Source organism: Megalops cyprinoides, chromosome 1, assembly GCF_013368585.1.
Source record: "Megalops cyprinoides isolate fMegCyp1 chromosome 1, fMegCyp1.pri, whole genome shotgun sequence".
In the NCBI taxonomy this organism is placed as follows: domain Eukaryota; kingdom Metazoa; phylum Chordata; class Actinopteri; order Elopiformes; family Megalopidae; genus Megalops; species Megalops cyprinoides.
Window position 1 is genome coordinate 47,378,226 of NC_050583.1, and position 240,338 is coordinate 47,618,563.

Here is a 240,338-nt window from a genome sequence, read left to right on the forward strand (position 1 = left end):
GCTGTGCCAGGCCAGCAAACTATGAACATTGCAGGTAATGCAGGTAGTTCAACGAGCTGGTTAGGCTCAACATGTAAATAACACATGATGCCCCCAGATCAGCTCGTGGGTTAAACTCAAGGACATGAACCTGACATGAACCATGACATGACATGTTCTGCACCTGTGCTGTTAGCCTGAACCATCCTATCATGTTACCTGAGCACACTCAGAGGTAGCAACAGCTCTGGCCTTGCTTATGCAAGAGTGGGAGGGGTAGAGGGGTAGAAGAGAAGAGAGAGGGAGAGATGGAGAGACAGAGGGGTAGAGAGAGATGGAGAGATGGAGGGGTAGAGAGAGATGGAGAGATGGAGGAGTAGAAAGAGAGTGAGAGATGGAGGGGTAGAGAGAGAGGGAGGGATGGAGGAGTAGACAGAGGTAAAGAGCAGACAGAGGGCCAGCTGGTCAGCTGGAACACAGCTCACACACAACCAAAGTACAGCCTGGGTGGCAGCATCAGAGGGCTGGAAGAATTTCAGATCCTGATAAGATCCCTGTGCCGAGGCCACAGGGTCGAGGTCGAGGGGACAGGTCACCCGTCTGGGCGGGTACACACGGCAGAGCTGCAGAGCCGTCACCGTAGCAACGCTCTTCAGTCCTTTTTTAACTGTCCTCATTATCTGTCCAGTAGGCCAAAGCAACTTTCGTTCCATCATTGGTGGCTCCTCTAACAAGGTACCAGTCCAGAGTGCTGGATTCACAGCAGTGTAGTGCGGACAGTGGCAAACAAAAGAACACTCAGGGCACAACAGCAGTGACACGTGGCATTGCGACTACTTCACTGGAATAGAGGAATTGCAATCGGTAAAATTTTCTGAATGATGAATCTGACTTCCAGTTCTCTGAGTAATCACGGAAGCTGTAGCTGGAGCCATCAAACAAACTGACCATAAAGATTAATTACTGAATTTGGATGCGTCTGTTGCAGACCAGCTTCTTCTCAAGCTAAGCTGTTTAACAAAGAGTGATTCTGCTAAATGGTTCTGTTCGGAGCTCCTATTAATAAAACAAAATGGAAATTGCGTTGTCACCCTTGATTTATGTGTCAGATGTGTGATATGGCATATCAATGGATCTCAGCGAACAGCACCGCGGGAATACAAGTGTAGTAGTGCTTTCGCCTTGAGCTCACACTCTGAAATGATCCAACACTGCCCTCTGCTGGTCATTACCATGCAGGCACACGGGGGCACAGTCTTCGTCAGGTCATATCAGTGTCCGTGCTGGGTTTCTTAACGGCTTTTATGTGGCTAATTTACACATTTGGAATTCAGTCATACTACAGTATAAAAGACAGATGGAATTAAGGTATAAAGTAAGTGTTTCCCTTTGGCTAGTTTCACAGATCATTTCCTGTAGGTGGTTAAATATAGCTCCAAAAAAAAAACAAAACATTATCATCATCAACCATCAAAACCATCACATCATCAGTTTCCTTTATAAAGTTCAAACAAACTTTGCAACATAATTTGATTAGCCCACTCAGGTAATCTTTTCATAATCGGTTTACTAACATGAATTCAAATTACACTAAAATAAGTTTACGTTAAATTTCTACTGTAACTGACCAGGTTTTCTGGTTGCAAAGGTAACATTAGGAAACTACCAACTCGTAATATGATCCAATACTGCATTACTGGACACGATTCGGTAGGCTATGATGTAGGACACAATGAGATGTTCTGTGAAAAGCTTAATTAGCGGCAAAGAAAAACTCAATGCATATAAGTCGCTCGATGTAACTACATTTTGCAGGATATTATATACCAGATATTACATAAAGATGGTTTTGAGAAAAGTGGGGGTGGACCAAATCTCAACTGACATCAAAAAGCTTTTCTGCAAATCCCTAACGGTTCTTAAATCCCTGCACTGTTTTAGCAACCAGGCTAAGACAACCCTGGTATTATGCAATTCATTTACATGGCACATTACCTCATCAGGGAGTGAGGTACAATACCTAAAATTGCACACCTTGTATATCATTTACAGACCTGGATTTTTAAGTGTCTTCCTTAAGGTTGTGACAGCATTTGGTACTCCTATTAACTTTCCCTTAACTTTAAGCTTTTAAGCTAAGAACCGTATAAGTTACAACACACGCTGCCCCCTAGTGGCTGTATAGCAAGCTGCATTCAAGCCCTGACAGCATCTTCACACCTCCCAGTTTCAGTGGCAGGAGCCAGATGTTGGAGTGCAAACGCTGGAGAGACCAGCAGCCCACTGCAGTGCTCTTTCTGTAATCCAGTGATGTACAACCCCGGTGATGGAGGCCTTCCATCCGATTTTAGATGAGAGAAATGAGAGGGATTGTACTACTTGTATTACTTGCTGTTTCTTTTACATGTAGTATCATAGTGCCTTATGGATACTATGGATCTGGTGACTGTCTGATGTATGGTAGTGTGTGTACTTGGCTTCCCTTAGTTCCTAGGCTGTTTAGTCAGATTACACAAGTTAACTTGTACAAGTTGAATGGTGTTGTGCTCACGCTCATTCAGCTTGAATGGATATTCTGAATGGATTGAATGGATATTCTGAATGGATTGAATGGATATTCTGAATGGATTGAATGGATATTCTGTTCTTTTGTGCTGGAATTCGCTCTGGATAAGAGCATCTGCTAAATGAGTGCATGTAATGAGACGGATGAAGATCGCTCATTTAAGGCTTTGGTTGGAAAAGAAGGCTGCTGGATTCTGACCCTCTGGTATCAGGAATCCAAGCCCCTGGGTCTAATCCACCTGTGTGTTTGATGTCAGTGTGCACACTCCCACTATAATGCCACTCAGCTGTGTGTTGCGTGCATTTCCTCCAAATCCCCCAACCTCAACACACACACAGACACGCACGCATCCATACATATACACGCACACACATACACACAAACACACAGACAAGCATTAAATTCATTTGTCCATCTATCCACACACACACACACATTTTACCCGCTGGTATGTGGGTGAGTGTTTGCATGCGCATGGCAACCCTCTTTTTACTCGTAGGGCGAAGTATTCATGAACCCTAAAAAGAATGGATCCCCCCCATATTGTTTTGCTGTGAATAGCAGTCGTTTGATTGTGTCAGTGATGACAGTGAATAACAGAACATATCCTCACCCATTAGGCAGGGTCATGAAGCCAACATCTTCTGTCACCAGATGCAGTAATTATTATCAGTCCAGACCATACAATCTGCCTGGATGATATGCTTTCTGAGTCTGGCGAATCAGACAGAAGATGGCACTATTTCTCACTAATTGACTCTCACAAACATACTGTATGTGTTCCTGTAGGGGGGCATTCTTAGGTCTTTCAAGATGTACATAAGGAGGTCACTGCCTGCTTGTTTTCCTCCAAACAAATTATAACAAAAAAGACATTTTCCCACAAACACATTAAAACAAGGAACATTTTTTTATTCAGTAATACCATATATAATGCAATTGCATATCTTTGGCGAAAATAAAGTTTATAAAGATTTTTTCTTATTAACACGGGTTAGCATACAAAAACTAAATGGTGTGTCTGCCTAACAGACATGGCAGACAATGTATGCAAACTGACACTGAGTTGGCAGCATTTTGTTACAAAAAATTATTTTACTTTGAAACTCCACCATCAATGTTCAGCGACAGCAAATAATATACTGATATCACTATATCTGGAGACATCCCTGGCAATCTGTGTGCGTCAATACTGTCTATGACATAGTTCCTCTGGACTCTTCTGATTGGATAAATATTTGGGGCTGTCATTCATGTGGGTACCATGCCCAATCAACACTTTCTGCCCCTCACTCATAAAACCCAGAGAGCTATTTTCCCATGCACAGAATTGCTACATCTTATTCTATCAGTGCAATGTGAACTCACACGATGCTACTGACAGTTTAGTGCTAGAGGCTTGTGTAGGAACACCACCTGCTAAGAACAGTGGGTTATTCCTGGAGAGAAGACAGTTGCAGGTTTCAGGACGCTGGTTCGGTCTCTTAAGAGGAGCTCTTTGTGTCTATCTTATGGGTTGGACCTGGGGAAGCTGACACACATCATATTGTGTCATACAGCCATGGGGAACCCTGGTGCTGGCAGCCCTCTCTGTGGAGATATCCCTCTGAACCCTGTCTGTGTTTGGGAATCCTTCATTATGACAAAGTCTGTCTAGCCAACAGGCTGCCCAGCCATCTAAAGGCCTCTGTTTCTGTCTGTCTCTGATGGCCAGCTGTGTTTGATCATTGCCCCTGCGTGCACACATGCCGACAGTGTTTCTGCAGCTGACACCCTACATGGAATCTTTCCCTTTGTGATGTCAACGTTTTTTGAGCTCAGACAGGGAATATCTGCTTTTGTGATGTCAACACTTCTTGTGCTCACACATGCACACAGAATCTTGCTTTTGTCATGTCAACACTTCTCATGCTCTCTCACACACACACGGAATCTTGCCTTTGTGACGTCAGCATTTCTCAAGCTCACACAGACACGTGGAATCATACCTTTGTGATGTCAGTGTTTCTCGCACCCATTCAAATGCAGATATCCATGCAGCTGCAGCTGCCCATGCAGACCAGCAAACAAAAGCTGCATTCTAGTTATAGAATGCATATTATAAACATAAATCACAAATAGTCAGATGAACTCCAGAACTGATTCACTGAGCAGGTCAGGGAGTTTGATGGTTAAAGTACAACTCACAACAATCCTGTTCCACATACTGTCACAGAGTAAATGTATTTTCCTGTAGACACCAGGAGCATGGGAAGCACAGTTATTCAGATAACAACACTGTTCAAATGTTCCTATGGTAATGAGAAACTGGCAATATACATTAAAGAATACATGTCCATTGATGGACGTCGAGTAGAGATTGTTCTCTATGGCAGTGAAATGAGCTTTGTTAACCTTGAAGCAGAGAATGCACACATCTCCCATGGGCTGCATTTGTGAATGGCTAACGGCTAAAATGTAACCACAGTTGGAATGGGATTTCAAGATCTATTTAGGGGCCAACAAGCCTGACCAAAAATCTGGAGTCACAGCATGGAAACTCATTCCTGCATTCACTACAGAGAGAGAGAGAGTGTGAGACAGAGACACGGAAAGACAGAAGCAGAGAGAGGAGACAAGAGATAAGAGAGAGGGGATGACACTTGACAAGGGGGGTCTTGGACATAGTGTCCATAGTGTCACCATCTCAATGACAATCCACTAGCTCATTTTGAAAACTGGTATAAATTTAAATGTGAGAAATGTAACCGCTTCCACCTGTGGGGATTACTGGATTTTGACAGGTGGATCACTGTCACTGCTGCGAGGTCTGAGTGTTGAATGGTCCCTGTAGGGCCACTCCATCCTGGTCTTGGAGGGCCGCAGTGTCTGCAGGGCTACTCTACCCTGGTCCTGGAGGGCTGCAGTGCCTACTGCAGCCTTCCTAATGGGATTATTAAATTTTAATTATTATGACTTTCGTCAGATCTGCAGCAGTCCCCAAAAGTTGGCCTAGTGCTGACTGGATCACACAGGAAGGGCCAAACCATTACGGACATGGAGAGGGGCTTACAGCAAGACAGCCAGCACCAGCGCAAAGGATTAAACCAATATGCACAGGGAGAGGGGAGGCTAGATTGCAACCACGTTGATAGATCCAGTATGGAGGAACATACCAATACACACGGGGTGTCCGGTTTGCATCCACACTCACAGCACGAATGAGCATTCATTTCAGTCTTAACGCAAACACACAAATGCAGAAATCCCCACAAAATCCATCTCCCCCCCTGCCCCCCCCCCCGCCCAACTCAGCACATCTCCCCCCCTCCGATTCTCAAGAGGTGAATCCAAGCCGTTGCCAAGGGCAACCGTTTCCCCTCCCCGACCGACCTGATGTCACTTCCTGCCCTTGTGACCCACGCTCTCCATTCTCGGCCCGCTGTGCGTGCCAGCATTTTTCTCTCTTCCACTTTCACCGCAAGTGTCTCTTTGCGTCTCACTTCCTCCCAGGAACAGGAAGTTCTCACCGTTTGACGACCGAGCAGGGAGAATCTGCTGACTCCCGCACTCCGGCGCCAGGGTTGCGAAATGCCGGTAGCCCCTTACGGAACGAACCCCAGCGCGTCCACTCGACCCCTCACAGCGCTGATGTCTAGGACTGACAGCATGTCGTCAGGCGGGTCAGGCTGCTGTGGAAACGCCTCCAGTTCGGCAGTTCCCGCAGAAACTCAGCTCCTGTCTCCTACACTGACCTCTTTAACCAGCCCTCTCAAATGCCAGGCCAGAAATGGTTTAGTCATGAACACACACACATAACTCACATACACACGCACACATGCACCTACACACTGATACACACTGGCTGGCACACAGACACACCCACACGCTGTCACAAACATGCACACACATGAACACACTACTCTGAAGACCCAAGGGTTGCCAGGTTGTACACAGCATCCCACCTTGCATAGGATTTGAGTAGAAACAAAGGGCAGCCATGATCACCCGTCTCAGTTTGCAGGATAGGACTGGAGAAACAGCAGAGTTTTCCCACCCTCCTTCACTCTGTAACCCTCTCTGTTTTCCCATGTTAAACCAAGCAGACACTAAGAAGGACTGAGTTTTCTTTTTCGGCTTTCACCCATTGATAGTTCTACATGGAAACTCCACTATAGGCCCATGATAATAATAACACTGAAAACAATGAAAGGAAGAGGAGGAAGAGGAGGAAGAAGGGTCAGGGGGAGTTTTCCAGACAGAAGGCTTGGGTCAGTCACGAGCTGCTTCAGAAAGGCAGCCAAGTTGGCCAGATTCAGTCCTCCCACCCAGCAACGTCGCTACAGAGACACCAATCGGGACAGGACTGCAAAGGAAACGGACAGAGATCTGGACCAATCAGGGCACGTGTGTGTGTGTGTGTGTGTTGGGGGGTGGGGGAGGGTTCAGACACGCCCCTAAGACCCAAAAGTCCTCAGAGCCACCCTCACCAGGCCAAAATATAAAACAGGATTACAAAAATAAAATAATTACAGGTTTCAGAATCGTTGATTATTGCATTTCTCTTGGTGTTGTATTTGTGGAGTCCACCACAAGCAGTGGCAGCTTCTCGTCATTCTTTTTTTAGCTTCCGTTTTTATTTGCAGTTTTTATTTCGTGTTAAAGAAGCTCCTCCGCAGGACTCTCATTCTCTCAATTCTCTCAGCTGGGAGAAGGAAGCATGCATTCATGTCCCTCAGATTTTTTTTTTTGCTTTTTTCTTTTAATAAAAAAATCTTTTAAATTGCACCAATTTGTAGATCCAATTGACGTCGTTGTTGAATGCAGTTTTCAAAATTATTATTTTATTCAACAACAAAAAAGTCTCAATATGGCTCTACTTTCTCCTTTGTGAGTGCTAATATTGCTATTCATATTGGGCAAAAGGAGATTTTCCCATGCAAGGGAAAAATTATATAAAAAATGTACCCAAAAGGATGATTCACCAAAAAAAGGGGAGAAGGAGTCAAGACACGGGACTGGGGTGAGGGGTCAGGAGGCCTTATTTCCTGCCACGTGTCTTGCCCCTGACGCCACGTTTGGATGCCTCCGGGGCAGTGCGGATCCCGGCAAGGTGCAGAAGAGACCCCGCCGCCTCCTTCAGCTCCTCGTCCAGCTCTGGCCATGCCCTCTTGCGTGGGGGTCCCGCTGTGGGACAGGGCCGTCGCCGCAGGTGACCCCGGGCGCCCCTCTTTGCTGCCCCCACCCCTGTCTCTTCCCCCGGGTCGCAGTCCTCGTCGCTGTGGAGACCAGCACTGCCAGCGCGGCAGGCTTGGGGCGGGGCCCGCCCCACGTCGTCCAATGAGGAGAGGGAGGAGGGGCTGGAGTGGGAGGAGCTGCACTGCTGAGGGGAGCTGCTGTAGGTGTGGTCCTGCTTCGGGTCCCTGCTCACGATGACCAGGTCCCTCTGAGACAGATCCATGGGGCTGTCCTCAGCATCTGAGAGAGGGAGAGAGAGGGGGAGAGAGGGAGTGAGGTATGGGGGGCAGGGAGGGGGAGAGAGGGAGGGAAGAGGGAGAGAGAGAAGGGACAGAAAGGGAGACAGAGGGAGAAGTTGAAGAGGAAGAGGGAAGTGAGGGGGAGAGAAATGGAGGGAGAGAGACAGAGAATGGGAGGGAGGAACGGGAGGGAGAATGGGAGAGGGAGAGAGAGAAAGAAACACACACTGACAGTTATAATGAGAACCATGACTCGTATTCTTTCGTGCTGGAATTTCCAATACATTTTTTCCTCTAGACAAGGCAAAGGATAATCCTGTCAAGCCTTACACTGCCCAAGGAGAGGAAACATCACTAACTTCAGCACTCAGTGGAAGTCTTTATCCCCTCAGATCATCTGACTATCCAGTGCTAGGGTCCCTCTCCTCTCTGTATCTCCTCAAAGTATTTTGTCTGTATTTTAAATGGCCGTTGACTGGCCGTTCTCACTCAGTACTTCAGCTGAGCTCATCATCAGCTCTGAGCCTGAGACGATGTGCTCTAGCAGCCAGAGATGGATTCAGAGCCATGGAATAGAGGAATGTGGAATCAACTGTCAAGGACCACAGGGGACTCTCCGACCACGCTAACAACATCAGCAGACTCTCATTTCAACGCGCTGAGAACTGGCCGGGAAATCAGAGCAACACACTCCAAAAAGTCAAACCCCTGATGACCAAAAACAGTTTCTTTCAGTGTTTTCCAAAGTCTATTTTTTTTCTTCATGAAAACAGCCAGCAAATGAGTGTTGTTTCCATGTGCAGAAATGTCCCTCCAAAAGACACTGCATACTTCTTTGCTGCCTCTTTTCCTAAAATACGTTTAAAAAAATGTAAAGACGCTTGTGACCTAATTCTCATCTGCTTGTTGGAGCGTGTGCCTCTGTTTGGCTCAGCGGTCTGTGTGATTCTGCTCCACAGGATCTGGGGTACGCTGTGACTCTCAGGACTCGTTTCATCTTTGTCTTGGAGCTCAGGTGATGAACACAGAGAGTCCTGGCCCATATTGACATTGTCAAAGTTGCCTTTTTGTAGATCTAAAAATATGAGACAAGTATTTCTTGCCCGGGCTTGCAAAAATACTCCCAGTGGAGTGAGACAGAGGAGGGAGGAGTGGGAGAGGTGGAGAGAGAGAGAGCAGGGATAGAGTGGGACAGAGGAATGAGAGGAAAGGGGAAAGAGGGAAAGATGAGGAGTTGGGAGGAGAGGAGTGTGGACAGCAAAAGACAGAGACAGCATGGAGAGAGGGACAGAGAGAGATTGTGAGAGAAAGCAGGGAGAAAGGGAGAGATGGAGAGAGAGAAAGGGAGAGAAGGAGACAGGGAGAAAGAAGAAGGAGAGGACCGGATGCTCTGTCTTACACGAGCCAGCCTTCTGCTCAGGAGTGGAGTTTAAGAGCATCATGGCAGTGGCAGCATCAATATCAGACTCTGAAAGAGAAAACAGGCATGATACATACAGCCACGGTGTGTATGCGTGTGTGTGTGTGCATATGTGTGTGCATGTGTGTGTGTCCTCCCTCCCTAATACGATTCAAACCCAGGGAAGCTCCATTATTACTACAAGTATGAGTGAGTTACTGTTGCTGCTATTATCATTACTGCTACCATCTTTACCTTATGCATCCAGTTAGTTCACCTCAGTTACCAGCCTATTCTGTTAAGTGTTACATTTTTGTTACCAAGTGTTAAAATGAGCAAAGAGAGGAGGGAGGGACAAGAGGAGAAAGAAAGAGAGAGAGAGAGAGAGAGAGAGAGAGAGCATGACAGGGATGGAGAGAAAGACAGTGAGAGACCAAGTAATAAAGGGAGGGAGAAAGAGAGCTGAATGACAAACCTCATCACTCTGCAGCACCAGGGACAATTTCGTCGTCAAGGTTACGAAAAATGACCAAGAGGAAGTGAAAGAAAAAGAGGGGGAGAGGGGCGCTGTGTGGATGTTGTATGGTGTGTTGTATGGACACCCCTTCTATGTCGAACAGCAGGCATGGCTGAATAATGGAAGCAGGAGGTGCAGTTTGATGCTCCTAGTGTTCTAACCCCTGACAGCATGCAAGCGAGGTACCCCCACGTGAGACACCTGTCCGGGACCCTGAAACAGCAACACACCGCTGAGGGTGACCAGAGAGCAGTGTGGTGTAGTGGTAAGGAGCAGCAGTGTGGTGTAGTGGTAAGGAGCAGCAGTGTGGTGTAGTGGTGAGGAGCAGGGCAGCAGTGTGGTGTAGTGGTAAGGAGCAGCAGTGTGGTGTAGTGGTGAGGAGCAGGGCAGCAATGTGGTGTAGTGGTAAGGAGCAGCAGTGAGGTGTAGTGGTGAGGAGCAGGGCAGCAGTGTGGTGTAGTGGTAAGGAGCAGGGCAGCAGTGTGGTGTAGCAGCAAGGAGCAGGGCAGCAGTGTGGTGTAGTGGTAAGGAGCAGCAGTGTGGTGTAGTGGTTAGGAGCAGCAGTGAGGTGTAGTGGTAAGGAGCAGCAGTGTGGTGTAGTGGTTAGGAGCAGCATGTGGTGTAGTGGCAGGTGTCTCTGGATCGGAGCATCTGGTAAGCACGTAATGGGACATAAAGAAGAGAAGGCAGAGTTAGAGAGGAGGGTAAAGAGGAGGGTGGAGACGGCTCACCTTTGTCTGAACAGCACTGGTCTCTCAGCAGAAGGTGATGGGGGGGTGAGGAGGCACTGAGCGAGAGAGAGAGAGAGAGAAATAGAGGGGTGTTTACACTCTGTACATTACACATGCTGGAAATGGAGTCAGAGACAAAGAGTTCACATGTTCACATCTGAAGCACCTTGGACAGGTGAGGATGCCATGACCAACGCCACAGCGAGTGTGTTACGAAATTAAACAACACCCCCCCATCTCACCCGGCCCCACCTCGACGTGACCCTTACATCCCTTGGTGGCAGGAGCGGAGCAGGGCTTACCTGGGCGGAGAGGAGTGTCCCGTGCAGAGGGCGTGGCCAGGGGGCAGGTGCTGCTTTTTCAGGGCCTGGAGCAGGTTGGGCCGGTACTTGGGGTCCACACACCACAGGGAGCCCTTCCCACTGGCCTGGGTTGGGGGGGTGAGAGATTTGGGTCATATGACCACAGCGCCCGTTAGAGTCCATCAAGCGGGCCCTTTCTGTCAGCTGTTGCAGGCTTGCTCCTTATAATCACTAACACTCAACCTTGCCACAACCCAATATAAACTCATATCAAAATAAATTAATAATTAAATAACATTTTAATTACTATTGAATAGTATTTTTAAAAAATCACAAAATCACATCAGACATCAGGGATTCTTAAGAAGGGAGTATGTATGGATTGTTATACCCTGAGGTAAAATGGATGACACAAATCCATATTTTTCCTCCTCCTGAGCCACAGACTGTACCCTGACATGTTTCCATGGCGTTCTTCCTAAATCTGTCACCTGGCACCCGCTTTGCAGAGCAGTCCTAAGGCCTGTGGGTCGGTCATGGCCCCCCTCACACAAAGCCTCCTCATTTCCTCTGCTCATTCATTAGGCCAACACACCTTCCTGACTCACTGGAGCCTTCCTGCTGGAGCCAAAAAGCATCTACAGGATCTCCTTTTCTGATGCAGTTTCACACAGCTCTGTGGCATGGAACTGTGTGTTGTCTGTTTGTATACATGTGCATGTGCATATATGTGTGTGCATGTGTCAATGTGTGCCGGTATTTGTGAGTGTGAGTGCACATATGTATGTATGCCTGTGAGTGTGTGTGTGTGTGTTTGTGTGTGCATGTGTGCAAGTGTAGGTATCTGTATGCACATCCATGTGCGCATGTGTACCCGCATGCATGCTTGTGTGTGTGTGTGTGTGTGTGTGTGTGTGTGTGTGCGTGTGCGTGTGCGTGTGCGTGTGCGTGTGTGTGTGTGTGCATGTATGCGCAGAAGAGCGAATGTGTGAGAGAGGGGTTGTTTCCAGCTCTTTGTCTGCAGCTCAGCCCGTTAGGGGGAATATAACCTTGACTCAGATTACCAGCCAGCTCATAAACAGGAAGGAGGAAACATCACCATGGAAACAGAAACCAGTCTGTGCCATTTGAAACCAGAGCTCACAGCAGCTACACAGCCACTCAGACTGAGCTACCGCACTGTGTCCGTCACCCTGCATCCTACCATCCACCCTACGCTCACCCTATTCCCTAAACCACACATTAATACTGCATCAAACACCCTAAACTGCACTCTTACCCTGCAAACTATATCCTAAACTACACAGTAATACTGCACCCTATACCCTAAACCCTTACACTGCACCCTTATACCACACGCTACCATCCACCCTATACTCACCCTATTCCTACCACACATTAATACTGCACCCTACAACCTAAAGTACACCCTTACCCTGCACCCTACACCCTTATACTGCACCCTACACTGTAAATTACACAATTACTCATCACCCGGTATCCAAAAACACACAATGAGCCTGTGCCCTATATCCTAAACTACACCCTTGCTCTGCACACTATACCCTCAACTACACCCTACTCTAAATTCAATTTAATTGAATGCAAATTTGCTTTATTGGCATAAACTACATTGTATAAATATTGCCAATGCACATATACTGTACATACGTACACATGCACACATGCACACATGTGGCTTTGTGTGTGAGTGTGTGCGCATGCACATGCGCATACATTATCCGTGTGACCTTGAGCTACTCACAGCTTACTCTGCCTACTCACTGGCAACTCACCCTACTCTCAATTCACACCCACTCTACTCAAAACCAAACATAACACACATCACTTACATAGGTTACAGTTTTATCCCTTTACACAGCTAGATATTTGCTGAGGCAATTCTAGGTTAGGTACCTTGCCCAAGGGTACAACAGCAGCGCCCCAGCGGGGAGTCAAACCGGCAACCTTTCGGTTTACAAGTCCTGCTCCTTACCATTATGCCACACTGCGGCCCATTTCTGACATATAGCGCACGATAACTGTCAAACAGTACAGAGGATGTCAGTGTGACAGCACAGTCACACTGAATGAACAGGCTGATCTGTGCTGATCTCCACTTTTCTGTGGACTGGAAGCCTCTGCCCCCTCCCTCTCTATGAGAACGGACTAAATTAGGCTATTAATTTCAGAGCACTCTGCCAGGTAAGAGCGTGTCAACGCACACCCACTGCTGTGTCTGCGCACCGGCTGCAGAGAAGATTCCGTGTGTCCTGAGTGGACACACGGAATCACAGGTGTATGTGAGAGATGTGTCTCTCTCAGGTGTGCATATATCAGAGATGTGTCTCTCAGGTGTGCATATATCAGAGATGTGTCTCTCAGGTGTGCATATATCAGAGATGTGTCTCTCTCAGGTGTATGTGTCTCTCAGGTGTGCATATATCAGAGATGTGTCTCTCAGGTGTGCATATATCAGAGATGCGTCTCTCTCAGGTGTATGTGTCTCTCAGATGTGCATATATCAGAGATGTGTCTCTCAGGTGTGCATATATCAGAGATGTGTCTCTCTCAGGTGTGCATATATCAGAGATGTGTCTCTCTCAGGTGTGCATATATCAGAGATGTGTCTCTCTCAGGTGTATGTGTCTCTCAGGTGTGCATATATCAGAGATGTGTCTCTCTCAGGTGTGCATATATCAGAGATGTGTCTCTCTCAGGTGTATGTGTCTCTCAGGTGTGCATATATCAGAGATGTGTCTCTCTCAGGTGTATGTGTCTCTCAGGTGTGCATATATCAGAGATGTGTCTCTCTCAGGTGTATGTGTCTCTCAGGTGTGCATATATCAGAGATGTGTCTCTCTCAGGTGTGCATATATCAGAGATGTGTCTCTCTCAGGTGTATGTGTCTCTCAGGTGTGCATATATCACTGAGGTCTGTGTCTCTCAGCTGTATCTCTCTCTCAGGTGAGTCTCTTGTGCAACCCCCTGTGCAGTTTCCTTCTCACCTTGCCCAGGCTCCTGTCCACCTTGCGGAAGCACTTGTTGAGGGACAGATTGTGGCGCACCGAGTTCTTCCAGCCAGCGGGGGCGCTGTTGAAGTAGGGGAATTGCTGGAGGATCCAGCCATAGATGTCCTTCACTGGGAGAGACTTCCCGGGCGACTGCTCAATGGCCATGTAGATGAGCAGTGAGAAGGAGAACGGGGGCTTAGATTTGAGGGAGCCCTTCTCCCGGCCCCGTACCCTCAGTGGGGCGGAGGAAGGGGGGGAGTCCGAGGGGGAGGGGGAGGGGGAGGGGGAGAGGGCACGGGGTGAGCCCCGGCCCTCCCCAGCGCAGAAGAGGGGATGCGGGTCGGCCCCGCCCAGCGTGAAGTTCTGCAGCAGGTTCTCGTGGAGCCAGTTGAGGTCGGTCAGCTCCTCGTCCTCGGTCCCACCCTCGGTCCCACCTTCAGCCACGCCCTCGGCCACGCCCTCAGCCATGCCCATGCCTGTCCCATTCAGGCTGGTCGCCCGGGGGCTGGTGGCACTCTCCGCCTCAGGTGGGGTCCCCGTCCCAAAAGTGCCCCTCAGCCCGGCCCGCTCCACCTTCACCCCTGGGGTTTGTGCTTTCTTATCAGGGGACATCCCCGTTACCGGACCCATCAAACCGAGGGGGACTGGGAAAGAGAGGTGGAGAGAAAAACAGTAAAAAAAAAAAAACAGTAAAACCTTTTTCTGAAACTGCTACCCATGCTCTTCTTTAATTTCTCACACTAACCTGTCACGTTCCTTTAGGTTCATGGACTATGCGTGCACTTAAATGATTGTGGGATACAGATATTAAACAGTCACTCTCTTACTCTCTCCCTAAACTTACTGCACACACACCAACATCTATCGGTACCACTACTGTATATGCCTACTACACACACCAACATCTAAGGCTACAATTACTGTGTATACCTACTCCACACACACACCGACGCTGATCAATACTGCAAACACAATTCCATATACTATCTTTCACTACTTGATGCACAGTCAGTGACAGTTATTTCAATCCCACCTCCATCAAATCTTCCCTGGAAACACACCTCTGTCCATGAATGTACAGTGCAACACCACACACACCTCTCTGACTGCCCCCCCTACTGCAGATGCACCTCTGTTGCAGACAGGTTTCCCTGAAATGAACTGACGAAGTCAGTGAGGTTTACGCAGTGGATTCTGCAAAACTGGGTCAAACTCGGGCCGGGACCTGCATGGGGTAGGGGGAGCTACACACAGAGGGGGGAGAGGGGCGGGAAACAGGGAGGAGGACTCCGCCCCAGCAGAGAGCGGACGATATGACAGAGAGCAGACGGCAGGGCAGCAGGGGAGAAAAGGGGAGTTTCTGATTGAACTTCCCATCCTACACAGGCCCAGTGAAGGGCCTCGGAGCTAGCCCAGCAGATCAGGAGATGAGAGGGGGTTTCTCTCAGTTCCTGAGAAGCGGCAATTTATGGGGGCGGGGGGGGATGAACTGGGCTCACCCTCAACAGCTGCCAGATTCACACGCATGGAAAGGCACTCAGCAGTAAATAAATAAATCATCCTTGGAGCAGAGATGAGTCACGACTCTCAGGATGTGAGCTGCAGACGGCCTGCTGTGTCAGGCTCCGATTCCTCTCCAGAAATGTTAAATCATGAAAATGAATCATGAATCATCAGATCAGGTCCAGGGTGTCAATCTCACTTAGAGGAAGAGTGGACAGGCGGATAGCTGCTGCCTTAGAGAACCATCATACACATCCTGACTGTGCCCCAACAGTGTGTGTTAGTGTGTGTGTGTGTGTGTGTGTCAGTGTGTCTGTCTATGTGTGTTTCTATACGTGTGTGTGTGGGGGGGGGCGGATATGGGTGAAACATCTCTGGAAATTCAATGCCTGCAAAAACACCACTGATGTCAGCCCCTTGCTCCCATGAAAGCTACACAGGCAAAAAAAAAAACTGTGGGAAAATGCAGAGGGGGTCAGGGGAGCACCGTGCTGAGATTACCCACTTCACAGGAGGGCGAGTGCAGGTCTCCCATTCACTCAAGCCCCCTGCTTTATCTTCGGATGGGCCTCATTATCCTCAATTAGCAACACAAAGCTAAACCGTTCTCGGCAGCATGCCCGTCTCCTCACAGACCCTGAGTACAGGAAGTCTTCAGCGCTGCACTCAGACACATAGGTTATTTGAATATCTATACCCATTACATAACACCAATTCCCACCTCAACACCTGAAGAGCTTCCAGACCTTCTCTGACTGTTATTATCAATGGTCACCCTAGTGGCCACCAAAACAGGCTCTGGGTGTGAGACAGGACACTTAGTTTTAGTTTTATTTTATTTTAACTGCTACTGCATTGATCACATCCCAACCCTCATTCCAAAGACAAAATACTCACTGTTCACTTATAAACCAGTGTAAAAATATGTAATTTGAGGCAGAAAGATTCACTCATAAAATCACACTAGGTTCCTTATTAAGTCCTTACTAATCATAACAGAATAGAGCAGAAAAGAATAGAATACAATATAGTGGAAGAAGACACCAAGGCTATAAGGACATTCAGTCTAAAGGTTTGTTATATACGGTGTGGCACAACCTGAATCTCTAGCTTGAGTGCTGCTTCAATCTCTGTCTGAAGGTCTACCTGAAGCGCTAGCTGAACCTCTACCTGAAAATCTACCTGTGGATCTACCTGGAGCACTAGAGGAAGCACAAGCTGGAGGTGCAATTTGAAGCTCTACCTGTATAGCTCCTAAGCAAAGGCATGCAGTTGTGAGTCTCAAACCACTGCAGTTGGGGGCACGTTTATACACATCAGGAGAGACTTGTCTTGACCTTGTGAGGTCTAGTGTCGTCCATTTCCCCGTCCCTGTTAACCATTCCAATTGGTTAGGTCCCTAAGTGGCTTCCTCAACTGCACAATCTTCCTGTCTCATTTTATACTGTCATACAGTAACTGAGAACACCAGAAACAAAACACGTACACACACACACACACACACGCACACAGACACACAGACACACACACACACACACACACTCCTTGTTATTTACTTCCTGTTCTTGCTGCTGTTACCTTGGTAACAACACAAGGCCCACAGTCATTTTGGTGGGAGAACTTCCTGTCAGAAAGTCTCTCTGTGTGGAATGTGGAGAGACAGAGAGGGAGAGGAAAAAGAGGAAGATCATTATCTCCTCAAAACTCCACTATTACTTTCATCGCAACAGTTCTTTCTGATTATTTTTCTGTATAGCCCCCACTTATGTTTTAATCTATCCTCCCTGAGCAAAGTATGTTCCATTATTCTGTAAACTTTCCTTAACCTGATACCTTGGGGCTTCCGCAAAATTGGGAAAGATAATAAAGCTTCTTTTGATTTTACTGAGAGAGAGAGAGATTATTGTATTACTGTGTAGCAGGGTCGACTGCAAATTGCCACGGTTTGGAAATAGTTACTGCTGAATTACATGCCAGTAAAGCATTTTCAATTTAACTGAAAATTTTGGGACACACATTTACAGAGAGGGAAAGGGAGGGAGGCACAGGGAGGGAGTGGGAGAGAGAGAGGAGGGAAAGGGAGGAGAGAGGGTGAAAGAAGGAGCACAGAAGTTGTGGGTCTTATTTGAGCAGAATACTCCATGATCGCACAGGAGCACACACAGTCCTCGCACTCCCTTACGCCACAGACAAGAGAGACACTTTTGGAGCTCCCTTCCCTGACCTCTCCCGCCGGTACGGGCTGGGCTCCGCAGCCCCCCGCAGCCCCCTGGCACAGGACCACCCCAATCAGTTCATCCGATTACCCTCCCTCCCCGAACATTGCAGCGTGTGAAACATGGAACCTGTTTTTTCCCCCAATTAGTGACAACTTTGTGACAATTTGTCACAAAATTTGTGACAACGCTGACTGTCAAAACACAGCATCGAAACAAAACTTAACCAAGTGATTGATTGAAACCTGCGGCAGCAGCTTCAGAGGTAGGTTTGAAGCGCAGCAGACCAAACCCCATCAGGATCAGCGGCCTCCCTCCTGCGATAATTAACAGGGACACATCTCCGAGACTCACTATCCCACGCCACCGGCTGCCTTCCGGCCGCTGTCAAATAGACTGACGGACGACCTAATGCCTCCTGACGGTGACGGATCGTGGCGGGAATCGATGTGACCGCTCAACAGGAAGGTGACCTGCCGCCGTTAAAAAAACTGCCAGTAACGACAGTCAGATTTAAAGCCTTTTGCCTTCCAATTTGTCTTGAAAAAAAATCATCTCCTTGAACACGCATTGCATTACTTTACATTATTGTCATTTAGCAGACATTCTTATCCAGAGCGACTTACGTAGGTAACAATTTTTACGTTGTTCATTTATACAGCTGGATATTTACTGAGGCAATACCTTGCCAAAGGGTACAACAGCTGTGCCAAAGCAGGGAATCGAACCAGCAACCTTTTGGTTATGACTTCAGCTCCTTTCCACTCTGCTACACTGTCACCCATATATATCATTATGTATATAATTATATATATTTATTTACATATAATTTTTACATTGCATTATTGTCATTTAGCAGATACTCTATCCAGAGTGACCTACATAGGTTACAATTCCAAGTCATCCATTTATACTGCTGGATATTTACTGAAGAAAAAATTACCTTGCCCAAGGGTGCCCCAGCAGAGAAACGAGCCAGCAACCTTTTGGTTATGTTCCGGTTATGCGGTCTGCTACACTGCCGCTCAGTGAAAGGTAATCTCTTGAAAAACGTTTCACAGGTAAAAAGAGCCAGTCAACACGTGAGATGTGAGCAGACCCAAACACTGCAGCCAACGTGAGATTTAAGCATGCCACAACACTGCCCCTGGTACAATGACTCTGTTGTGTTTACCCACGGTCACATTTCACAACACAAGCCTCTTAAACACTATTATAGGGGAGAATAACTACAGTGATAATCCAGAAGGAGAAGGAGGTTAATGTTTTCAAAGTGCTCAGCAGTTTCAAATCAGTGTTGAACCAACAACACCACCCAGGGAATTCCACTCACCACTACCAACTAACCAGACCCAGTGACTTAGAGTGCTACAGTCTAACAGCCTCGCACAGGTGAGGCTGCTACAGCCGGTTTCTGACAGGCAGGGAGGCCGGTAGGCGTGGCACTCTTCATCATTTGTAACACCCAGCAGTAATGCACATCTATCAGCATCAGCATCAGGGTATCAGCATCTGCAATACACTCTGAATTAGCATTCATTAGCATTAGCGTAGCATGGAATTAGCATTAGCACAACTGTTCTCTGAAACTTTTGAACTGTGCGAATTGAGGAAATGTTGCTGGTAACAGATAGCCCTCAAATGTACACCTCAGCCTCTCTCTTCTGTTTCTCACAAACAACAGTTGTGGGTGGTGGAGGTGTAGCAGAGCTGAAATGAATAGCTTGTGTGAGCCCTGTGTGAAGCCTGTCGGCTAAGAGGTAGCAGGTAGTTGAGCAGTTTCAGCGGCTATGTCACTCCCCGAGATCTGGCTAACAAGCGCTGTTGCTGACAGGCTAACGGCAATTTGCCTTTAGCTCAATTGGTAACAACGCTGGTTGGCAGGGGGGTTGGCAGCGACCAGTGAGAACCTCGGTTCGAAACTCGCTCGCTCGCTGACTCCCTTTAACACCAATACACAATGTAGTGTAGAGCCCACTGGCTACGGGGGGGGGGGGGGGGGGGGGGGGGGTGATACAACAAATAATTAATCAGGCTAACTCTCTAAGCTTCACTTAAAAGTTAAAAACAAGGACAAGGGATAAAAGACACAGATACAAGCTCAACAGAGTGGAATATATGTGTGTATAGCTCATAACTAGAGGTGTGCAGGGATGCAGGGAGAGAGACCAGACTGACATGCACCTGGGGAATCACCCGGGCACGTGCTGATGATGTCACAGAGACTGATGAAAACAGCCCAGCATGACAGGTGTTCCACACTCACACTTATACGCTCACACACTCACACAAGCGCACACGCACACACACACGCACCCATGCACACACGCACACACACACGCATGCACGCATGCACACACACACACGTACCCATGCACACCCACACGCTCACATACACTCACATACACGCACACAAAGACACAAGCACACACGCCCTTACAAGCACCGGCATGTTGCCATGACAACGGACCCCACAACGAAAGGGGCCAAAAAAAAAGGCAAAAAAAAAAAAAGCAAAACACCAAGTGAAAGAGGAAGTGTCTGGAACACCCACCGCAACTCAGGCCTCTATGCTTTTGTAACACTGCCACGGAGGGAAGAAACCCTCCATCAACGCCAGGCAACCACTGGCCACCTCTGTCACTGCCCACACACAAATACTCACTGTTAATAAACCCAATGCACCACGATGAGTGTTATTACAACACAGAGCATTATGATGATGGTGAGGACTGTATCCAGTACTTAATGATTAAACAAGACAAGGAGCAAAGGAGAGAAACAAAAGAGAGACAACAAGAGAGGGCAAGAGAAAGAGACAGAGAAGGAGAGAAAGCAGATGGGAGGAGCGAGGGACTGGGTGCACGGTCTCCTGAAGCACCTGGCAAATGTTGGAGGTCAAGGGCCATCAGGCAGGCAATCGCAGTGACCTCTCACCTGAACTTCCACCTGGCGACAGCCGTCCGTAGCACTGCAGAGAGAGCGCGTAGTGCTTAGCACCGTCCCCGTCTGAGACCATTGCAGCATACTCTGACTGGGCCTCACTGCATGATGGACAACCAAACACACGCACACACACGAAAGCATACATTTCAGCCGAGCTCCACGCATTGTACCTTCTCAAACACACTCACACACAAACACACACACAGAGGCATACATTTCAGCCGAGCTCCACACACTGTACCTTCTCAAACACACTCACACACAAACACACACACAGAGGCATACATTTCAGCCCAGCTCCACACACTGTACCTTCTCAAACACACACACACACACATATACACACACACGCTGCGCCTTCTCTTTCTCTATCTCTCTCTCTCTCACACACACACACACACACACACGGCCACTTAACAGAGATTGAACTGACTATTCCTCCTCACCAGACACGGCCTTTCGCTTTGTTGACGTGCTCATCTAATGTAATTAATCTGCTCTATTAAGCAGAATTTCCCACAGCTCCAGGCGTATCTGCCCCTGTTTCACACTTCCACCCCCAGCGCTGCCTTCAAAGACAGCACTCACAGCTGTGTTTGGATCCTGAGGGTAACACAGGGGCGTGAATCCTTACCCCACACTATTCCACTGCGGTCGCCATGACACCTAATGCCCTTTCCTCACAGGTCAACTGAGAGCATCCTGACAGCTGATTGGAGGAGAGGATACTATAAAGGAGACAGAGGACTACACCCACAGAGGAGCCTATACACCCCCCCCCCCCCCCCCCCCCGCCTCAGTTCTGATGGCAATACCTTGGTCTTTCTTTAGTCAAAGACGCATGAACACAAGAGAAATGAAATCACTCCAGAGAGAGTCTTCAACCACTACAACATCTCTTTAACCTGTCAAACTGCAGCTTCATCAAGTTTAAAATCGTCACCATGGCCAACATTTTACCAAAATGCACCAGTTCCTTAATGTCAGTAAATATTATATTATGTTACACTGTATTATTATATTATTACTACATTATTATACAGTATTATATTATACTGTCATTTATCAGATACTCTTATCCAGAGCGACTTACATAAGTTACAGTTTTTACATGCTGGATATTTACTGAGGTGATTCTGGGTTAGGTCCCACCTCCTGGACTACTCACAGAGCTGGAGAGAGGATGACCCGGCCTGTGAGAGAGAAATGGCATGGGCAGTTGGTGTCATTAAGCGTCTCCTCATCTCCAGGCCCAGAGCTAGGTTCAACCCCCCCCCCCCAAAAAAAGCTGACCAGGTTACCTAATGTGACCCCCTGAATTCAGGTGCCAATCACTGGATCTCACCTCAGTGGACAATATGGAAAGACCAAGCTTATGAATTTGATTTAAAAGATTTATGAATCCTTAATGGAGCATGAGATGAGGAACACTGATGCCAGCTGGCTGCTCTCCATCCGCTGAAACTTGCTTCAACGAGAAAACTAGGCTCAGTTTATTCTGAAGCCATCACATCATGGCAGAGACAACAGGCTTTAAGAATAAATGACTGCTATCTGACACGGCATCCCGATCCAAGGCCATGACACAAAGCCTCTACACTGCCTCTACTCCACACATCTCCAACCCTCCCTCCACCCACATCCATCGTTCCACCCACCCCCACCTCTCCTTCTATCCACCTTCACCTCTCTCTTCACCCACCTCCACCTCTCCCCCCACCTCTCCCTCCAGCCACCTCCACCTCTTGCTCTTTGGCACTTTGACCTCCTCAACATTTCACCCACAGAACATCTGTGTGGTGAGCCACCCACTCAGCAGGATCAAGTCCACCTTGTCATTTAGCCAAAGGCAGTTCGCTCTGAACAAGGACAGTGCAATCGAGGACACTCCTCCCCGCAAGTACTACTGCAGAGAGCAGAGACTTCCCACAATGCACTGAGGGCAGCTGCTCTGGGACCTGATTTCCAGGGCAGAAGCGAGCAGTCGATTCCATAGCTGGAATTACGACTGGATCACATGACTCCAGGAGTGGAATCGGAGACAACCGAGACTGAGGTGAAAGGAACAGGGTGTTCAGCTGATCGCAAAGAACCTCAGCAATGACTAACAAACCCGGCATGCCCCTCTCATGTGAAAGCAATCACTTGACAGAGAAATTGTGTCCTACTGAGTACAGCTAAACACAGCTAAACATGACTGAACACAGCGGAACACAGCTGCTTGGCCACAGTGAGCACTACATACACGTTTGTAATTTCATTTATGGCCACACTTCAACTATTTAACACACTAATGTAAAGTGTAAACGCAGTCGCATGCAAGCACATGCACACACACACACACACACACAGACACACACACACACACACACCTGCGCACACACACACACACACACACACACTTACTCACTCACATACACACACATAGGAAAGCAAGCATGGACACAAACATGTAGACACACACAAACGCAAACACACACACGCAGGCTATATATAGGAGCCGAATCTCTCCTGTACTACTTCACACTCTGTGCCAGCAGAACAGCAGAGACCGAGGCAGCAGATGGCTCCGGTGACAGCCCAGCCCTGTCCCCCCCGCACGCCAGCGAGAGAGACAGGTCCACCTTTTCCCTCTCTTCTCTTTTATTAATCACCTCTCATCTCCTTCATTTCTCGTTGCTGAGAGCGGGACGGACACCATTAATGACTTCCGGAAAATCATAATGAAAACGAAACAAAACAAAAAGTCCCAGACACCCCTAATCAGGTGACCCCCTGGAAGAAGAGGGAGCTGATAAACACAGAGCTGGTGATGACAGCTTAGAGTGCCGTTCCCACGACACACGCACCAACACCAATGACACCTTTTCCACCGTAATGAAGCTAAGTCGTTTTTCTGACACGTGTCCCATGCCGGGAGCCTCTGGTGAGGGTGAGACCAGTGTGCAGGGGTGGTAAAGAGGGGTTCAGGGACAGTCAAGTGGTGGTGGTGGTGGGGGCACAGTTTGGATCATGCGCAGGTAGAGGATACCATCCAACTCACATGTTTAAAGGGCACCCCCTTTGGGTGTGCCACAAAGTTGAAACCAGCAGGGTGGAAAAAATGGGCTTGAGAACACTCAAGTTGGGGGGGGGGGGGCAGTTTGGATCAGGTACGTGCTGTCTGTGGCATGGGGATGCTGCCACTTACAGAGCAGCCTCCCACCAAGAGGTCTGACCCGCCAGGCAACCCCATCACTGAAGAGAAGCAGAAGAAGTCAACAGAAGTGACACTGAAACATAACTCCATTTCACATCCAATTGATCCCTCCACCTTGATCAAAAACACCACCCACCTCACCAGCAGTAATCATTGAAATCAAGTCATTAAACGCTTCTGCTCGTAGTATACAAGCAGTCTACACACAATGAAATTTTGCACGTCCAGGTGAATTACCTAACTCGTTCCACTTCCACCAACCTGTCCTGAGGGGAATACATTACAACGTTAGAAAAAGGCGACCCTCATCCCAAAGATACCCCAAAGAGCCCCCAGCTGGGAGAAGTGGGTGATTGGGAGCTGGCTCTGGGACAGTTAAAATAACTGCCACTATTAGGCTGAGCTTTCTCTGTAATCAATCGGTTCTAGTGCAGTTAAGGCAAGTGAAAGACAGCTGTGGGATGTCTATTAATAAACTTAAAAACAGAGGCACGTCTGTCTGCTCACGTGGGCAAAGGGCATCTGACAAATGCCTCGCAGGCGTAGTTCTGAAATACAGAGCTGGGACTCGAGTACCTCGAGTAAGCTGGCGAGCACGGCTAAAACCAAAACACCACGCTCTCGTAGCGACACGTGGGGCGGGGTTCCACGCGAGCGCCTCATCTGGATTATTTCACGGGCGCGCATAGGGCGTCGGAGCGAAAGGGAACTCCCGTGCGCCCGCAAATAAGCGCATGTGACCGCCGGAGCGGAACGGAGGACAGAAGTTCGCAAGCCCTTTCGCTTGCTCAGCTATGCGCTGGCCCCCGACCACGTGTCAATGTCACTCACTCGACTCGAACTGCGAGAATCGCCGGAAATAATGCGCACACGTCGCCCCGTAAACCCACGCCGCGCCGTCGATTTTTATATGAGCGCAGATTAAATTAAAACGCAGCGTTGCGTTTAAAAAATAAATAAATCACCGACTGCGAAAGGACAAAAAGCGAATAAACAAAAAAGCAAGATCCCACCCCTCAGCACTCATATTACACAGCTGCCCTACATTCTCGCAAAGCGCCACAAAATAGCCGGACTTCCAGCCCTCAATAGTAACAATTCGCCGTTGTAGCTGATGTTCAGTCGTTACCGCTGACCAGCGCTTACTAAAATCCGAAAGAACCGCAATTAGAATCATATATAGCTTATCCTTTGCCATTCGACTTCACAAAATATCACGTCCAGAGTGAACACACAATAAATTCACATCTTACAGGGATTACACGCGCGCCCCACACTTTTTGGCCAATATATCTCAGAACTCTAACCAAAGCAAACATGAAATCGTGAAACCACTCGGTAGCTATTGTTGCAGAACTGCATACCGATGTACAGCGCAGCTAACGGTTATCCAGTCAGTAAAATCACGCTACGCGCACAACTGCAAAAAAGAAAGGTGTCACAAGAGCCGAGCCGAAATGCTAGTTCTAAGGAAGACTGTCACACAGATATATCACGCAGTTGTAAATGTTGGCCATCATAATCAAAATGTTTGACCTAATGGACCTCATATTTTGGTAATCAGCAAACAGCATCGCAAAACCATATGGGACTAAAAGTAAATTAATACACACAGACGGAACAAGAAGAAATTCCCAAACGCAACACGAATAGCCCGTTCTCGGTAGCTATAGCATGCACTATCACTCCAGAGTGCGCGACAATGCAAGTGCTCTAAACACATGCAGGGGAAATGAACGTTGTCTTGCCACGTCCTCTCTGAATACCACTCAGTTTTCTTTCTGAACACTTAAAGCGGCAGTTATCCCTAAATTACCCTTTGCCGGAAAACAACTGGGAAGCATACTCAATGCTGTACTTACATTCATGCATGCTGTGCCAGGTTAGCAGAACAGCTGAGAGTCTGTGTACACTGTGCTCATACAGATGTCTGTCTCCCTCGCTCTGTGTCAGAGATCAGCTGCTGCTTCCTCCATCCGAGCAGCGCAGAGATCACGCCGCACGGCAACGCTACCAAACCCCCCAGCGTCGCCAAGGCAACAAGGCCTCTTCAGCCAATCACACCCTCTCCCCCCCTGCCTCCCTCCCCTCGTACTCTTCGACATACCCCTGACAACTGCCGCAGAGCAGTGCGCTTTAAAGCTATGCAACTGCGCCCTCTGCGAACACCATTTTGGATCTAGAGGAACCTATCAGCGTAGCATCGAATCCGATAAAAGCAAAAGTAAGCCATTTGTAACATGTGCCCTGTCTTGCACTGTCTTTACGATTAAACTTTTAAGTTAAGATGCGGTTAAACTGGTCACGTATGACGTCAAATTCTCCTAGGAAATATAAGTGCTTAGTGTGTTCAAGACAGAGTTCAGGGTCAAGTTGCGCTCCGGGTTTCGCCTCCGGTTCCACGCGGAGGGAGGGAGTTCGGAGCCTGCACTTGCAGCGCCTTCCAAAAAATCGGCCAATCAAACAGCGCCCTGTGCGACACAATGTGCGTCACTTTCGCGGGGGAGTCCCGCAGGCAGTTCCGCTGCCACACAGCGTTTTCATCGACAAGCTGCGTCACATGACACAAAGCTGATTATCCCAATGCGCACAGTGTGCCCAATTCACTCGCATGACCAGTCCTTACCGCTGAACTCACTGGCGTAAACTGATGAGCACTTAATCGTGACACACAGGAATGGTAAGATTTGTAATTATTATTTTATTTTATTTCCACAAACACGGCAGAGTGACATTCTCTGACACAGTCCTTCTCGGTCTCTCCAAAGGCAGTTTCGTCCAATGAATAAAGTTAGGTTTGAGTTTACATTGAACGTTTTAGACGTTAAACACTTCAGTTCACAGTAAGGAAGCACTGAAAGGATTGATGTTTGACAGTTTGAGTTAGTCTCTCTGTACCCTTATCCCCCCTACCCTCACGCCCCTGTGATTTCGGTGAGGACTGCTACAGTTCCTCCTGTTCACCTGAGCCTGGGGCCGGTGCACCATGGGTCTGTTTACCAGTCCTTGCACTCACACCAAACTGTCAATCTCACACCCCTAGGATGCCACACCCTCTGTGAAGGACACAGCCCCTGGCAGTGAAACAACCTATTCTCATGCTTTCCTGGTAAGCTAGTAAGGACCATGTTGGCATGGCACTTCTGGGTACAGCAAAATGCAATGCCAATGCCATAGTTTCCCCATTTTACCATACAAGTTATACAAATAATTTTTAGCTCAATCAATATATTGAAATATGTAAATTGCTGCCATTTTGGTATACAGCAATAAATTTTGATTTTTATGTATGTATTTGCAATATATTTTTGGGGTGAACAATAGATTTCTCAACAGATTACAACATATTTCATTGTCGTACTGAGTCCCTATGTAGTGCCAGTTAACACTTTTATTACCTTGTATTTCCACAGGTGTCAGCTCCTCTTTGGTCTTTTCCGTTTTTACATTCGAGAGCAAGGCCTCGGATCTCTCTGGAAAAAGCTGTGCTGGTTTGCTGTCAGATTCCACAGTTTCAGGGGCAGAGGTACGATCATCGTCATGTGTTTTTTTGACAGTGACCTGTGAGAGAACTTCTCTCCTGCACAGAAAGAACAGTGGGCGGGGTGTGTGTCAGTAAATATCTACGTACAGTAGTACCCCCATTTCACAAGCAGAACATGGTGAAGGTACCATTTATTAGCATTTCACTGTTAAACTGATCAGCGACACGGCCAGAATACAAAGCTCAGCGTGGTGTTAAGCGTTGCCCATTTTGCAGTGTTTTACCTAAAATCTTACCCTTTTGGCATTTCCTCTTGCGATGGGACACTGAAAATCTGGGACTTGTGTGCATTGCTCTTTAAAAGATGGGGGTCGTTTTTCCTCTTTCCACCCACGAAATGGCAACTGCAAACTCTTGAACCGGGATTTGGATCCTTGTATTCACATCTAAAAAAATAAAGTTCATGCAAAGTTTTGAATACAATTTAAATGAACAATATTTCAAGTGGAATGTTGTGTGCATTGCAATGGTGTACTCTAAAGAAAAACGCACATTCGGCTTGGTGCACATAATAATTCTACAGCATGTCAAAAAAAAACAGTGAAAAAAGTCATAAGCAAATAAAAAAGTATGTAAGTAAAACAGACAATCCCAGCAGGACTAGTCAGACCCATATTATGTGTACAGCAATGTGTGGAAAATGAAAACAGAGAGAAGAAAGAAGCTATCTGAAAAGACCGAGTTGCAAATTTACAGAACAAGAGCACACAAACAGGCAAAAGCATTTAGGATAACTATGCTATTTGATGCTGTAACAATAACTTTTACATGGCTAATCAAAAGCATGTAGGATAGCACTCTATTTGATAGAATAACAGTACCTTTTAGGCAGCTAATCAAAAGCATGTAGGATACTCATCTATGTGATGGAATTACATCAATTTATACATGGTTAATCAGACAAAGTGTTGGCTTCGCAGGACAATAGGCCGCACATGGCAGACAACAGCATGATCTTTATAGTCTCCTGCTGATTACACAGGTGTCAGGACCACACACACAGGGCCATTAGAGCTACAAAACAAAGTGACCTGCACTGAAAAGAGCTGTCGCTGACTGCACAGCCTACACCAGAGGTGTCCAAACCTCTCCTGGAGGGCCACTTGTCCTGCATGTTTTAGATCTCCCCCTGCTCCAACACAGCTGATTCAAATGATCAATTTGTTACAAACTCCTGAAGCTACTGAATAACAAACTGATCATTTGAATCAGCTGTGTTGGAGCAGGGAGAGATCTAAAACATGCAGGACAAGTGGCCCTCCAGGAGAGGTTTGGACACCCCTGGCCTACACCATTCCTGTAGGATCAGTCAGTTGCCCTCAACAATCTGTACATGTCCCTGCTTCTAATATCAGTGGCCGGTTGGTTCGGTTCACTGTCAGATGCTGAGGGGGACGAAAAGAGTTAAACACTGAGTGAGCGCGCTGCTTTGAGCAAACCTGTAACTGCCTGCACAGACTGGCCCAAATCTGGAAAAGTGTCACATCTTTTGGGAAACTGAAAAAACATGCAGATGTCTCTTTCGGGTTGGTAGTTTCATTCGAGTGTGAAACTCTTGCCCATGGCCTTATGCATTTCAGTATTCACAATAGAACTGAAAACACTTGAAGTGCAGCTTTGCATAAGGAGCAAAGTTTTGTCCAGATCCCGCTTACTGCTAGCTGACGAGACCTCAGACTGTGCCAGCAGGGGTCAGAGGTAAAGCTCCTGTGCCCATTTCAAAATCCCCCAACACCCCCCCCCCCCCCCCAAAAAAAAAAATCTACCCACCGTGAAAAAAATATAAGTGACTAAAATTTGAGTATGAAGGCAAGAAGGATCGTAAAATTATTGGATGGACAGCATAATATGTTAAGGATAGTTAATGATGCACATACATTAATGCAGTGTACAGTGTGTTAATACAGATGTCTGTCTCTCTCGCTCTGTGCCAGAGGATCAGCCGCTGCTTCCTCCATCCGAGCAGCGCGGAGATCACGCCGCACAGCAACGCTACCAAACCCCCCCTGCCGTCGCCATGGCAACAAAGGCAATTCAGCCAATCACATCCCTGCCTTCCATTCTTAAACATACTTTGACAACTACCGCATCCCAGTTACGCTTAAAGGTACGTTACAGTTAGCTAACTGTCCCGCTCTGAAAACGCCAGCTCGCAAGCCCTGTCTACTTTTTGGAGCGGAGTCATCTTGTATTTAGAAACAAAGTCATCCGTTTCAGACACCACCACCCTGCTTTATTAACAGCAAACGCCGTCCAAACGTCATTCTCAACCATTAGCCTATGTAATGACGTCAAGTCGAGGGAAAATTTAAGCGCGCTCAAGCCGGCGTGTGTCCAGCGCTCAAGTGACAGAGCTTCACGGAGCTAATTAACAAAGAAGAGCTGTTATTCCTTCATGATGGGTTAGTCACCTTAAACAATGTCCGTCCGTCTACCTACTTCAAATATCAAATACTAATTCACCGCCCTGCCAGATGTTGAGCACAAAAAACTTTTGCAGACAGCATGATGTTGCACACAGCTGCACAGCGTGACTGGTGGCTGCAGTCGGGCACGAGACACTGACCTACTGTGTTATGTATTTCAATATCTGTAATGTAAATGTAACTGCAGAACGTATACAGTTTGTGTAGATCCCTTGTGTTTGTTGCTACGTCACGGGACGTCATTCTGGACCAGCAGGGGTTGGGATCACCCCTGCTCTACTCTTGAGGATGACGACGGTGCCCACATGTTTTAGAGGAATGCGTACGAGTCGTGTTTCAGCAAAGACTTGAGTCTTTCTTCCCTTATATGCGGTCAATGAAAAACATCACGCTCCGATCGTTTTGAACTTTTTCGTCCATGCTTTGTGTCTCCGCAAGAGACATACTTTGTTGACTGCATTTTGTTTAAGCGCACAAGCAACGCAAATGTAATTTGTAATCAAGATTATTGAGGCGTTTTAATTTAGGATGTAATTAGGGTATCCGTTTGTGGAATTCAAGCATCGCCATTCCCTTCCTCTGTTTTAACTTTTATTGTATGGTAAAATGCGAAAATCTTATAACCTGCCTAATTTGCGCTGTATGAAGAAAAGTCATTCCTGAGCGAACCTCTTTAGTAACTATTAAACAGCTTTTAGAAAACAGCTGTTTAATGTATTCTAATGTAATCTAATCTCCGAAAGTGTTTGCAGTAGTCTATGCTATGCTACATCAACGCCGTGAAATTATCAAAAGAGTGCAGACAGAACGAGGACTGAGGCAAGTCTACTGCTCTGCGCAAAGGACAACAACACCGTAAAGGGTATGTTATTAAAAATCTCTACCAAAACAGACAATCTTATACCTATTACAATGCGACTACACCTATTTAAATATTATGTGTTATGTCATGCATGCGACATTTCAAACAATGTGATGTAACCATCCATGCCTTTTCGTCATATCAATTAAATATGAATGAAGGACAAACTGTGAAATCGTATGAAATCGCCATGAATATCAGTCATCCTTGGCTGGCACTGGGAAGCGCGGGCTTTATTGAACATTACCTGTTTTTGAGGAGTGGTCGGTATTTCACTACACTGCCCCCAGCATCAACCGGATGTGGGTGTTCTGCAGTTGGTTTCCCATCGATGAAGTGCTAAAGAAACTAGATGTTAGACTCTTATGCTGGCTACCAAGCCACAACTGTTAAAGTTAACGGTAGTTAAAGTTAATCCTATGACATTTATAGTGAACACAAATGTATGCGGACGATAACATAGAGGATACACCTACGTCTACTTGCACCTTGATACTCTGTCGAGTTTTTATACACGATTGCTGATAAAATGCGAGGTCAAGTAAATAAGGCTATCGTTTATAGCGGTGTTTAATTTACCTTGGAGCAGACGTAGATGTCTTTCGTTATCTTGGCTGGGTTCAGCTGCCAGTGCGGTCTGCAACACAGCTTAATCCAAAGCATGCATTTCTCCAAGTTGGCTTTGGGTTTTGGGAACGGAATAAAAAACGCTCCCTCCAACCTCTCCGGGTACCTGGAGTCACTGTTACAGGTGCCCCAGGAGCACCGTTTAACCATAGTGTTTGATCTAGTCTACCTGCTTGCTAGATTGTTGCCCCCGTGAATTCTCGTATTGTTTGTCCGAAAAATGGCGGGGAATAGTCGTTGCTAAGAAAGGATTGGACAAGACCGATTCAGGGGGCGGGCTTAGTGTGTTACTTCATTCATGAGAACCGAGGAGAGAAGTAAACATTTCCTGAAAAAAGTACAATGATATAGCTGGGTTTATTGTTTTACAAGGTAAATAAAACAGAGAACTATCATCTGTGTTGCAGTGAATGGAATATGACTTTGTATTGTTATTGATTTTTGAATTTTGGCTTCAAAAATCCAGAAAAATCTGCTCAGCTGATAATTGTTCTTTGTTACATCAGTGTCATGTTAGAGTTATCCCTCAATCTACTCCTCTTGGAAGTTTTTTGTTTCTTTATTTGCTTATTCAGTTTTTATTTATCCAGGTAAACTCCACTTTGAAAACTCCTTTGCAGTGTGGTGTAGTGGTAAGGAGCAGCAGTGTGGTGTAGTGGTTAGGGGCAGGGCAGCAGTGTGGTGTAGCGGTAAGGAGCAGCAGTGTGGGGTAGTGGTAAGGAGCAGCAGTGTGGTGTAGTGGTTAGGGGCAGGGCAGCAGTGTGGTGTAGTGGTAAGGAGCAGCAGTGTGGTGTAGTGGTAAGGAGCAGGGCAGCATGTGGCATAATGGTGTGGAGTCCACCTCTCTTCTCTCTTTCCCCTCTCTTCAGGAAAGATCTTTTCTTTCTCCTCTCATCTCCCTTCTTCTCTCCCACTGTCCTGCCCCAGGTGTTTACAATGTGGCCTTTTTCCCAGGATGCACCCCACTGCCTGCTCAAGGTCAAAGCAGCGATAAGAGGCAGGGTGTTTGTCTCTGTGCAAGTCGCAGACAGCATCACATGGAAAAACAGGATTAAAAGCCCTTCAGGAAGCCAAACCAGGGAAAATATTCATACCTTAACAAAGGAAGATAGTTTTAAAGAAGAGAGAAGACACCAGCAGCTGTGGAGGTGTGTGGGACATGTTATCCATTTATATAGCTGGATATTTACTGAGGCGATTGTGGGTTAAGTACCTTGCCGAAGGGTACAGCAGCAGTGCCCCAGCAGGGAATTGAACTGGCAACCTTTCAGTTACAAGACCTGCTCCTTACCACTATACCACACCGCAGACAGAACTGCCATTTCACACCAGATAATTAATGAGACTGTCCTATCTCATTAAAAGATGTGGCTACTATTTTGCTGCCTAAAGCAGCAGGCTAATGACCGTGTAGAGAAGCAGAAACCAAAGACTGCAGTTATATGATAAAATCCAAACGTTATATCATCTGGTCAAATCTTTGTACACAATTTTTCTGCTAATGAAAAATCTCAAGTCCCTGATGCAAATACAGGACTTTTTCTAACGTTGTAATGTAGCCAAAGCCAAGAACGTACTACCCGACCCTTACTGTAGTACATTCTATGGGTATACAAGTGAGTAATAAAGACACAACTGGGACGTACTCCGCCGCCATCTTACCTGTCCTTCGACCCAGATGTTTACACATGACATACACCTACGTGCGTGAAAATTTAAAGTCAATTTGTAGTCAACTTGGTTAAGCTAACAAATCAACTGGCTTGTTACGTAATGTTAGCTTTTTGTTTTACCTCAGGTTGACAGTCAGCTGAGTAAAGCAGGCTGATTTTTAAAACATTAATGATGAAAAAGGGAATGAAAAACGTCTTACCCTGCTCCTGTGTAAAAGCATAAAAAGCTGCCTGTAAGTCGCTCTTCACGAAGATGTACGACGAAGATGTACGGCATTTTTGCAGTATAAGACATGTTGTGGTATCATCAAAGATCACTACTCTGAGGTAAATTCTCTGACGTGACTTTAAATTTTCCTGGGGAATTCTTCTTCTTAGGTTATTCGGGTTCCAGCTGACTTATGGGATAGCGTAGTGTGGTATGTTTGCATACTTCAAAATTTCATGTATTTCATGTATGTAGTAGGTCATCCAGGTACCGTTCGACTACTAAATACCTACTGAGTATTCAGACACCCTTACGGATTGTGACATACTGATTTTTGCGTACTATATAGTACGGCAGTATGATTATTCGGATGCAGCCACAGTGTCTCTATCGCTGTCTCGGTGCTGGGCTCCTCCCCCTGTCCAATCACAGTTTTTCTATCGCTGTCTCTGTGCTGGGCTCCTCCCCCTGTCCAACCACAGTTTTGCTATCGCTGTCTTAGTGCTGGGCTCCTCCTCCTGTCCAATTGCAGTATTTTTACCGCTGTCGCAGTGCTGGGCTTCTCCTCATGTTGAGTCACTAAGCTCTCTCTGTCTTAGCTGCTATGTGGGAGACGCATCTTGGAGCCAATAATAATCTTGCACACTCTGCCCTGTGAGAGAATCACTATCCAGGACGGCAGCAAAACAAAGCATCATGGTTGCACTGTCCTTGTGTGACACCACCCTCCTCCACAAACACAAGTGCACTTTTGTCTCCCGGGACAATGGGGTCGCTATGTATCCTGGCATGGAGGGCCCGGCGCAAGGCTGTGGCGTACACCAACAGAGCCTGCAGTTTCAAGAGTACCCCAAATACTGGGCCGGGTACGGGGGGCGTTTCTCAGAGCATACAGAGAGGGAGAAAGGGAAAGGGTTGACTGTGCCCTTAAAAGAAGCAGGAGAAGCAGGAAATGTGTAAATCTAACTTAGGCTAACTCCAAAAAATGAAAATGTAGGAACAGTGACAGAGATGGATCTGTGTGTGTGTGTGTGTTTGCATGCGTATGTGTGTGCTTGTATGGCAGTGAGGACGAGACGCAGGGTTCTGGAACAGTCCTGTATGTGTGGTGCTAATTTTAGACTGTGCGGAGCTCCCAGAGTGCTCTGCTCTCGGCTGCCGCTGAGGTGTGAGATCACCCCGCCGGGTCACAGTACGCCCAGCTGCTGTGCCTGCAGGGCTCATTGGCCTTCTGTCACCCACGTCCACCAGGCCTGGGGACTTGGGGGTTGGAAACAGGGGTGGGGGGGTCAGTCTTTCTGAGTGACGGCTTCTTCTTCCCTGCACCAGGAGACATCAGGATATCCTGTCACCAGAGTCACATGACACTCTCTCTGGGTGAATCTCTCCCTGGGTAACACACACACACACACATATACATACACTCACACACACACACACACAATGCACATACACTGAATGTCTATGTATGTGCACATGTCATACAAACACACACACAAAAGCAGACATGTGCACATACATAGACATTCAGTGTATGTGCATTGTGTGTGTGTGTGTGTGTGAGTGTATGTATATGTGTGTGTGTGTGTGTGTGTGTGTGTGTGTGTGTGTGTGTGTGTGTGTGTGTGTGTATGTATATGTGTGTGTGTGTGTGTGTGTGTGTGTGTGTGTGTGTGTGTGTGTGTGTGTGCAGTCTATCGTGTGGTGCTGTTGCCATGGCTGAAGCATCAGTCACAAGTCTCTGACTTTGCGATGCTGGTGGGACGTAGTGGTTCCCCATTCGTGCGAGGGAGGAAGAGAAAGGTTAGAGTGGGAGAGACGAATATTTCCAAAGCATTGTCTCTCAGCACAGGGAGTAGAGAGTTAAAGGGTCGGCACGACAACAGGTGTGAGTGGAAATGTTCCCCAACACAGAACAGAAAGAGTAACCCCCAATCTGAAAATCACATCTCAACAACATGGTTTTAAAATGGGTCGAAAATGGCTGTTTCATCAGGCCATGAAACAGCACAGCAGAGCACAAACCCTGCAAAAAATCACTGCCCTGACAGACAGAGTCCCCCAAAAACAGGCCCCCCATACCCCAAATCAGCACCGGTGCTGCACAAAGACCTGTGAGCTGACAGCTCAGAATGCTGCAACCACAGGCGTCATTCTGCCTCGAACTCTGTCCGGACAAGTACAGATTCCTCCCCCGAATTCCCAGCTGTGCTCCCGTGGGGTAGAGTTTTTCTGCCAGGGCCGTCACACTCCCGTTAGATTGATTGCACCTTTTTTTTAAGTCACATGACTACTGTAGGGAACAGCTGAAGAACACATCTGCCGCTTGCTGTCACCCTTCCACCAGGAGGCCACAGCGTTCCCGCCCCCAACCTGCAGACTGAGCGCTGTTAGCTCACAGCCCCGGACCTGTCCATAGTCAACCTTCAGTTCCATTACTCACATTAGTCAATGCAATAGCACACAGTTTCACAGTGATTTAAAACATTCACTTAAGACTGAGTATTTTTTATTGTTATTCACAGCTTAAGTCTCATTAAACTCCTGTAAAAAAATGGCGTCATAGTGAACCTTTTCAGTCCTGCAGATGACTGTTTTTCAGTTTGGGTTTGTGGTTAGGTGGGCAGCTGTAAGGTAGAAAGGCAATTTTAGCCAAATCCTTGACTCAGGGATAAGAGCATAAGGATGCTGTGATTTAATAGGGACAAAAAATCTAAAAAATGGAAAACAATTTCAAGATTATAGTAATTGCAACACATCGAAGGGTTCTGGACTGAACACAAAGGATTAACATTCATAAGTATTTTATACACACAAATAGCAAGAGGCAGTGAACATAGTTTAGATTTAACTTTTTCAATTAGTATTCATTGAACTAATTTTGTCATTGAGGCAGTCTGTTGGAATATATTCTGCGGACTCTAGTTAATGTATTTGACATGTTGCTGTCAATGATTCCATCATAAACAGACATATTTTTCCCTTTAACTCACTCAAACTCGTCGGACACGATGAGGACTGTCACTGTACTCTGACTCCCCCTAGTGGCTGTACGTTAATAGCAGTAATTTTTCCGTTTGCAGATAAAGGACGATGGATGATCCTTAGGAAGGAGGGATTTGAGCATTGAATTTCTAGCCTGTTCAGCTGCTGCACTGGCTTCGTTAAGAGGGCTCGTTACAGCTGGAAGGAGCACTGGGGGTTATAGAATGCCCCCCCCCCCCAATTTCCTTACACCCACCAAACACATGGCCTACCAAACACATCGCACAAATCCCCCCCCCCCATAAAAAAAGAAAGACACAATGACTGTACGGATTCACTGCGAAGCACAGAAATCATTTACACATTTACAATTATTCATTTGGCAGACGCTTTTATCCAAAGCGACTTACATAGGTTATAGTTCTTTACAATGTTATCCATTTACACAGCCGGATATTTACTGAGGCAACTGCGGGTTAAGTACCTTGCCCAAGGGTACAGCAGCAGTGTCCCAGCGGGGATCGAACCGGCAACCTTTCGGTTACGAGTCCTGCTCCTTAACCACTATGCTACACTGCCGCTGATGATCGAACGACTCATCAGAATAGAAGTACTGAGAAAAGTCAAAATATGTTTACAGTGATTTCCTAAGGCATCACCGCCAACAAAATTTATAGAATTACTTTCAAAATAAACAAATGAATAAAAAATGCATTTAATAAATACGTATTTTTAAAAAAATCCTCGTACAATCCACGGTTCTGGGATGGACACACGGTGAATTCAGAAATAGCCTACCACGCACCCACAGGAAAAAAAAAACAGTGAGAGTGTTCTATATTTAACTTTTCCCAACCATTTTCAAAGCAATTTTGCTTCTAATTTAGAAGCACCTGTCACTTCAAGAGGTTTACAGACAAATGCTTTAAAGAGGGGCTATCGCTCACTGCAAACAATAAGACCCTGCGGGTGGTAACAAAAGAACGCAGCGGGGTGTTCATGCCGTGTTAGTTCTGTAAAGCTCACGGGTCTCTGAGCACAGCCTACTGTTTTCGTTATTTACCATTTACAAAAAAATGCCCTGCGCCTAAAATTGATTGATGATTTGTTGCTTAAGTCTGTTAAAGAGGTGGTGTCGCCATCAGAAAGACACTGTAATTACCTTCTGTCGATGTCTTCCGTTGACCACCGCTAACAGCTATTGTCTGTGTTACTCGTTTAATTTGGCTTACATAGTTATTCTATTACAGAAACTTCTCTGGTCCGATGGTGCTCAGTTCTGTAGGACCCTGGATATTGACTTCTTCAACAGGCTTTCTGAAGTAAACCTGCAGGTTTGACGTGTGTCGTTAGATTATTTGGCAATTTTATAGCTGAAGTCATACAAAATCGAGACATACAGTTACAGCCGTAAATGAGTCCAGTTTGTGGAATTTCACACGCGATCCTGTCTTTCACAGCGTTCGCTTGCACAGTTAAGGACTGAAATGCCGACCGCCGGTGTGTTGGACAGTAACGCACGATTTGAAATTGTAATTTTGTGACGTAAGAAACGGAGTTCCGTGCACAGCTGTTGCAGTTTAAAGACGGTGCGCGCGGTGGTGCTGTGCCGGGATTCTCGCTTTGTCTTCGGTGTCACTGTACGGGGTTTTGGCTGGGAGTCGGGCAGACAAAGGATGGGGGGAACACAATACTCCTCATAGCAAATCTGCAGCATAATAGAGAGGAGGGTCAGCCGAGGTATAATCTGAGGTATTGCACAAAAATCACCTCAATGCTAACTGAGTACTTGAATAAAATGAGTAGGTACGGAGCCTTATGTCTTTTATTATTAGTATTATTATTATTATTATTATTACTATAAACATTTTGTAAAAGTAGTGGCTTGATATGCATCAAGCCCCTGCTAGCACTGTCATCTTGATTATACATTGATGTGTACCACTTTGTGGTTAGTGTTACTATTACTGTACTTACATTACTGGTGTATGTTTCACAGGTGTGTGTGTGCGTGTATATGTGTGAGTCCATTTTTGTTCAGCACAGACAAACATATGTAATTAAATGCAAGCTTCAACGGAATATGTGGTAACTTGTGCTCACTAGCTTTGGTACAGGACAAATCACCACTCACTCAACGCCCAGGTGTGTGGTTGCAACAGATGAGTGGTGACCAATGATACCAACTGGAACAGCCCTCTATCCATCTCCAAGGATAAATGGAATGTTACAGGTCAGAAAGCATCTTTAAACAACAATAAAAATGTTGCAATGAAACATTTACTCAGGACACACGACACTGACTCAGGACACAGGAAGACTACAGTTCCCAGGGTCACCTCAGATCGAGTAAACTGCCAGCTGCATCCAAGCAGACATTAGTCAGTAATCTTTATTTTCATGTTCCTTGCATCCCTTAAAATAAATTGAATTCGTTAACAGTCTGATGTGGGGGCTCAGAGGAAAGCATGCTACCCTCACAGGAGCTCCCTGTCAAGCATGCAAATGCACACATACATGTGCATATATACACAAACACACATGCGCACACACACATACACACCATAAACATGCACACACACTCACACGCACACATAGCATGCGCACACACACACAAATGCACACACATTCACACTGGGCCAGTCTTGTCTTTGAAGGTAGCTGCAACCCTCAGTCATATTTCATGTGCAACACAGAGCTGTCAGCCAGAAACACAGATGAGAAAAAAAATGATTTCAAAAGACACACACAGCACGTGCATATGCATACACACACACACACTGCATACTCACAGACAACATGCTAAATGCAGCATCTCCACTCTCTGCAGTGGAGCGGTGATGGACACATGTCAGGCTGCCATAGCGATACCATGGGACCTTCCACAGTGCTACGCTGAGAGACGCAGCTCCTCTTACTGTCTGGGTCAGCATGTTTACTTACAAGCTTCAGGAGTTTGTCTGAACTAGCATTCCTCATGAGAAGAGTACCACCATCTCAACTCTCACTTCAGTCTTTCGCCATGCAGCAATTTACTGTCACAGTGAACAGATAAAGGGGGCAGAGTGTTAGATTCAAGGTGAGTGGAAGCACTGCATGCATAAGTGTCATGCACCATCTGCTCTCGTACCCTCGTTTTGCTTGAGACCGGCTTTTGGGAGACACTTTGAGAGCGTCAGATATCTTTCAGGACCAGCAAGTAATTAGACCTGTAAAGAAAGATAAATCTGAGACAAAGCGCTGGTGAAGTGTGCTGGCATTGTTTGAGTTATGCTTGCTTGACAATGCGTTGAGTTCCCAGGGCCAGGGAATTGCTCCAAGCAGTTCAGAAAATGTAGCTGTGTGACAGCTTCATATTGCATCTATACATTGCAAAAACATCAGTGTTTGAGTGATTTTGGAGTCAGGGTTCATGCTATGTCATTTAGGGTAGGTAAATGTGCAATCCAAAAGCATCAATATATTGAAAACTGAATATATCAAGGGAAGAAAGTGGGCATTCATGGCAACATGCAGTACGCTCATGTGAACCCATACATGCACTGTTAAACAAAATGGTCTTCATTTTAAATGTTGACACTTTATTATTTGTCAGGAATACCTCAACTGATGTTTCCTTTCAAACCTTAACGAGCTATCGGGCATGTGCCTTGCTTTGACTCCTTACAACATACAGTGTTTACTGCTTGACTTCTTTTGTGCCAAGTGTCTTGCACAGGCGCTGTCATGTGGTTGAGCAAAATTAATTTGAACACCCTGCCCCTCATTGCAACCACCTCTTTGAAAGCCAGTTGTTTCAGTGACAGACCCGTATCAGGGTTCACAGGAGCCAGACTGTAGAGACATATTACTCGTCTTTCTCGCGTTCTATCATTTCCACTCTCCGGCATCCTGGTTAGAGCGTCACGACGCGTTTTTGAGACGACCGCTTCTATTCGCGGCCGCAGGGGAAAGCGATGCGTCGCGGTGCGCCATTGGTTAGCGAACCTCCCCGTGTGATTCCTCTTCGATTCCGTCCCCTATGAAGTAAATGGCTCCTCCTGCAAGAACTAGACGGAGCTGATCGGAGAGGAGTAACAGGGAGGGGGGGAGCAGTTTTAGAAAAACATAGATAACACCCCAAAAAACAGAACAGCTGTCTTGTCGACACGGGAAGGATGTTTTAGAATAGGGAAATAGGTGGAATTTTCATTTTGATTTGCACGTTTAGAGTCAGCAACCCTAAAATCAGAGGGGGAAGGGTTCGAATATTTTTTTCTTTTAAGTGATCGACTCCCCAAATGAACTCCGTCAGAGCAACCAGCAGGAGACCCAGGCGAGTATCGAGGCCGCGCCCGGCGCAGCCGGAAAGGAACAACGGTGAAAGAGGTACGGAAAGTGTTTATTTCGGTGCTCCCTAATGCAAGAAAGTGTATTAGAAGCGCTGCGCCAGACGAAAGCGTGGCCTCCGGCGCTTGCTCTCACGGCAGGGGTTTTGATCGCCCTTTTTGAGGGCCTTTGCAGGTTAGCGCAGACATGCGAGGAAACGCCGAGGCTTTTTGGTTAGCACCTGGCAGCCCCAGGCCGCGCTTTGTTCGGCTAAGCTTTGCACTGCAATCCCCGCTGATGTGGGCACTTGCTTGGAGATCAGTATATCGGCTAACCGTATCCTCCAAGAAATGAACACATTCTCCCAAGAAATGGACGATATATGGATATTAGCCCGTCTATCAGAGTGACACATAGAAAAGCTGCGTTTTTTTCCTGCTCAGTAGACTGCCATTTTTGGGGGGTGTAGCGTTAGCGTTAGCCAGCCAGCTAATGTTTTCTAATCAGCCAGCTAACGTTTGCTAATTTGACAACCCCCACTAAGCAATCATTTGTCGTAATGGTAGCTTGGCAAGCGATCGGGCCAGCACCAAATGTTATATCTCGCAATCGTTTGCAGCTTTGCTGTGAATGCAACTTTAATGTTTGATCGGCTAATGTTAGCTTGATAGCTTCCATGGATTTGCTAGCTGGCTTGCTGCGCAGTTGAGTTTTTTTGCGCTTGCTATTAGCTAGTTAGCTAGCCATCCTAGGGAAACCCTGTCTAGCTTGCTGTGGTCACCTAATAGAGACAGGAGTACGTGCTACAGTTCCCTAATGATCCGGACATGCAAAGTGGTCTTTGCATTATTGGTGCAAAATATTAGTGCAATGTATCACCAGTGCAGTAATATTATTAGTGCAATAGTTTTAATCTCAACGAGGAGTATTGCCAGGTTACATGGCCTTCGTATGGTTGCACCGGACCAGCGTCTGCGATGATAAGTCGGACACCTTTTGTCTTGCATTAACAGCAAGTATCGTTAGCCTTGCGAGATCACATCCTTTTCGTGCCATGCCGTAATTTTCAAACGTAAACATTGACGTTTTAAACGACGTGTGGTGGGATAGGCATTCGCAAGTCTCGCAAGCAACAACATATTGTAATATACACACATATACCTAACTTAGCTGTCAAAATAGCTATTATTGCTAAGCTGTAGCTGTCATCTGATTTGAACCCGTTTTCTTTCCTGAACAAAAAGACATCTAACTAATCATTTGCTGCCCGCTGTGCCTGTTCAGATTGTGTGAGTATCTCAAGATGCCCTACTAAGCAACTAACTGGTTAGCTAGCTAAATATTAGCTACAGGCTACTATTCGCAATAATGTTATAATGACCCTTTTTAAAGAAGACATTCACCAGAATGTGGGTCATGTTGAGAGTGTCTGAGTAACGCTGGGGAACGTTCAGTCGTAAAAGTCTTGTGTTTGGCTGACTAGTTAGATAATTTGCATGTAATAATCCATACCAGATAGGCATAAGAGAATAACATAGTCTAGCTAGGAGTATGATATGTTATACACAAACACACATGCACACACCTGGTGCTTGATAAAAACAATCGTGTAGCCATATTCTGTTCAGAAACGTGCGTTTCTTTAATGTGGCAGTAAACTGCCATAGTAATGATATCTCATTAATATCACTGAGAATCCTCCAGTGACATCCATTTTTTAGGAAAAAGGGTTCATTTACAATAATAAACGAACACTTGTCAGTCTTACAGCGTGTTGGATGAGTGAAAACATTTTTGAGGAAATAAGAGGTTAAAAAAAAAAGACAACACCTGGCTGACACCAGGGTTAGGATTCAGTTTTTCTCTGGCTTGGAGAGGTTGACGATGGCTACCTATTCATTTGTTTTGGGAGTTTTACAGTACTCCCCCTCCTGATCAGCGTTATCCACTCCAGGTTTTCTGCATGCTTTAAAGTCAGTTTGTAAGACCTATCTGGGGGTCTTTTCCACAATCTCTGAACAAGAGAATAAACAGTAGCAACAGTACAGGAATGTTCCAGAGGGTCTAGCACACCTGTGTTACCTGTAGTTTCCGAAGTACCTTGGGTCATTCAACAAAGGTAAACCCAGGGAATGCACCCCCCCCCCCAGACCAACAAATATTTTAAAAATCAGACATTTTGAGGGCATACTGTTGATGTGCACATGGTTTGAACCAAGTACACGCCACCAGAGTTCTTCAGTAGCTGCTGTTGTAAAGTTCGCGAAAGGTTAGTTAACAGAGTTCACCACCAGAGGGATGCATGTTCACGTCTTGTGTGGGACATTGCACTTGTGCTCATGATCGAGGCACTTGGCATAATTGACATGTACCTTTTGTTATTGTCAGCCTGACTGCTTAAATGCCATTATGAAAGCCAGCAGAGTCGCGCTTGGTAAGGGCATCCACTGAGTGAATAGAGGAGACCTCCCGTGTTCGTGTGTGTGTGCGTGTGTGCTTGTGCTTGTGCAAATGGGGAATCAGTCCCCATTTGTGTATGAGTGTGTTATTAGTACAGGTCAGAATTTGTGTATTTCCCTGTTTGTGGAGGCATGGGTGGCCTGCGAAACTGCCACTCATTTTGCTCCCAGGGGTGCAGACCGTAAAATTGGCACGAGGCAGAACGTTTCACTTCAAGTATTCAACTGTGTGGTCACTGAGCAGATGCCTAGAGTGGCATTCATATGATTAAGTAGCCAATCTTATGATCTTATAAGGTTATATCTTATAAGGTTTCTTAATATCTGTGAAGGGGAGTCTGAGAACCTCCATCTGGAACAGATAGAGGAGCTCATTGATATGAAAGTGATAGACATGAGTGCAGATCTTTTAGCAATGGGTTATTCAGTGGTGTGTGTAGTTTCACACTTAACACTGGGAATGTTTGGGGTGCGGTTGGATGTTTGAATATTCATTACGTATTTGAATATTAAATGATCAGTAACAGAAGACAGGGGATTAGGCGTGGCGCCAGAGATCCACCCGGCCCCTCTCGGCACCGCCCTCTTCAGGATCTGTGGTGCTGCTGGGTCCACGGCACTACTCTTCTTGTTGGCGCATGTTGTCATGGCGGCCCTTGTTGTTGGCACTGGACGGGTCTCCATCTCCCAGCTGTGGATACCTGCTCTCTTACAGGTGCACCTCACAGGCAGGGGTTATGTGTGTGCGCATGCTGAAGAGGCATGGGAATTCCCAGGTGATCCTGGGGACCAGTGGCAGCTGACCGTAGCCTCCGTATGGGCCCTGAAACATTGTGTTGGATCCCTTGGTGCTGGGCGATTAAAACGGTGCAAGAATTTCACTAAAAGGCATAAGAAACACGAGGGCTTTGTGTTTGCTGTGCTGATCACAGGTCACACTTTTGTGTGACCAAGTTTCACTGCATTCCCAGTATCCATTCTGATCTACTGCTGTGACATCAGGATCCCCAAGGAAAGATCAGTATAGACAGGGTAGTGGAAAAAAGTGACATGAGCTCAGAAGGTAAACATAAAAAGTATAAGCGTCTGAATTGAAAAAAGCTGATATGTATTGAACTGAAATGTGGCGCAAAGCTGATGGTGGCCCCTGAAGCTCTCAGAACAGATAAAATCTGGACGCAGAGAAAAGGACTACCTGTACCTGCTCTTAGGCGCACACAGGTGAGCACCTTTGAGCCCCTGTTTGGTGGTGAGTGAGCAAGGCCTCAGCAGTCCTGGAACAGGTGGAGCTGTACTGTATCATTGCTGACTCTGAACCAATCATAGTGTTTTGCTGTGGAGAGAAGACATTTGATTGTTTCAATACAGGTAATTGATTAATAGCGTATAGCAGCTCCACCCCTTATGGGCTTCATGAAGCCTCAGTACTCTATCTCTGCTTTCCGTGTCTTAGCCCACCTGTGTTTGATTAGCAGGGAGGGCATATAACCATAATGAGAGCACTTCATTTACCCAGGCGTTTGTTTGATGTGGAGCACTGCTGGCCTGAAGTAGAAAATGTTAGGTGTACAGGATGCATTTTACAGTAAGACCAACAGTGATTAATTATGAGTAAAGACACTAAATTGGCTCTTGAGTAGTTGGTAAATTGCAGCCATACCAATATACCCTTTGTCCCCTCACTTACAGATGTCGGTGTACGTGTGTGTTCTATGGAACAGAAACCTTGCAGCTGGGAAACATTTGCTTACTGTAGAGGCAGGGTGTACAAGATACCTGGCAAAGTGCATTATGGGTAGCATTCAAGGACATTGTTTTCCCAGTCTGACCAAAAAATGTCAAATAAATGGTTTCAAAACTGCAGCTGGCCATCATCTTTGAATTGTGGTCTTATTGATCAGTGGTCAGCAGTCAGGAAAGCCTTGCAACCAGATTTCGACCACAGTTCCAATGGTCTCTGTGGCCACAGATCAATGTTTGACGTGACTGCTGCGTAATAGCCGTAGGTTTTGCATTACTGAAACCCAAATTCTTTGAGATGCAGACATTGCAGGTGTATTGTGGGGAAGGTGCTCTTCTCATTTAAAATTGTAAAAGAAAAAAATACCCTGGTGTCAATGACTGAACTGGTATTAGTACTGTGGTCATGTTCACATCACTTTTAAAAACACAGTCATGTGTCAGAGGTGGCATGAGGGTGATGCATCATTATGAATTCATCAATGTCCAGTTTGTTTGATTGATGATTTGGGTGTGTCGTGTGCACCGCTGTCACAGAACGTGTCAAAAGTTGCGTTTTTTCGTTGTGGGTCTTTCCCCTCCGTCGTGAGGTGGATGGGCATGTGTTCGTATCACTCTGACCAAACAGGTGCGGGCTGGTGAAAGAACCACCCTTTCCCAGGTGTTTGTGCAAACCGTTTGTGGTCCGCTCAACCATGTGCTTTGCCCTGGCCTTCACGCAGACAGAGGGACTCTCAGGAGATGGGCCCAGACTCCCTGCGGTGCTCTTGTCCCCCAGTGAAGTTCAGGAATCTGGAGCTCAGTAATTGGGAGAGCTGGCATCACACAACCTGGGTTCAAGGCCCTCGAGCCGACCAAAAAGGTTGTGTTGAAACGCAGAGTATTGCCCAACCCCTTTGGCTTTTGTTTTAATTGGAAAATTTCCACTATGATTTTTTTTCCGTTTTCTCCAGGAGTGGAAAATTTTGTAAAAACTTTTCCAGATTTTTTTTATATTATTATTTTTATACCCCTACTGATTGTAAATGCAGTCTGCAAACCGTCTTGATAGAAGTGTGGTTCTTTCTGTTTTAAGGGCAAAGTCCTCACTGGCAGAAGTTAATACACAGGTAGTTCCATGTAGTGTACCATTAAAGGGGTGATATGGCAACCCCCCCCCCCCCCCCCCCAAAAGGTGGACATCCCCTTTAATCAGTCACCGGTTCACGTTTATCATTTATGATATCTACAGTGGTGCTGTCATAGATTTTGCGTTTGGGGGAAAAACGCTTTTTTTCATAATGTCCGTCACAAAGTAGTACAGTACCAGTCAAAAGTTTGGACACACCTGATGAAGGTAATGGGAAACATGCATTCATGCAAGACATTTTGGTCTTATGCTCAAATGTTTGAAATTTGTTCCTTGGACAAATGTAAATGGTGAAGTTGATGCCTTATGTATGAATTTCCCCCTCCCCCAAAAAAATTGTTTATAAAATATTTTTGGCTACTTGGTCTAAAACATAAGTCTTGGTTTGTTTATGATTCATGTTATTTCATAGTTTTGATGTCTTTACTGTTTTTCTAAAATGTGTAAAATAGTCAAAATAAAGAAAACCCTTCTATGAGTAGGTGTGTCCAAAGTTTTGACTGGCACTGTGTATTTATTCTCACACAGCTATGTGAATGTTGTTAGTATTTGCTTTTTAAATACTTTAACTCTTAAATTTAAGCCTGACTTCATTGTTTTGTTTGTTTGGTATGGAGGTTAGTTACATTTCAGTACAATTTTAATGTATTTCTTGCACTCACCACAAGGGATGGTATTTCCGTGGTGACAAGTCATGACATAGCATGCAGCCAAATTTTGCTGAACCAGTGAAGTTCTGCTGTTTCACATGAAATTGTACAGATAACTGTTGTTGTTGAAATGCATTAAAAGTCATCACATTGAAAGTTCAGTCGTTTATGTGCTGTTTTAGCCTCCCTTTTGAGAGTAAATGGAGGAATGCGATCTCTCGCTGTGCAGTGAAGAGCTTTCGGAACTTCAGCGGTTTGGTGTTTATTCTTGTGTTTCAGTACGCAATACTGCATAAATGCAGTGCGCTCTGACACAGCCGGTCGGTATTACAGCAGCCTGCTTCTGTGCCGTGATGAGGCAGCAAATGTTTGCACTGGTGCGTATTGATTGTAAGGCCTGTCGAGTGTGAATAAGATGTTTCTCCGCCTGTGTGGAGTTTCTGGCAGCTGTTGAAATGGCAGCTGCTCTTTAGCGGTGTGTGGCACAAAACCAGAACTGCCTCATCACCAGTGACTACATGACATTAAAATTAACTAAAACTAATGAAAATGCTCTGCTTTTCAACTATTATTACTATTACCGTGTGTATTTACTTGAGAGATGCTTAGTGTAGTTATTTTGGCATATCCATCTGTATTGCTGTATTTACTGAAGCAGTGTAGCTTAGGGAATCAAACTGACACCTTCTGGTTACATATCTGGATGCTAACCATGCTCCGGCTCCGTACACCAGCGCTGTGTGTGTGTGTGTGTGTGTGTGTTTGCATGTGTGTGTGCATGCACCTTGGGCATACAGCTCTTCTGGTCCGCACATTGTCCCGCCAGTGCATTCTCTTTAGCGAAACCCGTTAGCTGTGATCTGTGTTAGCTGTGATCTGTGTTAGCTGTGATCTGTGTTAGCTGTGATCTGTGTTAGCTGTGATCTGTGTTAGCTGTGATCTGTGTTAGCTGTGATCTGTGTTAGCTGTGACCTGATCGCCTCTGAGTATTTAGACATATAATGACGCTCACTCACTTTCTCTCAGAGGTCTTGCTTGGATGGGTGCACCCCAGAAATTTTGAGAGTGCTGTCTTGAGTGAGCATTGAGGGTTTTTCGGCATGGCTGTTGTGGCCACAGAGCCATACTGCCAGCGGCATGTTTGTACCAGAGCAGTGGACCTGAGACCCTCGCTGCCTGGTGGTGACATTTTCCCCCGAATCTCACAGGCATGGCAGGCCCTAAGGAGCGGGGGGGTGTTTTCCTCATCTAACCTTTTGTGCACGTGGGGGGTTGCCATAGCTGACTTCCTGTTTTGAATCAATCAGTCAGTCTCGTCACACCCCCCAGCCCCCATGCACTTGTTTCGCACGCGGCAGCAGGCTTTGAATGGCCACGCCCATCGACTCGGGGGTAAGAGTAATGGGCTTCCTCATTAATCCCCACCGGGGCAGAACAATGGGGTCCCCTGGGGTGCGCCGTGCTGGGGTGCTGGGGCACGGCTCCTCCCCTGGCAACCTCTTCCCTTTTCTCTTTGTGTCCTGTACCCCCTCCCTCTCTCTCTCTCTCTCTCTCTCTCTCTCTCTCTCTCTCTCTCTCTCGCTCTCTGTCTGTCTGGCTTTTGTTGTCTTTATGTTGAATCTTGGGATGAACCTTGTGTCAGCCACCTCTGAAACACCCTGGTTCTGAGGGGTGTCCTAGTGATGACATAGGGCAGAAAGAAGGGGGACCTTTGGGTAGCCCCCTTCCTCCACAGCCTCAGAGATGAAGCCCCCTGAATGTGAGCATTTTAAAGAGGGTCCTGGCTCTGGTTGTATGTGCATATCCAAACACACTCCCATTCGCACTGTAGAGAGGAGATATTTAGACACTGTAGAGGAGATAATCATAGGAGCACACACAAGGTATTTGTGGTGGTTAAAACCCCAGTAGCCTGGGACAGCCCCCCTACTACCATGGCTACAGACGGAGCCTGGACAGAGTCCATGTGGATCCTCAGAGTGGTCAGCTGAGGCTCCTGCCCAAGGTGAATCAGAAGCAGTCCCGTCTACACTGGACATGGAGAGTCTCAGAGAGAGTGCCTGTGTGTGCGTGCGCGCGTGTTTGGCAGGGTCAGTTTTGTTGTTCTAGTGTTTTCCTGCAGGCTCCAGTAAAGGCATGCCCTTACCTGTCAGGTGATGGCAAGAGGTTTTTTTTTGGTTTTGTTTTCTCCTCAGAAAGGATTGTATTCCAGGTGGAGAGTGCCTGTCTGTCTACCTGTCTGTCTACCTGTCCACCTGTCTACCCGGGGTTGACTCTCTCCTCCAAGTGTCTTCTCTGCTCTCTTTCCACTCAGCTCCAGAAACCTCTGCCCCTGCTGTTGCTTTGCTACAGGTCCCAGATCAGTTTCCTCTGACCATGGTGTGAGGTGTGTTTGAACGGCTGCCTCCTGCTGTTGAAGGGCAGCTGGTCTGGACTTTTTAGGCTTTCAGAAGGAGGTGTTTGGGTTCCTGAGGCCAGGATACAGAGCGAGGGTGACCAGGTGGCTCTGACATGAGCTCCAGCAGTAAACAGTTGCCCCTTTTCCACCAACGCATTTCGATTCGGAGTCGGTTGCCTAATCTTCAACCAGTTCTTCACGTTTCGACAGCCAAAGAACCGGCTCTACCTACCAATGTCACTTAACATTTGGCCTCACGAAAGGCTAAAATTGTATTAAGTGTAGTGGACAAGTATGTTTTTTTAAAGCACTGTTCTCATGTTTTTATTGTTGTTGTTCCCGCTAGCTTGCAGTGGCAGCTGCAAGCTAGTGAAACACTATGCTCGTTAAACATTATGCTCGCGAAACACCGCAGATTGTCTGAAATTTGTGTGCTACTGCGAAAGCTACAGCATGAGATTGTTTTAACAAGGGTGGCAATTTGAATAATTAAGTGGCAAGTAATCCCAAAGCTTTCTCTTAAATGTGTGGCATTATAGCTTTCTTGTGTTACAAAATTTAAATTAGAGAACGGAGCTGAAATTAGTTAAATCGATTTAAATTACTGAGAATAAACTTTTAGGTTGGGTTGAGTGCAATGAACAATAACGTTTAGAACACAGACCTCACAAAAGCTGTGATGTGTCATGAGCATTCAACATAATTTAAATCGATAAATGCCATCCTTGTTAATTAATCTCACGTTGTAGCTTTCGTAACTACAGACAATCTGTAGAGCATAATCATTTACTCTATTCTCACAATTGGTGTCGACTATTGTGAATTATTTATTTTATTATTAATCAAGGAGGATAAATGGAAACAGGTTGAAAGTAATGATGGATTTAAAGGTAGTGTTTGGGCTTCCCCTGTTTCCAGCTCACCAGCCACCACTGCTAGCTTGGTGCTAGCAGGAAAGCGGAGACGTATACAGACGTATACAGTGATGTAATGACATGGCTCTATGATGGCTCTCTGCCCATGAAAAAGCAAACCGGTTCTTAGAAGGTTTACAAGTTGAAGCAACTCCGAACTGGCACCAGCACAAGCCCAGAACTAGCATGTAGTTCGCGTTGGTGGAAAAGGGGTATGAGTGGTGTTTTTGCAGAATATTTGGAGAGATGTTCCACACAGTTAGCGTGCATGTGTGTGTGCAGAGGCATGAGTGTGTGGGCGTGTGTAGCAGGCTTTCACCAGTGTAGTGTGTGTTTCTTCTCTGTCTTTAGATGAGGACATTCCTGCAGATATGGTTGCAGAAGAATCCGGTCCAGGAGCACAGAACAGTCCCTACCAACTCCGCAGGAAGTCCCTTTTACCCAAGAGAACCGCTTGTCCAGCCAAGAGCAGCATGGAGGTTCGCAAGCACAGACACTGTGTTCGTTTGTGTGTGTGTGTGTGTGTGTGTGTGTGTGTGTGTGAGAGACAGTGTGTGAGTCAGTGCGTGCATGCATGTGTGTGTGTGGATATGTGTGTGTGTGTATGTGTATGTCTGTGTATATGTGTGCATGTGTGTGTGTGTGAGAGCATGTGTGAGTCACTGTACATGTGTGTATGTGTATGTGTGTGTGTGTGTGTGTGTGTGTGTGTGTGTGTAAATGACTGCAGATGCTCTGAGAAGCCCGTCCGTGTCTGACACACTGTAGAAGTCCACTGCGAGTCCTCCACAGCACCTTCTAACCCTGTTTCTCTGCAGGGTGCTTCCACTTCAGCCACAGAGAACTTTGGCCACCGTGCCAAACGGGCCCGAGTGTCGGGCAAATCGCAGGACCTGCCAGGTGAGTGTCACAGTGATTGGGGGAGGGGGCGCTTCTTTTGAATCAAGGTCACAATCAGACTTTATTGGCCAGACATGCTTCTACACATACAATGAATTTGACTCTGGTTCTAGTGTCTCTTGTAGTGCTTTCAGTGCTTTCACACAATGTCAAAGTGACAACAACAGATACCACTCAACAGAAGTGTTACAACAAATAAGTAATGCAGGACACATAAAGGGAATACAGATGGAATGTGTATATAGACAGCTATTGCACAGTGAACATATGTATATGTACAGCTATTAGCTATTAGTTATTTATAACTATTTCATTGTGTTATATACATAGTTCCACTGTGTTATATATGCTTTACCCCTCAAAAGCATAATGATGATGATGATGATTGTGGTGGTGATTGTGGTGGTGGTGATGATGATGAAGAATGCACACATAATGACCCATGGTCAGCTGGTCTGAGTGAGGCTGAGATCTGTGCTCCCCCCTCCCCCTTCCCAGCTGCCCCGGCAGAGCAGTACCTGCAGGAGAAGCTTCCGGACGAGGTCGTGCTGAAGATCTTCTCATACCTTTTGGAGCAGGACTTGTGCCAGGCGGCATGCGTGTGCAAGCGCTTCAGTGAGCTGGCCAACGACCCCATCCTGTGGTGAGCAGCGCGCCCCCAAAAACCAGCAGCACTGTCACACACAGACGCCAGAGACCCCGAAACTGTCAGCCTTCTACATTACATGACATTATTGTCATTTAGCAGATGCTCCTACCCAGAGCAACGTACACAGGTTACAGTTTTATCCATTTATATAGCTGGATATTTACTGCAGCAATTGTGGGTTAAGTACCTTGCCCAAAGGTACAGTGGCAGTGCGAATCAAACTGGCAGCCCTTCGCCAGCCCCAGCTGTCTCTGCTCCTGCTGTAATATTAGGAATATCTGAGTCAGAAGTTGTGACAGGGCCTCAGGTAAAGAAGGGCCCCTTCCCAGAGTGCTTTACTGATCTGGGGGCGGGGCTGAGCTGTGCGGTCTTCGGGTTTTGCAGGAAGAGGCTGTACATGGAGGTGTTTGAGTACACGCGTCCCATGATGCACCCTGAGCCTGGAAAGTTCTACCAGATCAACCCTGAGGAGTATGATCAACCCAACCCCTGGAAGGAGAGCTTCCAACAGCTGGTATGAGTGTGTCTGTCTGTGTGGGTGTGGGTGGTTGCATGCCTTTGGTGTGTGTCTGGGTGTGTGTCTGGGTGTGTGTCTGTGTATGTGTCTGTGTGTCTGTGTCTGTGTATGTGTGTATGTGTGTCTGTGTATGTGTGTCTGTGTATGTGTGTTTGTGTGTTTGGTTGGTCTGAAGCCAGCCTCTTGAAGGTTCACTTTCATCAGAGTGTGTGTTTGAAACCCAACTCCTTGACACTGCAAAAGAGATTAACTCTAGTTCCTTCCAGAAGAGCTCAAATTGTTTTAGTGGGATACTGTGTCAGAAGAGGGATCTTCGTGACTCTTTGGTTATGTCTCTTTGCAGTACAAAGGAGCACATGTAAAACCAGGCTTTGCAGAACACTTCTACAGTAACCCAGCCAGATACAAAGGGCGAGAAAACATGCTGGTATGTAGCACCCCCCGACAGCCACACCCTCATTACTTTCACAGCCGTTAGACTGTTCTCTGAGCAGATTTCTATTTAGTAGATGCCCTTATCCAGGGTGACATACATAGGGTACAGTTTTTACATGTTATCCATTTAAACAGCTGGATATTTACTGAGGCAATTGTGGGTTAAGTACCTTGCCCAAGGGTACAGTAGCAGTGCCCCAGCAGGGATTCGAACCAGGAGTCTCTTGGTTATGAGCCCTGCTCTTTACCACTATGCTACACCTTCCTCTTCTCCTGAACCACTCAAATGTGTACGTAAAGTGGATATAGGCGTTTTAATGACTTTTCTTCCCTCTATCCAACACCATCCTCTTTGAGGCATGTTTTTGCACGCTCAGTGTGTTATTTTTGCCAGAGTCTCGGCAGGCGTAGATGACTCAGGGCTGTTCTGTGACTCCTCCCCCCTCAGTACTACGACACCATCGAGGACGCGCTGGGCGGGGTCCAGGAAGCCCACTTCGACGGCTTGATATTTGTCCACTCCGGCATCTACACAGACGAGTGGATCTACATCGAGTCCCCCATCACCATGATCGGCGCAGGTAGGTGCCAGGGTCAGGGAAGCAGTATGCGGTGTTCAGGGGAGCGGGAAGTGTTCAGTCACACAGGAAGCAGGGTCCAGGGGAGCAGGAAGCAGGGTTCAGTCACACAGGAAGTGGGGTTCCACTGCACAGTTCAGGACATTAGCCATATTCCATCAATTGGGATTATGGTACAGAGGGCTTCCACGTTATCTGAATTGTCGCTGATTTCGCTCTAATGTGTGGGATTGAAAATCCAGCTGGCATTTGTGCTTTTTCAGTACTGGAGATAGACTCCTGTGCAGAAATGGTAATACTTTGCCTAGTTTCTCTTGAGTGATATGTTTGAGGTGAAAGATAAAGCATCATTTTGGTCCTGATTGGCAGTTTTTTTGGTTTGTTTTTTTTCCACAAGCATTGCTGAAGGCACACCAGAGTTTGGCATTTGGAGTTTTTACTTTGCCCTTGTGACGTCATTGACGTTATGGCCTTTTCTGGCGACAGATGATACCACTTGGACTCGGGATTTTTAAATCAGCCCTTAATGCTGGTTCTTAGAGGCTTCGTCTGGTGTATAGCCATCATGCTGAAACGGCGACGCTTTAGGAAATGTGTGTCATGTGCAGTCACTCACCCCTCTCGTCCCTGGAGTTGTAGTGTTTTATGGACATGTGGACACTCTCTGTCTCTCTCTCATTCCATTTGCAGCACCTGGGAAGGTGGCAGATAAGGTGATCATTGAGAACACCAGAGACTCTACCTTTGTGTTCATGGAGGGGTCAGAGGACGCCTATGTTGGCTACATGACCATTAGGGTAGGTGTCTTTTTTTTTTAAAACATTCTCACCCTTGCCCCACCTGTCTGTCTGGCTCTCTGAAAGCTCAACCTGTCTCTCTGCCCTGTCCCTCTCTGTCTCTTAAAGTTCATTATGCCTTGTGTCTGTCTGTCTGTCTCTCTCTCTCTCTCTCTGCCCTTTCTGTCTCTCTGAAAGCTCACTGCCCTGTCTCTCCCTTGTAGTTTAACCCTGATGACAAGTCTGCACAGCACCACAATGCTCACCACTGCCTGGAGATCACAGTCAACTGCAGCCCCATCATTGACCACTGCGTCATCCGGAGCACCTGCACAGGTAAATGCTGTGTTCACTCGCGTTGATGTATTAATTCGCTCTCACCCATTCACTCACAATACTGACCACTGCATCGTCTGCACCTGCTGAGGTAAGCACATTCATCACCCTTTCACTCCCTAGCAATTCCACCCACCTGCCCACACACTCGCTGACATCAGCTTCTGTCCAGTGAAGAATGCTGGGTACTGTAGTTTACGCCTACCTTCTCTTTGTGTTGTGAAGCATAGTGATGAATGTTGGTTGTTGTAGTTTCTGCTCAGCTCCTCTGCGATGTGAGGGATGGTGAAGGATGCTGGGTATAGTAGTTTTTGCCAAGCTCCTCTCTGATGTGACACATAGTGGAGGATGCTGGGTATTGTAGTGCATTTGTAACCCTGTCCACACTTTCCCCTGCAGTGGGCTCAGCGGTGTGTGTAAGCGGCCAGGGGGCGTGTCCCACCATCAAGCACTGCAACATCAGCGACTGTGAGAACGTGGGGCTGTACATCACGGACCACGCACAGGTAAGACACCAGCACATCACTGACCACACACAGGTAAGACACCTGCACATCAATGACCACGCACAGGTAAGACACCAGCCCATCAATGACCACGCACAGGTAATACACCTGCACATTACTGAACACTCACAGGTAGGATGCATGAACACACCCCTAATGGAGCACTAGCTGTGTCCCCACTGGGATTCAAACCTGCAACTTAGTTACACGTTCCAGGGCTCAAACCTGCAGCTTAGTTACACGTTCCAGGTCATTAACGTCTGCACCACACTGTGGCTTGTCATTAACTGTCAGCTGCTGTAACCGATAAAGCAAATAAGCCCCAGGTTCAGCACAGGTAACCTCCAGGGTCAGTGGAGGTGAGCCCCAGGGTCAGCACAGTCTGGCACCCCTGGGGTCCTTGCCTGAGCTGCCCACTGGCAGCAGAGGGGCATGGGGCTTCAGGGACAAAACCTGGAACATGAGGGGTTGCACAGTCCATAATGCAGAAGTGCTGCTGCACCTTTGAGCAAGGTAGTGTCCTGATCCTGTTTAGTTCTTTTATTACGTCTGCTGCCTCTACAGCTGTGTACATTATTATACTGTACACAGTGGAAGTTGCCTGAGATCAGAGCGTGTGCAAAGTAAAGGTTTTATTTGGCCATTTTTCCATTCCTCCCCAGGGGATATACGAGGACAACGAGATCTCCAATAACGCGCTGGCGGGGATCTGGGTGAAAAACCACGGCAACCCCATCATCAGACGCAACCACATCCACCACGGCAGAGACGTTGGGGTGTTCACCTTTGACCACGGCATGGTAACTCCCCAAAGCGCTGCATTAGTCCCTGCACACCCTTCATCTGTGCTTTGAGCTTGCTCTCTCTCGCTCCCCTGCTCACTCCTCTCTCTCTCTCTCTCTCTCTCTCTCTCTCTCTCTTGCTCTTTTTCTCTCTCTCCCTTTCCCTCTCTCTTTCTCTCGCTCTCGCTTTCTCTCTCCCTCTCTTTCTCTCCCCCTCTCTCCCCCTACTACTCTCTCGCTCGCTTTCTCCACCTCACGAATCGGGGAATGCCAGAGGCAGGGCTTGAGCCAGCTGCCCCATGGGTATCAGGACGAAACTCCTCTGGTTTGCACAAGAGACTCAAAGCTGAGAGAATTTTGAATTATGTAAATGTGCTCAGACACCCATAAATGTTTTTGTGATTTTTTTTTTTACTTCTTCTTCACTGAAGAACAGCCAGCAGGGGCGAATGCGGCTTGTTGTGTTTCAAACAAACTTAATCAGCATCACCACACTGATGTACAGTATTGCCAAAGCTGTTTTCATGTGAATATGCAAACAAAATTACAATTCACTGAAAAAAATGTGTAGACATACAGAAATGCACATACGGATATTTACATTTATATAGTTACTTACTGGACTGTGTCTCCCCCTGCAGGGCTACTTTGAGAGCTGCAACATCCACAGGAACCGGATAGCGGGCTTCGAGGTGAAGGCGTACGCCAACCCCACAGTGGTGCGCTGCGAGATCCACCACGGACAGACAGGCGGTATCTATGTGCATGAGAAGGGGCGGGGCCAGTTCATCGAGAACAAGATCTACGCCAACAACTTCGCCGGCGTGTGGATCACCTCCAACAGCGACCCCACCATCAGGTCCGCCCGTTTGCTCTATATCTGCTGGCCGCTTTGTTTAAGCTCTGGTCCCAGAACGGTTTTGACATTGCCGAAATGGCATTACATTATTGTCATTTGGCAGATGCTTTTATCCAGAGCGACTTATGTAGGTTACAGTTTTATCAATTTACACAGCTGGATATTTACTGAAGCAATTCTGGGCTAAGTACTTTGCCCTAGGGTGCAGCAGCAGCAGCACACCAGCGGGGAATCGAACCAGCAACCTTTTGGTTACGAGCTCTGCTCCTTTTCACTATGCCACGTTGCTGCCCAAACCTTGTAGTGCAGCATTGTGAATGGCTGAGATCTGGCCGGGCAAGCGGTATCCCTGTTAGGAAAGCGGTCTGGTTGGCGTTCTTGGTTGTTGTGCGTTGGTTGCGGTTCATGGTTTCTCTAAACTGGTCTGGGAAGTGCTCTCAGTTTTAGTCAGTACCAGCTCTTGTGATCTGTCTCAGTCTTTGAGTGGGTGGATGTTTGGTCCTTTGAGTTTCTAAGCCATCATCATTCGTGATGAGAAAGCTGATCATACTTGTTTTAAAAAACAATTGGGTGAGAGATTACCTGCATTATATTATCCATTTATCATGATGCCCATGTGTGTATGGAGACAGTGGCACAGATCTGTTGAGAGCCACTCAATCTGATTAGCGATAGTTGTTTTCTGTTATTTCCGTTACACACATTTCGGTGCAGATTTGAGATTTCGGGAAATGCTTGGATCAGCCTGGGTCACCTGGGAGATGGAGGTCATTACAAGTCATCGGTGACGTCTCAGGCCATTTCAGTCACACTGATTCAGTGTGCATGACAGGAAGTGACAAAATTTTGATTAATCCGATTGGCTGCCTGTAAAGGATTACAGGTGGTGGTCGAGGATGATGGAAATATGATAATGGCAATATGGATTGGTGATATTCCTGAAATGACAGACTTCTTGCAGTTAAATCGGTTTAGTCCGGCTTTACCACAGAAACGGCCACGTCCCTCTGACAGATGGAAGGAGCTTCTTTTTGTTCCAGTGAGAAGAGCTCTGGGATACTCAGCCGCTATTTTGGTTATTAATATTGTTTGTTGCCGATGTTTTGTGAATCCAGGGGTAACTCCATTTTCAACGGTAACCAAGGCGGCGTGTACATATTTGGCGATGGGCGGGGTCTCATCGAGAGCAACGACATCTACGGCAACGCCCTGGCGGGAATCCAGATCCGCACCAACAGCTGCCCCATTGTCCGGCACAACAAGATCCACGACGGCCAGCACGGGGGCATCTATGTGGTGAGGGACAGAGTGCAAGCTTATACACTCACGCATACACTTACAGAGAGACACATGTACGTACACATACACACACGCTTATACACTTACGCATACACTTACAGAGAGACACATGTACGTACACATACACACACGCTTATACACTTACGCATACACTTACAGAGAGACACATGTACATACACATACACACACGCTTATACACTTACGCATACACTTACAGAGAGACACATGTACATACACATACACATGCTTATACATACATACAGAGAGATGCACACACACGTACACATATATATACACACACACTTACACACTTACACATACACTTATGAAAAGAAACACACACACAGATACACATACATATACTCACATCTGTATACACAGATTTACACCCTTACATATACTCTTACAGAAAGCCACGCACACAGATACACACTCTTGCAGACATGCACATACACTCACTAATACTCACTTACACACTTGGGCACACACACACACACACACACACACACACACACAGAATTGTGGAGTGGACCCACAGTGTACTTGAACATAAGCAGGCGTAGCATGTGTTGCCCGCTCAGAATGCAGTAGCAGTAGAATTCCCACAGGGCTTTGCGTACAGTGATTGTGATAATGGTGTGCAGTAGAGACCGCAGCAGCGGGTTTAGGAATGCGCCTCACCTTTGCGCCCGTGTGTCTGTCCCGCACCGCACAGCATGAGAAGGGGCAGGGCGTGATCGAGGAGAACGAGGTGTACAGCAACACCCTGGCGGGCGTGTGGGTGACGACAGGGAGCACGCCCGTGCTGCGGAGGAACCGCATCCACAGCGGGAAGCAGGTAGGGCGAGCGGGCTGTGTGCACCTGTCTACCTGTCTCGCTCTCCCTCTCTCCTCTCTCTTCCTCACCACACTTTCTCTCATCCCCCCCCCCACATGCACTCCCCCCCACACTTTCCCTCTCTCTTCCTCACCACACTCTCTCATTGTCTTTCTTGCCCTCCCCTCCCTCTTCCCCCACACTTTCTCTGTCCACCTCATATTTTCTCTCTCCCTCTTCCCTCTCACATTCCCTTTCTCTCTGTCTCTCTCAAATTCAATTTCAGACAAGCGTAATTGGCATGACCACGCAAATGCACTGTATTGCCAAAGCAATTTTCAAATAATTAATCTAAAAATATGCACTCACATATACATGCATACAGAAACATAGGTATGTCTCTTTCCCTCTTTCTCTCTATCCCCCACTCTCTCTCTCTCTTTCTCCCTCCCTCTCTTTTGTTCCTCCTCTGCTTTTCTCTCCTGCTGTGGAAATGAGACTGATTTGGCCTTTTTTTTTCTTTTTTTTTAAGGTGGGGGTGTATTTCTATGACAACGGGCACGGTGTGCTGGAAGACAACGACATCTACAACCACATGTACTCAGGCGTTCAGATCAGGTGAGTGACACCTGCCGACCTTACCTGAGAGAGGCTGACCTACGGTGTGAGCAGCCATTTCAGGGAAACCTTCTCTCAGGGCGGTAATCACGCAGTTTCACACTGAATCACCTTGCGGACGCTAGGTGACTGAGCGGTCATTGCACAGTTGCCAAGATAATTTGACTTGTCACAGTAATGTGTGATTGAACCGCATTTCTCCAGGTGAGGGGCTCACCTGCACTGGCAGTTTGGTTAGGGTAGGAGCACATTCCTGTGTGCACATGGTTCTCTCTCTGCTCTCAGCAGTCTCCTCACATTCCTACACAAACTGAAATCCTTCCTTTTGTAACAGACTTTTAATGTTCCCTCTGTGCACAGAACCGGCAGCAACCCCAAGATCCGGCGAAACAAGATCTGGGGAGGCCAGAACGGCGGCATCCTGGTTTACAACTCTGGTGAGCACCCTGACCATGCCGCCTCTGTGAAACGAAACCTACCTGAACCACACACTCACCAATACTGGACGGTCTCGGCACACCATGCGGTCAAAGATACCTGCACAGTTAGCTTTACTCATGAGCACTTTATCTATCTCAACTTGTTGGCATTCTGGATATTGTAGTCCTCAGCGATATGCTGTCCAATCAGTCCCTGCTGGATTTTGGTAGATTATGACATGTACATGTACCTGGTAATACACCGCTCAGGATGTTCTCATGGTCTCGTTCCCTCCCTAGGTCTGGGATTTATCGAGGACAATGAGATCTTCGACAACGCCATGGCCGGGGTCTGGATAAAGACGGACAGCAACCCCACGCTGAGGAGGAATAAAATCCACGACGGGAGAGATGGAGGGATCTGCATATTCAACGGAGGAAGAGGTGGGTCACATGACCCACAGGCGAGCTCATAGTAGAGATGATGTCACAGTCATGAAAGCTGGAAGATGCTTCATGATTGGTTCAGTCATGCCTCACTAAGCCTCCATGCACGTTGTATGACTAACGGGGAAAAAATAAATAAACTGAATGTTGAAGTCTGTGGAACAAGCTGGAGTTTGGGTATGGCCTGACTGAATGTCAGTGCAGTGCTGCCATCTGCTGGTGCAGCCCTGTAATGACACCCTTCCTGTTTTTGCAGGGGTGCTGGAGGAGAACGACATCTTCCGGAACGCCCAGGCGGGTGTGCTCATCAGCACCAACAGCCACCCTGTCCTGCGCAAGAACCGCATTTTCGACGGCTTCGCTGCAGGTGGGCACTGCTTGCACGTGTGTGTGTGTGTGTGTGTGTAGGGTGGCAGTGTAGCACAGTGGTAGGGAGCAGGGCTTATAACTGAAAGGTTCGGTTCCCTGCTGGGGCATTGCTGCTGTATCCTATCCAGGTTACTTAACCCAGAATGGCCTTAGTAAATATCCAGCTGTATCAATGGATAAAATTCTAACCTACTGTACAGTAAGTTACTCTGGATAAGAGTGTCTGGTAAATGGCAATAATGTAATATACATGTTTGTGTTTTAAAAATTTCAGAAATGTTTCTGATGCCTGTTTTATGGCTGCATATCACGTTTTCCTGTTTAAGGTTAGGCTATAACACAAAGTCACCATCAGGCCCCTCCCTTTCTTCACTAGGCACCTCCCCCTGTCATAGTGGTCTCACTTGCATGCCCTGTGTTGTGTAGTGTGTTAATGGCTAAAAATGCGTACAGAATCGCTAAAACCTAGGCTATCACGGTGCTGTGCAGGTATCGAGATCACGAACCACGCCACAGCCACGCTAGAGGGCAATCAGATTTTCAACAACCGCTTTGGGGGGCTGTTCCTGGCGTCCGGAGTCAATGTTACGATGAAAGGTAAGCCCGGATGGAATTTGGGTCTGTCCATCTTTCTGTTGGTGCATCCATCTCACACACAGTTGCCGCTCGTCGAATCGGAGCCCCCCGCCCTCATGCTCCACACCTGTGCCTCCCCCCCTTCTGCAGATAACAAAATAATGAACAATCAGGACGCCATCGAGAAAGCAGTGAGCCGAGGGCAGTGCCTCTACAAGATTTCCAGCTACACCAGCTACCCGATGCATGACTTCTACAGGTACTGGTGTCTCTCTCTGCGCTGGCTCTTTTCCCTTTGCGTGACGTTTCTTTCAGCGCCGGGCTCGGCACTTACGTTTTTTTTTCTCACTCTGTCCCCAAACCGCTACCCCGTCCACAGGTGTCACACCTGCAACACGACAGACCGGAACGCAATCTGCGTCAACTGCATCAAGAAGTGCCATCAAGGGCACGACGTGGAGTTTATAAGGCACGATAGGTCAGTATGCATTTCACCTGCTGTGAAGGATGCTGGGAGTTGTAGTGCAAAGGGCATATGACATGATACATCAGTATGCATTTCCCTGTTGTGAAGGATGCTGGGAATTGTAGTGCAAACGGCAGGATGTGGAATTTATACGGCACGATAGATCAGTAAGCATTTCCCCCCGCTGTGAAGGATGCTGGGAATTGTGCAAATGGCAGGATGTTTAAGTTATAAGACACAGTAAGTCCGTATGAATTTCCTCTGCTGTGAAGGATGCTGGGAATTTCTCCCCGGCCCTCCAGAAAGCCTGCTTATTCACTGAGGTCTGTGGACTATTTGGTCCTATGTATTGTGCTTGATCTCACCTCCCGTGTCCCCCCTCCAGGTTTTTCTGTGACTGCGGTGCTGGGACGCTCTCAAACCCTTGCACGCTGGCAGGAGAGCCCACTCACGACACGGACACTCTGTATGACTCCGCCCCCCCTATAGAGTCCAACACGCTGCAGCACAACTGAGCAAGCCACGCCCACACCCCCTTCCCTCAACCCTGCTGCCCCCTTCCCCAAACACACACAGACACAAACATGCCCCCCTCCTAACCAGGAGCCCTCCCCCATGAAAGAAATGGAGAGCTTGTGCCTTTGTGGCCCACAGACGGACTCCATGTGTAAAATAAAGAAGTGAGAAGGAAATGCAAACTAGGTTATTAAAAAAATTCAACCAGTATAAAAACCTCAAAAAAATCTTTACAGACTTTCAGACAATGCAAGAGCTGGCCCCAGCTCTGAATGGAGATTACATTTATATATAAATTAAAAAAGCTTACTGATATCTGTGGATGTGAAGCCTTTCTGATCTTTTCTGTTCCTGCGTTGTTTCTAAGAAGATAAGGAGAGAGCAAAAGAGAGACACCTGAACGGCAAAGAGAAGCAATATATTGACTCAGGATTGTGGAGTCGAGGTCGGGGTGGGGAGGGGAAAGGGGGGGAGGGGGCGGCCGTGTTGGAACGTCGGGGGAGGGACAAATGAGAGACTGCTTTGGCCCCTCCCGCTCCCTGGCCCCACCCCCCTGACTCCCCTCCCATAGGGGGATTCAGCTGCAGTTTTGTACAGACACGACTGGGACAGAACCATGAGGAGCCATTAGCCCCTCCCCCCCGAGAGAGTGGTTTCCTGTTCAGGAAGCAGAGCCATGCCCACACGGCTGCCCTGGCAACTGTCTCTAGGCAACAAGCTTGCTGGTTATATATGTATGGTTAAAAAAAAAAAACACAAAAAAAAAAACAAAAAAATAATGTGATTTAGCACTTCGGCTTTTTTTAATATGTTATTCTGATTGAAAAATATGATTTTAATGCTTTCTCATGTAGTTTTGTATTTTCAAGCAAAAATCTTACTGTACTTGAATGTCTTTTATTTTATTATATATTGTTATTATTATTAATATTTTTGTTAGCACACCCTAGACTTGCTGTAATCGTACTCATACCCCAGTATCTAAGTTCTTTCTGTGAAAGAGAATAACAGTGGAAAAAAAAAAACATTTTGGAAAGCAAACACTAAAAATCTCCTCCAGCAATGTTATTTTATTTTAAATGTATGATGTTGAAGAAAAAGAAAATAAAAAGTAAAAAAAAATTTGGTTTTAAATGTGAGAGGATGAGGAGTGTTTTCATGAGACCAAGCGAAGGGTGAGTGAAAGCTCATCCACATTGTCATGTCCTGATTATTTGTACTACACTTACAAAAGGCACAAAGGATCATTATCTCAAAACAAACCCAGGAAAAAGTGTTTGGCTGTACATGGCAAGCTTTTATGAATTGTTGCTCTCTTGGCAGCAGGTCTGAGATCAGCCCAGTTAAGTTATGGTTCTAATCTAGCATCAGGGAGGAAAGTGGACACTCTTTATGGTACTTCTGACTGAACACTATCTGCGGGATTCATTTGTAAAACTTCTTTTTTCCAAGACAAATTATTTTTACACCCCAATTACATTTGCAAAGCGGAATAAGCTAATAAACTTTTTGCAGAACAATTAAAAAGCCACACTATGCCAAAACAGCATTAAACAAACGGTGGATTTGAAACTTGCTGATGTGATATCAAACCCTTGAATACATTCAGGAAAGGAAGCACAGAGCTCATTCAAAGCAGGTTAGGTATCACTTGTTTCCTGCTATTGTCTGCTGCCCTTCATTACCTGCCAGAACTGACCACAGGCCTCTGAACAGCCTAGGAAACACCTGTACAGAGAACCCACTATACCTGCTGCCATTCAGGCAGTGTGATATTACAAGGGCTCAAAGAAAGAAGTAATACTACTAATAATAGATGTATATATTAATATTATCAGGCGTATCTAGATTAAACTATGTGAGCTTTTATTCATTTAAGCATTACCCCCATTTTACAGATGTTTCTCTTTTTGGGGTGGGGAAAAGCAGAAATCTGTCTCGTGAAAACACTGCCACCTCAAGGCTTCACATGACTCTTTCAGCTGGAACACAAGGTTTTTGCAACACTTCTGTAATGTATTTGGCTTCCGGCAGCATTGCTGAAATGTTAGTTTTGATGTTTTCAGGACGTTGTGTTAGAATGTGGAGTCCCTCTGAGCACCTGACTGTCTCTTTTTTGATTTTTTGTTTGATTTATTTTTTTAAAGAAAGATAAAAATACATTGCTGGAGGTAAAAAAATCTGAAGCTTCTATCTACACTGAAGCAGAGACGCGTTTCGATAACGACGGCCTCCGTTTCACGGCTTTTCACACCCATGTGTATTGGTGACTGTGGCTTCCCCTGCGGCCTGAAGTGTATGCATGTATCATAACATTTAGACTTAATATATTGTGGAGTATTCAATAACCATCATGTAGATGCTAGTGTGAATTAAAGGGGTTTAATTTCCTATGAAAGATTTAAGACAAAAAAAGCAAACTGGTCATTTTGTAAAAAAAAAAAAAAATTAATAAACTTTATTAGAACATTTCAGAAGTGGAGAAGCTTTGTGGATGGGAGTGGGTCAGGGGGTTGGGAAAGAATATAAATGGGGGTATGGTCAAAGACAGTCTTAACCAATGAGGTGAGACACCCAGAATTTCCATCTGCAGCAATAAACCAGCTGCCTACTGCGCACAGGAGAGAAACAGAAAATGAGTGAGAAACAGGCTGAAAGTGATATCTGGATTATTATTATTATTATTATTTTATGGCAGATTCTCCTATCCAGAGATAGGGAGAATGACAGTAAGTTCACATCATTCTGAAAAACAATGTTAATATAAAACCACTTCAGTCAAAACTGTGTGTGTGCTTAACATTTACCTTGCAGAGAAGTCATTCTAAAGTGAACATACAGTCTAAAAATGATCTGTAACAGCAACACTACCTTAAACCATAGTGTTTATATGGTATCAGACACTGAGCAGTGGTGGTGCTGTGTTGGTCAGTCAGTGGTTTCTCAGAGCGGGTGTGGCATAAGCACTGCAGACAGGAGCAGGTAAGAGGAAGGAGTGGAGTGCAGGTGGGACTGCATGTTGACCGGATTTTATGAATCACCACTAGATGGCAATGGAAATGCACACACAGACACACACAGCTCTGTGGACTAACCATGCTCTCAGCAGAAGTGAAAGTTTGATGGGCGGAGTTAACATTTAATATCAGTCACTGGCTTGTCTGGACCAATTGAAAATATTCAGTCTCAACAGCAAAATGCTGTGATTGGTCCAAATCAGGGAATCACTGATAACGCATAGTAGCCCAGACCATTCTGGGGTTCATGAGTCCTGACGCTGAATCACTACTGTCTATACCTGTATCCAGCGGGGTAGCAGCACCCTCCCGAGGCTTGTGACTCATCGTCTTAAAATCAGCCAAAGAGAAGCAGCAGAGAAATTGTGCATTCCACAGTTTACAAGATTCTAGTGACAAGATTCTAAATCACAAAAGGAACAAATGCAAACTGGTCAGACAACCATGACTGAGGGGCTTTGTGGTCTAGAGCACTCGTTATTCCAGAAGCACTCAAAAATGATTAACATAAGTCAAACTATTCAGTTTATTAATTGAAGGATAATTACAGTGGCATATAATGTATTCTACCCACTGCCAATACCAAAACATTAGCAAAATGAATAAATAAGTGCAAATACAGTGGGGCACAGAATTTATGTGTACTCACAATAAAAGTTAACTTAAAAGATTTATCAACTATTTTATGATTCCAATTTGTTTAATGTTTGGAGTTACATTTGTTTTACTGCCCACTGAATTTCAAGATAGACCTTTGAAGGAACCCTCTCTCCTCTCTGTGTTAAGCACAGAACATGCCTCCTCTGTCTGTCAGTCACTAAACACACTTCCTCTGGTAAAAATGAAAGTAAAAAGTTGTAGAGTGAGATTCCAAGATTGTGGCTGAAACAAGGTGTGAGAGAGTCTGTAAAATGGCGGCTAAAGCTTTATTTCCCAAAGAGGAGCTCTGCTGTTCTGTATGTTTCGAAATTTTCAAGGACCCTGTCCTCCTGAAATGCAGCCACAGCTTCTGTAGAGTCTGTCTGCAGCAGTGCTGGGAAGAGAAGAGATCTCGGGAGTGTCCCATCTGCAGGAGGAAGTCCTCTATGGAGGAACCCCCTGTTAACCTGGCTCTGAAAAACATTGTTGAGTTCTACTTGCAGCAGAAGACAGGGAGTGAAGCTGCAGAGAAGAGTGAAGCTCGCTGCAGTCTCCATGAAGAGAAGCTTCTGCTCTTCTGTGTGGAGGACCAGGAGGCTGTCTGCCTCGTTTGTCAGACTTCAAAGAAACACAGAAACCATCAGCTCCATCCAGTGGAAGAGGCTGCACTGGATCTGAAGGTATTCTGCCTCCAGTTTCAAACTTTACATGTAGTACATATAAAAGTAAAATAGAAAGAAATAGAAAAAATAGAATTACTTAGTCCTTAGTATAATAGTCTTAGTGTCACAGCTCTTATAACACTTAATTTCAGTGGAATTCTTTCTTTCCCCTCTCCTTCTACGTAATGCTCCAGACACTTTGGAGGAATTTCAGATGTTTGCAAATTAATATTGCAATGTTACCACAGTTTTCTTTATAACCACCCCTTAATCCAGAGCATTAAAGTAAAGTAGCAGTGAACTCTCTGCATTTGGGTCTTGTGTGTACAGTTCTGTCTCAACCAGGAAGCACAGAAATTAAATATTAACTACTGCACAGGTAACCTTTTACTCATTCTCTCTCAGAGTATCACAGTTGAGTTAGTGCTGGTATAGACTATAAATCATAAAGATGTCATAAATCAGTCCTGTAGAAATATAAAGATTGGAAGTAATTTTACCCTTTGTTAAGATTACTTCATTTACATTTATTTTGAGTGCCTAAAACCTCAAGTTGAAGCTAAAGGTTCAATGAATACCTTTAAATTGTAAAGATTTATTTACATTTACATTTTACATTTATTTATTTAGCAGATGCTTTTATCCAAAGCGACGTACAAAAGTGCATACAGTAAGTATAGCGACAGTACATTGAACATTGTTTTTGAACATTGAACATTAGCGTTAGATAGTAATTAATCACATTTGCTAAATAAAATTGTATCAATATTGCATTTTCATTACATTTACATTTATTCATTTAGCAGACGCTTTTATCCAAAACGTACAAAAGTGCATATATATATAATATCACACCCCTAACCAAGGAATAATAATTGAGCATGTGATGAATTGCATTATACGATGTGAGTTCTAACTGATACCATGAACAAAGTAATTATAGGACATCAACAGAGATCAAAGCTCATACCTGATACTGTGCTTTGAGCGTCTAAGTTAAAGGTTGCCAGTTCAGTCCCTGGGTGGGGCTGTGTAAATATAACATTGAGTGAGGTGATTAAGCTGAATTGCTTCAGTAAATGTCCATCTGTACAAATGGATGATATGTAATTCATTCTGGTTAAGGACATTTGATTGATCCTGCAAACTCCAGTTCATACATACAGTATGTTAAGTAAATACTGTTGGGATCAAGAATTTTCAAAATGGACTTGCTTCTTTAGAATTTCACGTCATAACATTATTTTCTCTGTGATGCAGACTACTAATGGACTGTATTATCAATCTTTTGTGTGAACCATTTCATCTAATTCCAGGAAAATCTCAAGACTGCACTCAAGCCTATTAAAGAAAAACTGGAGAGATTCAGTAAAGTTAACCAAGAGTGTGAGAGAACAGGAGAACACATCAGGGTGAGTAGATCAAAAAAGTAACAAATTTTCGTATCACAATACAAACACAGAGACATTGTTTGTTTATTTATGTTTATTTCTATCTGTGCTTTTGAATTGCAGAGTCAGGCCCAGCACACAGAGAGGCAGATAAAGGCAGAGTTTGAGAAGCTCCACCAGTTCCTGCGAGATGAAGAGGAGGCCAGACTAGTGGCACTGAGGGAGGAAGAGGAGCAGAAGAGTCAGATGATGAAGGAGAAGATAGAGAACATCACAAAACATGTCTCCACCCTTTCAGAGAAAATTAAAGCTATAGAGAAGACCATGGACTCTGATGACATCTCCTTCTTGAAGGTAGGAGCTTGATTTATCTGCAGCGTTCTGTGTTTATACACTGACTGTTTCCAGTCATGTTGACATGTACAGTTTGTCACTGTGACTCAGAGTATTACACATCTACTGTATAATTAGTTACAGACCATTACTGTAATTATGTTTTATTAAAGCAAGCAGATTTATTCTTGTGAACAGTGAGGCCTTGCCTTAAATATCCAGAAATAATCAACAATAAAAGCACCTGAGAAAATCCTTCACTGCATTGTCTCTCCAGGGCTGGAACACACTGTATGCTTATAGCCCTGATGATACCCATTGTGAATTTGTGAGTTTCATTCTTTCTGAAATTTAGCATGTTGCTAACATCATACATCAGCTGATTGTTTTGTGTCAGGTGCCTACAAGCCACAGTGAGTCACATTGAGAGCACCTACAAACTCTTTCAGTTTCAAGAATGTCAGACATTTTCTTCACAATCCTGTTGCGTCATGTTTCATGAGCTCACTTTATGACAACTGCAAGCAACCAGTGAAAAGTGACCATTCAGCGGTGACATTTCATCAGCTGTTTCTCACAGAAAAACAGTGAAAGAGGGCATTGCTAAATTAATGAAATAAGCACTGTACCAGCATGGTTATATAACTGACAACAAAGAAACTGTTATGAAAAAAAAACAGATTTTCACAGTTCTGTTTTTATTCTGTTTTTCAGACCTACACGAATAATAAAGAAAGGTATGTAGAGACTCATCTTTCTACCTCTTGTCTGAATTAATCACTCTAAACCCCACAGCACTGACTCCTCCCCCACAGCATGAGTGACTCCTGCTTGTCATTACAGAGCCCAGTGCACACTGCAGGATCCAGAGCTGCTTTCAGGGACGCTGATAGATGTGGCCAAACACCTGGGAAATCTGAAGTTCAGAGTCTGGGAGAAGATGCTGGGGATGGTACAGTACAGTGAGTATCTGGGGAAGTTGGGTTAAAAACAATATGTCTACTCATCATACCTGGTTCCAACAAGAAAGCTCAACAGCTCAATCATTAAATGTCACTGCAGTGTTGCATGGGAGACCAGGATTCAGTTCATGGTTCCAGTAAGCAAGCTCTGCATCCCCTCCAAAACACCCTGTTCCAGGGGGAAGGATATAGTTCAAAATGGAAGGATATAGTTCAGAATGTTGATACTGATTTTTAGATAACAGCACTTGGTATTACTAATATTAACATGTTTTTAGGATTATAAATGTTCATTGTGATTGTCCTATAATTTTTTTGTTATACTCTTAAGTTTAATGTGTTATATATTAATAGATCAATATGTTGGGGATTATTTTATATTGAAAATAACAAAATACTCAAGATTGTGCTTTTTTACTATTTGTCTCTGAATTATAAATATATTCCCTTTTAATCCTGAAGCTCCTGTGACTCTGGACCCCAACACAGCAGCCCCCTGGCTCTGTCTGTCTGATGATCTGACCAGAGTGAGAAACACTGGAGTTAAACAGCAGCTTCCTGACAACCCAGAGAGGTTTGATACCTGTGTGTGTGTGTTTGGCTCTGAGGGGTTCAACTCAGGAAAACACAGCTGGGAGGTGGAGGTTGGGAACAAACGTGAGTGGGATATAGGAGTGGCTAAAGGGTCCATCAACAAGAAAACACTAAATACATATAGCCCAGCGAAAGGATTCTGGGTTGTAGTGCTGAGAAATAGTGATGAGTATGAAGCCTGCACCTCCTTATCAACATCAGAACGACTCAAACTGAAGAGGAAACCCCAGAGGATCAGAGTGCAGCTGGACTATGACAGGGGGGAGGTGTCCTTCTACAACCCCAGTGACATGTCACACATCTACACCTTTAAAGACAAGTTTACCGAGAGACTCTTCCCATATTTCTCTCCCTGTGTAAATAAAGATGGCAGTAACCCTGGAGCCCTGAAGATCTGCCCAGTGAAGGTGTCTGTAACAGTGATGTTGCCATCTCAATGAAGCATAGACAATGGATTCATTAACATTAAAGTTGTCATTAAAGTTGCACACATTGTATGTAGTTACAGACCATTACTGTAATTATGTTTTATTAAAGCAATGTCAGGAACGGGGATCGGGACACAAACGCGGACCACCGGGTAAACGGAACCAAGCGTTTAATAATAATCAGCGGGCAGTTCGTCGTACAGGGACAGGCAGCGTTCAAAAACACGGGGAAGCAGTCCGGGGGCAGATCCAGGATCGGAAGTCGGGGCGGGCAGAGTCGGTAACCAGGCGGGCGAAAAGTGTCGGACGGGTTCAAGTCGGCAGGCGAAGGACGAAGTCGGGAGACAGGCAGGATTCGGCAAACAGCAATCAGAACTCAGGGAAACTAAAGCGGGGACGAGACAGGAAGAAACTCACTGAAACGAACTAGCAATCAGACAGGGACACGCAGGGGAGATATAGGGCAGAGGTAACGAGGCGATGGGATGCAGGTGAGCAGACAGGCAGCGGGGCGGGGCTGAAACACAGGGGAAACATACAGTAGGTAAGGGGGAAAAAAAAAAAACGAAAACACCGCGACTAAGGGGGCGGAGCCCTGACAAGCAAGCAGATTTATTCTTGTGAACAGTGAGGCCTTGCCTTAAATATCCAGAAATAATCAACAATAAAAGCACCTGAGAAAATCCTTCACTGCATTGTCTCTCCAGGGCTGGAACACACTGTATGCTTATAGCCCTGATGATACCCATTGTGAATTTGTGAGTTTCATTCTTTCTGAAATTTAGCATGTTGCTAACATCATACATCAGCTGATTGTTTTGTGTCAGGTGCCTACAAGCCACAGTGAGTCACATTGAGAGCACCTACAAACTCTTTCAGTTTCAAGAATGTCAGACATTTTCTTCACAATCCTGTTGCGTCATGTTTCATGAGCTCACTTTATGACAACTGCAAGCAACCAGTGAAAAGTGACCATTCAGCGGTGACATTTCATCAGCTGTTTCTCACAGAAAAACAGTGAGAGAGGGAAGAAGAAACACACAATGGCAGGGACATGTCACATTGGGACACACTGAACAGAAGCTGAAGGGAACAGCAGTGTTTATCTGATCCATCCTCAAGGACCTACAGCAGCTACAACCAATAACAAACCACAAGTTGTGTAATAACCAGGTGGTTTGGTAGAAACAGGTGATTTTTTTGGCCCCAGAGTTTTGTTGTGGACTTCACAACCTTTGAGCTGATTAGCAAGAACAGCAAGCTGGACAATTCCTTTTGAAATAATAATTAAATCTAGAGATGGTGACACAAGCTACACAACTTGACACAAGCTGTGTCAAGCCACAACTTCCTGATTTCAAAATGTAATGTGGTGTATGAACCCCGCCATCACCAATTCCACAGCAGCCACTGAGCGGCTGAAGGTGAGTTACTTTCTCTCTGCAGTTTGCATAAATCATTGTCTGTTCTAAGCATTTCTCAAGGCTCATGTGTTTATCCAAAATTTAACTTGATTCTGAGCCGACAGCGACTCCTGTGATTTCAAGGAAATGTTTCTTTGGGAAGTTCTTCAATTCATTTTTTTTTTCAGATCTGCTTGCAGGAATGATTCCCTATTTTTGCAAAAGGGAAAGTTGCAATGACTCTGATTAACTTTTTCGAACAATTTCTTTTATGTGGCAAAATGAAAATTTTACAGGTGGCAAATGAAAAAAAAAAAAAACACGTATATATTAAGGAACACATTCTGTGATTCCAGGAAGCCATCGGGTTGCAGAAAGAGCATCCTTTCTTTACTGAAATAGACCATGTGAGGCTGCACATGGCAGGATATTATACTGTTGTTGTGAATCCCAGTGGAACATACAGTAAATGCATCCTAGGTCACAAGGCAATGTATGCCAATTACATTCAGGATACTAAAAAAATACTATGTTTCTGAGTTGAATAAATGAACAAAGGAATTTAAAGTAGCATTTCACAGAGGATATTTGTCAGGAATATGAGAGAAGGATCCAAACTCAGATCAGACTAATGAAAATTCTGTGTTTGACAGTTCAGAGCCAGAATCGGGGTTGCAAAACAGTCTAAGGTCAAAAAGCCAAAAGGGTCGGAAAACACACGACCAATCCAAAAAACACTAAGCAAAATCAGAATCCTAGTACAGGCAGACTTTGCCAACAGGGGATCAGATAGGAAGACAGGAACAATGGGCACAAGCAGGAATCAAAGTCAAAAAACAGGCAGAATGGTCAGCAACAATCAGGCAGAGAATAATCCAAATCAGCAGGCCAAAGGGAAATCCACAGATACAAACTGCTCAAAGGCAGCAGTCTTTCCTCTGTAAAAGTAATGACACAGTATAGTACCTACATTAATCCTTCCATGCTGATAGAACCTCCTGCTTCATTCTCATTCATTAAAACATTAAAAATTCATTCTTCATTAAAACAGTTTTAGTCTGCATCATTCTCTCTGTGCCACACCCCTCACTGTACCTCTCTATAGATGTGCCACACCTACTTTCTGGTAAAGTGTCACATCAGTGTTGATCTAAACAGTTAAAGAATCAATCATATCGTGTGTCTGAAGCATACACTTGTCAGACTCAGTGTCACTCATGTGTCTGTGGAGAATTTGACTCATTTCCATATTTTGGGCAGGTTGACTCCTTTGTGGAGTATCAGATTTCAAAACAAGCTTGCAGGAGGCAGCCGATGGCCTCTCTGCTCTGGAGGCATTCTTGTGACCAGCTATGGATAAGCATATTATAAGTTTGATCCTACTTGTTGCTGAATACTTTGAAAATTCTTTTAATCATATCATTTAAGGGGAAGCCCCTCCAGCCTGTAACCCCTCCCCCAAATGTAATTAGATGTTAATTATTGAATAACAAAATAAAAGCTGTTATATTAAACTCCTCTGGTCTCTGTCTGTGTTTTATGGTAACTGAGATTCCAGCCTGTTCAGTTGCATTGAATATTCCAGTATTTTCTTGTGGTTACATCTGTATATGTGTATATGCGATATAGTGAGAGACATGTGGTTCCACTACTGTTGGATTGTATTTGTTGTTGTCATCTTGTAAATCATTGTGTGAATACATAAGAGAGACATTGGAACCGGAGTCAAATCCCTTATGTGGAAAAGTAGACTTGGCCAATAAAGTCTGATTCTGGTTCTTATGCTGATTCTGGATCATATATGATCACAATATTTTCACACACACGCCGAAGGTGACGTCACAAAGATTATATTTCATGGAGGCTGGGTTGTACTATGTTACACACAAACACGCATCCTTTAGATTTAGAGTCCATGGCTTCACCAAAACCCTGTAATGTTGATCCAATACACAGTATCACAGGGAAGGGTGGAACCAGAGCTTTGTAGTGATGCTAGTCACATATTTGTTCATACCTAAGTAATCACGTTATGAAGACAGATAAAACTTGTGCGAAGTAATATCTTTACTAATTTCTTCACCCATTTTCACACTCCTGCTTCTCGGTTGAATAAGTCACAAAGTCCCTATCGCTTCACAACGTAGGCCTACTGCATATCAAAATGAACAGCAGAACTTACCGTTTCTGATGATACTATATTTCCTTGCGTGACGAAGCCTTGTCGAGTAATCCGGTTTTGAAATCACAGCAAATTTCTGCATTGTCTCCAACATATGGCTGACATTATTTTTCGTACAAAGTGGGATGTAAACATAAAATAAGTGTGGTTGTGTAAAGAATGCAGAAGGAGGCTGTATTTCAGTCAGACTGTAAAGGCTTCAACACACGGAGGGAGCACCGTGACTGTGCAGTGTTTGAAATGCAGTGAGCCATTAGGGGGCAGTCTTCCATCTGGACCAAGTAGAAAACCAGTGCTTGAGTGCAAGTGATGGGCACGCTGTTCAGTAGGAGATGCCATTTTTCAAGTGAGATGTTAAACTGAGGCCCAGACTCACAGTATTGTAAAAGATCTCACAATTTTTGCAAAAGTAGGGATTCCCCAACATCCTGGCCAATCTCCAAACATCATAATCATCATTGTTGTTGTTGTCACTGCCACTGAGTACATTCTAACACTTTGATTTTCAGAGAAGGCAGGGACTGTATTCTTTCTTTAAAAGACATATAGATCATTGTTAAATGCAGACAGATTACTAAAAATTTTTGAAAACAACTACAGGTAATTGATTTCACTGATGGATGCTGTCTTAGAATTTTAGCTTCAGAATTCCAGTATTCTGAATATGAATTATTATAACTATCAAAGGAACTGAGGGGGAAGGTATTCACTACCTATTATCTTGAATCTTATGAATACAAATGAACATATGGGGTCAGATAGATGTGTACAAACACCTGGAAAATCTGAACTTCAGAGTTTGGGAGAAGATGCTGGGGATGGTGCAGTACAGCGAGTACTGGGATATTGATTTTAAAACTGTTCCAATGTTCTGTATTATATTTGATAAATTATGAATCTTTGCATATTAAGACAATACAGCATAATGCAAACCCATCTTTCTGGAGGTCAATCACATGGATCATGGATTTAAATCTGCAACTCTCGTTACCAGTCCAGTCTTTAGGTACAATCAAAAGAGTAGGGAGGTGTATGCTTTTTTACATGTGGTAAATAGGTAGAAGCCATACAGAGGAGAGATAAGCTACCTTGACAAATGATCAGGAATTTGTGTTTGTCATTACAAGGTGTCAGGTAGAAGGATTAATGTGGAAATAATTTTGAGACAGAAGAAAAAAGCTACTTGCCTTCAGTGGTACTCAACAATTTATTTTGACCAACTGGATCTTTTCATACAGTAATAATCAGTTGTGATTCTGGGCTGTTGAAAAAGTTAACTGTTCCTCAAGGAGCAAAGGTTTTGGGAGAATTCTTCTCCAAAAAGAAGTCAAATGGATGTCTCCTCAATACAGTCTCAATCATTTAGATCATATTCCTGATTTAACTTTTTTTCTAATTTTGCCAAATGGTGTTTTATACTGCAAAAATCATACTCATGTCTGCATAGCTTTGATTTCTTTGTGTTAACTTCCACACTTATTTATGCCTGTATATTTACAGTTTAGTGTTTTATTCAGCATTTTAAATGTTTTCCCTTGTTGATCCTCCAGTTCCTGAGCTTCTGGACCCCAACACTGCAGCCCCCTGGCTCTCTCTGTCTGATGATCTGACCAGCGTGAAAAACACTGGAGTCACAAAGAAAGAGTTACCATTACATTAAAATAAAGTGACAATAACCCTACAAATACTAATAGTCAACCAAACAGCAACTTAGCAGCTTCCTGACAACCCAGACAGATCTGTTGAGAGGGAGTTTAGAGGAAATTGGGGGTGAGGACCTGAGCAGCCAGATTATGCAGATTAATGTTTTGAATATGCGCTTAAGGAAGTTTCAGGAAAAAATAGTAATGAAGACACTGCATGATTACTTCTGATGACATCTCATGCCCTCTAAAGGACTAACAGAACATGCTCAACAGGTTTGTTAAGTTTTATGAGCACAGGGGGTGAAGAATCTGAACATGGACGATGTGTGAGAGAGACAGTGTGACCGAGTCAGTAAAATGGCAGTTAGAACTTCATCTCTGGGTGAGGAGCTCTGTTGTTCCGTGTGCTGTGACATCTTCAAGGACCCTGTAGTCCTGGGGTGCAGCCACAGCTTCTGTAGAGTCTGTCTGCAGCGCTGCTGGAAAGAGAAGAGCTCTCGGGAGTGTCCTATCTGCAGGAGGAAGTCCTCTAAGGAAATTCTCCCTGTTAACCTGGTCCTGAAAAACATTGTGGAAGCCTACGTACAGGAGACGGCTGAGAGTGAAGCTGCAGAGAAGAGTGAAGCTCACTGCAGTCTCCACGGAGAGATTCTTCAGCTCTTCTGTGAGGAGGACCAGGAGGCTGTCTGTGTGGTGTGTCTGACTACAAAAATTCACTGCAACCACCAGCTTTCTCCATTAGAAAAGGCTACAAAAGATCTGAAGGTAATCTGCTATACCTATCATTGTTAAATCATACAACACATATGACTGTCATCAACCTGTATTTAATATATGTATAAAAGTATCATTGTTATGTTGCGTCTCGTAGCATTTATTTACCATCAGTATTTGTAGGGTTATTGTCACTTTATTTTAACGTCAAGTGACTCTTCTTTGTAATGGCCCACATACTCTAAAGGAAGTTCAGATATTTGCTAATATTTAAAAATTAATCCATATTACTATCCCTTAATCCTGAACTGTAAGGTACAGTTGACTTGCTATGAGCTGGTGAACTATTCAGTAACATAAAATTAAAATGAATGGAAAATCTCTTTTATCTTAAAATATCACATTGTACATTTGCATTTTTGTAAGCACTATTAGGGATGTGCAATGAAGATGTGTCTCTGAGGTATGCACCAGTGATTCAATTAAAATAGTAGGGGGGACAATCGTCCTGTATGTCTTGTTCTTTTTTGATTGGGATGGTACCATGAAATATTGGGTGGGAAAAGCACATCTTTGCATGCCTCTGCTGCTAGCCCTGTGTAATAACAATACTTTCTCTGTGAAACAACCCAGACCCAGAAACCAGTGTATTCTTATGACAGACTGTAAACAAGTCCATTTCATTCCAGGAAGAACTCAAGACTGCACTGAATCCTATTAAAGAAAAGCTGGAGAGATTCACTGAAGTTAAACAAGAGTGTGAGAAAACAGCTGAACACATCAGGGTGAGTACAGCAATTGGGAACAAAGTTTACCTCCGCAACACAGAGATTTTATTTATATGTGATATAAATATATATATAGGGAATTCCTTTTTTTAAATAAATTACATTTTTGAACTGCAGAGTCAGGCCCAGAACACAGAGAGGCAAATAAAGGCAGAGTTTGAGAAGCTCCATCAGTTCCTGAGAGATGAAGAGGAGGCCAGACTAGTTGCACTGAAGGAGGAAGAGGAGCAGAAGAGTCAGATGATGAAGGAGAAGATAGATAGCATCACAAGACACATCTCCACACTTTCAGACAAAATCACAGCTATAGAGAGCAGCATGGACACTGAAGATGTCTTTTTCTTAAAGGTAGGTGTATGATTTTGTTGCAGTGCTCTGGGTTTACACACTGACTGATTCCAGTCATCCGTAGTGTGTCACTGTGGCATGACGTATCACACATTTACTTCATAATTTACAGCGCTCTCAGGTAGGGAGGTTTATGGCTAGGTGGCTATGGATTAAACTGGCAATCAAGCTTGATGTCATTAAAGGTCATAAAGTCAGCATGTTGTCTCATTAATGCATCGAGTATTGTCAAATCAACTCACGCAGAATTTGATTTAACAAACACTGCAGAACTCATCAGTGGCACTTTTGATTAACTGAGCACACCTGATTTAATCAAGAGCATGTTAATCATTTCAATCAGGTGTGTTTGGAGCAAAGATAGATAGAAGATATGCAGGACAGGGGAGCTCCAGGAGTAGGATTGAGAAACACTGCTCTATAATACTAATGACACAAAACAGTACCTACTCTACAGCCCCTGCATTAATCCTTTGTGTTGAAGATGCTTCACTCTCGTTAGTGCGGCTCTTATTTTTCATCCAATATCTCATTACAACTCTCTTATAGTAAGTCCTCACTCTCTTCATTCACATGCATATATCTTATTAGAATGTTTTTTTTTTTCCAGACCTACAAGGATACCAAGAGAAGGTATGCAGATGCTCACCCGTCTTCCTCTCGTCTGTTGAAATCACTCTAAACCCCACAGCATGAATGACTCCTGCTTGTCATTACAGAGCCCAGTGCACACTGCAGGATCCACAGCTGCTTTCAGGGGCGCTGATAGATGTGGCCAAACACCTGGGCAATCTGAGGTTCAGAGTCTGGGAGAAGATGCTGGGGATGGTGCAGTACAGTGAGTATCTGGGTGAAAAACAATATTTTTTATATCAAATAAATGTCAGTGTAGCGAAGGGCAAGAGCAGTCACCCCACCCAGACTCGAACCCGGGTCTACGGGGTACCAAACATGCGACTTTGACTGCAACACCAAAGAGCCTGGCTCATTGGTAGGGAAGTCAGAGCACATACTCAACCATAGTGACGGCACTCTGTCACACTGCCCTCCCCTTCGGGAAGTGCACCCATGCACTTCACGCACCATGGCATCCCTCACGCATTCTCTTGCCATACTTCTTCCATCCCAGGGTGCCCCACTCACCAGTGCTTCACCCATCTCTGGAGTCTCTCACACTGTGCTTCACCCATCTCTGGGGTCCTTCACACCAGGGTCAACCTAGCCTGGGGGTCCCTCATATGGCTCATACACCAGGCATGCCTCCGATGGCGCCGCAGCCAGCCATCCCACTTGCGACACCATTTGTAGTGAAGGGCGAGAGCAGTCACCCCACCTGGCCTCGAACCCGCGTCTACAGGGTACCAAACATGCAACTTTGACCGCGACGCCAAAGAGCCAGGCTCGTTGGTATGGCAGTCAGAGCACATACTCAACCGTGGTTACGGCACTCCGTCACAGTCAGTGATGCTACACTTCAGTCGTGTGAAGTCAAAAGACTACAGAGTTTCCCTGTCTCAGTTCCCTACAAGTTCAGCAGGATCCTATGGACTATACTGTGCTGCTCTGTTTAATATCAGCACACAAACAAACCCCAAATGTAAACTCAACACAACATATAAACATATACTCTTTGGTTTCAATTAATTTTATTTTCAGATACGTTATTTTATATATACACTATACACTATACACAATACATATATATATACTATATACTATATTATATATATGTGTATATACTACAGTATATATATGTAGTATATGCACACATATATGCTCCTCACATTACTTATTTCTAAATCCTTCGTTTTGAGTTTCAGTTTTTCCCATTGAACTAAATCTGCACTAAATTTGCATCTAGTATTTTTGCTAAATTATAAACATATTCCTTGTTGATCCTTCAGCTCCTGTGACTCTGGACCCCAACACTGCACAGTTCTGTCTCTCTCTGTCTGATGATCTGACCAGTGTGAGACACACCAGAATTAAACAACGGGTTCCTGACATCCCAGAGAGGTTTAAACCCTGTGGTTGTGTGTTGGGCTCTGAGGGGTTTACCTCAGGAAAACACAGCTGGGAGGTGGCAGTAGGGGACAATCTTCAGTGGGATGTAGGAGTGGCTAAAGAGTCCATCAACAGGAAGGGGGAAATTACATGCAGCCCACAGGGAGGTTTCTGGGCTCTTGCTCTGAGGAATGGTGATGTGTATAAAGCAGCAGGAGTCAAACCTCTCACACTGAAGAGGAAACCCCAGAGGATCAGAGTGCAGCTGGACTATGACAGGGGGAAGGTGTCCTTCTATGACCCCAGTGACATGTCACACATCTACACATTCAAAGACAAGTTCACTGAGAGACTCTTTCCATATTTCTCTCCTTATATACTCACTGTTGGAAGAAACCCCGGGGCCCTGCAGATCTGCCCATTTAAAGCATCCGTGACACTGATGTCATCCCAGTGAATGTGTCTATACCAAGCAGGCCATGCCAATGAACATGTCTGTAACATGACCTAATGCTGCTATACCAATGCAACGGGCAGTACTTCACATTCCCTGATAACAGCAGCATCACACAGCACTGGTCATTTTTGTTATTTTCATTTTACTAGGAAAAGCTAGTTTATATAATTAATATGCTTTACAGGCACAATTAATGTTCAAATTGTAAATAATTTTCATATGCTCTTCTCTAAAGCATACTTTGTGGCCAATATACTTTTTAAGCATGGTGCTTTGATGCAGCATGTTTCTGATGGACAGAACATTCTGTGCATTTGTCTCATGACAGCATGCATGGTTTGCATATGACAGTGGGTTTTGGTTTGTTTTAACCAATAAGCAAAATAACCACCCCTTAAGTTTAAAGGAATTCATTGGCTTAGAGTTTTTTTCTTTGAGATTGGAGCATCATTTAAAATAAACTTTTACTCACCCTGTTAATGGAATAGTTTTCTCTGCAAGGCTGCCATCATTTCACAGGTGTTATAATAATAATTCAGTCTAATTATTGTTTGATGTCTTTAATTTGTACTAGACATTAAACCATTGCTGCGTTCCTTTCTGTCTGCCGTATGCTGCTGTCTCCCTCTGATCTCACTGTGCCACAGTACTAAGGCAAACACACCTTTTTAAGTAAAAAAGTTACACAGTACACAGACACGCCTTCATCACTCAATAAACTCAGCCCCACCCATCCTTTGTCCTGCCCTCCGAGGCAGAATTTTTGGGCTGTCTAAATACTACGGTTGTGCCAGCTCCAACAATTTGGCATTAGTGCTTTGCAAATGGGCTTTTGGACTTGAACCATGTATATTTGCCAAGAGTGCTGTGGTCTTTCACTATTAAAACCTGGGTCCCATACATTAAAAAATATGGTTTCCGCCAGCCAATCACGTTCTACAATTTTAAAATCATTTTAATATGTAAATAATTTGTGCCACTGCCATGACATTTAGTTATATTCTATAAATGTGTTGTGTTTCTGAAATGCAGTACTGAACCCATAAGTCACACGACTTCATTACAGCAATTTCACTATGGTGTGTGGACTCATAATTCCTGCTTCCAGCTATATTTAATCAAAAACACCTTACGCTTGCTATAATGTTATTTGTATTCTAGTATTTACTTTCTTTCAGGAAAAGAAAATAAAGAAAAAAAAAAGCATTTTTTCAAGAGAGAGTATAAAATCTGCACATCCCCACCAACACACTTCACACAGAAAAGAAAACCCAATAGGATCAGAGTGCAGCTGGACTATAACAGGGGAGAGGTGTCCTTCTATGACCCCAGTGACATGTCACATACTGTATCTACACATTTAAAGACAAGTTTACTGAGAGACTCTTTCCATATTTCTCTCCCTGTTTAAATAGCACTACCCCTGGAGCTCTGCAGATCTGGCCAGAAAAGGTAGCTGTCAGAGAAAGGAACGGTGTCTGTTACAGTAAATGTCACTGTAAATGTTACTTTTTTTTTCCAATTTCTCTTTCTCCCTTGTTCTACTCTCTCTGTGCCTCACTTCTCCTCTCTCTCTCTCTTTTTGTCTTTCTTTCCTACCTTTCTCCCTCTCTGTCATTTTTATCAGTCTCTTCTCTTCTGTTTATCTCTCTTCCTCTTTCTCTCATTTTCATCCACCCACGTCACCCCCCCCCCCCCCCAAACCCACTCCCTTCAATCTCAAGATGCTAAGGCTGTTTAGTTATTTTTATATCTTTTATATTATGAAATCTCTTTACGTGAACACACTTCAAGTCATGCTGTTCCCACTCTCCGCCATTTGTTAATACATGCTCACAAGATGGCCACTAAAGCTCTGATCAACAGGTTTACAGTTTTATAGGTATAGGGGTGTGGTCTGTTGGAACAATGGGGATCTTGTCAAAAGTGGAAGTAGAAATTATTCAAATTATTATACAAATTAATGTTCTTACAGTCATGTCCATTTGCAGGGTGTGACTGATTCTGGAAAATGGCAGCTAAAGCTTTGTCTCTGGATGATGACCTCTGCTGTCCTATATGTTTTGATATCTTCAAGGACCCTGTAGTCCTGAAATGCAGCCACAGCTTCTGTAGAGTCTGTCTGCAGCAGTTCTGGGAAGGGAAGAGCTCTCCGGAGTGTCCCACCTGCAGGAGGAAGTCCTCTATGGACAAGCCTCCTGCTAACCTGGCTTTAAAAAACATTGTGGAAACCTACTTAAAGCAGAAGATTGAAAAAGCTCCAGAGAAGAATGAAGATCTCTGCAGTCTCCATGGAGAGAGGCTTCTCTTCTTCTGTGAGGAGGACCAAGAGGCTGTCTGTGTCGTGTGTCAGACTTCAAAAAAACACAGAAACCACAAACTCTGTCCCGTGGAAGAGGCTGCACTGGACCTGAAGGTACTCCACTACTAATATCAGTGTTAAATTATGTGATATTCACAAAACATACAAATTAATATAAGTAAAGGTGGACATAGACAAAGAGTTATTATAGATAATTGTGTTCTGGGATGTAGGACAAAGACTAGAACTACAGTGAGGAAGAGCAGAAATCCACAGTGCAACAATAAAGACTGTTTTGCTGATAGAGTACTACAGCTTGAGTGAGTGAACACAGATCAATTTAGCAGTACGTTTTCTTTGACGTGATGGTGCTTCACTTTATGTATTCTTTGTTATGGTAATATATAGTGGCCAAAGTACAAATACTGAGGTACTGAACACAACAAATACCATGCAGTGGTGAGATAAGATTTTCTGAACATGCAAATAGATAAATCAAAAAGAGCCACAGAAAAACAGATCTTCCCAAAATCTTCCCAACTTCCAAGTCAAGACCTCTATGATGTACTACTAAATGCCTCTCATATTCTCTTCTGTTAAATCTGAAACTTGAGCTGCAATCCAGCAAAATAATGAAACGGTTTAAAATGATATTTTATACAGATGTTACTAAGAGTTGATCTGCTGGTTTGAACATCGAAAAAGAGAGAACTGAATCAGACATTCTTTTAACAGACACTCTCACTTACAACAAATGATTGCTGCAGCCTTTTTCAAATTAAATTGAAGACAATCAACAAATTATTTACCTGCAAATTTTTATGTTCTCTTAAATAAGTTACAATGGTTTATGCTAATTCACCAGTCAGTGTCTGTTCAATTACCTTGCCATTCTTTCAGTACTGAAGGTTTAATTTAATTGCAGGAAAAACTTAAGACTGCACTGAATCCTATTAAAGAAAAGCTGGAGAAGTTCACTGAAGTTAAACAAGAGTGTGAGAAAACTGCAGAACACATCAGGGTGAGTAGATCTGTTAACACACACACACAAAACCACTTGTCCAGAATCGTGGATACAATTCTGTGTGTGTTGTGTGCGTGGGATTGTTTGGAATTAATTAATTTGTTCTTATGATTGCTCCAGACCCCTCTTGCCACATACCCAATTACACACGTTTGAGAAAGACAGCATGTTTTTTTCCCTCTTTTTGCCTTTCCAATAAAGTTCCAATTTATATGTGAATAAAATGACATTTGACAGTTAAAATGCATAAACACGCGATTCAGTTAACAATAAAGAAATAAATTTCCCTATTAGGTAACTAATCAGTCGGCTCATAGTTAATTAATTTTATAACTGTGAATCCGTCTATACTGTCGGTGACAGTGTATGTGTTGAAAAAGTATTTGATTCTATGACTAGAGGCAAACACTTAACTCTGAGTTAACCATATTTACACCGGTTTTAGGGAAACAAACGTAAACCAGCTCACTGTTCGAATCTGAGACTAAAGAAATCCCACAGAAAGAAATAAGCATGTTTAATCAATCCAACGTGTTTTTGATTCGCACTTTTCCAAAGAACAAAATACGCTCGTTTCTATGAACATTTTAATGAATGAGTCCACATATTTCTATTTCATATTATGTTTTGAATTTCAGCGTCAGGCCCAGCACACAGAAAGGGAGATAAAGGCAGAGTTTGAGAGGCTCCACCAGTTCCTGCGAAATGAAGAGAAGGCCAGACTAGCTGCACTGAGGGAGGAAGAGGAGCAGAAGAGTCAAATGATGAAGGAGAAGATAGAAAACATCTCAAGACATGTATCCACCCTTTCAGACCAAATCACAACCATAGAAAGGGCCATGTACTATGAAGACATCTCTTTCTTAAAGGTAGGAGCTTGATTTAGATGCAGCGTTCTGTGTTTATACACTGAGTGATTCCAGTCATGTTGACATGTACAGTTTGTCACTGTGACACAGAGTATTACACATCTACTGTATAATCTACAGAGCTCCCAGGCTTCATCGTCACCACAGATCTGCTGTACCGCCTTTGAGCAGTCTTTCCTCTGTAATAGTAATGACACAGTACAGTAGCTACATTACAGCACATACATGTTATAAGATACATCTTATAAAACTGTTATCATTCTGTGTTTTTCAGACGTACATGGATGCCAAGAGAAGGTATGCAGACTCTTGCCTGTTTTCTTCTTGTCTATTTAAGTCACTTCACAGCATGAATGACTCCTGCTTGTCATTACAGAGCCCAGTGCACACTGCAGGATCCACAGCTGCTTTCAGGGGTGCTGATAGATGTGGCCAAACACCTGGGCAATCTAAAGTTCAGAGTCTGGGAGAAGATGCTGGGGATGGTGCAGTACAGTGAGTATCTGGGGGAGATGGGTGAAGAACAATGTGTTTATTGATTACACCTGTCAGGCAGGGTAACACGTCTGTGAGATTAACAGTGGTACATTCAAGCATTGCTATGAACTGTGCTGCCTCAGTCTCAGCTCAAAATCGTAAACAAAACTATAGAAACAAGCTGTGTTTGCAATTTTTTTCAATTGTTTAAACACTTTTCCTGAGACTCATAGATACAGACTCAGAATACATATTTATAAAACAGTATCATTGATGTGGCAAACATAAACATTTTCTAAAATACTCAAAATGGTTTAACACATCTTGCAAAAGCAGGTAAGTCCACCAAACGTGTCACATAAGCTCTCTTTGTCAGTGTGTAAAGAAAGGCACCCAAAATGGTATGTATCAGCACAAGTATGACACAGTCAAACCTGACTTCCTTTGCCTTATAACTTATTGATATCAGTGATCAAAGAGCTGCCATAATCATAATTATTTAAGAAAAATGGTTTTCAATTAACATTTAAATATTGACATTTGAATAATGAATTTCAAGAACACAGTGCATTTTACTTCTTTCTGTGTCTTTCTACATAAGTATGTTTCCCTTTGACCCATTCAGCTCCTGTGACTCTGGACCCCAACACCGCACACTCCTACCTCACTGTGTCTGATGATCTGACCAGTGTGAAACTCACTGATACTCCACAAAAGCTTCCAGACAACCCAGAGAGGTTTTACCTCTATGTGAGTGTGCTGGGCTCTGAGGGGTTTACCTCAGGAAAACACAGCTGGGAGGTGGAGGTGGGGAACAAACCTGTGCGGGATTTAGGGGTGGTGAAAGAGTCCGGCGTCAGGAATGGAGTGATTGTACGCGGCCCTCACACAGGATTCTGGGTTGTGACTCTGTGTAATGCCAGTTACGCCTGCACCTCAGACAACAAACGACTCAAACTGAAGAGGAAACCCCAGAGGATCAGAGTGCTGCTGGACTATGACAGAGGGAAGGTGTCCTTCTATGATACCAGCGACATGTCACACATCTACACTTTCAAAGACACGTTTACTGAGAGACTCTTCCCATATTTCAGTCCTGATGTTGACATTGATGGCAGGGACCCCGGAGCCCTGCAGATCTGCCCAGTGAATGTATCTGTAGTAATGACTGTCACATACTGAACTGCTGTAGTAACAAGAAGTGAAACATACATTGAAAGGGATATATCGGTGACATTAATGAAGCTGCATGCATTTTATGTAATTACAAACCACTAATGCAATTACATTTTAATAAAATAAGCATTTACTCTTGTGACATGGTTTTGGACAAAATATGGATTATATACAGACAGTGATCAATAATAAAGGAATTTAATCAAAAACTTTTCATTGTATGTGTTTTGCTTGAACACAGTGTATAACGAGGGTATGCCCCACCAGCCCATATTTAGGCATACTCATCTCTGCCATCCCAATTGCATAGTTGGTTATATGGCTACTTTAATGACATACGTAACCATAATCTTATATAACACTTATTATAATTCTTGCTCTTAAACGGTGAGTGGGATGCAGTGCCTTACTTAACAAACTGTGCAAACTGAAAATGCGTTCAAAACATTAATACAGCACCTCAAAATATTATTATATTATTAACGAGAGTTATTCCCAAAAATCATATTTGAATTCTCATGCCTGCAAGACATTTTATCCGGTATTGCTAAATTAAACGGAAATAAATTAATACTCGATGCCTGTAAAGTTTTAGCGTAATTACAGGTTGGCACAGGCAAGTTCCTGTTCGCCACGCAAGGGTGTGTTCTTCAGAATAATTTGTCTGTTAGAATTATAGGGGAATTTCAACCGATACTCACTGCATTCCAGAAGACTTTTCTCTGGTTTACAATTATACAATTTCATTGGAACTGAAAAATAACGTTCTTAACCAGTAAATACATTTATAAATAATGATTTTCCAGGACAGTGTTCAGTTTTTTACTGCCTGTAAAATGTAGATTTTACTATATTGTAAAATATTTTTAGAAAACATGACATTAAAAACAAAACATTTCAATAACAGAAGTATTTCTGAATGCATACACTAACGATTCATGCAGTCAACATCGTGTTATAACATTAACAACATCAAGTACAAAAAAATGTATGTACTTTTGTGTATGCTTGCAATTAATAAATGACATAAATGTTCCATATAATAAAATATTTCTGCAATCGCATTTTTATCATAAATTAACAAACTGGTTTGAGCTTACAGCAAACACTGACAGTGGCTACTGTTGTCTCCTCTTGAGACAGGAAACTTGGTTTTACCCTACCAATCACAGAATGACTCAGGAAGCCTTAAGCACAGATAGTTATGCCATCAGTGTTTGGTACATCAGGTAACTTTGGGGGGATTTTTTGAAGAAAAGAAAAGTTTGTCTCATGCAACAGCAAATGCTGTCGTTGCAGCAGCAGCAGGTTTTGGAATGACAGTCTGGCGTGCCCTCAATGTCTGAGCAATACATATTTGACTTTGTTCACTGCTATCAAAATGACTAATACACTATGATCAGCAGAGTTTCAGAAGCATAGTGGTGTGGTCTTTATGAAAAAGAGGGGATTGCCAAAAGTGAAAGAGAGTACAAATTATTCTAGTACTGTCTGAGAGGGGTAGGGTGTGACTGAGTTTGTAAAATGGAGGCTAAGGCGTTGTTCCTGGAAGAGGAATTGTTTTGTTCTGTGTGCTGTGACATCTTCAAGGACCCTGTAGTCCTGAAATGCAGCCACAGCTTCTGTGGAGTTTGTCTGCAGCAGTGCTGGAAAGGGAAGAGCTCTCGGAAGTGTCCCATCTGCAGGAAGGTGTCAATTCTAAAGAATCCTCCTGCTAACCTGGTTCTAAAAAACATTGCAGAGTCCTACTTAAAGCAGAAGACAGCGAGTGAAGCTGTTAAGAAGAGTGAAGATCGCTGCAGTCTTCATGGAGAGAAACTCCTGTTTTTCTGTGAAGATGATGAGGAGGTTGTCTGTGTTGCATGTCTGTCTTCAAAAAAGGACAGACACCACCGGCTCTGTCCTGTGGAAGAGGCAGCTCGTGATCTGAAGGTATTCTGTCTTAAGTATCTGAGCTGAATTGTGAAGTACACTGCAGTCTTAACATTGTGGTTTTAATTGTTAGAGTGAACTCAATACATTTAATTTTATATTCACAATATTCTTGTCATTCAAATATTTGGTTCAGTTTTGCAATTCAGGTTTGCATGAAAACAAAATTGTTCATTCTTACCTACGAGGAACATATCTTCACAAGCAGGATTAAACATGTCAGCACTAATACGGCAAAACCTCGTTGGACCAAGATCTTTCAAGATCTTTGGATTTAAAGTCTTTATTGTGTTATGCAGGCTGGTGTTGCACCACATTATCAGTGTGTTTCTGTCACAAAGTGTGAACCAATTCATCCAATTCCAGGAGAAACTCAAGACTTTGCTGAGTCATCTTACAGGGAAGCTGGAGAGAGTCACTGAGTTTAAAAAAGAGTGTGAAAAAACAGCAATATACATCAGGGTGAGTAACAAGGTTTAACTTCACAAACAAAACATATAGAAACATCATTTACCTTACTGTAGTCTTAATTGTATTATTTATGCCATCAGAGTTGGATATAATCATTATTACATTACATTACATTACATTAATCATATTCGGATAAAAAAAAAAAAAAAAAAACGGAATTGCATGAAAATACTGTAACATAGTTTCCCCAGCTCTGAGCAAACCTGATTTTTTGCAGCTAATCAGTCAGGTTCAGCTATGATTATTTAAATTATTATTTTATTATTCTCATATTATTTTTGATACTTGTAGTTGGAACATTGTCTAAAGTTGTACCAATATTCATACTCTAACTAGTCAGCACACCCCTAAATTATGCTTAATGTGGTGTTTTTGAATTGCAGAGTCAGTCCCAGCACACAGAGAGGCAGATAAAGGCAGAGTTTGAGAAGCTCCACCAGTTCCTGCGAGATGAAGAGGAGGCCAGACTAGCTGCACTGAGGGAGGAAGAGGAGCAGAAGAGTCAGATGATGAAGGAGAAGATAGAAAATATCACAAGACATATCCACACCCTTTCAGACCAAACTGAAGATATAGAGAAGGCCTTGAACACTGAGGAAATCTCCTTCTTGAAGGTAGGAGCTCGATTTTGCTGCAGTGTTCTGTGTTTATACACTGAGTGATTCCAGTCATGTTGACATGTACAGTTTGTCACTGTGACACAGAGTATTACACATCTACTGTATAGTTTACAGAGCTCTCAAGGTTCATCTTCACCACAGAGCTGCTGTACTGCCTTTGAGTTAGTTAAAACACAAAGACACATTACCTTTTGACATAGCTACTTATAAATATTACATGCATATAATAAAAATATCACGTATATACAAGCCATTTTCTTTTTGTCTCTGGCATTGCTAGGTTATTGACACAAGCACAGTGTACTGTGTCCCTTATTTTACTGACAACAGAGCAACTTCAGACTCATACAAATTCTGTTCTTACTCTCTTTCAGACTTACAAGAACACTAAAGAAAGGTATGTAGACTCTTAGCTGTTTCTGTCTGTCTGTTTTTTTTTTTTTTTGCATGAGTGACTTCTGCTTGTCATTACAGAGCCCAGTGCACACTGCAGGATCCACAGCTGCTTTCAGGGGCGCTGATAGATGTGGCCAAACACCTGGGCAATCTGAAGTTCAGAGTCTGGGAGAAGATGCTGGGGATGGTGCAGTACAGTGAGTACTGGGGGAGATGGGTTAAAAACAACATGTTTATAGAGCACACCTGTCAGGCAGGGTAATGTCTCTATGAGGATATTAGTAGTGGCACATTCCAGCTTTGCTAAGAAGACTTGCACCAAAGGTGTTAAATGTCACTGCAGTGTTGCATGGGAGAGTTCAGTTCCTGGCTGTTATAAGCAAGCTCTGCACCCCCTCTAACACACCCTGCTTCAGGGGTTAGAGCATAATACGATACTTGTGGTGAAGCTCTAAAGTTTAAGCTTTTAGCTCCTCCCCTCTTCTTCACAATGTATTTTTTTCCTTGGTTATGACAGTACAAATCATTTAAAATTCTGAATATCTGCCTAATTAAATTTCATTAAATTCATTGACGTGAGTCAGAGTATTATATATTGGTTATTTAATAACAGCATCTGATGGTATTGTGTCACTCCTATTAGAATTTTTTCAGTATTGTAAATCTCCCATCTTGGTCCTACAGTCCCTCTCACTTGGTAGTATACTATTTTAAGTTCACTGCAATCAAATCAAATCAAAATGTTTGGGGATTAAACTCCAATTAACCACATGCAGATTTAAAAGTGCAATAATCAGTGTTGTACGTTTTAGTTTTTGTTTCTAACTATTTTCCCTATTGATGCTTCAGCTCCTGTGACTCTGGACCCCAACACTGCAGCCCCCTGGCTCTCTCTGTCTGATGATCTGACCAGTGTGAGAATTGCTGGGGGTAAACAACAGCTTCCTGACAACCCAGAGAGGTTTGATACCTGTGGTTGTGTTTTGGGCTCTGAGGGGTTTACCTCAGGAAATCACAGCTGGGAGGTAGAAGTAGGGAACAAACCTCAGTGGGATATAGGAGTGACTAGAAAGTCCATCAACAGAAAGGGGAAGATTACTGTTATGACTGGTAAAGGATTATGGGTTATAATGCTGAGGAACGGTTATCAGTATACAGCAGCAGGAGTTAAAGCTCTCACCCTGAAGAGGAAACCCCAGAGGATCAGGGTGCAGTTGGACTATGACAGGGGGAAGGTGTCCTTCTATGACCCCACTGACATGTCACTCATCTACACTTTTAAAGACACATTTACTGAGAGACTCTTCCCATATTTCTGGCCTGGTGTAAATATAGATGGCAGTAATCCCGGAGCCCTGAAGATCTGCCCAGTGAAGGTGCCTGTAACAATGATCAGTCATCACTAGAATGAATTCAGAGTACATTGATGTATGTTTTCATTTTCTTTTTCATCTTGATCCTTGATGTCCTGTTGTCTACACCATAAATACATGTTATTACATGTTACATACCTTATTTTTAATTTTTGTAAATAAATACATTTAATTGTTGCAATTAAGACATTCACTACTATTCACCTGTGATAACTGTTTGAAACAAAGAGAAGCAGCACAGATTATATATTTGCATCTTAATGACACATAGGACCATGTTCTATGTCAGGAAAACATCTCTTTTCCTCTCTCTCTCTCTCTCTCTCTCTCTCTTCCCCTGTCTCTCTCCCATCTATTCATCATGGACCCTAAGATAAAAGTCCACTCCCAAGATAGGTAGGAAATCAACAATGAATAATCTTTCAAGTTATAAGTGTGGGAAATTCATTTACACAACATATATCCTTGACTGATACCTCCCTCACACTTTCGCATTGGTAATAGCCACGCTTTTAAAGTTGACAAAGCTGTGCTATTTCAAGACGAGATAAAATAAAAAAACAAAGAGTCTTTATTACTGAGGATGTAGAAATGTTGCTTCTGGCCTAGCAGGGTCATGCATCAGTCTGGCTCACTGATGCTTTAGAATTAGACACGGTACTGCCCTAACAGGGAATCCCCTGGAAAACATCTGAAACACACACCCTAACCACATATATTGGTTGTTTGGGGTATCTTAGCATTAAATGTTTCACCTCATAAAATAAAGTAGGTAAACTGGAATTGCTGTGAAATTAAAAAAAAAAATAGCTACTGTTTTTTTTCCAATGGTTTGTTCCATAACCTAGTTAAAACAGCCTTTTGAAAAATCCTCGGTATATAAAAAAGAAAATGTCTAACCTATCAAAATACGCAATGACGCAGGTCGTGCGCTGCGTGGGCATGATCAAATTTAACCGATGTTGCCGCTTGGAGAAGCTGGGGGCTATATTCTGCCTGCTTGCCAGGAGGAGGGAAAATTTTCGGGTTTCAGGTGACGAGAGGCGCAGCTCCAACTCTCTCCCAGTTTACTCCCGAAGCGCTGGCAAGACGCGGCGTAAAAGAGCTGCCCGTGCGCTCTGCGGACGGTGAGTTGGAAGCGACGCACACTTTCCCAGATTGTCTTTTAAATGCGTAAGTATTTACTTCGCAGACAGCGGCGAAAGCGAAACATCGGCCTGTTTGCTACATTTAAGTTCCAGCATTTCAAACGTTTTGCTTTTTTTTCAAATAACGCGAATAACGTATGTGGAACTTCCTTTTATCGCATGTTTCGGGTTTCACCGTCAGACGCAAGCTTGCTTCCTTGCTTGCAACATTTAGCACGCTTTGAAATGGTTTCTTTTAGATCACTTTCACGAGGCGCTGTAGAATTAATATGTTATTGAAAATCTGGCAGGTGAACTGTTATTACAGTGCACTGTACCCCATTTATGAAAAAATAATAATGTAAGAATCAACTGCATATAGTGATCAAAACATCGGGTCAGGATCATTGCAATACAAAATCTGATTAAATACTTTGCTTTCGGGAATATCTGCTTATTGGAATTATTTTTGTGTGGACACACATGTCATACTCAAACAAGTATAACGGTGCGTTCGAGGGGAGAGCTGTTAGGAGTTTTAAATTTTAACGTCAATCTGGCGTCATGCACTGAATAGGCCTACTATAGCTCTTGCCATGTAAAATATCTTGAGAAAGTGGTGCAGTTTGGCTATGGAATCTACGTTTTTGTATGGTTATACATTTGCAAGGAGAATGCTGTGTTTTAGCGTTAACTGTTAATTTATAATGTACATTAATACAAACATTAATTCTTAGTGTATAAATTCCTTCCGAACTGACCAATGTCACAACCAAAATGTTACACCTGTGTTCACCTCTGTGCCGTCTCGCATTACATGGACAAACAATGATAATGGTCCACAGCGCAGGTCCTCTGTTGAATCCACTGATCCGACGGTGCACAGACACGCCGTTGTCGGACTTTCCATACGTTGAAGACATTCCACGTCCACTTGCGCTTGCAGTAGATGCATTTGTGGCGTTCAAATACCAGAAATGTTTCTGACATCCCTCTTTAACGCCTGCGTTAGGGTCTTGTGTATGTGTTTGACACGGCCCTGAATGTCTCAGAAGTTAAGAGTGCAATAATTTTCGTTTATTTGTTTAATTCTCTGAATAGTAAGTCTTCCTTATATTACCCTGCCATTAGCATGTGTCTGTAAGTGCCGGTGTTTGTCTCATTTCAGGAGGGACTGAATGCAATGAATCCTATTAAAGAAACGCTGGAGAGACTCACAAAAATTAAAAAAGTGTGTGAGAAAACAGCAGAACACATCAGGGTGAGTAGATCAGTTAGTAACTTCACAAGACAACCATATAGAAACATTGTTCATATTTAATATTATGTTTATTGAACTGCAGAGCCAGGCTGAGCACACAGAGAGGCAGATAAAGGCAGAGTTTGAGAAGCTCCACCAGTTCTTGCGAGATGAAGAGGAGGCCAGACTAGCTGCACTGAGGGAGGAAGAGGAGCAGAAGAGTCAGATACTGAAGAATAAGATAGAAAACCTCACAAGACACGTCTCCACCCTTTCAGACAAAATCACAGCTATCGGGAAGGCCCTGGACTATGAAGATATCTTCTTCTTAGAGGTTGGAGTTTGATTTAGCTGCAGTGTTCTGCATTTATATAGTGATTGATTCCAGTCATGTTGACATGTACAGTTTGTCACTTATTATTTTGTATTTTTCAGACATTCAAGGATACCATACTAGGGTATGTAGACTCTCTTTTCTGTTTAAGTCACTTCAAACCCCACAGCATGAGTGACTCCTGCTTGTCATTACAGAGCTCAGTGCAAACTGCAGGATCCACAGCTGCTTTCAGGGGCGCTGATAGATGTGGCCAAACACCTGGGCAATCTGAAGTTCAGAGTCTGGGAGAAGATGCTGGGGATGGTGCAGTACAGTGAGTATCATTCTGTGGGAGACCATATGTTTATTGATTATGGCAGGGTGATATCTTTAGATTCATCTCAAGATTCATAGTATTGTATTCCAGCTTTACTAGAACTCTTTTAGCAATGACTAAATGTCACTGCAGTGTTGGTATGAGAGGTCATGCATGGGAGGGTTCCTTGTTCCAGTAAGCAAGCTCTGTACCCCTTCTAAAACACCCTGCTTCAGGGGTCAAGGTGCAATATGATGAAGTGAGTCTCAGGGGTTAAGCTTTTTGCTTTGTTCTTACTCACCCACTCACTGTGATAGTATGGGGGGATCCAATTCAGATAATTCCTTTGCGTCTGTATTCAAATTAAGGCGAGCGCATGTGTGTCATTTTCGTTACGTACCTGGACTTCACCACATAAAACAGCTGAGCTGGAATGAGAAATTACGTGCTGGATTTCCGTCAAGGTAGTCCCTGGAGTGGTGAGATGTAGTTGTTGTTTGGTTTTCTTTTTTTGTGCAAGGCTTGTTTTTTCCTTCTTGATTTGTAGTCGATCCATCTTTTTGATGTTGCGCTTGTTTTGAACTTGCCTTTATTGCTGTTTGGATTATTTATGGAGTTGTGATAAAGGAACAGTTAGTCTGGACACTGATGTTGCTTTGACATTTTTGACGGATAATTTAAATGTGTGTGTATTTTATATACACAACTACTGAACGATTGGGTGGGTGTGAATATGAATGATAACACCATTGCATGTCATACTTCAGAGCTGAAGTACGTGTAAGTTTTGTTTGCCGTTTGCTGTGCAAAAGGTGTCTAAAAGGGGATTACTTGTTGAACACATTAGGAGTTGAGTTTAACCTCATCTCATGATATGCTTGTGAATGATAACTCGGGATTTGTGTGGGGGTACGAGACATTGTTGCATCATTCTGATTGTTGCATCATTCAAGTCCAGTATATCACTCCAGTATGATACTCTGATGTCTTCAGTGTGTGAAGGGGATTGGGGAGGGAGTGGTTGGGACAGAGGGCTGAACTCTGCCACTCTCACTTTAATATTATAACAGGCATGCCACATGTAAAATCAAAGAAACATATATAACTATATATAACATATATAGCCTGCATTTGTGCATTTTGGCATTATTCAATGTCTTTGGTTGGATGTGAGCTTTTAATACAATGGTTTGAATATGTGCCAAAGCTAACAGTATCAGAATATTGATATTGATAGTTCTAAATTGATTGATTTTAAGATCACACACTTCAATATATGGGACTACACATACCATGTGCTGTTAAGTGCTATGCTGCTACAGCAACTGCCTGTATTGGGGTATTCTGTATAGTACATATCTTCCACCTACATCCTGCAGCTCCTGTAATGCTGTTAGAACATAAACTTGTACAATTTTGGGAGAAATGTAACTGGCGCCTTAATACATATCACTTTTATGTTTTGTGGTTTGCTATGCATTTACCTTTTAAGAGAACTTCTTTTCTACATTATAAATATTTTTCTTTATCCTTCAGCTCCTGTGATCCTAGACTCTAACACTGCAGCCCTGTGGCTCTGTCTGTCTGATGATCTGACCAGGGTTAGATATACAGCTACAACAGAGACAACTTCCTGACAACCCAGAGAGATTTGACCCCTACGTGAGTGTACTGGGCTCTGAGGGTTTTACCTCAGGAAAACACAGCTGGGAGGTGGAGGTGGGGAATAAATCTGAGTGGGATGTAGGAGTGGCTAAAGAGTCCATCAACAGGAAGGGGGGAATTACATGCAGCCCAGATGAAGGATTCTGGGTAATAAGGCTGAGGAAAGGTGAGGGGTACAAAGCCTACACCTCTCCACCAACGCATCTCACCCTGAAGAGGAAACCCCAGAGGATTAGAGTGCAGCTGGACTATGACAGGGGGGAGGTGTCCTTCTACGACCCCAGCAACATGTCACACATCTACACTTTCAAAGACACTTTTAATGAGAGAATATTTCCATACTTCTGTCCTTGGGATGATGAAGATGGCAGTAACCCTGGAGCCCTGCAGATCTGCCCAGTGAAGGTGTCTCTAATGGTGATGTCATCACTAGAATGAATTCATGTTACAATGCTGTACCATTTTCCCATCATCTTTTCAGCTTGAATGTTATCTTCGTTATTAGTACTGCTTCCATTTTTGCAATTCTAAGAAAGGTGTGTCTTGTACCATGTATCTGTGATATGTCACCTGTCAAGATGTGACAAACAGTGGCTTCACTATAATTTTGAGAAACAGTAAGAATTAAAATAAAAATATTATAAGTGTGCAATAGGAATGGTTGTGTAGTACTGGAAAGGGCTTTTTTTGGGCTGCTGTCAGCCCTTTTGGCTGTCTCCCAAAACCTGGGAGGCCTTAGGACCTGGGAGCAGAGTGGCCTCACAGGCAGGCACCAGCACAGCTGATGCTGATAGCTAATCAGTATCAACCAAATCATTAGTAGCCAAAATGCCATTGAAGGAAGGTGTATTTTGGTTATTTTTATTGAAGTATATTTATTTTGTTGATTGCCATTACCCCAGAGTGAGACATAAGTGCCTACTGACCATACACCATGTGGAGCCTACATTCTAGTCCAATCACTGCCTTTCTTTGTCAATACACAGTAAATATGTTTGTTCAAAATCATAATGCCAATGCACTGAAAAGGAAAACAACACGTGCCAATGTACAACAACAAAAAGAGCTTTATTCCTATAAGGTGTGCACAGAGCAGAGTCAGTGATGGCTTAATCAAATCCTGAGTGACAGACTTCAGCAAAGCCGGAAGGAACAGAAATATAAAACAGACTGACTGTTCTAAAATGGAACAGAATCGAGAAACATACTTTACACTACCTACACTACACACGGCCCCAGACTGGACTGGAGTGGCCTGAACTGGAGTAAACTGGATCAGACTGGACTGGACTGGATAGCTGCTGGGGGCAGGAGTGCAGATATTAGTCTTAGTGTTTTTTTTGAGCAGTGTTTGTGGTTCTGGAAATGATATCATTCACAAAGCTGTTGTTGCGGGCCAGCACCTCCGCCTTCAGCTTCTTCAGCTCGTCCTTGATGGTCTGGTCAGACATGCTGTCAGCCGGGAGGGCCTTCACCTTGGCCAAGAAGGCGTCTATTATTTTCTCCCCCTCCTCCAAATAATAAAAACACACAAAAGAGAAAGAATCACAAACTGAAAGAAGCACAAAGCTAAGCACGAAAATCGTTACATGTCCATCCAATTATTTTCAATTGTAAGAAGTTCAAATGTTGCTCCTGAGATGGTAATACCTTTACACACGTGTGCACACTCACACAGTTTGGCTCCATGATACCAAAGGAGGAGCGGCCTGTACTATTATTTTTGGAAGCACCAGCATCTGACTGCATGTCCAAGACAAGATTCTCTTTGTGGGCGTGTTTAAAAATGACAAATCTGACACAAATCCAGGACATTTAAACCACTAATCCTGCTTGCTGTGCATTTATGATTTGAACACTGGACATAAGGCTACTACGATGGAAGATCACATCCCTTAGGACACAAAACACCCTCATGGGTGGAGCTACCAGGACCTGTCAATCACAGAATTTTTACCAATCGAAAGACTGCTGTTCACTACAAAACGGTAAGATTGGTTCAGATCAGCCTCACCTCACCTATTACTAGCACTGGGTGTTGCCCTAGCAGCACAGAACCACACCCAGGAGGTCTGTGTGAAGCCGCCTGGAGCCGCCTCCCCCATGCGTCTCCTACCTGTTTTTCCAAGCAGCGCCTCTTGGCTTCGGGGCTGTCCTCCTCGCCCGCCCTGGCGACGTCCTGGAACTCCTCCAGCTCCAGGGCTTTCTCCCGGGCACTGGCGATCACGTGCTTTGGGAAGTTTGCCAACTCCGCCACGTGGATCCCGAAACTCTGGTCACACACCCCTGACCCAGGGAGGGAGAAAGAGAATGAAACAGAGATTTGAGTGGTCTTAAAAAAAAAAACTGTCTCAGTCTTAAACTCAACTAACAACTCTTTGCACTTGCGCTGTGCTGAATGTCTGCGTGTGGTTTTTGTGGTGTCTCACCCTTCTTGACTCTGCAGAGCATGGTGAAGGTGCTGTCAGTGGTCAGGGCAGTGTGTGTGTGTGTGTGTGTGTGTGTGTGTGTGTGTGTGTGTGTGTGTGTGTGTGTGTGTGTGTGTGTGTCTCCCTCTCTCTCACCCTTCTTGACTCTGCAGAGCATGGTGAGGGTGCTGTCAGTGGTCAGGGTAGTGTGTGTGTGTGTGTGTGTGTGTGTGTGTGTGTGTCTCCCTCTCTCACACCTTTCTTGACTCTGTAGAGCATGGTGAGGGTGCTGTCGGTGGTGAGGGCAGTGACGTGCAGGTTTCGGACGGTGGGGATCTGTTGGGCCAGGGCGGTCAGCTCGTGAAAGTGAGTGGCGAACAGGCAGAAGGATTTGGTGCGAGTGGCGATGTACTCAGAGATGGCCCACGCCAGGCCGAACCCATCGTACGTGGACGTGCCGCGACCCAGCTCATCAATAATGATCAGGGAGTCCTCTGTAGCTGAGCTGAGGAGAGGGGGAGGGAAGGGAAGGGAAGGAGGAGGGAGAGAGAGAGAGACAAAGGGAGGGAGAGAGGGGAAAGGGAGGGAGAGGGAGAGCAGGGGGGTATAGGGGGCGGGAGGAAGAGAGGAGGACAACGTAAGGGAAGGATGAAAAGCAAGAGAGGAGAGAAAAAGCAGAAGTATAAAATAGGTGTGAAAACCTCTTCTGAACAGTGACAGTTTGCTGTTGTTGACAGTGTTACCACATGAGAGGTGCAGTAAGAATCCGACAGTCTATGCAGATTCCTATTTTGCTCAGGAGAGCTGATGTATATATATGTAAGGCAGGAAAAGTGCACAAAGCCAGTTAGTTCAGCAGTGACCTGTGGCAAATCTGAGTGACCTTTGACCCCCAGCCCTTACCGGAGGATGGCGGCGGTCTCAAGCATCTCGGCCATGAAGGTGGACACGCCCTTGATCTGGCTGTCTCCGGCGCCGACACGCGCCAGAATGCAGTCCACCATGCTGATCTCGGCCTCGTCGCACGGCACAAAGCAGCCCAACTGCGCCATCAGCACAATCACGCCCACCTGCCTGATGTAGGTGGACTTACCCCCCATGTTGGGGCCTGCCAGGTCAGAGGAAAGCCATGTCATTATACAGCAGGCAGGCCGTCAGAGTGTGTGTGGATACCTTTATACATATACAAATACATGCACACAACACACACACACACGCATGTGCACATACACACAGACACACACATGCGCTCATGCATGCACACATCATTGTCTCAAATCCACTAAATCAATAAATATACATTCAGAGGTGGAGGCACACTAGCAGGAAAGGAGACTTCCAGTGAAATGCTATAACAATAGATTAACGCTGGTGTGTTTGTGTGTGTGCGTTTGGTATGAGCATGTATGTGCATGGCTGTTTATACAGGTTTTTCTTGTGTTTGTGTGTGTGTGTGTGTGTGAGAGAGATGTGTGCAGTCTGCATGCACAAAAGTGTCTGTGTTTATTATGTGCTTGATTGATGTGTCTGTGTGTTGGTCAGTCTATGTGTGTGTGTGTGTGTGTGTATGTGTGTGTGTGTGTGTGCTTCATTGGCGTGTTTGTGAGTGTGTTTGTGTCTGTGTGCATGTATAAGTGTGTGTGTGTGTGTGTGTGTGTGTGTGTGTGTGTGTGTAAAACGTAGCCCCTCACCGGTGATGATGTGGAACATCTCTTCTCCGCGGGTGAAGCTAACATCGTTGGGGATGAAGGCCACGTCGTCCTGTGCCTCGATGCAGGGGTGCCGAGCCCCCCTCAGCAGCAGCCGCCCCGAGCCCTTCTCCAGCACCCTGGGCCGCACATAGGGCACGGGCGCCGAGTGGGACACCACGGCCAGGCTCACCACCGCGTCCAGCTGGGCAATCACCTCGTTCAGCGTCTGCAGAGGCTCCACGTACCCTGCGTGGGGGAGGGGGGGGGCGTCACGGTTAGGAGCAGAGATCCCAGCTCTCTCTGTCACCCGTGTGTTTCAGGACGTTTCAGAGGCATTTCAGGACGTTTGGGAGAGTTCACTGCCAGGTCAGGCTCTTTAAAGGCACTTTTTAACCCAATACCCCGCTTTCTCCCACTTCAAATGCTCTTGAAGGATGGTAGATCTGTATCAAATATACCTAACACAGATATACACATACACAAACTCTCCTGGGCTAAATAGGAATCTACACAGACTGTCAGATTCTTACTGCACCTGTGGAAATGCTGGCATTAATGACAGCATGATTAATGACAGCAAACTGTCACTGTTCATGACAAATTAATACTTCATTTCCTGTATAATTCTGCCTTTTCTCTCCTTCCCTTTTGCTCTTCTCTCTCTCTTTCCTCCCTTTCCCTCCCTCTCTCCCTCCCTCTCCTTCTCTCTTCTTCCCTGTCCCACTTGTTCCCCTGTCTCCCTCCCTCCCTGTGCTTCCTGTCCCCCTACACCACATTCATCAGTAATGTAGAGAATCATCAACGTTGAGGCATTAACATTAACTTTCAGTCAGGTTAACATTTCTTCATATTACCAGTTTGCAGGTAACAAATGTTATTGATACTTTTTCCCAAAACCCCATCTGTGGAACCTCATCAGTTGAGCATGTTGTTTTATTCACCAAGCTCTCCACCTTTGGAGCAAGCGGTGAATATAACTACATGCAGACTGTGGCACTGACTGGGGCATTCCCTCACCCGAGGAGATGCTGATGATCTCCTTGACGATGGCGTTCTGGGCCTCCTCGTACTCCTCTCGGCTCTTGGTGTACTCCTCATTCAGGGAGCTCAGCTTGCTGTAGGGCAGAGAAGCAGCCCTCAGTTTGAGTGGTGGTGACCTTTGACCCGTGACACTGAGCTTATTCTGAACTGTCCATGACTCCACGCTGTGTGTGTGTGTGTGTGTGTGTGTGTGTGTGTGTGTGTGTGTGGAGTAGAGGTTAGAGATAAAGAGAGGATGAAAGTGATTGTGAGTGTCTGTGTGTGTGTGTGTGTGTGTGCGTGTGGAGTAGGGGTTAGAGATAAAGAGAGAATGAGAGTATGTGCGTGCGTGTGTGTGTGTGTGTGTGTGTGCACGCGCATGTGTAGGTGAGGAGGTGTATTATGTGAGAGCGCCACCTGTTGGTGAAGCGGACGCCGTTCTTCTGCACGTCCAGGGTGGTGAACTTCTTGTTGTTGCGTAGACTCTTCTCCTCCTTGCAGGTAACCCTGAAGAAGTAGCCCAGCTGGGCGTTCGACTCCAGCTTCACAGTCTTCCCCGCCTCCAGTCCTTAGGAACAGACGGGCAGACAGAGGGACAGACAGGTGTACAAACCATTAATGATGTCACTTACCTATCAGAATTATCTTAAAGAACTGTTATGATGATAAATTAAATGGTATCTCAGTGTTGTTACATTATTATTTTGCACAGGGGATGCCTGGATCGAGTTCACATTTGAGGTCTTCTCAGTGCACACAGCTGTATCTTTACACTTTACAATTTACGTTAAGTACTGTTCCCCAGGGTGCAACACGAGTGCAGCACCCGTGAACAGAACCCGCCACCTTTGTGCTGTGGGGGAGGGGTGAAAGGTCAGAGATCAGGGGTCTCACCCAGCTCCCGGGCCGCGCCGCTGAGAGCCGCCTGCATGCTCTTCTCCATGCGGTCCATGGAGTCCCGGAGCTCGCTCAGCGTGGGGTCGAACGACGGCTTCACCAGGAACTCGTGGTGCTCGATCTGCACACCAGGGGGCGCCAGAGTCAGCACACAACACGGAACCCGGACTATGGAACTAACACTGCAGCCTGCTGCGCCCAGTAACGATTACCATGACAACACATGCCAAAGCACAACACACTGACCAATCACACAATGTCAGTTACTCTAGGTTTCTAGAGTTTATAGGTTTCTAGAGACCAGGTGTTCCTGAGCAACCTGTCTGCTGGTCGGTGTAATGATGGGGGACAGGTTAAAGCACAGGCAGTCTGCTTTACTGTATTGCGTTTTTTTATACTGCTCTTATCTTCTTACCGTCCAGACAATGAAGTTTAAAACAATTTCACACATCGTGCTGGAGTTGGCCTGGCTGAAGCAGAGTGTGGGAGAGAGTGAGGGTTAGATGTTCATGCTGGTTATTCCTGCATGTGCTCAGGTGGGCTGACCAAGTTAAGGGTGGAAACTTCAGCTGCTTCAGAAACACCAGCACCTGGAATTTGTATTTGCGGACAGCGTCTGGGAGCGGTTCCTGCTGGTATTAAGTGTCACCACACACAACACAAACTCCCTTGCACACACGCACACAGCAATGCACCATGGGTAAAGAGAGGTAAGGGGCAGAGAGGGAAGGGCCAACTGACCTGATTCATATCCAGCGTTGTCTCGATCATCTCTTGGTACTTAGCAAAGTCGGTGATGAGGTCTCTGAGAGGTAAGATGAACACTGCGTTGAGGAGGACCTGGTGGCTTCCTGAGATGCAAAGGCAAAAAGGGCAGCCGTTAACTTTCGATCGTGAGACGAGAGGGGAGCTTGCACTAGTCAAAAATAAAAACGCTGTTGTCCAGTGAAGTCAGTGGTGTGTGCCCAATCAGTCCCATGGACCTGCCCATGTAGGGCGTGATAATCTTAAAACGCGCTTGCACGAATCTGTCCTGCTCACACCCAAAACCCCTGCCCACATGTCCTGCATCGATTGCACTCCCTCTCACACTCAGTTCGTCTTCTGCCCTCGCTGGGATCTTTCCCGAATTCTCTTATATTTTCAGCTGCAGAGCTAAGAATTTCCCTACAGTGTTACCGATTGGGTAAAGGGAATCACTATGCTTTGCAACTGACTGTCCCATCCTGATGGGGTCGCTCCTACCTACCACGATACCTGCCTGTACTGGTCCCTCAGTGATGGAATGAACTCCCCACGGGGATCAGGACAGCGGAATCACTGGCCGTCTTCTGACGCAGACTGAAGACGCACATCTACAGACTACATCTCAGTTCCACCTCAGTCCCCTAACACCTGCTTGTATTACCTGCTTTTTATTTTACGTGTACTACCGCAATGTGTTTTGGAATCTGTGATCTAGTGACTGTAATGTGTGCTAGTTTGTGTGTATTTGGCTTCCCTTAGTGTCTAGGCTGTCTAGCCAGGTTGCACAAGTTAATTTGTGATAGTGTTGAATGGTGTTGTGCTCATACTCACTGGTCTGGGGGTGCTGTTACCCTGGTCTGACACTATTGCTCATTCAACTTAAATGGATACACTTCTGTTCTCTTGTGCTGGAAGTCACTCTAGCTAAGAGTGTTTGCTACATGAGTGTAATGTGATGTGCTGTCCCTCACCGCTGTATCTCTCCAGCGCCAGCTCCAGGCCCGGCAGCTGGCCCACGGCCTGGTAGACGCGGTAGCAGTCCTGCAGGGTGGCGCTCTGCCGCTGGAACTTCTTGGCCAGGCGGTTGAGGTCCGGGAAGCGCCGCAGCAGGTCCTCCTGACAACTCTGCCTCAGCTCCGAGTCCTCCACAAAACTCTCCACCAGGTCCAGCCTGACAGACAGACAGACAGACAGCTCTGAGTCATCAGAAAAGAACAAACATAAAACGCACACCAAGGTCAGACAGACCTGAAGACAAACCACAAACCACATTCAAACAGAAGCAGACACCCATGCCGAACAAACACAAGGATACAGACAGACCAAACCCAAGAGAGAGACAGATAGGGAGAAAGGGAGAGATGCATTACAAACAGTAACATTAAAGGCAGATGACTACAGGGACAAGAAAAAGAGCAAACATTCGAGACAAGAGGTGCCATTCGAGACAGAGAAATAAGGTGCTAAAGAGAAAAAGCAAAATTAAAAGGTAGACCAACAGCAGGTTTAGACATAAAATACAACAGGACTTTATTCATTCCACAAGGGGCAAAAAGGCCAGCTAAAGGTAAAGAGGAAAAACTCATTCAGCAGGTTACAGGACTGACTAGGAAGGAAAGTCTTCATACCAACACTCAACCTGAGGATGATGAGCCAACACACCTTCAGGCTGCAGTACCAATGAACACCACAGGGTGGCAGTGAGTCATTATCTGTTAACTCAGACTTATAACTCACAAACCTGACCCTGTCAAATGCACAAACAAGTGACTCAGTATATAATCAACTACACAATTACACTTACAGATCTTCCTTCATACAGTGCGCTTTTTGTCAAGGCCCAGGAGATCTAGCGTGTGTATGTGTGGAAATAATAAACATCTAAAAGCCATTTTTTAAACTAAGATCATAAATGAGTGGATACATTTAACCCCACTCATAGCTAGGGCTGGAGACTGAGAGGATACTGCTGTTGTAGCCGTCAAGAAGCACTCACAAAATTGTGTGCGTGCAGCATATGCGGTCAGAAACACACAATGAGAGAAAGGGAGTAGGTGACCGGGTTTTTCGGTGCGTGACGTGAAACTGCTGAAGCCAGCGATACCACAGGCCAGGTGAGGGCTCACCTGCGCATTCTTCACTTTGTTTACCAAATGAGGTCACGTGACCTAATCCCGGGAGGGGCCACCTGAGATGCAGGAGGAAAAAAAAAAAAACTAGTTTCTCCTGGGCAGAACCATGACCACCGTTGCCATGGAGAGCGTAACCGCTTAACTCCCGGCAACAAAGAGGCCCTGACTCGTGGGCGGCAGTAGGGACGAAGATCTAAGGGAGGGGGGGAAGCGTAGATATACGCTGACTAGATGGGTCCACAATGCTCACTACTATGAGCTGCAGGGTCACCACACACAGGACAGATCTCCCTCCCAGACTTTCTATACTATCTGCAGCTTCTGCTGTAGACGCAGAATTACACAGACACCCGGAGCGTGGGCTAAGATTCACCCCCTCTCCACGTGTTAATGTACCCGCCCCCGCTAGACACAGACTCCACATCCACCCCTGAGCACTTTTCGCTGTATCTACCTGCAGAACCCCCTCTTGCCCTCCACAGGTGATGCAAGGACTCAAGTCCTGGCCCTGAGGTGGAGACAAAGCCACATATTCCTCCCAGAAAGTCACCTGCTAAAGCTTCCCGTAACCACCAAGAAAGGGGCCATGTCAACATTCACTCACTCCCTGTCTTGTGGTTCGCTCTGCACTGTGACAGCTTGTGTCAGCTGTCATAAGCAGGTCTGAAACTTCACGGGTGCTTTGGGAGTGAGGTTATGCAGCCTGTATTGATGTGAACAGCAGGCTGGTCTGAGTAGGATGGTATAAGGGCCAGGCAGCTGGACTTGTAACCCAAAGCACTTATAACGAGAACCATTTTAGTAAATATCCAGATGTTTAAATGGGAAGTATGTAAACTATAAGCTGTGTGTACAAAAGGGAACACTAGATCATATAAAGAGCTAAAGGCCATGAGAGAAGACTTCCAGTGCCACTAGAGTTAGAAGAGAGGCAGGAGACAAGCTGAGATAGGGGTGTGTGTGTGTCTGTATCTACAGGTGTGTGTGCATGTGCCTGTGTCTACAGGTGTACGTGTGTCGTAAGGGAGGGCGACCATCCTTATCCTTGCATCATTCCCGCCATGTTTTTTCTATGCGTTTGTTTACCCTGACTTCAACCTCAGCTTCTCATGGTAAGGCAGCTCCCATAATGCAGTGCAGTCAGGGAAAGAATCCTGCCCCAATAAACACTATAAATATAACATTTCGCAACCCCTCTCTCAGTTTGCCTTTACAGGCCATTAATCCGTCTCTCTCTTTCTCTCGCTGGCATGTTTCTGCCTGGGTGTGTTTAGGAAAGGTGTGAACAGTCCCCATTGCCACCTCTACACCAGTGCTGACCCCAGGTGAACAGCTGACACCAAAGAGGACAGGTAAATGCGTTTATTCTCTCAAACACCGCTCGGGTTTAATCATTAATTTCAGCCCCTGGGCAGAATGAAAACACACCGAAACCAAAAAGGGAAAAAAAAAGTTTCCTCTCGCTAAACACGACAGTGTAACAATCGGCCTCTTGAGCGTCACGCTGATTATTAACAGGACACTGCCAGTAAGACAGCACGCTGGGATCCTGATATCCTGTATCTCTGAGGACAGTGAAATGTGATCCCACCGTGTGTCGTCGTGGTTACTAGCCGCGCCTCTCACAGGAACTCTTTTTCAGAGGCACCAGAGAGCAACCGAAGTATCCAGTGACACTGCAAGCCGCCTCTGTCAAGGCCTCACCGAGCTCTACCTAACCAGGCCCTGCCTAACTAGACCTAATGATGCCTTTTATTCTTCCAATTGCTAAAGTCACAAGTCCCACTTCTCTTGATCCAGTTACTGCATACTGCACAGAAAAACAGATGAACCTTACTTGCTGCTGTCTGTTTACTGCCTTCACCGTCTTGTTCGGAGGATGCACTGGTTACCGAAAAATCAAGCACATTAAAAGCTCACACGCTCAATCAATCTGCCTGTCTGTAGAAGGACACAGCAACAGTCTGGGTCAATTTAAGATTTAGATTTTGAGCCCGTAAATGCAGAAAGCAACAAGCACGCTTCGTCTGGAGATGGCCTTCTCTGCTGAGAGCTCTGAAATGAACTTGAACTGAAATGGTACTGGATGCATTTGCTGCTTTGTCCCTCCGTGCACTGGCTGAGTGCAGGCACAGTGACCGTCAGCCCCTTAGCTGCTGCACAGAACGAGGGAGAAATGACTGGAATGCTGCTTTGCTTTCTGTAATCAGGTCAAACGTCAACACTGAAAGTTCACCTTGGCAAGGAAAAAAAAAACACATCTCATATCAAACAAAACAGATCTTCCAGATCAGAGAGGAGAAAAACAGCTCCTACATTTTTCTGGATAGCTCTCGTAAAATCCTAGTGTATTTTTTTTTTTGTTGACTTGATTAGAGATTACACCTTGTGTTTTCCTAGGCTTACATTTCCACTATTTGCTTAGCAGACGCCCTTAAACAGAGTGTCAGAGTGATATTTCATCCGTTCACACAGGTGGGTGTTCACTGAAGCAGCTGAACACATTGCTCAGGGTTACCACTGCTGTGCCCCACCTGTGAAATGAACTAGCAACCTCTGGGTCACAGGCTTGGGTCTTTGGGAAGAGCTGCACACCAGAATGTGTGCATTTAGCCGTTTGTCATTTGGGCTGATTTGTTCCCGGGAGGCGGGATTAAAAGGGGGTGACAGGTGGCGGTGTGTGGAAGGGTCCCGCAGGGGAACGAGGCCCAGGTAATGAGGCGCATGTGGCCCCCCAGGGGAGGGAGACTGATTTTAACGACACTGAAAGATGGCGTCTGTCCACGTGCAGTGTTTCCGGGTGGCCTTCCTGAAAGCTGGTCCTCACAGACTGTCTTCTCTAGTGGTTGGCATCCAGATGGAAACTCAGGTCAATTTCTGCATGCTTCCCACACCACTGGTAGCTTTTGCTCATTCCTGGTTCCAGTACTTTGGGCTGCGATTCATTTTAAAAATAACATCATTACTATTTTATTTCTCCTTCTGTGGTGTTATGTGTGGTTCATTGGCCAACACAATTACAGCACTGTAATAAGTAATAATACATTACATTATTGTCATTTAGCAGATGCTCTCATCCAGAGCAACTTACATAGGTTACAATTTCATCCATTTATACAGCTGTATATTTACTGAGGTAATTGTGGGTTAAGTACCTTGCCCAGCAGTGCCCTAGCAGGGACTCAAACCAGCAACCTTTCAGTTAAACGCCCTGCTCCTTACCACTATACCACACTGCTGCAAAAAAATCTAGAATCAGACAACTCCTAAAAATGCGTCACTCTAAACGGGTTTAGATTTAGTGTCAAAGCTGGAAACACCTTGTGCGTGGCAGGAAATGCTTGCCCTGAGAAATTTCGTGCGCATGCACACACACGAGCACAATAAAAACACTCTGCCAGAACTGTGGGAAACAACAGCAAGGCCGCCATTTTGGCTCCAGCGGGGGCCAATGCAGGTCGCAAGTGGCCAGATATCCTGGCCCTCTGTGTTTGCTTACGCCCGCCCCTGGCAGGCCAGCATCCTCAGCTCGAGAACACGACAGCACACCCGCACCTGCAGGTGACCTACACCTGCTTAACCCCTCCTCCTCCGCACACCTTCGATGCAAGGTTAAAGTGGCTGAGGTGTGTATGAATTAGGACGCTGCTGGAGGGGAAGACAGTGTGAGGAAAAATGACAAGCATTTTAAAAGTGTCCCACAGAAACACAGCCCATGAGATAACTCACAGGTAGTACGATTCAACACTGAGCTCAGCCATGCTGAACACAGCGCCGATGAACACTGAGCACAGCCCAAATAAAGCACTGCATTTACATTTATATTTCATTGCTAAGCAGACACTCTAATCCAGACTAACATAACTGCAATTCTTACATGTTACCGATTTACAGAGCTAGACGTTTACTGAGGCAATTCTAGGTTAATTCTTTCCAAAAGGTACAATAGCAGCGCCCCAGCAGGGAATCAACCTTTGGGTTATGAGTTCTGTTCCCTTAAAACAAACCACACTGCTGCCCCATTACTTAACACTAAAGAAGAGCCAAAACACACTACACACTCCCTCACACTACACACTCCCCACGCTACACGCTACAGTACAGTGTGACTGAAGACAGAGCACAACTAGGAGAGAGCGCTACTTAAGATGGCAAACCGAACACAGAGTAAAACACCTGAGCGCGGCACTACCGAACACTTAACACAGTGGGAACACAGCAGTACTGAACACTGAGCTTGGAACTACTGAACACAGCCCAGACTTTGGACTGGGATTCAGAGAGAATGCTGACTGGCTGCTCAGCCAGAAGATTATGGCCTTTTCTCCATTCTTGGGTTTCCCCCTGCAGGATGAGTAACTCCCTCATTACCAGCCCAGACCTGCCCCTCCGCGTGCTAACATGACCGCCGTGACATCACCGCCCCGGAGGGAGGAGCCGAGGGGCCTGTGATGCGGCCCTCATCACGAGACCGTGACGCACTCTCTTACTGTGTGCCAATCCTGACACCGCCGGGCAAAAACACGTCTCCGAGCAAGAGACAGAGAGAGAGAGATGACAGATAAACAAATAAGAAAGGGAGAGAGGTGGGAGGAGAGAGAGACAGAGAGAGAAAGAAACAGATGAGAGAGACAGATAAATGATAGGGAGAGAGGAAGAGAGGGGAATGTATCATCCTGCCACAGAGCGAGGATGGGGGGGGGGGGGGGGGGGGGGGCTGAAACAGACACGGAAAGGTTTTTATTTCCTCTCAGAGAATTACAGGAGATGTGCATATGTGTACAGATCTGTATATACGCTCACTGTGAATTACACCATGTCATACTGAAACGCATTGGCGTTTGGTCCACTTCTGCTTTTTTACCTACTGCAAATATGGATCATTACATTCATTTCAGAACTGATACAGAGACACAGAGAGACAGAATTAACTGCTGCCTCATGGGAAGTTTGCTAAAACAAAACTGCTTGCTTGTTGTGGTGCATATCTAAATATTTACCTAGAACAAAAGTAAAAAAAACAAAACTCATCCTCTCCCCCACACACCTCTGAAAGGCACACCCCGCACACTGGGGTATCATGTGACCCACATTTCAAACGCGGTGCAGACAGACGTGTCTGCTCGAAAATGCAGGTGCATGCTGCTCCCCTCACACGGAACAGGCGACGTTCCTCGTGTAAGAGGACAATAATATTATGGTTATCAACACTGACTGGCTGAGCGTGATGCCCTGAAACAGGGGAACTCCGCTTCCTCAAAACCGCTTAACAGACAAAAAAGGACTTTACAAACTGGTTAAGAGTCACAACTTTATTTTGGAGCCAAGCAGCTTTGGTTGGGGGGTGGGGGGTTGTCTGGACCAGTTTCAAGTGACACACCCAACCGAAAGTACGACAGTTGTGGGGGGAGGATTCATAAACGTCCTGTGTCTGTGTTCACAGCCTCATTGAGTCATCACAACAGCCAAGTTCCCATGATTCCATTCATGCCTCCTTCCAGTCACACAAAAACAACAAACCCCGCCCCCACTGGGTGATGTCACAGAACCCTGACTGATAGCAGTGATAGCTGGCAACCTGTCTACTGGTTTTGTGCAGAATAAGACGTATCTGTCCACCACCACTGTAAGTAACACACAACGGTGCACATTGTAAATTCAGCACTGATAATGTTTTATGTAATCTGTCAGTGATGGTGGACACATGGTGCCCTTCAGAGGTTAAGTTGCCAGTTCCTGTAGCCTGTAATTACGACACACAGCCTGGTTTCAGCTGTGTCCTCTAATCTGGTGGCTATTGCGAGCTTTTTGCCCTGAGGCAAACTGACTCATCAGAGAGGGAGGAGGAGGGGGGAGGGAGGAGGAGGGGGGAGGGAGGGAGAGGGAGAGGGAGAGGGAGAGAGAGAGGGAGAGAGAGAGAGAGAGAGAAAAGAGACAGAGAGAGAGAAAGCGAGGACAGGCATGGAGACAGGTGACACAGAAAGCTGAGAATTAGAGGAAAGGACAGGGACTTTGTTAAGCAAGAGGAGGAAATAAGTCAATAAATAAAGAAAGTATGGAAAAAAACAGAGCTAACAGCAGTAAAGCTGCAATGCAGTTGTGTTATGGGTTGGCACTTTTTTTTTGGCAACGCCAAAATTTAGGTTAGCTAAGATGGGACAAGCAGAAACGGATGACCTGTCCCCCTCATTCCTGACCTATGACCTCTCCCCAGTATTTGCTGTGCTGAGCTGGAGGAAGACCTCCTCAACTTCAGATCTGTATCTCACCTACATTACTAATGCACTGCCATGCCTAACAAGTACCACATTCAACAAGGCCAAAACATCTGAAAATGTAGAAACAGATATACTGCATGTTAACTGGCAGATTTCATAACTTTTTCTCTGCAAAATAATAACTCAGAACTTTCTGTGTCAACTACTGGCTGTGATAATTAGAATGGTAAAAATTGAACAGTTTTAACTAATTTCACTTTAAAGCCATATTCAGTTGTCTGCTGTAAAAAAATCATTCACAGGTTTTCCTGTGATGAAACAAACTGAACGAGTGCGTTTTAATATTGTGCATCTCCCATGATGCCCCTGTGCATGGGGGAGGCAAAGCTCCGCCCCCGGGTGACGCCCTCACCTCTCCTCGATCTTGTTCCTGTCCATGAGCGGCTGTTTGATCCACTGGTGGACGAGGCGCTGGCCCTGAGGTGTACGGCACTTGTTCAGCAGGCCAGCCAGAGAGTGTGCCCCCGTTACATCATCCGGGGAACCCTGGGGGGGCAGTGGCGAAGGGGAATGCTCAAATGCTCTGGCCACAAACGCAGGAAAACACCCGACTGGCCTCCGTAGGCCGGGGGCTTTGACCTCTCACCTGGAAGAGATTCAGGGCCTGGACGGCCGCGTTGTCCAGCCGCATGTACTGGCTGAGGTCAAAGGTTGTCATCTGGAAGGAGCCGAAGTTGGCCTCATCCGAGAGGAGCTCCAGGTACTTGATGACGGCTGCCAGGGAAGACATGGCCACCTGGGAAAAACGCAACAAGAGCAAACCCTGATGTCACTTCCCGTGGAACATTTTAAAAGTGAGTGATATCATGTAGCGCGGTCACTTTGCTAATACATAGGGCTGTGAGTTCACAGTAAACATAACTAGGCTATGATACTTATAAGGTAAAATGTTTGCACTGATGAATGTGTCTTTCTGCATGAACATTTCTTGTGTCGGAATGTGTGTGTGGTGTAGGGCTGTTGTGGTGAAGGAATTTCCCCTGCGGTGATTTAGGGTGGCTCAACACTGTGATATGCGGTACTACCACCGTTTTTTTTTTTTTTTTTTTTTTTTTGCAAATTACTTCATTTATCCTGATTTTAGTGCTATACAAATAAGCTTTATTGTTAGGCTGTTATTAGGTATATTGTTGCTTTTTAAATGAAAAAGATGAAACAGTTTTAAAATAAATTAAATACCGTAAAACTTCCAATAAACGCCAGACATTTATTGCATTTATTGATGACTCGGCGATAATAAGAGACCTGCGTTTATTGCACCTAAAGCCCTCTGGCTTCTGCAAGTTATTGGTAGCCGAACTGACCAGGATAATTCACCATGTTTTTTTTTTCCCCCCCAAGTAGCCTACTTAACAAACATTATACAGCGCTCTTTGGTAGCAAATCAAACAGGAATCACTAATAAAGTAAGCTAAACATTGTCATTGCAACCTATGATGGAAGAGCACAGTCTGTAAGAACAGCAGTATCACTGTGAATTTAGGCTACCATGATCCGAAAGACAGCTTGTTTTGTTTATGTTTAATCTAATTCGTGAACAGATGAACATGCATAAGGCAAATTGAATTCACTAAAATGACCTCTTTTAGCCTAATGTAAAAAAAAATTTGTTTGCGTTATTTCGTTTTTTAGCCACAAAAAATAAATAGGACTGCTGTAAGCATTTTAACCCACTGCTCTTTTGTTTTATAGTCATGAAAAATAAATATAATTTTCCCCAGTGTTTATTTGAGGTAGGCGTTTATTTCACTGAAAGGGTTGCACATACCGGCGATTATAAGAGACCTGCGTTTATTGGAGACTCAGCTATTATTGGAAGTTTTACGGTACTTGTTTATTGTTAAATGCAGAACACAGAAGGGCAATGAGGCGCAATAAGAAAGCAAGGTAGGCTACACGCCTTTTCTCCTTTATGAAAAAAAAAAGAATTAAGCCTAGCCATAAACTGTCAAACGAAAATAAATAAAGCAAATTGTTTAGACTAAATCTACAGAGCCCCTAAAGGGACATGAGCAAAAAAAATTAGGGGACATGAGAAAAAAAAAATTATCCAAGTCTTTCATGCGCACGAGAAACTATTAATCTTTTTTTTTTTTGCTCAGCCGAAATGGTTTCTCGTGTGCACGTGCGGTTGCTTGCCATTACCTGCGGATGGCTTGTGGTTATCACGACAGCCCTGTGTGTGTGCGTATATATGTATACAAACATACTTTTGTATGAAGTATAAAAAATGACAATCATAATTTTCATATTTTTGTGATTATACGGTGTACACTGAAGAAAAAGATGGAAGTTTTTTTTAAGTCTTACACTAACCAATAAAAAGCCTGCTCTCCATTGCTATACACTATGATTGGTTCAAATCAGCAAGTTGCTTATATGATAAGCTCTGCCCATTCTGGGTCTGATGAGGCCTCTCTCTGTCCCGACTGACTGACCTGTTTCTCCATCTCAGGCATGGCGGCGCTGGACACGGTTTCCCCTTTGCGGGCCCTGAGCAGCCGGTTCAGGTCCTGCACCACGTCCTTAGTGCTGAACTCCGCCTTCTTCCTGTCTGACAGGAGAATGCCTCCGCGCTGCACCACCTGAAACACACATGCAAATTCACACAGGCTCAGGCAAGCACACACACACACACACACACACACACACACACGCGTGCACACACCGACACACAAAATACTCCCCCTGGTTGAGCGATCCTACACATACAGGCACTCACAAGTAACACTGAATTTACATATGTGTGTGTTCTCTGTATGTTTGGCCAAGTGAGCACTTGTGGGTGTGTGTGCATCTGTCTGAGGTAAGGGAGGTATTATTTCTGTGTGTATGCATGGGCAATAGGTGTTGTATGTGTATGTGTATGTGTATGTGTGTATATGTGCAGGATGTATGTGGCGGATGTATGTTTGTGTGTGGTGTACGTGGTGCATGTGTATGTTTGTGTATGTATGTATGTATGCACCTGTGTGTGCGCATGCGTGGCTCTACTACCTGCCGGAGCTTGCCCATGTCCCCAGCAGTGTCCCCTGCCGGCAGCACGCACTCCTTGGGGCCGATCTGCACCAGCAGGGCCTCCAGGTTGGAGAACTGGTCGTTGTCGGGGAACTCGCACACCCCCATTTTGCGCAGGGTGGAGTCCACGTAGCCCACGCCCACCAACCGCTGGCCGCCGTCGCCCGAGCCCAGACGCACGCCCACCACGCCTGCCGCCGCTGCCCCCGAGCCACCGCCCCCACCAAACAGCACCTCTTCAAACTGGGTCAGATTCCCGGGAGAGGCCTGGGGGGACAGAGAGAGAGGAGTGAGGATGGGGAGCAGGATGGGGGATGGGAACGGACAGCAATGAGAAAGGTAACAAGAAAGGGAGAGGGAAGGGGGAATGGAGAGAGGAGAGAGGGACGAGAAGAGGAAGGAGAGAGAAGGATGAGGGACACAGTGGCGAGAGAGGGAGAAAGTGCCAGTGACCTTTATATTCGTCAACTACACCATCCAAGTAGTCTCACACACGCACGCATGTATGTACGTACACACACACCACACACATACACCACCTACAAACCACACATGCACGCGCAGAGGCACACAGACACACCCCTCCCTCCCTGCAGCACCTTATACGTCAGCTGCCAGTCGTGCTCCTTGCTGCTGCCCTTGTTCCTGTACACCTCCACCCTGTACTGCCGCACCAGGAGCAGGTCCCGTACGAACGACTCGAAGTTCATTTTGCTGAGAACCACGCTCTCCAGTTTCCTGTTCCCTTTACATACACACAGAGGGGCCAGAGACATCAGAACAACACAAAATACGACAGAAATACACACACACACACGCGCGCCGGCCCGCATGCAGAATTTGTTTGCATGCACCAGCTAAAATTGGTATCTTAATTATTACTGCATATTTATGCCGTTTTTCGAATGCAAGCATGTTATCTGGCTAACTAACAGCAGCATCCATGCGTTTCACCGTCCCAGCCATATCCTAGCTGGCAATCATTACTTGCAAGCCAGCTTAATATGACGAACAAGTAGTTAGCTAGCAATCAACTGTAGGTAGTTACTCGATTTATTCGCTGCTTAGAGGGATAACTAAATTGTTACAAATTGTTGCAAATTGGCTAATTAGCTAGGAGGAATAACAACAACACTAGTCACACCAGCTCGCTAGCATAGGTCAACTCAATGATATTCATTCAAAGTATTTGCAACCCGTACAGCTAACAGCCTAGCTAAACAGCTAACTAGTAAGCCATACTCCAGGCAGAAAATCCAGCTAACTAGCTAGAAATCTTTCCAGTGAACTGTCTAGCTAGGTAGCTAGCAGCTATGAATGTTAGCTATCCATCATCCAGGCGTACCAGAGCCTAAGTTTTTGATGACTCCATTAGTTTTAAAAACTTCTTTCGCTGCGAAAACCGCATCTTTGCCGTGCACCGTGTAGTAGTCGTTGCGATCGAACAGCCGTACGGTGGTGTCGGGTTTTTCAGGCATGGAGAAATAAAAGTTGAGGAATCCATGCTCGGACGCGCTGTCCATGGACAGGTTCTGCTTGGGCTGCACCGCCATGCTGGAATCTCCCGCCAGAGCGCGAGCGCCGGGTCAAAGGGAAGGGGGCGCGGCGCCGGGGAAACGCAAGACGCAGCCAGGGTTGCCGGGGAAACTGAGGACGCGCGTGCGTTCGTCGTGCCAATTTCACTTGCAAAGCTGCGCACTGTACTACAGAGCGAATCAACATGAAACTATTTCAAGGTGTGTTAATACAGAAGCCTGGAACGCGGTTACTTGTATGTCATTTCTGCTTTGATGAAAATAAATCGCACATGTGCACTGTATTCGTTTTAAACGCTGCTGAATCCGACCGAGTGTTAAATGCCAGCTGCTTCATCTTGTAAGAAAATATTTTCCGTTTCAGTCAGGTATACTAATGTGCGGATAGTCAAATAACCAGTTCCAGTAGTGCTGACGGTGTGAATGCATAATTCAAGAAAACCATGCATAGGAAGGACAGAAAATATTGCTGTGCAAATTGCTACCAAATTTCAGGCATGACAATGTTAACGCCAACGAACTTGACGCAAGAAAGGAATTGAACATAAAATTACAATTACTCTGGTAAGGATGTTGAAACAGTACGTTTGAATTTGTGTAGAAATTTCAAGAAATTGATCTGGCACCTTCACCTTGGTTAAAGCACGCAACCCCCTATTTTAGTTTATATAACGTCACAGAGGTTCTTTCTGGAAGAACAGGTGACCCGAACTGAGTTAAACAAATATTTCTGAATTTCATCCTACTGGCAGGACTGACATATCAACCAGTGAAAATGGTTAAAATAAAACTGACATTTGGCAACTGCCATTGAGCAGACACACAGAACAGGTTTAAATTTAGACATTTTATTACAAACCATTTAAATCAATACACAAAGAAGCAAAGATGGACACCATTCTATCTAAAATACATGTAAAAAAAAAAGATTAAAACAATTAATGGCAAATGCATTAAAAAAGGACATCACTTCTTGGTTTTGTAACTAGTGCATTATCTCACAAACCAGTTCAAGAAAGTCTTCAGCTCATAAATAGTTTGGGAATGCCACAGTACATTGGAAAATGCGTTGCAGCAAGGTGGTAAGCCCACAAGTTGCACCCGCATTAAAGAAAAATAATGCTTTCATCTGCTGGTTGCACAGGTTTTGTGAATGAGTGACACGGGTGTTCGCGGTCCATCGCGACAGTTCCTCCTTCAGCTCATACCAGGAAACGGACTCGAGTTCCAGCAGCATCAGGATTCAAGAGAGAGACTGTTGGATCTCGTCCAGCTCCCTGACCTGTAAGGCAGAAGGGACAATGTTAACAGTCCATAAAAGGCCCCACAGAGATCCTTCTGAGAAATTCCCTGTTCCTCCTCACTTAAGGCATATGAATCAGTGGAGCCTGAAGTAAAGTAAGCATTATGGACCATGTCAGAGTGAAAATTAACTTCAAGGAAATATTGGGTGAAAACATCAGATACTTACTAAAATTAATGGCACTTAAAGCTTGGTACAGCCAGCCAAGCACCCCACCCCCCCACCCCTCTTGGGTTTCATTTTCTCAGAACCATCCTAGGGACCAACAGTCATTCCAGGGGTTTAAACCTTGAAATTATACCACTGTACTACTCAACTCCATTTAAAACTGGAATGACTGTTCTGTCTCACACCCAAAGGACAGCTGTTCCAGTTCTCATACAGGTCAGTGGTCCAGTGGCCTGAAGGTTTAAACCCCTGCTAACTGACTTTAGACAGCATGGGTAGCATCAATGGTGTCATGTTTGGACTTCCATTTCTTTCCCCCAAAGAGGGTCTCTTCTCACCCAAAAAAAACACAAACTGCACATCAATTTGCCATTGACTGCTGGATGACAACTTTGGTTTGTCTGAGTCTGTGAACCTATATTTTGAACCCTATACCATTAGCCAGGTTATAATCATAATCATCTTCATAGGGTCTTTCCCAAAGTGTAACTGAACTCACCTGTGTCTTCTCGTACTTGGCACGTTCCCGTCTCCTGGCGAGGTACTGGAAAAGGAGGGGGGGGGGGGGGAGAGAATCTTCAGTTACAGAATGTTTGTTTAACCTACCACTGCCTGAACACTTATTAACTTAGAACCTGCAGCAAATTCCTCAGTCTCAGCAGGTTAAAAAAAGTTTCAACAGGAAGTTGCACCAAGACTCATCATTGTAACAGAAACCATGAGGTCTCAGTAATCACAAGGTCATTGAGGTCTTGAGCCTTTCTGCTTCTCACTAGGACAAAACATGAACTTTTTCAAACATTTCTGTCCCACAAGGAATGTGTGTGCAGGATCTAACTGCAGTTAAGTTACTCACCAGAACCACCAACCCTGCAACAACTGCAAGGATGACCACAACGATGACGGCAATCACACCCCCGGTCAGTCTCTGCATGGTGAAGGTGGGGGCCTTCTCATCCACATAATAGACCAGGATGTTCTCAAACTGCAGCTTCTGGCCAGCAACACTGGGTTCAAACTTCAGCTCTTCTTTGAAGAGGGGCAGGACCTTGACCTACAAATGGCAGGAGAAGGGAAATAATGACTTGTGGCCTTCCTCAGTTTCAATTAGAGGAGTCAATCCCTTCTGCTTGTTAGATCTCATTCCCATCAACCTCCACTCCCAAAATTCACATGCACACTTACATCCTTCTCCATGTAGTAGGCCATGCGGGACAGGTCCTCCTTCCTGTCACCGATGTCTTTCTTAACGTCCACCACAATAAGACGCGCATTCTTGTCATACTGAAAAAGGACACAAATTCACATTCAAATGATGGCCTGGTTGTCAGCCCCAGTGATGGAGCTGTGCGGTCTCAAAGCCCTGACAAGGCTGTTCCAGAGGACAGATTCACAGCCCATTCCAAGTCCTCTCCTGTGCACCACCCCAAATAATTCAAAGGCACAACACAGCCCTCCAACCCTGACAACACACGATTCAGGTTCCCAAGGCATCTCCACAAGGCTCTGACCTCACTGTTGTAGGCAGCATTTGTCTCCGTGTCAGTAATTACAGCAACTTTCCTCAAGGATCCTCAAGTGCTAGGTATAAACCCTGCCCACCCATAAAGGCAAAAATGCTAACCTGAATGTCACTCACGAACTTCTTATCCAGCTGGTAGCGTTGCTGAATGGCATCGGCAATGGCACTGCACAAACAGGGGGGAAAAAAGGTAAATAAACGAAGCCTTTCCTTTGCAAAGATTCAGGGACAGATTAAATGATTAAAATAACCCACCTCTTCAGCTGAGCAGGATCCACATCGGCTGATGTCTCCTTGTGCTTCAGTTCCAAACGCACCCAGCTGCGGGGGTGAGTGAAAAGCATTAAAGATGGTGTACAGACCAAGTCCCTGGTGCACTAGTCCCTTTTCACCCTGATAGCCCAGACTCTTTTACCATGTGGCAACTAACAGTTTACTTATTAAGCCTTCAAAAGAGCCATCTTAGCCTCAGTAAGGACAAGACCAAATATTCCATTACTTTCCTCAACATCCTGCTAAGGATACCAAGATTACTTGTGTAAAAAAAGTATCAAATGCATTGATATTAATTCTTCTGTCAGAGTGAAAGCATGTGTTTTAACAATTTACACAGAAATAAACTGAGCTTTAATGCTGGGGGGGATTCCAATTCTTCAATCTCAGGAGCCACTTAATATTCAAGCAACAAATGAATGGAAATGCTCCTCCCCCCACCCCCCAAAGGGCAGCAGCAATGCCTCACCAGGCAAGAGTCCCAGAAAGGCAAAACGCCTCCTCGACTGCTGAACTCAGCCCTGGCTTTTGAGCGCACGGCCCTCTGGTTTGTGGGACCTCAGCTCTACATTACTGCGCCCCATTACTGCCGAGTGGATCGGGGTTTCACTCACTGCGTCTCCACCAACTCCTCGCACTTCAGGTTCTTGTCGCCCTTGTCCGTGCGCCGCACCCCGGCGCTGTTGACGCACCAGCACTCCTCCGTGCCGTTGCACTGCTTGGCCTTGAACAGGCCATTGGACTCGCACTCGGGGTCGTAGATGCCGTCGTTGTCCACGAAGGCCGTCTCCACCGGCTTGCCACCAATGGTGCGGGTGGACAGACCCTTCCGGGCGCGGTACATCTCCGCCTTCATCAGGAAGCACTTGGGGATCACTGCGGAGAGAGGAAGCGCCACCGTAAGTGCCACGCTGACGCCAAAACTGACCTGTTTCTAACACTACTCCATGTTTAGTAAAGATAGTGTATAAGGAGCAGCTTTAGCTTATGCTGCTGGGGTCCAGTACACTGAACCCGACTTCTTACGAACAACAGAACAAAACATGAGGCTCAAGCTGAATGTGATATTGGACGCGTGTGTTTTGGTTACAGTGAAACAGGCCCACCTTTCCTCATGAAGCACCACTGTAGCGGTGTCACTGAATCCAGACAGTGACAATACTGTGACCCCACAAAATAAATAAATATGAATTAAAAAAAAAAAAAAATATATATATATATATATATATATATATATATATATATATATATATATATATATATATATATATATATATATATATATATATATATATATATATATATATACTTACAGGCAGAGCAGTTCAGAGGTTGTTTTTCACCATTGCCGACCAGAAGGAAACACTCGCATGGGGTCCCGTCGCACGTGGCCCACTTCATAGACTCACACTTGCCTATAGAATGAAGACACGTTATGCCGTTAAATAAGCAAATTTGGTAGAAGTCGCCCATTCCTGAGGAACGAAGCAGCGTAAGCGGCGCAGGTACTGCGGTGTTATTGTTTAGAGGGGAAGAGCCCAGGGGACTTCAATGGCGCACTCGGGTGTTTTTGGGCGTTGGTCGGTTTAAGACTGAACCAGGTACACATCCGGGAATATATCAAGCATTCCATTTACAGTGGACATGCGAAATCCACACCGGGGAGTTATGCGTTTTAAATGCATTCAAACAAGTAATTCGAAATAAATCTAACAGCCAAAATTTGTTGCGCCAACATACACCAGGTGTGGCTGCAAACGGTGTATTAGTAAGAGTTCCCGTAGGCTATTAAAATTATTTGAATGTCAAATTCAAAGCAATTACATAAACGAGGTCTCCAAATAGCTTAACCTTTAAGCGACACGTTCAAGGACAAAAACGAATAATTTACATAAAGGATTCAAAAGAATAAATGGAATACCAAAATACTCACACTGAGCCGATGCGCCCACTGCAAAAGCCACGACCAGCAGCACGACCAACGACTTCATGCTTAAATTGGAAAAATGTACTCCGATTCGGAAAATGTCCGAGATAGGCTTTGTGACACAAAGTTCAGAGATTCACCGAGGGAAAGACCTTCCGCGGACAGGCGCCTTATTCTTCTCACAGGTGCGCTCTTCCTCTGTTCAACCGGTTTTGGCGAAACTAAAGACTTGACCTGTATCCTTGCGCAAAGAACACCAAAGGAGGGAGCTGCGTTTCACGTTACGCTCCGGAAATACACTCAATAAGAAAGGATCGGAATAAGAATCCCTTAAAAGATCCAAAAGACCTAAGTTTGAAGACTATATTCCAGTTACAGCAGTTGAAAATCGGAGCCTTTTCGGCGGAGTATTCCTTCAGTCTTGCGAGACTGATTGCGGGGCTCCAGTGGCTTCTTCCAACATATATATGTACCTGGTGCGTGACGTCAGGCCGCTGGACGAAACTTAAGGTGTGTCATTACCTCAACCTAAACCTAAACCGCCCCTAGCGTCAGGAAGGAAAGCGATGGTATGGGGTGCGGCTGGAACCTGAATGGTAATGTATGTGGTATTAGATTTGTTGCAAAACAGCACCTGCCGAAAACGGGTAAATTTCCGATAGAAACTATTACTCACGTTGAGACCTTTTCAGGTGTTCCGCTCAGGTTAGACGGCGGTATGGTGAAAGCCCCGAAGTAAACAGCTCCAAAACTGAACTTTTGTAAATGAATAGACTAGATTCACAACCTAATAACGTAATGTTTTTGCCCGACATCACCGTCCCAGGACGGCCTCCCTCTCAGTTTTTCTAAACCTAAAGGCGATGTTGTTCTGTTCTACGCAGTTACTAAATGCGAGGATAAATCGGGTCATGTTTGGGTCACCAGAGCAAAAGTATATCTTGTCTTTGGACGGTAGCCTGCTGGTAAGAGCCAACAGCAGAGAGTTATCTCCCCAATGCCCAGCTGAATCAATTCCTGGCTCTCAGTATTCACAGACCTGGGATATGGCCCAAAATCTACTCTACTCTACTTGTCTATAAGTTGGTATTCAGTTCTGTGGTGTGCCATAGAGGTCAGGAGAAGAGCTTGTTACCCAAAGGTTGCCAGTTTGATTCCCAGGTTGGCTGCTGCTGTTGTAACCTTAGGCAAGGTACCTAACCTCACACTAAATATCCAGCTGTATAAATGGACATTCATATCAATAAACAATAAAATATATAGATATATAAATAACAATAAAACTTTGAGATTTGTAGATTGTTGGTTATGTTGCTGAGCTGGATTGCTGGTGAATACACAAACTATTCACACGATAAAGCCCAACTTTAGTTCATGCGATTGTATTACTCCTATCACAGCTTTTTCCCTGGCCTGAGAGGAGGATTCTGGGAAATGTTATTATTGATTGATTTCCTTGCTATATGAGTATCAGTATAAAACCTTATTTGATTTGCCTAAACATGTCTGTTGTTGTTTGGTTTAAAATTTAAGCTCTGTTTGAGTTAAATCAGCTGTCATGTTGCTGGCTCACTTTGAGGTTTCTTGGCCATTCACCAGAATCTGCTCTATGGAGAAATCTTGTTTGCAGAGTTAACATGAACAACAAATAACAATGGAATGGTTGATTTACCAATGAAAAGTTAGGCAGAACAGAAATTTTCCTAACACAGGCTGGATGCCAGAGGGGTCAAAGTCTTTGATGTTGAATATATATTATAGTAAAGATATAGTATGTCTTGAATATAAGTGCATCTAGGACACTCATGCTTTTTTACTTAACATAACATTTACTCAGTTAATGATCTGAGGGCCGTTTACCTAGAGAAAATGTTATGTTTACATTACATTTACATTTATTCATTTAGCAGACGCTTTTATCCAAAGCGACGTACATAGGTTACAGTTCTTTACAATGTTATCCATTTATACAGCTGGATATTTACTGAGGCAATTGTGGGTTAAGTACCTTGCCCAAGGCTACAGCAGCAGTGTCCCAGCGGGGATTGAACCAGCAACCTTTCGGTTACGAGTCCTGTTCCTTAACCACTATGCTACACTGCCGTGTGTCTGTCACACACGCTTTTGAAACCAAGTTTTGCCCACGTTCCAAAATGAACATTTCATCAGAGCAAAAAGATGGTATTGGTAGTCAAGTTAATTGAAAGATCTTATCTTTTTTGACAGTTTTGAACAGAAAGTATCATGTTTCTCATCTAGAAGATATGCATTGCCTTACTAGTGAAGTGGCAGTAATGCAATTATTTTCTTAATGTAGTGAATTGTGACATGAAATAAAATGCAATCCCTTTATTTGTGAGTCTGTGTTTTAAGGTATGACACATTTTATACATGGGTTTGGGGGTCACTACAGCACACAGAAAATTGCCAATGGGATTTTCTGTAAGATCTGAAAACTGTTCAGAAGTTTTGCAATGTGCAGATTGTGTGTATAACTGGATAATTTCCTACGGGAGAGTGGCGCGCATACTGAGCCATCTGGTTGGGAGGGTCTCTGCATCTCAGATTTTGTCAAACATAAGTTTACCTTTGTTATCTTATCAGGGACTGCTATTGTTTGTATATGTGATAAAGTGAATGGTTATGACATGCAATAAAACACCTGCGGGTTGAAAATGTTGGCTGCCACTCTTTCTGTATGTCCCACACGCACTAGTCATTATGCTTGTCTGTAAGCCACTTGAGGTGTGGAGGGGATACTGCATGCCATGTTGACCGATCTGTGTTCAATGTCTCTGTTATCCTTTTTCTCATGTGAACTGTGTGTGGGCGGAGTCTGTATAAATGAAATGGTAAACTGGTCTGGCTGCTGTGAGTCTCAAGAACTGAAACACAGGGCTAAATTACTGCATCTTAGTTTTTCTTGTGTGCTGTGTTTGTGGGGTAGACTGGAGTGAAATGTGTGGAAAACAATGGTTTCCATCCCTTCTGTAGACCATCAAACCCACATTCTGCATGCATAAGTGTTTGCTCAAGTTAAGTTGCTCAAAACTAAAATTAAACTAATGCAGGGACCCTACTATTATCATACAACTGCGCAAGGAGCAAAAAAAAAACTCTTACGGTGGCATCAGAATTGGCTCAGAGTCCATGGGTGGATATCAGTCAGTAAACACTGTAAACGTTGACTTTGTTGTTTGGAGAAACTGGAATATAGGGCACATTGTTAAAATATTGTGTATGTCACATTTGTGGGAGGAAATGAAGGAAATGGAATGATTATCATTAATGTGATGGGAAAAAGGAACGAGGCTGGGAAATCGTCCTTTGCTGTTCAGCAGTAATCATGTTTTATTGCATGTCAGTGGAAACCAGGTATCACAGAGCATCTCTAAATCAAAGCTGACTTGAAACTTGAAGCATGAAAACATAGTCTCACCCCCAGTTTAAAAGTAACTCTACTTTTAGATGCCAAGTGTTTCCAGTAGCCGAGTGTTTTAAACAACAATTACCTTCTGATCACTCAGAGGTAAGGCAAAAACCAAACCTGTGGCTGCTCCTGAAGGTGGTGTGTAAAAGGTCTGTAGAGCCCCCTACTGGCGGGACATCACAAGCACTACCTACCTAGCGCATCAGTGCAGAGCAGCAGTTGAGGATTTATTTTCTCAATAATGACTAACTTCAGCAACTTTCTCAATGATCACAAGACGAAAAAATTATTAAGTATCAGAATAGGAGTTCAGGTTCTCCCAGGATAGGTGTATTACAGTAAATGGGCTGGGAACACAGAGATGTTAATGTTTCTGAAATGACCTATCAGCAGGGAGGTACAGGGTGGAATAATTCCTGAGACACCCCTGCATCTGCACAGTAAAATGTGATGAAACACGGCAGCGTGCTGTGAATCAAACTATTGAGTACTCATGATATTGATACATTACAAGCTTAGAATCTGGTTTATGAATCCAGCCAGGCAGGACTGCACTCTGACAGAAAGCTAAAATATATATCAAAATAGCAGAGGAGCGGCTGGAATTGCAAATCTTAGAGCAAAAAATGTTTGATTACATATTGTTAATGGTCAAAATATAAATTCACCAAAAAGGAAAAAGAAGATTTTCAACTTTATCATATAACCCTATGTCCATCTGTTACGGACATGTTTACTGGGATGACATCACTGTTACAGACACCCTCTCTGGGCAGATCTGCAGGGCCCCAGGGTTACTGCCATCACTGTTTATATAAAGAGAGAAATAGGGGTAGAGTCTCTCAGTAAATGTGTCTTTAAAGGTGTGGATGTGTGACATGTCACTGGGGTCATAGAAGGACACCTTCCCTCTGTCGTAGTCCAGCTGCACTCTGATCCTCTGGGGTTTCCTCTTCAGTTTGAGTCGTTTTTTATTTGAGGTGCAAGCGTAATACTCGTCACCATTCCACATTGTTACAACCCAGAATCCTCTCTGTGGGCTATATGTAATCAGTCCCTTCCTGTTGATGGACTCTTTTGCCACTCCTAAATCCCAAGCAGGTTTACTCCCAATATCCACCTCCCAGCTGTGTTTTCCTGAGGTAAACCCCTCAGAGCCCAACACTCCGACATGGAGATCAAACCTCTTTGGGTTGTCAGGAAGCTGCTGCACTGTATCGGTGTCTCTCACCCTGGTCATATCCTTCGACAGAGAAAGATAGGGATGTGCAGTGTTGGGGTCCAGAGTCACAGGAGCTGAAGGAAAAAAGGAAAAATATTCATAACGTAGAAAAACAGTTGATGTAAAGTGTCCACATGTCTCTTAAGGCACGCTACATAAAAAAGTAATCAGAAGACCTGCTGGCTCAAGGTGTAATATTTACAACGATATCAATACTCTAATGCAGTTTTTTAGGGACCTTTTCAAAGCAGAATCTTGATTTGTATTGCTGTAACCAAACTATTGACTGTAACCAAACTATAATGGGTATGGCCGAAAGAGTTTAGTACACAAAGATAACTGATGAGGTTTTACATTTTGCTTTGAAATTATATTTGGGGATTCTTTGTGTTCTGTTAAAGTTAGAGCACCACAGTTCAGCCCATAGGACACTGTTATGCAGTAGTAACTACCACTGTAAGAAATAAAGGTCTAGTACAGAAGGGGTGTTGAACTGGAAACAGAATCAATGAATATGGCAACAGACCACATGCAGAATGTAAGTGCTCAAGGCATTGTTTAATAAATGTGCTCCCTAATGTAAACAGCAAACCAGCAGTGAGTCTCACATCACTACAGACCCTGCTGAACTTGAAGGGAGCTGACAACCTAGTGCTTTCTCTCCATTTAAATATACCCTACAGCTTGTTCATAGGTGATGCCCCCAAGTGGATTTCATTATTATTTTATCCAGAAGTGTACTGTTAGTTTATAGGTATCTGCTCAGTCCTCCCTAGAGTTGGCTTGAATTCAAACAGTTTTCATAACATCCACTAGGGGGTGCTGCTCTAAAATAGTATGGGGGGAGTTGGTCTGTGGGTGAAGCATCTGCCAATTTACTGTATAAATGTAAATAAATACATGTATGTGTGTTTCTGTATGTGTGAGTATTCACAATTTTCTGGTAACTTGTCATTTTGTTTGCATGTTTATGTCAAAATTGCTTTAGCAATATTGTACTTTTGTGTGGTCATGCCAGTAAAGCTTGTTTGAATTTGAACTTGAATGAGACTTCTAACTGATGTCTGTCTTTCTTTTTTCCTTCTTTTACCAGTTAAATTAAAGGAAACATGCAAGAACATTATAACAATCAAAAGGCAAACATAGCAGTTTTAGAAAAGTAGCAAGATTGTTCATATGAATGTGATTGTTGTTCATCTATGTTTTAGTTTGACTGAAAGGCATACGTTTGCTTGTGTGTAAACCTACAGTCGAAGCTAGGTGGCTAAGATATTCCTGTTGATGTTAATGCAACTAAAATGGCTGCCAGTGCAAATATGTAGTTCCTTGCTGAATTGTATTTTTAAAATTGTCATTAACAATCTATAAGTGGCTATAATGCAATAGTTTATCCATGGTTAAACATGAAATATAATATTTCTAGAGATTAAATATTGTTTGTTTCCAATAACTAGCTAGCAAACGCTGTCTTGTTGCTAGGCAACTACTTCAGAGGCAGTACAAGGACCATTAACCAATGCTAAATTTCGCTATTAGTAAGCAATAATTTCGTTCTGTTTGAATAAGTAACTCCACACATCATTAACTTATTTTCTAAATGGCTGTCAGTGTGCTACAGTCTAGAACTGCTGGTTTGTAGTATATTTTAATATGGTTTCACTAGCATTATAGGTTATAGTTATAGGTTGCAATGTAACATTATTAGGTAGCTACAAACTACTATGTATTGGGGAAAATACAGCACATATGAATATAGTAAACAGAGACTTGGGTATATCATATGAAGTAAATGAGTGCATAACAATGTAGAATGTATGTATGAGACTGGACAAAGGTATGAGACTATTGTTATGTTCATTTTATTGTTTTTAGTGAATCATTCGAGTTTTAACTGACATTCTACTGTCTGCTTTCCCCCCTCTTATTCCTGTTAAACTACAGGTGACAGAATAGCACACAACAGCAAAAACTTCATCCAAGAGACACAGCCATGCAAGGTATCTACTGTTTGTGTTATGATTCTGAATTTCCACGGAGCTGAGACCAGGACAGTGTTCCAAACCACAACATTATTGTCATTTAGCACATAGTTTTATCCAAAGCGACCTTACATAGGTCACAATGTTATGCATTTATAAAGCTGAATATTTACTTATGCAAATGTGGGTTAAATACCTTGCTCAAGGGAACAACAGCAGCGCCCCAGCAGGAAATCAAACCAGGAACCTTTTGGTTGTGAGCCCTGCTCCTTACCATTATGCCACACTGCTGTCCACGTTAAGGAGAAGAGAGGAGCTAAAAGCTTAAACTCTGAGACACACTTATATAATAAGCATCATATTGCATGACTCTTAACTCTCAAGCAGGGTGTTATAGAGGGGGTGCAAAGGTTGCTTGCTGGAGCCAGGAACTGAACTTTTGTCTCCCATGCAACACTGGTGATGTTTAGTCATCGGTAAAAGAGTTCTTAGCAAAGCTGGACCACTATGTACAACTACAAATCTTTTCATAGAGACTGAAACCTGAGATATGTGATCAATAAACATTATGATTTTCACCCGTCTCCCCCAGTACTCACTGTACTGCACCATCCCCAGCATCTTCTCCCAGACTCTGAACTTCAGATTGCCCAGGTGTTTGGCCACATCTATCAGCGCCCCTGAAAGCAGCTGTGGATCCTGCAGTGTGCACTGGGCTCTGTAATGACAAGCAGGAGTCACTCATGCTGTGGGGTTTGAAGTGACTTAAACAGGCAAGAGAAAGACAGGTGAAAGTCTACATACCTTTCTTTGCTGTTCTTGTAGCTCTGAAAAATAGAATAACAACAGAATGATGAAAATCTATCTGTGAAAAAGGAAAAAAAAACAGTTGTCTAATGTTATCCAGCTTGGATAAATAGGGGATATAGTAGGTTCCTAAAATGCTTTTGCCATTAACCTAGCTAAACTAGAGACAAAAAAATGTATGGTGGACAGGGACAAAAACATTATTGATGTAAAAACTAATAGCAGTCAGGACAGTGGAGACATGGTCCACTTCAGTCTGAAAACCCAACTTTTTCTTAGCTGTCCTCTGAGGCCATTTAGTGGGTGCCTGTGGGTGAAAATTTAATTACGACCATTTAGCAGACACTCTTATCCAGAGCGACTTCCAGCACAAGAGAACAGAAGTGTATCCATTCAAGTTAAATGAGCAACAGTGTCATACCAGGCTAACAACACTCCCAGACCAGTGAGTGTGAGCACAACACCATTCAACACTATCACAAATTAACTTGTGCAACCTGGCTAGACAGCCTAGACACTAAGGGAAGCCAAATACACACAAACTATTCCATTCAAGCAACACCACAATTTAACTCATGCTAGCCTGAAACAAGAGAGCGTAGAAACTAAGTACATACACAGTACTATGCATCACACAGTCACTAGATCACAGTATGACACATCACGAATTACAGACAGCCACAGTGGTGACATAGCTACATTGTAACTACATTATACTTACTCTACTTAGACTGGACGCCAGGTCTCTGGATTGCCTCGGAAATAAATAACATCACAGTAGAGCTAGCATGCTAAGTTCAAGGAAGGAAGCAACGAGGATCCTCATTTAAAAATGAAGGAGAGAGAGGAGGGCTGAATAGAAGTGCAATGTGAGGAAATTATTGAGCTGTGATGAGAGGCTGAAGGTCAAATGAATACATCTGCAGACATTAAGAATGAAAAATGCAATGACTCACATGCAAAGTAATAATATACACCTCAGAAACTGGCTGAAAACTGGCTGTGAACTGCTTTATGCTCCCATCTCTGTGTCTGTGTCTGTGTCACAGTGACAAACATGTCAACATGACTAGAATCAGTCAGTGTATAAACACAGAGCACTGCAGCTAAATCAGGCTCTTACCTGTAAGAAGGAGATGTCGTCAGAGTCCATGGTCTTCTCTATAGCTTTGATTTCATCTAAAAGTTTGCAAACATGTCTTGCAATATTTTCTATCTTCTCCTTCATCATCTGACTCTTCAGCTCCTCTTCCTCCCTCAGTGCAGCTAGTCTGGCCTCCTCTTCATCTCGCAGGAACTGGTGGAGCTTCTCAAACTCTGCCTTTAATTGCCTCTCTGTATGCAGGGCCTGACTCTGCAATTCAAAAACATAATTTATTTTAAAAAAAGGAATTCCCAATATGTTTCCCTAGTTTTCTCACCAATTTGGAATGCCTAATTGTATTGTGTGTGTGTGTGTGTGTGTTCTACATCAACAACGCCGACTGTCAAGGCAAGACTGGCAAGACGTTCTCCTCCTACTGATTGTGCCGTTTTATGCAGGTACCAGGACTGACCAGCAGAGGTCACTATTTAGCTACAAGACAAGGAAGTGTGTCCTGCTGTACACATTCTCTTGTTGCGGGTAGAATGGTAAAGACAGTGGAGCCCAGAGCTTTAATGCCTGGAAAATCATATAAACTGATCTGCTCACCTGGATGTGCTTTGCTGTTTTCTCACACTCCTGCTGAACTTCAGTGAATCTCTTCAGCTTTTCCTTAGCAGGATTCAGGGCAGTCTTGAGTTCCTCCTAGAATCACATACAGTACATCATATGGAATCATATGAAGGAATTTTCAGTTATGAGAAAATTTGAATACATTTCTCTGCATCTTTATCAAAGGATCTGTATATTTACATTTTCTATTAGTATTTAATATATGCATATATAGCAGTCAATAAATCCATAGCCTAATGAGTTTCACAAAGTCAATAAATCCATTATGAGTTTCACAAAACGTCCTTAATGTGACCATAATTCTGTTGTCATGTGAGAGTGTCATGTTACCACAGTGTTCAAAATTGCTCCAGATGCAGAACGTTAAGTTCAATTCACTTACTCCTGTAATGAAGTTGCAATTCCTGCATACCCTGCTAGCCTAACAGGCTTCACTGGTTGATCACTGTATTTCCTCATTGTGGCTCTGTTGGTACTTGTTGGTCCCAGTTCTCTGCCAGGACCCACTGTTTGTTCATACCCATATTTGCTTTTATTACATTGTATGTTTGAAAATGTCAAATAGTTGGTGGCTGATATCTTAAGCAGAATACCTTCAGGTGCGGTACAGCCTCCCTCACTGGACAGAGCTGGTGGTTTTTGTGATCTTTTGAAGTCTGACACACGACACAGACAGCCGATTGGTCCTCCTCACAGAAGATCAGCAGTTTCTCTCCATGGAGACTGCAGATATTGTCACTCTTCTCTGGAGCTTCACTCTCAGTCTTCTGCTTTAAGAATGCCTCCACAACGTTTCTTAAAACCAGGTTTGCAGGGGGGTCTTCCACAGAAGACTTTCTCTTGCAGATGGGACACTCCTGAGAGTTCTTCTCTTTCCAGCACTGTTGCAGACAGACTCTACAGAAGCTGTGGCTGCATTTCAGGACAACAGGGTCATTGAAGGTGTCGAAACACACAGAACAGTAGAGCTCTTCTTCTATAAAGGAACCTTTAGATGCCATTTTTCAGACCCTGATTCACACTCTGCTTCTCTCAGGTAGATCTCCAGAATCTCTCTCATACTTTCACTTTTCTCAGAGTTAACAGACAGAGAGAAGGCGTGTTCATTTAGCACAGGGGGAGGATATTTGTTCAGTGATGGACAGAGAAGAGAGAGATTCTTTTGGATATCTGTGTATTAAGGCTTACAGCACAGTATAGCAGATGTACATTACATTACATTTGTTTAGCAGATGCTTGTATACAGAGCGACTTCCAGCAAAAAAGAACAGAAGTGTATCCATCCACAGGAGAAGTATATCCATCCATTGAATGGAAATTTAATTCCAAGAGCAGGGTCAACAAGTTCCAATAGGTGCGTTATTCAAAACCTGAGACAGAGTCCATATTACAGACCTGACTCAATGGCTCATTCTATTCTTGGTCAACCATTACACCACCTTGCCATGACAACTACTGCTAATGATAGCCAGTCCTGCTTCTAACCATTACACCAAACCACTGTGAGTACAAGTGCTAATGATAACCAGCCCTGCTGCTAGTCACCAAACCTGACCACTATCACTGCTAATGATAAGTAGCCCTGCTTCTAACTGTTACACTGTACACAGAATGTATATAGACAGACTGGCTTTAGAAAGCCATTCATCTAGAATATGAGTCATGAATTGAAGAAAAATATCCATATGTGTTGATGCAGAAAATTTGATCACTAAAATAACATTTTCATGACATCATTAGTGAGTTTAGAAAAAAGCTTTTTTCCTCATGTCTCCTCTTAGAAACATTGTCCCATGTAACTATTTTTTACAACTAGATGACTGTGAGTCGGCTTCTGGTAATTTCTATGAGTGCTATCATTGTTGAACTGGTCTTGATATCACTTAATACTTATCAGCTGTTTATCTGTTGTGGTAAAAAAAAAAGATACAAGTAAAGGTATTTTTCAATATTTTTTTCTTTTAATGTGTGCTCATGATCAGGCAAAATTAACATTACATTTAATTTTTTTTAGGATTTTGTAGTTTTTCAGTTCAATCCTTTAGAGATGAGAAAAATTAAACAGGCTTGAATGATATTTAAACTGCCTTGACATTAAGGGACAGATATTTACAAAATATGAGTAAATGCTTCGAATCCTATCCACTTATTAACTACCAAGATATGTTCATCAAAAATAATACTTAATAACACAATAATATCATTAAAATGATTAAAATGATTTCATCTATGAATACACAATCAGTGGAACCTCTCCTTGTGTCTAGCTGATGACATCATTGTTACAGATGCTATCACTGGGATGACATCACTGTTACAGACACCTTCACCGGGCAGATCTGCAGGGCTCCAGGGTTGACATCATTGTTTACACCTGGACTGAAATATGGGAAGAGTTTCCCAGCAAATGTGTCTTTAAAAGTGTAGATGTGTGACATGTCACTGGGGTCATGGAAGGACACCTCCCCCCTGCCATAGTCCAGCTGCACTCTGATCCTCTGGGGTTTCCTCCTCAGTGTCAGGCGTGTTGGAGGTGAGGTATAGGCTTCATATACATTCCCATTCCACAGAGCTACAATCCAGAATCCTCCCACTGGGCTGCATGCAGTCTCTCCCTTCCTCTTGATGGACTCTTTGGCCACTCCTACACTCCACTCAGGTTTATTCCCCACCTTCACTTCCCAGGTGTGTTTTCCTGAGGTAAACCCCTCAGAGCCCAACGCCATTGCATAGTAGTTAAACCTCTCTGGATTGTTGGGAAGTTGTTGCTCTCCAGTAAATCTCACACTGGTCAGATCATCAGACACAGAGAGAGTGTAGGCTGCAGTGTTGGGGTCCAGGGTCACAGCAGCTGAAAGATCAAGACCAGTAATTAGTAAATTGATGTTTTCCAGTGGCAGTCTGCTGTGTCTGAGTGCAAATTTCTCTCTGAACATGAATCTACTGTACCTCCATGTCTGGAGAGCAGAGACCTTGCTTGTTATGTAGTAGGAAATGACTCAGTGCTTGTGTGCACATGCAGTGCACATGATCAGTGCATGGATTGGGCAGCAGCACCCGTGGCTGGAAACTCTAGCTTGTGATTGGTTAGTTGTTGAAATGTGCTGCTGGGGTTTGTGATGGTGTAGGGCAGAACGGAGGAGAAATGCAGTGTCATTGATCCAAATGTTCTACCACCTCAGTATGTGTAATTAACTCCTCATACTTTCCATTACTACCTTATCTACTATCATGCCTCTTTACTTCCTGGTAAAACACACAAGGACCCACTTACTCTTATGTTCATAATGGTATTAGCTAAAAAAGTTCATTCTTGAAGACAAACTACAGTGAAAATCCTATACTTTAATATTATACTCTACTTGTGTTGCTGGGGTATATACAGGACAAATACATTCCACTGTTAGTATTCCTTTAATTTTAGAAAATGTATACTGTGTGAAATAGCTCTAATGGCAGACCTCAAGGGACGACTACATTTCCAAGAAATCTGGTGTCACAAAAACAGACAGGTGTTATGTTTTTATAAATGGAGGAAAGATCACACCTTAAAGAGAGGATACAGCCCTCTCTTGGTACGTAAACAAGTAAGACGAAGTGAAAGCTTGCGGCTGTTGGTAAATAACATATGTGGTCACTGCTTGACATCATACCACCTTCTAGCCAAAATTTCCCCTTACTGGTGTAGATCTAGCATAAATATTATGACTGATTGCTTATTTACAATGTTCATTACAGTACATTATTGCCATTTACCTGACACTCTTACCCAAAGTGACTTTCAGATTTTACATGTTATCTATTTATACAGCTGCATATTTACCAAGGCAATTGTGGGTTAAGTACCCTGCCTAAGGGTCCAACAGCAGTGCCCCGACAGAAAACTGAACCGGTAACCTTTCGGTTACGAACCCGTGTCCTTACCACTATGCTACGCTGCTGCTCTTTATCTGCTTTTGTTCTGTTTGGACATTAAATGCTGCTTATATGTCACATGGAGCAATAGAGACTGGGCCAACGGGATCAACAAGTCACTCTAGATTTTATCATCCATGTTGAAAGTCAGCAGCAGTGCAAGGAGACTTTAATTCATAATAATACCTCATCAGTAAGATGGTACTTAAATCTGGGAAAACCTGTCTGTAATAGTCTAAAAATAGTATTTTTCTACAATTTTTTTTTTTCGCCTCAGATTTCAGACCATTTTTTGGAGGTATCTTTCGACAAACTGAAGTCGCTGATAACTGATGCTGTAAATGAATGTTCAGTTTTTCTCTCCTCAGATACTCACTGTACTGCACCATCCCCAGCATCTTCTCCCAGACTCTGAACTTCAGATTGCCCAGGTGTTTGGCCACATCTATCAGCGCCCCTGAAAGCAGCTGTGGATCCTGCAGTGTGCACTGGGCTCTGTAATGACAAGCAGGAGTCACTCATGCTGTGGGGTTTGAAGTGACTTAAACAGAAAAGAGGAACAAGGGTGAGAGTCTACATACCTTCTGTTAGTATCCTTGTAGTTCTGAAAAAAGTGATAAAACGTACATGTGTGAATGTATAAATAATCCTTAAATAATAATAAATAATATGTAGAGCAGACCTGTGGTGACAATGAAGCCTGAGAGCTCTGTTAATTGTACAATAGATGTGTGATACTCTGTGTCACAGTACAGTACTGGTATGGAATCAGTACTGACTTGAATCAGTCAGTGTATAAAGCCACAACACTGCAGCTAAATCAGGCTCTTACCTTTAAGAAGGAGATGTCTTCAGTGTCCATGCTCTTCTCTATAGCTGTGATTTGGTCAGAAAGTGTGGAGATGTGTCTTGTGATGTTCTGTATTTTCTCCTTCACTATCTGACTCTTAAGTTCATCTTCCTCCCTCAGTGCAGCTAGTCTGGCCTCCTCTTCATCTCGCAGGAACTGGTGGAGCTTCTTAAACTCTGCCTTTATCTGCCTCTCTGTGTGTTGGGCCTGACTCTGTAGTTCAAAAACACAATATTAAACATAAATGCTAACTTTGTGTGTATGTGTTGTGAAATTAAAAATTGTTCCTAATTGCTCTACTCACCCTGATGTGTTCTGCTGTTTTCTCACACTCTTGTTTAACTTTAGTGAATCTCTCCATCTTTTCTTTAATAGGATTCAGTGCAGTCTTGAGTTTCTCCTGCAATGAGATGAACCTGTCAGCACTTAAAAGAAATGCATAAATAACAACATAATCCAGCAGAGACTTACTATTAAGCCAATGAAATAAATGTATAGGAAATCCTTATAAAGCACCGGTAACATTATATAGTAATGAATTACAATCAGGTTACGTTTGTTAACATTAATTAACATATGAGTTATGAATAAATGATTAATACATTAACAAAGCATAAACAGGGCTTATGTATACTAGCTAGTTAACAAAGACATAAACAACAGCAACAAAAACATTTGTTTAATAGAGTTCATTTTACAACAAGGGTTGTCACAAAGTGCTGCACAGAGATTTTCCAGAGGGAATCAAGAAACAGAAAAAAAAACCCAATAGCCGATCTGGGAAACATATTCCCTGAGCCCCTAACAAACAGGCGATCATGTGAAACTCCTGGAAAATATTTCAATACAAAAAAAAAAAAAACTAAAAACAAATACCACACACATCTACAGTGAGGCGTGTGTGACTCATCGGAAATGAATTAACAGTGTGTTGGAGGGCAATCTCTCCTTGACTCAGAGACAAGAATGGCATGCTGAGGAATTAGCCCCGAAGCTGCACCTCTTCCTTAAGGAGAATAACATTGCAGTTATTTATTTGATTTAAAGCTTCAATCCATGCGATTCCTTGGGGCTTCTCCACCTCAAATCTTGGCCTGAATTTAAAATGTGTGGGTCATACGCAAATAAAATATTGCTCTACCTCATTATTGTAGACCCCAAAACACAGCGCTCCATCAGGATTCTTGTCCATATCCTCATTTTCTTATCATTTCTGTCATTTTATGATATAACATATTTTAATATGTTATCTGATAATATCTGAAATAGAATACCTTCAGATCCAGTGCAGCCTCTTCCACTGGACAGAGCTGGTGGTTTTTGTGTTTCTTTGAAGTTTGACACACGACACACACAGCTTCCTGGTCCTCCTCACAGAAGAGCAGAAGTTTCTCTCCATGAAGACTGCAGCGAGCTTCACTCTTCTCTGAAGATTTAGTCTTCTCTACAACTTCAATCACAGCCTGCTGTTGTAAAAAAGCCTCCACAACATTCCTTAAAACCAGGTTTACAGGAGGGTCCCCCACAGAAGACTTTCTCTTACACATTGGACACTCCCGAGAGCTCTTCTCTTTCCAGCACTGCTGCAGACAGACTCTACAGAAGCTGTGGCTGCATTTCAGGACTACAGGGTCCTTGAAGATGTTATAGCACACAGGACAAAAGAGTTCCTCTTCCAGAGACAGCTCCACAGTTGCCATTTTAGAGGATAAATTACAACCCGTTTATCTCCTTATTCTCGCTCTCTGCAAGTTTCACTTTTGACTCTAACATCACAGAGAGAAAGATAGGAGAGAGGAGGTGCCTTCAGTGATTGACAGAGAGTGGAAGTGTATTCAGTTACAAAACAGACAGAGGAGGCATGTTTATGACCTAAACAGAGAGGAGGTGTGTTCAGTTACCGAAACAGAGGATCCGTGTTCGTTCAAGGACACGGACAGAGAGATGTGTTCAATGATAGGCAGAGAGGAAGGAGAGGATTCCTTCGGATTTCTGTGTCTTGAGACTTGGAGGACTGTAAAACAAATGATTCCAAGCACACTCACAGTAACAGAGGTCTAATCTTACAAGTTCAAATATGTGAAAACACACAGGACAAAACAGTTCTCAGAGTCTCAGTTACACCCTGTCTCTCAGGGGCACAGCTTTGGAATCTCACTGTCTGCTGTTTTACTTTCAGCCTTGTTCAACTTTTCCGATAAACCACACCTTGTCTTCTTTTAAAACTGGACAAACCTGCCCTTCAAACTACATGAGTGCAGAGATTGCCATGGAGTGAAGAGCGTAGCACACAACTGATGATTTTAAAAAGAGATCTGCAAAATCAGAGAAGAAAAAAAACTGCATCTTAATGCTTTGAGATGGTATGTATGTACTATTGTGTCTGCAGGGCTACTCTACCCTGGTCCTGGAGGGCCGTGGTGTCTGCAGGGTTTGGTTCTGGACAGACAGGATGTGCGGTGGGAGGATGAAGTGTTTTGGTGACGGATGCCCCCCTGCAGCCAGGTCCAAGGTACCATCACCAGAAACATCAAAAAGAGAGACATACTTTTGTGGGCAGTAGATCAAACCCCCCCTATGCTCACCAATATTCACAAGATTCAAGACTACTGGCAGCCGACACCCTCCCTCTCAGCCACTGTGAGAATAATATTTCACCCCCTCCCAAGTGACCTTCACACTCTCCAACAACTTTATTACTGACCTTAACAGATCATGAAATCTCAGCTGACAAAAAAAAAAAAAAACAATTCACGCTATTGGGCCAAAAAAAAACAATGAGACTGAATTCATTAGTAAACATGAATTGCCTCCACTTGGTGTCTGTTCAGTGGTTACAGTGATCTCTGTGAAAATTCAGTCTCTGCCTTTGATGGTCAGAGACTTGGAACGTGTTCTGCAGCAGAGAGAGCACAGATACATGTTGCATGCAGACCAGAGTTCACATGGTGAATGCCTGTGATGATGATGACGATGATGATGATGATGATGATGATGATTATGATGATGACGATGATGATGATGACGACGATGATGAGGAGGATGATGACAATGGTGGTGATGATGATAAGGCACTGTATTAATTATACACTTCCTGTATCTTAAAACACATTACAGTGAGCAGGGCTGACTCACCTGGGACACAACAAATGTTCACCACCTTCCTGGAAGACTGCCCCCTATTGGCTCACTGCATTTCAAACACTGCACAGTGACCGTGCTCCCTCCGTGTGTTCAAGCCTTTACAGTCTGACTGAAATACAACCTCCTGCTGCATTCTTTAAACAACCACACTGTGTGAGATATGATCACATTCCAGAGCTGCTCTCATGGTGAGTTTAATGTAAAAAATAAAGGAAAAGAAGCCAAAGGAAACTACTTTTGTCAAAGAGGAATCTGTACCTTTCAGCATCTCCACAGAGGATGACTGATTATGTCACTGGCTTCAGTTCTATTTGAGGGGCCTGAGAAATCAGCTGAGAACATTGTTTTTCCTGCTGTAGTCACCATTTTAGGGATGCAGTCACACTCTGTCTCTTGCAGAAATGACTGGAATCTCACTCTCCAACTTTTGATTATTACCCAACTCAAACTCCTCTGTGAAAACACATGCCCTGTTCTTCTAAAACTGGACAAGTCTGCTGATCAAAGTGTAACATTTAAAATGGAACAATCATCATGACTTTCAGATCATTTATTTATGCTGCTCAGACCTGGTCCTGGAAAAAGAGACTGTTCTCACAAACACTTTCACAAATTATGCAGCATATTTTCAGTACCAGACAGGTTAGCAGTGATGGCAGTGCAGAATGATTTTATGCAGCAATGTTCTTCTAAAAGGGACCCGTGCACACAGAGCTTCATGAAGTGGTAACCATCTGTTGGTTAACCCTTTTTCTGTAGCCACAGTGGTACCTGTCAACTATGCAGTAACTCCCATTTCTACTTCTCAGTCATGCAGTAACTCCCATTTCTACTTCTCAATCATGCAGTAACTCCCATTTCTACTTCATAATCATGCATTAACTCCCATTCGACAGTAGCTGCAGTAGCACTGCACAGTAACCCCTGTCTGTGTCCTAAAATCTCTTCCATTTCAACAGCAACCCCTGTGGTCACTCCCATCTCAACCATGACACGCTGTAGTCACCTCTGTTCCAACCGTAAAACTCTACAGTCTGTTATGGTTGTAGACTAAAACTCTACAGTCAGTTCTGGTCATAGACTAAAACTCTACAGTGTTTTCAGTCAGTATGGGTACAAACTGTGCTGGGAGGCACTCTGGAGCAATCTCTGCTTTTATCAAGTCTCTTTAAAAGTCTTTTGAATGTACACAATATGCTGTTGTTCCATGCAAAACCTGTGGGTAGTACACAGTTTAAATGTTTTTGTGGCTGAAAAAAGCAACATAAGCATTGTGCTACAGCCGGAGGTACTTGCTTAAGTATATTTCAAAACTCCAGTAAGAAAGTGCACAGAGGCTGCTGTTTCAGCTCTTCAGTCTTTCTCTGCACATATATTCTGATATTCTGATTCAGATATCTGTTATCTCCACTGGCTGCCCTCTGTGTCTTAAATAAATTACAATATAGCTGTAGTACAAATTTATATTGTAAAATCAAATCAGTCCTTATTTTACGGAACAGATAAATCTTTCAATAAATTTCATTAAATCATATAATACAGTTTTTACACTTTTACACTGAAAGCAGCACAGCTCAGCACATAGGATCCTGCTGAACATGTACTTGAACACACAGCTTGTTTCTACAGTCTTGTTTCTGAATTGGCAGAGTGTTCACCCCTCAATTTTGGCTCAAAGAGATCTCTCATTTGATCTTATGGCATGAGATCATCAAGCCATTATTCCAGGCCCAGAGGCAAAGAGGGGTGAGGTAGTGCCTTTGAGCACATCTTAAAATCGTCATCTACCAGGGTTCTGTAATGCCAAGCTTTGCATTCTCTTTGCCATTACCTCAAGTGAACAGGACATGTCTCACAATGGGAGCTGCAGCTGATGGTCATCTTAAATATAAATTCCCAGAAATGCAGCGCGATGCTTGTTTAGCACTGTACTATCACTAAAGAATCCTTAGTAAGAGCCAACAGTCTGAATATGAATAGCCTGAATATATACATACACATCACCAAAGCACATTCAACATTTAATGGATTTAAAATAACCAAGTAAAGCATAAACAGTGGTTTCATTCTCTGTGACAGCTCTTAATTATTTTTAATAATTCAGGTTTTGGTCCTCTTCTCTGTTCTTGTGGGGAGAAGACAGCATCTCGTCTTGCTTTGGGTTTCAGACTTTGAGGTTTTATGTTACAGACCTCTACCACTACTGGCTTGTGATCCAGTGCAGTCCTCTTCCACTGGACAGCGCTGGTGGTTTCTATGTTTTTTGAAGCCTTGCACACAAGACAGAGAGCTTCCTGGTCTTCCTCACAGAAGAACAGAAGCTTCTCTCCATGAAGACTGCCATGATCTTTACTCCTCCCTGCAGCTTTTCTGAAAAGTTCTGAAATTCCCCTTCAAACAAATAAATAAATACATTGAATGTTCCCATTAGAGACTAGTTTGAGAATTATTGACAATCACTTTGCCATATAGCACACCAAGTAGTTGAGGACAGTCCTCAGAATATTAGTCAGTTGTCAGTTAGTTAATCATACTAGTTAGTTGCTTCTCAGGTGGAGACCTAAGAATATAGGTGGAGTCAGTCAACATTTTTATGACCTGCGAGGGGGTAGACCCACTGGCACTAGCAGTTTCATCCATTTTCCCAAGTGCGTAAACATGCTGGTGGGTCTCTCTGTTGCGGAGTGATTCTTAAATTTTCCATCTTCCACCATCTGTCCATTTTTGCTTGAAGTATAAAGTGACTGCATGTGAACCCTACATTTAATGATTCAGTGTTTTCATTTGTCTCATGTTTTAAATGAAACAACCTAGCCAGCAACGTTTCACAATATTCAGTGGATTTGGAAAGTATTCAGACCTGTTCATTCTTTGCACACTTTGTTGTTTTGTTTCAAAATTGATTAAATGTATTCTGCATTGCAAAAATTTCTATTTCTGGCATTTCTATTTCTGGCATTTTAGACAATTTGTTAGCTTACTCAGCTCTGGTCCTGGAGAGACTTTAATTTTGTTTTGTTTGTGGTCAAAACGGCAACGGTTAGGCTTTTTTTTTTCTAAATTTTTTCTAAACCCACTTTCCCCACTGACTCTGTTTTGCCAGCCATATTGTTACCAATGCCAATGGCTGGTGAAGATTCGACACGTTGTATGTGAATGTTTTCACTTTTTCCAGGATATATGAACACATACCTAGAGTTGCAGATGATCAGTGGGTATCGATGCGAAAATGAAAGTTACAAACAGATTAAATCAGTGCTTTTTAATTTTGTAAGTTTTGTGTCAGAGTGCAACCATATTTTCTGTTTGAAGTCAATTATATGATTCTTCTTGAAGACCAAGGGAAGTGGCCAGCCCTTCTGTTTAATTGAGAAATATGTATATTCAAACTTAGCTATACTGTTGCCTAACTGTTTGCTATCACGGCAAATCTTGTTTGAAAGTGAACGTTGATATTGAAAGTTTTTACACGACTTGGCAAGTAACGCATGTACTTGTAACTGGTATAATCACCCCCTGTTCCTCAAATCTTCTCAAACAGTGTGATATTTATTCCACTTCTTGGAGAAGGGCTTGTATTCCCCTTCCACAATGAATGTGCAAGATAACTGTGTAAAAATGAACACATTAATGTCTTGTATTTTTAAGTGTTACTACTTTATTGTAAGATGCAAAATTACATACAATATCACTGTCTTTACAGAAGTTTTGGTTACTGTTACTCAGTTACTGTTTCAGCTTTCCAACCTTCCTCAGCACATGCATATGATATAAACCGTAAGTTCTATTGTCTCTACTTCTGTAATTCACTGAACTGCCCCACTATATTGTACCATTTCTGTTGCCTGTATTCTACTGTATGTCTTAAGGTTGTATTATGTCTTATGAGTGCATGTTCTCCTTTTACAATAGTAAAAGGGGCTTAGAACAAAGGCAGGACTGCACTGTCACAGTTTTAAAAGCAAACAACTGCAATAGATCTGCTTGACTTAGAAGCATTATATGAAATAAAATTTTGCCTACATATTGTACATAATCAGCAGAAATTTAACCAAAAACAAAGAAAAAAAACTGCACTCAACTTTACTGTAGAAACCTCCCCTTTGATACCTTAGATGGGATGGCATCACTTTTAGGCAAAATTTCACAGTATGATAGCACTTTTTCTGACAATTTCAGTGGGATGTCAACAATGTGACAGGTATCTTCAATGGAATGACATCACAATGACAGACCCCTTCACCGGGCAGATCTGTAGGGGTCCAGGGTTACTGCCATCAGTGAATAAATCAGGATTGAAATATGGGAAGAGTCTCTCAGTGAATGTGTCTTGAAATGTGTAGATATGTGACCGGTCACTGGGGTTGAAAAAGGACACCTCCCCCCTGTCATAGTCCAGCTGCACTCTGATCCTCTGGGGTTTCCTCTTCAGTGTGAGGCGTGAAACTCCTGCTGCTTTGTACCCCTCCCCTTTCCTCAGGGCTATTACCCAGAATCCTCCCACTGGGCTGCATATAACCTTCCCTTTCCTGTTGATGGACTCTTTAGCGACCCCTAAATCCCAGGCGGACTTGTTCCCCACTTCCACCTCCCAGGTGTGTTTTCCAGAGGTGAACCCCTCAGAACCCAGCACGCCCACACAGGGGAAGAACCTCTCTGGGTTCTGTGGAAGCTGCTGCTCTTTGTTTGTGTCTCTTACTCTGGTCAGGTCATCTGAAAGGTAGAGCCAGGGGGCTGCAGTGTTGGGGTCCAGAGTCACAGAAGCTGAGGGATCAAGGAGAAAGATACTCAGACCGCTGAAAAATCTAAATGCTGGAGCAATAGATCAAACACTGTATGTACAGTAGTTATCATGTACATTTAGTGGGATGGCAGGCATGCCTTAAGCCAGGTCATAGATTGTCTCTTAGGAGTGCTTCAGAACCATGGACAGCTCTAGTCCAGTTTACAAGAGTTCTGCAGTACTATGGACAGCACTTGTGCACTCAGGCCTCTTTTCCACCAAGGCGAACTACGTGCTAGTTCTGGGCTGGTGCTAGTGCCAGTTCGGAGTTGGTTCAACTTACAAACCTTCTAAGAACCGGTTTGCTTTTCCACGGGCTAGAGAGCCACCATACAGTCACGTCATTACATCACTTTATACGTCTCCGCTTTCCCGCTAGTGCCAAGCTAGCAGTAGTGGCTGGTGAGCTAGAAACAGGGGAAGGCCAAACACTACCTTTAAATCTATCATTACTTTCAAACTGTTCCCCTTTATCCCCCTTTATTAACAATAAAACAAATAATTCACCGAATAACTGACACCAATCGCGAGAGTAGAGTAAATGATTATGCTCGCGAAACAGCGCAGATTGTGTGTAGTTTTTGTGCTTGCGAAAGCTACAACATGAGATTGGTTAATTAACAAGGTTGGCATTTATCGATTTAAATTACCTTAAATGCTCATGACACATCACAGCTTTTGTGAGGTCTGTGTTCTAAATGTTATCGTTCATTGCACTCAACCTAACCTAAAACTTTATTCTCAGTAATTTAAATTGTTTTAACTAAATTTAGCTCCGTTCTGTAATTTGAATTTTGTAACACAAGAAAGCTATAATGTGACACATTTAAGAGAAAGCTTTGGGATTACTTGCCACTTAATTATTCAAATTGCCATCCTTGTTAATTAAACAATATCATGCTGTAGTTTTCGCAAAAGCATACAAATTTCAGACAATCTGAAGTGTTTTGCGAGCATAGTGTTTCGCTAACTTGCAGTCGCCAAAAAACAACAACAAAAACAAGAGAACAGTGCTTTAAAAAACAAACTTGTCCACTACACTTGTACAATGTTAGCCTTTTGCAAAGCCAAATGTTAAGTGACATTGGTTGGTGAGTCAATGTTAGAAAGTAGCATGCTAATGTTAGCTACTGTTACCAAAGTTACAGTAGCTGGCTAGCTAGCTGTTGGTCAGCTAACATTACCCAAGCAAGCATAGCTACTAATTTCTCACATCTATGATATGAACGTCAAACATAACATTGATGTGAGAAATTAGTATCTCGCTAAACAGCTAAGAAATACATAGCTGGCTGGCAACAAGGCAAAACAGTTGAAAAATAAAACTCTGGTTTTTCTTCTTCTTCTTCTTGGGCAGACTAGACGCTACACTAGCTTTGATTCTTTAAAAAATGGCGGTCACAAAGTTTTAGTTGGTGTTATTGGTCACAATAATCCCGCCCCAGCCCCTGACGTAGCGGTTCTTTGTTCTAAATCAGCAAAGTGTTGGTGCCGCTCTCAAACCAGTTTTTCCTGGCCGAGAGCTGGTTCGTTGGCTGTCCAAATGCAAAGAACTGGTTTGAGATTAGGCACCGGCTCTGAACCGGCCCTCGAACTGCCTTGGTGGAAAAGGGGCATCACAGTACTACTGCAGGGCCAGGAACAGCTCTAGTCATACTCATAGCATCATTGTAGGACTATGGACAGCTGCATCCCTATTCACAGCTGTGCTGCAGTACCAAGGTCAGCTCTACCCTGCTCACAGGAGTGCTGCAGTACCATGGACACCACCAGCCCTACTCACAGGAGTGCTGCAGAACCATGGACACCATCAGCCTACTCACAGGAGTGCTGCAGAACCATGGAAACCACCAGCCCTACTCACAGGAGTGCTGCAGAACCATGGACACCACCAGCCTACTCACAGGAGTGCTGCAGAACCATGGACACCACCAGCCCTACTCACAGGAGTGCTGCAGTACCATGGACACCACCAGCCCTACTCAAAGACATGGCAGCAGCAGCTGCCGCTCATCACTGATCACTGTGGTGGCTGCTCGCTGCCTCATCAGTGTATAAAGTTACAGTTTCCTACACTTCTCAGAGAGGCCTTGGATGGTTCCCAGGGATTTTGCCACAAGTGCTTGTTGGTGGAGTTGGGAACTGTTCAGGAACTTTCTCCCTCTTTAGCTGAGAGGGATTTGTTTTCTTTTACTGACAGACAGGTTGTGGTTTGCCTGTTTTCTTCACTGAAGGGAAAGGGGAATAAATGGCCATTTGCTAAGTCTGCTTCCTTTTGATTGGGTTTCTTATCCAGTCACTGGTCATCTAGTGTTATGTAACCCCCATGTGACCCATCATAGGTGTTTTATATGTTGTGTTGATTTTAAGTTTGCGGTCTGTTTATGCTCTGATATTAAACGGAGAGCAGGACTCAGTCCTACCATTCATTTTACATAGGTGGTTTGTTTCTATGGGTTTGTGCCTGCACTATTTACATTATGTGAAAGTAAAATGTTTTTCGTCCTCTCCCCATTACTTACTGTACTGCACCATACCCAGCATGTTTGACCAGACTCTGAACTTCAGATTGCCCACATGTTTGGCCACATCTATCAGCGCCTCTGAATGAAGCTCTGGATCCTTCAGTCCAAATTGGGCTCTGTAATGACAAGCAGGAGTTTCTCAAGCTATAGTGTGAAGCAACTTCAACAGAAAAATGAAGAAAGGTGAGAGCCTTCGTACCTTCTTCTTGTGTTCTTGTAGGACTGAAAAAAACAGAAATCAACAGTATTATGATAAGGTGTAGGAATAGGGATGTGTGCATATGTGAGTATGAGTATGAGAACGGAATTTTATAGTTTCAAGAGAAACAACTATAAACAGCAAAGATTCCTGTTCATTGAAGAGCAGTATATTGACACAAAGGGTTTTTTTCATGGTATTCTATACCTGAACATTCCTTAAAAGCCATTTTCAAGCAATACTCCACTAGCTGTATGTTTGAAAGAAGCACTAGTCAATCTATTTGAGAACTTGGTAGGGCATGAATTCAAAGAGTGCGTAATTAGCTGTCAGTATTGCTGACTCCTGACTGTATGTGCCAGTAGGAACACCAGACTGAACAGTTACAGAAAGGCAGAAAACTGCAGACACCTTAAGACCCACATTGTTACAGTGGCTCACGCTCTCACACACAATGTTAATGTGCCATTTATTTAATATGAAACTGTTAAGTTCTTTGCCCCTCCCCCCCCCCCCCCCAAAAAAAAAAAAAAAATTATTGAATTTGAGGGCTCTAAAAGTAGGCAATGCATTCCATGGTGTTCTGTCAGACTCTGACTGGTGTGAAATACTGCAGCTGTTGGTCACATGATATCTTTGTTGTGTGTTCAACCAATAAGAGGTTTAAGGTTTAAGAGCCAATACATCAGAAAGTACAATTATTTTCAGCACACTCATACCATACATACTGCTATGACTTGGTAAAAAGTTGCTCATGTCAAGATGCACAGAGGGTAACAGTTCAATTTTTGCAAAGTGTTCCTATTGACAACATAAAAATAACTGATATATAACAGCAGTCCTAACATGTTTCATGTGTCACATGTTTCACATTCATGTGTGATACTCACAGTGCATAAACCCACAAAACTGCAGCTAAATCAAGCTTCTACCTTTAAGAAGGAGATGTCTTCACAGTCCATGGCCCTCTCTATAGCTGTAATTTTGTCTGAAAGGATGGAGGCATGTCTTGTGATGTTTTTTATCTTCTCCTTTATCATGTAACTCTTATGCTCCTCTTCCTCCCTCAGTGCAGCTAGTCTGGCCTCCTCTTCATCTCGCAGGAACTGATGGAGCTTCTCAAACTCTGCCTTTACCTGCCTCTCTGTGTTCAGGGCCTGACTCTGCAAGACAAAAGCACAATAAACATAAATTATGTTTCTGTGTATTTTTGTTATAGAGTTAAAATTTGTTCCCAATTGCTCTGCTCACCTTGATGTGTTCTGCTGCTTTCTTATACTCTTGTCTTACCATGCTGAACCTCTCCAGCTTTTCTTTCAGAGGATTCAGTGCAGTCTTGAGCTCCTCCTGCGATGGGATTAAGTGGTTATCAGTTGCTGAAGCACATTAATAAGAATTAAGATACCATAGGAGAGACTTACTACTAAATGAAGGAAACAAACCATTTAAAATCATAATTAAGAGTTCTCAGTTTCGAAACATCGACTTGGCATTGTTAGGAGTCCAGCAGCATTGTTCATTATTTAGGTAAAAGTCTGCTAGCTTGCAGTTGGCTCTTTTCTGCAGTTACCTAAAATTACTGAGTACATTTTGTAACTAGGTATTTTTTAGAGGAGTTGAGTAGGCTTGTGATGTTGAGAAGAAAGAGCTCTTTAGCTTTGCCAATGGCGGTCAACTTCACCTTCTTCCTATTCCGAATTCTTAATCAATACATCCTGAAATGATCCTGAAAACTGTGTCCATCAAATGCTTTTAAGTATCTGTTTGTGTACCTATTCGAAGCATGCAGTTATCTTTGAAATCCTGAGTTTGAGCATGACATACGTTTCTTTTTCTTTTTTGTTACTAAAATGTTCCTTTCTCTGTTTAAAATTCTCAGGGTGATTCAGATAAGCACATTGCGCAGACACAACATTTATCTTATAATATAAGTAATATATATATAAGTATATATATATATATAATATAAGTAAATATATCTCAGAAACTTAGCAATATAACTTTTAACCTGACTGTGATTTTCCTCCTGCTGTCTAAGACTGACTCATCATATTACACCTCGCAATAAAAAGTATTCCAGTTGGTGCAAGTTACAGCCAACTAGTAACCGATCTTCAGTACTGGCCCCCTGGGAAATGTAGTTTAAGGGCTATGATGCAGTGTAAGTAAAGGTCAGAGAAACTTCTGTGCTCACGATGTGTCATGATTTTGTTCATAAATTTTTCACTTAAGCTGAATAGGTTTCTTGAATGATATTCTGTTGTATGTAGAATTAGAAAATGAGATCTATTTTGAAATACACTCTAACAGTGCATATATAACAGAGATTGTAACCTTTATAATGTTCAATATTACACATTTTTCCATATTCGTAAGTCATTTTTGAGCATTCTCTTCCTGTTTGATTGGTAGATTCTGTCTCGATTTGGTAAATCTGATCAAAAACATCAATGCTGCATAGTTTTCTGATTTTTACATCCAATTGTTTTTTTTTAAAGCACATAGTTTACTAATATCACACAACTGAACAATTGGTCTTGAAATATGATACCTTCAGGTCATGTGCAGCCTCTTCTACTGTGCAGAGCTGGTGGCTTCTGTGCTTTTTTGAGGCGTGACAGATAACACAGACGGCCTCCTGCTCGTCCTTACAGAAGAACTGAAATCTCTCTCCGTGAAGCTTGCAGACATCCTCACCCCTCTCCCCGGCCTCGCTCTCGCCCCTCTGCTTCAGGAGCGACTCCACGATGTTTTTCAGAACGAAGTTGAGAGGGGGGTCCTCCACAGAGATCTCTCTCCCACAGATGGGGCAGTCCTGGGAGTTCCTCTCTTCCCAGTACTGCTCCAGACAGAGTCTGCAGAACCTGTGGCTGCACTTCAGCAGCACGGGGTCCTTGAAGACCTCGAAGCACACGGAGCAGCAGAGCTCCGGAAAGGAAGCTTTTGCCGCCATTGCAGGGTCGGCCGCTCTTTGTTCCTCGCTGACTGGATGCTGCGTCCTCACTCACCGCCTGACTTTTGCTTTAACTCACGAGAGAGCCGCGGCGTTACTCACTTCGCAGGACAGAAATAGAAGTCTGTTTTGAACTCGGCTTTAATTACACTCATGCCTCACCCTTTGAACTCCCAGCACTTAGCTGCGGCCAGCTGACAGCTAATGAGCCTCACAGCTAATTAGCCATGTTTCTCCGTCCCATGGGTCACAGATTTCATAAGGTTGCTGCCCGTGCCCAAAACCTACACGTCTGAAGGAAACAGAAACACACAAAATTGCAACCTACCCCCCTCAACAGGTCAGCTGCCTGCAAACTATCGATAGTCTGCAACAGCCATTCTGCCAACTACCTGTCATTTCCTCTCACAGTGGGAAAGTATCACTTTTCTCACCTCTGTGTCTTGTGGGAATGTGTAGAGGGCTTAAGCTGCCATACACAGAGTGGCATCAGATAAGAATATACTTACACATCGACCCAATGGCCTCAGCCAGCCAGGACTGGCATGCTTGGTTATTAATTATGATGCTACTACAATACAGCATGCACTAGGACGAGGAGAGAGAGTTTAGGTTGAATTTTATTCATATTTTTCTCTCTGCAGATAACAGGTATCATGGTGATAGGAAGAAAAGTGGGAATGGAAGTCTCAGTTTTAATATAACTGGGAAAGAGCTCTGTATGATGGAGTAAATTAGAGAACAAACCTAACCATGTGCCTGTGTTTCTGTTTGAGCATCTGTTAATGAGCCTTGGCTGTGGGTTTTGATTAGGGATGGTAGTGTAGCATAGTTGTAAGGTTGCAGGGCTTGTAACTAAAAGGTTGCTGGTTTGATCCCCTGCTGGGGCACTGCTATTGCACCCTTGGGCAAGGTGCTTAACCCACAGTTCCTTCAGTAAATATCCAGCTGTATAAATGGGTAACATGTAATGTTCATGTTTTTGAAAGTGTTCGGTTTTGCTTGGCTTCCTTTTTGAAGTGTAGATGTTGAACATGCTGTCTCTGCCTCATGGACTATGGCCTTTACCTCATGCCCAAGGTCACATGACCCACAGACCACACACTTCTGTCGATCTGATTGGCTCAGCCGCTGTTTACCAACAGCCAACTATGACTGTACATGTAGAATCCAGGGAGATGGCTCTGGACTGTAGTCACTCAGGACCAACCAGGGCTGACCCCCTGATCATCTCCGTGTGATGGCTTTTGGTGAGTGGAATGTAACTACATATTGCAAGAACTCTGTTAGATGCCTGCTGTGAATTAAGATTCAAAGATGCCTGCAGAAAGAATGAGTGTCACCTCGAGTTTGAAAAAAATCTCTTTTGGTTGTTAAAGTGCAGTAAGTGGTAACGGACCGATGGTCAGGGAATGCTGGTTTGGGTCCCTGATCTGTGGAATGTAGAAATGTGTAAGGATTTAAATGTCATTCTGTTATGCCTTCAATGGCAATTAAATGTGCTACTGAACAACAACAAACACCTGAAGAACTTGCAGTACCTCCCTGAACCACTTGGTGTCAGGAGTGAGCCTGTCATGATGGAGGAGGAAAGAAATGTGTTTGAGGAAATAATGCTGAGCAAAATTCTGTACAGATCCACAGATCTTAATATGTTGTGGATTGCTTGATGTAATGACGAAAAGCGAATAAACCATCTGGGTGATTTATAGATCACTAAAAATACTGATCACTGAAAAAAATTAGCACGGTATGACACCCTCAAATATGACTGCCTAATCAGCAATTTCACTGCAGGGGATTAGCACATAAGGGCTCCCATACACTGCCAGGGAGCTCTTTTTTACATAAGAGTCTGCTCCAGAGCTGTGATTCACTCAGTGAAATATCACTACTGATGAGTATACTGCTGCTCCATACCTCCTGACCCCCCACACCCCCATCCCTCGAAAAAGGAAAGATGAAGCATAGGGAAGGCTGCTTTCCTGTCTCTCTCTCTCTCTCTCTGTCTCTGTCTCTGTCTCTCTCTCTCTCTTTCTGTCAGTCAGTCTGCCCTCTTTCCTTTCTCTCTTTCCCTGTCTTCATATCCAGGTTTCTCTCTCTCTGTCTCTCTCTCTCTCTCTCTCTCTCTCTCTCTCTCTGTCACTCTCTCCCTCATTCTCTGTCTCTCTCTCTCTCTCTCTCCTTCTGTCAGTCTGCCCTCTTTCCTTTCTCTCTTTCCCTGTCTTCATATCCAGGTTTCTCTCTCTCTCTGTGTCTCTCTCTCTCTCTCTGTCTCTCTCTCTCTCTCTGTCATTCTCTCTCTGTCACTCTCTGTAGCACATACACTCTCTGTAGCACAAACAGCAGCTGTGGCTGCTGTTCTGAGCAGGTCCACAGCTATAGCTAGCATGGCGTGCACAGTGGTGTGTGCCTGGAACACGAGTGGGTGGCTGTGAATGATGAAGGTCTCATTTCTCAGGCAACGTCATGTCCCTGCGTGTGTGTGTGTGTGTGTGTGTGTGTGTGAGTGCTACAATAGATTTACCCAGCTGTGAAATGTACCAGTATTTGTTAAATAATATAGTTCTGTGCAGTACCAAGCTGTTGGTTTCTTGGTTCTGAGCAGTACCATGGGTTACTGTACCGTGCACAGTGGGTTTGTTCGGTTCTGTGTGGTGCCCAGTGCAGCGGGCTTGCTCGGTTCTGCGGTGGTTCCTGGTTGCAGCGAAGGTCAGGGATGGAGGTTTGGCTGTGCTATGCATTTTCAGCAGGGAGAACACTTCATTGGAGAAATGATCTGGCTTTTGCATTAATGGCTGATTCTCTCACAGTTTTCAAATTCCATGGGAACACCTCAATGTCATTGACTGGACTAATTCTTAAACAAATTTCCAAATGAGGTAGAGCTCCTCTCTTGGATCCTGAAGTCCTGACATATCCTGATTGGTCAATCTGCATGTCACACGTTGTCCTCGCTGTGGCAGACCAACTGGCAGGCCATCAGGGCTGACATCTGACACCCTCCCACGTACAATCTGGAGGTTTCCAAGGGAAACACCTTTGGAGCCTCCAGGCAAACTTTGCATTCGACTTCACCGATTGGCTCTTGATTTGGCTGGAACTGTGTGGTTGGCAAAGTGTTCTGCTTCTTTCAGCATTGGTACAGTGTTCTGGAACAATCTGTGGCCTTGGTTTTTTTCTTGCTGATTTGCTTTGTTTTTTTATTTTTGGTGGATATTGCACATTCATAGAGGTTATGTAACAGTGTCAGAGAAAGGACTTGACCGGTCTAAAGGGGTGCCAAACCATCTGCCCACCTGACTGTACATGATCTTCCATAAAAAGCACCAGTTAGGGCCTGGATAATCCCTACTTTAGCTCCACCGACTCGTTTCTATCCAGGATCCATTTTTTCAGCAGTTTCCCCTGCACAAATCCTGCTGTCATTCACAAGTTGCAAACCCTTCAGTCATCACAGGGCAATTATGGCCATGTCCTTGGTATTCTATATGTTTTTGTGAGTGGCACAGGCCAAATATCAATTTGACTGATTGTTCATGAGGTCAGATAAGGTTGTATTTGACAGGTTCATGACAGGTTCCTATAGAGTTACAGAGAGAGAGAGAGAAGAAAAACACATATGAGACTGTGGGGAGGTAAGGCAGTACTGGCTTCAGAGCAGGGAGACAGGAAGTAACAGCCCCAGTGCAGTCTGGGAAATGAAAAAGAATGGACAATCAACTATACCTTCTCACAGCTACTGTCTCTTTCTCTCTGTCTGTTGCCCTGTTATTTTCTCTTTCAGTCTCTCTATTGAATTCAATTCAAAATTAGAGGATTATATTCAATATAGTAAAGCTAAATAAATATAAACAAGCTGATGAATATATTCAATGGTTAAACACTGCAAGTATAATGATGATAACAGTTACAGTTGTTATACTCTTATTGTAATGTCGACCATTACCATTGCTATAACCAGTTTTAGTGTTATAAATTAATGAAGCTGTAAACAAGATTTGATTTGATCATCTTACCTGTCTTTTTGAGCGTAATTATGCACTTCGTTTCAAGAATGCTTGGTGGAGACTTTGTCTCTCTCTCACTAATGGAAGCACTTCAAAACCTATTATGGGTTGTTAGGCTCGAGCATGCTGTTTTTGTTTTGTCTGGGATACTTGTTCCAAAGGCTGTGATGTACGGAAATAATAAACAGCTTTGAGAATTCGGGTTTCTTCATACTCGGAGACTCCCCTGGTTGCTTACATTAACCTCTAATAAAAACATACATTGGACCTCAGCAGAGAGGAATGAATGTCATTATAACCATGCTCTGAAGGTGGTAACCATTGCTTTGCTTGGTCTCCTCGTTCTGAACCTGAGTCTGGAATAAGTAAAGCATCTCATAATCCCTGCGGCGCAGCTGGACCCACACCTGGACCTGTGAACGAGGCATGTTTTCCAAACGCGTGTCCATCAGTGGAGCACCTGGGACACCATACTGAGAGATCCCTGTCTATGCATTACTTTAAGGTAGAACCTATGACCTTGACCTGATAACCTTAGACCTTGACCCCCATCACCAAGGAAATGCTCCACTCTGGCCCGTTATGTAGCCTATGTAGCCTAGCGACAGGATAGCTAGGCTAATGTAATGTGAAACATTAGGACTGTCACCTTATTGTGCTGTGTACGCTGAAGTAAAATTACCTTAGATTTATGCAGGATACTTTTTATTGCTACAGATTTGGTCTTGATGCCATCTTTCCGGATGGTGCTGCTTGGATGTCGGAGCTCTCACTTACTGCAAAGTGAGAGAGGGCAGGTGAGAATTCACCTCACCTCTTCAAATCTTTATGCTTTTATTAGTCGCTGAATGCTGATAAGGTTGTTATGATTGCAGCGTTAAAAAGCTGGAGGCAAAAGGTGATGTAAATGCCCAGCCACAGATACCAAACTGTTCTATTACTAGAGTTGTTTTTGACATTTGTTATGGTGCTCAGTATAGTATGCATTCTGAGCATCCATTTGACCCACTGAGACCCTCAGTATCAGAGTGCCAAAAGAATCACACTGTGCTGACACTGGTAAACTTACTCCTGTGCAGCACTGTAGAGAAACAGGTAAACTTACTCCTGTGCGGCACTGTAGAGAAACAGGTAAACTTACTCCTGTGCAGCACTGCAGAGAAACAGGTAAACTACTGGACTTGATACTGCTCAGAACTAGACTACCTTAGTAAACACTGGTATATTTCACATCTGGGTAAACCTAATCCAGCATCACACTGTGCAGTCACAGGCAAACCTAATCCAGGATAGCACTGTGCAGTCACAGGTAAACCTAATCCAGGATAGCACTGTGCAGACACAGATAGACCTAATCCAGGATAGCACTGTGCAGTCACAGGTAAACCTAATCCAGGATAGCACTGTGCAGACACAGATAGACCTAATCCAGGATAGCACTGTGCAGTCACAGATAGACCTAATCCAGGATAGCACTGTGCACATACAGGTAAACCCACTGCATTATGAAGTCCAGACTGTCCTCAGAGAATCACAGAACTACTGGCAACCAGGTGGACATGCTACAACCAGAGAACAGGAAATCAACATGGTACCACTGCAGTATGGAACCCCTCAAACAGAACCACTGACTAACCCACTGGACCAGAACACCAGGTGCTGTAGTGTTTAACTCCTCGCCTCTCTCTCCTTTTGCTTCTCCTGCACACATGCACTTGCGCATACACACACACACACACACACAGAGTCAGTTCCTAGTACAGCAGGGAGTACAGGGAAAGCTCCTTAGAATCCTGATGTTTTTCCCTTCTCCCATCCCCAGCCTTGCCTGAGTCAGGACTCGTGTAACCAAAAGCCACTGTCAGCCATGAATAACAGGCCCCTCTGTGTGTGCTTGACTGCAACTTGTCAGCTTGTTGGAGGGGGTTTTCTCTTTTTTATATTCTGCTTTCACACTCCAACTCCTGCTTCTCTGTTTGCAGGCTCTAATGATGCTGGAGGACTGCTGGCGTAGCTGAGCTGAAATTAGTAGCTTGTGTGAATCCTGCATTAAGCCAGTAGGGTAGCAGGTAGCAATGCGGTTACAGTGGTGACGTCACTCCCTGAGACTTGGCTAGCTAGCATTGTTGCTGATAGAACTAGGGCCAAATTGCCTTTAGCTCAGCTGGTAATAGTGCTGGCCACTAGGATTTAGTCGTGTGATGGGAACAGCGGTTTGAATCTCATTCACAGAGGTTCCAGCTGCTCTCAGATTTATTACACTGGGACAGGTCTGGTGTTTGTCCAGGCCAGAATGAATATTTAACATTTCTTTGTAAAACCCTTTAGGTGACCACTGGAAGTGCAGGAGCAAGAAAGAAGTAAATAATTTTTTGTTATAATTGAAAGGACCCAGCATCAGCTGATTTTAAGTAAAAAAAAAATACAAAGTCCTTTGTTATAATCAAAATCATTTTATGTTAACCAGTCTAACCAAAATGGTTTTGGTTCTAACCAAAATGACTTCGTGCAGACAACACATACCACATGGTTACCGCCAGAAACATAATTAGCTAAAAAGAAATCTGCTGCTTGTATGTGATGCTCCCTAAAACTGTTTTTCCCCGCCACCTCTGTTTCCTGCTTGAGGGAAGTCCTTCGCCATGGCATGAGAGCTCTCATCAAGAGCAGAGGGAGAGGAGAGCGCCACGCCCGTGTGCTCGAACCCGAGGTGATTCACTCTTTCCTCTGCAGTTTGCAGGCTCTTGCTGGCCACATCAGGACTGCTAAGGGCACAACGACTGCTGATCTGGTCTTGGCCAGTTTTCTATTGTAGAAGAAAAGTACCATCAAAGGAAATGAACTGATAGTCATTTTTAAAACCTACACACACACACACACACACACACACAAACACACATACACACAGCTAGTTCTTGTTACAGTAAAGCTCACAGGCAACGCTCCTGTCAAAGTTAATTCAACCAGATGAAAGTGCTGACACTCAAAGAGCAAGTCAAAGACAAGTGACTGGAGCCTGGAGCCTGGACTTGTGTCCTAAACACCCCCTAGAGGAGGTTCCTTTCCTTCTGACACCCCCACATCTCCAAAGTGACTCCTGAACAGTGAGCAGTGTCCAGCTGGGGTGGTGTGAGGTGGGAGGGGGGGCAGCGGAAGCAAACAGGTAAGTTTAGTAAACCAAATTCATTTTTAGAATTTTAGAACTTGTCTGATATTACTTTTCAGGTGGTGGTCTGACTGTTTGTTGACCACTTTTTGCCCTCCAAAGTTCAAATCTCATCCTTTCTGCTCTGTGACAGTTTGTGTGTGTGTGTGTGTCTGTCTGTCTGTCTGTCACAGTTTCAAGGCAGAAATTGTGATGCAATGGCAAAGCATTTTAGAGGGAATCTCATAGTACTTTTCACCCCCTTAACAACTAACCTGTGTTACTGGGATATATAGTGCAGACAGATGAGCACAGATGACTCTACTTGTACTGAATAAGGAATTACTATTACTAAAAACTATTTAATTTATTTCTGGTTCATTTAAATATCATGAAAGCCCCCCCCCCCCAGCAATATGTGACAAAGTGTATTCACTTGAGGCAAGTACTCTGTTAATTTATTTATTAAAGTATTTAATTATATTCATATTGCATACCAATTCCATTATTTACCCACTGTATCACTGTTTATCTTAAACTTGAATGAAAATGAACAAATCCTTTAAAGTAGCTAACTTAAGGTATAGTATATTTGACTTGCAGAGGCAAGTGCTTTTTTGGAAGATGCAGCCTTCTTCGGTGGATGAGCGCAAAGAGCCATTATTGCCCCGCATGCAATAGTGTTTAAAGTGTGTGTGTGTGTGTGTGTGTGTGAGTGAGTGTGTGAATGAATGGGTCCACTGAAGTCTGGCGCTATGGCGGATATCTGAGGGAGTGACGCATTGCAGGTACAAACGCACCAATCAGAACCCAGCCGCATAACAATAAAACCGCAGCGTGTAGTCCTCCGCGGGAAGTTAGTGCCAACGCCTCTACTATCTCTGTGAAGATTATTCAGCGGAGAAAACAAGTCGTACCTAACTAATTACATATTTACGTTCACGGCGAAATTTAAAAAGCCGTTTAAGATTTAAAAGATTTCCTACGGGGAGGATCTTTCATGAATATTCCGAAGATGGGGGAAGGGACGCCGGTGGACGGATACGGGGCGAGGGGAGGCGTTTATGAGCGACCGTTGAAGGCGGGATTCTGTCAGTCGGTTTCAACCTTCTACAGTGAGTTCGTTGCGATAAAGGAAATAACATCTGAATAACAATATGGTAAGTATTACTAACGTTCACTGTGGATAGGGGAATTAGACTGGAGATTCAGCTAAACCATTAGTTTTTAATCAAAACGTTATTAGAGAGTGAGCATGTCTTTGAATTTATTACGGAGGGGTATGGGCAGTGGCTGACGGCAGCTGCGGACCGGACGTCGCATCGACCTGGAAGTATGATCACTTAACTTAGTTAGGGAATAACTACCTAGTTATAGCTCGCAAATTACGTGTATAATTGGCATAAAAGAGTGTGCTATACAGCGTAACCAGGGGTGTTGGTCATGGGAATTACGGAAACGATATAGTAGCTAACGTTACCTGGATCCAAGCTATCTGTGCTAGGGTTCTGAAGTCCTGAACCGCTGTTACGCGAGAACCGTAGCTAACTTTATCTATCCGGTGAGTCGTCCGCGACTAGTCGATCATCGTACACCCCACATTTCACATATAAAATATAAATAGAAGTGATGGCTACAGCCGCCGGAAGCTAATCGGCTAGCTGCTGTCGGCGCAGCGCTGGCTGCCATGCCAACGAGATGTGGCTAACATTAGCGAGCTAGCTAGTTAAGGTTAGCTGCTAAATGAAGCTTCCCTCACGGCGTACCGATGAGCTAGCAGTGTTATTGACGCTGATACTGGATATTTGGATATCTTAGCCTAGTTCTGTTCCAGCAAAACGCGTTAAACCAAGCGCAGGATGTTGGCAAAAAGAACGGAGTATCTGTCAGCGTTATTTGCCCGTGGGCATATGGCACGTTAGCCTAATCTACTTGCTGGCTTCTTTGCATCATGTATTAAAGTAAAACACTTTAGTTGTTTGTGTATAGCCAGCTAACCTTAACCTTTATACAAGATGCAAAGAAAACGGCAAGCAGCGGAAAGAATCGGGTTGTTAACCAGCTAAATGCGCCATATGCCCGTTGACAAACAACGTTGACAGATGCTCTGTTCTTTCAGCAGGGCGGAATGTCATAAATGCTAACTAGCGTGTAGCTAAAACAGATTATTTAACCACTATCTTATTTTGGTGTGGGGGTTTAAAACGTAGCTGTCTTAGGAAAGCGCGGAGGCCTGAGATTTACTATGTTTAGAGAGATCGTAGCGCCGTAGATAATAAGGGGAAATCGGCTCTACGTCTCAGGTGTTTCCTGCGTTAATGCGCAAATGTCTCCATTTGGGGCGTCTGGATGGAGGGCCCGCAAAAAGGCGGGTAGCTGCCGCGCCTGCGCACTGGGGAGGCCGTGCATCGCAAAGGGAGGGATGGGGATGTGCAACGGAGAGGAAAAGATTGCTTTCTGTGGAGGAAAAAAAGGCGCGATCGCTTGCGCATCTCTGTGCTTGACTCCCTGTAGCGTCTTGTTAAGTTGAATTGGGGGAAGGCCCACGTTTATGGCATATTCGTTAAGATCTGCGTGCGTCCGGCATCGCTGCCTCCAGCACGCAAGGAATGCGCGGCCGCTTTATGAACTTGCACTGGGTTATCAGTTTGGAGCAACGTTGTGTGCTGATTGCCTGCGAATGGCAGACATACCGGTCCACGATCTCGTTTGCGTATGTAAAATGGAATGTGTGATACAGAATATGTTTTTCTTTGCTCGTGGTTGCAGTTCTAAAATAATTCATGCCTGGTTTAACAGCAGCGGATGAGTAAACTGGCCGAGTGTAATTCTGACGGGGGATTCAGCACAGATGCAGCTGCGTGTGTAAGAAGGACGCGCCGTGCAGCTAGTTGACCACCTCTCTTCTTTTCCCCGCTCTCTCTGCAGGCTGATCAGCTGACCGAGGAGCAGATTGCCGGTAAGATCGCTCTCCACCCTGCTGGCTCACGGCCCATGGCGTGGTCTCCAACAGCCTCCTCCCCCGGGATTATTTCTTTATTGCCTTATAAGGCTGGTCCTGGAACAGTGTGTGTGTGTAAAATTCTTGCTTGAATGGGTGGACTGTGCTGCACTGTGACCTCACTTCCACCGGCCTGATTTTTCCCCCTGCCTTGGACAAAAGCAATTGGTTTGTGGTGTAGATGTCTCCCGGCTGGAGGAGCAGGTGTTTCAAATGTAACCTGCTGCAGATTGCAACACCTCTCCCTGCAGATGGATGTTGGATGAGCACATTTGATTCATTTGTGCCCGGGGGGGGGAATATGGCGGCATTTTGAGTCTGGGTCTCAGACCGGGTGCTGGGTGCCAGTTCTGTGTGCTAGTTTTTCTTCCAGCCGAGCCCTCAGTTAGGTGTGATTGAGCTGTTAATTGAACGGTGATCTGAATTTGGCAGTAGTGTTAAGGGTTTTTTTTTTTTTTTTTTTTTAAGATATGAGTTATTAGACATTTTAGTTGCAACAGAAAGTTAACAGTACATGCATATTTGTAAATTACTCCTATTTTTGTTGTTGAATTAGCAATATGGGCGGGTATGTAACCGTTATTGATTGAATACATTTATTGGGCTCTAGAATATGTAATTTAACAGTCAGTGTAAGTGAGAAAACAGGCATGCATAAATTACGCATTTGCATAAATACAGCACATTTCGTACATAAATCATTTACTGTATGCACAGTGGGTCCCTTGGACCACGGCTGAGGGACATATGTTTTAAATGTTGAGTTTGTTTTGTATGTGGTCACACACTGGCTGGCTGTGTGTGGGTGGGGAGGTGTTGGGAAGCCGCTGGCGCTGTGGTCGTGGGCAGCCTGATGGTCGCAGCCTTGCAGAGTTTTGCATGCCACAGCAAAGCAGGGCATGAGCACTCTTTGGTTAGAAGACCGGCTTCAGACTCAGATTTCACTCCATTTTCCTCAGGAGGAAATTCTTTTTCTCAGCTCATTAGACAAGGTAAACCCCACAAGACAATTCAGTTTAGCACATCTCATCAATTACCAGTTCATGTGTCAAACAGTCCGGTCTGAATCTTACTCGGGTCCTGAAAAAAGAATGACGGCAAACACTGTTAAAACAGTGCTGTTCATGTTGTTTTTGGAGAAACTTTTTTTTCCCTGCTTAAAGCTGTGTTGGCACCAATTCTAAAGGTGCTGGTCTGAAATGGACAATTCAGTTTGAAAAGGGGAATTCCAAAGCTGAACAATTCTGCTAGTCATTCCGCAGTTTTGGGAAGGGGGCTGGTCCCCCTCTTTTATCCATGAGCACAGACTCTGTTTTCCCCGGTGGTGAGGGGTCATATGAGGTTTCCTCACCTGCATTCCTGAAATGCGTCTGCTCTTACTCAGAGAAGGGCGTGCCCGTCACTCCGCTGCATGGGTTTGAATGGTGCCATTCAGACGCGAATGAAAACGGCTTCTACAGAGGCTGGCCAGGGTCTGAGAACACCAAGAATGACTCAGTGTGGCTCAGCGTGATAATGAATTACTGGAGCTTTTGTTGTTTCTGTTGTATGTGCTGCACCTGGTATCTGAAGGTAGCTGGATGTTCAGACTGAGCGAGGGCCACCTATTTTTATGGCCTCTGGATAAGGCCACTTAAACACTGCAGTTTGTTTCTGGTTCTGTACGCAGTATTGTCTGTATAACTGCATGGTGGTAAGAAGTGTTTGTCCACAGTTTTGGTCTCTGACCTGAAGCCCCTTTTTGCTGTGTGTCAGACAGTAGCAGCATTAATAGCAGGAGTCCGGGCTGGGTGATATGTGTGTGCAGTGCTTCCACACCATGTCAGTTTGCCTGATATGCAAAGAAGAGTGCGGCCGGTTTGACGGCTACCCTTTCTGCTGACGTGGAGCCAAGTGAGAGGCCGGGTCTGTGCCTCAGAACAAGAGCACTTTACCACAGCGTTTTGCGTCTTAGACCCCCGTCGTGGTGGTGAAAGGCGTGTTCTCACCCCGGCTGTTTGTAGTAGGCGGGGCCAGGGTGTGATCACACTGTTGGCTGTTACACAGAGCAACCCTCTGCTTAATTCATTTTGACTTTCTACTCCTGGTTGGATCGCTGCCAGAGCCTCACATGGGGTGGGGAAGTCACGGTTGTCACGGCGCCCACGAATAGGTGCGTGTCAGGGTTCAGCGCGGATCGCTGCCCCAGCCTGTCAGGCTCTGCTGACTCTCCTGCCGTCTCGGCAACTGCCTTAGCAATCGTGTTATGACATAGACGTCGCAGCTGCAGCATGGAGAGGGACACAGTCTATTACTCCCAGCCTTCAGATGGGGCCCACGTCACAGGCGTTCAGCTGCTCACTGCTCCCAGATCAGCAGCAAAAAAAGACCTATTAAAGGACCATTCACCGGGGTGGGGTTTGCAAGCCCCCCCACCACCACACACAGGGAGTTTCCTGGGTTTCAAAAAAAGCTGTGGTGAAGCAGTCTGGTTTCTTGCACATCACTACCACCATGTAGCCATTGCCCAGCTCAGTTAGATACGGACACATCATATGCCATTATCTGCCATTATAGGGTAGTTCATAGAGTAGATTCATTACTCAGTTTGTGCAGTATTCTGTATTCATCATTCGTGTGCCTTTCCCCAAGTTTGTGAACAAAATGACTGGTGTTTAGCCTCAGGACCGTACTGATCTCCGTGGTGCAGGGGGTTCCTGTCGTGGCGCCCAGGTTGTGACATCAGATATGACAGCAGGCTGGTCAGGACAGCCTTACTCCCTCAGCCTCTGAAATGCCCTTTTCCCAGCTGCGCTGGTCTCCTCTCAAAGTGGGGAGGTTGGATGGGGCCTTATAAACAGGGTGTGTGGTCAGATCTCAGGTCCTCTGTCTGGCTCATGGCTCACTGGCCAGATCAGCGGTGTCTGTGTCCCCTGTGGTCAGCTATGGAATGGCCCTGTTTGGGAGTGATGTCACTGGCTGCTTTTGCAGGGCTTTCTGGGTCATATCTCCATTATTGTCACATACAGTAGTTCGACTTGTACTATAAGCTGTAGTTTCATTATCCCTGTGAAGTGAAGCACTCTGTGGAGGCTCGGTCTTATCTGATGAATGCTTAAGTGCCTGGAACCACAGCTGCTGCCACTAAACTAGGTTTTTCAGACACTTGGCTGAGTCAGTCATTTAGACGAGTGTGCTGTACTTTCTTGGCGTCTTTCACACAGTGGCTGTGCCAGAGCACCATATGGTGCAAAGCCTAAGTGAACAAGAATGGCTTATGTGATGCCTTCCACTTTAAACTCATCTATAAAGATGTTGTGGGTGATGTTCAGCACATGTATGCTTGGCCTGTAGGTGGCAGGAAATGAATCTTCCAGTGAGTACGTTATCCCTGTCTAGGGAGCAAGTCAGTATGAGAATTTAAAGTAGCCCTCCCAAATTAAGGAGTTTGCAAAGCCTCACTCTCCCCATACTTTAAAGTTAGGTGCAGTCATTAAAAAATGGGTGGTGCACTCAAGGAAGAATTAACCAGTCAGTCCGAACCTTGTTTTTTTTTTTTAACTCAGCAATGAGGTGTGCAGAGCTCATGCTTAAAGCTTGCCCTCATTTGACGGAGGAACAGACTGTGGGCCCGGGGGGAGCCGCGGAGCTTCCAAGGTCACAGGGAGTGCTGTCCTTAGATGTGCCCCGAGGCAGGAGTGTTTCCTGGAGCCACTCTCCCTAGAAGGGTGGGGAGGATTGCGCAGAGGGAGAGTGAAAATGAGGGAGTTTAAAAAAAAAAAATAATAAAGTAAAGGATGGATGACATAGTTATATTACATTATGGTCATTTAGTAGATGCTCTTATCCAGAGTGACTTGCATAGGTTCCAGTTTTTCATGCTATCCATTTATACAGCTGAATATTTACTGAGCCAGTTGTGATAACCTTGCCTGAGGGTACAGCAGTGCCCCGTTAGGGAATCAGACCAGCAACCTTTTGGTTATGAGCCCTGCTCCTTAGCACCACGCCACACTGCTGGCCTATGAAATATGAGGATGATGCATGAAAGGCATTGTGTTTTGGTCACTGTGACAGTGTGTCTCCTCTGTGTGTTCCACAGAGTTCAAGGAGGCGTTCTCGCTATTCGACAAGGACGGCGACGGCACCATCACCACCAAGGAGCTGGGAACGGTCATGCGCTCGCTGGGCCAGAACCCCACGGAGGCCGAGCTGCAGGACATGATCAACGAGGTGGACGCTGACGGTGAGCTGTGAAGACCATGTTGGGAACAGTGTATGCCATGGAAAAAAAAAGGGGGAGACCCCCGTAACTGATTTTGAGTGGCTGTGCAAGCAAGTTTGGTTCCAACTTCATTGATTCTTTATGTACTTAAATATTGTCTGGCTAGCTATCTTGTAGTAGAAGAAAGCATTACTTTGGTTAAGCTGTCAGCTTTAGTTGTAATATTATTTTGCTGGCTAGCTGTTTCAGGTAGGATCGCAGGATCCAGGTGAAATGTAGCTTGATTTTCAGTAAATTGTTTTGGCTGGTGATAAGCCAACTGGCTGGTAATTTTTTCCATTTTTTATACAGGTGCTGAAGTGTTTCTGACATTTTTTAGACATGTTCTTTGCTGTTTCCTAGGAAACGGGACAATAGACTTCCCTGAGTTCCTGACCATGATGGCGAGGAAGATGAAAGACACAGACAGTGAGGAAGAGATCAGGGAAGCCTTCCGCGTCTTCGACAAGGTGACTGTCAGCTACAGCTAGTGCTAATTGTGTTAGGCACTGATTACCAGTGATTGCTACAGGCACCAGTAGTAGCCTGATTAGTGATAGTGATCTGTTGACTTGTTCCTGCCTTTCTTCAATGATTTAAAATATTTTTTGTATGGCGGTCTAAGTATTTGGTGATGGAAATGGCAGTCTCAATCTATCTTCTTTTTGGGTTATAATGGAAGCTGCGTCTGTGATACAGTGTCCCTGAGCAGCTGATGTGTTTCTCAGTTTGCAGCATGAGGACAAGAGTGAGAGCTGGATCAATCCATGACCTCTGTTAGTTTGTTAGTTTTCAATTGCTTGATTCAGTTGGTTCAGACCGAGAAGCTCCCCCTGATTGACCTGTCAGAGCCAGGTCTGGCAAACGAGACTGCAGTTCCCAGAGTCCCGGTGAGGGCAAGGGCTGCTGCTCCATTCCCTAATTACCGTGGAGACGCACCTGACTTCCAGCAGGTGGGGTCCTCTGGCAGAGCCTCAGGCCTGATACAGAGGAAAGCTCTCGTGACAGGAGGTTATTTCAGCACACAGGGTTATAACTGGACATCGCAGAAATTGGAAGTTGCAGTTCTGAAGAGGCTGGTGCTTTTCTTTCTGCTGTTAATTAACAGAGACTGCAAGTGTGGTTGATGCAGAAGCTGGACTATGAATATCCTGTACAGTTTGTGCAGTGAGGGGTGTGTAGATTTGACTGTAGTGCTGGTGACCAGCTGTAGAAGATTTGCGTGGCGTGCCTGCAGCCACTCTGCAGTGATGTAACAGAAGTGGCCTGCTTTTCTCGTGCCGCCGAGTCTCAGGACCACAGTCAGTGTGGGTTATGTAATGCACCCCTCGTATTATTTCCTGTGATTTAGTCAAGCTTACTCACTGGATAAACAGCGAGGTCACAGGTTGACCTAGTTACAGCCAAGACTGAAGGAATTTGAGAAATCACCTTGGTGTAAGAATGAGCCACAAAGCAGAGTGGCAGTCAGTGTGTGGCAGCGGTCAGAGCAGCAGTGTGGAGCAGGAGTGTGTGGCAACGGTCAGAGCAGCAGTGTGGAGCAGGAGTGTGGAGCATCGGTCAGAGCAGCAGTGTGGAGCAGGAGTGTGGAGCATCGGTCAGAGCAGCAGTGTGGAGCAGGAGTGTGGAGCATCGGTCAGAGCAGCAGTGTGGAGCAGTGGTCAGTGTGGAGCATCGGTCAGAGCAGCAGTGTGGAGCAGTGGTCAGTGTGGAGCATCGGTCAGAGCAGCAGTGTGGAGCAGTGGTCAGTGTGGAGCAACGGTCAGAGCAGCAGTGTGGAGCATCGGTCAGAGCAGCAGTGTGGAGCAGTGGTCAGTGTGGAGCATCGGTCAGAGCAGCAGTATGGAGCAGTGGTCGGAGCAGCAGTGTGGAGCAGTGGTCAGTGTGGAGCATTGGTCAGAGCTGCAGTGTGGAGCAGCAGTCAGAGCAGCAGTGTGGAGCAGTGGTCAATGTGGAGCATCGGTCAGAGCAGCAGTGGGGAGCAGTGGTCAGTGTGGAGCATTGGTCAGAGCTGCAGTGTGGAGCAGCAGTCAGAGTAGGAGTGTGGAGCATTGGTCGATGTGGAGCATCGGTCAGTATGGAGCAGCAGTCAGAGCAGCAGTTGGAGCAGTGTTCAGGGCAGCAGGACTCCAGATCTTACCATTCTTCTTTTTGTTGGGTGTAGTGTTTTTACAGGGCAGCGTGTGTATGTCCGTGCATGTGTGTGTGCGATGGTTGGATGGAGTAACCGTGTTTGCGTTTCAGTCATACCTAAATTTGGGGACGTGTCTGTTGGTGTGCCAGGGTGTTGGCTTTGGTGCTGGTGTCCTGTCTAATCCCGGCGCGTGTGGTGCCAGGGGGAGGTTGTAGCATGAGTGGGTCGTAACCGAGCGTGTCTCCACCTTTCAGGATGGCAACGGCTACATCAGCGCGGCCGAGCTGCGTCACGTGATGACCAACCTGGGCGAGAAGCTGACGGACGAGGAGGTGGACGAGATGATCAGGGAAGCAGACATCGACGGAGACGGCCAGGTCAACTACGAAGGTGAGGGACTGGCTTCCTTCCCGTTTACCCAGAGTCCCGCTCTAAATGTGCACCTCTGACGCAAAGCGGAGTTTCAGAGCTGTGGATTAATACTGTATTAATGAGTATAAACACAGCTGGCCCCTCATCACTCTACAGACATTAAATTACATTGAAGCTTGTATGCCTGCATGCGGCTGGCTCTGGCTGTATTAAGCTGGATATGACCTAGTCTTGGTAGGTTTATTTTATTATATATGTTTTTAATTTGCCTAAATGCGGGATTAGATTGCTGTTTTTTATTATTATTATTATTATTATTATTATTCTAAACGATCCTTGTGTGTGAGGTGTAGTGAGCGCGTCTCCTGCGTTTTGGTACTAGGTTGGTGTTTCAGGGCAGGGCTTCAGGGTGTGTGATGGTAGTGTGTTTGGCTTGAGACCACGTGCTGCTCTGGCTGGCCTGTGTCTGGCATGGAGGACAAGCTGGCTGATTATTTCACAGTCAAATGAGAGTAGCTGCATCCTCGTTCCACAAGCAGATAAACATGCTCACACACCTCTGATGGAGTCAAAATACCTGTGACTCCCAGGGCCTGTTTAACAAGATGGATGCTCTCTGCTCTCTGCTCTCTGCTCTCCTCTCTCACTGAGGAGACTTTCACATATACCTCTAAATGAGCAAATACGGACTAACTTTGAAATTCCTATTTAGTGTTTCATGTGCAGCTTGGAAAATACGAGGTTGACAGAGCAGTCATTTAGGAGTTAGGACAGGTTAGCAAAGCTCTGGGTCTTTTCTGTTCGGCCCTGTGTAATTGCACGTAGTGCATGAATGCCTGCCTTAGTGTGTGCTGTTTGTTCCCAAGAAGGCATTAGCTGTGGCATGTCCCTCTATTAAATCGATTCAGTGATGTGATAGGATAGATTTGGTCTTTTACCCATCATGCCTTGCATCCATAGAGAACTTATTCAAGGGGGGTGGGGTTTGAGTTTCATTTGCAGTATGGACTGAAATGTGGTTCCCAGCTGGTTTGAGTAAATATTCATGGTAAACTTCTCTTCCTCTCCACAGAGTTTGTTCAGATGATGACGGCGAAGTGAAGGCCTTGTATAGAATCATTTCTCTTGTATAAATGATTTGCCTTTTCTTTGTAATTTATCTGTACGATGTTTCCTCTTAACCCTGCTTTCAAAAGCCCTTGTGTCCCTTTTTATTATTTTTATTTTTTGGCGTCATTTTTTTTGTTTGTTTGTTTGGTTTGGTTTCGTTTTGTTTCAACATGCGAGTGAAGAGTGGTCACATGACCAGGTGCTGGGCGTGGCTCAGGAGAGCGGGTGGTCACTGGAACCATGTCGCCCCGCCCACTCCGGCCGCCCCACGCTGGGCACCACTTGTCGAAGCCTGAAATCACTTGGCAACAATGTTGGCATGTAACTGTTTTTGTAATGTGGAGGAGTCGACTCTGCATGGACTATGGACAAAGTACATATGAAAACAAAATCAGCATTGCACTATTGCAATATGATAAAAAAAGAAAATAAATCCATAAAATAAAGTAACGGGTGTATCTGCAGGTACTCGTACACTAACTCTTTTTGCATTGGTTCTGTACTCTTCAGGTTCTTACTATGCTTTGTAATGTTTTAGTCCTTTTCCTTTTTTTTTAATCTGCATCTGGCACAATCATGCCTCAAAGAGTCCATTCCAAATTGTATATTTGTTTTCCAATAAAATGTACAATGTACCCAGACAGTAGCGTGCTTATTTTTAACACAATGCAGGTCTATATTGAGGGCTGCTACAGGTACACATGGGTGTAGGTGCGTTTACAGGTCTGTTTTAGTTGAAGCAGTTTTTAGGTGTTCAGAGATATGGGTTTAGCACAGCCAGTCTCCTTTAGAGATTTCACATCGCACAGAACCCTTCTGTGTACATCACTATTAATTTAAGTTACATTATATTATTGACATTTAGCAGACGCTATTATCCAGAGCAAGTTGCATAGGTGACAGTTTTTACGTTATACCTTCATACAGCTGGATATTTACTGAGGTAATTCTGGGTTGAGTACTTAGCTAAAGGGTACATCAGAAGCGCCCCAGCGGGCAATTGAACCAGTAACCTTTCAGTAACAAGCCCTGCTATAACCTGCTCCAGTTCAGTCTGCTTTACTAAGGGACAGTTTGGCCGGTGCTGTTAGCTTACCAAGACAGTGGAATCTCATTAAGTTACCCGCCTGAAATCCAGTGATCGATCGTCTAAAATCCCAGACTAAAGCACACAGCTCAGTGTGAGCAGATACTGCCTCCCTGTCTGTGGGGGTTATGATCGCCACTCGCCTTGTGGCATCCGCAGGTTAATTACCCAGTGCTCAGCATGCAGGGCCTGGCTCTGAACACTACCCTTTTTTCTGTGTTTATACACAACACCAATGCCCTAGAGCTTGACTACAATGACAACATGAAGCTAAACTGTGGCTCAAAACCTGTTTGTCCTGCCACAGCATCTTGGAAAACAAGCTGTTGGCTGAGCACTCTGTGTAGAGTCCTGTAGCCGCACCTGCGGTTTGCACAGTGAAAGTGTCACCGATCGCACTGCACAATCCGCGTTTAACCCCTTGCTCAGGACTGTAAATTCAAATCCTGTGGTGAGTTCAGACCTGTAAGGCAACCACACTAAACGGCCGGAAAGGTGGCTTGATCTTGCAGTGGATGCAGAGAAATACCGAGTGTATATTGACATCGTTACAATGTCTCCCAAATTAAAATATGAGAGTTTGTGTTGAGCTGTTTTGTCTGTAAAAGTGAGTCAGTTAATGAACTAAGAGCAATAAGAATTTCCTTAAAAATGCCACCAGCCGACTGGTACTGTTGGTGGGACCCATCTCATCGATGCCCGCACCGATCCCGCCCAGGAAAATGTACACAAGTATGACCTTGCATGTCTTTGGCCGGCTTAAAAATGTATTGCTACTTATGTGAAGAGATAGCCTTAAGTAAGTTGGCTCTGGTTAAGAGCATCTGCTAAATGACAATAATGTAATGTAATGTATATGGACATGAGACCACATTGCATCCAAATACCTGTACGTTAACAAAGAAAATAGTAAGAGCTAGTATTGTTCTTAGTCATTGGTTTTGATGAAGAAAATAAGAAAATAAGACTCCTGTTTAAAGTAACAGATTGTGATCATTTACCCTCCAGTGTTCTGCCTGAAAGTGTGAGTGAATGCAGATCGATGTGCAGTGAGTCATTTCTTACACACAGCTGGAGTTTCACACAGTGCTTTGGGGTGCTGGGGGGTGATTATTTACATATTTAATTTTGGTGATATCTTAGTAGCATTTGATTATTCAAAATGCACATTCCTTGTGTATTTATGAGATGGAACTTGGGAGGGGGAAAAATCTCTACATACCTGCTGCTGCTCCTCAGACTACTGTACATGCGTGCTTCTCTTTGAGAATGCACAGAAATACACGATTACCTGAATCAAGATGCTGCCCCCTGCTGGTACTATTTGACCTCTCCCCCTTCTATAGGATTGCCCAGCTCGGTGTGATCTCTGAACTGCCAGGGAAGGGATCCATCGGTCACATTGCAATCGAACAGCAAACCTTAACTTTGCATGTCAGATTCATCAAGCCAATATTTCAAGGGACTTTTGTTCATTGTTATTTTCTCTGTGTGTGGTGGACATTTCTTTGTTAATATTTTCATCTCCACAACTCATGATGTTTTGTAACAAAACAATTCCGAGTTCAAATTTCGGTCATGCAGGAATTGGTTGCTGGAGTGAACTGGGATCAGGTTGAACATAAGCCTATATTAAGAACATTCCAGCGCAGTAACATTCAAGGGTGATGCTCAGTGAGTCAGAACGATAAACCCCTCATGCACTGTGATCTTGGAAAGATATCAGAGATGTTTGTAGTCCCTCGTCCCCTGCAGCCCCTAGCTTTAGTGGCATCCTAACAAAAGTATGAAAGTCCTACCACCTGTTTACTCTGTGCTAGCTTTCTATTTATTAACAGTCTCAGAAAGTAGGTCACACTCAGTTAATGATGGGAAGTATAGTTTACAAATATTTTCCAACAGTATAAACAGCTACTGCGAATGGAATGTGGAATGCAATCCTTTTTTGTTTTACGGAGTCGGAGGAGAAAGTACTTTTGTTGCTCTGCATTTTTTTTCTTCATTTTTTGTCTTTCTTCCTTTATCATTCTGTATAAACATTTCTTTAAAAAGGCCAAACAACAGTGAGAGGTCTGACAGGGTGAGCGCCAGCAAGCTAAATAAAGCACTTGGTGGCAGTGTAGCATAGCGGTAAGAAGCAGGAGCCGTAACCAAAAGGCTGCTAGTGTGATGCCCCACTGGAGCACTGTTGCTTTACAAGGCAAGGTACTTAACCCACAATTGCCTCAGTAAATATATAACTGGATAACATTGTAAAAACTGTAACCCATGTAAGTCGCTCTGGATAAGAGCGTCTGCTAAATGGCAATAATGTAATAATGTAATGTAACAGTGATGTGGTTCTGATGCCCTGCTGACCGTCTCTGGGTCAACATCATGGCCGACCCGCAGGAGAGGGCAGAGTGACAGATGGCGGTGAGCTCGGCACCCGGCCGCGAGGGAAGAGGGAGAGGAATCGGCCCAAAAAGCCAAGCTGACGGACTGAATGAGATACACCTGAGTTCATACACAGATCTGGCTCAGACTCAAAGGCTGCAGACGCAGTGGAACACATCGAATGATCCCATGACCGGGGTCAAGTGACGCGTAATGCCTTTAGCCCACTTTGCAAGAAAAGTGTGATCCTGTTTGGGTGTATACACACACACACACACACACACGTAGGTGCGTACATACACACAAAGACACACACATACATAAACGCACATGCTGAGGAAGTGTCCCTTAGGTTGGTGCTGTGGCTCTGAACGGTGTGCACTGTGTCGCCTGGTGTATAGCGGGTGAGAGATTACCAAAGGGTCTCTTTCCACGTTCCTCCGGCATCCTCTGGCTAATGACATCAGGCTGAATCTTCAATTCTCACATTCCTGGGAGACAGAGAAAGGAGAGGGAGAGAAGAAGAGGTTGCCTGTGATGTGGCATTCAGGAACGTGTGCCGTAGGCTAAATATTTCTGACTCAGTGATGCAGAGAGCTCTTTTCAGGAAGAGAGGGGAGAGAGAAAGCTGTTAAGTAACTGTCTCTACGAGGTCTGGACCACACAGACACTGCCTGCTGCTAAATACCCTCGTAATTCTCTCAAGGAAAGAGGGTTTCTCCCAAATAAACTAGAAATGTGTACAAGGTAATGTTGGTTCCCTGCAGAATGCTGTCAAAGGTCTGTATGTGTGACTGTGCATACATGCACGTGTGTATGTCTGCACATGAGTACATGTGTCTGTGTGTGTGTGTGTGTGTGTGTGTGTGTGTGTGTGTGCGTGTGTGTGTTTTAGTCCTGGTGACATCATCAGTTTCTGATCTTTTTCTTGCCATTTAGACGCTTTTATCCAAAGCGACTTAGATAGGTTACAGTTCTTTACAATGTTATCCATTTATACAGCTGGATATTTACTGAGGCAATTGTGGGTTAAGTACCTTGCCCAAGTGTACAGCAGCAGTGTCCCAGCAGGGATTGAACCGGCAACCTTTCGGTTACGAGTCCTGCTCCTTAACCACTATGCTACACTGCTGCCCGGTTGTGCCATATTACACAACATTCCACATCAAAGGCTCTGACCAAAGGCCCTTTAAGGGTTAGGGGTAGAAATGAATAGGGTTATGGGTAGAGATTGTTGTTGGTAGTTTTTTTGTAGTTTTGTAGTTTTTCCATTGTCATAATAATGGAGATATTGCATTTCACTTGATGTGTTGAATCATGCATGTGTCCTTGTTTTTGTACAACATTTCACACTGTTAATGCAGTGCAGCGTCTTGGTAAGGAGCAGGGCTCGTATCCAAAAGGTTGCTGGTTTGACCTGGGAATGGCTGCTCAGCCACTACTGCTGCACCCTTGGGCAAAATACTTAACCCAGAGCTGCCTCAGTATATATCCAGCTGTATAAATGGATAACATGTAAAAAAAGTGGTAAGCTATGTAAGTCACTCTGGATAAGAGTGTCTGCTAAATGCCAACAATTTAATGTTAATGCACTTAGTACTTGCACATTGGAAATCTCTCTGGATAGGAGCCTCTGCTAAATGAGAAATGGTAAATATAAGTGTATTATTTATCACATATTGACATATATTGACATATATACATACAATACTAGAGGGTAAAGATGTAGATGTAAAGTTAAATGTACTCACACCCTGTGGGTCGCTCTGGATAGATGACAGAATGTGAATGTAATGAAAATGTTGGACATACTGTATGCAGACTGAATGTGGGGAATTATTGCATCACTTCCTCGGGTTCTTCCCTTTGATGCTGGTGTACCAGGAAGCAGGTGCCTTCAGGCATGAGTCGGGCATCTGCGGGGGAGTCAGGCGTGCTATTCTGGGTGAGCTCTCCGCTGCTCGAGCAGTTGCGTTCATCAATGCAATATGTTAAGGCCTGGGTGGCTTGGTTAGACCTGAAAAGAAAAGACAAGTCTGTGTGAGGTGTGAAACGCGTGTGTAGGTCTTTGCCTTATGACTCTATGTCGGGGCTGGAAAGCATAGCTTCACTTTGCAGACTCTTGACGATAAGACTCCTTCAGCAAAATGGAGGGATTGAGATGTGATTAAAAGAAAAAAAACAACAACAACACAGTGGAATCAGACCATGAGGAATCTCATTGGCTGATCGGCAGGAATTGTGGATCAAAGCGATGACCTGATTCGTCAGGAGGCGTTAAAGGCCATTGTCTTTTCTGGAATTCGGCCGGAATTAATGCTGAATTACGTAACGAAGCTGGGCTCACTGAAGCAGCCCATCTTGCTGTTAGTCATGCTCAGTGCCTTTCGAGTCTGTTAAGGATATAGATTATAGATATGAAAGACTGGCAGCAGTATTCAGTCTGATATCTTCTGTGGGGAATATTGAAACTGTCATTTGCAAAACTGAAAAAATCCTTTCACTGGAACATCAGACTCATCCTGTTTGGTCAATGCTGGCTCCTGTTCATTGCCTCTGGGTACAGCCAGTCTATGCACCATCAATGCTAGGGACACACGCAGGTGAACCTCACCTCCGGCTGTAAAGAGTGGATACTATTTCCTGTCCAGAAAGTGATGCTACAGAATGTGTTTGCAAAATGATCTCCTCCAGACAGGGCCAGCAAGCAAACACCTCCTCTCTCTCAGGTTTCACTCTAGCCCATGTATCGGCATTCTGAGCCAAAATGGATGTCCATTTTACTTCTTGTGGGCACCTGTGACAGTCCTCTTTCGTATGGGCCAATCCTAGAGACTGGATTCCAGAGTCCAGGAGCCGACGTTTGGGAAAGCAGAGTGTAGTCATACCTGCAAGGTAGCTCATCTCTAATAGCGTCCTGCTCTTGAGAAACTCTTGAGATCTGGAGAGGGTCAGCCAGGCTTCCTGTCTGGGCCTCGTTGCCAGGGAGACTGAACGGCTGACCACGCAGTGTCAGGGACAGTTGAGAAGCGGGCCACATGACAGCCCTTTCTCAGGCGGTGACATCATTGCTAGGAGGTCATCTCCCTGGGTGCATTCCGTCGGTGGAATGTTTTAGGCAAACAGTTCCAGAACTCCCAGATGACTTTTAGCTTTCCCTCAGCCAATTAAAACACAGCCCCATGACATCACAGTCAGTGTCAAATGTTTGCTCTGACCTTTCCCACGTGACATCACAAGCATAGCAACCAAAAACAAGTGGAAGAAAACAGCTACCTGGCAACATGCATGCCTTTTTAACACAAGCTGTGAGGTCAATGTTTTCATTCATTTTTCATTTATTTCATACAGGTTTTATTATAAAGGACATGTGGGTGAACAAGATGGGTACCCTCTTTAGAACAAAGTTCAGCTGTAAAGCTTTCTCAGACTGATAGATAAATGGAACACATCAGTTAGCTCGCTAGCTGTCACAGTGGTCTATATCTGCTATTATTATTAGTTTTACTTTACACACACCCCCATACCCCCCCACACCCCCCTCCCAGACATCCTTCAGACACACGCCCCGACACACCCCCCCACACACACACCCCCCCGAACCATCCCCCAACACATCCCCCCAACACACACATCCCCTGACACACTCCCACCTGACAGACACCCCCCACACACCCCTGCACACACCCACACCCCTATACACACCCCACACCCCTGCACACCCCCCCCACACACACACACCCATCCCCCCCAGACAGACAGACAGCCCCCCCCACACCCCCCCCCTCACACCCACACTACCCCCCACAGACACGTACATACACACACAACCACGCATACAGAGCACACAAACAAATGTAATTAACTTGCAATAATAAAAACTTTATGCTGTCAATTTGCTTTAATATCAAATATTTAAGTTTAAATGTTTTTAGTTTCCAATTCATTTACTCTTTAAAATCTTATGCTTCAATACAATAATTTCCTGCTTTGAAAAAATCAAAATGAAAATGGCTTTGTGTCCATGTCAAAAGGTAATGTGGTGTTGCGGTCGTGGGGGGAAGTAAACCAGCCACAAAAGAATTTTTACAAGGAAGTGCTTCAATTTATTAGCACATGTGACAAAACAAAAACAAACAACACTTGTAAGAGCAAAAAAAAAAAAAAGACCAAGCTATGGCAAACTCAAGCTTATGGCCCTACTGGCCCAAGTACTGGCATCGCAAGATGACCAGACCCAAAACTCTCTTCCTCTCACAGTCACCGCAGCCAAATCTAGCCCCTGTGAGAGACCCCCCTGAACTGAAACTATCCCCCCTTTATATAGACAGGTAGGGGCTACCTCCTCCCCATAGCCTAAACCAAAGGGCACAGAAAAAGAGGGAACAAAACAATAATCAATTATTTAAATAAACAAATAAACAAACTGAAACAGTACATAATTATGATGAAAATTTAACCAAAGTAGGTAACAACAGAATTCAAGATATAACCAAAACAGTCTGTCCGAATTAAGGCATGCATGAAACTGCATTACTTCCACATCTCCCCCTTTGCCATGATTACCAGTGCTCTCCCGGGAGATCTGGATGCCGACTGACGGTAAAGTTTAAATTAACATACTTGACATATTTTGAGTTGCATCAGCACACAAACACCAACATACACTCAACCATAACACTTTTTAGAATACATTACACAAAACCAAATAAACAAATTACACACTTACATCCCACCATAACATTCATATACTATTGTTTGGGAGGTATATCAAAACTCCGCTTTTTACCACAAGCCATTTTCCTCGTGAAGTAATTAACAACTCAAACAGAATTAACGGAAAAACAGATGATGGTGGATGGACAAATGCGCATGATAATATTACAAACTGTATGGAATGTTTGAAGCAGAAAATAAGCTTGCATGAGCGAGTTTACGTCTCCTTAAAATGTCCGACATCTGGAGAGGCAGACAAAATGGGGTGAGGAGGTGATGAAGGAGGGCCCAACTAACTTCATCACAGTCCAAAAAGCATGAATAGAATAAACCAAAAACTACAGAGAAGATACTTTTTCAAATATTCAATGGGATGACATCATTGTTACAGACACCTTCACTGGGCAGATCTGCAGGGCTCCAGGGTTACTGCCATCATTATTTAAACAGGGAGAGAAATATGGGAAGAGTTTCTCAGTAAATGTGTCTTTGAAAGTGTAGATGTGTGACATGTCACTGGGGTCATAGAAGGACACCTTCCCCATTCCACAGTCCAGCTGCACTCTGATCCTCTGGGGTTTCCTCTGCAGGGTGAGGCATGCAGCTCCTGCTGCTTTATACCCTTCCCCATTCCTGAGCAGTGTGACGCAGAATCCTCTCCTTGGGCTGCATGTGATCTCCCCTTTCCTGTTGATGGACCCTTTAGCCACTCCTATAGACCACTCAGGTTTGTTCCCAACTTCCATCTCCCAGCTGTGCTTTCCTGAGTTAAACCCCTCCGAGCCCAACACACTCACACAGGAGTCAAACCTCTCTGGGTTGTCAGGAAGCTGCTGCTTAACTCCAGTGTATCTCACACTGGTCAGATCATCAGACAGAGAGAGCCAGGGGTTTGCAGTGTTGGGGTCCAGAGTCACAGGAGCTGAAGCATCAATGAGGGATGAAAGTGAAAAATACAAATTTAGACAAAGTACTTTCTTTTAAAAGAAATATAAAGTTTTCTAAACATATGAAATAGCAATATATCAAAGACCTTACTGTATAGAAAATACACTCAGTGACCACTTTATTAGGTGCACCTCTCTAATACTGGGTAGGATCCCCCTTTGCCCCAAGATTGGCCTGAATTCTCCGTGGCATGGATTCAACAAGGTGCTGGAAACATTCTTTAGAAATTCTGCTCCATGCTGACATGATAGCTTCATGTAGTTGCTGCAGATTTGTCGGCTGCACATTCATCCTGCGAATGTCCCGTTTCACCACATCCCAAAGGTGCTCTATTGGACTGAGATCTGGTGACTGTGGAGGCCATCGGAGTACACTGAACTAATTGTCATGTTCCTGGAACCAGTTTGAGATGACACATGCTTTGTGGCATGGCGTGTTATCCTGCTGGAAGTAGCCATTAGAAGATGGGTAGACCATGGTCATGAAGGGATGCAAATGATCAGCAACAATACTCAGGTAGGCTGTGGCATTTAAACGATGCTCAATTGGTATTAAGGCGCCTAATGTGTGCCAAGAAAATGTTCCCCACACCATTACACCACCACCTCCAGCCTGAACTGTTGACACAAGGCAGGATGGATCCATGGAGTCATGTTGTTTATGCCAAATTCTGACCCTACCATCTGCATGTCGCAGCAGAAATTGAGATTCATTAGACCAGGCGATGTTTTTCCAATCATCTACCTTCCAGTTTTGGTGAGCCTGTGCCCACTGTAGCCTCAGTGTCCTGTTCTTAGCTGACAGGAGTGGTACCCGGAGGGGTCTTCTGCTGCTGTAGCCCATCCACCTCAATGTTCAACGTGTTGTGTGTTCAGAAATGCTTTTCTGCATAGCACTGTTGTCACGTGTGGTTATTTGGGTTACTGTCGCCTTCCTGTCAGCTTGGACCAGTCTGGCCATTTTCTTCTGACCTCTGTCATTAACAAGATGTTTTCACCAACAGAATTGCCGCTCGCTGGATGTTTTTTATTTTTCGCACCACTCTCTATACACTCAAGAGACTGCTCTGCATGAAAATCCGAGGATATCAGCAGTTTCTGAAATTGATTTTATGCATTGCTGCCAGATGATTGGCTGGTTAGATAACTGCATAAACGAGCAGGTGTACAGGTGTACCTAATAAAGTGGTCACTGAATGTAATTTACATCATTAAAATCATAATGGCCTCATCCTATCACATTGTCAGACGTAAAATAAAATACAACAACAATAATAACAATAATAGTAATGCATTGAAAGCCACATTGTACTGTGAGGTTGAGCTCTGAATTTTACAGGAGAATCAAATGTGATAAATTAGCATGTATACATACAGCATTATTATCAATTCTTGTGTACTTTATGTTGAGTTGAATATGTGCAGGACTTTATATGCACACATTTACAAAATTATGTATAAATCAATGACCACAGGTCTTTGTACTGCCTCCCCCAGATACTCACTGTACTGCACCATCCCCAGCATCTTCTCCCAGACTCTGAACTTCAGATTTCCCAGGTGTTTGGCCACATCTATCAGCGCCCCTGAAAGCAGCTCTGGATCCTGCAGTGTGCACTGGGCTCTGTAATGACAAGCAGGAGTCACTCATGCTGTGGGGGAGGAGTCAATGCAATGCACCAGTGACTGAAAATTACATACCTCACTGAGGTCTGCTTGTAGTTCTGTAAATGAGGAAAGAGACAAGATTAAAGAATAAGACATGAAAATAAAGTGCTGTGATCTGAAACTGGACCCATCAGAACAGAACAGCAGAAGGCCTCACACCCTGGAGTCAAACACAGAGCTCTGATTCAGTATCTAACAGCACAATCAGCCAAACAGCAGCTACAGTCTTATCATTGCAACACAATGCATCTCAGCACTTCTTTACAAAACCATTCGCATTTGGATCTTGTCTAGAGCATCTCACTTAATTAATTTATACATTCCCTTCATTTAGCAGAGGCCCTTATCCACAGCAACTTCAAGCATAACAGAACAGAAGTGTATCCATTCAAATTGAATGAGCAACAGTGTCAGACCAGGTTAGCAACATTTCCAGAACAATGAATGTGAGCATAATACTATTCAAGCCCTACCACAAGTCAACTTGAGCAAGATGACCAGACAAGCTACGTCAAGTATAATACATCATACATCAGTCACTAGATCACAGAATCCAAAATACATCACAAAACTACACGTAAAATAAACAGCAAATAATACAAGTAGCAGGTGTTAGGGGGTGGGGACTGAGGTGGAATTGAGATGCAGTCTGAAGAGGTGGGTCGTCAGTCTGCAGCAGAAGATTCCACTGTCCTGACCCCCGTGGGGAGTTCATTCCACCACTGAGGGACCAGTACAGACAGGGGTCGTGTCTGAGAAGAGCGACCCCGTCGGGCTGGGACAGTCAGTTGCCCTGTGGATGCAGCGCACAGTGATCTTGATGGAACAAAGAGTTTGAAGAAGGGTCGTAAGTATGAGGGAGCTGTCCCATTCACTGTCACTCACACAAGCCATGTGTGAACACTGCATCAGAAATTCCACTTTCTTCTTCTTCTAGTTATTATATTAGTACTATATTAGTATTTTGCATTCCAAACCACTTGCTACCTGCTGCTGCAAAAGCAGTTCAAGTCAAGCAGCTCAAGCTGCAACAGAAGTTCCACCTGGGCACTGAACCTAAAACCTCCTGGTTACTACCCCACTCATTCAGCACCCCTCCACACTGCTGAAACTGGATTAAACACATGGGTTAGAGAGGCTGCAGTGGGATTACCTTGAGGAATGCTATATCCTCTTCCTTCAGCTCCTGTTCCACTGCACTGATTCTGTCTGAGAGAGAGGAGATCTGCTGCTGAATGATCTTCAGCTTTTCACTCATAGTCTTCCCCTTCTGCTCCTCTTCCTCCCTCAGTGCAGCTAGTCTGGCCTCCTCTTCATCTCGCAGGAACTGGTGGAGCTTCTCAAACTCTGCCTTTATCTGCCTCTCTGTATGCTGGGCCTGAGTCTGCAATTCAAAAACACATTTTTAACCATAAATACTGCTTCTACATGTCTGATTTGTCAAATCTTATAACTAATGTACTCATATACTCATATACTCACCTTGATGTGTTTTGCTGTTTTCTCACATTCTTGTTTCACTTTGGTGAATTTCTCCAGCTTTTCCTTAATAGGATTCAATGCAGTCTTAAGTTTCTCCTGCAATGATATTAACTAGTAAGCACCTATGGAATCACTCCATAAAAACAGCTATTTTTATTGTCATAACACACTGTAAAGACCATATTCTCTCTGAAATGATGAAATGACTAATCAATGGACCAAATAACTGAAAAGAGTAGAGGACACAGTGGGTACCCTCTTTTTGGAATAGTACCTCCTTAGCGAGTGTGTTAGTTAGGGGCCAAGCAGTGAAGCTGCGTAGGCACCCATTGTGTTTGTAGCTTTTCGTATTATTCTTCTTCTTCTGGCTAGGGTGTCTATGGCAGCCCCTAGAACCGTATGGTAAAAAGTTTTGGAATTTGGCACACTGATTGGGGATAGTGCCATGATGCTTTTCACCAGGTTTGATGTCAGTGCCTCGAAAGCTTTAGCACCACCAAGAGGTCAAACCTTTAGGTACGTTTACACACGTAACTTTTGAACTGTATGTCTGATTTTCAAAAATAAGGTACCGTTGGATTCTTTGGATCAAGCCGAGTTCAACGCACCTTCAATTCCGCCGTATTGGATTTTATGAAAAAGTTTAAAATTTTTTCACAGGCCACAAATTTTGTCCAATTTTCACCAAATTTGCTACAGGAGATCTTCAGACCAAGCCTCAAAAAAGTTACCAAAGGATTTTTGATTACAGTGCAGCAACTGTATTACTGTTTGTAAATAAAGGTGTTGCACCATCACATGACTACCTACTCGTAGGTAGGCAGTAGAACCAAGTCCCAAATAACATTTTGTTCATACTCTTCTTTTGTGTCTCATACTATTCATATTTAGTAGTAGAATCATAGTAGAAATGGTACATTACCAGCATTACTTTGGGTTTATTGTGCAATTCTGAAATATGATAGGGAATTATGAAATACTGAATAATCATTAATCTTGTTAAAGGCAATAAATGCAGTGGGATGTTGTGACCTTATTTCATACATGGTGGAAACATGTGAAATCATCACCCTATGTTTTTACTGCAGAAGAATATAGATTTCTGAATGAAAAAACTCCTCCTTCTGTGTCATGCAGTTTGGCTCTTTTCTAACTTTCCTTTTACTATTACAATATTTAAGAATGCACTTCAGATTTTTTATTGCATCATTGTTATATTCTGCAACTGCAAATGCACGTTTTCACAACTGAGAAATGTGGTCAGCCATAGCTGTGGTTTAAAACAATGCTAATAACATGCTTTCGTCACAGCATGCATTACCATGGATACCATGCAATGTGAACTGTTGTACTGTTAAACTAACACATTTTAATCATTTTGTTGTTAATCTTTTGCACATGATTGCAATATTATCATGGTAAAAGTCATCTGTAAAATAAAATATTGTTTCAAAACACAGTTTTGTAGGTAATTTAATTTGCATTTCATCTAGCGAGTCCAGGGGAGCGAAAAGGCCAGACAAGGAATGGAAGTAATTCTGGAACCTGGGAACTGTTGTCCCCCTGAAACGTATCCAGGGAGCCAGAGGAGGTAACCTCAGGAGCTCCTTCTCCCGGAACAACACCTACACCACTGGACCCCCAGCAGATACCCCCCCCCAGAGATCAGCATCTCCCTGCTGGAGTTTAGTCATGTTGCCCTCTAGTGAGGTAAGGGCTTTTGCCCAGGAGACCTGAACTACCTGATAAATCCCCACACAATGGGGGAAAGAGACTTCTGAAGTGAGTTTTTAAACCTCACCAGCTCTTAGGCAAATTTGATTCCCTCTATATCAAGCTCAGGTTGTAGAGGTATGGTGATGTACTTTCAGGAAGGTGCTGGGTGAGACCTTGGTTTGGACAGACACCAGGAATTGGCTGGTCCTGCTAAAACCAAGCGCAACATCCATATGTTTCTCAAAAAATATGTGCAGCTACTTTCTTAAATCTGACTAAAACTCATGAACAACATTGTGTTATGATTTCTCATTTCATTCATATGTCTTTTACATTAGGAATCACCTGATTAGCATGACTGCATTGTTGTATTTCCTGCTACTGGGTCTGTGGTCTGAATTCAACTCGAAAACTGAACTTTTTGTCAGGATGTGCTCTCTGCACATGATTTCATTTCAAATATATCAGATTATATACAGTATTTTGGAACATCACATATTAAGAGTTCTAGAATTTGAAATAAAATACCTTCAGATCCAGTGCAGCCTCTTCTACTGGACAGAGCTGGTGGTTTCTGTGTTTCTTTGAGGTCTGACACACGACACAGACCGCCTCCTGGTCCTCTTCACAGAAGAGCAGAAGTTTCTCTCCATGAAGACTGCAGCGATCTTCACTCTTCTCTGCAGCTTCACTCTTAGTCTTCTGCTTTAAGTACAACTCCACAATGTTTTTTAGAGCCAGGTTAACAGGGGGATCCTCCATAGAGGACTTCCTCCTGCAGATGGGACACTCCCGAAAACTATTCTCTTTCCAGCACTGCTGCAGACAGACTCTACAGAAGCTGTGGCTGCATTTCAGGAGGACAGGGTCCTTGAAGATGTCACAGCACACAGAACAGCAGACCTCCTCTTCCAGAAATGAAGCTTTATCCGCCATTTTACACACTCACTCACACCCTGTTTCTCTCAGCCACGAGTCTTCTATCTCGCTCTTTTTTACTTTCACTTTTATTTTTTACTTTCACTTCTGTAAAAAAAACACACTTCTGTGCTTCAAGAAACTGACAAACCATTTTATCAAAGTACAACATTTCAAAAGGAATGTAGCTCATTTGAGTTTTTTCCTTATTCACAGCTTTTAGAGCACTTGGAATTCTTCAAACATATTTCTGAAAATTTGCAGTAAACCAGACACCAGAAAAGCACTTTAATATACAGTATATCTAGGCATGTCTTTTCTGAATGTGACAGTTACAATTTTGGTCAGTAGATGATGCCAGACTACCACTAAATAAATATGCATTACATATCCAATTTAATCAACATTTGTTTTACACTTGAATAATGTGATTTCTTTTTTCAGTACAAACTCTTTCATTATGATGATCACTGAACCGAGTGAGTTCTGCTTTTAATTTAATTGTGAGTCAAAGTTTAAAGTTCTCCACTCTCAGAAGGAGGGTCCCCACTCATGTCCTGCCTGAGGCAGATATTCAACCCCCTTCTTCCTCATTAGCTGTGGAATGGAACTGTTGTGATGAACTGATGCCTTTATGTGTTATGCCAATCCAACCAGGAGTCTTTTCACTGCCTTTTCCCAGGGTCAGGGAATTTTTCAATGTTTTTGCCAAAATGGCCTAGGTTTTCTTTTTTTTTTAAATTATTATTCTCCCTGTAAAATGCGCTATGTTACATGTACAACTCTTTGTAAAATGCACTATAACAAATAAAACTGTATTGATTGATTGAGTGTTTAGTGAATGCAGAGTATTTCCAGTATTTCCAGGACAAGAACGCCTTTCAGTGCTGGAAATTCAACAACATATTCCTTCTGAAATCAGAAAAGGGCTCTAACATTACCGTACAGTGTAAAGGTTAGGTTGAGTGCAATGGACAATAACGTTTAGAACACAGACCTCACAAAAGCTGTGATGTGGCATGAGCATTTAACGTAATTTAAATCGATAAATGCCATCCTTGTTAACTAAACAATCTCACGCAATCTTTCGCAAGCACACAAACTACAGACAATCTGCGCTGTTTCGCGAGCATACTCATTTACTCCGTTTACGCGATTGGTGTCAATTATTCTGTGAACCATTTGTTTTATTGTTAAGCAAGGAAGATAAAAGGGAACAGACTGAAAGTAATGGCAGATTTAAAGATGTTTCAACTTTCCCTGTTTCCAGGTCACCAGCCGCCATGGAACGCCGTGCGTACGGAGGAGTTCCTCGTCAGTCTTCCGGAGCAGTGGCGGAGTCAGAGGGGTGTCCGGGGTGGCACTGGATACCACTGATACATGATTGGCCACCCTGGGTGCCACCCTAAAATTTCATTCGCTATAACTGGCAGTTTGATGCTGATTGACATCTCATTTCACCCGTGAGCTGTGGAAATATTATCTCTTCCTCGTCCACGATTTGAAAAAGGCGCCGCCGGAAGTCAAAATAAACGATTCTTTCAACAAGAGGTGAAATGAGATGTCAATTAGCATCAAACTGCCAGTAATCGCGAATGAAATTTTAGGGTGGCAGTCAGACCTGCGGTGAAAGCACTATTTTGAAGTAAGTTTTAAGGTTTAGCATCCGGTTTAGGTTTCCTGAAAAACTTTTACGAAAGTTGAGTCGCTGTGTAGATGCATATTGGCAATTTGGCTCCATAACAGACAGTAATCAGATAAGAGAGATCGGTTCCCAATTTAGCCTAACATTATGTTTACAAATGTGCTAGTAATACACGCCACGCATACAATGCATTGACGTAAGTTACATGAAGTAGTCTTGTCTAAGGTTCTTATTTCCCACATGCAAGACTTTACATTTATATAAATTGAATGTCATCTGCCAGGTATCTGCCCACTTTTGGATGCTGTTTAGATCTTCCTGTATTACCTTAGTTGATTCTATACTGTTGGCTAGACCCCCTAGTTTTGTGTCATCTGCAAATTTTACTATGTTACTACTAACCTCTGCATCAAGATCATTTATGTATAAAATAGCAAAGGCCCCAACACCAATCCCTGCGGGACTCCACTTCGTACAGGACCCTGCTCTGATACAATTCCTCCCACAGTTACAGTCTGCTTTCTATTAGACAACCAACTTCGAACCCACTCAGTGATAGCTCCTGTAATTCCTGCAGATGTCATTTTCAACATGAGTCTCTCGTGCGGAACTTTGTCAAATGCCTTTTGAAAGCCCAAATAGATAATATCATAAGCTTGGTTTGAGTCCAGACATGCTGTAGCTTCCTCAAAGAAGTCCAGGAGGTTTGTTAAGCACGACCTCCCTCTGCGTTTGCTACAAATGTACGGAAAGGCATGGTCTCATTCTGGAGATACTTGAGTACCGCTGTACTGTCAGTCCAAAAGATCGACTCTGCAAGATCCAGTTGTCGCTCCCTTCTCAGCACACCATCCATTTTCGTAGCTACTGTCATAGCAGTCACCTCCATACGGGGAATGGTAGGTTGCCTAAGAGGCGCCACTCTGGACTTGCCCATCATAAACACACCATGCGTCTTGTTATTCATGTTTTGCAACAGAAGGTAACTGACTGATCCGTATGCATCTTCACTAGCATCGGCAAAGTGATGCAATTGCGCAAATGTATGATCTCCGAACCCTTCTGGTTTAAGACATCTTGGAACTGACAAGTGTTCCAAAGCAGGGAGACCAGCTAACCATTCAGACCACCGCTTCTTGATGTGCTCTGGTAGGTCGTCATCCCATCCGATCATCAGTCTGCATAAGTCTTGCAGAATCTTCTTTGCCGGCAAAACACTGGGTGCCAGTATGCCTAATGGGTCATAAACTGAACCAACAACTGAAAGAAGTCCTCTTGTAGTAAAAGGGCGATCTCTGATGGTGATCTCAAACTTAAATGTGTCTGACTCAACACACCAATTGAGCCCAAGGGCTCTTTCTAGAGGAAGTTTGTCCTGATCAAGATCTTCATCTCTTCTGCCAGTTCAGACTTTGGAATGGAGTCAAGTACTTTTTGGCTGTTGCTTACCCATTTGTTAAGACGGAAACCTCCTTTGGCACAGATTTCGATGTGATCCTGACACATTGATATAGCTGCTTCATCTGTAGCAACAGATTTCAGGCAGTCGTCCACATAGAAATTCTGTAGCACTGTTTGTACCACTTCGGCTCTGAACTGCCCGCTCTGATCTTCAGCACACTTCCTCAGAGCAAAACTGGCACAGCTAGGCGAGGACGTAGCCCCAAACAAATGTACAGTCATTTTGTGCTCTGTCAAGGCTTGGTTGAAGTCACTACATGTCCACCAAAGGAATCTGAGTAAATCAGAGTCATCATCAGGTACCTTGACCTGGTGAAACATTGCTTCCACATCTGCCATGATCACAACAGGTTCTTGTCTGAATCGAATTACAACACCAATTAGACTGCTGGTCAGGTCTGGACCTTGAAGTAGTTGCTCATTTAGGGATGTGCCCTGATAGGATGCTGTACAGTTGAACAACTCTCAGTTTCTGTTTCACTGGGTGGTACACTGCATGGTGCGGTATACACCACATTTCTCCTTCCTTTTGAATAAGGTCTTCCATGAAAGCTGTGTATTCTTGTTGAAAGCAGGCATTCCTGATTAATTTCCGCCGCAAGTTATGTGCTCGCTGTTTAGCAATCTTGCGATTATTCAGCATGTTGACCATTTTGTTTTTTAGGGGTAAACATGTGGCGTAGTGGCCATCAACTAATTTTGATTACATGACCATGTCCATGAACTGATGGTCTTCTCTATACATTTCTACTTCATCATGTTTTCCTCCCTCAGGGAAATCCATCTTGAACTGTTGAAGCCACAAGTTCTCTAGAGAAGCCACTGATATACGGTTTGCCGTTGTCTTAATCGGTCCTCTCGTATCTGCACGACTGCAGCTTTTCCTTGAGGGTCCGTTCACGGTCCAAACTAGTTTGGTTCTTACTGCATACAGTACATTATTGACGCTGCTCACCACCTCCCACGGCTCCATAGCTTTGGGTACATTTGCTCCAATAAGCAGTCCAATATCGGCTTCAATTTGAGGTAGATGGATTTCTTTAAGGTAAGACCACCTTTCAAGTTCTTTCTGCTGTGGTAAATTTTCTTTACCTACGGGTACTGACCTTTGGGTGAAGACATCTGGAAGATCAATGATCTCATCACCTGATCTCAACTGCTGACCTCCAAGCCAGACACCACGTAAATGCAAAGAGGTTTCTCTTCATTCATAGTTCTCAGCAGTATATCTGTCTTCCTTCCATTGAGCTTTAACTTATCCATTAATGCCTCTGTACAGAACGAGGTGGAGCTCCCTTGGTCCAGAGAGGCATAAGATTGCACCACCACACTTCCTTCTTGGCTTTGACTTGGACAGGAACTATTGCGAGTATGCAGTCGTCTTCTTTCGCCCCAGTAAGCTCATAACCCTCAGACACTGCACAGACAAATGAGCTCAAAACCATTTGACCTTCACAGTTATCAGTCCTCTTCTCTGGTTCAGCAAGCGTGTCCTTTTCTTAATGTGCAGCAGTGTAGGATGAGTTAAGGAACACACCTGACAGCTCACCTTTTCCTTACAGGCCTTGCTCATGTGACCATGCTTCAAGCAGCTAAAACACAGTCCTTTGCCTTGCAAGAATTCCAACTTCTCTTTGTGTGGCTTGCCTTGTAGCTTACTACATGACTCTATGGTGTGCTCACTCTTACAGAAGAGACATGTCTTTGTCGTAGGTGTGATGGGATTCATGTGCTCCATTTGCACTGTGATTTTCTTCTGACTGTCCAACTGTGTGGCACTTGTGGTGAACGACTTCTTGATTCCACCTCTTTTCTTCACCTTGTGATCTCCTTGTTTAGTTGTGGATCCTTTAGCAGTTGTGCTATGCTTTATGTCACCAAAGACTGGGTGAAGTGCAATTTTGGCCTGTTTATTAATAAACTCAACCAGATCTTTAAACCTGACTCTCTTGTCACATTGCTCCTGTACACCACACACGACAGCTCTCCACCTTTCACGTAGCTTGTATAGAAGCTTTGCTACTGTAGCCTTCAAGTTTGTAACATTATATAGTTCTTCCATGTAACTTCAGTCATGGTGTTACAGCATGCTGTCAGAAAGAGTGAAAAGGCATTTAAAGCTTCTCCATCCTCTGGCTTGAGAGGTATTAAAACCTTGTTCATGTAGGCTGCAGCGATCTTGTAATCATTCCCAAAATGCTCTTTGAGCAGCCGTTTGGCTCAGTGATAACCTACTGTATATCTGAGATCATATGAAGACAACTTTTTACTAGCTCTTTAGGCTGACCACTAGCGTACTGCTCTAGGAAATAAAGATGGTCCTTAAAGCTTTCAGTGCGGGATTCTACTCCTTGCTCAAAGGCTCTTACGAAAAGATTGTAATCTAAAGGATCACCACTGAAAATAGGGATGTCTAATGGTGGCAAGGTCATCATTCTTTGCTGCTTCACCATCAACCCCATAATGTTATTCTGGCGGGTCGTGACATTGCAGAGTGTTTCTACTGCATGATCATCTGCCACAAAGTTGCTAGATTGACATACTCCAGCGGGTACTCCTGGTGTGGGTTAAGCTGTCCGGCGGTTTTGTGGTTAAAACATAGGGTGTGTTAGAGGAGGAGAGAGTGGGAGCACAAGAGGACAAGAAACATACTGTACAGGGAACTGTAAGTGAGAAATGAGCTCACTGAGGAATGATTCATTTTATCATTCATGTGGTCAATGTGTGTGATCCAGGTAATCTTTTAATTCTACATGTGTTGCATCACCCTTTTCATACAGCTATACAAACCTCAGAAATCTTTAGAAACCTACCTCACTTAGCCTTAGAAAGCTACCTTAGAAATCTACCTCACTTAGTCTTAGAAACCTCCCTTAAAAATCTACTTCACGTCAGATTTGACCACACAGCTTTCAGGTCCAGTACTCTAACCACTGCAGGGCACTGAATTCCCCTAAACTCGATAAGAGGCTCTTCGGCCACAAAGTTGCTTGTTACAGCGACAACGAATGACCAAAACAGGAGCGATTTAAAGTCCTCTGAGGTACAAGCAATGTTTTAGGCCAGCGTTTTAGGTTATAGTATAGTGGATCAACAGAACAGCAAGAATGGGGGTGCGTTGAGTGGGAAGGGTGTAGGATTGGGGGGGGGGGGGGGGGGTGTTGAGCATTCCTCCCTCCCTCCCTCCCTTTTTAGAGGTGAAGTAAATAAATGCCCTCATATGCCATTTGAAACTTTAACATTACAAGCTATAGTGTGTGAAGAGAATTTAAATGAAAGCTGTTTCCCTTGTTTAGAGGTTGAAGAGATTTTAAAGTGGAGTGCAAATGGACCTTTTTAATCCTGCCTCTGGCCAGTAAGTCTGACACACAACAGCCTTCTGGTCATCTTCCCAGAAGAGCAGAAGTTCCTCTCCTTGAAGATTGCAGTGAGCTTCACTTTGAGTCTCCTGCATTATTTAGTGTGGTGTCTGACACCAAGAAATGCATGTAAGGGTTGATACATGAAAAAAAAACATGAGTATTTACATTGATGCAAGTTGAGATACTTGCTGAGATGTTATAACGTCATGGTTTGATTGTGATTGGCTAGATGTAAAAGTATATAAGTGTGAAGGTGTTGGGTCACGCCTTCTTTTTCCTGCTACAGTGAGTTGAGCAGATTGTGTTGGAACAGAGTTAAAATAAACCAACTAATTCTACCACTGTCAAGTTTCATTGCAAATATCCTTAAAAGAACCAGATATGGTTGGATATATCGGACATAACAAGGAGGACTCATCAATGTGAGGTCTAGGTTTCATAGAGGGACTTCCTCCTGTAGATGGGAAACTCCCAAGAGCTCTTCTCTTCCCAGCACTGCTGCAGACAGATTCTACATAAGCTGTGGCTGCATTTCAGGAGGACAGGGTCCTTGAAGGTCTCACAGCACACAGGACAACAGAGCTCCTCTTCTGCCATTTTAAACATTCATTTACAGTCTCACTCACTAACTTTAAACTTTATTTCTAACTTTTTGCAAAGTATAGCGTTACAAATACCTTTGTGAAAAGTACTGGTAATGTTATCAACATGTCACAAATGGAAAATTTCATCTCAGCCTGATTATAGCACAGACTTTTACAGTTTCTTGCTTGGGTGCGAAGTGCACTCACACACACACAGAGTACACACGCACACGCCCTCCCCCATACACACACACTCCCCCCACACACATACACCCCCACACAACACCCCCCCCCACACACACACCCACATCCACACAACACCCCTCCACACACACAGAGAAGAAGAGAAGATAATGTCACTTTTTCAATTATTCAATGGGATGACATCACTGTTACGGACGCCTTCACTGGGTAGATCTGCAGGACTCCAGGGTTACTGCCATCTTTATTTACATAGGGAGAGAAATATGGGAAGAGTCTCTCAGTAAATGTGTCTTTGAAAGTGTAGATGTGTGACATGTCGCTGGGGTCATAGAAGGACACCTCCCCCCTGTCATAGTCCAGCTGCACTCTGATCCTCTGGGGTTTCCTCTTCAGTGTGAGGCGTGTACCTCCTGATGCTATATACTCATCCCCATTCCTCAGCACTATAACCCAGAATCCATCCTCTGGGCTGCATGTGATCTTCCCCTTCCTGTTGATGGACCCTTTAGCCACTCCTACGTCCCACTCAGGTTTGTTGCCCACCTCCACCTCCCAGCTGTGTTTTCCTGAGGTAAACCCCTCAGAGCCCAACACACTCGCACAGTAATCAAACCTCTCTGGGTTGTCAGGAAGCTGCTGTTTAACTCCAGTGTTTCTCACACTGGTCAGATCTTCAGACATAGAGAGTTTGGGATGTGCAGTGTTTGGGTCCAGAGTCACAGTAGCTGAAGCATCAATGAGGGGAAAAAAGTGAAAAATACAAATTTAGAAAAAGTACTTCCATTTAAAAGAATCAGTAATATATTTCATATGTTTTAAAAACTTCTATCAAAGACCTTACTGTATAGAGAATAATTTACATAAGTGCAATAATATTCGCCTCATCTTATCACATTGGCAGATGTAAAATAGAATACAACAACAATAATAATAATAATAAATTCAAAGACATTAAAGGCTGCACTATACTGAATTTTACATGAGAGTCAAACGTTATAAATTAGCATGTTTACGTACACTCATTATCAATTCTTATGTACTTTATTTTGAGTTGCATATATGCAGGAGTTCATATACAAACATTTACAAAATTATGTACAAATCAATGACCACAGGTCTTTGTACTGCCTCCCCCAGATACTCACTGTACTGCAGCATCCCCAGCAACTTCTCCCAGACTCTGAACTTCAGATTGCCCAGGTGTTTGGCCACATCTATCAGCGCCCCTGAAAGCAGCTCTGGATCCTGCAGTGTGCACTGGGCTCTGTAATGACAAGCAGGAGTCACTCATGCTGTGGGGAAGGAGTCAATGCAATGCACCAGAGATTGACAGACTGAAAATTACATACCTCACTGAGGTCTGCTTGTAGTTCTGTAAATGAAGAGACAGAAGTGATTAAAGTGATTAGAGTTAGACATAAAAATAAAATGCTGTGATCTGAAACTGAACCCATCAGAACAGAACAGCCTTACACCATGGGGTCAGACACAGAGCTCTGATTCAGTATCTAACAGCACAATCAGCCAGACAGCATCTATTCTACAGTCTTATCATTGCAACACAATGCACCTGAGCACTTCCATACAATCATAAAAATTTCAATTCATGTAGCGATTCCTACAGCACATTCATCTGTTCATGTTGGATGGTCCTTTCTAGGCTGATGATGAAATATTGTGAAACAATATATCATGATACATAAACATGATAATACATTCGCATTACATTTACATTTATTCATTTGGCAGATGCTTTTATCCAAAGCGACTTACAAGTGAGGTACAATAATACATATCATGGAGGTGATTCAGTCCTTTCTAGGCTTGTGATGAAATATTGTGAAACAACATATCGTGATACAAAAACGTGATAATACACATCGTGGAGCTGATGCAGCAGGTTTCCAATTTCAGCTACAATCTGTTCCTTCTGATTATGCTCCTAATATCCGCAGAATATATCCAACATTCACTCTCTTTGGTTCTGAACAGCAGAGGGCATAAAAAAAACAAATAAACTTGTTTAGCCATGCTGTATGGCTTGCAAAGGGAAAGGGCAAATCTTTAAATCAGAAATATTTAAAAAGAGATTCCATAATTTGCATTTCAATCAATCAATCAATCAATCAATCTTTGAAAGGGCTCACAGCAGAGTGCTTAGGAAACATGACTGATGCTGCTGCTGGATCCATTATCAGAAGTGAGACCTGTTTTCAGTCTTGGTATCATGTTGAATTTGATCTTGTTCATCTCAGCATGAGGCCAGATCCTAACTCTGTAAATCATGTAAATATGCCAGGCCCAGCCATGCTGCAGCTGGTAAAAAAATTCTAATGCAGGAATTTTAACTAAATCTGACAGGAGGAACCAACTCATTTCCATCCTTGCACAGGCTACAGGTTGCTTTTATAATTAATAAGAATTTATTTGAATATTTACTTAAATTATTATAAGGCATTGCATGGAGTAGACCCTGACTACATCTCTGAGCTCCTGATTCTCTCTGTACCACAATGGGCTCTCAGGTCTATATATGAAGGGTTTATTAGAGTTCCTATGACCGGCATTAAGCCAAAGGGTGACCAAGTGTTCTCTGTGCAGCCCCAACACTATGGGATGCTTTACCAGAAGATGTTAGATCTGCACAGGCTGTGTCAATGCTTAAATCTCTTTCAAAAACCTATTTATTTAGAGTTGATTTCCATTCTCTGTAATAATTTTTATTATATCTACTTATCTAGTATTGTCCACTGTTTGATTAGTGCTTTTATTTTTCCTGTAAATGTGCTGATCACTTCCTCCTTATTTTCAATGTAATTTTACTTAATTTGAAAAGTACTTTGGAAGCTCTGCATGAAAACTGTATGAGAAATCAATTTTCTTCTTTGTCTATTAATGATTATTATATTAGCAGGCTATTGCATTCCAACCTGCTCCCTACTTGTTGCTCTCAGATACACTGATCCCTGATCAGTGATCCGCACATGAGGCTGATGGTCACTGTGGGAGCAGAAAGAGTGACTGCACATTAAGATTATAGAAATACTGCAGACTGATATTTATGGGTAATTAATTTGTTTGCAGAAACTTGTCCTAGCTGCCTTACATTGCTCATATATTTACTCATAGCTCACACTGCTGGGTATTTACTGAACCTGTTCAGGTGCAGTCCCTCAAGCTGTTACAACCCCAGCTCCTTCAGCACCCCTCCACACTGCTGAAACTGGATTAAACATGTGGGTTAGAGAGGCTGCAGTGGGATTACCTTGAGGAATGCTATATCCTCTTCCTTCAGCTCCTGTTCCACTGCACTGATTCTGTCTGAGAGAGAGGAGATCTGCTCCTGAATGATCTTCAGCTTTTCACTCATAGTCTTCCCCTTCTGCTCCTCTTCCTCCCTCAGTGCAGCTAGTCTGGCCTCCTCTTCATCTCGCAGGAACTGGTGGAGCTTCTCAAACTCTGCCTTTATCTGCCTCTCTGTGTTCTGGGCCTGAGTCTGCAATTCAAAAACACATTTTTAACCATAAATACTGCTTATTCATGTCTGAGTTGTTAAATTGTATAACTAATTCAGATACTCACCTTGATGTGTTTTGCTGTTTTTTCACATTCTTGTTTCACTTTAGTGAATTTCTCCAGCTTTTCCTTAATAGGATTCAGTGCAGTCTTAAGTTTCTCCTGCAATGATATTAACTAGTAAGCACCTATGGAATCACTCCATAAAAACAGCTATTTTTATTGACATAACACACGGTAAAGACCATATTCTCTTTGAAATGATGAAATGACTAATCAAAGGACCAAATAACTGAAAACAGTAGAGGAGACAGTGGGTACCCTCTATTTGGAATAGTACCTCTTTGTGTTAGTTGTTTTTTGGCCTCTTACTGACATCAACACTTTGAGTGGCAGGTCTGTTTTGGTAACTGTGTTGAATTATGTGTAAAATGGGACAGGCAGTGATGCAGTTTTGCAGAAGGAGAGATCCTCCTCAGTTTCCTCAACAGCAGCAAACGGTACAGCAACTGCATTACTGTTTGTGTATAAAGGTGTTGCACCATCACATGACTACCTACTGGTAGGTAGGCAGTAGAACCATGTCCCAAATAACATTTTGTTCATACACTTCTTTTGTGTCTCATACTATTCGTATTTCATTTACATTAGGAATCACCTGATTAGCATGACTGTATGATGAAATATAATACAGGTTGTACTGGATTGTTGTATTTCCTGGTAGTGTGACTGTTCTTAATTCAACCCAAAACTTAAGTTTCTATCAGGGTTTGCTCTCTCCACACAATTTAATTTCACAAACATTAGATTATACACTATGTCGCATATTAGAGAACTGATATTTGAAACAGTTTACCTTCAAGTCCAGCACAGCCTCTTCCACTGGACAGAACTGGTGGGTTCTGTGATTTTTTGAAGTCTGACACACGACACAGACCGCTTCCTGGTCCTCCTCACAGAAGAATAAAAGTTTCTCTCCATGAAGACTGCAGCGAGCTTTAGTCTTCTGCTTTAAGTAAGACTCCACAATGTTTTTTAAAACCAGATTCAGAGGAGGCTCCTCCATAGAGGCTTTCCTCCTGCAGATAGGACACTCCCGAGATCTCTTCTCTTCCCAGCACTGCTGCAGACAGACTCTACAGAAGTTGTGGCTGCATTTCAGGACTACAGGGTCCTTGAAGATTTCACAGCACACAGAACAGCAGAGCTCCTCTTCAGGATATAAAGATTTATCCGCCATTTTACAGACGCGGTCACAACTGTGGAATCACACTCTACAACTTTTTTACTTTCACTTCTGTGAATAAACACACCCCCTTTGCTTCTGGAACTGGGCAAACCTTTTGATCAAAGTACAACATTTAAAAAGGAATGTAGCTCATGTGAGGTTTTTCCTTACTCACAGCTCTTGGGGCACTTGGAATTCTTCAAACATATTTCTGAAAATTTGCAGTAAACCAGACACCAGAAAAGCGGTTTAATATACAATATACTGTATCTAGGCATGTCTCTTCTGAATGTGACAGTTGCAATGTTGGTCAATAGATGGTGCCAGAGTACCACTAAATAATTTCTAAACATGCATTACATATGCAATCGAATCAACATTTGTTTTACGCTTGAATAACGTGGTTTCCCTTTTTCAGTACAAACTCTTTCATTATGATGATCACTGAATTGAGTGAGTTCTGCTTTTAATTTAATTGTGAGTCAGAGTTTAAAGTTCTCCACTCTCAGAAGGAGGGTTCCCACTCATGTCCTGCCTGAGGCCGATATTCAACCCCCCCTCCACCTCATTGGCTGTAGAATGGAACTGTTGGGATGTACTGATGCCTTTATGTGTCATGCTAATCCAGCCAATGCTACTTTTACATTATTTCCCAGGAGTCTTTTTACTACATTTTCCAGGGTCATGGAGTAAAATTTCCATTTTTACCCCAAAATGGCCAAGGCTTTCTGTTTTTCTTTTTTTTCCTCCTGGAACATGTGACAATGTTGATTGTAAAAATGCACTATAACAAACAAAATTGGATCGATTGATTGAGTGTTTAGTGAATGCAGAGTATCTCCAGCTCCTCCATGGAGGCCAGGACTCTCCATCATTACACGCTCCTCTACTTGATCACTCCTCACCTTATTCTGCTCCCTGTGCTGCACTGAGCCTCTGACACACTCAATGCATTTACGTGTAATTGCACAAACACAGTTTCCTATTGATTCTGAGTCTAATCCCACTGACTCCAGCACCTTTGTCTCCAGACATCCCATAATTCCTTTCTGGAGGCTTGGAATGTGGTGGAACTCACGACTCCTGTAGAGTGATCAGGGTAGGTGGAGCAGGCAGTGTCAACCAAAATGTGGGAGAAGTCACAAAATTATGCAAACTTTTCGTTTCACGTAACTAATCTGCTTCAGACATTTTCAAATACCTTTAAAGGTGTTGTCGGACAGCAATTCCATCTATGCTGTATATTTAACTAATAACAATGCAAGTATTTTATCAAAGGGATTCCTTCTGACTCAATGGTTGACTCTGTGCCACGTGTATCAGCTGACTGTTCTGCTGTAGGGAGCCAGAGGGAGCCAGATCCCTGTTATGTGACTCCTCGCAGCACTTTTATTCCTGATTTCTTCACGGTACTGTCTATTGTGATAGTCTAAATGCCAGTAAGACCCAGTAATTTCATGTATACAGCTGATTGAAGCTCTAGCAAAGCAAACATTATATCAAAGAGTCTCCCACTGTCTCAGTGGATGTTTCTCCTTTACAGAACATGCACGAATATGCAGGACTTAAGCACATCAGACAGGTCTGGGAGGTCCATGCTCTCAGAGTCAAGTACTACACTTAAATCCATTGATTTTGTTACTCTGTTTTTTCCTAAATGAATCTCAGGAACTGACTGTAGTACTTCTCTCCAGTGCCTTAATGGTAAGCAGAGACAGTGATATTCAGGGAGAGACAGACAGCTGGAGTCTCCCCCAGAATCTGTCTGCACACATACAGGGCTCCCAGAAGAGTAAAAGAGCATTTACTTCACAGTTTGTGTGATGAAACAGTGCGAAACCCCTACCTACCACAACCCTATTCCTGCACATCTGTCCAGCGTTTCTACGGAAAACACCAGTCAAAACACAGACAAACAATGAGAAAGATTTGGGTAAAACAACCAAAAACAAGCAAAATTTATTTTGGCAAGATGAGGAGGATCACTGGGACATTAACATTTATACAGTGCTGCATGGTCATGTTACACTCCCAAACAATACCAAAATATCTATAATATCTATAATCAGATAGCTGTTGAAATATGAAATAACTGTAGACTGGTTTAGTGTGTGATTACAACTGTCATTGTACCTTTTTTGATCATTGAATACGGTAGTAGTAGTCTGAATTGCCACTTGGTTACCCTTAAGATTGTTAGACAATGACATTATACAGTAAAATCTCTGGTTTGACATTGTTTTTCTGTGAAAAGATAAAAATTTGGACAGACGAGAAAAAAAAGCTGGTGGAAGTAGAGGAAAAACCCTCTCTTAAACTACATAACACAAAATTAGTTATTCAAGCAGAATCTCCAGCTGTTGGCAAGAGATTGATAAAAGTCCAGGTAACTAATTTCACTTGCCTTTGTCATTAACAATGAAATGAAGCAACATGACATTGATTTTAAAGATCAGTCCTCTGGTTATGGAGAGTAAATTGTGTTTTTCTCTCGTTGACTTACTGGGAAGACCTTTTGGAATGATGCACGTTGATTTGATTGCCAGAGAAATACTAAAAGGCTGATTTGATTAAATTCATTTGTAGCTGGGTTTCCTTGCATGGTGTCTACAGAAGAACGAGGCCACCTGCTGGCTCACAGCTGAAATTGCTCCCTGCATCGTTCCCTGGCTAATCATTCCATAAATGATGGAATCATGTAGTTTAGTCTGTTTCTTACTTTTTCTAGAATTTATTGCCTCTGATATGAATCCCCTACTAAAGTGTGCCTTGTAAACAATCGTGCAGTCAGATTCTAATCTTTTTGTGACTGATACTTGAGACTTAAGTTGCACATATCTGAGGGGAGGGAGTGTCAGGCTTTCAGGTAGAAGGACTCAGGTGCAGACCAGGATGACAAACCAAGAATTTATTTGAGGAAAATCCAAAAATCAGTAGTAATAAACAGTCCAAGTCAAAAACAGAGAATCCACAGGCAGAAAATCCAAAATACAAGTTCCAAAATAAAAAAAAAAACAGGCAGAAAGTAAAAAAAAAAAAAAAAAAAAAAAACCAGAGCAAGCAAAAGACAAACAGGCAGGAACGAAACAAACTGTTACACTGTGGTGAACTGGCAGAGAAACAGAGCAGATGGACGGGTATGTATACACAGACCGGTGATGAGATAACAGGGAAAAGGTGTGCAGGATGGGCTTCAGGTGATGGGTGTGGCAGCAGGGCAGATAGGCGGGACAGGAGGTGGGGGGAAACAAAACTAAAGCACATGCACGCAACAAAAAAAAAAAAGACACACCCACACTGACAGAGAGAATGAAACAAGCAACTCAGGCTGGAGTGCTGACAAGGATTTTATACACATATTTAAATGGGGAAGACCAATAACAAAAAACTACTGAATTGACTCTACCACAAAATAAACTATGAATACAGTCTCTCCATGTTGATCAAACAAAAAAGATTCCTCCAGAGATGACAGCATGACTTTAATTACTATATTTCTCATTATGGCATGACTTTTAAAGACACCCTCTGTCACGGTTTCAGAGACTGCTGCCCACAAAAACCAGCAGGAATCCTCATAACCGGTCATGTGTTTTTGTGTTGTATATAAACCCTGCTTGTCCCCTGGTTCTATGCTCAGTCTTGAGCTGCACTGCAATGTTCCTGTGCACAAAGCTTTTTGTGTTTGCCCTCTTCTTCTCTTTCAGTCTCCAGTCAACGTTACTTTGTTTCTTCACAGCCCATCTGTGCTGCTGTGTGGTCTCTGCAATTGGATTCCTCCTGCTCCCACGTTACACCTTCAATGGGCAGATCTGCAGGGCTCCAGGGTTACTGCCATCTACATTTACACCAGGATTGAAATATGGGAAGAGACTCTCAGTAAATGTGTCTTTGAAAGTGTAGATGTGTGACATGTCACTGGGGTCGTAGAAGGACACCTCCCCCTTTTCATAGTCCAGCTGCACTCTGATCCTCTGGGGTTTCCTCTTCAGTGTGAGGCGTTTCCATGGTCTGGTTCCTGCACTGTACTTATTACCAGATCGCAGATTTACAGTCCAGAATCCTAGATCAGGATGTAAATAAATGTTCCCCTTCCTGTTGATGGACCCTTCAGCCACTCCTATAGACCACTCAGGTTTGTTCCCCACCTTCACCTCCCAGCTGTGTTTTCCTGAGATAAACCCCTCAGAACCCAATACCATCACACAGTAATCAAACCTCTCTGGGTTGTCAGGAAGCTGCTGTTTAACTCCAGTGTTTCTCACACTGGTCAGATCATCAGACAGACAGAGCCAGGGGGCTGCAGTGTTGGGGTTTAGAGCCACAGGAGCTGAAAGATCAATGAAGGAAAACAGCTAAAAATACAAATTTAGGCAATTTCATTACATTACATCACATTCATTTGGCAGATGCTTTTATCCAGAGCGACTTCCAGCACAAGAGAAATGTATCCATTGAACAACAGGCCAGGCTAAAAATACTCCCAGACCAGTGAGTGTGAGCATAACACTGTTCAAGCCTCTTTTCAAGTAAAAACAACTTTGGAGTGTTTGATAAAATGTAATAAATATTAATATATCAAAGAAATTACTCTTCATTGGGAAGAGTTTATTAAAAAGAAACATTTTGGCCTCATAAGATGAGTGCTGTATTCCTATATGTAAAATAGAACAGGATGATAAGAAATGTATACATACAAAACCAGACTAAAGCCTACAACTGTACTGAAAGTGAGCTCTGAATTTAAGAGGAGAATCAGAACTCATAAATGACTATGTTTATATTCACACATTGACTGACTATTGTGTGCTTTAAGTTTGCTTGAATATGTCTATGACTTAATCTAAACACATTTACGTAAGGAATAAAATAAACCACGACTGGCGGCGCAGTTCTATGGAAATAAACCACGACAGGGTGGTGTGATGCGGCCCCGCGGCGAAGCCAAGGGCCCGTTAACCACCCTGAAGTGGTTTATTTCCATAGAACTGCACCGCCAGGAGTGGTTTATTCCGCTTATACCACGTATGCTTACCAAAGAAATAATTCAGCACTCATATTAACTTAGGCTACTATTTTATTATTTTGAACAAAATATATATTACAATATGTGCACATCCGCAGAATACAGTCCATCCATATAGCTAGCTTGACACATCCAAACTTTAAAATTGAATTATTTTAAAATGTACTATATTAGCCTACATTAAGAAAAATACTATACGTTACACATCTAGGCTTCGGCTACTGAAACTACAGTAACTTAGCCCAATAACTAGAAATTTCTGATATAGCCAGCTACAGTGTCCGCTTAGCTGGTGAAGTGGATAACGTTACATTCGTGTCCATCATCTTAAACGTACGTCTGTGGTAACAGTGACTATAAGCTACATCGTACTCATTTATTTAAATTAAATTGAACCTTTCCATTTATTGTAAAATTTGACTTTGAAAACGGTAGATCAAACGAGGTACGCCAGAGACTTGACGTTTGAAATTCTGATCTCGCTGTGGTGGTCGCCGTTGCTTCATGACCGGAACTCGAAGGGTGAGTATTTGTTTCTGACAGTACCCGGCTCCAGCGTTTCCTCTCTTCGACAGAAGGTGCTCAGTAGCTTCGTAAACTACACTTCATCTGTGTCCCGGCTTCTGAGACGATGTGGACTGCATTGCTTTTTAGGCAGTGGTTGGTATACCGTTGGGATAGACAAGCCTCTTCGCTGATACTGGCCATCATGTTACCAAGGAAGTTAACTCCCATTGGCTCCCTAGACGTCCCGGTCATTCAAGACATTTTGTGGAGCCCATAATGGGTGAAGATAAAGGGCATTTGGCATCTGGCATCTTTACCAGTTTTTCTGTATTTTTTATTACAGACTTAAACACATCATTGCTGAATTTGAATTCCTTGTCATCTATTATGTTAAACGCAGAAAAATATCATCTAAGCCTTCCTCTCTTGGCCAAAAAACTTGAGACTGTGTAGTCTTGTCCGGTTGACATCCTGTTGCATAAAAGGATCACAGAATCTTGCAGAGTCCTGCAGAACCCTCAGCAGTTAATGATTTAAAATCATGTTCCTCGTTGTTTTCGACTACCCAGTCTCTTAAAACCCCGGTTGCCCATGTTGTTGATTTCTTTGTGTTGCCCTCGTGTTTCCCTTCCTCTATTTTATTAATTTCATCTTCACTGATGGTTTTATGCCTTTTGTTGTATTTTTCCACTTGTTCCCTAATTTTTCTTTTGACAGGTGCACCTCCTTTTTTTGGACTGTCCAGTAGGTTGGTTTCATCCAAGTGTCAAAGTCTCCATTCTTGCCAAAAACGTTAAATGTTATTTCTGAGAAATTCTCCATTTTAAGTGGCAAATGCCATGGTGTATTGGCAATGTCACTTTGTTGATGCTCTAGCTATGTTGTTGCTGTTAACTGTAACGTTATCTAATGTTATTACAATGTTGCCGTTATGTTTGGTTGTAAATGGAATCTTCAGTAAAGTTGAATGAGCTTGTGCATTAATTTCGAACAGTGATAAGGCCACTTTCACTGGAACTGTTTCATAGCCGTGCATTATTACCGTGCATTTACTAGGAAATGATGCATACCCCTCCAGCCAATCAGAAATTAGTATTTAACCAAATCGTGGTATAAAATATTATAAATCAGTGTATGCAGGTTTTTACACTTTCCTGATACCCCAGTACTCACTGTACTGCACCATCCCCAGCATCTTCTCCCAGACTCTGAACCTCAGATTGCCCAGGTGTTTGGCCACATCTATCAGCGCCCCTGAAAGCAGCTCTGGATCCTGCAGTGTGCACTGGGCTCTGTAATGACAAGCAGGAGTCACTCATGCTGTGGGGGAGGAGTCAATGCAATGCACCAGTGATTGACAGACTGAAAATTACATACCTCACTGAAGTCTGCTTGTAGTTCTGTAAATGAAGAGAGAGACAAGATTAAAGAGTTAGATATGAGAATAAATTTCTATGATATGAAACTGGGCCCATCAGAATAGAACAGGAGAAGGCCTCTTTATTTTCTATGTATTTTCTATGTTATTTTCCCATTATTATTATTATTATTTTATTTCTTGCATCTTGTAATACATCAATAGACCCGGGTACAAACAATGGTCCTTGGGTGCTATAGGATAGATTATCTTTCCTGTACTGGAGAGCACCCTCCACAAAATGTGCACTGTTCCTAGGAAGGTTATCTTCTGTACTTCTTTGATGTTGATCTTGCTTGGAATCCTCCTGGTAAATTTTTCCAAGCTTTTGTTTTACAAGTCCTAGAGCTCCTACGACCACTGGTATAATCTCTGTGGACATTCCCCACATCCTTTCGATCTCAAAGTCCTTGTGCTTGGATAGTTTCTCAGTTAGCTTTACAGATGTGTCTCGTTCTGATAGTAGAGCTACATAGATCAATATACACTTTCCTTCAGTGTTCATTTTGATAACTATGTCTGGTGTGTTTGCACTTACCTGTCAGACAGTATGAATTGGCATATCTCATAAGAGTATTGGGTTGATGGTTTCCTTACTACAGATCCTGCAGAACGGGTCTGTTCTATCTTTGATTATTCAATTATTCGATCTGGTGGCAAGGCTCTGGTCTTAGGCAATAATGATCAGATCCCTCTCTTTCTGCTTTCAGTCCACAGCTTTTGATCCAATGATTAGTCTTTTGCCTGCCCACGTCTGTTTCTTTTATTCTTTTTGGGTATTTCCCATGCATTGCTTTCTCCTACCAGTTATCTTGTAGTAGTTGCTGTCTGAGTAGTATTGCTTTCTTTCTGACTCTTCAGGTGTAGCTGTTAGCTGCCTCGTTAATGGTTGGTATTGTATCCGAGATTCCCAGTTTAATTTTGTACTTGGCAGCTTCTTTTTTAATGGAATATAACTTCTTCTTACTATCATGTTGTTATAGTATTTGGAGAAGAACATCATTGCAAGTTGACAGATACGTGTCCAAGCCAATGGTTGTAGTTTTATAAGTAAACTGCAATTGGGTTAAGCCATGTCCTTGCTATATAGAGTCTGTAAACATCTGCTTTCGGGTGGTGAATATTTTCCATGGTCAGCATTTTTCTTGTTTTGGTGTAAATCCTTTTGATGTTATTAAGGCTCCAATTGATGATGTTAAAGCTATATGTCACTACTGGTATAGCTACTGTATTAATGGCCTCAAACTTGTTAGCTGCATTGAGCTCACTTCTTAGTACCATCCTGACTCTTCTATGGAATAATTTTTTAATTTTATCCATGGCTGAGTGTTGAATGCCATCTCCTTATTCAATTTCTAGGTGCTTGTAGGTATCCTCCTGATCTATTATTATTATTAATAGTAGTAGTCGTATTACGGCCGTCTTCTACATTTGAGATTCTCATCAGTTCAAGTCATATAACAATGCAACCACTGTATAACTCTTTGCTTTCCTGACTGCCTAACATTGCTCATATATTTTTCATTCTTAATTTAAACTGCTGGGTATTTACTGAAGCAGTTCGGGTCCAGTCCCTCAAGTTGGGCACTGAACCTGCAACCTCCTGGTTGCAACCCCAGCTCCTTCAGCACCCCTCCACACTGCTGAAACTGGATTAAACATGTGGGTTAGAGAGCCTGCAGTGGGATTACCTTGAGGAATGCTATATCCTCTTCCTTCAGCTCCTGTTCCACTGCACTGATTCTGTCTGAGAGAGAGGAGATCTGCTCCTGAATGATCTTCAGCTTTTCACTCATAGTCTTCCCCTTCTGCTCCTCTTCCTCCCTCAGTGCAGCTAGTCTGGCCTCCTCCTCACGTTGCAGGAACCGGTGGAGCTTCTGAAACTCTGCCTTTATCTGCCTCTCTGTTGCTACCAGTTGTTTCTATAAAAGACACATAATCTCCATCAGACAATTCTTAGGAATTACATTTTCATCCTTTAATATCTTTAACATTTAATATCACTATTAAACATAATGAGACTCACCTTTGTATGTTGCACCATTTCCTCATACTGGCTTTTGATTTTTTCACATTTTTCCAGCTGATCCTGTATAGGTTTGATGTTTGTTTTCATCTTTTCCTGGGATGTAAAGAAAGAAACAGATTAATAAATGGTTAATAAATAAATAAATGTATGTATGTTACAAGTATGCCTTGTAACATATATTTAGATTTTTTTTCCAATGACAGTATCACATAAGAGTTTAGGTTCTCACCTTTAGATCTGACATGGCCTCTTCTACAGGGATGACTTTGTGACCAGAGTGATGTGTGAAGGACACACAGAGAGAACACACAGCTGTCCCCTCATCCACACAGAACCACCTGGGCCTCTCTGTATGTTTACTGCAGATTATCTCCTTCCTTTCAGCTAGACCAGCTTTCTTTCTACCAGTGTAAGAGTCTGCCAGCTCCTTCAGACTTACATTCACTGCAGGTTCCTCCATAGACAAACTCCTCTTACAGATGGGGCAGTTCCTGCTCTTTGTCTTCTCCCAGAACTGATGAACACAGGTCCTACAGAAGCTGTGGTTACAGCGAAGAGACACGGGCTCTTTGAAAATCTCAGAGCAGACACGGCAGCAAAGAAAGTCTGTTAACAATCTTTCGGCCATTTCTACAGAAAGTTAGGAGACATTCCTTTCCCTGTAATCTGCCTGCACTCTGCATCTGTACTTTGCCCACAGAGATTTATTTTGAATTTCACACGCACAAGAGGACGTGCGAATATTTAACCCTCAAACTGCCAAACTGAACATACTCCAATGTAAAGGAATAAAGGACTGTCCATGTCTCAAAACTTCACAAATATATATAAATATACATCCCTTCTCCTCTGAATGAAACATCTTTCATTTTTGGGAAATTGGGGCTTACTTCCCCTCAGTTGAAGGTACTCTTTTCAAAGAGGGCAATTAATATTTTTGTTACAACAGTCACTGATCCATAATGGAATTCAAAAACAAAGCACCGGTATTCTTCAGGGAATAGCATAAGGCATGGCCCTGACTTACCAGAGGTGCTTTTTACAGACCATCAGTTAGCTGTAAATGATCCCATGTTCCAGTAACATTCTTAAAACTGCTACACATAGAAGCTACAGTTTATTCGTATTTGTTTAATCAACATTCAGTGATAGGCAGAGAATGTATTCTAAAGACCTAAATTTATTTGTGACAATTATCACAATGAAAACTGGACACAAATGGTCTGAAATTATAATGTTAAAGTGCTAGTAAATTGGAGATTGTAAGGTTGACTTGTGCGTTACAAGTTAGACCATTGCCATTAAGTGTCACAATAATGACTAGAAAAGTGCATTTCCTGAAGAAAATGCAGAGTGTGATTGCGACCCGTCAGCGAAAACATGCTAACGTATATGAGACGATCTCTAGGATGTGGCTAAGTTGTTGCTAGGCTGTTGCTAGGTGGTTGCTAAGGTATATAAGGTGGTTGCTAGGGTGCTGCTAGGGGGTTGCTAGGGTGTTGCTAGATGGTTAGTAAGGTATATGAGGTGGTTGCTAGGGTGCTGCAAGATGGTTGCTAGGGTAAAACAATATGGTCGCTGGGGCATTGCTAGGGCTTTGCTGGGTGGTTGCCAAGGTGTTGCTAAGTGGTTGCTAGGGTAAGCAATATGGTTGCTATGCATTGCAAGGGCGTTGCTGGGTGGTTGCCAAAGTGTTGCTAGGTGGTTGCTAGGGTGTTGCTAGGGTAAACAATATGGTTGCTAGGGACACACAACCTTTGGTGAGTGTTGGGTCACATGACCAAAACCAGCATATCAGGTCCCATGGCTATTGTTCAAATGGTGACCGAGTGGTAAGACTGAAAAATGAACTGAAGTGAATGGGAGGATGGAGGGATGAATAAGCAAGTAAAAGACGAGTGCAGGTCAGTATGGATTTCAATTAGTGTTGGGTGGCATGACCTGAGCCAGCATATGAGGTACTGTCACCATAGGCTGAAAGGTGACCGAGCAGTAAGACTTTGAAAAATGAATTGAAGTCAATGGGAGGATGAAGGGATGAATGAATGACAAAAAGACAAGTGTGGGTCAAGGCGGTTTTGGATGAGTGTTGGGCGATTTGTCCTGAGGCAACATGTGAGGTATGGTGGCTATGGGGTGAAAAGTGAGCAAGCGGGAAGGCCACGAAGTGTGAGGGGGTGATTTTGAAAATGAATGGGAGTCTATGGGAAAAGGGATGAAAAATGACAAAAACCGGAGAACGAGTGCAGGTACGGCTTAGCTGTATACAAGCAGCCCGATCAGGATCAGACCGGACGGTTACAGTTGGTTTGGGGCCGATATCTCAAAAACTGTGGGAGGAAAAGCAGTACAAAATTTGGTGGAATAAGAAGAATAAAACTATCTGATAACAACAGTGTGCTCACACCAATAAACACTTTCACTTAAAAAGAACGGCTTATTATTTTCATCAAATGCTGGATATTGAGCTCTTAAATAGACAGAGGCTATCTGCCTCCATTTGATCTCTTTGGGGTACTGCAGGTTTAATGCATGTAAGAACACGAAATGCACGGCAGAAGCAGTTGCGAAGTCCCCAAAGTTCTCGATGAGCTGAGCTGCAACGAAAACCAACACACACAGTGCGCTCCCCAAAATCAGAGCTCGAAAAACTGGCGTCATAGAAGGTATGACCCCTCAACTGATACCACAGTCCAGCTCAGGATTCTTCGGTTTTCTGAACGCCTCTTTTAGAATGAGTATGATCCAGTTAAGCTGACCTCAGATCGTTTTGTTAATCAATCTAAATGGATGTGCAATACGTGGTTTTTAAATTTACTTGACAGGCAGAAAAAAATCTCTGGACTTGACTTAGACCTGTAGCTTGATGACTTGCTTGAAATTATCTCATGGCAATCGTGTTTAACTGAGTTCAAACGCTCCGTTTCACCTCTCTTCTGCAGAGCTCATCGACACCAGTACAGCACGCTGTTAACTTGCGAAACCATAAAGACTTGAGCTGTCATTAAACATTTAGCCTCCAGAAGTCAGAAGATTAACAGACCGCGAAATACCCCGTGAGAAACACATGTCCGTCAGCTGTAGAGGTGGCAGAGGGCTATGGCTACGCATTAGACAATTAAGGCTTAAAGTAGGCATTTCAAAGGAAGTCTTTCCTGTGCTCTCCCACTGGCGTATGGCCTCACTTTCCTTCATCATTCATTCAATACGGAACATTCAAACCCGGCCACTGGGCCACAAGGAGAGGAGGCGGAAAATTTAGATAAACTTGATTTTTAAATTGTCTTAAACGGTGTTGTCTGATTTGAAGTAATAATAGTAATAATAATAATAACAGGAACTTTAAAGTTTAATGGATGATCCTTAAGTAAGACTAGCAAGTGTGGAAGTTTTCTGCTATTTTCTCACTACTGGCAGCTTTTGTTAGATTTGCACAATGGGGAACACACAGCACCTTCACATGCAAATACAAGAAAGCACTGAGTCAAGTTAACCTGAAAGAACAGAATAAAACACCAGGAAGCATTCATTTGGAAAAGTGCTTCTTTAGTGTGTGTGAAATAATTTTGGCACACTGTACTGAACTGTGCTGAACATTAGTCTCTGACGTCAACATTTTGAGTGGCAGAGCCAACCTTGTAAATGTGTTATATGTACTGACATACAGAACATAGTGATGATGGTGTACAATGTTCCTGGTTGTGGGAAATAATACAGCACCTTAAGCACACACACACACACACACACACACACACACACTCCCCACACCCCACACCCAACAAGCCACCTCACCCTAAAATGGAAGAAAAAGGCAACAGAGAATTGTACAAGAAAATCAGTAACAAAGCGCTTTGAGAACATCGCCCCAGTATTAGCCTCTCTCCACTAGCTACATATCATATACCGCATTGATTTCAAAATACTTCATACATTTAAAGCTTTAAATGGGCTTACCCCTCCCTATCTTAAGGACCTTCTTCGCCCATATTCTCCAAAATGAACTTGACGGTCCCAAAGCGCAGGACTTCTCATTGTTCCAAGAGTGGGTAAAAATACTATAGGCGTCTACTGCCTTTTCGTACCGAGCTCTTCTTTTGTGGAACAATTTACCCACCGAAGTTCGGGGAGCAGACACAAACACAAAACTCGGTGGATGGTACACCGGCCCTCCCAGCATGCAAATAAGGGAGGCCATGTTGAGAATGTCCAACCGAGTCTTTGTTCAAATTCCAATGCCTACATGTAGTAGTGCACTACAATTGCCAAAGACACTGCCTCCTTCACATACTGAGGTTTCCTAATACGTTGACGTAAAGTCAGCATTGACCCAATGATATGTCGCTTGGGTTCTGATCAGGAGAAACATGATGCTGCAAGATGCACATTCACCCAACAAAATGCCACTTGAGTTCTGATCAGGGGAAAGATGGAAACAGCAGTGATGCTCAAAAACCACGCTCTCTTATCTAAGGCCCCCTCGATGATGATGAGTCAAGGGCTCTGGCTTGTAGAGATCTGTCAAAAATGAACAACTGACATACTCTCGGTCATGTCATTTATCTACACAATAATTCAGGTCAAATACCTGAAATAACCTTTAGAAGCACTTTGAAACTTACACAGATTACAAAAAATACCTGTGAAATGATACTGGTGTGTCCAAACTGTTCCTGCCGGCAAAACCCTTTAATTAAAACCTCTTAGTATTTAGTTGCTGTTGATTAATCTGGCAGCTTTCGCTGGCAAACCCCATGGCATGCAAAGCTGTGCTGAATTAGTCTGGGCCTGAGAGTGCTCCGCAGCACAATCCACCCCTACTGCATTGTATAGTTTCAGTGGCGACATTAAACATAGTCATCCTAAATGCGAAATTTGTTACGCCGCGATCATGAGGTCATGAGACATGGCGCATGAATCTTAGGACTGATTCTGCAATTTATTCATCATTATTTATTTTTTCCAGAAGCACATGGAAGAAAGATCTCACGTTTCCAGATGCCTTGTTGCCCTTGGAAAACACACACACACACACACACACACACACGTCTGTGATTCGCCGGAACCCTCTCTACTGTCTGGGGTAAAGGTCACAAGAGTAGGAAGTCACACACACACACACACACTCACATGCACACCCATACACACACACACACACACACACACACACACACACACTCACATGCACACCCATACACACACACAGGCTGTGTCACACTCATGTCCTTTCCTGGAAATGTGGTCATACATATAGCGGTCAAACTTTGCATGCTGGAAGAGAATTCTATATGTGTCATAAGTCCATTTAAAAACAGTGGTGCATGTTCTTGTGCCTACATACTGGAGTTATGTGGCCCATGTCTTGACCTGGGTTAACTTATTGACTTCAACAACCCCACCCCCCTAATTTTCCTGTGTTGAGATGAAGAATGCGGAACCAGCAGCTCAACAGTTACAATGTTCACCTTGTACACAAGCAGAGTTCTATGGCCCAGTCTGGACCCAGCTCTGCATCAGAGAGCCCACACTCTCTTCTCTTCATTCCACCAAGGATTGGGGTGGGTATGTGTGTTAGTGGGCAACAGAGTGGTGCATTGGCGAGGATAAGGGCTCGTAACTAAAACGTTATTAGTTCAATTCCCTGCTGGGGCACTGCTGTTGTACCCTTGCGCAAGGTACGTAACCCAGTGTTGCATTAGTAAATATCCAGCTGTATAAGTGGATTGTAACCTACTGTATGTGAGCTGCTCTGGATAAGAGCATCTGTTAAATGACAATAATGTAATGTAATGTTGTCAGGGGTTGCTCATCTCTCTGCTGTAAGGCACCCTGTGACTCTTCGCGTGTTTAAAGGTTGCTCACATGACCTCAGTGAAGCTGTGCCCAGTAGGTGCTAATATATTCTCAGCTCACTGCAGTGCACTGGGCAGCTTGTCGTGTGAAAAGCAGTCACACTTGGCGTGAGTGTATCGGGGGGACTGTATTTGCTGCACTTCAGTATTCTTGCCCGAGCTCAGTGGTTGTCAATGTGCGATTACATTACACAGGTTACAATTTTATACATTTGTACAGCTGATTTTCAAAAAGAGGGCTGTATCAAAAAGGGAAAAAAGCAATAAAAAGAAAAAACAAAGTAAAGCAAACCAGGGTCTTTTACTGCAAGTAAAGACTTTTACCTGGAATAAACTGCCTAGGAAGTTCAGAACACTTGTATGCTACCAGACGTCCCCTTTTAAAAAGTGTTGAGCATAACATGAGCTCTTTGTATGATTTTCTTTGTGGTTGGCCAGTACAACCAGCTTTTCACCCACAGTGTTTTCACATGCAGCTTGAATCCAAGCACTCCTATTTGATGTATTGGCTTCCAAGTGCATTATCTTTAATCGCAGTGATGTGTTATTTTGTGATATAAGCGTCCCAAACTTTGAAAATCTCTGTTTTCCTCAGGTCCACTGTTGTGGACCACACTGGATTTGTTTTTCTTCTGGTCATACATTTGCGTGCTTTCCTCACGGACTGTTTCCATATTTAATTTCATGTACATACATAGTTTTGTTAACCAAAATAAAACCGATGAACTGATGTATGAAATACTGCAGAAGTTCGAAAGAGATCAAATGGATTTTGGAAGCAAACAGCAAAAAATATACTAAGAATTAGTTTACTCCAAGTCTGTAGATAAGATTTTAAAGGAGATTTTTTTAAAGGCTTTCTTTCTGTGTCTTTCGTTTCTGTGTCTCCTCTGTGTTCTTCTCACTCTATCGTCACCATTCAGCACTATTACACGAATACACTGACATACTCGTTGCGTGTGTTTTGTGTTGTAATCGCCGTTCAGTTAGAGATTACCATTCACGAATGGAGCGCTTTCCTCAGAGGCAACAACAACGACACGGCACGGGAGTTGGCGTTTTGAAATCTTGCGAACTGCTCGCTGCTGAACAGGCAGGTCACTTGGAAACAAGCTAAGTCCCAACAGGAGGGTGCTGAAAGAGAGTTCACTTTAGCGCTGCTTCCCTTTCGGAGCGCATTAGGGAGCTATATAACTCTATATAACTCTAAACTCATTGTGTATCGGGGGTGGGGTGGCCAATCTAAAACTAATTGAATAAATTCAATTGTAATTGAATAAACGGGCTATATTTTGATATTTATTTAGCGCGAGGAAATGAGTACCCTGCTTTGACCTCCCCTTCTCCGAAATCTGTCAGGCTCCCAGCACGTGAGATCATGTGCTCCTGCGCCAAAGCTGACAGGAGTGGCGAGGCGCATGAGGGAGTTTTGTTTTTAGCGGTGGGCCGATCTGCCTTACGGATGGATAAAAAGTAACTCCTTCAGTTTTTTCATTGATAATCGATTATCGGCGATCAGATGACAGCACCCTCTCCCACAGAGCTCTCTGTTAATCAGTGCCGGTCACGACACCTGAGTAGCAAAAAGAAACATGCTAATGGACGTGACGAAATTAGTACAGCCGATTTGCTGCAGTAAGCAATCGTCCTCTATATAGGCCTAGGGGCCGAGAGGGACCGAATAACGATCCCGGTGTCCACCTGCAGACCGCTCGCCGCACCACAGTGTAGTTATCATCTAAGCAGACATCGAGGCAACTGAGAAATACATATTTTTAAAAAGCTTTAGGATATCAGCAAACAAAACAGACCACCTACAAACGTTGTCCGTTCAAAAAATTAAATAAATAACAAATAAAAGCTACGAAAATGAACGGGCCGTGTAACGGTAAGATTGTCTCCGAGTTTCACTGCCGGAACGCGTTCAGTGAGTTCTCGATCGACGCGAAGAAGACTCCGTTTCAGTGCGACCATGAGAAGTCCCACAAGGAGTCCGAGGACGAGTCGAGGCTGCCCGTCCTAGAGGCCGCCTACACCAGCGTTCTTCAGGCGCTCGGAGAGGACGCTGACCGCCAGGGTCTTCTTCGGACACCGCTCCGTGCGGCCAAAGCCATGCAGTTCCTGACCAAAGGCTACCACGAGAGCATCTACGGTAAGACCGTGTTCTCTCCCCAAAGTGGCTTATGAATAAACTAGAAAACCTATTTCATTACTTTATTGTCATTTAGCAGATGCTCTTATCCAGAATGAATTACATAGATCATAATTTGTACATGCTATCCATTTATACAGCTAAATATTTACTGAGGCAATTCTGGGTTAGGTACCAAGTTACCCAAGGGTACACAGCAGCAGTGCCCCAACAGAAAATCGAACCAGCAACCTCTGGGTTACGAGCCCTGCGCCTTATAGCACTACGCCACGTGCCCGTGTCTGTATACGTGCTGCCTGATGTTGTGGCATTCTTTAGGAGCAGGCTGCTCCTGTGCATTTAAAAACGCTCGTGATAAAAATACAGTAATATTTTGCACGTAATTTATGTATCAACAGCTACCCTGTAGTCATGTACGTGAAGCTTTCATTGGGAAGCTTTATGAACATGAAACTTCTAAATCTATTTTTAATTATAGGTAATAATGTGGCTGATGTATGATCTACCCCGCCATGTATTAAACTATTATACTATAAAATATAGCCATAGGATATGACCAAATGTAAATTACGTTTCATGCAGATAAATTTCACTACAGGATGTAACGTTAAATTCATTTTGTGATTAACAATATAAATATTGTAATGTTATCACCGATGCATGCAGTACTGTGTCGTTGCTAATTAGTTCAAGCATGGAGCTTAAACAATGGACATTTCTGATAAGGAGAAGCGTTGAAAAATGCCAGCATATGCGCTGCGAACCGTGAGTCGTTCGCTTTCTGCAACCGGCAAAATGCGTGTTCTCTACGATTTCTTGTCCCATCGCTAACCAGAGTTGAAAGCCCCGTACAAGCCAACAGATGTTCCGTTTTAATAATAATGATTTAAGAAATATAGTGTCACAAACTGTAGGGGTTTCTTTAACACGCCATCAAAATCTGCAGCGTCTGGAACTTGAAAAGCAGAATATTGTGAATGCCGTGAACTGTTATCTGCCTGGATTGTTTTATGTCACGATGCCATTAGTGTTCATTGCTCATTTTTTTCAATTTTCAATTGTTTCCATATTCTCAGCACCTTATCAAATATTACATTCTTCTAAACCCTCATATAACTCTCTCTCTCTCTTGTGTGTGTGTGTGTGTGCTTATATATATGTGTAAGTATATGTGTACATGTGAGTATTAAAGGAGACACGTGCAGGTAAAGACAAAGATTATCTGTAGAAGGAATTTTATCAACCCAGAGAAACTTTACACTAAAAATTCAGCCCCAGTTCAGGAATGTTCCATCATGTGAGCTTCTTAAATTTTCCATAATTCCACCGACGACCGGAGCACCTCAGTAGAATCAGGAAGCACTGAAGGAAATGAGGCAGAGCACCGTGTCTGGTGGTCCCTCCTCGCATCCAGCACTGGAATTTGCTTGTAGTGACAGAGGTCAGAGGGCCATGTCCTTTGTGGCGCGTTGTTTTGTTTGTTGTACAATGAGCACTTAAACCTGTTTGACCTTTTAATGATGCCCTTACAGCGAACACCACCGTCCTCTTTTCACAACAGCCATCGTCCTTTAACCTTTATGTACAGAACTCAACAGCGCACGGTGGCGAGATCCAAACAGCGGAGGCAGAGAAATGTCCTTCATCTGACAATCAACCTCTCATCACCCAGTCAACCTGGCTTCACTGCTTTAAAAGACTGAGGATCATCGTTTACCTGCTGGCTACATTTTTTCTCATGGCAATTAACACTGAAGCTCTGTCTGTGTAGTCCCCCATTTATAAAAAAATAAGGAAAACCTGTCATTGATGGTACAGCCTAGAAAAAACTGTCAGGAAAGAAGGCAAAGGAGTTCTACAGTTCGCTGTTTTGGCTCATAGATTACACATTGCGTTTTACCCCACTCTGTGTGTGTGTGTGTTTGTGTTTCCTCAGACATCCTCAACGATGCCATTTTTGATGAAGACCATGAAGAGATGGTGATTGTAAAAAACATTGATATGTTCTCTCTGTGCGAGCATCACCTTGTGCCCTTCTTTGGCAAGGTAGGCCTTTGAGGTTCCACTATGCAACAATTTCACAAATTACTTTTGATGAGCTACATTATTAGTGTGGGGGGATCAATGTAGCCACAGCACCATGATAGCAGTCCTGTCAAAGGCTTTGGGTATACATGTTTTCTCTGCTTCCAAACCCCCCTGATGTGGGATGTAAAGACTTTCCACACGTAACCAGTAATGCCTCATCTTCTATATATATGCTGTTGGCATTACTGTATTGATAATGTACATTGCGTTACATATTTTTATTCCAGATATAAAACTTAAAAAAAAACTGGTAGATAGTTTCAGTGAAAAATCTGATCCCGACCATAACTGATTTTTTGTTTATCTTTGCAGGTGTGTATGTCACTGGCGTAGCCTGAAAATCGCTCTTTCTGAGGACATTTACCTTTTTACATAGACCAGCATTAATTAGGAATTTTCTTCATGGAGATGACCTTGTTAATAACCCTCTCTTATCTTTTGTCTGCCTACTGTATAGTCAAATGTAAAGTATGAATCCCATCTATGTATTGTTGCTAAGCAATTATTTGAGATGTCAGTGTCAGGACAGCCACATGGAAGTGTAGAGGCATGTAGCAGCCCTGCTTTTCACAGCTTAAAGGTGCTTAGAGTGTAGACAGATTTAACCCTCATTTATGGCATCAGATTCCTGCCGCTGCTGCTGGCGCTGCTGTTGCTTCCTCTCATTCACTCCTTCTGTGATGTACGTCTTCAGGTTCACATTGGGTATCTGCCAAATAAAAAGGTGGTTGGTCTGAGCAAACTGGCAAGGTGAGCAATGAGTGCACACACATGCGCGCTCACATACACACGCACACGCACATGCACACACTCATACACACACACACACACACACACAAGCATTTGACCCCATAGTCCTATATTTGGCACGGGAGACTAGCTCACTGTGTTAGAATGTAAGAGCAGGAGCCAGTGTGTTAGTCACGACCGGCTACATTCTTATGTTGCCACAGCCCATTGACCAGCCATCTTAGCCCTAAAGCCCACCAGGCAGGCTGTCAGGGTCACTGCCTGACCTCTGCTGTATGGCTCTGAGCACCTCCTTTCTGGAGGAGTGGCACCAATGTTGCTAACACAAAGTGTCAGCACCACTTGCCACTTACGGACACAGCCATGAAGCCCCATCGGCATTCTGTGCGTAAGGTTTGCCAAGAGCACACAGAACCATGACAGTTATGTGGACAACAAATAGAAAACACAGGCACTTACCTCAAGGCTTAATCGCACTATATGTTGGCAAAGAGATGATTTTTTTGCCACACATTGCTGCTTGAAAAGGCCTTTATGAGACTGATCAAGGTGTTGCTGTGGGATGGAACTCAAACCATGATGTAGTTGGATGGACAGTTCCCCCGTCCACATTGCATACGCGAACCTTCAAAATGTTCAGATGTTATGGACTTGGAAACTGGTTATTTCTTTCTCATTTTTGGTTTGGTGCGTCATTCTTATGCGTTATAATTATGATTTTTCTTTTCTCAGAATTGTTGAGATCTACAGCCGACGACTCCAAGGTAAGCACAACTATGTCTGCAGGTGGATATTTGCTGTCGTAAATAATGACTTACATTTTTTTTTAACCGCCATATACAGAATATACATGTATAGATTAAGTGATTTACTGTAGGGTTTCACTGCACACACAAAAGAGTTCCTCCTGGGATTTGAACCTCTGACCTCCTGGTCACATGACAGCTTGCCTCGTCACGTGTTGCTTATGAATGCTAAAGGTTTGTGCATTTCCTTCACCCAATTGTCACGACTGACCAATCAAAGCCTGCTTGCCCCAGCGACACGCCGGTGGTCCCTGCTTTGCTATTGGACGTGTTTCTGCCCCATTCAGCTGCAGTAATTGCCCCTCTTGTGTTCCCCCCTGCAGTCCAGGAACGGCTGACCAAGCAGATCGCGATGGCCATCTCGGATGCCCTGCAGCCTGCCGGGGTGGCGGTGGTCATAGAGGCAGCGTGAGTGACGAACGCTACTGACCATGCCCAGTTCCCTGCGGCCCCTCCCCCTTCGGCTATGGCCCCATATGCACCCTCAGCAGCTCAGTCACCATATATCCACATGGAGAGAGACCTTGACTGTGTGTGTGTATGTGCGTGTATGTGTGTATGTGAGGGAGAGAGAGACAGAGAGAGGGAGAGAGATTGTGGTTCTGTGCATATGTATGAATGTGTGAGAGACATGAATGTGTGTGTGTGTGTGTGTGTGTTTGTGAGAGACAGAGGCTGTGTTAGTATGTGTGTAGTGGTTGTGTATGTGTGTGTATGTGTGTGTGTGTGTGTGTGCGTGCAACTCCAGTGACATGGGGAGTGGTGTTGATGTAGGACTTGTATGTCATTGTGATTTCAGGTACCACATACACAGTTAGGTTCAGCGCATATCTAAGAGCGCATGTGCCCTTGAATTGCGTACATTTGCGAGTGCTCACACCTAGAACATGCATGCTTCTGTGTTCCAGGCACATGTGCATGGTCATGCGAGGCGTGCAGAAGATGAACAGCCGAACGGTCACCAGCACCATGCTGGGCGTGTTCCGGGAGGACCCCAAAGCCCGCGAGGAGTTCCTGGCCCTGACCAAGAACTGCTAAAGAATGACCTGCGACTGCTGTCATGTCACGCAAACACCAAGAGCGCCCTCTGCTGGCCATCCAGACAACACGCTTAAATGTACAGATCCCAGTTATTTCTCTATGCCCGTTGGCACCTCCTCTTCAGTGTTTCTTAGTTTTGTTTTTTTGTTTTTTTTTTTTAGATCCTTTGCATTATGGTGTTGGCAGGAAGAACTACACTAAACAGCAAGCAATGATGCTGTTTTCCTGATAGATCTCAGGTCTCCCTGGGCTTTCCAGGAGCAAATTTCCAACAATCTAACATATCTTTACTCTGTGCCTGTATGTACAGAACATTGTGCAATTTTCCTGCCACGCCTTTACCTGGCAGAGAGGTACAACATTTTATAGGCGTTATTAAAATTAAAATAATACAAAATAATATTTCATAGACTTTATAATTTCGTGGTCTGGTTTTCACTTGACTGCCTACAAATTCTCCTGTCGCTTCCGTGTTGAATGTGAATTGTCTATATACGAGTTTCTGTCAAAGTGAAATTCAGATGCATAATTTAATGCCTGTGCCTATAGATTTGTCTTGGTTATGTAAGGAACGTTAAAAATTACAAACTATAATAAAGATATCTATATAATCATTCAAAATGACACTGAATGTCTTTGTCTTTGTGCTGGAAGTGCGTTAAAGACAATAAAGAAAAGCTAAATGCTTACAGTCTGCAATGCAGAGACTGGCATCGTTTGCAGTAATGACGTAGCAGCGAAATAGCTTCCCCCACAGATATCAAGGTAAGCATTCTCCATCCATTGACAACGGCCTAACGTGTTTCCGATGCCCCAGAAAACGTACAGGCTGGACACAGGTATGGTACCACTTGTGGATTAATACAGCACCTGTGGTCGCATTTGCACAGGCTCCCATAACTCTCTCATAACTTTCAACCGAAAACGTTTTGCTACAGTCACACCAAAGATAGTGACCAAAGATAGTTCGAGATTGTCGGAACCTATCATCCGCATTTCTGTACGTCGAAGTACAAGTACACCCTGTTCCTGTAGACAGGACGCGGTCATATTATCACACCTTACATTAAATAAAAAATATAATCCTGATTGATTTAAAAATGCAATAAATGTGCCAGGGCTACACGTGCACACGTACGGTGTGTTAGGTGGCGGGGACTGTCGCGGTGGCGAAAACCGCTTTGTTCTGGCTGCTTGGCATTAGTCCTCCGACAAAGAGTTATAACTTGGAAGTTGATGGCAGTGACATCAGTTTTTTCTTGTTGCTGTTATCATTTACTTTCAAAAACATTTCTTTCCGTAACATCTATTTTCTTTTCTTTTGTACTTTGTTTTAGTAAAACTCAGAGGTGGACACCCTTCAGAAAGTAAAAGTCCTGCCACGTATTTGTTCCACCCATGCACTACACCACCTGAATTTAATTAGCACAACTCTTCAGTCAGGTAGAGGAGCTAATTAGTGAAATCACCTTGTTTAGTGAATGGCTAGAATAAATACATGGTAGGACTTTTACTTTCTGAAGCCCGGGTGTCCACCTCTGGTAAAAATCAAAAGGTAATTAATAATATGTAAATTTAAGTCATTTGCCTCCCTGCACGATATACTTGCCAAATGAATGAAGTACTATTAGGTATCAAGACACGTACGGGCTGTATTTGCTGTCATTTATTTTATCAGTGAGTACAGCGACTGTTTGCGAGTTCGTGTGATCTGTAATCCAGCACACAGCTCCACCTCAGAGCATAGTACAGAGCATTACATCATTTAATGTATTACCCTTGAAACTTAGGCAGAAATCGATAACATGATCTTAACCCAACAGTTGTTCCCGTCTTTTTAAAATGTATCACTGGGGGGAGCTCTATCACCAGAGCTGCATGTGGTAGCCTTAGAACACCAGGTGTCCGTTATAATAAAACTAAATGAAGTAAAGCAATTATGATATTGTTTTTTCACTGCTTTGAAGATTCGGCTTAATAAGCTTTATAGTCCTGGAAGTGAATTAGAACGAACAGTTCTCTTTGTATGTATTGATGGGAAAACTCTATAGGCTTCTCTTCAGAGAGGAAGGTTAATACAATTATGGTGGATGAGTCCACTCCAAAAACAGAAGAAGCACAATGTTTGTTAGCGCTGCAGAATATTAGAACAGTCTGTGGCCCAGGCTTCACTGCCTCACCTAGCCATGGACCACAGACAGAGTAACTTCTGCGCTCCAGACGCTCCTGCGAAGACTTCCACACTTTAACGCCATTATGTGACACAGACCAGTGTCTGTTTCAGGTTTTGAGGGACTGTAACCAGAGTAATGCAGCAAGCCTTCACAGCAAAGGAAACACTGCTATGCCACTGTCTTCACAGCCTTGTACCTGTGTGTGTGTGTGTGTGTGTGCGCGAGTGTGCGTATGCTGACTGAATGCATGTGTGTTTTTCCGTGGTGTTGTGCAGAATTCTTACATACCTTGTTTTACAATGCTCTATGCAGTTTCATCCATCCATAGCCTCACTATCATGCTGAGGCCTCCTGGATCTTACCGCTCTGATCCCTACCCCAGCTAACACAACGTTGTCTCAATGTTTCCGTAAGAATGCCACAACATACTGTGAAGTGACTCCTGCCTGTCATCCCCTACTGTTCCTATACAGTGCAGGCTGAATCACTGCTTTACGAAAATGGTGGGAAAGACACACAGACAAACACACACATGCGCACACACACACAGATGACCACCACATACACACTCATATATGCATGACAACATGTCATGACACACACTTATACAGGCTCACACTCTTGTTCATTCATACTGGCATGACAGGAACCTTAAGCTGGATGCTGAAATCATATGGGCATATAGACAGACAGATGACAGTAGTTAGGGGAATGGTGTCATAGAGTACCTAAACACATTGTCCTTTTAACCAACCAATGAGATTGTCCTGGTGTTGCTGAGCAACCATTCAAATTGTTAGCTAAAGCAAAGGAGTGTGGAAGAGCTTGGGGACCAGGCCTCTAGACAAAGCCATTATACAGAGTGGGTCTGTATTCGTGTTGTACTCTGGCTACTGTTTTGGCTCCACTTCATGTAAGCCTGACTCTCATGCAGTAGGAACGGGGTACAATGAGGAAGCCTGGTTCCAGCTCTACGGGGGTAATATGGAGCCTCTATCTAGACAAACTGTGGCATGCAGTGTTAAGTCAGGTTTTACACCTCTGACTGCGGGAAATGCAACAGGAGGGGTTCCTGTGCTGGGCAGCCGTCTTGGCTCCACCTCACGGCAGCCTGATTCCAGCTCTGCTGTGGGAAAGGGGTTATAGAGTTCAGCTTTGCATCTGTTCTGCACATTCGTCTGTGCCTGTCTGTGCACACATCCATGAAACACTGCCCCAGGCGCTTTGTAAAACTCCTTTATTTTCAATGGTGTGCTTCTCTAAGAAAAGAAAGAAGTAGGTCCTGTTTGTTTAAGCTGTGCTGCCAGAAACCCCAGTACTAAGCCGGCATTTGGCATGTGCTGTGCGAAAAGTTTTCTGGGGAAAAAACAAAAGCATGTCAGAGTCGCAGACGGTCACTCCACTGTGCAGCGGGCTGTTGACCGAAAGAGAAGCAGGGTTTGTCCTACAGCCCCTGGAGCGGTCGAGTCGGGGCCCGGACCGCATCAGCTAACGCTGTCAAGGAAACACAGAGTGCTTGTTACCCAAAGGCCTGGAGAAATACAACACATCAGAGCAGTGGAACAGTTCAGCGGAGCAGGGGGTGGGGGTTGGGGGTTGGGAGCTTGGTGGTTCATCACCTCTTACTGTCTTTAGTATCCTGAAGAAATCCGGGGGGGGGGGGGGGGTGTGAGGGCACGGTTAAGGCTGTCCATTCATAGTCATTTGTGCTGATGTGACCTGCTGAGGAGGAGGTACTGATGGGTATTTCCTACCCCTAAACCACCACCACCCCACCCCCCCACCCCCCTTTCACAGGTGTGGCCCATATGCTGCTCCCTGGGGGCGGCAGTCAGCTTCCTGGCAGGACTCCTCGGCGCCCCCGCCTGGATCCACTGGCATCGCAAGCATCTCAATTAAAAGAGCAAGTAGAGGGGTACAGGAGGAGCAGAAAGGGGTGCAGGGTTACACCCTCATGTCCTTTAGGATGTGCTTGTCTGGCAGTCAGGCCAGGATCAAGGGTAATGGGAACAATGGGAACCCCCCCCCTCCCCCAAAAAAGGCATAATTCAGCGAATCAAAAACTGACTTGATGGCCAGAACCTCCCAGCAGTCTGCAGTAGCCCTTTCACTCACTTCACTTTTTCACCGATGGTAGGTGTTGGCTGGAAAAATTCTTCGTATCTCTGTAATATGTTTGAAGTTTTTTTGGTTGAATTAAGAGAAAGCCAGAACTTTCCTTTTCATATGAAAATGAAAGAGTCTTTAAGAATGTTAGTGTTAGTGTTGGTGTTTGTGTTGGGGGGGGGGGGGGGCTTTGTGCTGCTATGGTTATCAGGGCGGGGTACAGGCATCTCCCAGCCTCCGGTCTCCAGGCTGGACGCCGGGTTCAGAGGCAGAGCTGGGTGTTGAGAGCGGTGGTCTGTCGGGCGGTGCTGGGTCATCAGGTCACCCTCCCCCCTCACGTGATCAGGCAGCAGCTGAAGCAGTGGCTGCCCAGACGCCTCTTCATGGCCTTCTTCTTGGGGGCGAGTATGGCGATGATGGCCTCGTCGAAAACCGTCTTCAGGCCCTTCTGCGTCAGCGCCGAGCACTCCACGTAGCAGCAGGCACCAATCTGTGGGGCAGGCACAGGGGCGGAGCCAAACAGGAGGTTGGTGGTGATTGGATACTAATGCCACATGAATCCCCATAGTGGGTGGAGCTACCAAAGGAAGAACTAGAAACAACCAAAAGAACTGCAGCACTAATAAAAATCAATATAGTACTGATTTATAATATAGTGTAATCCAGCAGGCACTCTACAATATAGTGTAAATGTTTTTTCCATGGCAACCTTACAAGCCATTCTGGATAAGAGGGTCCCTAAATAATAGCAACAGCAGTAGTGACAAGGACTTGGCTCCACCCATTTTTAGGAAATGCAGGGGATACAGTCCTATGATTCCTATGCACTCCTATGATTTTTGGGATACAGTCCTATGATGCACACTATGACATAGTAAGTAGAGCCAGGCCTATGACCATGAGGTTGCAGATTTGAAACCTAGATGTGACACTGCAGTCATTCATCTGTCAAGCAAATAATGTACTCATATATATGTGAAAGTACAAAGGACGGGTTATGTCGGCAGTTCTCAAGCTCTCAAGCTCAAAGGTAGAATGCAGTTTATCTATATGAATATTGCTGGGCCAAACTTTCACCTGCACTGCAGTTCAGGAACTAGGGAGGAGCGGGCGTGCAAGCAAGTACACTACAGATTATGTGCAGTTGACAGTTGGAGTAAGTGCTCTAACTGCCCTAACCGCCCCACCTCCCTGGCCAGCTTCTGCCCCTGCTCTGTGACGATGGGCTTCTCCTTCAGGTCGTTCAGTTTGGCGATGGTCTTGGGGTCATCCCGCAGGTCGATCTGAAAAAGGAGGAGAGGAACGGAAGCTCAGAGAGGTTAAATTGAGCCCCAGGCCTCAGCATTGAGCTCTGTGTCAGAGAAGGCTGCAGTCCCCCTCCCAACACCTGAGTGTGAGAGCAGCTTAAAGCTGGGCCTTTGGGGTTCATTTCTGCTTTCAAAGTGGTAATGAGCGTCTTGCGCACATTCACACAAACGAGCACTGCTAGCTCACAACATGCAGACATGGAAGCTAACACTCGCACACACACACAAAGGGCGTCTGCTTCAGATTTTTGGGGCATAAGAGGAAATGTATAATGTTGTAGTGATTTCGTGATACTTTTGTGTGGGGGAGCTGTATGCCTAGGCCTAGTGCGTCGACACAGCAGAGGTTTGTGTGCCCGGGGCAACAGTGTTGACGCAGCAGAGGTTTGTGTGCTCGGGGCTAGCGTGTCAACATGCTCTGAGTCACGATGCTGTTTGATCCTGTCTGAGCTTACAGCCCCCTCGCAAATCGATTCCCTTCACATCAGCATTCACAACAGCAAGGGACAAATTTACAGACAGACCATGCAAACGCCGCCATAAACATCGACTGACATGATGGAGACAAAATCACAGTGTCTACCCCACCCATGTCTCAAATGCCTCCCCTCGTTGCCAGCCACTGTTGCTAAGAAACAGTTACACGGTGATGCTAACACATATAGAGGTAGTGTTCAGACATAAAAGGACCAGACGGGTTATCGTCATCCTGGGTGTGACAGTCACTCTATATCAGTGTCTCCAGGACTTGACTTTTTTCTCACACTGGAGGAGTCTCTTGGTTTTAGGACACCTCCCATGTTTAAAATGATAACTGCAAAAAAATAAAGAAAATTCACACCCTTTAAGTCACCAAACACTTCTGCCCCCACAGAACCGTGGCACAGAGAGAAATACAACCGAACCCTACGGAACATGGGTGGGTTACACCAACGGTTCCGCGGTGGCTGTTCCAGCCCAGGTTTCGGGTTCCAGATTGCGGGTTCCATGCGCTCACCTGGGTTCCGATGAGCAGGTAGGGGACGCCAGGCGCATACTCCTGCAGCTCGGGCACCCACTCCTCTCGCACGTTGTGGAAGCTGGCCGGGTTCACCACCGAGAAGCAGATGAGGAAGACGTCGGTCATGGGGTAGGACAGAGGCCTGAGCCGGTCGTAGTCTTCCTGTTCATGGAGGGGGAGGGAGAGCAGGGGATGTTACAGTCACCACTGCAGGTACACTGTAAGGACTGCTGACTCAGCCGCCAGCCACCAGCCACCAGAGGGCGACAGAGACTCTTTTCATGTTGATTGTAATTGGGTGTGCTCAATCTGTTGCATTCCATGTTGGCTGTGCACACCTGTAGCCAGTTTGCTGATCGCCCCTTCGCCTGTGTATATATACCCTGTCTGTTCTTTCCCTCATTACTGAGTCTTTGATTTTCCTTGCCTTGTCTTCTTGTTGCTTTTGAATTTTTCTGATATGGTTTGACCTTGCTTGTGTTTTTTTTTTTGGACTTCGCACTTGCCTAGTGTTTTGTACCTTAGCTGGGTTTGTCTGTTACTGTGTTTAAGACCTCTTGCTGCTTTTGACTACGAGAATGGACATTACCAAGTAAAATCCTGCTTGTTCTCCAAGATGCCTGTCTCTCCTTGCACTTGAGTCCTTCCATCATCTTTAGTTTCTTACTTTGCTTTCTGTTTCTGACTTTACACTGCTGTAATTAGGTGCTGTTACCTGGCTGTTACATAATGCCGTACAGGCAGTTCTGGGTTAAGTACCTTGCCCAAGGGTACAACAACAGTAAATAGATAAAAAACCGTAACCTGTGTAAGTCGCTCTGGATAAGAACATCTACTAAATGACAATAATTTAATGTAAAGCATTGAGGTAGACAGCTGTCCTGTCCAGGGTGTGTGCTTGCCCATCTAGCCTATTAACAGCATGCAAACGAACTCTGACCATGTCAGTCATCATGCAATGTGGAATACTTGGCCAATGGAGTGCTGGAGAGGAGGGGGAAGCACCTCCCCTAACAACCCAAAAGCCCAGGCCCAAGCAGACAAGATTTACAGACAATCCCGCCTCCTTCCCTGTTTGCTATAAACCGCCATGTTGCTAAAAGTTGTACTGGACACATCAGATGGAGAATATTGTATAAGAATAAGCTGTGTCTGTGAAGGAAAACATGCAGATAAATCCTGATAGGATTTGAAATATCTCACAGCAGCTCTGTGTGTATGTGTGAACGCATGTGTGTGTGTGTGTTGGTCAGGGTGGTGGCCAGGCATGTACCCCCTACCCTCCATCTGCTTTGCTGTAAATACAGCATGTTAAGCCCCAAGCAACCACACAAGCCCAGTATAATACAAATAAGATATTTCCCTCCACCTCTTCCCCCTGCTGTTTTTCCCTCCTCCTCTCTCCCTAAACCCTCATGTCTCCTTCCCTCTTACTGCGTCTCCATCCCCCTCCCTCCCTCTCTTCCTCTCCGTCTTACTGCCTCTCCATCTCTCTCCCTCCTTCCTGTCTCCCTCTGTCTCTCCCAGGCTTGTATTTCCACATTGGTTAAAAGCAAATCTATGTGGTGGCATCCTGATCTGTGCGCAGGGGTGGGTGGAGACAGGGGCGGGGCCAATTCTCCTGCACTTTTGATGTCCTTAAACTCCTCCTGGCTCTGACTGGAGGCTGCTTAAGGAAACACATATCGACATGACAACTGTCCAAGATCAGAAAGCACTCAGCTGCGCATCGGGTCACGTCAGGTCCGCCGCAGTGAAAACCCCTTGAAAAACCAGCGAAGGATGGCCAGGCCTGCGTTCCTTAATAATGAAACGGTTTTGATCACTCCAATCAAAGGGCCCTTCAGCCCGCGGCTCGCATCTCTGACTGCCACCCGCCCTCCCAGATGCACCTTTCATCCTTCTCAATGAAAGGAATATGTAAAGATATGCAAATCTGTGTTCCTGCCAAACAAGACATTGTGGGGCGGGGGTGTGTTTTGATGCAGAAGGCGTGGGACCGTGGCAGCGTGCGGGTCTGGAGTGTTCAGCTCATTTAGCAGCAGAGAAACAGCACATGCAGAGCACCCCCCTACAGCACACTGTGTGTGTGTGTGTGTGTGTGTGTGTGTGTGTACCTGTAATGCCTCAGTAAATATCCAGCTGTATAAATGGATAACGTGTAAGCCTGTGTAGGCTGCTCTGGGTAAGTGCATCTGCTAAAAGACAATAATGTAGTAACGTGTTGTGATAATGTAGTAATGTCAAAGAAATTAAATGTTGTGCAGAAGCGCAGAAGCAGGAAAAATGCGAACCTCCCTTATGTTCACGCAGAGCCAACAGTTTTCACACTACAATCCCCAGACAGCACCAGTAAAAAGCTTGGCGCTACTCCACTAATGTCCCCTAATATCAACTGTGCAGCGTGTGCAGGTGACCTGGGTGACCCACCCATCCTTCTGTCCCATAATGCCATTTGTAATGAGCGTATTTCAAAGAATGGAAATTATCCTTTATTCCTTTTCTTTGTTTAACCCATGACATGAGAATCTGGATACTTCATTGGAAACATCTGAGACTGATATCCTAGTGCTCTGAAACCATTTGAGGAGTACTGGAGGCTTTATTTATGAATAACCTTCTTATTTTAGGATATGCACACAACATGCACAGTTTCTCTCATACACATACACAAGCACACACACACAGAAACACATACTTACATGCATGCATACACACAAAAACACAGTCCCTCACACATACATGTGTGCGCGCACACAATCACACGCGCACAGATACACACACTCATGACATGTCGCTGAAGCGCGATTCTGTGTTGCATCCCCTGTAGCCTTTAGGTCCATACATCTCACAGACATAGACACACGTTTCCCTCAGATTATGACCAAATTCCCCCGAAATTATAAAAGCTTAAAATGATTCTCAGCAGTGCAGCTCCTGTTTACAGTGTGTAGTCTGTAAATCCAGGCAGATTAAAAGCTCTAGCAGAGACATGCCATCACCCATAAACCCAAAGAGGATTTTTACAGAATCTACAGATGTTTGTGAGGATGAGGATGGTGAGGAGGAAGAGGAGGTGCACATCGGAGGGGGCAGGAAACCACGGTTCAAGACGCTCAAAACGAGAGCAGAGAGGGGGAGCAGAGTCTTACATCAGAGGAACAAAAGCCCAACACAACAAAACACAGCGGCAGCGGAGACAGAGGGATCCTTCTGTAGCTTCTCCTCTCATCTCAGACTCTCCTCTCCTGTCTCTTACCCCCTTTCCTCTCCCCTTTTCTCATTTGCTTTTCTCCTCTCACCTACCTTCCTCTGTCTCTCCACTCCTCTCTTACCCCTTCTCTTTTCCTCTCCTCTGCTCTCAATCCCCTTCCTTCATTCGATTTTCTCCCCTCACCCCCATCCCACTCCATTCCTTCTTCTGCCTCTCCTCTCCTCTCCTCTCTGAAGTTCTCTCTGACCTTGGCTCCATGTCAGAACCGCCATGGCAATGGCAACAGAGCACGCGGAATCAAATGAAGATGCACAGCCACAGGGAGGAGCATTGCTTATTACCCATTTGTGTTACAGGGGAGCAGGGTGAATCCAAGTGCAGAGATGACTCAGGACACCAAAAGGCTGGGTTCAAAGGAAATTACATTTCCTTTCCCGAGGACCCAAGAGAAGGCAAAACAGGCTTTCTACAACAGTCCACACACAACGAGCATGGCAACTCAAGACTGAGCAAATACCTGGACCAAGGGTGGGCTGAAACAGAGAACATAGGTCGAGGACACTGACTAAATGAGACACAGGACGTTATGGGGCCATCTGGTGGTCATCTTGGTAAGCAGCAGCCAAATCCTTGACAACTTGTCCCATAAAGCAATGAAAAAATCCCACGCTGTACGCTGATTGAGCTGGTGAATCACCGGCTGCTTCTCATTGGTCATTCCTTGGTGCGTACATTATCTCAGTTTAGAGGCTGGGTGTCGCCGGGCCTGATCCAGTGCTGGTAATCGATGCCCTCCCCTTCCCAGCAGGAGGGCAGAGTGAAGGGGTGGTGATGAACACATCGGGAGAGAACTGGCCACCTGGGAGTACCAGGGGCGTAACAGCACTTAACTCTCCCCTTTCCATAAAGCGAGACGCTTGAGCGAAAGACAGAGGAACCAAATCAGTTGCCCAACCAGACACACCTGGCTGGACCATGTGAGAGAAGAGACAGGAAGGTGTCATCGTGAAGCCAAGGCTGTGATACGCTGACTCCTAACCCTGTACTGCTGAGAGGTCACAGACACCTCACCACAGTGTTACCGGCAAAACAGAGCCGGGTCATTTCCTGCTAAACAGGAAGTTACCTGCTGGCTTCAGCATCTGCAAATGGTCTCTACCGGGGACACCATGTGATTCATTTTCCCCTTCAGACTATGTCTATAGTAGAGCATTGCAAGACAATTATCAAACCTGATATTGTCAGGAATGTAACTGCTGCATCCCAGGTTGGCCACCAGATGGCCACATAACTTTCTGTGTTCTGTCTCATTCAGTTAACACTGAACTCTTTCACCTGTGTTGATCAGTTGTTTTTTAGACCTGTGTTCCCTGTTATTTAAGCCCTGCCCTTTGTTCACGTCTCTGCTCAGTCTTGAGTTGCCATGCTCAGCGTGTGTGTACTCTTGCACCAAACCTGTTCTGCATTTCCTGAGTCTCCAGTAAAGGTAACTTTATTTTCTTTAAACCAAACCTCATGTGTCTCGAGTCATCTCTGCAGTTGGGTTGTCCTTGCTCCTTGTCACAGATATTCCCATCTAAACGCACGGTCCTCTCTTGTGGCAGGTTTTCACCTGATCCCAGTTCAGTGTTCTTCTGGGACAGAGCTGGAAGAGAGGGGAGAAATACAAGCCAGGGAACAGCCATTAGATCTGACTCTGGGCGAGCGAGGTTTGAGTGTAACAGCCAGGATGATGACAGCGCCGTCAATCATGCACCAGTGACATCATCATGCCACCTGCGGCCCACAGGAAAGAGGACCCGGGCCAGCTCCTGCTAGCTGCCTCCCGTCAAGATGAACCCTTCCCCCAGCCACTCCAAGCAAGAAAACAGCAGACACGGAACGAGGCAGCCTCTGAGGTCATAAACACGAGACCAGCACCCCAGGTGCTGACAGCATCAGCACAGACGCTCCAGTTACTATGACCGGATATTCTTCCACTGCTGTGTCCCTGACAGTCCTCTGAGAACCTGCTCTTTCATCTTTCTTCTGTACTCTATATTCTGATGCAGTATGTAGCTTGTTCAACACATACAATTTTCTTGCAACATTTCTGTAAATGTTGTAATTGTTCTGGAAAAAAAACCCCAGCAGAATCACATTATATTACATTCATTCAACAAACACTTATCCAGAATGACTTCCAGTACAAGAGAACAGAAGCGTATCCATTCAAGTTAAATGAGCAACAGTGTCAGACTGGGTTGACAACACCAGTGAGTGTGAGCATAATGCCATTCCAGCATTACCACAATTTGTCAATTTGTGCTAACCTGAACATAGACAATGTAGAAAACTAAGGGAAACCAAGTACACACAAACTACCATACAATATAGCCACTAGATCACAGATCACACTAGATCACAGATCCAAAACATATTGTGCACATGTAAAGAAGAAAAAACAGCAAGTAATACAAGCAGCAGGTGTTAGGGGGTGGGAATCACTGAGAGGAATGCTATGTGCACGCTCTGGAAGGAGTTAGTCCTGAGGAGGAGGGAGATATGTTTTTCAGCTCTCATCATCCAGTGAGAGGCCTTCAGCCTGCGGTTACAAAAAACCCATATCTCCCACCATAGAAAGATTCATTCAAAGAGGTGAATTCTGTGAGGGATGCAATTCAGGTGCTTGCAAACCATTCTGACACCCCCAAATCAACCACATCAAACAAACATCAGGTGTGTGTACTTGTCAACAGTTTTTTTCTGGCTTTGGTCGCTCTGTGTTTCTCCCAGTTTGAAGTGCAATGACGTATTGGTCATTGCTGTTCAAAGTCGATATAGCGTGCCTTGCAATCCATTACTTAAATGCGATGGACTGCTTTTAGGACATGCATGTTCTAACTGAAAACAAAAACCAGCGCCTTCACGGGACAAAGGGCCCTGTCTAATATAATACATGATCGTTAAAAGCCACAAGGACAGATTCACCTAACACCAGATAAATGGTATACTGTACATTTGTAAAAGTAGACCGCATTTTTCCATTTCTTTAAATGAAAGAGAAAATATGAAAACAGTTTCCAAACATAGACTGTATGCATTTCATTATTACACTGTGTTTAATCACTTACACTTTTCAAGTTGTTTACAGTAACCTGAGAAAACGGTGCAGAAAAATTGTGTTTTTTTACTTTTGACCAAAACACAGTGTTAGTAATTGATCCACAGTTTTCACCATTGAACCATCACTGCAAACTTACACAATAACCCATTCCTCAACTTCAGGTAAGATCACACTCTCACTCTCTCAATTTCAAACTCAGACTCTGATCAGCTGATCACCAAGGCATTTAAACTGCAAAAATAAAGAAAGAAATAACCACAGGGAGTCAAAAAAACAGCAAAGTAACAGCGACAGTTATTCTGTGAATAAGCCTGGCGCCTGCTCTCTGGCCTTCAGAGTTCTGCTCTGTGTTCAGTTGCAGGAGGCTGAGGAGGTTGCCACACCCTTCTCACAGAGAGACCTGCCTCCCTCTAATTAGTCTGGTTTTATCTCACTCTTGCAACCCGTGATACGATCTGAGGGAGAGGGATAGAGAGGGAGAGAGGGAGAAGGGGGGGGGCCTCTCCAAGCATGGTTATGGTGCCGTTCTTCTTAATGATTTCTCTCTCTCTCTCTCTCTCTCTCTCTCTCTCTCTTCCAGCCCACAGTGATGAATGAAAACAGCTGACGGGTCCTGAATGTATGTGTTCATGTGTGTGTGCGTGTTTGTGTGTGTGTGTGTGTGTGTGTGAACACTATTTAACCCTAAGGTAGAGAAGACTGAGAAGCCAGCTCATATGATGGGGTCAAAGAGTTCAAACATGACTGTTAGACTTATTCTTCTTCTGATTGGCTAGAAATTGCATCCCACTTGATTGGCCAGACTATCTGCCCCACAGCTGCAATTACCTCAGTACTAGTTTAATAAATTCACTGGTATGCAAGTCTCACTTGTGGGCTGGGTATGGGAAGGTGAATTTTTTTATTCATGTATTTCTTCATGAATTAATTAACCAACACAAGGTGAGGCTTTCTGGAGTCTTTCCCGCGAGTACTCTCTCACTCACTGTGCTAATGTACTTCTGCTTTCAGTAACGTGGGGTAGGAGCCAGAGCGCTGGTCTCTGCACCTCAGCGTCTCAGGTTTGACTTCAGCAAAAGAGGGCTGAAACGGGCTACAGAACGTTTAAACTACAACGAAATTTTGCTGTCTGGGCTGGATTAAGATTTCATTCAAAAGCTGGACTCAGCAACTCAGGTGCGAGTCTCCTCCCGACCAGGTGGCAGCTATAAAAATAAAAACGATTTGCATGAAGAACACTGCCCTGGACGCCACCATTAATACTGCCTCAATCGGATTTATATTAACTGTCACAGAACTGCATCGGCAGTGATCTGCTTACGGCGGGTATCGGTGCCCGAACGGTGCTTTGAACAAAAGTTGTAGAAGCTACACTGTCACGGCGCGCAAGTGTGAAACTGGACCTTACCTGCCCGGCTGTGTCGTAAAGTCCCAACAGGTGCTGTCTTCCCCCGACTGTTACACTCACTGCAGATCAAAGTAACCACACATTACTTACATTTATACTTATACTGAAGTCACTGTAGCCTATATGTAATGGAGTCAAAAAAAAAAAAACAATTTCATGGGCAAAACCAAAACAGTTACCAAATTATTACATAAATAATCGCTAACGGCGTCTTGTCAGATGTCTTAAGTTACAATTATTGAGTTATTATTGTGTACTAATACAATCTACATTTTTCAGGTGTGGTTTGTATCAACCTCTACAACCAAATGAACACTTAGTTTTCATCCTCCCCTACGTCTGTTGCCTGTCAGCGTTGTTCATAATGTGCTTGCTACTGTTTTCGTGTGTACTGAGTCTACTGACCAAAAGTTCGGTTTGTTTTGTAGAAAATTAAATTCGCCTTACCCGCGTAGTGGTCAAAGACGGTTGGAACATATTCTTCGGGAAAGGCGTCGTTGGCATAGCTCATCAGCAAGCAAGTTTTGCCCACGGCGCCGTCTCCGACAACAACGCACTTCAGCATGGTCGAGCCGGCTCCGTTTGCCATGGTTCGCCCAAAATCATCTTCAGCAGCCCTCGTTTTTCCTCAGTCGAACCGCGGTCCCCGACGCGCGGGCGTCGGCCGGTAAAACGGTCCGCCTGCGCTCCGCAGCGGAACAACCGAATGTGGCATTTTCACCTCCCCTCTGCTCGCCGAATTCTGTAAGCTTCTTCCGCGACTTAAAACATCACACCATGCACGGAGCAGACGCGCTCCCCGATCATGCTGCTTTGACTGTCACAGACCCACAGGTAAACTTCCCACGCACGCAGCATCCCTATTCTCTCCAACAAGTCCTGATCTGTCTAGGGTCACCCTCCCCTCCGCAGTCAAGAGCTATTGTTTTCTCGCCACCCGCCCTGCCTAGTACAGTATCCCACTTTTCCTCCCACTATCCCTCCCAGCCTCACTTCCATCCACTGTCTCTAGTGGCAACTGGAACTGGGCTTGCGACAGAGGCGGGGAGGTGAAGAACTGTGGGACTATGTCAAAAGGTCCACCTGATTTTCAAAATGTCAAAAAAACAACAACTGAGGCGCTCCTTATTTCTAAGTTTAACAGCCTTTATTGAATCAGCATTCCCAAAAGGTTAAAAAGCAGCACCTACGTGCTGTGGCCCCACAAAGACCTTCATCAGCATCTAGTGGTTTTATCATGCACCAACAAAAAGGCAAACTCGTGGTCACCCTGTGTAGGAATTGCATATAGGGTGTTTGTAAAGAGCTGTGTGGATTTTTGAAATGTACGATCCATTACACATCATAATGTCATGCATTTTAACATATAACATCATGTATAATATCAGTGTCATAAAAACACAACATCGCACAGTGTTTATGTAGTTATTCTGTTCAGCCCTTGCACTCTTCTGCAAAGGGTAAAGGAGAGTGAGAGGGAAGTCACATTGGAATATGGGAGGTCATATTCTTTCAAAAAAATTTCCTCCAACTATAACTTATTTTGTCACTTGGCCCTGTTCCCATTTGGCATGGTGTCCATACCCCGTGGTGGGGTGGTGTGCAGATCAGGGCAGGCAGTCTGAGTCTCAGTAGGAGGTTGGATTGTAGCCAGAGAAGCAACGGGTTCAAATGCAGCAGATGGAGTCTCTGCAGGGTGGGGGGTAGGGAGGGGGGGGGGGGTGCAGCCCAGTTCACGACCGGGACGATGGGGACGCAATGATCCCCGCACCGCTATGAGGGCAGAGGATGGGAAAATGAGGGGTTCATGAACCCCCAAATGGGTGAGCTACTGTGTGCAATCAATGGCTTACCACAAATCAGTTATGGAGTTTTTCTATGGAGAGAAAAGTTATTAATTTAGTTTATGCAAAGTCAGTGTTTGACAGCACATGGCATCTCCATGCCAAGTATTTTGATCCAACCAGGTATGTGGACATTGTGTGTGTGTGCATGTGTGTGTGTGTGTGTGTGTGTGTGTGTGTGTGTGTGTGCGCGTGTGTGTGTGCGTGTGTGTGTGTGTGCACCAGATAGACCATGCTCAGCTCACAAAGTCTCCCAGACCTTTACAGTTACCTTCCATGTACATTTTGTCACCTAGAAGCTGCTCCCATCCAGACTGACTTGGGAAGAAACAGAACAAAGTGAATCTAATAAAGTTGCATGAAAGCTGGTGCTTAAAGGAATACAGTCATTCTCAGCATAAAAATAAATAAATAAAATTGAAAAAGATGACCAGCACTCACTTTTTGCAGCTTTGGACACTTTGATCTGGGGTCCTATTCTAAAATTTTTGGATATGACTCAGGAATGAGTATTGAACTCACAACCTTCTGGTGTCAGCCTTCACACCTTGAGCAGTGACCAGCAAGGTGCCCGGAGGGTTGATTAGCACCAGAGGGAGGCATGGGAACAAAACAGATGATTTTCCTTAAAATCTAGATGAGAACTCCACCACTGTATGAGGAAGAACTAGCCCAGATGAGTCTCCTCCACCGTGTATGCTGGTATTCGTTAAAACCAAATCCAGCCCCAACCGAAGTGCAATCAGCTGGCTGTTGAACAATGAGCCAATTGCAGTCGATTGCAATAGCGTTATTGAACTTTGTCGATGATCCCTAACGGCCTGACAGTGGTCCAATCAGCTGGGAGCGGGGGCAGCGACGGCAGGGATGCGCTGCTGTATCACTTCTGACAGCTGCTGCAGCAGTCACGTGACTAAACAATTACCTCATACTTTCCGCGTGTGTGCGCGCGCGTGCTCCCGAGAATGAAAGGGTGCAGCGTTCGGGGATCGCGGGGTGTCCGCAGGCACCAAAGCGGGGAATTACTTAGGAGCCCTGAACTGTAAAAGTCTAAAGTCTTTTTTTTCTTTTTAGATAAACGTTAAAGATCTGAGAAGCTGTTATAGCTTTTAATACAGGATTTAAGATTTTGCGAGCCAAGATGTACTATTATGCTGTATGTTTCGCGACATACATAAAATACAGAATGCCTCTTTATTAAATAACGAAAAAATACGAAATTTTACTTGGTGAATGGTACCTAGTACAGCCACGTAGGTTTCCCGCACCGCGCGCTCGAGCTGTATTATTAGTACATTGCGTGGGTGTGAGTCAGATGATGCCTTATTTGCAATTTCGCTGTAAACCTAATGGCCACCTGATACCTCGAATTCGTATGTATATGAATTATAGTATGAGGAAATACAAGAACATGGCGTTAACTATTTCCTGCGTGATGAAAAAGTTTGCTAACTGCGTCATAAATTCTGACGTATTTAACCGGCAGTCAGATTTAATCCCAGATGTCATTGGGAATAACAGGAAATATCAGTTCTCTGAAGGGTGTGGAGTGCCGTGAAATGATTTTAAAAATATTATGAGAAACATTAATATTTTCCATCCGAACACACTCTGCAAGTAGGCCTACTGTAATATACTTTATTCATTAATAGACTTTATTTATCTCAGCAGGGGATGAAACAAGGAGAACTGTACTTCATTCGTGTTTATTTCACGTTGAATCATGTTTGGAATTGATTATAGATTGTGTGTGTGTGTGTGTGTGTGTGTGTGTGTGTGTGTGTGTGTGTGTTTGTATTGACAAGTTGTTTAGACATACTGAAGTGTTGAAATGGCATATAAATAATAAAAAGAGGGAGAAAAAATAATAAAATGCTCTGAAAGTGATCCCAAAAGTCATCACCGTGGCATGAAATGTTTTTGTTCATTGGAACCTAAGTAATTCCCATACTTTATTGATTCAATGGTTATCCTTACAGTTCTCAGTATGATGCCTTTGGGCCCAGTGTCAAAACCTGTGACCAGAGAGGGAGTGCTGGGTTTCGGGTTGTGAAGACACGGGGCGTGGCCCAGTTCCCTCTCAGCGGTGAACACTTCCAGCCAGGCCCGTTCGGTGTGTCGAAAGCGGGAAGAGGTTGGAGCCACTCCCGATCACAGCGAGACCTGGCTCTCTCTGCAGATACAGATAAATTGAGCGTGCTTTGCAACCGTGGGCGCCATGACCTTCATATTCCCCCAACAAGATCATCCGCGCAGACAATCCCACTCACACACAGATCACACACACTGGCGCTCTGCATCGTGGAATTTCCAGTCACTTTCCCTCCAAAATTTCCCACACTGACTACAGTTCAGTTCAGTTCCATTTAATTCAATGCAACTCAGTCAATTCAATTCAGTTAATTTCACTTCAATTCAATTTGCAGTGTTTTATTGGCTTCACATACATGCACAGCATTGCCCAATCTCAAAGTCAATAACAACAACTATTCGGTTTGCAATAAAAACAATGCCGTTAATAACTGTAATAGAACATGACTTGTTTAATCCATCTTCTGCGCTCACAGTGCTGTGTATTTGCTGACAGTGTTGGGCGTATTACGTATTCAGGAACAGCTCCTTTTCTCCCCCCTGTGGGAGTATTCGCATTTATCAGTCTCGGGTGGGGATGGAAAAATGTTTATAATTATTGAGAACGTAATAACCGTGATACAGAGTCTAACAGCAATGTCAGTCTTAAAGTAGCGTGGTTAGATGAGTTTGAATCCCAGGGGGGACGTTGCTGCCGAACTGTTGAGCCCATTACCGCCGTCGCACTAGTTTATATAGCCGTTTTCACATATGGACTCCGGACAAAGTGCGGAGAATCAGGTCCGAAACTTGGCCGGAATTGCCCTTTCACACATGTAGCACGGCAGGACATGATGCAAAAACTACGCTGCAGAAATCGCAGTGGCTGTATTTGAAACCGCCTACTGCATACTGTGTACTGCGTACTACACAAGTATACACTGTATACTGCATGCTATTTTTCAGTGTAGTACCCAGTATGCGACCATTAATAATTATATTTGTAGTATGCTACATTGTCGCTTGAAAACATTGCGAGTTTAGAAACGTCCAGATTTCCTCGTGGTAATTTACAGTTAGACGCCACTTGCATTCTCACGAGTGAAATGTATTGACGAGACCATTTAAAGTATTTTCAGTTTTTTTTTTATCTTTTAAATGTCTTACCTTTCGGTGGTACGGGTACATAATGTGGCACAGAGGAGGAGAAGGCGAACATAGCTATTGTACTTTTGGGCAGCCTATAAAAAAATTACACATAGCCATCCAAATGGTGCTACTGATACACATAATTTATTATTAATTATATATTTATTATAACAATAAGATAAGTTTTTGTTGTTCGCTATGTAATGTTAGGTCACTAGTTCACCTATCTAACTATACCTATCACTATTACTTAGCTACAACTTGGCTAGCTACTAAACAGATAATAAAATACTATAAATAAAATACTATAAAATAGTAAAATCATAATAAAATACTAGCCAACGTTATTAATAATAGTGAGAGACAGGTTTTGGCAGTATAGCTATAGCTAACTATCTCTTTAATGATCATTGGACTCAAAATAGCTGAACAAAGGATAAAAATAGCAATACGGAATAAAGATGGTTATAGTCACAGCGTCAGAAACACTGTTGCAGATTTATAAGACGATAAAGACAATATATGCTGTGATATCAGCATGATTATATATATACATAAAAAACCAACAACTTAATATAGTTGGTATTCTCCTGTTGTTGTTTATCCTGACTGGTGAGTTCTGTGAAACAGGTTTTCTTTAAAAAAAATCCACCAAAAGGGGCTGCTCCGATCCGCAAATGATTTTGTAATTCAGCCTCTAACCCACGAGCACGATCTACAGGCCTGATTAGACCGGGACAATAATTTAAACTGTAATCCCTTTTATGGATTAAACTTGCATTTGCATAAAATCTCCCATAACATCTCTTTGTAGAGAAAACCTATATTTTAAGTTCAAAACTGTCTCAGTGGCTAACTTTATCGGCTCAACGCCGTTTTCATCGGCTCAATGCCACGACTGCCCTGAGATCTGAGCACGGATTCCACAACATAAAAACCAAACGCATGCACCTCTCTCCTGTTCTGTCTCTCCACCCTCCTCCCGAGTCCACGTCGCGCAGCGTGTGGGTGTGATTTGTGGAGGCGAGGCAGCTGTTACATGTTGGGAGACGCTCGTTTGCCCTCGTGGCGCTGGACAGATTATTAATATATGCTATTTAATGACTTCATTCCTCTGACCGAACTAACACTGTGGCAGCATTCCTTATGAACATGCCTGGGCTGTTGCTATACAATGGAGGCAAAACAATATAACCCGAGCTGCAATTTCTTCAAAGCCCCCCAGATCAGCTAACTGCAATGTATGTTTGAAAATGCTTCAAAAAGTAAAAGTCCTACCATGTATTTATTCTAGCCATTCACTAAACAAGTTGATTTCACTAATTACCCCCTCTACCTGGCTGAAGAGTTGTGCTAATTAAGTTCAGCTGGTGTAGCGCATGGGTGGAACAAATACGTGGCAGGACTTTTACTTTCTGAAGCCGGGGTTTTCCACCTCTGGATGTGGCAAATGTGGGGTACTTCTGTATTACAAAATGACTGCAACTTTTGCAGGATTTAAGTCTGTTTTTTTTGTATGGCACTTTTGGAGAACTACAGCACTGATGTATAGATAAACATTTTATTTGTGCTGTTGGCCTTTCCATTATGGTAGCATTTCAACCCGTTTCTATTTTATGTATGGTACTTGCATGATTCAGTGCTGTACTGCCACTTCTGTTCGAAGGACGTTTGCCGTTTCTGGTGCAGTTCAGGTGATATTGGTGCCTCTGTACCTTGCTCTGTATGATGGTATGGATAAGATTTTCTGCCAAATAAGTCAATGTAAATGCAAAATGTATTTGGACACAGCATGAACCCCATCTACTCCTCAACGCCAACTGCAGTGACACATTTTTCCACCAGGTGGGGCCATCAGCACACTGAATCTGGAGCCAGGACCGTGTCTCTGCATCACCCTGTAGCAGCCAAGTGTGATAGCCATTCCACAGATCCCGCAGACCGCTGTCAGTATATGACGTAACTACAGGTGGCTTTCACAGTATGAAACACACAGCTGTAATCACACACTGTTTCCAAGGGCTCTGGTTACTATGGTAATGTTGGTGGTGTCAGTCAGTAACAGGCAGTAGTGTGGTGTAGTGGTAAAGAGCAGGGCTTGTAACAGAACGGTTGCTGGTTCGATTCTCCGTTGAGCACTGTTGGGCAGGTTACGAATTTAGCCTTTTCCTTTTTTAAATTTTTTCTTAACCTGTTGGGCAGGCTACGAATTATAACCTATGCAAGTCACTGTGTATAAGAGCATCTGCTAAAAGACAGTAATGTAATGTAATGGATGAAAGCTTTGGTCTGGTGCTTATCAGTGGAAGGGTTTCCTCTCCTCTGTTCTTCTTCACATTCATCCCTCTCTCCCTCTCTCATTCAGCCTCAGTGAAGACAGGTAACAGGTCAGAGGTCAGGGTCCTCGTGTGGTGGTCTCTGACACCCTCACACAATGCTGGAGTGACTCTGCATCCTCCTTTTGTGGGTGCCAAATGATGAGAGGCTTGTGAGCAGGAGGATGGGGGTGGAGGATAAAGGCCCCTTTTGAGCTCAGTGTGTGTGTGTGTGTGTGTGTGTGTGTGTGTGTGTGTGTGTGTGTGTTTGTGTGTGTGTGTGCGCGTGTTTGTGTGTGTGAGTGTGTGCATGTGTGTGTGTGCGTGTGTGTTTGTGGTTGTGTGTGTGTGTGTGTGCATCTTTGTGCATGTGTGTGTGTGTGCGCGCGTGTGTGTGTATGTGTGTGTACACATGATCGTGTGTGCTTATGTGCCTGTGAGCATGCAGGTGTGTGCTTGGACACTTCAGATTGAGTGCTCGGCTGTGCCTCTTTTCCGCCAGAGTCTGCAGCTCCTCCTTTGGAAACAGACTTTTCATTTTGTTGCTGTTGCTGCAGAAACTGGACGATGCCAGCTTCATTTCCAAAATCTTCTTTAGGTCTCCCTCCTTACCTTTAGAGGAAGAGACACGGAGAAGCCTGCACTTGCTAACACCAGCAGGACAAGAGAAGTGTTTCTCTAGCAGAGAGAGAGAGAGAGAGAGAGTGGGGGAGAGAGAGGGGGAGAGGTAGAGGGAGAAGGAGAGAGAGAGAGAGAGAGAGAGAGAGAGAGAGGGGGAGAGGTAGAGGGAGAGGGAGAGAGAGAGAGAGAATGAGTGGGGGAGAGAGAGGGGGAGAGGTAGAGGGAGAAGGAGAGAGAGAGAGAGAGAGAGAGTGGGGGAGAGAATGAAAAAGTGTGGAAATTTGGGATGGCGGAGTGGTAAAAAGTTGAAGAGGTTCCCATGTGAAAGCTGGAGGCAGAGTTCACTGCGGTGTCAGGAGTCTGATCTCTAAGTGCCTGCTGCTGCAAACAGAGTATCCAAGAACTGACGCTGGATCAGTTTACAGATGGTTGGGTGTGGCTATCAGGGTTGAGTTAGCTGATTTGGGTTGAGTACCTGGGGGGGGGGGGCACCTGCCAACGGTATGCTTGGCTTGCTAGAAGCCTCTTCACCAGTCACATGACCCTGCAGGAAGCCACATGGGCCAAAGTTTACCGTGTTGGTTGAAAGGCAAGACCGAAATAGTCTGGGCTCGAAAGGTTCATCGGAAAACAAAGGGAAGGTCCCCAAACAGAGCAGTACCCATCCGTGCGTGTGAGACGCTGCTGGCTTCGCTCTTTTATTTCCTTTACGCAAATCAGCCCTGCTCTGTTTATCACTTGGCCGTTTTTCTCACCAAAACAGAGAGGGGGAAACGGAAAGAGACAAAAACACGAGAGTGCTTTTTGGACCCCCCCCCCCAATCCCCATCCCCATGGGACATGCTTTAACACCCACACTCTCGCTCTCTCCTTCCTGCATCCCCTCTCCTCCCTCTCTGTCACACTTCAAACACTCATTATGGCTATCATTGCGATTATTGTCATTCATTATGATAATTATGACTTTCATGATGACGATGATGATGATTCTTCCTCTTCTTCTTCTTCTCCTTCTTCTTCTTATTATTATTACTATTATTATTATTATTATTGCTTTATTATTAACATCAGTAGAGCAGTTACAGAGTAGTTATAGCCACCGTACTACAGAGGAGTGGGTAGAGGCACAGTGTACGATTCAGTGCAGTAACGATTGCAACAAAAAAATCTAAAGTTTGTTGTTGGAAAAAAATGTTACTGAACTGAAATAGCCACAACCACATCAAGCGTGCTCCCATGGAAAGGAACCACAACATTTAAACATGAAAAGAAGGACTGGCACCATGAGCTAAAAGCTGATGAGACGCTGATGAACATATATACAGTATCAGACAAAATTTTGGACACACCTACTCATAGAATGGTTTTTCTTTATTTTTGCTATTTTCCACATCACATTTTAGAATAATGGTTAAGACATCCAAGTAATGAAATAACACAAATGGCATTATGCAGTGACCAAAAAAGTGTTAAACAAATCAAAACTATCTTACTACTGTTATTTTGTTGTAAAAGAAGTTCATACATAGGCATCAACCTTACTATTTTTATTTGTAGAGCAAATCAAATCCACTGTATATACAGTTGTGTATGGTACAACATACTGTTTGGAATTGCAGTGGTGTATCCAAGTGCTTGGCTAGCTGGGGCATGTCTTGAGACAGAAAGGCATATCAGGAGATATCAACATTTTTTACAGAAAATGTCACTGGTTTGCACGCTGCATCTCTGTTTCTCAGGGAAGCAAAGGCCTGCCTGAGATCAGTCTGCAGATTGTGAAGGCTGCTCTGTTCTAGATCTGGTGCGCTTTCCTCCCACGTGCAGCATGCTCACTGTCTCTTCCCATTCTTGTACAATTTTTCTAAAAAAACTCTCTAACCACTGCTTCTTACCCCTGGTAAGCAGCATACAGGATAAAACTTTGAATGGAAATGGCCCGTTGTTTTACAAACGCAGTGCCATTATTTAACCAGATTTATTTTGATTTTGGTGTGAAGGGAAATCCTCCTTCTGTCTGAACAGCTTCTATTAACCTTATGTAATTTGCAGGAAAGTGTTATTTTTGGTCTCTCTCTCACAAACCGGACACTGACGCAGAGCAAACAGATAAAGGTTATGTCATATCTGTGTTGCTTCCATCAGAAACAATTAGTGGATGCACAATCATAACTCCACGGCGGGCTTTTAATCTCCTTCATCAGGCACGTCACAAGCAAGCACAGAGTGGCAGAAATGAACTGGTGCATTGTGGGAACTTCCTTTCAGAATTTCCTGATGCCAACAATGGCCACAGCAGTGTCCCTCTGCCAGAAGTGGTGGTTTTCCACCACATTCAGGTTTGGAAGGGACTTATACTGGATATAGTGAATATAGTCCCATGAACATGAGTCATTTCTCCAGAGAAGTTCAGAAATATGGTCCTTGTTTATTTCAGCTGTAGATGAGAGGGTTACACTGGAGGAAAATCTATTTCCCTTTGGTCTACTAGTCTGTGTACCCCTGTGCATAAGCTATAAATATGAACATTCCTCTTAATCGGATGTTGTTTTTAAGCCACACAAAGGGTGATGGCATGATTGGCTGCTGGATCAGTGTTAAGGCATATTGTGCATCCTTACCGCAGACAGGAGCAACACCTAGATGTACCGCTTCCTGCGGCTGAGGGCCTCTCTTGGGAAGGTGAAGTTTTAGAACTGGATCATCAGCCATGAGGAGGGGAAAAAATGCTCGGGGAATTGAGAGGTCAGCGCTGCGGGAAGGTCGGAGAGATGTCGGAGGAGTTCTCCCTGGCCTTCATCCGCTGCATTCCTGAAAGAAAAGCACCAGTACCATGCATGGAAAATTAACGCAGTTCCACTGAAAAAGAACAACATAGGATGGAGGGTGGAGGTCGGGGGTTAGAGGTCACTGAGATGATTAAAATGAGCATGTGTCCTCCAAATCAAAAGGAGTTTGCAACGCTAGTGGCGTTCAGCATTACAAGCTTTTGCTTTCTTTGAATCCGTCTGCCTTCTGACTGGAATTTTTTTAATGAAATTCAGAAGAAGAGGGAGACACAGAGGAAAAGAAATGCTGGAATGTGAAACAGACGAACAGGCATTAACCTCTCTCACTGTCTTTATCTTTCCTTCTTTCTTTCTCACCTTCCCCCTCTCTCTCTCTCTCTCTCTCCCTCTCTCGCTCTCTCTCGCTCTCTCCTTCCCTTTCTCTCTACACCACATTCTGCTCCTGCACCTCCCAAACAGACTCTAGCTTTGTCTCAGGCACGGATGGTGCAATACCAGCCTGCAGCCTCAGACTCACAGGCCACACCCATCAGACCCTACGGCACAGTGACATCATCAAGGGGCGCCGTTGACTGTGGGAGCGAGACGAAGCAGGAGAACCCTACCTGCATTGCTGTGATTAGAACACTGGGTGTGATGAAAGATTACATCACCTCTCATTAGCGCACTGCCCAGCAACACCACAGCTGAGTCCTTGAGCATGTGATGCGTTAAATTGCTGAACGCTCAGAGTAAGTATCCAAGTGGCGGCCATGAGCAGCACTGAACTGAACACACAGTAAACCTCATGCAATGGGAAGACTGGGCAGGGACCAGTAAACTGAATCCATCCATCCAGGGATCCATCATGCATGAATGAATTTAACAATTCATCAGACTTGTCATCAGTTGTCGGGCAGATCTGAAGCAGACAGGACCATTTTTTTACAACAGCCCCTCTGATGACAACGCCGTCCGAGTGCTGTTTGTTTGTCTCGAGAGCTGATCATTTCGGTTCATATTCTCCAATGGGAACTTGCTCAGGTCTTTTATAAGAGAGTGGTGCTTTTTCAGATCAACGAGCAATGGCTCTCTGGGTCCAGTAGTCAAACAATATGCTTTCTGTGCATTCAAAAGTAATGGCCAAGGCGTCTGTCCAGGAGCCTGTCTTTTTCTCCCAGGGTCACGGACAGGGTGTGTAAAGTGGTGCTTCGAAAACGAGGCCGGATGCATGCAGTGGTGCTGAGGAGGGACTGGGGGCAGTGCGCTCTCGGCCGGCGGTCTCAGCACAGTGCATTGAATTTCAAATGAACAAATAAAACACAGCGCAGCTGGGCGTGAGGTCTGTTTAACTCAGAAAGCTTAGAATGATTATGTTGCAAAAAAAATAACACCAGAGACAAAGAGGGCTTAGGGGATCTTGATAAGGTGTCTCTATGATGAAGAAAAACCAACACGAAAGATAGCCCTCAAGGGCTGAATTGTAATGAGCTCTTTTCTATCATGCTGTTATTATCTGGGTGCATGCTGTGTTAAGGTAGCAGAAACCTTTATTCACAATAATTGACAGTACAGTTCTTTTGTCTATTTCTATGTGTGTTTGAAGTTTTTTAGGCTGGGTGTTTACTTGAAGTATCTCAGATCAGGTATATTTTTCAAAGGTAAAAGGTGTCTGACTCATTGTTCAAACATGCAACCTTCTGGTTGCAAGGAAAGCTCATTAACAAATTTACCCCAC

The 240,338-nt window shown here is 44.2% G+C and overlaps 15 protein-coding genes across 20 annotated transcripts; 7 read left to right on the forward strand and 8 right to left on the reverse strand.

The window, feature by feature from the left end:
* Positions 1 to 5,833: 5,833 nt before the first annotated feature.
* Positions 5,834 to 31,468, reverse strand: foxn2b (forkhead box N2b). 3 transcript variants are annotated; one of them, XM_036551018.1, is made up of 9 exons: positions 31,240 to 31,468; positions 30,908 to 30,999; positions 27,609 to 27,758; positions 27,227 to 27,408; positions 13,959 to 14,608; positions 10,951 to 11,075; positions 10,649 to 10,704; positions 9,401 to 9,469; positions 5,834 to 8,002 (listed from the first exon to the last, which is right to left on the reverse strand). In XM_036551018.1, exons 1-9 carry the CDS (start codon positions 31,435 to 31,437, stop codon positions 7,566 to 7,568), a joined length of 1,959 nt encoding a protein of 652 aa, XP_036406911.1. In that variant the 5' UTR covers positions 31,438 to 31,468; the 3' UTR covers positions 5,834 to 7,565. The 3 variants fall into 3 exon arrangements, with proteins under 3 accessions (XP_036406911.1, XP_036406921.1, XP_036406932.1); XM_036551028.1 differs by lacking the exon at positions 9,401 to 9,469; XM_036551039.1 differs by lacking the exons at positions 27,227 to 27,408; positions 27,609 to 27,758; positions 30,908 to 30,999; positions 31,240 to 31,468 and adding an exon at positions 25,691 to 25,869.
* An 8,723-nt stretch (positions 31,469 to 40,191) lies between these two features.
* Positions 40,192 to 62,062, forward strand: LOC118773978 (F-box only protein 11). Of its 2 annotated transcripts, XM_036523065.1 has the most exons (22): positions 40,192 to 40,521; positions 50,103 to 50,230; positions 50,570 to 50,651; positions 51,150 to 51,294; positions 51,685 to 51,814; positions 52,161 to 52,244; positions 52,701 to 52,833; positions 53,521 to 53,627; positions 53,831 to 53,942; positions 54,342 to 54,448; positions 55,111 to 55,248; positions 55,872 to 56,089; positions 57,205 to 57,385; positions 58,104 to 58,226; positions 58,738 to 58,823; positions 59,184 to 59,260; positions 59,543 to 59,686; positions 59,946 to 60,056; positions 60,548 to 60,655; positions 60,785 to 60,893; positions 61,014 to 61,112; positions 61,486 to 62,062. In XM_036523065.1, exons 1-22 carry the CDS (start codon positions 40,434 to 40,436, stop codon positions 61,613 to 61,615), a joined length of 2,640 nt encoding a protein of 879 aa, XP_036378958.1. In that variant the 5' UTR covers positions 40,192 to 40,433; the 3' UTR covers positions 61,616 to 62,062. The 2 variants fall into 2 exon arrangements, with proteins under 2 accessions (XP_036378958.1, XP_036378950.1); XM_036523057.1 differs by having other exon boundaries at positions 60,548 to 60,893.
* A 3,482-nt stretch (positions 62,063 to 65,544) lies between these two features.
* LOC118788854 (tripartite motif-containing protein 35-like) lies at positions 65,545 to 69,654 on the forward strand. The gene is made up of 6 exons (XM_036545051.1): positions 65,545 to 65,952; positions 67,251 to 67,346; positions 67,449 to 67,679; positions 68,373 to 68,395; positions 68,502 to 68,620; positions 69,083 to 69,654. The coding sequence occupies exons 1-6, from the start codon at positions 65,545 to 65,547 to the stop codon at positions 69,652 to 69,654; spliced, it is 1,449 nt and encodes a 482-aa protein (XP_036400944.1).
* A 5,535-nt stretch (positions 69,655 to 75,189) lies between these two features.
* LOC118774822 (zinc-binding protein A33-like) lies at positions 75,190 to 79,228 on the forward strand. Its single transcript, XM_036524361.1, has 6 exons — positions 75,190 to 75,638; positions 76,277 to 76,372; positions 76,493 to 76,723; positions 77,334 to 77,356; positions 77,443 to 77,561; positions 78,628 to 79,228. The coding sequence occupies exons 1-6, from the start codon at positions 75,231 to 75,233 to the stop codon at positions 79,182 to 79,184; spliced, it is 1,434 nt and encodes a 477-aa protein (XP_036380254.1). The 5' UTR covers positions 75,190 to 75,230; the 3' UTR covers positions 79,185 to 79,228.
* A 1,967-nt stretch (positions 79,229 to 81,195) lies between these two features.
* On the forward strand, positions 81,196 to 85,098 carry LOC118774832 (zinc-binding protein A33-like). Of its 2 annotated transcripts, XM_036524373.1 has the most exons (6): positions 81,196 to 81,600; positions 82,412 to 82,507; positions 83,149 to 83,379; positions 83,654 to 83,676; positions 83,756 to 83,874; positions 84,482 to 85,098. In XM_036524373.1, the coding sequence occupies exons 1-6, from the start codon at positions 81,196 to 81,198 to the stop codon at positions 85,036 to 85,038; spliced, it is 1,431 nt and encodes a 476-aa protein (XP_036380266.1). In that variant the 3' UTR covers positions 85,039 to 85,098. The 2 variants fall into 2 exon arrangements, with proteins under 2 accessions (XP_036380266.1, XP_036380275.1); XM_036524382.1 differs by lacking the exon at positions 83,654 to 83,676 and having other exon boundaries at positions 83,763 to 83,874.
* Positions 85,099 to 86,556: 1,458 nt separating this feature from the next.
* LOC118788923 (zinc-binding protein A33-like) lies at positions 86,557 to 94,926 on the forward strand. Its single transcript, XM_036545176.1, has 7 exons — positions 86,557 to 86,964; positions 87,331 to 87,426; positions 87,819 to 88,049; positions 88,430 to 88,452; positions 88,530 to 88,648; positions 89,301 to 89,363; positions 94,424 to 94,926. The coding sequence occupies exons 1-7, from the start codon at positions 86,557 to 86,559 to the stop codon at positions 94,924 to 94,926; spliced, it is 1,443 nt and encodes a 480-aa protein (XP_036401069.1).
* Positions 94,927 to 95,593: 667 nt separating this feature from the next.
* On the reverse strand, positions 95,594 to 114,232 carry msh2 (mutS homolog 2 (E. coli)). The gene is made up of 16 exons (XM_036532276.1): positions 114,025 to 114,232; positions 113,279 to 113,424; positions 112,659 to 112,946; positions 112,100 to 112,246; positions 110,248 to 110,397; positions 110,014 to 110,147; positions 102,223 to 102,422; positions 101,246 to 101,355; positions 100,502 to 100,625; positions 100,025 to 100,175; positions 99,605 to 99,702; positions 98,588 to 98,833; positions 97,800 to 98,004; positions 97,154 to 97,401; positions 96,605 to 96,774; positions 95,594 to 95,999 (listed from the first exon to the last, which is right to left on the reverse strand). Exons 1-16 carry the CDS (start codon positions 114,230 to 114,232, stop codon positions 95,817 to 95,819), a joined length of 2,808 nt encoding a protein of 935 aa, XP_036388169.1. The 3' UTR covers positions 95,594 to 95,816.
* Positions 114,233 to 115,046: 814 nt separating this feature from the next.
* LOC118779902 (epithelial cell adhesion molecule-like) lies at positions 115,047 to 119,522 on the reverse strand. Its single transcript, XM_036532227.1, has 9 exons — positions 119,414 to 119,522; positions 118,794 to 118,895; positions 118,095 to 118,356; positions 117,463 to 117,528; positions 117,310 to 117,373; positions 116,871 to 116,969; positions 116,542 to 116,739; positions 116,185 to 116,229; positions 115,047 to 115,496 (listed from the first exon to the last, which is right to left on the reverse strand). Exons 1-9 carry the CDS (start codon positions 119,469 to 119,471, stop codon positions 115,458 to 115,460), a joined length of 933 nt encoding a protein of 310 aa, XP_036388120.1. The 5' UTR covers positions 119,472 to 119,522; the 3' UTR covers positions 115,047 to 115,457.
* A 4,048-nt stretch (positions 119,523 to 123,570) lies between these two features.
* Positions 123,571 to 129,563, reverse strand: LOC118788999 (zinc-binding protein A33-like). Its single transcript, XM_036545304.1, has 6 exons — positions 129,156 to 129,563; positions 128,539 to 128,634; positions 127,969 to 128,199; positions 126,843 to 126,865; positions 126,638 to 126,756; positions 123,571 to 124,133 (listed from the first exon to the last, which is right to left on the reverse strand). Exons 1-6 carry the CDS (start codon positions 129,561 to 129,563, stop codon positions 123,571 to 123,573), a joined length of 1,440 nt encoding a protein of 479 aa, XP_036401197.1.
* A 1,107-nt stretch (positions 129,564 to 130,670) lies between these two features.
* On the reverse strand, positions 130,671 to 179,911 carry LOC118779877 (tripartite motif-containing protein 35-like). Of its 2 annotated transcripts, none has more exons than XM_036532203.1 (6): positions 179,467 to 179,911; positions 177,223 to 177,318; positions 176,894 to 177,124; positions 175,774 to 175,796; positions 132,854 to 132,972; positions 130,671 to 131,413 (listed from the first exon to the last, which is right to left on the reverse strand). In XM_036532203.1, the coding sequence occupies exons 1-6, from the start codon at positions 179,872 to 179,874 to the stop codon at positions 130,857 to 130,859; spliced, it is 1,434 nt and encodes a 477-aa protein (XP_036388096.1). In that variant the 5' UTR covers positions 179,875 to 179,911; the 3' UTR covers positions 130,671 to 130,856. The 2 variants fall into 2 exon arrangements, with proteins under 2 accessions (XP_036388096.1, XP_036388088.1); XM_036532195.1 differs by lacking the exons at positions 175,774 to 175,796; positions 176,894 to 177,124; positions 177,223 to 177,318; positions 179,467 to 179,911 and adding exons at positions 133,059 to 133,081; positions 133,310 to 133,540; positions 133,632 to 133,727; positions 134,602 to 135,097.
* Positions 155,150 to 165,581, forward strand: LOC118779916 (calmodulin-1). Its single transcript, XM_036532252.1, has 6 exons — positions 155,150 to 155,246; positions 157,015 to 157,045; positions 161,169 to 161,312; positions 161,694 to 161,800; positions 163,719 to 163,854; positions 164,909 to 165,581. The coding sequence occupies exons 1-6, from the start codon at positions 155,244 to 155,246 to the stop codon at positions 164,935 to 164,937; spliced, it is 450 nt and encodes a 149-aa protein (XP_036388145.1). The 5' UTR covers positions 155,150 to 155,243; the 3' UTR covers positions 164,938 to 165,581.
* Positions 179,912 to 187,280: 7,369 nt separating the features above from the next.
* LOC118789079 (zinc-binding protein A33-like) lies at positions 187,281 to 191,868 on the reverse strand. Its single transcript, XM_036545426.1, has 6 exons — positions 191,485 to 191,868; positions 190,695 to 190,790; positions 190,378 to 190,608; positions 188,462 to 188,484; positions 188,258 to 188,376; positions 187,281 to 187,837 (listed from the first exon to the last, which is right to left on the reverse strand). The coding sequence occupies exons 1-6, from the start codon at positions 191,866 to 191,868 to the stop codon at positions 187,281 to 187,283; spliced, it is 1,410 nt and encodes a 469-aa protein (XP_036401319.1).
* A 3,694-nt stretch (positions 191,869 to 195,562) lies between these two features.
* LOC118779890 (zinc-binding protein A33-like) lies at positions 195,563 to 201,463 on the reverse strand. The gene is made up of 6 exons (XM_036532215.1): positions 201,065 to 201,463; positions 200,833 to 200,928; positions 200,498 to 200,728; positions 198,767 to 198,789; positions 198,563 to 198,681; positions 195,563 to 196,186 (listed from the first exon to the last, which is right to left on the reverse strand). Exons 1-6 carry the CDS (start codon positions 201,461 to 201,463, stop codon positions 195,648 to 195,650), a joined length of 1,407 nt encoding a protein of 468 aa, XP_036388108.1. The 3' UTR covers positions 195,563 to 195,647.
* A 7,084-nt stretch (positions 201,464 to 208,547) lies between these two features.
* On the forward strand, positions 208,548 to 213,602 carry LOC118779924 (GTP cyclohydrolase 1-like). The gene is made up of 6 exons (XM_036532265.1): positions 208,548 to 208,836; positions 210,773 to 210,882; positions 211,619 to 211,674; positions 212,407 to 212,438; positions 212,804 to 212,888; positions 213,389 to 213,602. Exons 1-6 carry the CDS (start codon positions 208,554 to 208,556, stop codon positions 213,516 to 213,518), a joined length of 696 nt encoding a protein of 231 aa, XP_036388158.1. The 5' UTR covers positions 208,548 to 208,553; the 3' UTR covers positions 213,519 to 213,602.
* Positions 213,603 to 217,985: 4,383 nt separating this feature from the next.
* Positions 217,986 to 228,799, reverse strand: LOC118779908 (rho-related GTP-binding protein RhoQ-like). The gene is made up of 5 exons (XM_036532240.1): positions 228,284 to 228,799; positions 227,837 to 227,895; positions 220,106 to 220,270; positions 218,989 to 219,084; positions 217,986 to 218,291 (listed from the first exon to the last, which is right to left on the reverse strand). Exons 1-5 carry the CDS (start codon positions 228,423 to 228,425, stop codon positions 218,136 to 218,138), a joined length of 618 nt encoding a protein of 205 aa, XP_036388133.1. The 5' UTR covers positions 228,426 to 228,799; the 3' UTR covers positions 217,986 to 218,135.
* Positions 228,800 to 240,338: the final 11,539 nt, after the last annotated feature.

What these genes read in the sequence shown, in the direction of transcription:
- foxn2b (XM_036551018.1), bottom strand. Translation starts at nt 31,437, where the DNA reads ATGGTTAAACGGTGCTCCTGGGGCACCTGTAACAGTGACTCCAGGTAC. An exon ending in GACACCTGTGGAAATACAAG is followed by an intron (nt 14,609 to 27,226) that starts GTAATAAAAGTG and finishes TCTCTTTCCCAG; the next exon opens with TCCCCCTCGGTTTGATGGGT. An exon ending in GGACACTCCTCTCCGCCCAG is followed by an intron (nt 10,705 to 10,950) that starts GTAAGCCCTGCT and finishes TCTCTCGCTCAG; the next exon opens with TGCCTCCTCACCCCCCCATC.
- LOC118773978 (XM_036523057.1), top strand. Translation starts at nt 40,434, where the DNA reads ATGAACTCCGTCAGAGCAACCAGCAGGAGACCCAGGCGAGTATCGAGG. An exon ending in CAGCCAAGAGCAGCATGGAG is followed by an intron (nt 50,231 to 50,569) that starts GTTCGCAAGCAC and finishes GTTTCTCTGCAG; the next exon opens with GGTGCTTCCACTTCAGCCAC. An exon ending in CATCCTGGTTTACAACTCTG is followed by an intron (nt 59,261 to 59,542) that starts GTGAGCACCCTG and finishes TTCCCTCCCTAG; the next exon opens with GTCTGGGATTTATCGAGGAC.
- LOC118788854 (XM_036545051.1), top strand. Translation starts at nt 65,545, where the DNA reads ATGGCGGCTAAAGCTTTATTTCCCAAAGAGGAGCTCTGCTGTTCTGTA. An exon ending in GAACAGGAGAACACATCAGG is followed by an intron (nt 67,347 to 67,448) that starts GTGAGTAGATCA and finishes TTTGAATTGCAG; the next exon opens with AGTCAGGCCCAGCACACAGA. An exon ending in TACACGAATAATAAAGAAAG is followed by an intron (nt 68,396 to 68,501) that starts GTATGTAGAGAC and finishes TTGTCATTACAG; the next exon opens with AGCCCAGTGCACACTGCAGG.
- LOC118774822 (XM_036524361.1), top strand. Translation starts at nt 75,231, where the DNA reads ATGGCAGTTAGAACTTCATCTCTGGGTGAGGAGCTCTGTTGTTCCGTG. An exon ending in AGGCTACAAAAGATCTGAAG is followed by an intron (nt 75,639 to 76,276) that starts GTAATCTGCTAT and finishes ATTTCATTCCAG; the next exon opens with GAAGAACTCAAGACTGCACT. An exon ending in AAGATGTCTTTTTCTTAAAG is followed by an intron (nt 76,724 to 77,333) that starts GTAGGTGTATGA and finishes TTTTTTTTCCAG; the next exon opens with ACCTACAAGGATACCAAGAG.
- LOC118774832 (XM_036524373.1), top strand. Translation starts at nt 81,196, where the DNA reads ATGGCAGCTAAAGCTTTGTCTCTGGATGATGACCTCTGCTGTCCTATA. An exon ending in AAACTGCAGAACACATCAGG is followed by an intron (nt 82,508 to 83,148) that starts GTGAGTAGATCT and finishes TTTGAATTTCAG; the next exon opens with CGTCAGGCCCAGCACACAGA. An exon ending in TACATGGATGCCAAGAGAAG is followed by an intron (nt 83,677 to 83,755) that starts GTATGCAGACTC and finishes TTGTCATTACAG; the next exon opens with AGCCCAGTGCACACTGCAGG.
- LOC118788923 (XM_036545176.1), top strand. Translation starts at nt 86,557, where the DNA reads ATGGAGGCTAAGGCGTTGTTCCTGGAAGAGGAATTGTTTTGTTCTGTG. An exon ending in AGGCAGCTCGTGATCTGAAG is followed by an intron (nt 86,965 to 87,330) that starts GTATTCTGTCTT and finishes ATCCAATTCCAG; the next exon opens with GAGAAACTCAAGACTTTGCT. An exon ending in AGGAAATCTCCTTCTTGAAG is followed by an intron (nt 88,050 to 88,429) that starts GTAGGAGCTCGA and finishes ACTCTCTTTCAG; the next exon opens with ACTTACAAGAACACTAAAGA.
- msh2 (XM_036532276.1), bottom strand. Translation starts at nt 114,232, where the DNA reads ATGGCGGTGCAGCCCAAGCAGAACCTGTCCATGGACAGCGCGTCCGAG. An exon ending in AGGCCCTGAATCTCTTCCAG is followed by an intron (nt 110,148 to 110,247) that starts GTGAGAGGTCAA and finishes CTGCCCCCCCAG; the next exon opens with GGTTCCCCGGATGATGTAAC. An exon ending in GGCGCTGGAGAGATACAGCG is followed by an intron (nt 101,356 to 102,222) that starts GTGAGGGACAGC and finishes TTTGCATCTCAG; the next exon opens with GAAGCCACCAGGTCCTCCTC.
- LOC118779902 (XM_036532227.1), bottom strand. Translation starts at nt 119,471, where the DNA reads ATGAAGTCGTTGGTCGTGCTGCTGGTCGTGGCTTTTGCAGTGGGCGCA. An exon ending in GAGGAGTTGGTGGAGACGCA is followed by an intron (nt 117,529 to 118,094) that starts GTGAGTGAAACC and finishes TCACCCCCGCAG; the next exon opens with CTGGGTGCGTTTGGAACTGA. An exon ending in AGTTCGTGAGTGACATTCAG is followed by an intron (nt 116,970 to 117,309) that starts GTTAGCATTTTT and finishes GTCCTTTTTCAG; the next exon opens with TATGACAAGAATGCGCGTCT.
- LOC118788999 (XM_036545304.1), bottom strand. Translation starts at nt 129,563, where the DNA reads ATGGCATCTAAAGGTTCCTTTATAGAAGAAGAGCTCTACTGTTCTGTG. An exon ending in AGGCTGTACCGCACCTGAAG is followed by an intron (nt 128,635 to 129,155) that starts GTATTCTGCTTA and finishes ATGTGATTCTAG; the next exon opens with GAGGAACTCAAGACTGCCCT. An exon ending in TACAAGAACAGCAAAGAAAG is followed by an intron (nt 126,757 to 126,842) that starts GTATGTAGACTT and finishes TTGTCATTACAG; the next exon opens with AGCCCAGTGCACACTGCAGG.
- LOC118779877 (XM_036532195.1), bottom strand. Translation starts at nt 135,027, where the DNA reads ATGGCAACTGTGGAGCTGTCTCTGGAAGAGGAACTCTTTTGTCCTGTG. An exon ending in AGGCTGCACTGGATCTGAAG is followed by an intron (nt 133,728 to 134,601) that starts GTATTCTATTTC and finishes ATCTCATTGCAG; the next exon opens with GAGAAACTCAAGACTGCACT. An exon ending in TACAAGGATACTAACAGAAG is followed by an intron (nt 132,973 to 133,058) that starts GTATGTAGACTC and finishes TTGTCATTACAG; the next exon opens with AGCCCAGTGCACACTGCAGG.
- LOC118779916 (XM_036532252.1), top strand. An exon ending in CAACGAGGTGGACGCTGACG is followed by an intron (nt 161,313 to 161,693) that starts GTGAGCTGTGAA and finishes GCTGTTTCCTAG; the next exon opens with GAAACGGGACAATAGACTTC. An exon ending in CGGCCAGGTCAACTACGAAG is followed by an intron (nt 163,855 to 164,908) that starts GTGAGGGACTGG and finishes TCCTCTCCACAG; the next exon opens with AGTTTGTTCAGATGATGACG.
- LOC118789079 (XM_036545426.1), bottom strand. Translation starts at nt 191,868, where the DNA reads ATGGCGGATAAATCTTTATATCCTGAAGAGGAGCTCTGCTGTTCTGTG. An exon ending in AAACAGCAAAACACATCAAG is followed by an intron (nt 190,609 to 190,694) that starts GTGAGTATCTGA and finishes TTTGAATTGCAG; the next exon opens with ACTCAGGCCCAGAACACAGA. An exon ending in TACAAGCAGACCTCAGTGAG is followed by an intron (nt 188,377 to 188,461) that starts GTATGTAATTTT and finishes TTGTCATTACAG; the next exon opens with AGCCCAGTGCACACTGCAGG.
- LOC118779890 (XM_036532215.1), bottom strand. Translation starts at nt 201,463, where the DNA reads ATGGCCGAAAGATTGTTAACAGACTTTCTTTGCTGCCGTGTCTGCTCT. An exon ending in AGGCCATGTCAGATCTAAAG is followed by an intron (nt 200,929 to 201,064) that starts GTGAGAACCTAA and finishes TTTACATCCCAG; the next exon opens with GAAAAGATGAAAACAAACAT. An exon ending in AAATGGTGCAACATACAAAG is followed by an intron (nt 200,729 to 200,832) that starts GTGAGTCTCATT and finishes TGTCTTTTATAG; the next exon opens with AAACAACTGGTAGCAACAGA.
- LOC118779924 (XM_036532265.1), top strand. Translation starts at nt 208,554, where the DNA reads ATGAACGGGCCGTGTAACGGTAAGATTGTCTCCGAGTTTCACTGCCGG. An exon ending in CTACAGCCGACGACTCCAAG is followed by an intron (nt 212,439 to 212,803) that starts GTAAGCACAACT and finishes TCCCCCCTGCAG; the next exon opens with TCCAGGAACGGCTGACCAAG. An exon ending in GCGGTGGTCATAGAGGCAGC is followed by an intron (nt 212,889 to 213,388) that starts GTGAGTGACGAA and finishes TCTGTGTTCCAG; the next exon opens with GCACATGTGCATGGTCATGC.
- LOC118779908 (XM_036532240.1), bottom strand. Translation starts at nt 228,425, where the DNA reads ATGGCAAACGGAGCCGGCTCGACCATGCTGAAGTGCGTTGTTGTCGGA. An exon ending in ACCTGCTCATCGGAACCCAG is followed by an intron (nt 219,085 to 220,105) that starts GTGAGCGCATGG and finishes CTCCTTTTTCAG; the next exon opens with ATCGACCTGCGGGATGACCC. An exon ending in GGCAGAAGCTGGCCAGGGAG is followed by an intron (nt 218,292 to 218,988) that starts GTGGGGCGGTTA and finishes CCTGCCCCACAG; the next exon opens with ATTGGTGCCTGCTGCTACGT.